Genomic DNA, 239,262 nt, shown 5'->3' with positions numbered 1-239,262 from the left:
CAGAAGCACAATCTAAAATTGGATACTGAATATCTTATTTTTAAATGTTCCTCAGGAGCCTGCTCCCAGAATTTCTCAGAGGTCTCTTCCTCAATCTCCAACTTCCTGCCTTCTGCCTGGCTCTTGGCGCCTCCCCCTCTGTAAATTTGAGAGATGTCTCTCCATTCCTCCAATCTTGGCCCTCCTCCTCCTCTATTGTCCTGTTATTGTACTGAGCCTCTATTAAACTCTGGACGTATCTCATCTGACCCAGAGACAAGACATGCTATTGAATACAGTAGGACTGCAGAAGGGTGGCCACTCCTCTTCCCTACCATTTTGGCTGATTAATTCCTACTTATTCTTCACATCTCAGCTCAAAAGTCACATCCTAAGTAGAGCTATATAGTCCCGGTCATGATCTGAGCACAAACACCTACATCCCAAAGATGAGCCCCTAACACCCAAGACAGTCTCATGATCCCCCAGCTTTGCCTTCAAAGCATATGTCAGTGTATACTACTATATTTGTGTGATTATTTCATTAATAGGCATCTCTTCCCCTAGATTGTGAGCTCCCTACTGAATCCCCTTCACCTAGCTAGGTACCTGGCACATGGTGGGTACAAAATTCTGTGTTATATGAATAAGTGAAAGAATAAATGAATGAAATGAGTGAGTGAAAGGGCACCCCTAGCAGAGGAAACCAAAGATTAAAAACACAGAGGTGGGAAAAATTATGACATAACTAGGAACAAAAATAGTTTTAAATGTCGGAAGTGGAAGATACACGTGGACAGGACCACTGCTAGTCCTTATGCTTCATTGTGAAAGTGAGCAAAAGATGCCTTTCTTCTTGGCAGATACAGATCCTCACTATAGGGTGACAGGTGGCAGCCAGAGCCCACGCTCACTTCAGCTCCCACATGCCCCTATTGGCCAGGTGTAATTGGGCAGGGCACCACCTGCACATCCATGAGTGGTAGGCCTGCATGTTGGAGAATGGGTGTTGCAGTGACTGAGAGGTAAGCAGGTGATAGCTCAGGAAGGAGGTTCCATGCTAAACTTGGGACTTCATCTCTTACCTGGATCATTTCAACAGCCCTTTGACTCTCATCTCTCTTCCCAGTTTCTCTTCTTGCAATTCATCCTATGCACTATAGCAAGAATGATTTTTCTAAAATGCAAGTATTGTTCTATCTATTTAAGACTCTCCACAGATGGTGTTTTCCAGCTTGGCATGAGATCCTATGAAAATTGCTAGAAATATATCCCAGGGTTTTGTCCTTGTGCCCCCTTCTGTACTACAGCCAAAGACAGGCTGTTATGTGCAGTGGTTAAGAAGACTGCAGGGTCTTGAAAGACTGATCTTCTGGAACCAATTCCTCATGCTGTCATTTTCTAATGACAAGATATTGGAAAAGTTGCTTAACTTCTCTATCTTTTCTCATCCACAAAATGGAGACAGTAATAGCAGCTACTTCATTCGGTTGATGAGATTAAATTAGTTAATTCAAATAAAGTATTTAAAATAGTGCCTCGCACATAAGTAAAGTACTTAATAAATGTTAGCTATTACTGAGACAGCCAGGTGGGAAGGGCTCCCTGGCAAAACTCCAACTGGTCTATGCACTGAGAGGAGTGCACACTGGGATGGAGCCACAGACGTTCGTGCCATTTGCAGCAGGGAGGAGCCTGGCCTCTCCTCTCCTTGGGTGGAACCCGGAATTCAATCTGTGAGGTGGGAATCCTACACTAGCAGGAACTCTGGCCTTGAAGAGAGTTCCTGTTCCCCCTTTTTTCCTTTTTGCCCAATAAATCCCATTATTCTCACCCTTCAAATCGTCTGCAAGCCTAATTTTTCATGGCCATGTGACAAGGACCTGGCTCTTAGCTAAACTAAGGAAAACGTCCCACAACATTATTACTGCTATTAGTAGCAGGCAAGATGAACACATAAGGAGGCATGACACTACATAGCAATGTTATTTTAGATCTAGCCGAAAATGCTGTCAGAGAAAAGAGCAGGGAGGAATTAGTTCTACCAGGGCAATCAGGAAAGGGCATAACATAAAAGTGCATAATGGAGCTAGAGTTTGAAGGATGAATGAATGGGAGTTTTCTAGAAAAAGTCATACAAGGTAGTGAGGCAGCATGTGCTAAAGGGTTAAGGTACAAAAGTGCATAATGAATTCCCATAAAATAGGGACACTATTTATTCATTTGCAAATGTCAATCCTGCATATTTAATTTCCCCTTATAAATCCTGTCTGTATTTAGCCTCTTGCCTCTAAGGCAGAGCTGTGAAGACTACTGACCATGGACTGAAGAGAATGGGCATTGCACCACCGGGGCAGAGGCTGTCGGTGTCCTTGCCCATATCCCCTGGGTCTCAGCAGGCCTGTTTACTGTGACTTCCTGCTGAAAGCCCCTTCACCTCTCTGCTGAGGGCTTTCTCTGACTGTAGAAAAATGTTCGGTTCCCTGCATAGAACAAGCTAGAAGTGCTTGGAGTTAACACACCTGGGAGCAGCCCTGAACCAGCGACAAAAAAGAGTTTGAGGATAAGCACTGTTAGTCCCTTGCCCTGAAGTGGAACAACTTGGAGTCTTGCTCTAAAATATCTTTCAGAGGGACAATGAGGTGCAGCTTCCCACCGTGTTAATATGTCCATTAACGCACCCTGCATAGCTCCCTTCCCTTCCCTGTCTCATTTCCCCATTTCCTTGGAGGTGTTTCCTGGGATCGTCTCTGAAATAAACTGCTGGCACCTGGTTTCATGTGCTGCTTCTGAGAAACCAAAGACAGTTTTTTAACAGGAAATCAGGCTTTGAAGTTGGGCTTCGTGGAGTGGGAAAAGGGCAAAGTCTGGAGGATTTTGACCATAAAGTCTTACCCACAGGGAGAGAAGCTCTCCTGTCTAGTATCAAGTCAGCCCTGCTGCTGACCACAGGAAGTAGGTGCTGAAGGGAAGGTTTTCAGGCAGAGGGAACAGCCCATACAAAGAGATCTATGAGGTTATCTCCAGTTTTGAGGTTTTACAATCAAGATTTCTTTCATTTTGGCACTAAACACTACAAATAATGTCATGGGCCGCACCCTGTTCCAGGCACTAGGGGTACCACGGTGTTCAAGCTTTGGTGCCTTCTTAGCTCTCAGCTAGACTCAGTTCTCTGAGGACCAGGATGTTTCTCCTTTAACTCTTATGACACAGTAAAACAGTCAATGTGGTGGAAAGAAAAGAACCCTAAGCTGAAAGTCAGGAGACCTAAGCTCCATTCCCAGAGTGTGGGGGAGAGTCAGAGGCAAACAGTGAATCACTGCAGTGTAGGAAGCTCACAGGTCAGGGTCAGTCTTAGAAGGGACCTCAGTGACCAGCTAATCAGACCCCCATATTTCACAGAAAGAGACACTGGAGACTTCTAGAAGGGATGGGACTTGCTTAAGGCCATGTAAGGATTCAGCAACAATTATCCAGGCCCTTCAAGATGAAAAATGTTTCAGGGGTAGTGGGCAAGCCAAGAATGACATAGGAGGGGCTGGAGAAAAAGGCATGTTGAGGCCTGTATTACCACCAAGCCCTGGGCAGGTCTACTGAAGGCACACACATCGCACACACATTTACATTTTCGTTAATGTGTCTGTCACACTCACCATTTGAAGGGGTCTCCAAGGTCCTCTCATTCAGCCCTACTTTCCCTATCCCACGCCATTGTTCATGTGGCTCCCTTTGCCTGGAACACTTACCCTTGACCTTCTACCACCATTGCCTATCTCCTACTCACCTCAGGAATCATTTCCTACTAACTTTTCATGCTGCTTCCTCCACTCACCCAAGTTGGTTTTGTGTCCTTCCTCTGAGCCTCCACAGGCTCCTGTGTTTCTACCATAGCAAGTTTCATGCAAGTGTTATAATTATTTTCATCTCTTCTTTGCCATAGACTGGTGCTTTTTGAAAGTAGGTGTGGTGTTCATCTAGGGGTTGCATTGTTTTAGGACATTTAGTAAGCTCTTCATAAATGTTCAATGAATGAGTGAATGAACGCATGTTCAATTTACTCCATCATATTTTGGCTCTGGATTCCTTAGTTCTTAGCCACAATCAAGAGAAAGAATAATAGACAATACCTGTACAATCTGTACAGACTTTGGAGTTACAAAGTCCTGCCACAGGTGAGGTCTCATTAAATTCCTACAACTCTTAGAGGTAGGTAGACAAGTATCATCTCCGTTTCAGAAAGGCCAGTCAACACCCAAATGTGAGCTTCAGGACAGCCCCTAAAAATTAAAAAGCAAAGCAGCATTTTTTGCCTCCAAGTTCCAACAACCCCCTTCACATTCAGAATGTCCTCAATGTATTTGAGGAATCTCAGAGGGTAGCATTCACCATTTGTGCCTCAGTTGTTCCAGTCTCTAATGTGGACCTTCAGTCTCATTGACTCTAATGCTCCTGTGGCCCCTTTCCAAACCTCTCATCTTTGCCATGCTCTCTCATTCCAGCAGGACCTTGTTCTCAGGTTGATCTCTCCATCTCTACCTGCCAATGTGTACATATGAGATGTCACCTGGCTCTCTCTATATGTATATACTTCAGCAGGGTTCTTAGCCCCCCCATTCAATTGTAAGATGATGTCAGGCCTTCTACCAAGTCACTTAAAAGGAAACTGCCTGTCCATTGGGTCAGTTGTCAGTTACCACAGTGAGAGCTGTAACCACCTCTCTGAAACCTTTCAGAGCCCTTACCCCAACTCACCTCCAGTTGGTGCATGGGGCAGCGGTAAAAGTACTAGATAAGCAGGTAAAAGATTTGTATCCTAGCTTAATTTTGTCATTACTTGCTTTACGGCCCTCCCTAGCCATCCCTCAGGTGCTTCTTCCTTAAAAGAGGAGAGGCGCAAAGGCTTGAATTAGATTAGATGAAATGTATGGACGCTTCTCATGTTGACATTGTGTGCTTCTAATTCGATTCCACATTTGTCTCCTTGGGGCAGGAAGTGGATGGATTGGTTGGTGGTAGTGGAGGGTACACAGGGAAAGTCATATGTCAGCTTGAGAGGCAACAGCACAAATAGAAAAACATTGCAGAGTGGCTTTCAGAGAATTGAAATGGGTTTACCATGAGCAATAATAACATTAAGAAGCAGCCTTGAACTGTGAAAGGATGGTGTTTTAAAAAAATAGCACTCTTAAAAATATCATGAAGAAAATGTTTTCTAAAGTGTTTTTGTTATTGAGTTTGGACTACAAAAGCACTCAATTTAACATGAGAGACTCATAACCATGTCCTTGGGTGTGAGAGTTCACATCAGTCAGAGGGGATGGAAACTGCTAGAAGCCCAGGCAAAGCAGTGTCAGTTATCCATTAACCTAGAACAAGTGTCTCTCTAGATTTCTAGCCTTAAGTAAGATTACTGTAATTTCTTCTTTTCTCTAGGGTGAAAATTTGGGAGAAATTTAAAGGTTATACATAAACGTAAATCCTACAGGCTTAAATTAAGGTAGTTGTTGCAGTTTACTTTCATATTTCAAAATCAAATTTCAGCTTCAGCCCAGACTCACAAAGTAGAAATGTCAGACTTTTTACTGTGGTCTTATATAAAATCTACAACTTTCTCTTAAAGAGGAAAAAATAAAACCCAACCTTTATACCTTATCTCCTGAATAGACTACAAAAGCAGCATTGGTCTATCTCTCAGTATGCCTTGTATGTAAATTTTAGGATTACATACATTCAGAATGAGAAGGAACCTCAGAGTCAGCTAGTGCAGCTCTCCTCTCTCTTCATTCCGGATCAGAATTTCTCTGAACAGTCTCCCTGACAGGTAAACTTAGCCAGCCCTCTATTAGAACTTGCTAATTGGCAGGGTGGTCCAGAGATGGAGCAATGATGACCTCCTGAGAGCATTCATTACTGGACCACACTGCCAGTTAGAAAGTTCTTCCTTTTGCTAGCTAAATTCTGCATCCCTGAAATTTCTAACCACTTAAGCAAACAAACCAAACATCACGTATTCCAAAATTATATTTCCACGATTTATGATTTCTTCTTAAAGGAATGATTCACAAACTGGGAACTTCCTATAGAATAGTAAATTTATCTGGGATGAGAAGTACATGAAGACTAGTAAGACTGATAATTTTTAAAATCCTCGCAATTATTTTATAAAGAGTGCTCCCACATTAACCATCTCATTTAGTTCTCAACACCAGTCTAGGATGTTGACTTATTACAAATGAAGAAACAAACTCAGAGAGGTAAGGTAATGTGGCTGAACTGGTCCTTAAGCCCATATTTCTGACTCCACATTCAACCCTACCCTCATTGTACTACTCACTCATGCAGCATTCTTCATGAATGTTACCAGTTTCCAGGCTCATGACATAAATACGGAAAACAGCTGCAATCTACGCGGAGGTCAGTCGAATAAAAATGGCAGGCAAGTCAGCAAATTATTGCAGAACAATTAAGCACTGAAATTCTAGGTGGGAACAAAATACTTCAGAAAAACAGAGAAAGGAGCAACAAATTACCTCGTGGAAATGGGGAAGGCTTCATGGGAAATAATGTTTAACTTAGATTTAGACATTTAACTCTACTTGGAGTGTAGAGATTTCTGTGTAGACAGACAAAATGGTTATATGAGAGACAGAAGAAACTGCACAAAGCAAGACAAGTATGTAAACAGCCATGACATCTTTAAGGTAGAGTGAGGTACCTTTTGTGGCTGAAGTACAGAGTGTGTGAGAGTGTAACACAGATGACATTGGAGAAGAGGTAGAGGTGAGCCTAGGGACACCGGGTGCTACGATATAGCCAAGAATGGGACAGAGTCAGGAAGGGTAAGGGCAACTAATATATCCAAAGAGCATCTTATCTTTAGAAAGATCATTCCAGCAACAGTAAGAGAATAAATGATAGAGCCAGAGGCTGCTAAGGGATGGCAATTTTTGAGGTTGTTGCAGTACCACTGGAAAAAAGAAAGGAAAAATCCATCAGTAGATAAAGGGATAAACAAAATCTTATACATACACATAGAATACTATTCAGCTATATAAAAAGGACAGCTAAATGATGATATCTCGTGGACACAAAAAGGGGAACAACACACACTGGGGCCTACTTGAGAGTGGAGAGTGGGAGGAGGGAGAGGATCAGAAAAAATAACAATTGGGTACTAGACTTAGTACCTGCATGATAAGACAATCTGTATAACAAACATTCGTGACACCAGTTTACCTGTGTAACAAAGCTGCACATGTATCCCTGAACCTCAAATAAAAGTTTTTTTTAAAAAGGAATGAATTTTTGATATATACTATAATGTGAATGGACCTTGAAAACATTACATTTAGTGAAATAAACCAGACAGAGAAAGGCAAATATTGAATAATTCTACTTACGTGAGGTCCCCAGAATAGGCAAATTCAGAGAGAGAGAAAGCAGAATAGAGGGCAGTGGAAGAGTAGGCAATGGGGAGAAATTGTTTAGTGGGTACAGAGTTTATGTTTAGGATGATGAAAAATTTGGGGTATAGATAGTGGTGATAGATATACAGCATTATGAATGTATTTAATGTCACTCAATTGTACAATTGAGTGTACATTTGGTTAAAATTATAAATGGTTAAAATTTATATATTTTACAATGGTTAAAATTATAAATATTATGTACATTTTACAACTGTTTAAAAAAGGATTGATAGATTAATACTGTACTAAAGCAAACACATCAAAATGTTAATTGTAGAATAAAAAATTATGGAAGGAAGAGCATGTAAGATTAATTTGGCTAAAGAACAGAATGTAAATGTTACAACTTTGACAACATAAACATGTAGTTGACAAAAGATAGAATTGAGAAGGCAAACATAGAAGTGTTAATATCTGTATTCTTACAAAGTAGGTAGTCAACAAATTGTTGAAAGTAGGTGGAGCAAGAAATAGAAATTTAAGTCTGTTACTGAAAATTACATATATAATCAATAAACTAATAATAACATAAATATCAAACACTGGGAGAAGAAGAAGGGAGGAAAGGTAGTCAACGTTAAATTTTCATCTTTCATAGTGGAGATTGTTCTTGGCTTGTTGAAGTCAGGATAAAAGGTATTATATCTACATAATATCAAAAGGAGTTGTGGAGGAATCCACCAGAACACCTAGGCAGACCATTCACAGAAGGTCATCCCTGGGTACCTGCAGGTATGGGGTAAGAAGAGAGAATATCATCAGCTGTACCACACTATTTGCAACAACATACTATTTTAACTTTTAAAAGTTAGTACAATTACAAAAAGATAACCTCCTTTGAATGAGGTCCTGAATTAGGACAGTAGCCGTGAAGGAGGGGAGAGGACTGGAGGAGGGGAGAAGGCTGCTAAAAGGCATTTGTGAAGTTAAATCTGCAGGACTTACTGACTCTGGGGGGATGGAGAGAATTAAGGATAATTCCCAGGCTTTAGATCTAAAAGTAGGTACTCTAATGTATTGAGATGTGGAAAGCAGGTTTGGTCTTGAAAGAAGAAGAAATTATGAGTTCAGATTTGAGCACGCTGACTTGGAGGTACCCATGGGATATCCCACTGGCATTGCCAGATAGTTTTTATATCTGTGAATCTGGAGCTTGATAAAGAGGTTAGGGCTATACACCTTCCTTATAATTACTGCTTGGGAAAAACACTAACTCTTCATAGGCCTAGTATTAGATCTATGGTTTTGTGTTGGGAATGGTGCTGATGCCCAGTGGTATAAGTCACTTTTGGAACAGTGAGCTACTTGAGACTTTATTTTGTGGAAGAAACTGGGAGAGTGAGAGGGTGGAGCCTCTCTTTGTCCAGCCATATTTCTGCAAACTGGTTTGGATCATATATGTTATAATAGAACTTGGGGAGGCAAAGACAGGGTGATGTGTCACCAGATTTCTCTTCAAGAAAAGGCCTGTTGCCCCAGCTTCATGTAGTTCTGTGGGGAGGCAGCCCTCAACTGTCAGCATAATCAGGGATTTCTTTACCCGCAGATCCACCTTGCCAGAGATCCCACCCTTCCAAGAGCAGTCCACATCCAGTGAATAATAAGTATAAAAACATGGCCATTTCAGCCTAACATGAGTTTATTCCAATGGGCCATTTTAGCTCCAGAGCTTCCTGTGGGTTTGACCAAGGTTGCTCTCAGGCCTGCATTGCAGCTAAATTATCCCCTCTGCCCAATCCTTCCCTCCCACTGGTATAGATCCAAGGTCACTACATAAAAGCATCCTGCAATCCAAACTCCAGTTTAAGAGTCCATGATAGGGGTTAAATGGCCAAGCAAGCTCCTTTGACTTTGCCTATTTATAGTACTTGCTATAATCCCATACTATGAAGACTAGATTGCTGCAGACAGACCCTAACTGAAGCACAACCCTCTGCATTTTCCATATATACTGGTGAGTAGCTAATGGCTATTTTCTGTTTTACAAGATAGAGTGAAAACCGGCTTCAAACAATCCAGCTGGACAAGTAACAAAAAGACTATCATGTGTTCAGCAAGTAACTCCATCCAACCTGCCCCAAAGACCCCCATAGCCAAAGCCATTAAACTTCATGTGTTTTATATTCTCCCTCCTGCAACCCTGAAGTCTTTGCTGACATTTCAAGCCTGGTAATAATCAACGTCCCCTACCCATGTTTCTGAATTCTCAGCGAAATTCATGGCTGTCTCATTTTCTGAATCAGATGTCCTAATTAACTAATCCATTCCAAATAGCCTTGCTTCTGGATATAAAGGGGGAAGAAAAAATAAACATCTTTAAGTTTCAGGGACATAAAATTGTGCTGGAAAATGTTCCTTATGGAAACATCAGATGGTCACAGAAGGGGTGTTTTACAAATAAAAATAAATATATTTGGGACTTCTATGCAATGGCATGAATAAAATAACCATCATTGGAGAAAAATGTTCATTCAAAATTATTTAGGGGGATTTAATTTATTTGTTGTTTTGTTTTTTTTTGGTATGCTTTTGTCTTTCTGTATTTCCTGGACAACAAATTTTGAAGCCCAGTAAATGAAGCAAAATATATCTTGCATTCTACTCAAATTAATCTCAGGAACACACAGATTGTTTTCCAAGGGTAGAGATACATAAATCTTTACAAATAAAAGGGATTTCAAGTGAATCCATTTTTTAAAATGATAGTTGCCTGATTAACAGTAGTGAATGTTTATTGAGCACTTACTATGTGCCAGCCACTGTGTTAAATACTTTATATGTATTGTCTCATTTAATCCTCCCAGCCCACCTGAGATAGCTAGGGCCTCTGTACAATGTGAAAGATGCCTCCTACAGTTGCACAACATGGTAGCCCTCAGGTTAGGCATCATTTTCCCTTTCTCAGATAAAGAAATGGAGTCACAGAATGATTCGGCACCTTGCCACCAACCCACACAGTTGGTGCATAATACTGACAGGTCTCAGACCAAGCTCATTTGGCCAACTCCGTGGTTCTTACTACATTACAGAGTACCAGCTACTCTGTTTTAAGGTGTAACAATTAATTGTGGTAGGAGAGTGTCATCCTCATTACCATGCCTTCCTTGATCTTTATTCTAGGTGTTCCCTTGGCCTACACCATTCCTTTGCACATCTCTGCCTACTGAAATCACATGGATCCTTTAAGGCTCACCTCAAGTATCTGTAAAATTTTCCCTGGACCATTCCTTTCTCTAGCAGAATTAATCATATCCTCCCTTTGACTTAACAATATTCTGTGCCTGGATGTTTTGTGTTTTTTCAAGATGGGATAGTAACAGCATTCAAAAATGTTTCATGACTACAACTCCAGTATTCGTAACATTGAGTCGAGGAGATATATTTCTCTTATTCTTTGAAACAGGATGGAGCATTTTTCTCTCCCCACTACCCACCACTCCTCACTTTATTCCTTTTTTAAAAAAAATTTCTCAGCCTCTAAAGGTGATGATTAAATTTGTTTATACCTATTATAGTATTTTCCATGTTGAAATGTAACTCACCTATCTGTCTTTCTTTTTAGGACTCTTAAGTTCCTCAAGAGCAGGGATAGATGAATCTGTATCCCCTATCCTTGGCACCTACCACTGTCTCTAGCACATAAGTGCTCAATAAATGTTCTTTGCATGAACAAACATCCTCATGCAAGACACATGGGGGTATTTCTGTGACCTGCTAAGCTTGTCTGCTGGGTGTGGATTTTTATGTCTTAGTTCAGGGAGAGAAAAAAATGCTTATCAACTGTACTAACCTATAGGATATAATTCAGTGTGTATTTATTGAAGTTAAGTCAAGTGTTACTGAAAGAATAATTTGTTAAGCCATTTAAAAATGGCTATACTGATTTACAAAGCTTTCTATTTTAGCTCTTTCATTTGTGTTGTGATTGAAGAAAAGTTTCCTTTCAGAAAGAAAACACCATGAACTTAAATAAAATGTACCATAAGGTCTGTATTGGTACAATGATAAATTTTGCATCATAAATTGTACAATACTATAGTTAAAGATATGCATTCTAATCTATCTTGGAGCAGATGGTATATGATATAGTAAATCATCACATAAAGAAATCCAAATGTAGTCTAAATGCTTTTATGTTTCTCTTATATTAAAATGTATATAAAATTAGAACATTAAATCAATGTAATTTTATCCTTACATGTTAAATTGGATTTGGGAGAGATAGACTGTTAACATCTACACTGACATACTCTAAATGCACCAAGTTCATTCATCTAAATGGAGCAGGAAGCAAGCACAAAATTCTTATAATAGTCAAAGCTGATGACATAACACCAATACCTAAAAGGCCCCAACACAGAACATTTTCATTCTTGTTTTATGCAATCATATCAAACTGGTAACCTGGTCCCCAAGCCTACTCTACATCATAAGCAGCAAATGTGAAAATATAAATTCTAAAAACAAAACAAAATTGAGACATATTAGCATGGAGGCAGTCATTGCAGACATAAATGGCTCTACTCTATCTCAACAGTCCTGCGTTTTATGCTGGCTGACACAATAAGTGATCTTCATATTGGGAAGCCAGAATCATCAAATTTATTCACATATCAAAACATCACACTGCACACCTTACATATACAATTTTTGTTTGTCAATTATACCTCAATAAACCTGGAAAAAATATATTCAGTATGTTTGAGGTTTAAAATGATGTGATAAATTAGTAAGTGTTCTAGTCAGTAAAGAACAAATTAAATATAACTCAGAACTATTTGAAAAATTCAGATGTTCAGAACTTAGAGTTCACATAGTGGAGGTTTTATTCCTTTAGGATATTCTATTATGAAGAATGTAAAACCTATTATCGCTAATAATTTTTTTTACTTAAAGGCAGACTTTCTAATGCCGATATTATTGTCTTTTCCAATTTAGGTTCTATGTAAACATCACTAATTTTTAAGTTAGTTCATCTCCTGACTTTACCTAACTTGAGGTATAACACAACTTATCTCAAAACCACTCACGTGAGTCAGACCATCATCCTGCAGAGACTTTCAGATGAGGACATATGGTGCATTCCTGAAAATAAAAGGGATGATCTGATTATTATTTTTCCTCTCCACGTTTCCCCAATCTTCACATTTGGTTTAATAATCAATACAAAGAATTGCAATTTCTATAATATATGTTGTTACCAAATAATATCCATAGCACCTTAACTGGAATTATTCACAGCTGGCAAGACTTCAGGTGTCATCAGACACATTTTCTCTTCATACCTTACAAACATTAAGAATACAAGAAAGGCCACATCCTTTAGAATCATGAAAACTCTAACTTACCAGAGTACTATTCACTGTTTCCAGTGTGTTATTTTACCTTCTGACAAGTTTTATAAAGGAGAAGGGAATAAAACGAACTTACATTACATACAAGATGTTGCCTACATAGATGCCAGAAAGGGAAGCAAATGAACAGCTAGAACATATGGCAGTGAGCTGACAGCATAAAGAAACTAGTTCTGCATGAGCAACAAGAAACATCTTGAAATGTTCAAGACATATGTGTTTTTAGGAAGAAGACTGAAGTGTTTCATAATAAAAACAGGACAAAGTGAACCATGAGTGCTGAATAAAGTTTTAATTAAAAAAGGGTTTTTAGCCTTCAATGTGAATATACAATATGCTTCACAGATGGATTTTATATATAAGTCTTATCCAAACCAAAAAAGTAAGTGAGACAAATAAAGCTTCTGAAAATGGCACCAAGGCTAAAATGTATGTAAACAATGAAGAGTTCTGGTACAAACAAACAAGGAAGGAAGAACAATCCTTCTGCCATCCATTTTCCACTTGCACATTGCGTCAGTAGATCATATAACCTACCTTTGGTGCAAATACATGTCTCTCCAGTTTAAATATATAATAGACACACATAATTAGGGAACAATCTAAATGTCCAATAGAGGAATGGTTAAATTACTTTCTATCAATGGCATACTAGCCGTTAAGAAATACACTTATGCATCATTTTAGAAAAATGAAGAAATGTACATGTATTAATGTTAAAATAGTAGGATACAACATTTGCAAAAGAACCCCAACTTTAAAAATGCAAGAATATTGCAATAAAATATACAAAAATATTAGCAAGTTACTTCAGTTTTTACTTTCATATAATGACTTCTCTGACTCTTACATTAATAGTTTTTACGTAGCACTGCTTTTTAAAATCACAAAATAATGGACATTTGAAAAGTCTAATTAAAGTTGAAATATTTACCTAGAAAACCTGATATAAAACAAAAATGGTTCTAAGTTTATAAGAAAATATTTTCATATTAATCTTTGATGTCTAAATAATGGTGACCATTATCTATATAGCTTCATTCTTGTTTCAAGACAAGAAAAAATTATCCTGAAGTTCACTGGCTATAGGCAAACAAAGAATGACAGATAATCTCTACACTAAAAACCCAGGCACCTAGCAGATGAAGATCTGACAATAATGTATAAGAAGCACACAGGGCCAATGGACATACTTTTCTATTTTTTCCTTGAAAAAAAGTTTAAAGCAAACATAAAATGATATCTAAAGCTCTTTACAACACATCTAAAAAGCATGGGTTTAAGCTGGAAAATCTCTTGGCAGTGAGTTTGGTATTTGAGCGTATCTTAATGCCAGGAAATATTTTTATATTGCAAAATATTTATTTTTAAAAGTTCAGCTGAAATTGGAGTTTTTTATGAGATCTTTAAGATGGATCAAAAGTATATTCAGAAATAGCTTTCCTTACAAGGCTTTTTGGAGGTTTCATTTCATTTAGAAGCCATATTTATTTATTGTCAACACCCACCGACGTGCGCCCCTACATGAAACTCTAGCTCAAGAAAAGTGATCAACTTGCTGCTCCCAAACACACTTCATTAACCCTTGTTTCCATACCTTTATGCCACTGCTTAATTTTTCCCACTTACAGTAATTTTCTCTTTTCCTACCTATTGCAATTTGACCTGTCGCTCAGATTGAAGTCATGTCCCTACTCTACTCATAAAGCCTTTTCAGATAAATGACTTTAGTTTTCTCCATCCTTTGAACTCATACTACTCATTGACTCCTCAGCAAATATGAATTCCTTTGTGATATCTCTTACTATGATCTTTTCAAGTATTTATTTCATCTGTTAAACTACATTGAAAGTTCTGTGAGAACATTTAAGAAGCCAGTTTTTGTTGCTGTTGTTGTTGTTTTTTTGAGACAGGGTCTCACTCCGTTGCCCAGGCTGGAGTGCAGCAGTGGAATCATGGCTCACTCCATCCTTGCACTCCTGGGCTCAGGTGATCCCTCCTACCTCAGCCTCCCAAGTAGCTAAGGCTACAGGCACATACCACCATGCCCAACTAATTCTTGTATTTTTTTGTAGAAGCTAAGTCTTGCTATGTTGCCCAGGCTAGTATTTTTTCTTTATGTCATCCAGTATGTAGTTCACAAGTGCTCAATAAATATGCTGAAAGATGAGAAATGGCTGGAGAGACACTGACTACAAAACTCTTACTCTTGGCTTTAATGTAAGCTTTAGGATGTCAGATATATCTGCTTAATCATATTATGAAAATGAAAACCGATTATTTGAGTACCCAAAGATTTTTGGGGGAAGAAGACAAAATTTAAATTCTATTATAAGGCATACAAAGGATCTTGATGTGATTTCAACACACATTTCCACCTTGTCTTGATCCCAATTTCACCATATACCCTTATACTCTAACCATATTAAAATTCTTTTTTTGTTGTTATACCTTAAGTTCTGGGATGCATGTGCAGAACATGCAGGTTTGTTACATAGGTACACACGTACCATGGTGGTTTGCTGCACCCATCAACCCGTCATCTACATTAGGTATTTCTCCTAATGCTATCCCTCCCCTAGCCCCCCACCCCTCGACAGGCCCCAGTGTGTGATGTTCCCCTCCCTGTGTCCATGTTTTCTCATTGTTCAACTCCCACTTATGAGTGAGAACATGCAGTGTTTGCTTTTCTGTTCCTGTGTTAGTTTGCTGAGGATGATGGTTTCCAGTTTCATCCATGTCCCTGCAAAGGACAGGAACTCATCCTTTTTTATGGTTGCATAGTATTCCACGGTATATGCGTACCACATTTCTTTATCCAGTCTATCATTGATGGGCATTTGGGTTGGTTCCAAGACTTTGCTCCTGTGAACAGTGTGGCAATAAACATATGTGTGCATGAGTCTTTATAGTAGAATAATTTATAATCCTTTGGGTATATACCCAGTAATGGGATTGTTGGGTCAAATGGTATTTCTAGTTCTAGATCCTTGAAGAATCACCACACTGTCTTCTACAATGGTTGAACTAAAAATTCCCTGAACATACTGTGCTTCTTCATGCCTCCATGCAAGCTCTAATGGCCTACTTTTCCTCTTCTGACAAAATCATCCTTTGAGATCAAGATGAAAGGCTGAATCCTTTGTCATATCTTTCTTCATTTGTTAAGGAAGTGGTTGCTTCCTCTTTCATGCTCCGTAAGTACCCACCTAAACGTTTTCTTCATATATTTACTTATATTGTACATATCCATAATACACAACATTTTATAACACACTGTAATGCATTTGTGAGAGATCAGGATACATCTTATTTATTTTATTTTATATTTATTTATTTTATATTTTCCTAGTGCTACTGATAATATCTGTATTATCAGCTTCATTATAAGCAAATATCAATATTTGCTTAATGAATGCATAAATAAATGAATGATTTTGATAACTACTTATATTAAAGGAGAAAAAAAACCCCTGGGATTTAAAGGTTAGTCATGGATAAACCAAAAGGTATATAATTCACATGGAATCTAGAGCCAAGCATTATGTTCCTTGGAGCTCAAGGTATTTTTGCCTGTTTTTATAAAAAATAAAAATAAAATTGATCCAGATGGTGAAGAGGCTAACACAATGAAAATATTTTAAAAGAAGGAAAAATTAAAATCAGAAAAAAAGTCCCATATGCTCCTTCCCACAAAGAAAGCTGTGAATAGGTGCTAGATCCATGGTTCTCAAACCTGGATAAGCATTATAATCACCTAGAGAGACTAAAAACTTACAGATGTTAAATTTACTGCTTCAGGATCTCCAGAGGCTGGGATTTTTAACAGGCTTCCTGAGTGATTCTGATCAGTTAGGATTTGGAACCACTGACCTTGAACATAAATAATCAAAAGCCTCACCAGCTTTAGACCTGGATGTTATGTAGTCATGCATATCCCCCTAAATAGATTAATATTAGATATGTCTCAGATATTCTAGTTCTGAATCCTAACCCTAGGAAAAGTTCTTCACAAATTATGACAATTTCCAATTATGCGTGGTGAGTAGATGACTGTATTTTAAAAATCCCATGCACTCTTCATTACTAAACATTTCTAGTAGAGCTGCTAACAAATTACAAGTTGACTAATTTCCTTTCCTATTCAATGTAGCAGAGGTGGGTTAATAAGTAGGTGAACTAACCAACAGGGACAGAGTAAGAGCAGACAAAGCAAATGTTTGGAGCTATTCACAAACATATTAAAAATGTTTAAATAATGGAAAACTAGCTTCCTCCAATATAGCAATGGATCAATCACTGAAAATCAAATACCACCTCTTAAAATCCAACATTAAACTCAATACCTAAGGAAAATCAAACAATAGTAGAGAAAAGTTCTATAGACTATTTATGAGAAAATACTAACATGTGAATGTAAGTCCTAGTTCAGACGCTAACACTCCCACTATGTGACCCACAGGAGACACTTAACCCAAACTTGAGTTTTCTTGTTTGTAAGAAATGTAAATTATAATCCCTCTTCTACCTAATTCACAAACGTGTTATGGAAGGATACAATGATATAAGTAAAATGCTTGAAAAGGATATTGGATTATATAAAATGCAAGCTATTATTTATTATAAAAGCTTATTAGAAGTAGTTTTTCTGAGGTTTTAAATGTTTGGTAGACAAAAATTCACTAAAGTCAAATGTTCTTTGTTTTCCATTTTCCCAACATAAACACTTGAAAATACTTCGTAATTCAAAAGCTGGTATCTTTTCTCTCATTTGGCAAAAACAATTCCCCTCCAGGTTTCCAGTGGAAGTGAAATTATTTTGACTGTTTTTGTTTAAGATTATCAACAAACACCTCTCCAAATTATTCTGCTTCTATGCTAAAACACATTCTTTATGCAGCACAGTTGTAGGAATGGATTATATATGTGAGCCACTACTGGGCCACAAAGGGGAATTGGGATAGCATATTTTTTTCTATCCGTCAGGAATATTCAAAATATTTTCAACATGTCCTTGTTAAGTGATAGATTCCTTTCCAATATAATATTTTCTTTAACCACAGAATATTAGGAGCTATGCTAAGTAATTATTTCTGAAAATAAATATTTTAGATGAGTCAAATAGTGAGCTATATAATAATAATAATAAATATTATTTATAGAGCCCTTACTGAAATGAGAAAAGTTCCCTTATCCCCATCTCAGGGCCTGCGATGGGAGTGTGGCTCACTTCTTCGGAGCCCCTGCTCATAACCCTAGGGTGTGCATGCAGACGGGCAGGTTGTGAGGCAGGAACCGACCCCACGGCAGCATCTAGGGTTTAGTGTTTACAGCTCCTGAAGCCGCAGTGGGCATGTGTTACAGTGCACTCTTTCAGTTTTGCCATCTGCAGGTGGCTTGCATTAATCAGCTCGATTAGACTCTGACTTATTGCAAGGACAGAGGGCTTTCTGTATTCTGGGCCCTTGTCTGAGTGTACTGGAAAAATCGAATCACACGTGGGCTTGGAGAATGAGTGCAAGGTTTTATTGAAGGATGGAGGTAGCTCTCAGCAGATGGATGGGGAGCTAGAAGGGGGATGGAGTGGGAAGGTGGTCTTCCCCTGAAGTCAGCCACCCAGCAGCTGGACTCTCCTCCAACTGCTGCTGGCCGAATTCTGCCTTGTCTCACCTGGCCTACAGGCGTCTGCTCCTCCCTATCAGTGTGCACTTCCGCTACTCTGCTCCTCTTGATATCCAGCCGCCTGTGTGTGTTCTTCTGCAGTGTGTTCCCCTCTATGTCCAGCGCTCGCGTCTGTGACCACTAGGGTCTGGGTTTTTGTTTTTTTTTTTTTGAGACGGAGTCTCGCTCGTGGCGCGATCTCGGCTCACTGCAAGTTCCGCTTCCTGGGTTCATGCCATTCTCCTGCCTCAGCCTCCCGAGTAGCTGGGACCACAGGCGCCCGCCGCCACGCTCGGCTAATTTTTTGTATTTTTAGTAGAGACGGGGTTTCACCGTGTTAGCCAGGATGGTCTCGATCTCCTGACCTCATGATCCGCCTGCCTCGGCCTTCCAAAGTGCTGGGATTACAGGCGTGAGCCACCACGCCCAGCCGGGTCTCGGGGTTTTTATAGGCACAGAATGGGGGATGTAGGGGGCCAGGGTGGTCTTGGAAAATGCAACATTTGGGCGCAAAAACAGGAATGCCTGTCCTCACCTAGGTACGTGGGCACAGGCCCAAGGGTGGAGCCCTTGCCAGGGACCCCACCCTTCTCTACCCAGCACTTCTGTGCCCCCATCCCATATCATTACCATGTGCTAGGCATTCTTTTAAGCACTTGAGATGGGTCTACTTAAAAATAAAAATATGTGTGTGTGTGTGTGTGTGTGTGTGCGCGCGCGTATCTATCTGTATGTACATACGTAATCATATGTTATAATCTTCTGAAAAAGATGAAATTGCATTGAACATTCCTAAGAGCTATGGAAACGTTCATCTGGCTGAGCTCCTTTAGGGTCACTTCTGCTGAACTAGGGTGATTAACTCCTACCTCTAACATTCTCCAAATTGGAAAAATATGGTTAATTTTATAAAACGTAAGTGTGTTAAATTAAAAAAAAATCCAGAAAAAACTCCCTAGTACTGAAACTGGTTTTAGAGAACATACTCTCAAACTAAATTTATTTTTGTTTTAAAAATAATAACTGTATAACATATAAATGGATAATATTCTCTAACTGAACTCATTTGTTTAGCTTCACATGCAAAACCTACACAGAACTTCCTTACCAACATGCACAAGGTATAAAAGGTTAATAGAATGTTTTTAAAAAATTGAAATAATGACACTAAGGCAGCTGTCTATGCCTGGATGGATTTGTGCACAAAACAATGAAACTAATGCAGGGAAAAAGGTACAAAATTATCTTTATGCATCTACTATTTATCAGGTACAGTCTAGTCACTTTGCATCTTTTACCTCATATAGTCTTCATAGTAACCATCCTAGGTGGGTATTATTCCCATTCCATGGACAGTAAAATTAAGGTTTGAGATCTCTAGGTATCCCCACATTACAGACTCTAAGCCCAGATATACAGTGCTGTTTTTATTATCTCACACAGCCTACATAAATTAAATAACTAGTAAATTTAAGAGCCATATCAAAATATCTGAACACAGTAATTTGGTCCTATGTCTTAAAATAATTCTTAATATTTTTCTATACATATTCAAATAGCCCATTTTTTTCTCTGATCAAATCCTCACACATTAGAGAATGAAATCCAAGGTCTGTTCAACTGTAGAACCAACAGTACTGCCATTACGCCAAATGGAATATTTTTCAAACTACAAATACTCTTTTCCAGATCATTCATAAAAGCAAGGTATTATGATAAGGCCTAATACATGACAAAGAATGTCCACATATATTTTCCCATTTAATCATAACACTTATCTGAAGAATGGAGGACGTTTATTATCCTATTTCATAGGTAGACAAAGATGAGGTTCAGAAGGTTGAAAGGCAGTGCTTTTTCTATGATACAATGTTGCTGTCAGTCTTTTGGTGATAGAAATACATACATAATAAATATGCAAAGTATAAATACACATATAATAAACATAAATAAATCATATGTATTTCAAATATACATTTGGTATATAAAATTTAAAAAATATATATAAATAAATCCTTCTCCAACCTTTTGTCTGCTTATATAACTAATTTTACCTTTAAAAAAAAAGAAATCAGTAAATTAGTGAACAGTTATTTTCATTGATCAATGAAAGTCTCTAACAAGATACACTTATTCTCAATTCTATGGCAGCTGTTCAAAGACATTGTCTTTCATTAAGAGTTTTTTCCTCACCTTCCTTCTGAATTCTATGATATACCAAAAAAAGCTAAACTTCTTTAAATTTTTACTGAAACAGAAATGTAGTGATGCTTAAATGCGTGGTTACTCAGCTAAAGAGGTGATTGGGGTTCCAGAAGAAGTGCATCCTAAGTCTTTACCTAGAACTATCCCATACATCAACTCTGGTGCCCATGAACTCTCAGGTCAGTTAAAATAATTCTGCATTGATGTGCCTTTCATACACTTCTGCCAATTTCTTCCTTAGTTCATGAGATAATCTCTTTATTTGTTTTTAGTGCTCAGATGTTGGAAATTTGCTCTAGGTTTTAATGCGTTAATGTAAGTTCACTTTTTATTTTATCCACTGAAGTTCTTTCTGAAGAGATACCAGCTCCACCATTTAAAAGCATATGAACTATAACGAATTGAGTTTTTTAACCACTTATCTAGTTGAGAGGCAGAGCTGGGTTTAGCTTCAAGTCTAAGCTTTCTCATTTACTGGTTGTGTTTATCACTGGCTAATCATAGCAGTTTAATTTCTCAGTTTCCTAGTCTGTAAAACTGAGATTACACATACCTACCCCCTACTTCACAGATGTTGTGAAAATCAAATAAAAAAAAGATGTAAATTACCGAGTACAGATGGCAGTCCTTAATAAATATTAGTTTAATTCCCTTGGTTTAAGACCTTTAAAAAATATACTAATGTCGGATGAAGAGGAAAAAAAAAAAAACATCTTCCCACTCCACAAAAAAACCTGTAAACTTTCATATACTATACAAATTAGAGGAGAATACATTATCCTCCATCAGGCTCCTCAGCTTGAATGCAACATACCAAGATTTAAGACATAACTTAAACAATGCTGCGTTTCACTGAGATGATTTTGTTTAAATATTCACATAAATACCCTACTTATCATATTAACTCTTAATTAAGACAGCTAACCATAGTTTCTAGATTAAGTTGGTTGCATTTGAAAGCTAGAAGATAGAGAATTATTCAATCTTTGAGTCAAAAATGAACTGTTTGTGAATGACAAAAGATAAGGCATTGGGAAAGAAAATATTTAAGGCTCATCTTTGGAACCAAGAAATTTGCATTTAATAAAAGAGGTTTAAACTCCATTGAAATATAAGGTGCTCAAAACCATTGCAGGCAATTGCTACCTCGATCCACTTTCTAACATTATACTTATCACCCCTTGCAGTAGCAGTTTAGGAGCTGGTACCAGTCACCTGAGCTCCATGTATATTAGTTGGTTAACCAAGTAATAAACAAAAAGGCAGGCCATTATATTAGAAAACATCTTATTTAAAAAAATTTAAGAGTATCCATTTGAAAATCAGATTTCATTATGGAAACATTAACTCTGAACTGAGGAACTATTTCTTTCTTCTTGAGTACTGTGGGTACAACCAAGATGTTTCTCTCACCCTTTTCATTTTTATGTCTCTTGGCTGCAAGTACAGATAGACTTGCTGATAGCAACAATCCTGTTAGACTTCTCATCTCCTATATCCAAATAGAAATAGGCTTTGCATTGCTTTTGCTGGCCCTTCGATGTGTTTTTTCTTTCATGCAGTCTTTCAACAAAATTTGACTGAACAACTAGGCCATGGGATGCAGAGGTAAACAACTAGAATAGCAGTCTGCACTAGGGATGCAGATTTAACAACTAGGCCATGGGATGCAGAGGTAAACAAGGTCCCAAATCACTGACCAGTAGAAACAGGTAAGATAGTCACTGATAATTCAGTTTGCTAAGTGCTATAATAAAGATATGTCCAGTTTGTGATGCCATGGATATAAAAATGAAGAAATGACCCTTCCCTAGAAGAGCCTACACAGAATATGCTAAACATGAGTCAATCAATAGATATTGTACTGTAATTGTTGATTTGTCTGTCCCACCGTCAATAGTCAGGGTAAGCTCCTTGAGTTCAGAAATCCTGATTTATCTCACTCTCATGTCCAGTACTTTCATGAAGGTCATCTACAAATACAGCAAAATGCACTTTCTTGAAAATCTCCTTAGTAGCTTTATTGAGGTATCATTGACGTAAAAAATTTTATATAATTAAGGTATAACTTGATGTTTTATGTATGCACTATAAAATGATATCAATCAAGCTAATTAACATATCCATCACCTCTACATAGTTACCATTTGTGTTTGTGTCTGTTGAGAAGATTTAAGACCTGTCTTCTTAGCAAATATTAATTATACAGCACAGTTTATTAACTATCATCACCATGTTGTACATTAGATGTCCAGAAGTTATTCATCTTTCATAGCTGAAACTTTGTACCCTTTGATCAATATCACCCCATTTCCTTCTCTCCTCAATCCCTGGCAACCACCATCCTACTTCTACTTCTATGAGTTTGACTATTTGAGATTCTCATATGAGTGAGATCATGAAGTATTTTTCTGTGTCTTGCTTATTTTGCTTAGCAAAATGCCATACAACTCCATCCATGTAGTCACAAATGGCAGGATTTCCTTCTTTTATTAAGGCAGAATAGTATTCCTTTGTGTATATATATACTACGTTTTATTTTCCACTCATCCATTGGTGAACACTTAGGTTGATTCCATATCTTGGCTATTGTGAGTAATACTGTAATGAACATAGTAATATAGATACCTCTTTGCAATTCTGATTTCAGTTCCTTTGAATATATATCCAGAAGTGAAATTGTTGGATCATACGATAGTTCTATTTTTAATTTTTTAAGTCACCTTCATACTGATTTCCATAACGGCTATGGAAAAATACTTGTTATCTTTTGTCTTTTTGATAGTAGCCATTCTAACCTGTGGGAGGTGATATATCATTGTGGTTATGATTTGCATTTCCCCTGATAATTAGAGATGTTGAGCAACTTTTCGTTATTCCTGTTGGCCTTTTGAATTCCTTCTTTTGAGGTCTTTTGTCCATTTTTAAATTGCTATTCATAGTTTTGGTATTAAGGTGTATGAGTCCCTTATATATTTAGGATTTAACCCCTTATTGAATATATGGTTTGCAAATCTTTTTTCCTCATTCCGAATATTGTCTTTACATTTTGTTGATTGTTTGCTATACAGAAGCTTTTGAGTTGGGTGTAGCCTCAACAGTTTATTTTTGCTTTTGTTGTCTGTCCTTTTGTTATCATATCCAAAAATATTATTGCCAAGACCAATTTCAAGCAGATTTTCCTTATGCCTTCTTCTACGGTTTTGTGGTTTCAAGTTTTACATTTAAGTCAATCCATTTTGAGTTGATTTTGTGTATGGTATAATGGTCCAATTTTATTTTTTTTTTTGGCACTTGGATACACAGTTTGCCAAACATCATTTTTTTTTATTATACTTTAAGTTTGGAATACAGGTGCAGAATGTGCAGGTTTGTTACATAGGTATACACGTACCATGGTGGTTTAATGGACCCATCAACCCATCATCTACATTAGGTATTTCTTCTAATGCTATCCCTCCCCATCCTCCACCCCCCGACAGGCCCCAGTGTGTGATGTTCCCCTTGCTGTGTCCATGTGTTCTCATTGTTCAACTCCCACATATGAGTGAGAACATGCGGTGTTTGGTTTTCTGTTCCTGTGTTAGTTTGCTGAGAATGATGGTTTCCAGTGCCATCCATGTCCCTGCAAAGGACAGGAACTCATCCTTTTTTATGGCTGCAGAGTATTCCATGGTGTATATGTGCCACATTTTCTTAATCCAGTCTATCATTGATGGGCATTTGAGTTGGTTCCAAGTGTTTGCTATTGTGAACAGTGCTTCAGTAAACATATGTGTGCATGTGTCTTTATAGTAGAATGATTTATAATCCTTTGGGCCTGTGCCCAGTAATGGGATTGCTGGGTCAAATGGTATTTCTGGTTCTAGATCCTTGAGGAGTCGCCACACTGTCTTCCACAATGGTTGAACTAATTTACACTCCCACCAACAGTGTAAAAGCATTCCTATTTCTCTACATCCTCTCCAGCATCTGTTGTTTCCTGACTTTTTAATGATCGCCATTCTAACTGGCATGAGATGGTATCTCATTGTGGTTTTGATTTGCATTTCTCTAATCATCTGTGTGATCATGAGCTTTTTTTCATATGTTTGTTGGCCACATAAATGTCTTCTTTTGAGAAGTATCTGTTCATATCCTTTGCCCACTTTTTGATGGGGTTTTGTTTTCTTCTTGTAATTTTAAGTTCCATAGATTCTGGATATTAGCCCTTTGTCTGATGGATAGATTGCATAAGTTTTCTCCCATTCTGTAGGTTGCCTGTTCACTCTGATGATAGTTTCTTTTATTATGCAGAAGTTCTTTAGTTTAATTAGATCCCATTGTATATTTTGGTTTTTGCAGCCATTGCTTTTGGGGTTTTAGTCATGAAGTCTTTGCCCAGATTTATGTCCTGATTGGTATTGCCTAGGTTTTCTTCTAGGGCTTTTATGGTTTTAGGTCTTACGTTTAAGTCTTTAATCCATCTTTAGTTAATTTTTGTATAAGGTATAAGCAAGGGGTCCAGTTTCAGTTTTCTGCATGTGGCTAGCCAGTTTTTCCAACACCATTTATTAAATAGGGAATCATTTCCCCATTTCTTGTTTTTGTCAGGTTTTCAAAGATCAGATGGTTGTAGATATGTGGCATTATTTCTGAGGCCTCTGTTCTGTTCCATTGGTCTATATATCTGTTTTGGTACCAGTACCATGCTATTTTCATTACTGTAGCCTTGTAGTATAGTTTGAAGTCAGGTAGCAGGATCCCTCCAGCTTTATTCTTTTTGCTTAGGATTTTCTTGGCTATGCAGGCTCTTTTTGGTTCCATATGAAATTTAAAGTAGTTTTTTCTAATTCTGTGAAGAAAGTCAATGGTAGCTTGATGGGGATAGCATTGAATCTATAAATTACTTTGGGCAGTATACTCATTTTTACTATATTGATTCTTCCTATCCATGAGCATGGAATATTTTTCCATTTGTTTATGTCCTCTCTTATTTCCCTGAGCAGTGGTTTGTAGTTCTCCTTAAAGAGGGCCTTCACATTTATTGTAAGTTTTATTCCTAGGTATTTGATTCTCTTTGTAGCAATTGTGAATGGGAGTTCACTCATGATTTAGCTCTCTGTTTGTCTATTATTGGTACATAGGAATGCTCATGATTTTTGAACATTGATTTTGTATCCTAACACTGTGCTGAAGTTGCTTATCAGCTTAAGGAAATTTTGGGCTGAGACGATGGGGTTTTCTAAATATACAATCATGTCATCCGCAAACAGAGACAATTTGACTTCCTCTCTTCCTATTTGAATACCCTTTATTTCTTTCTCTTGCCTGATTGCCTTGGCCAGAACTTCCAACACTATGTTGTATAGGAGTGGTGAGAGAGGGCATCCTTGCCTTGTGCTGGTTTTCAAAGGGAATGATTCCAGCTTTTGCCCATTCATTATGATATTGGCTGTGGGTTTGTCATTAATAGCTCTTTTTATTTTGAGATATGTCCCATCAATACCTAGTTTATTGAGAGTTTTTAGCAAGAAGGGGTGCTGAATTTTATCAAAGGCCTTTTCTGTATCTATTGAGATAATCATGTGGTTTTTGTCATTGTTTCTGTTTCTGTGATGGATTACATTGATTGATTTGCATATGTTTTTATGGTATGTTTTTATGTTTAACATAATTGATTTGCATATATTGAAGGCAACTTGATCATGGCAGGTAAGCTTTTTGATGTGCTGCTGGATTCGATTTACCAGTCTATTCAGGATATTGGCCTGAAATTTTCTTTTTTTGTTGTGCCTCTGCCAGGTTTTGGTATCAGGATGATGCTGAACTCATAAAATGAGTTATGGAGGAGTCCCTCTTTTTCTATTGTTTGGAATAGTTTCAGAGGTAATGGTAACAGCTCCTCTCTGTACCTCTGGTAGAATTCAGCTGTGAATCAGTCTGGTCCTGGGCTTTTTTTTGATTGGTAGGCTATTAATTGCTGCCTCAATTTCAGAACTTGTTATTGGTCTATTCAGGGATTCGACTTCTTTCTGATATAGTCTTGGGAGGGTGTCTGTGTCCAGGAATTTATCCATTTCTTCTAGATTTTCTAGTTTATTTGCATAGAGGTGTTTATAGTATTCTCTGATGGTATTTGTATTTCTGTGAGATCAGTGGTGACATCCACTTTATCATTTTTTATTGTGTCTGTTTGATTCTTGTCTTTTTTCTTCTTTATTAGTCTGGCCAGCCTTCTGTCTATTTTGCTGATCTTTTCAATAATCCAGTTCCTGGATTCATTGATTTTTTTGAAGGGTTTTTCATGTTTCTCTCTCATTCAGTTCTGCTCTGATCTTATTTCTTGTCTTCCGTTAGCTTTTGAATTTGTTTGCTCTTGGTTCTCTAGGTCTTTCAATTGTGATGTTAGGGTGTCAACTTTAGATCTTTCCCACTTTCACCTGTGGACATTAAGTGCTATACATTTCCCTGTAAACACTGTTTTAGCTGTGTCCCAGAGATTCTGGTACGTTGTGTCTTTGTTCTTATTGGTTTTAAAGAACTTATTATTTCTGCTGTTATGTCCTTATTTACCCAGAAATCATTCAGGAGTAGGTTTTTCAGTTTCCATATAGTTGTGCAGTTTTGAGTGAGTTTCTTAATACTGAGTTCTAATTTGATTGCACTGTGGTCTAAGAGAATGTTTCTTATTTTTCCATTATTTTGCATTTGCTGAGGAGTGTTTTACTTCCAATTATGCGGTCAATTTTAGAATGAGTGCAGTGTGGTGCTGAGAATAATGTATATTATGTTGATTTGGGTGGAGAATTGTGTAGATGTATATTAGGTCCACTTGGTCCAGAGCTGAGTTCAAGTCCTGAATATCTTTGTTAGCTTTGTGTCTCATTGATCTAACATTGACAGTGGGGTGTTCAAGTCTTCCACTGTTATTGTGTGGGAGTCTAATTCTCTTTGTAGGTCTCTAAGAACTTGCTTTATGAATCTTGGTGCTCCTGTATTGGGTGCATATATATTTAAGATAGTTAACTCTTCTTGTTGCATTGATCCCTTTACCATTATGCAATGGCCTTGTTTTTTTTTTTTGTTTTGTTTTTTTGTTTTTGTATTTTTTAGTAGAGACAGGGTTTCTCCTTCACTTTTGAAGCTTAGTTTGGCTGGATATGAAATTCTGAATTGAAAATTCTTTTCTTGGCTGGGCGCGGTGGCTCACACCTGTAATCCCAGCACTTTGGGAGGCCGAGGCAGGCAGATCATGAGGTCAGGAGACTGAGACCATCCTGGCAAACATGGTGAATCCTCATCTCTACTAAAAATACAAAAATTAGCTGGGCATGGTGGCACGTGCTTATAATCCCAGCTACTCAGGAGGCTGAGGCAGGAGAATGGCTTTAACCAGGGAGTCGGAGGTTGCAGTGAGTCGAGATCACGCCACTGCAATCTAGCCTGGGTGACAGAGCAAGACTCCATCTCAAAAAAAAAATTAAAAAAAAAGAAAGAAAATTATTTTCTTTAAGAATGCTGAATATTGGTCCCCACTCTCTTCTGGCATTTAGGGTTTCTGCAGACAATTCTACTGTTATTCTGATGGGCTTCCCTTTGTGGGTAACCTGACCTTTCTCTCTGGCTGCCCTTAACATTTTTTCATTGATTTCAACCATGGTGAATCTGACAATTATGTGTCTTAGGGTTGCTCTTCTCAAGGAGTATCCTTGTGGTGTTCTCTGTATTTCCTGAATTTGAATGTTGGCCTGTCTTGCTATATTGGGGAAGTTCTCCTGGATAATATCCTGAAGAGTGTTTTCCACTTGGTTCCATTCTCCCTGTCACTTTCAGGTACACCAATCAAATGTAGGTTTGGTCTTTTCACGTAATCCCATATTTCTTGGTGGCTTTGTTCATTCCTTTTCATTCTTTTTTCTCTAATCTTATCTTCACACTTTATTTCATTAAGTTGATCTTCAATCTCTGATATCCTTTCTTCCACTTGATCAATTTGGCTATTGATACTTGTGTATGATTCAGGAAGTTCTCATGCTGTGTTTTTCAACTCCATCAGGTCATTTACGTTCTTCTTTAAACTGATTATTCTAGTTAGCAGTTTCTCTAACCCTTTTTCAAGGTTCTTAGCTTCCCCAAACTGGGTTAGAACATGCTCCTTTAGTTCGAAGGAGTTTGTTATTATGCACCTTCTGAAGCCTACTTCTGTTAATTCATCAAACTCATTCTCCATCCAGTTTTGTTCCCTTGCTGGGGAGGAGCTGTGATCATTTGGAGGATGAGAGGCATTCTGGTTTTTGGAAATTTCAGCCTATTTGACCTGTATTTTCCTTACCTTTGTGGATGTATCTACCTTTGGTCTTTGATACTGGTGATCTTTGGGTGGGATTTCTGTGTGGACATCCTTTTTGTTGATGTTGATGCTATTCCTTTCTGTTTGTTAGTTTTCCTTCTAACAGTCAGACCCCTCTGCTGTTGGTGCTGGAGTTTGCTAGATGTCCACTCCAGACCCTGTTTGCCTGGTTATCACCAGCAGAGGCTGCACAACAGCAAAGATTGCTGCCTGTTCCTTCCTCTGGAAGCTTTGTCTCAGAGGGGCATCCACCAGATGCCAGCTGGAGCTCTCCTGTATGAGGTGTCTGTCGACCCCTGCTGGCAGGTGTCTCCAGTCAGGAGACACGGGGGTCAGGACCCACTTGAGGAGGCAGTCTGACCCTTAGCAGAGCTCGAGCGCTGTGCTGGGAGATCTACTGCTCTCTTCAGAGCCAGCAGGCAGGAACGTTTAAGTCTGCTGAAGCTGCGCCCACAGCCACCCCTTCCCCTAGGTGCTCTGTCCCAGGGAGATGGGAATTTTATCTAGAAGCTCCTGTTTGGGGCTGCTGCCTTTCTTTCAGAGATGCCATGCCAAGAGAGGAGGAATCTGGAGAGGCACTCTGGTTACAGCAGCTTTGCCTAGCTGCGGTGGGCTCCTCCCAGTTCAAACTTCCCAGCAGCTTTGTTTACACTGTGAGGGGAAAACTGCCTACTCAAGCCTCAGTAATGGCAGACGCCCCTCCCACCACTAAGCTCAAGTGTCCCAGGTTGACTTCAGACTGCTGTGCTGGCTGAGAGAATTTCAAGCCAGTGGATCTTAGCTTGCTGGGCTACATGGGGGGTGGGATCTGCTAAGCTAGACCACTTGGCTCCCTGGCTTCAGCCCCCTTTCCAGGGGAGTGAATGGTTGTGTCTCGCTGACATTCCAGGTGCCACTGGGGTATGAAAAAAAAAAACTCCTGCAGCTAGCTCGGTGTCTGCCCAAATGGCTGCCCAGTTATATGTGTGAAACCCAGGGCCCTGGTGGCATAGGCACCCAAGAGAATCTTGTGGTATGCGGGTTGCGAAGATCGTAGTAAAAGAATAGTATCTGGGCCAAATGCACCGTTCCTCATGGCACAGTCCCTCACAGCTTCCCTTGACTATGGTAGGGAGTTCCTAACCACTTGCACTTCCTGGGTGAGGCCACGCCCCACCCTGCTTCAGCTTTCCCTCTGCAGGCTGCACCCACTATCTAACCAGTCCCAGTGGGATGAGCCAGCTACATCAGTTGGAAATGCAGAAATCACCTGCCTTCTACATTGTTCTTGCTGGGAGCTGCAGACCGGAACTGTTCCTATTCAGCCATCTGTCCAGCCACCCCCCAACATCATTTTTTGAGGAGACTATCCTCTCCACATTTTGTATTCTTGACACTGTTGTTGAATATTAGTTGACCACATATGCATGAGTTTATTTCAGGGCTCCCTATTCTGTTCCATTGATCCATGTGTCTGCTTCTATGCCAGGATTCCACTGTTTTGTTTATTATAGCTTTGTAATAAAATTTGAAGTCAAGACATGTGATGCCTCCAGCTTCCTTTTGCTTGCTTAAGATTACTTTGGCTATTTGGGGACTTTTTTAGTTTCATATGAATTTTAGGAATTTTTTTCTTTTTCTGTAAAAAAAAAAATGCCATTGGGATTTTGATAAGAACTGCATTAAATATGGAGATTGCTTTGGGTAGTACAGACATTTTAAAAATATTAATTCTTTTAATTCATAAACATAGGATGTCTATTTGTGTCTTTTTGAATTTCTTTCATTAATGTTTTATGATTCTCAACATTAAAATCTTTCATCTCTTTGGTTAATTCCTAAGTATTTTACTCTTTTTGTTGCTAATGTAAATGGGATTGCTTTTTATATTTCCCTTTCAGATAGCTGTTAGGGTATAGAATTAGTGCTGATTTTTTATGTGCTAATTTTCTATACTGCAACTTTATTGAATTTATTCTATCAGCTTTCTTGTAGAGCCTTTAGGGCTTTCTATATATATGATCATGTGAAATGCAAATAGAGATAATTTTATATCATCCTTCCAATTTAGATGCCTTTTTAAAATTTTGCCTGATTATTCTGGCTAGGTGATATAGTTTTGTATTAGTCCCTTCTTACATTGATATAAAGTAATACCTGATACTATGCAATTTATTTTAAAAAATGAGGGTTTGGCCAGGCACAGTGGCTCACATCTGTAATCCCAGCACCTTGGGGAGGTCAAGGCAGGCAGATCACTTGAAGTCAGGAGTTCCAGACCAGCCTGGCCAACATGGTGAAGGCCTGTCTCTACTAAAAGTACAAAAAATTTATCTGGGTGTAGTGGCGGGCACCTGTAGTCCCAGCTACTTGGGAGACTGAGGCAGGAGAATCACTTGAACCCAGGAGGCAGAAGTTGCAGTGAGCCGAGATCACGCCACTGCACTCTCGCCTGGGTGACAGAGTTAGACTGTCTCAAAAAAAAAAAAAAAAAAGGAGGTTTAATTGACTCACTGTTTTGCAGGCTGTAAGGGAAGGATAGTGGCATCTGCTTCTGGGGAGAATTCAGGAAGCTTCCAATCATGCCAGAAGGCAAAGGGGGAGCAAGCATGTCACATGTCAAAAGCATGGGCAAGAGAGTGAGGGGGGAGGTGCTACACACTTTTAAATGACTGGATCTCAAGAGAACTCACCATCACAGGGATAGTGCCATGAGGGATGGTGCCAAACCATTCATGATAAATCAGCCTCCATGATCAAATCACCTCCCATCAGGCCCCACTTCCAACATTGGGGGTTACATTTCAATATGAGATTTGTGCGAGGACACACATTCAAACTATATTAGGTTTTCATGTTTGTCCCCTCCAAGTCTCATGTTGAAATGTGATTCCCAATGTTGGAGGTGGGGCTTGGTGAGAAGTAATTGGATCATGGGGGCATATCCTTCATGAATGATTTAGCACCATCCCCTTGTGATAAGTGAGTTCTTTCTCAGGTAGTTCACATGAGATTTGGCTATTTAAAAGAGTCTGAGGCCTCTCCCTTCTCTCTCTCTTGCTGCCTTTCCTCCCATGTGGTACTGTCAGCTCTCCCTTTGCCTTCTGCCATGATTATGAGCTTCCTGAGGCCCTCACTAGAAGAAGATGCTGAAGCCATGCTTGTACAGCCTGCAGAACCATGGGCAAATTAAACTTCTCTTTATAAATTACCCAATCTCAGGTATTTCTTTATAGCAATGCAAAAACTAACTAACACACTGGGACTTCCAGTAGAATACTGAATAGCACTGGAGGGAGTGAGCATCTTTTCCTTGTTCCTAATCTTACAGGAAAAGTTTTAAGCTTTATCCAATTGATTATAATGTTAGCAGTGGGTTTTTTATATATGGCTTTTCTTGTGTTGAAATAAGTTTCCTGTATATCTATTTTGTTTAAAGTTTTTATCATAAAATGTTGTTGAATTTTGTCAAGTACTTTTTCTGCATATATTGAGATGATCATGTGGTTTTTGTCTTTCATTCTGTTAATGTATCTCACATTGATTTATTTTTGTATGCTGAACCATCCTTGCATCCCAGGGATAAACATCACTTGGTTGTGGTGTATGATCCTTGTATGTGCCATTGAATTACTTTGTTTCTATTTTATTGAGGACTTCCATATCTATGTTAATCAGAGATATTGGCTGTTTTCTTTTCTTGAAGTGTCTTTGGAATTGGATCACGATGATGCTAGCCTCATAAAGTGAGTTTGGGAGGGTTTTCCCTTTTCTAATTATTGAAAGTTTAAGAAGCAGAGAGAATTCCTCAAGATGGCCGAACAGGAACAGCTCCAGTCTACAGCTCCCAGCGTGACTGACACAGAAGACGGGTGATGTCTGCATTTCCAGCTGAGGTACTGGGTTCATCTCACTGGGGCTTTTCAAACACTGGGTACAGGACAGTGGGTGCAGCCCACAGAGCATGAGCCAAAGCAGGACAAGGCATCACCTCACCTGGGAAGTGCAAGGGGTCAGAGAATTCCCTTTTCTAGCCAAGGGAAGCCATGACAGACAGCACCTGGAAAATCAGGTCACTCCCACCCTAATACTGTGCTTTTCCAATAGTCTTGGCAAACGGCCCACCAGGATATTACATCCTGCGCCTGGCTCAGAGGGTCCGACACCCACGGAGCCTCACTCATTGCTAGCACAGCAGTCTGAGATCTAACTGCAAGGCACTACAAGGCGGCAGTGAGGCTGGGGGAGGGGCACCCACCATTGCTGAGGCTTGAGTAGGTAAACAAAGCGGCCAGGAAGCTCAAACTGGGTGGAGCCCACCACAGCTCAAGGAGGCCTGCCTACCTCTGTAGGCTCCACCTCTAGGGGCAGGGCATAGCTGAACAAAAGGCAGCAGAAACTTCTGCAGACTTAAATGTCCCTGTCTGACAGCTTTGAATAGAGTAGTGGTTCTTCCAGCAGAGTTTGAGATCTGAGAACCAACAGACTGCCGCCTCAAGTGGGTCCCTGACTCCCGAGTAGCCTAACTAGGAGGCACCTCCCAGTAGGGGCCGGCTGACACCTCATATGGCCAGGTGTCTCTCTGAGACGAAGTTTCCAGAGGAATGATCAGACAGCAACATTTGCCGTTCTGCAATATTTGCTATTCTGCAGCCTCCGCTGGTGATACGCAGGCAAACAGGGTCTGGAGTGGACCTCCAGCAAACTCCAACAGACCTGCAGCTGAGGGTCCTGACTGTTAGAAGGAAAACTAAAAAACAGAAAGGACATCTGCACCAAAACCCCATTTGTACGTCACCATCATCAAAGACCAAAGGTAGATAAAACCACAAAGATGGGGAGAAACCAGAGCAGAAAAGATGAAAATTCTAAAACTCAGAGAGCCTCTTCTCCTCCAAAGGAACACAGCTCCTCACCAGCAATGGAACAAAGCTGGATGGAGAATGACTTTGACAAGTTGAGAGAAGGCTTCAGAGGATCAGTAATAACAAACCTCTCCGAGCTAAAGGAGGATGTTCAAACCCATTGCAAAGAAGCTAAAAACCTTGAAAAAAGATTAGACGAATGGCTAACTAGAATAAACAGCGTAGAGAAGATCTTAAATGACCTGATGGAGCTGAAAACCATGGCACAAGAACTACGTGATGCATGCACAAGTTTCAGTAGCCGATTCGATCAACTGGAAGAAAGGGTGCTAGTGATTGAAGAATCAAATGAATGAAATGAAGTGAGAAGAGAAGTTTAGAGAAAAAAGAGTAAAAAGAAACAAACAAAGCCTCCAAGAAATATGGGACTATGTGAAAAGACCAAATCTACGTCTGATTGGTGTACCTGAAAGTGACGGGGAGAATGGAACCAAGTTGGAAAACACTCTGCAGGGTATTATCTAGGAGAACTTCCCCAACCTAGCAAGGCAGGCCAACATTCAAATTCAGGAAATAAAGAAAACGCCACAAAGATACTCCTCGAGAAGAGTGACTCCAAGACACATAATTGTCAGATTCAGCAAAGTTGAAGTGAAGGAAAAAATGTTAAGGGAAGCCAGAGAAAGGTTGGGTTACCCACAAAGGGAAGCCCATCAGACCAACAGCTGATCTCTTGGCAGAAACTTTACAAGCCAGAAGAGAGTGGGGGCCAATATTCAACATTCTTAAAGACAAGAATTTTCAACCCAGAATCTCATATCCAGCCAAACTAACCTTCATAAGTGAAGGAGAAATAAAATAATTTACAGACAAGCAAATGCTGAGAGATTTTGTCACCACCAGGCCTGCCCTAAAAGAGCTCCTGAAGGAAGCACTAAACATGGAAAGGAACAACCAGTACCAGCCACTGCAAAAACATGCCAAACTGTAAAAACTATTGAGGCTAGGAAGAAACTGCATCAACTAACGAGCAAAATAACCAGCTAACATCATGACAGGATCAAATTCACACATAATATTAACCTTAAATGTAAATGGGCTAAATGCTCCAATTAAAAGACACAGACTGGCAAACTGGATAAAGAGTCAAGACACATCAGTGTGCTGTATTCAGGAGACCCATCTCATGGGCAGAGACACACATAGGCTCAAAATAAAGGAACGGAGGAAGATCTACCAAGCAAATGGAAAACAAAAAAAAAGCAGAATTTGCAATCCTAGTCTCTGATAAAACAGACTTTAAACCAACAAAGATCAGAAGAGACAAAGAAGGCCATTACATAATGGTAAAGGGATCAATTCAACAAGAAGAGCTAACTTTCCTATATATATATGCACACAACACAAGAGCACCCAGATTCATAAAGCAAGTCCTTAGAGACCTACAAAGAGACTTAGACTCCAACACAATAATAATGGGAGACTTTAACACCCCACTGTCAACATTAGACAGATCGAGACAGAAAGTTAACAAAGATATCCAGGAATTGAATTCAGCTCTGCACCAAGCGGACCTAATAGACATCTACAGAACTCTCCACCCCAAATTAACAGAATATACATTCTTCTCAGCACCACATCACACTTATTGCAAAACTGACCACATAGCTGGAAGTAAAGCACTCCTCAGCAAATGTTAAAGAACAGAAATTATAACAAACTGTCTCTCAGACCCTGTGAGGGTCCTTGATTGTATTTTTGTTAAGTTCACTGGTTTTATGTTGGCTTCCAGCCAGGAGGTGGCACTTTCAAAAGCATATCAGCTGGGGTTGTATGGGGAGGATCAGGTGGTAGGCGGGGCCATAGAGCTCCCAGGAGATTATGTCCCTTGTCTTTGGCTACCAGGGCGGGTAGAGAAAGATCATCAGGTGTGGGCAGGGTTAGGCTGTCTGAGTTCAGACTCTCCTTGGGCTGGACTTGCTGCAGATGCTGTGGGGGATGGGGGTGTGGTTCCCAGGCCAATGAAGTTATGTTCCCAGGGGGAATATGGCTATCTCTGCTGCACCACACAGGTCACCAGGGAAGTGGGGGAAAGTCGGCAGCCACAGTCCTCAATCAGCTCCCACACAGCCGGCAGACGAAAAGGCTGGTCTCACTCCCACCACGCCCACCTGCCCCCCTCACCCAGTAGCACCGAGTTTATTTCCAGGCAGCCGGTGAGCAGGGCTTAGAAGTTGCCCCAGGCTACAAGCATCCCAGCTGAGAAAGCAAGTGGACTCACAGTTCCTTGGCTGTCCCAGGGATCCTGCAGTGGCAGTCCCCTTCCTTCAAAGGGTCTGTGGATTCTCTAGGCTTTCCTGGTATGCTCCTGCAGTAGTTCTAAGAGCAAGAGTTCATGCTGTGGGTCTCCACACACTGCTCTACCTGTTGAAGTGGGAGCTCCAAGTTAGTCCTGCCTCCTAGCCACCATTTTCCCCCGTTGCTTCTTTATGTTTATGGGTTTTTTAAATCTCTTTGTTGAAGTTGTCATTTTGTCCCCGCTTTCCTAATTTTGTTATATTGTTTACCTGTGTTGTCTTGTAGCTCACCAAGCTTCTAAAGCACAATTACTTTAAATTATTTGGCAGCTAACTCACGAATACCCATTTCTTTGGGGTCAGTTACTGTAAGTTTGTATTCCTTTGGTGGTATCATAGTTTTCTAAATTTTCATGCTTCTTTTATCTTTGCATTGGTGTCAGTGCATTTGAAGCAGCACTTACCTCTTCCAGACCACCTTTGGTAAGAAAAGTTCCTCACTGAGAGGGGGAGCAGAAGTATGCTGTGACACTCAGTCTAGTGGCATATGAGGTGCCAACTGCTGTAACCTGTCACAGCTCTGTGTCCAGGAGGGACAGGAGTGGTGGCACAGGAGCTGAAGTAGCCAGGGTCCACAACACTTGGCAACTATGTTGTCCTCAGCTGTGAATGTTGTGGGGGTTCTGTGGTGCCCATGAGGGCTGCTGGGGTCCTTACTGGTGCCACTGGATATAGCAGCAAGTGCACCTGCATAGATAATGCCAAAGTTGGCAGTAAAGACTGGGGAGAGCTAGGGGTGCACACAACAGGAGGGTTGGTGGCAAGTATGCCTGTGGCACTAACAACCAAGAACAGCAGCAGGTGTATATGTGGTGGCAAGAGGTGGCCATAGGCGGGCATACGTGCAGCAGTGCAAACCACCAGTGAGTATGTGGCTGCAACAGCCAAAGCCAATAGCAGGCATATGTGCAGTGGTGAGAGCTGGGTAAGGGCATGCACGCAGTGGTGCAAATAAGCAGTGCTTGCGTGTGCTGTGATTAACAGCCAGGGCCAGTTGTGTGCGTGCACATGCCCATGAGAACTGGTCACAGATGAATGTGGTGGTTAAAACTGGGGCTAGTGGGTCAGTGCCAACTGCAGGCATGCATGGACTGCACTGGTTCCCAGGGTTTGGGTGCCCACAGAGGCGCTGGCTGGGGCAGCTCCACTGGAGGTAAAAATAGCCTAGTCAGCTGGGGTCCATGAAGGAGAAAGCCAGGAGGCCATCTGCGGTGAAGGCCACGGGAATTCCAAGCCAGCTGGGAGGTCCTCAGTGGAGAAGGGTGCTGGGGTCATCTGAAGACCAGGCCGCTATGAACCATGGTATCCCCTGCCACGTGGCTGACACAATGCCCTCTGTCCTTCTTTATTCCTAGCTGCTTCCAGATATCTCAGCTATGCCAGTCTTCCCCGGGATTTGAGTGGGATAAAACCAATGTGGATCTTTTGGGCGGTACACACAAATTGTGAAGAGGCTGGACACTCACCCTGCTCTCATATTCACCTGAGGGTAACACTTGGTAATGAGCTGTGCCAGCCTGACGGATGGCATAAAGATAAAATGAGACTTCTTCATACCCATTCTGTGGTTATTCTTGTTTCTGTTGTTGTTGTTGTTTTGGTTTGGTTTTGCTTTGCTTTTTTGCTCTACTATGCTGCCACAGTTTCTTATCTGGACTCCAAAGCCCTCCCACAGCTATTTCCATTCCTGGATGTCTATCAAATTGTTGTTTGTGGGGTTGAGGGCCAGGGTCTCCTACTCTACCATCTTGTTGATAACACTTCCTTCTTGAATATCTTATATGTTTTTCCCCTCAAAAGCAGAAGTAATTTGGTAATGAGTAATGTTAAGTTACTGTTAAGTAATGTTAAGTAACTTTATTAACTTTTACTGTTAAGTAATGTTAAGTAACTTTATTAACTTTTAGAGAACAGTGTATCAGCTGATATCTGTTCTGTGTTAGCTTATTTCCTTCTTACTTCACAAACCTTAGTAAGTGGAATTTCTAAGGCTTATGCTATCCAAGACAGCTAGAAAGAATATCAACTAATTTCAACTATTATCCCTCAAGTGAATGCCAGTCTCTCCCCAAACCCCCTATACACACACAAACTCTGATTGAGAACTGTGTTTTTGTTTATCTCTGGGTTATCATTCAATGTCTTGCAGATTGCCTGGAATATTTTGTGAATGGGTGAACAGTCACAAGTACTGATTATCTGAGGAAACATCATATAATTAAACTCAAAGTATATCATTCAGTAATAATAAACACATTAACTTAACAAAATGTTGGATTTTCTCTCTTACCTCTTCATTTTGTACATTGAAACTGTAGCTAGTTAGAAGGAGGATTTCTTTCTTATTATTTTGAGCTCTGTCACCCAGGCTGAAGTGCAGTGGCACAATCTTGGCTCACTGCAGCCTCCACCTCTCAAATTCAAGTGGTTTTCCTACCTCATCCTCCCGAGTAGCTGGGACTACAGGTGCATGCCACTACGTCTGGCTGATTTTTGTATTTTCAGTAGAGGCAGGGTTTCACCATGTTGGCCAGGCTGGTCTGAAATACCTGACCTCAGATGATCTGTCCACCTCGGCCACCCAAAGTGCTGGGATTACAGGCGTGAGCCACTGCATATGGCTGTCTATCTTATTTTTAAAGGGGCTGCCCTCAAACTATCTCACTACCACCAGAGCCTCCTTAATTAGCAAAACATTCAATTACTTGAGGTCCAGCACTCTCAGGGTGCCTATTATGGTCACATATAAAGTAGGACAAAAACAAAAAGTAGAGCTTTCATTTATTTTTATCTGACTTCATTATTTTTATCTGACTTCAAAATGTGTTTTGTATTCTTGAGTTCTCCCAAGTTCTAGATCTTTATTTTTAACTGACTCTGGATATTTTAAACTCCACCTCCACCCTTGTAAAATCTGACCAATATTTAGTTTATTCCACCTTGTTTTCCTATTCTCAAAAGTCCTTTCAATCTTTCGACATTCAGCTCAATGGTCACCTCTTCTAATGCTGCTCTAGGCTTCTTTGTAGTTCTCTTACTGCATTAGTCATATTCTACCATAGCATTTGCAACCTTGCACACCACTTCTAGCTAAAGCACTTGGAGGAGTTTCCTGAACAATCATGCTCCCTCCCATTTTCATGCCTCTGCATGTTCTGTTTCATCAAGCTAGAAAGCCTTTATCCCCATTCTTGCATTTTCATACCATAGAAGTCACCAAACCACTACAAATGTTTAAATACACTGTTTTTGTTTTCATACTTTTAAAGATACATTTTTATATGCCCTCTATTTCTAACATAGTTCTTAATACATATGTGATGAATATATTGATGAGGCTTGAATGTATAACTTGCCTAAGATCCTAAGATAAAGATCAACACAGTTGATCTTTGTAAAATGGCACGTTCACTTTGAAAAACAATTTGGTAGTTCTTCAAAATGTTGAACATAGTTTCCATAGGACCCAGAAAGTCAACTCCTAGATGTATACTCAAGGGAAATAAAATCATATGTCCACACAAAAAACTTGTATACAAGTGTTCAGAGCAGCATTTCAGAATACCTAAAAAGCGGAAACAACCAAAATATCTATCAATTGAATGGATAAACAAAATGTGGTATATTCATATGATTGATTATTATTTAGTAATAAAAAGGAATGAAGTATTCATACATGTTACAACATGCATGAACTCTCAAAATATTTTGCTAAGTGAAAGAAGCCAGATACAATAGGTCACATGTTATGTGATTCCATTTATATGAAATGTCCAGAATAGGCATGGAGACAAAAAGCATACAGTGGTTTCCAGGAGTTATGGGGAGGAGTTGATCTTGTCCTGATCTTATCCTGATCACTAATAGTGGGAAGTGATCACTAATGGTTACCGGATTTCTTTTGGGAGTTATAAAATATTCTATAACTAGTGAGTGGTTATTGTTGCACAACTCTGTGAATATAGTAAAAACCACTTAATTGTATACTTTTTCAGAGTGAATTATATCTCAAGCTATTATTAGCAAATGAACACAATAATGAAAATTCTCTATTTGTTCCAGATTTTTAATCAGGGGCTTAATCTTTGGAAATCAGAAAACAACTCTGCCTGCCTAGGACTTCCTGACATATTAATTGTACAATTATGAAATGTCAAAGGATCATTCTAAATTAACCCTTTTATCACCCTGTTGGTGAGAAAACTGAGCTCCAAGAAGCATAAATGACTTAAATAAGGTTATATAACTAGCTAGTAGAACCAAGGAAGAGTCTCATTCCAATGATTCATCTTTATTTGTTGATTTTGACATTTTCCTAAATCCCCAGGTTTTTTATGATTTAAAGAAAAAAAATTAAAAAGTAAAAAGAAAAGCCTATTTATCTTTCATATTAACTCCAATAATTATTTCTAGATTTGTGGGAAATACAGAAAAAAAAAAGGCTAAGAGAATAAACAACTGCACCTTTCTGCTCCTGTGAATGAGAAAAGACAACTATTAGCACTTAAAGGTTTTACTCCTTAAAAACAATACAGCATAAGCACTTATAGTAGTAGTTACAGCAACATGGACCACTCTTTCCTCCTAGGGAATAGAAGATAATCAGACACTTAGCAAAGATGCTATTAGTATCTGGGAATTTGCCCCCAACTTTCAGAAAGACACTAAACTTAATCCATAGGAAAACATCTTTCAGAATATTAGTTTCTAAAGTTTCCCTTTCAGCCCTACTTTTTGCAGCCTTTTTCACAGCCAATGGCAGATACAGGTGCAATAAGTAATTTCTGTGGTACTTATTCACTCGGGAGATTTTGGTGATAGTAAAACATTTTCTTTGAAAGTCACGTTTGTTCTTTTCACCAAACAGCAACTTTTAAAAGAATTTTCATTTATTTTCCCACGGAAAAACACTGAGGATATAATTTTTTTTAAAAGAGCATTAATCAATGTTGACCTTCAAAAGCTGATGGTAAAATACCTCATCATATAATCTATAGCCAGAGAGTAACTCAGCAATTGTGTAGTCCAGCATTTCCACAACCTAGGTATCCACATGTACCTTAGGATGACATTGGAGGTAGTGTGAGGAGCTAGGGGAATGGGGGGTGGTGGCAAGAATAACAAATAGTGGTACATGCTAAACTTAGTTTACAAAATTCTGAGTTAATTCAATAAATATTTAAGGAACATCAATTACATGCCAAGCTCTCTACTAGATGCAGAGTAAGAGAGATTTATACCAGAATTTTCTTAAAGCCTCTAACAGGCTAGTGTTCACAATGAGCATGGTGACCATATATCCTAGTTTGCTGTAGACAGCCCCAGTTTACAGGCGCTATTCCAGCATTAAGATCATCTCTTTTTACTTCTATAATCCTACATATGACTCTCTAAGAGGTGTGTGTGTGTGTGTGTGTGTGTGTGTGTGTTTGTGTCTGTGTATGTGTGTAGCAAACAGATTTTCCTAAACTTAGATGGCCAATTACATACTTATATCTACATTCCAACAATCAACTCCTAAAACAGTGATCTCGGTCCACAGAACATAGTTCGGGGTCTACTACATTCTCATCATTTAATAGCTTAGGAAACAAAGGATCTGAGAATTAAATAGACTCAGCTAGAAAATGGCAGACATAGGATACTAAAGCTTAGGACTCCTGGCTCGTAGAGATAGTTCTAATGCCCTTTCTGATATATCACAGACTGTGATACTAAAGCACCCTTAACATGATGTTAACAAGTTCTACTACAAAAATAAGTCACCAAGTTTCACATTTTAATTTCATTTTAAAGGAAGTTCATTTTGTTCTTTTTCAATCATAACTGTAAAATTAACCAAAAACAGAGTCAATGAGAAAATATTATCTTTTAGTCAACTCTTCAAGACTATAAGCCCAGTTCACTTATTCCTACTCTCTCCTCTCCCTCCCCTCACTCTCTATTAAATATAAAGTAGCTGATTTCTTTATATCTTCATAGTATTATTGGCTTCACAGGTGTGTGTTGGGGTGGGGGAGGAGAAGTTAATTCTATCCATCAATCAACAACATTTTCAGTGCCTCCCACAAAGCGCTCTGCTATAATATTTTACTCGCATTGTGGTTCCAAGTGTTTTTTTTTAAAGTGAGGATACTATAATAGTGTCTTGGGCCATATGGTACTTACACAAATTCCAAGCAGTCGAATTACAATATAATTTCATTATTATTTTTAGGTTTCTATAAGCTTACTAACAGAGGCCATTTTCTGATTCTGGTTGCACCAAAAGGTATGGCCCTAGAAAAAAAATCATGCAAAGAATTTTATCTTTAAAAATTAGTTATTCAAATTTTCGATAATCCATGGCCACTGATATTTCTAGCTAACTGCTATGCATTTTAAGCAACTTAGATAGTTCTTCCAGAGAAGAAGTGAATGATCATATAGTCTTTAAAAAGAAAGCCTATGAGCTAAGAAATATAATAGCCTGTTCTGAAAAAGGAAGAAGTAGAAAATGTTAGTGAAAACAGGTTTTAAACCCTTAGGAAATTCATTTCTGTATAGGATATCATTTTGTTCATCACCAAGAAAAGCTAGTCAACATTAATTAAATCTTACACAGACAAGATAACCAGTTAAGTAGATGAAAAGAAAATTGCAAGGTGAGGCAAAAAAAAACATTTCTAGAAAGGAACTATTCTTGGATTTGCAGATGTAATATGAGATGTACATGTAACAGAATATCCTTGTCACATATTGGAAGATGTGACTGTGTGACAGAGCTCTAATGTTTGCAACACAGCAGACTCTTCTGTAATAATTATTTTAAAAGGCTTGCCTAAGATAATTTACCATTTGAAGTAATGAACTTATTCAAGTATAACTACTGTACTTAGATATAATCCCTTTTTAAAAAAAGGAATACAGATATTGATCACATCAAACATTTTCATTGAGAAGTTGACACGGACACTCATGAGGTTTATCATGGATGGTCTCAGAAGCTTTCCTGTGTATGTGAAGCAGAACTACAAGCCTTTTTGTATAAGTTCCTGTACATCTTGTCCATGCTGTTCTCAAAGACGGGTCGGTGGGATTTTCCCTTATAAGAGGCTGCCCTGTTGGACCAGTATTCACCATCATCCAAATGGAAAGTGCCACGTGGCTGCTGACATGAGCTATAAAAAGGGATATAAAAGGTTCAAAACAATAATGAAACAAAATTAGAGATAGTACTATGTAAATCAAATATCTATTGAGTACTCTATGGCTATTTAATACTCTGCTGGGCCTGTGAAAAATAAAACACAGTTTTATTTTTCAAATAAAACTGTGCTTTCAAAGAGGGACATTTTAAAAGGGGAAGCAGAAGTATCTGTGTAAAACTGTTATAAAACAGTAAAATTAAAATTTTATGTTAGAGTGAAAAAGGAATTCAGAGAACAGACACAGGTACAGCATAATAAAAGCAGAACATAATAAAAGCAGTTCTTATACTGGCCTGGTATGGCCAGTATAAGAATGCACAGCCCAAGGCACAGTGGCTCACGCCTGTAATCCCAACATCATTTTGGGAGGCTGAGACAAGCAAATCACCTGAGGTCGGGAGTTCGAGACTAGCCTGACCAACATGGAGAAACCCCATATCTACTAAAAAATACAACATTAGCTGGGCGTGGTGGCGCTTGCCTATAATCCCAGCTACTCGGGAGCCTGAGGCAGGAGAATCACTCGAACTCGGGAGGCGGAGGTTGCAGTGAGCTGAGATCGCGCCATTGCACCCCAGCCTGGACAACAAGAGCAAAACTCCATCTCAAAAAAAAAAAAAAAAAAAAAAAAAAAAGAATGCATAGTTGCTAAAAGTCAGGCATACCTGAAACTGAATTCCAGCTCAGTCCTTTATAAGCTGTGAGACCTTGGGCAATTTATTTAACTATCCAGAGTCTCAGCTTCCTTAACTTTAGTTTTACAGAATTGTTTTAAAATTTAAACACAGACGTTATTAAATATGAGACACTAAACTAGGTACTTTATATCTATTTAGGAATACATCTTACAACACATAGAAGTTGGTAGATATAGAAATTAAGACTCAGTAAAGTTAAGTGACTTGCCTAAGACTGCTCAGCTAGTAAGTGGCAAAATGAAAAAGACAACGTGTGTGCTCTAAGACCCTTTCTACTATGCCATGCTGCTATTGCCCTCAAGGAGTAGAAAATTAGGCTAACTATGAACATTTGTGGAAAATGGAAACAAGGCAGAAGAGTTTGAAGTGAAAGGATCAACTGTAGTTTTGACGGTCTTAAGGACAAAAGAAGGTGGGAGAGAGAGTGAGAGAGAGCGAGCGCGTGCGAGAGAGCACGCATGTAAGTGAGAGGAAGCCCATAGAAAGCTAATGAAATAGACTAAGACTGGGCTAGCTGTGATGAAGATAGAAAAGAAAAGGTAACTCTTTCTTAAGGATTAATAGCACTTTTTATGTTATCAGTGTTATAATTTTACTAACATAAATATTAAATTCTGGAATTACATTTTTTATGGATAAAATGTTGAGTTTATTTTCATATATAAATAATTGACCTTCTTCAAGGTCAATGAAATACTTTTTATAGATTAGACCTTCCAGGCCTGTTAGAGATTGTAAAGTTTCTTCCCAGATACACGCAACCTACAAACCAAGATTACAATATGAACAAATACAAAACCTGAACAGACCAATAATGAATAACAATATTGAAGCAGTAATAAAAAGTCTCCTATAAAAGAAAAGCCCTGGATCTCTGGCTTCACTGCTGAATTCTACCAAATATTTAAAGAACTAATAAGAAGTCTACTTAAAATATTACAAAAAATTAAAGATATAAGAAAACCCATTTTATAAGACTAGCATTACCCTGGTACCAAAACCAGACAAAAACAACAACAAAAATACACTACAGGCTAATATTCCTGATGAACATATGCAAAAACCCTCAACAGAATATTAGAAAATTGAATTCAAAAACACATGAAAAAGATCATTCACCATGATCAAATGGTATTCATTCCAGGGATGCAAGGATGGTTCATCATGGGCAAATCAATAAATGTGATACATAATATCAACAGAATCAAAAACAAAAAAAAAGTATAATCATTTCAATGGGTGCTGAAAAAGCATTCAATACAATTCAACATCCACTCATAATAAAACCCCTCCATAAACTGGGCATAGAAGGAACATACCTCAAAATGTTAAGGACCATATACAACAAACTCACAGCTAATATTATACTGAATGGGAAAAAGATCTGAAACAGGACAAAGATGCCCACTTTTGCCACTTATATTCAACATAGTAATGGAAGTCCTAGCCAGAGCAATTAGGCAAGTGAAAGAAATAAAGGGGATCCAAACTGAAAAAGAAGAAGTTAAATTATTCCCTTCCATAGAAAACATGATGTTATATTTAGAAAAACATAAAGACTCTACCAAAAAATTAAAATTATTAAACACATTTAGTAAGGTTGCAAAATAAAAAATTAACATGCAATAATCAACATTTCTATATTCCAACAGTAAACAATCTGCAAAAGAGATCAAGAAAGCAATCCCATTTCCAATACTAAAAGAAAGAAAAAAGCCAGAAAAGTGAAAGACTGCTATGACAAAAACTATAAAACACTGATGAAAGAAACTGGAGAACACAAGAAAAGGGAAAGATATTCCATGTTCATGGATTGAAAGAATCAATATTGTTCAAATGCCTGTACTACCCAAAGCAATCTAGAGTCAATGCAATCTCTATCAAAACACTAATGACATTCTACACAGCAATAATAACAAAGAAATCCTAAAATTTATTTGGAACCCCACACACACACACACAAAACTAGAATAGCCAAAGCAATCCTGAGCAAAAGGAACGAAGCTGGAGGTATCACATAACCTGACTTGAAATTAAACTGTGATGCTATAGTAACCAAAATAGCATAGTACTGGAATAACAACAGATGAATAGACTAATGGAACAGAACAGAGAATGAAGAAATAAATCCACATATTTACAGTAAACTCATTTTTGACAAAGGCACCAAGCACATACATTGGGGAAAGGACAGTCTTTTCAATAAATGGTACTGGGAAAACTGGATATTCATAGGCAAAAAAATAAAAATAATGCCTGTATCTCACCATATACAAAAATCGAACGAAAATTGATTAAATACTTAAATGTGAGACCTGAAAGGATGAAACTATTGAAGAAAATATTGAGGAAATGCTTTAGGATATTGATCTGGGCAAAGATTAATTGAGTAACATCTAGTTTCCAGTAATTCATTTTTCATGTATATGGGTCATACTTTCTTCTTTACATGTCTCAAAGTTTTGGTAGAAAACAAAGTTTTAGATCTATTTGAGATTGTAGAAACTGGATTCTTTTCGATTCTTTGTTCAATGATTTGCCTGGACTGATATGGTGAACTGTTTCTTCACACTGTCCAATTCCTTGTGTCTCGTTTCTTTCTTTTTTTAATTGTTGCTATTTAATTTTTATAGATTTAGGGGGTGCAAGGGCAGTTTTGTTACATGGATATATTACATAATGGCGAATCTGGGCTTTCAGCTTTTAGTGTACTCATGGTTCAATAGTGAACACTAACCAACAGGTATTTTTTCAACCCCATCCCGCCTTTTAGAATCTCCACACCTTCCCATCTTTTAGAATCTCCAGTGTTTATTATACCTCTCTGTATGTCCATGTGTACCCATTGTTTAGCTCCTATTTGCAATGAGAACATGTTGTACTTGTCTTGGCTTCTCAGGGGCTACCCCGGAGTTAGCATAGCTTAGTAGCCAGCAAATGACTAGTCAGAGTCAGTAAGCCTATAAGGCTTCCATATTTCGCCAATGAATCTGTATGTGGCTTTGGTAATATATTCAAAGTTTATCTAGTTTACAAGTCTGCCCTGGATTTTACTTTCCGCCTTCACAAGGCTTCACATTCAGTCATAAATTAGTGGCTCATTAGGGCCTTCACCAATATCTCTCATGCATATGTACAGCCTTAAGCATAAACATAATCTTCTACCCAACCAGGAATAAGTAGAACTTTATCAAGGCCAGCCAACTGTGGCTATCTTCTCTTGGGATCTTTACTGTCTGCCCCAACCACTATTAAAACTTCAGGCCTCCTCTGCTTGTTTGCCAAGTAGTATTAAAACTTCAGTCCGCCCTTGCTTGTTTGCCAACAAACCATTATTGTTTCTGTTAATGGAATTTCCCATGGTCTGCTCCATATAGTTAGTTATTTCTGGGAGCAAAGCTGCCAGTATTTCAACATGACTTCCCTAGTAGAACTTTTGTGCCATGGAGCTGGGGAGTGGTAGATGGGGATGGAACCTCCAGGTTATAATGTCACAGACTCTAACTGTTCTTACTGATATTCAGTAAATTTTTAAAGTTAATTTTTAAATTGATACATAATAATTATACATATTCCTAAGGTACATATATTTTGATGCCTGCATACAATGTGTAATGAATCAAATCATGGTAATTGGGATATCACCTCAAACATTTATCACTTCTTTGTATTGGAAACATTCCAAATCTTTCTTCTAGCTGTTTTGAAATATACAACAAATTTTTGTTAACTATGGTCACCCTACTGGGCAATCAAACTCTAGAACTTAACCCTTCTTCATAACTGTATTTTTCTACTCATTAACCAACCTCTCTTCACCCTCTATTCCCTCCTCCTCTTCCCAGTCCCTGGTAATCACCATTCTACTCTCCACCTCCATGAGATCAACTTTTTTAGCTGCCACAGATGAGTGAGAATATGCAATATTTGTCTTTCTGTGCCTGGCTTATTTCACTTAACATGATGTCCTCTAGTTCCATCCATGTTGTTGCTAATGAAAAGATTTCATTTATAGCTGAATAATATTCCATTGTGTATATTTCCCACATTTGCTTTACCCGTTCATCCACTGATGGGCACTTAGGTTGATTTCATAGTTTTGTTATTGTGAATAATGCTACAATAAATATGGGAGTGCTGATATTTCTTCAGTATGCTGATTTCCTTTCTTTTAGGTAGTATAACCAGTAGATTTTCTTGATAAATGCTTCTCAATCTGTTATATGCTTTTGGTCAATTCCAAGAGTTCTTAAATTGTTGTTTTTGACAATTCTGTTCCGTTTGTTTCTTTGGGGGAAGAGGATTTGCTGAGCTCCTCACTCAGTCATTCCAGAGGTTCATGCAAACTTCTTCATGATGCCTGTGTCAAACAGCATCTGTAGAGGATTGATAGTAAGTCAAGACTGCAAACTCTCTCTTGACTTCTGCTGATAGAAACCTCAAGGCTGGCAAGGAGGTGATTACTTTGAGTGTAGTTCCTTTAATCTTTGAGATGGAAAGCAGAACGGGAGGACTTCTTGGCCTAGTACATAATATTACTTGAGGATAAAACTAAAATAATATCCTAATCATTTCAATAGCTTCTGGAGCTAATATCAAGACCTTCTGAAAGGTCTTGAAGGACTGACCACTTTATCCAATTGATTCAAGTATATATATAAGAGAAGCAGCAAAGATTATAAAGTGATCTCAAAAATGTGTAAGAAGAACTTTTCTGACACTCTGCTTAACTCTCATTTGAGAGGTACCAAATTTTTCGGGTGATCAAAAGCTTAATCAATAACACTGCTTGGTGAGCTGAAAAAAGAACCAATATTGGGGTTTATGGCAAACCTTAAATTGACAGCAGCACTTTTGAAAATGTAGTATTTATCTACCTACATTAGAATTACCCATGATATCCCATTTTTTATTTTATTGTGTTTATTTTGTAGAGACAGGGTCTTGCTATGTCACCCAGGCTATTCTCAAACTCTTGGCCTCAAGTGATCCTCCCACGGGGGCCTCCCAAAGCACTGGGATTACAGGCATGAGCCATTGCACCTGGCCCCATGATAGCTCTTAAAATACAGATTTCCATGTCTTACTTATATATAAGAACCAGCATCTATGGGGGTAAAAGTGGAAATCTATATTTTTAAAAAACAACTTAGATAATTTGAAAATGAGGCTCTTTCCTGTATCAATTCTTCTCACTTCTTGCCCAAATTAGAATTAATTATATGGGTTAAGCACCCAAAATCGGGATGCTAATCCATGTAACAATTTAGGGAATATGCCTTTAACGAAAAATAACAAAAGGTAAAAAATACTCTTCCTCAGGGTGTGTACCCTCTGAATCTTTCTTTTCTTCTTTGGATTGCTTCACTTTCAAATTTACCTATAATAAACTATTTACTTTAAAGAGAGGCCTAGGTTGCTTCTTGCTTGGGAGGCAATAACTTTGAGAAAGGAAGTCACACTCCCACTTATAGTCTGTGTAAGGGGCATAAGGAAAAGTCCTCACATATTCATAGATGGTCTAGCCTAGCTTACCAGAGTAAAGATCAGAGATTTGAATGCAAAACCCAAGTTAGCAATTAAAAAATATTCCCTTATTTGGAGCTTTGTTTCTTATGTTTGTTCCTCAGGAATCTCAGGAAGGTGAAAGCTACATATTACAGTAACTAGTGGTATAGCATCCAAGAATTCAAAGAACCTTTGGTTGTATAAATCCAAAATTTACACTTTGTAATACTGCATTAAATTTATGTCAGTTGACACAAAGCTGTCAAAATCTTGATGAAATTTGCTCATATAAACTTGTACAAATGTTATTATTAACATTCCTCAAATTTTAGGTGAGAACAGAATTTGCTCTTACAGAATTTGATCTCAAATTATTAAAAAAGGTTGGCTCATGGTCTAAAATTATAAGAACTATTTTTTATATTAAAATAAATACACATTCTGAAGTATGTGAGTTTTCAGGGCAGACAAATCTTAAGTAGGATGAAAGGCATCATCAATAATTGACTATATTTGTTTTTACAGATAAGTTTCAGTAATGCAAACATTAAAATTTTAATAGGAATTTACAGTTAAAAATAAATACTAAGTATCCTTTTGAGTCTAAATTTCCCACAAATTCAGCAGATTATATAACAGTTATTTTTAGAAGAACTATGAGAAGGATATACATATATTTCATTCATACCTATACTCGGGGTCACTGTCACAGGCAGAGTCTCTATATAAAAGACTTCTTTTCAGTTCCAGTTCATCATCTTTCTCTAGGTCTCTCTCATCCTGAAAAATTTTAAAGATTTCCATTAACTCATTGTCTCACTGTCCCCAAAATGATGCATACGTTTCTTCATAAAATGCGCTTCCCCTCCTCTTATAAATTTTAACTTATAAGAAACGGAATTAAATGCTAGTGTTTCTTTGGGGAAAAAAAAGGTTAAGTGAGGATTTACTATCCTTTTCAATAAAACTATACAGTTTTATTATAGTTTTTGCTAATATTCCTTATCAAAGACTAGGTATCCAGTAGACACCTCTTGAATCCATAAAAACAGAGGAATGAATCCTGTGTCATGATATGTAAATTAACATTATCTTATACATTGTTATATGAGCTCAAGAGATTGTACTGCATTCTGAGGAATAAGTATTTGAGAAAATTATGTAGATACAAGCATTCTAACATGCACCTATGACTTACAAAGGAAATGGCTTAGACTTATTAATCAAAAGCCAAAATGCAAAATCAAAAGCCAAAATAACAAGCCAGAAAAGGCAAAAATGAAAGGCAAGGTAATTGGAATTAAAATATATGGTTACCCCCACCATGTATGGGCAGCCTGTTCTTAATTTCTAATAGACACACACAAGGACATAAGAAATAGTATTCTGAAGAGATGGCTTTGTTAACTATATAATTCACAGTTAAGTTCATATGTGAGGTAATGGTATATAATTTAATACCAAATACCTTTTTCAACTACTAGCCCATATCCTTGTGTTCCTTAGTCAAACGAGAAGAGAAATAAACAGAACTGATAACAAAAAAAAACTAGTAAGCACAAATAAGGATTAGTATTAGTAAGGGGTTCATTCACTTTATGTAAGAAATCAGCTGAATGCACATTGTGAAGAAAAATGATTTTAAAAATTTGCTGATGGCATGAAACTAGGAAGAGAGCATTATGTGTAAACATGTGTGCAATAAATAATAGAGCTTGTTTAAAAATCACAGAAAATATGCATATAAATTTAGAATTGTTATAGTTTCTTGGTTTTATCATTATGAAGTAGCCTTTATTTCTATAACTGCTTTTTTTTCCTTTAACTTATTTTGGTCTACTATTCATATAGATACAACCACTTTCTTTTAGTTAGTGCTTTAATGGTATATATTTGTCCTTTTATTTTCAGCCATTCCTTATTATTAGATCTTTTTCTTGAAGGGCATATTACTGGACGTTCCTTATTTTTACCTATTCTGAGAAGTCAATGAAGTGGAGCATTTACTCTATTATCAAAGAAAATGTAATTGCCTGTAGTGAGTGTGAAAGACTTGGCAAACAAATGAAATAAAAAGGATAGCTGTCTTAAAGGGAGTAAAAATACAACTACTAAAACTATTGCTGTAGAGTGATGATGCCCATCTAGATCAAGAATATCATATAAGGGAATTCAGACCTGAGAAACAAAAAGGAACAGGTTAGCTTAAAGGTTATTCTTTTCAAATTTTCAGACTATATTTTGTGATATTTTATATATATAATTATATATATTTATATTTATATATAATCATATATATTTATATTCATATATATAACTTGCCCTTTGAAAAAATAATCTATACAAGGACCCATCTTTTGTAAGAGTCCCTGTATAGATTATTTTTTCAAAGGACAAGTTATTCACAAACAAGGAGGCAACAAGGATCACACCTTATTATAAGCTATTAACAATGTATTGGTCTTTCTTGCTTTGTTGCATATCTTGTAATTTTGTGTTGACATGTGGAAATTTTAAGTAATATGATGTGACATATCTGGAAGGAATTATTTCCTTATTTATCTTCTGTCTGTCCTATCCACTGGTGAATGTGGGATACTGAGGTCTCTATTATATTGCATATCTATTTCTTCTTTCTATTCTATCAGTTTTTCCTTATACTCTTGGGATCTCTTTAAAGTGCATATATATTTGGAATGGTCATATCTTCCTGATGGTTTGGCCCTGTTGCCATTATAAAATATTTTTATTTGTCTTTAGTAAGAAATTTAGAAAGAAAAAATTCTCATAAAGTCTATTTGTCCAATATTTGTGTAGCCACTGCAATTCTCTTATGCTGTTGAATGGTATGCTTTTGTTTCGTTTTACACTGAACTTATTTGTGCCTTTGAATCTAAAGTGCATCTCTTGTAGACAGAATATTGTAGAACCATGATTTTTATCCAGTCTCCAAAATTCTACCTCCTAATTGGAGTGTTTAATTTTTTAAATATCATGAACTACCTATAGGTATGTTTACATACCTATATGATTTACATTTGCCATTTTGCTATTTTCTATGTCTTTTTTCATTTCTCCATCGTTGCCTTCTTTTGTGTTAGATATTTTCCAGGGTTCATTTTTAATTCCCTATACACTATATTTTTGAGACATTTTCTTACTAGTTTCCATGAGGATTACAAATAACATCTTAATACAGAAGAATCTAAGTTTAGATGATACCAACTTAATTTCAACGGGATATGCAAACTTTGCTCTTACATGTTTACAATCCCTCCCCTTTTCTTTTAATTGCTATTTTTACATAAATTACATCTTTATATAATATGTTCCCACCAACAAATATTTATAATTATTGTTTTGTGAGGTCATCTCTTAAATCAGATATAAGAACTAAAGAGTTACTGGCAAAAACTGTATTTAGCCTATCTTTTATATTTACCTAGTTACCATTATCATTGCTCTTTATTTCTTCATGTGAATCTGAGCTACTGTCTAGTGTCCTTTCACTTCATCCTGAAGGTCTCCTTTTAGTATTTCTTGTAGTGCAGATCTGCTAGTGATAAACCTGGTTTTATTTGAGAATGTTATTCTATATTTTTGAAAGACAGTTTTGCTGCATATTCATGGTTGAGAGAGTTCTTTTCTTTTCAGTACATTGAATATATCATTACACTGCCTTTTGGACTCCACAGTTTCTGATTTAAACCAGTTTTAAGTCTTACTGAGGAACACATTTATATGATGAATCCCTTCTCCCTTGCTGCTTTAAGATTCTCTTTTTGTCTTCGGCTTTTTTCAAAACACTTTTTTTCTAGATATAGGGTCTAACTCTGTCACCCAGGCTGAAATGCAGTGGCGAAATCATAGCTCACTGTAGCCTTGAACTCCTGGGCTCAAGTGACTCCCATTTCAACCTTCTGAGTATTAGGGATTATAGGTACTTGCCACAATGCCAGGTTTATCTTTGGCTTCAGACTTATGGTTTATAATGAGTCTGAAGTGTGGATCTATTTGTGTTTATCCTACTTAAGAGTTTATTGAGATCCTTAGATAATAATTTTCTTCAATTTGGCAAGTACCATTATTTCTCCAAATATTCCTTCTGTCCCTTCCTTTCTCCCTCTTTTTCTGGAATTCTTATTACAGCTATGTTGGCATGCTTAATGGTATCTCGCAAATCCATATGTGTTCATTATTTTTATTCTTCTTTCTGTTCCTCACACTGAGTTATCTCATTTGACTTGTCTTCAAGTCCAATAATATTTTCTTCTGCCTGCTCGTAGGGTGCTAATGAGTCCTTCTAATAAATTTTTCATTTCTGGAGTTTTTCATTTCAAAAAATTTTCATTTCTGAATATGTACTTGTCAACTTCAGAATTTTTATTTGGTTATTTAAAAAATAGTTTATAACTTTTGATTGGAATTTTATACTTTATGAGACATAATTCTAACACTTTATTTCTTTATAAATGCTTTCTTTTGGTTCTTTGAATAACTATATTTAACATAACTGATTTATGGTCTTTGTCTAGTGAGTCCAATGTGTAGGATCCTCAAGGACAGTTTCTATTCATTGTTTTCTCCATTTCCACTGTTTACTGTTGTTGTTTATTCCAGTTATTAGCATAGTGATTTTCTGACTTAGTTCTGCAAAGTAAACATTCCTTTTTGTGGGTGATCACTGATATCTCTATTCTGTTAGCTGAGTCATCAAGTAATGATCAGACAGACATTTCTATAAACCCTTAGAACCATTAAGTCTCCCAGTGTTTGCTGAGCAGCTCTGTATGTGGAGAGTACACTTTCAACACTTTTAGCCTAAGCCGTAACTTCTTCTTTATGCAGAGGCTTAAGGTAGGCTGGAATTGAAAGCTAAGGGCCTTCTTGTCTTTTCTAATCAAGTACATAGCCTTGGACATACACACAGTCCTACAAATATGAGTGGTCTTCTAAAATCCCAGGAATATGTGGTAGCTTTTCAAAGCCCCCTATGGACACACTCAGCTTTTTCTTTGAAGGTTTTTGATTGGTCTAATGTTTAATTCAATGGCTATACACCATTTCAGTTTGCAATGAGGTTTAACAATTGCCTGTAATTATTTCTTTTAAAAATGCCCTCCAGGGCAAAGATTTTGCACTGGGAAAGCTCTCACTCAAAGTGGGGTCTTCCAGGCAATCTCCAGCAAGTCAAGTAATTACAATTCTCTGGGAATGGTCTTTGAAGAAACCCTAACTTTATTTTACCTCTGACAGTGCCTGCCAAAATTTTGGTTTTCACTGAGATTGTGGCATGTTGGTTATCAAGACTACTATGCAGCTAGAGAGCAGGAGATGGGACTAGGTCAAGTTAAAATGCCATAAAACTTACTGTCCCTACCAATATTTAGCTGTTTTTCATGCTAAAGCATTTGCTTGAGTTTCTAGAGATAAAGTGTATGAACTTGTGAGAGCCCCCTAGGACTCTGGCCCCAAGCAGTTTTTTACTTTCATGGTGTATTAGTCAGGATTCCCTAGAGAAAACAGAAACAAGAGGATGTGTGTACAGTTCGAAGACAACAATACTTCATTTTTCAACAATGAACAGAACAATCAGGCAGAAGATCAACCAGTAAATGGAAGACCTAACAACAATATAAATCAACTAGACGGAACAACATCTATGTAACATTCCACCCAAAAATAGCAAAATACATATTCTTTTCAAGTGCATATGAAAAATTCTCCAGGAATTTTAGGCTATAAAACAAGTTTCAATGAATTTGAAAGAACTGAAATCATATAAAATATGTTACCTGGCCACAATAACATGAAATTAGAGAATAATAGCAGAAGAAAAGTTGGGTAATTAATAAATATGTAGAAATCAAACAATATAGTATTAAATGATCAGTGGATGAAATAAAACAGGACAAGGGGCACTAGAAAATACTTCAAGAGAAATTTAAATTATAACAAAACATATAAAACTTAATAATGAAAATGAGGCAGTGCTTCTAGAGGAACATGGCTATAAACACCTACATGAAAAACAGAAGACCTCAAATCAATAACCCAAAGCTTTTACTTCAAAAACTAGAAAAAGAACATAAAACCAAATCCAAAACAAGTAAAATACAAACATTAGAATGGAAATAAATGAGATCAAGAATAGAAAACTGGATAAAACCAATGAAAACCAAAGTTGCTTCTTTGAAATCATAAAACATTTGGCAATGTTATAGTTAGACAAAGGTTCCAATTACTAAAATCAGGAATGAAAAATGGGACATTACTAGAGATCTTACAGAAATAAAAAGGATAATAAGGAAATATGTGAAATAATTGTACACCAAAATAATTATAGAATTGTCTACAGTGGTATCTATAAATAAAAGAACAAATTACTAGAAAGATAAAAACTATTTAAACAGATCCAAAGAGAAACAGGGAATCTGAATACACCTATAACAAAGAAAGAGACTGAATTACTAATCAAAAAAACTTAAATTAAAAAAGCTGAGGGAGCCAAGATGGCCGAATAGGAACACCTCCAGACTACAGCTCCCAGTGTGAGCGATGCAGAAGACAAATGATTTCTGCATTTCCAACTGAGGTACCGGGTTCATCTCACTGTGGATTGTCAGACAGCGGGTGCAGGACAGCGAGTGCAGTGCACCGAGCGTGAGCCAAAGCGGGGCGAGGCATCGCCTCAGCCGGAAAGTACAAGGGGTCAGGGAATTCCCTTTCCTAGCCAAGGAAAGGGGTGACAGACAGTACCTGGAAAATCGGGTCACTCCCACCCTAATACTGTGCTTTTCCAATGGTCTCAGCAAACCGCACACCAGGAGATTGTATCCTGCGCCTGGCTTGGAGGGTCCTACACCCACGGAGCCTCGCTCATTGCTAGCACAGCAGTCTGAGATCTAACTGCAAGACGGCAGCGAGGCTAGGAGAGGGGCACCCGCCATTGCCCAGGCTTGAGTACGTAAACAAAGCAACCGGGAAGCTCAAACTGGGTGGAGCCCACCGCAGCTCAAAGAGGACTATCTGCCACTGTAGACTCCACCTCTGGGGGCAGGGCATAGCCAAACAAAAGGCAGCAGAAACCTCTGCATACTTAAATGTCCCTGACTGACAGCTTTAAAGAGAGTAGTGGTTCTCCCAGCACGCAGCTGGAGATGAGAATGGACAGAATGCCTCGTCAAGTGGGTCCCTGACCCCCGAGTAGCCTAACTCGGAGGCACCCCCAGTAGGGGCAGACTGACACCTCACATGGCTGGGTACTCCTCTGAGACAAAACTTTCAGAGGAAAGATCAGGCAGCAACATTTGCTGTTCACCAAGATCTGCTGTTCTGAAGCCTCCAGTGCAGATACACAGGCAAAAAGGGTCTGGAGTGGACCTCCAGCAAACTCCAACAGACCTGCAGCTGAGGGTCCTGTCTGTTAGAAGGAAAACTAACGAAAAGAAAGGACGTCCACATCAAAACCCCATTTGTACATCACCATCATCAAAGACCAAAGGTAGATAAAACCACAAAGATGAGGGAAAAAACAGAGCAGAAAAACTGAAAATTCTAAAAATCAGAGCGCCTCTCCTCCTCCAAAGGAACGCAGCTCCTCACCAGCAACGGAACAAAGCTAGATGCAGAAAGAATTTGACAAGTTGAGAGAAGAAGGCTTCAGATGATCAAACTACTCTGAGCTAAAGGAGGAAGTTCAAACCCATGGCAAAGAACTTAAAAACCTTGAAAAAAGATTAGACGAATGGCTAACTAGAATAACCAATGCAGAGAAGTCCTTAAAGGACCTGATGGAGCTGAAAACCACAGCAAGAGACAAATGCGACGAATACACAAGCCTCAGTAGCTGATTCAATCAACTGGAAGAAAGGGTATCAGTGATGGAAGGTCAAATGAATGACATGAAATGAGAAGAGAAGTTTAGAGAAAAAATAATAAAAAGAAACGAGAAAAGACTCCAAGAAATATGGGACTATGTGAAAAGACCAAATCTACGTCTGACTGGTGTACCTGAAAGTGACAGGGAGAATGGAACCAAGTTAGAAAACACTCTGCAGGATATTATCCAGGAGAACTTCCCCAGTCTAGCAATATAGGCCGACATTCAAATTCAGGAAATACAGAGAAAGGCACAAAGATACACCTCGAGAAGAGCAACTCCAAGACACATAATTTTCAGATTCACCAAAGTTGAAATGAAGGAAAAAATGTTAAGGGAAGACAGAGAGAAAGGTCGGGTTACCCTCAAAGGGAAGCCCATCAGACTAACAGCGGATCTCTCGGCAGACACTCTACAAGCCAGAAGAGAGTGGGGGCCAACATTCAACATTCTTAAAGAGAAGAATTTTGAACCCAGAATTTCATATCCAGCCAAACTAAGCTTCATAAGTGAAGGAGAAATAAAATGCTTTACAGACAAGCAAATGCTGAGAGATTTTGTCACCACCAGGCCTCGCCTAAAAGAGCTCCTGAAGGAAGCACTAAACATGGAAAGGAACAACCAGTACCAGCCACTGTAAAAACATGCCAAATTGTAAAGAACATCGAGGCTAAAAAGAAACTGCATCAACTAATGAGCAAAATCACCAGATAACATCATAATGACAGGATCAAATTCACACATAACAATATTAACATTAAATGTCAATGGGCTAAATGCTCCAATTAAAAGATACAGACTGGCAAACTGGATAAAGAGTCAAGACCCATCAGTGTGCTGTATTCAGGAAACCCATCTCACGTGCAGAGACATACATAGGCTCAAAATGAACGGACGGAGGAAGATCTACCAAGCAAATGGAAAACAAAAAAAAGCAGGGGTTGCAATCCTAGTCTCTGATCAAACAGACTTTAAACCAACAAAGATCAAAAGAGACAAAGAAGGCCACTACATAATGGTAAAGGTATCAATTCAACAAGAAGAGTTAACTATCCTAAATATATATGCACCCAACACAGGAGCATCCAGATTCATAAAGCAAGTCCTTAAAGACCTACAAAGAGACTTAGATTCCCACACAATAATAATGGGAGACTTTAACACCCCACTGTCAACATTAGACAGATCAACAAGACAGAAAGTTAACAAGAATATCCAGGAATTGAACTCAGCTCTGCACCAAGCAGACCTAATAGACATCTACAGAACTCTCCACCCCAAATCAACAGAATATACATTCTTTTCAGCACCACACTACACCTATTCCAAAACTGACCACATAGTTGGAAGTAAAGCACTCCTCAGCAAATGTAAAAGAACAGAAATTATAACAAACTGTCTCTCAAACCACAGTGCAATCAAACTAGAACTCAGGATTAAGAAACTCACTCAAAACCACTCAACTACATGGAAACTGAACAACCTGCTCCTGAATGACTACTGGGTACATAATGAAATGAAGGCAGAAATAAAGATGTGCTTTGAAACCAACAAGAACAAAGACACTACATACCAGAATCTCTGGGACACATTTAAAGCACTGTGTAGAGGGAAATTTATAGCACTAAATGCTCACAAGAAGAAGCAGGAAAGATCTACAATTCACACCCTAACATCACAATGAAAAGAACTAGAGAAACAAGAGCAAACACATTCAAAGCTAGCAGAAGGCAAGAAATAACTAAGATCAGAGCAAAACTGAAGGAGATAAAGACAAAAAAACCCTTCAAAAAATCAATGAATCCAGGAGCTGGTTTTTTAAAAAGGTCAACAAAACTGATAGACCACTAGCAAGATTAATAAAGAAGAAAAGAGAGAAGAATGAAATAGATACAATAAAAAATGATAAAGGGGATATCACCACCGATCTCACAGAAAGACAAATTACCATCAGAGAATACTATAAACACCTCCACGCAAATAAACTAGAAAATCTAGAAGAAATGGATAAATTCCTCAACACATACACCCTCCCAAGACTAAACCAGGAAGAAGTTGAATCTCTGAATAGACCAATGACAGGCTCTGAAAATGAGGCAATAATTAATAGCTTACCAACCAATAAAAGTCCAGGACCAGACGGATTCACCGCCGAATTCTACCAGAGGTACAAGGAGGAGCTGCTACCATTCCTTCTGAAACTATTCCAATCAATAGAAAAAGAGGGAATCCTCCCTAATTCATTTTATGAGGCCAGCATCATCCTGATACCAAAATCTAGCAGAGAAACAACAAAAAAAGAGAATTGTAGACCAATATCCTTGATGAACATTGATGCAAAAATCCTCAATAAAATACTGGAAAACTGAATCCAGCAGCACATCAAAAAGCTTATCCATCATGATCAAGTGGGCTTCATCCCTGAGATGCAAGGCTGGTTCAATATACGCAAATCAATAAACGTAATCCAGCATATAAACAGAACCAAAGACAAAAACCACATGATTATCTCAATAGATGCAGAAAAGGCCTTTGACAAAATTCAACAACCCTTCATGCTAAAAACTCTCAATAAATTAGGTATTGATGGGACGTATCTCAAAATAATAAGAGCTATCTATGACAAACCAACAGCCAATATCATACTGAATGGGCAAAAACTGGAAGAATTCCCTTTGAAAACTGGCACAAGACAGGCATGCCCTCTCTCACCACTCCTTTTCAACGTAGTGTTGGAAGTTCTGGCAACAGCAATCAGGCAGGAGAAGGAAATAAAGGGTATTCAGTTAGGAAAAGAGGAAGTCAAATTGTCCCTGTTTGCAGATGACATGATTACATACCTAGAAAACCCCATCGTCTGCCAAAAATCTCGTTAAGCTGCTCAGGACACAAAATCAATGTGCAAAAATCACATGGATTCTTATACACCAAGAACAAACAGCCAAATCATGAGTGAACTCCCATTCACAATTGCTTCAAAGAGAATAAAATACCTAGGAAACCAACTTACAAGGGACGTGAAGGACCTCTTCAAGGAGAACTACAAACCACTGTTCAGTGAAATAAAAGAGGATACAAACAAATGGAAGAACATTCCATGCCCATGGGTAGGAAGAATCAATATCGTGAAAATGGCCATACTGCCCATAATTTACAGATTCAATGCCATCCCCATCAAGCTACCAATAACTTTCTTCACAGAATTGCAAAAAACTACTTTAAAGTTCATATGGAACTAAAAAAGAACCCGCATTGCCAAGTCAATCCTAAGCCAAAAGAACAAAGCTGGAGGCATCACGCTACCTGACTTCAAACTATACTACAAGGCTACGGTAACGAAAACAGCATGGTACTGGTACCAAAACAGAAATATAGATCAATGGAACAGAATAGAGCCGTCAGAAATAATGCCACATATCTACAACTATCTGATCTTTGACAAACCTGAGAAAAACAAGAAATGGGAAAAGGATTCCCTATTTAATAAATGGTACTGGGAAAACTGGCTAGCCATATGTAGAAAGCTGAAACTGGATCCCTTCCTTACACCTTATACAAAAATTTGTTCAAGATGGATTAAAGACTTAAACGTTAGACCTAAAACCATCAAAACCCTAGAAGAAAACCTAGGCAATACCATTCAGGACATAGGCACGGGCAAGGACTTCATGTCTAAAACACCAAAAGCAATGGCAACAAAAGCCAAAATTGACAAATGGGATCTCATTAAACTAAAGAGCTTCTGCACAGCAAAAGAAACTACCAACAGAGTGAACAGGCAACCTACAAAATGGGAGAAAATTTTTGCAACCTACTCATCTGACAAAGGGCTAACATCCAGAATCTACAATGAACTCCAACAAATTTACAAGAAAAAAACAAACAACCCCATCAAAAAGTGGGCGAAGGATATGAACAGACACTTCTCAAAAGAAGACATTTATGCAGCCAAAAGACACATGAAAAAATGCTCACCATCACTGGCCATCAGAGAAATGCAAATCAAAACCACAATGAGATACCATCTTGCACCAGTTAGAATGGCGATCATTCAGGACATAGGCACGGACAAGGACTTCATGTCTAAAACACCAAAAGCAATGGCAATAAAAGCCAAAATTGACAAATGGGATCTCATTAAACTAAAGAGCTTCTCTGTACTGCAAAAGAAACTACCATCAGAGTGAACAGGCAACCTACAGAATGGGAGAAAATTTTTGCAATCTACTCATCTGACAAAGGGCTAACATCCAGAATCTATAATGAACTCAAACATATTTACAAGAAAAAAGCAAACAACCCCATCAACAAGTGGGAAAAGGACATGAACAGACACTTCTCAAAAGAAGACATTTATGCAACCAAAAAATACATGAAAAAATGCTCACCATCACTGGCCATCAGAGAAATGCAAATCAAAACCACAATGAGATACCATCTTGCACCACTTAGAATGGCGATCATTAAAAAGTCAGGAAACAACAGGTGCTGGAGAGGATGTGGAGAAATAGGAACACTTTTACACTGTTGGTGGGACTGTAAACTAGTTCAACCATTGTGGAAGTCAGTGTGGCGATTCCTCAGGGATCTAGAACTAGAAATACCATATGACCCAGCCATCCCATTACTGGATATATACCCAAAGGATTATAAATCATGCTGCTATAAAGACACATGCACACGTATGTTCACTGCAGCACTATTCACAATAGCAAAGACTTGGAACCAAGCCAAATGTCCAACAATGATAGACTGGATTAAGAAAATGTGGCACATATACACCGGGGAGGAGCCAAGATGGCCGAATAGGAACAGCTCCGGTCTATAGCTCCCAGCGTGAGCGACGCAGAAGACGGGTGATTCCTGCATTTCCATCTGAAGTACCATGTTTATCTCACTAGGGAGTGCCAGACAGTGGGCGCAGGTCAGTGGGTGAGCGCACCGTGCGCCAGCCAAAGCAGGGGCGAGGCATTGCCTCACTCAGAAGCGCAAGGGGTCAGGGAGTTCCCTTTCCAGGGGTGACAGACGGCACCTGGAAAATCGGGCCACTCCCACCCGAATACTGTGCTTTTCCGACGGGCTTAGGAAACGGTGCACCAGGAGATTATAGCCCGCACCTGGCTCAGAGGGTCCTACGCCCACGGAGTCTCCCTGATTGCTAGCACAGCAGTCTGAGATCAAACAGCAAGGTGGCAGCGAGGCTGGGGGAGGGGCGCCCGCCATTGCCCAGGCTCGCTTAGGTAAACAAAGAAGCTGGGAAGCTTGAACTGGGTGGAGCCCATCGCAGCTCAAGGAGGCCTGCCTGCCTCTGTAGGCTCCACCTCCGGGGGCAGGGCACAGACAAACAAAAAGACAGCAGTAACCTCTACAGACTTAAATGTCCCTGTCTGACAGCTTTGAGGAGAGCAGTGGTTTTCCCAACACGCAGCTGGAGATCTGAGAACGGGCAGACTGCCTCCTCAAGTGGGTCCCTGACCCCTGACCCCCGAGCAGCCTAAGTGGGAGGCACCCCCCAGCAGGGGCAGACTGACACCTCAGACGGCTGGCCGGGTAATCCAACAGACCTGCAGCTGAGGGTCCTGTCTGTTAGAAGGAAAACTAACAGAAGGGACATCCACACCAAAAACCCATCTGTACATCACCATCATCAAAGACCAAAAGTAGATAAAACCACAAAGATGGGGAAAAAACAGAGCAGAAAAACTGGAAACTCTAAAAACCAGTGCCTCTCCTCCTCCAAAGGAACACAGTTCCTCACCAGCAACGGAACAAAGCTGGACGGAGAATGACTTTGACGAGCTGAGAGAAGAAGGCTTCAGACGATCAAATTACTCCGAGCTACGGGAGGATATTCAAACCAAAGGCAAAGAAGTTAAAAACTTTGAAAAAAATTTAGAAGAATGTATAACTAGAATATCCAATACATAGAAGTGCTTAAAGGAGCTGATAGAGCTGAAAACCAAGGCTCGAGAACTACGTGAAGAATGCAGAAGCCTCAGGAGCCAATGCGATCAAATGGAAGAAAGGGTATCAGCCATGGAAGATGAAATGAATGAAATGAAGTGAGAAGGGAAGTTTAGAGAAAAAAGAATAAAAAGAAACGAGCAAAGCCTCCAAGAAATGTGGGACTATGTGAAAAGACCAAATCTACGTCTGATTGGTGTACCTGAAAGTGATGGGGAGAATGGAACCAAGTTGGAAAACACTCTGCAGGATATTATCCAGGAGAACTTCCCCAATCTAGCAAGGCAGGCCAACATTCAGATTCAGGAAATACAGAGAATGCCACAAAGATACTCCTCGAGAAGAGCAACTCCAAGACACATAATTGTCAGATTCACCAAAGTTGAAATGAAGGAAAAAATGTTAAGGGCAGCCAGAGAGAAAGGTCGGGTTACCCTCAAAGGGAAGCCCATCAGACTAACAGCGGATCTCTCGGCAGAAACCCTACAAGCCAGAAGAGAGTGGGGGCCAGTATTCAACATTCTTAAAGAAGAGAATTTTCAACCCAGAATTTCATATCCAGCCAAACTAACCTTCATAAGTGAAGGAGAAATAAAATACATTACAGACAAGCAAATGCTGAGAGATTTTGTCACCACCAGGCCTGCCCTAAAAGAGCTCCTGAAGGAAGCACTAAACATGGAAAGGAACAACCGGTACCAGCCACTGCAAAATCATGCCAAAATGTAAAGACTGTCGAGACTAGGAAGAGACTGCATCAACTAACGAGTAAAATAACCAGCTAACATCATAATGACAGGATCAAATTCACACATAACAATATTAACTTTAAATGTCAATGGACTAAATGCTCCAATTAAAAGACACAGACTGGCAAACTGGATAAAGAGTCAAGACCCATCAGTGTGCTGTATTCAGGAGACCCATCTCACGTGCAGAGATACATATAGGCTCAAAACAAAAGGATGGAGGAAGATCTACCAAGCAAATGGAAAACAAAAAAAGACAGGGGTTGCAATCCTAGTCTCTGATAAAACAGACTTTAAACCAACAAAGATCAAAAGAGACAAAGAAGGCCATTACATAATGGTAAAGGGATCAATTCAACAAGAAGAGCTAACTATCCTAAACATATATGCACCCAATACAGGAGCACCCAGATTCATAAAGCAAGTCCTGAGTGACCTACAAAGAGACTTAGAATCCCACACATTAATAATGGGAGACTTTAACACCCCACTGTCAACATTAGACAGATCAACGAGACAGAAAGTCAAAAAGGACACCCAGGAATTGAACTCAGCTCTGCACCAAGCGGACCTAATAGACATCTACAGAACTCTCCACCCCAAATCAACAGAATATACATTTTTTTCAGCACCACACCACACCTATTCCAAAACTGACCACATACTTGGAAGTAAAGCTCTCCTCAGTAAATGTAAAAGAACAGAAATTATAACAAACTATCTCTCAGATCACAGTGCAATCAAGCTAGAACTCAGGATTAAGAATCTCACTCAAAACTGCTCAACTACATGGAAACTGAACAACCTGCTCCTGAATGACTACTGGGTACATAACGAAATGAAGGCAGAAATAAAGATGTTCTTTGAAACCAACAAGAACCAAGACACAACATACCAGAATCTCTGGGATGCATTCAAAGCAGTGTGTAGAGGGAAATTTATAGCAATAAATGCCCATAAGAGAAAGCAGGAAAGATCCAAAATTGACACCCTAACATCACAATTAAAAGAACTAGAAAAGCAAGAGCAAACACATTCAAAAGCTAGCAGAAGGCAAGAAATAACTAAAATCAGAGCAGAACTGAAGGAAAGAGAGACACAAAAAACCCTTCAAAAATTAATGAATCCAGGAGCTGGTTTTTTGAAAGGATCAACAAAATTGATAGAATGCTAGCAAGATTAATAAAGAAAAAAAGAGAGAAGAATCAAATAGATGCAATAAAAAATGATAAAGGGGATATCACCACCGATCCCACAGAAATACAAACTACCATCAGAGAATACTAGAAACACCTCTATGCAAATAAACTAGAAAATCTAGAAGAAATGGATAAATTCCTCAACACATACACCCTCCCAAGACTAAACCAGGAAGAAGTTGAATATCTGAATAGACCAATAACAGGAGCTGAAATTGTGGGAATAATCAATAGCTTACCAACCAAAAAAAGTTCAGGACCAGATGGGTTCACCGCCGAATTCTACCAGAGGTACAAGGAGGAACTGGTACCATTCCTTCTGAAACTATTCTAATCAATAGAAAAAGAGGGAATCCTCCCTAACTCATTTTATGAGGCCAGCATCATCCTGATACCAAAGCCGGGCAGAGACACAACCAAAAAAGAGAATTTTAGACCAATATCCTTGATGAACATTGATGCAAAAAAGAGAATTTTAGACCAATATCCTTGATGAACATTGATGCAAAAATCCTCAATAAAATACTGGCAAACAGAATCCAGCAGCACATCAAAAAGCTTATCCACCATGATCAAGTGGGCTTCATCCCTGGGATGCAAGGCTGGTTCAATATACGCAAATCAATAAACGTAATCCAGCATATAAACAGAACCAAAGACAAAAACCACATGATTATCTCAATAGATGCAGAAAAGGCCTTTGACAAAATTCAACAACCCTTCATGCTAAAAACTCTCGATAAATTAGGTATTGATGGGACGTATCTCAAAATAATAAGAGCTATCTATCCACAGCCAATATCATACTGAATGGGCAAAAACTGGAAGCATTCCCTTTGAAAACTGGCACAAGACAGGGATGCCCTCTCTCACCACTTCTATTCAACATAGTGTTGGAAGTTCTGGCCAGGGCAATTAGGCAGGAGAAGGAAATAAAGGGTATTCAATTAGGAAAAGAGGAAGTCAAATTGTCCCTGTTTGCAGACGACATGATTGTATATCTAGAAAACCCCATTGTCTCAGCCCCAAATCTCCTTAAGCTGATAGGCAACTTCAGCAAAGTCTCAGGATACAAAATCAATGTACAAAAATCACAAGCATTCTTATACACCAATAACAGACAAACAGAGAGCCAAATCATGAGTGAACTCCCATTCACAATTGCTTCAAAGAGAATACAATACCTACGAATCCAACTTACAAGGGATGGGAAGGACCTCTTCAAGGAGAACTACAAACCACTGCTCAAGGAAATAAAAGAGGATACAAACAAATGGAAGAACATTCCACGCTCATGGGTAGGAAGAATCAGTATCGTGAAAATGGCCATACTGCCCAAGGTAATTTACAGATTCAATGCCATCCCCATCAAGCTACCAATGACTTTCTTCACAGAATTGGAAAAAACTACTTTAAAGTTCATATGGAACCAAAAAAGAGCCCACATTGCCAAGTCAATCCTAAGCCAAAAGAACAAAGCTGGAGGCATCACACTACCTGACTTCAAACTATACTACAAGGCTACAGTAACCAAAACAGCATGGTACTGGTACCAAAACAGAGATATAGATCAATGGAACAGAACAGAGCCCTCAGAAATAACGCCACATATCTACAACTATCTGATCTTTGACAAACCTGACAAAAACAAGAAATGGGGAAAGGATTCCCTATTTAATAAATGGTACTGGGAAAACTGGCTAGCCATATGTAGAAAGCTGAAACTGGATCCCTTCCTTACACCTTATACAAAAATCAATTCAAGATGGATTAAAGACTTAAACGTTAGACCGAAAACCATAAAAACCCTAGAAGAAAACCTAGGCATTACCATTCAGGACATAGGCATGGGCAAGGACTTCATGTCTAAAACACCAAAAGCAATGGCAACAAAAGCCAAAATTGACAAATGGGATCTCATTAAACTAAAGAGCTTCTGCACAGCAAAAGAAACTACCAACAGAGTGAACAGGCAACCTACAAAATGGGAGAAAATTTTTGCAACCTACTCATCTGACAAAGGGCTAATATCCAGAATCTACAATGAACTCAAACACATTTACAAGAAAAAAACAAACAACCCCATCACAAAGTGGGCGAAGGACATGAACAGACACTTCTCAAAAGAAGACATTTATGCAGCCAAAAAACACATGAAAAAATGCTCACCATCACTGGCCATCAGAGAAATGCAAATCAAAACCACAATGAGATACCATCTTGCACCACTTAGAATGGCAATCATTAAAAAGTCAGGAAACAACAGGTGCTGGAGAGGATGTGGAGAAATAGGAACACTTTTACACTGCTGGTGGGACTGTAAACTAGTTCAACCATTGTGGAAGTCAGTGTGGCGACTCCTCAGGGATCTAGAACTAGAAATACCATTTGACCCAGCCATTCCATTACTGGGTATATACCCAAAGGACTATAAATCATGCTGCTATAAAGACACATGCACACGTATGTTTATTGCGGCACTATTCACAATAGCAAAGACTTGGAACGAACGCAAATGCCCATCAATGACAGACTGGATTAAGAAAATGTGGCACATATACACCATGGAATACTATGCAGCCATAAAAAATGATGAGTTCATGTCCTTTGTAGGGACATGGATGAAATTGGAAATCATCATCCTCAGTAAACTATCGCAAAGACAAAAAGCAAACACCGCGTGTTCTCACTCATAGGTGGGAACTGAACAATGAGAACACATGGACACAGGAAGGGGAACATCACACTCTGGGGACTGTTGTGGGGTGCGGGGAGGGAGGAGGGATAGCATTAGGAGATATACCTAATACTAAATGACGAGTTAATGGGTGCAGTACACCAGCATGGCACATGTATACATATGTAACTAACCTGCACATTGTGCACATGTACCCTAAAACTTGAAGTATAATAATAATAAAATAAAATAAAATAAAAATAAAAAAAAGAAAATTCTCAATAAATGCTATACGAATGAATATAGTCAGAAAGATATGACTAATTTTAAGCGTTTGTGCTCAGGTTGCTTTTAACATAAAACATTTTAAAATATTGACATTAGTGTCCAGTGTAAGTCAACATGAACAAGTTTACTATCTTCCATTCAAGAAAGTCAAGCCAGGGGAAACATAAAACTTAAAGTAATTAAAGAAGTGGTGTTTCTGAATAGGAAGTAGTTTGCTTACATATGTAAATTCTTTTCTTGTATTAAAAGCATTAGAAAGTTGCTTAAACAACATTATTAGTGGTGCCAAGATTCCTGAGAGGAGATAACTTCAGAGAGGTGAGCTAATGGTTTGCATCTGAGTTGTTTTTTGTTTTTTTTTTTCCTGAAGGCATTTGTGGATTCTGAGTACAGAACAAAATGTCAAGAATTCATGCTTCTTTTAACCACAGGTCCACTGCTGCAGGACAGAGAATCCAGCAGGTTTCTGGCAGTCTCACTATGCTAAAAGGACAAAATTAATGACTCTAGAGACCAAAATTCATTGAGACACAATGGGTGCAAAACCGAGCTGAATGTTCCCTCAAGACACTTGCAGAATGTCTGAAACTATGCAGTGAGGGGACAAAAAGCTAAGCAGAAAGTCTCCAAAAGGCAGAAGGGAGTTTTATCTGTTTTGCTGGAGAAGGTAAGAATTATACACAATAAGTTTGAGAGGGAAGGGACCTAGAATCACACTGACTCAAGTTAAAGCTACAAAGTACTGAAATTAAGAACTCAATAACTTTGTAACTGTTTTACTTTGGAATATTTAGATTTACAGAAAAGTTACAAAGACAGTATAGAGAGTTCCTATACACAGAAACTTCACCCTTCACTGAGGTTTTCTTAATGTTAACATATAACCATGGTGCATCTGACAAAACTAAGAGATTAACATTGATACAGTACTATTCTATAAAGTGACAACTTAATTTGGATTTCACCAGTCTTTCCAATAATGTACTTGTTCTGTTCCAGGATCCAATAGAGAATATCCTGTTACATTTAGTCATCATTTCTCCTTAGTTTCCTCCATCCAATCTGTGACAAGTTTCATAGTCCTTCCTTGTTACTCATGACTGACAATGCAGAAGAGTACTGATCAGGTATTTTGAAGAAAGTCCTTCAATTTGATTTTGTCTGAAGTTTTTTCACATTTAGACTGCAGTTATGGCTTTGGCAAGAACAATATCACAGAGAAACACCCTTCACATCACATGATATCAAAGGATACATGATATCAACCTGAGTAATCACTGATGATGTTAACTTTATCACTTCTTTAAGGTGGTTCTGCCACATTTTAAAACCGTCTTTGCAAAATTTTAACAGTGAGAGAAAACTAACATTACTCACTCCATTTTGCTTCTAACCTCACAAACTAACTGCCTTTCTTCATCCCTACATATAGGGCAAGCTCATCATGGGAGGAATTTAGTTGAAACTTTAAATTTAAAGTAATGATGGTAATAGTCTCTTCCTGAAACTAACCCACATCCTTGTTAGGGGACCAAAATCGCCCTTTGTAAAGTAAAGGCCAAAAAGTTATAATTATAGTAGGGGTCTGAACTTTGCTAAAAAATAAGAATAGTTAAACAATAACCCATAATTGCTTGCTTAGCTTGCTTTTCTGTAGTGCTTACTGTCCCAGAGTCATGTAACTGGAGATTTTAAGATTTATAACTTTTCCAACTGCTCCTGTAGATAACATCACTATTGTGAAACCTAAAGAACTTGTAAGTATTTTTCAGATTTAGTATTTTGGCAGACCAAGAGATGCCACCTGGACTTGTGATCCACACCGAGGAACTGACTCAATTAGTCCTGCAACCCCTCCCTGGAACTAACTCAGCTGCAGGAAGATAGTCTCAACACTCCTGTGACTTCATCCCTAGCTAATCAATTGCCTCAGTTCTCCAGCCCCTGACCACCAAAGCATCCTTAAAAATCCTAGCCTCTGAATTCTCAGAGAGGCAGATGTGGGAAATACCTCCTATCTCCTCACTTGATTGGCTCTGTTATTATTAAATACTTTCTCTACTGCAACTCCTGCTTTTTTCAGTGTACTAGTTTTTGTGGGCAGTGGGCAAGAACAACCTACTGGGTAATTACAATTTCTCCACCCAAGTTACTATTTGTCCTTTCCATGAACTACTCATTAGAAGCAAGTCACTAAGTCCAGTGTCACTCCAGTACTCACTCAAGGGGACAGAAAGCAAGCTCTACTTCCTGTAGGGGGTACAATATTCATAATCATTTATTTAGAATTCTGTAATGGAGATTTGTCCATTCTCACTATTAGTTATTCATTGTTTCATTTACATCAGTATGGACTCTTGGATATTTATTTTATTCTTTGAATTATAATCCAATTCTACGGTTTTGTATAATATTATTCCAATACTGATGACCAGAGGCTCATTTAGATTGGCTTCTGTGTCCTGTTGACATGCCCCCTCTCCCTCTCTATCACCTTTTTCGAGCAATTCTTCACTTTCTGCACTACAAGATGCTCCATGTTAATCTTGTATTTTCCCTACCCCAGCCCCAGAATTAGCCATTGTTACAAGAGCACTAGCAACTTCCATTGGAAAAAGGTTTTTTAGAAACCAAGATCTGGGATCTGGGTGTGCTCATTGCTATTGTCACTGCTTCTGCCCTTTCAAAGGGCAGAGCTAGGAAATATGTATGTATTCTAACTCAGGTATACATTCATATCTATTTTTTTATTTCTGAATCAATCCATTTATATATATTTTAAAATAAACATGAATTAAAACTTATCTCAAACTCTAACCCAACATCACAGAGTTCATTCTAGCCTTCATCCTCCTGGCTTCTTTGTACATTCTTTTTCTGACAATGAGAAATCTGTCTTTATCTACAGTTTATTTACTTATTGGTTCAACTCTAATACATGTGTAAAATATTTTCAGTATTGCTAATCCATATCCCTGTATGAAACACATTTATCTACTAGAGCAGGGGTTAGCAAACTACTGGTACTTTGACTATTTTACTATAAGAGCTAAGAATTGTATTTACATTTGTAAATGACTATAAAAATAGAATATTTTATGAAAATTCATGTGAAAATTACATGAAATTTACATTTTAGTGCACAGTGATAAAGTTTTTTTGGTACACAGAAATGCTCATTTGTTTACATATTGCATATGATTGCTTTCTTGCAACAACCACACAGCTGAGTAGTTGTCACAGGGATGCTATGACCTAAAAAGTAAAAAGTATTTAACATCTGACAGTCTACAGAAAAAGTTTGCTGACCACTGAACTAGAATATAGTGACTATGTAGTTCTTTTTGTCTTAGCCTTACCATATGCATTTAAAACATCATATTCCAAAGTTATTTAGGTCAGTTAATTTAAACATGTCTTACATTTTAATATTGTTATATTCATCAATTATGATAGTCATTACATCCTTGGATGACACAACATCACGCTTTTTTCTTTTAATTTTCATATAGTAAAGTTAACTCTGATGTACATATCTATGAGTTTTGACAAATGCATAAAGTTAGGTATTGATCACTCCCATTCCAATCAGAACAGTACCTGAAACCTAAAAATTTCCCTGTCAGGCTGGTCTCTTTTATAGTCAACATCTTCTTCCCCCTCCTTACAAATTTTGTTACTTCAATAATGTCATATAAATAAAATCATACATGTAGCTTTGGGGATCTGGCTTCTTTCACTTAACAAGCTGTATTTAAGATTCATCACGTTGTGTGAATTAATAGATCATTCTTTTTTATTGTTGAGTAGTATTCCATTGAAGACAGACATGCCATAGTTTGTTCACCATTCACCAATAAAGGGCATCTCTGTTGCCTCCAGTTTTTGACAACCACAAAGTTTCTATAAATATTTGTGTACAAATTTTTGTGTGAACATAAATTTTCAGTGCATTTGGATAAAGACCTAGGAGTAGGATTGCCAGGTCATATTATAAGTATATGTTTAATTTTATTTAAAACTGTCTTATATAGTGGCTATACCATTGGTATTCCCACCAGCATTAAATGGGAGTTCCTGTTGTTCCACATCCTTGTCAGCATAATTTTGTTGTTGTTGTTTTTGGGTGTATGGTGGTATATCATTATGGTTTTAATTTGCATTTCCATTATGACTTGAGCATGTTTTAATGTGTTCTTTGGTGAAGTGCCTGTTCAGATCTTTTGCCCATTATTTAATTTGGTTATTTATTTTCTTTTTGTTAAGTTTGGATAGTTGTTTTGTGCTTTTCTTTTTTTTTCCTAACTCTGGATACAAGTCCTAACTCATATATGTGATTTTAAAATATTTTCATCCAACTTGTGGTCTTTTTTTTTTTCTCTTAATAGTGACTTCCACAGAGCAAATTAAATCCAATTTATCAATTTTTTTAACTTTATGGATGTTGTGCTTGCTATCATATAAAAACTCATTTCCGAAATTAAATTACACAGATTTTCTACTACATTTTCCTCTATAAGTTTTACAGTTTTACACTGAAGATCTATGATCTATTTTGAATTACATGCCAAGGGGCTTTAAAAAAAAATTCAGAACCATTTGTTTAAAAGATAACAAAAACAAAGTCAACATTTAATTGGCTTTACACTTTTGTCAAAATCAGTTGACCGTATTTAAGTGGGTCTATTTCTGGAATCTTTATTCTATTCCTTTGATATATGTGTCCATAATTTACTCAATATAACACAATCTTCATTACTGTGCTTTATTGTAAAAATCTTAAAATTAGGCAGTGAGTCCTCTAGCTTCGTTCGTTTTCGGATCGTTTTGATTTTTCAAGTTTCTTTGCCTTTCATACACATTGTTGAATAAGCTTGTCAATATCTACTAAAAACATGTGCTGGAATTTTGATTAAGATTGCATAAAATCTAGACATCAAATTGAGATTCAAATACTGAATCCTCCCGTCCATGAATATGGTATGTCAACTCTACTTATTTCTCTCTTCCTTGATTTCTTTCAATAGTGTTTTCTAGTTCTCAGCATACAGATCCTACACATATTGTTAGAATTTTAGCTAAGCACTTAAATTACTGCAGCTATTGTAAATGGCATAGATCTTCTAACTTAAAATTTCAATTGCTCATTGCTGGTATATAGAAAAAAAACTGACTTTCCTTCTTTCTGTGACCATGCTCAACTCACTATTTCTATGAGCTTTTCCATAGATCCTTTAGAGTTTTCTACATAAATAATCATATCTTCTGCAAATATAATTATGTTTCTTCCTTTCTAATCTTTATGCCTTTTATTTTACTTGCCTTATTACATTGCCTAAGATTTTCAGTATGACACTAAAGAAAACAATGCTTTGTTTCTGAAGTTTGAGAAAAAGCAATCAGTCTTTCACCAGTGAGTATAATGTTAGCTATAGGTTTTCAACAGATGCTCAAAGTAAGTTCGCTTCTACTCCCACTTTACTAAGAGTTTTTATCATGAATGGAGTTTAATTTTATTGAATGCTTTTTTGTGTCTGCTGAAACTACATATAAGAAATATGCTTTTTTCTTAATCATTTACTAGGATAAATTTATACTACATTTCTGCAATAAGTCCACTTAATTGTGATGTATTTTCATTTTTATATACAGATGGATTTAATTTGCTACTATGTTGTTGGGAATTTTTGTATATACATTCATGAGGGCCATTGGTCTGCATTTTTCTTTTCCTGTAATGTTGTTGTCTGGTTATAGCATAACAATAAATATTGACTTCATAAAATGACCTGGGAAGTTTTCCTTCTTCTATTTTCAGGGATGTGCAAGACTGGTATTGTGTTCTCCTTAAATTTTGTTTGGATTCACCAGAGAAACCATCTGGGCCTAGGGCTCTCTCCTTGAAAAAGTTCTTAACTACAAATTCAATATCTTTAATAGATATACAACCACTAATATTATTTCATCTTCAGTTAGTTATTGTATTAGTCCATTTTCATGCTGCTGATAAAGACATACCCGAGAATGGGCAATTTACACAAGAAAGAGGTATAATTGGACTTACAGTTCCACATGGCTGGGGAAGCCTCAAAATCATGGTTAAAGGCAATAGGGAGCAAGTCACATCTTATATGGATGGCAGCAAGCAAAGAGGGATCTTAAGCAGAGGAACTCCTCTTTTAAAAACCATCAGATCTTATGAGACTTATTCACTATCAAGAGAACAGCCACAGGAAAGACTTGCCCCCATGATTCAATTACCTCCCACAGGGTCCCTCCCACAACACATGGGAATTCAAGATGAAACTTGAGTGGGCACACAGCCAAACCATATCAGTTATAGTAGTTTGTATTTTTCCAGGATTTGGCCCATTTCATTGATCAAAGTTTCAACAGCAAAACCTCATGAAAAGCTTTCATCAAAACTTCAAAATCAAAATTTCATCAAAGTTTTAACATCAGTGCAAATACAGCAGAATATAGGATTAGCAAAGAACAGTTTAAAAGCAAATATCCAAACTGGAGAGAAAAAATAATGAAAAATATGAATATAGGCATAAGATACATATGAGACACATTTTAAAGATTTTTATATAAGTGTAATTTGAAGTTCCAGAAAAACAGCAAAGAGATATTGGGGAAGAAGCAATGTTTAAAGAAAGAATGGCTAAGAGTTTTCCAAATCAGATGAAAGACATGAGTTCTGCATACTGAATGGATATTAATTCAGTAAAACGACATTTAGATAGATCATAGGAAAACTACTAAACACAATGTCAAATAGCAAATCTTACATACAACAGAAGAGGGAAAGCCATATTATTGCAAACAAATAATAGCTGATTTTTCAACAGATACAGAAGCAGCCAGAAGACAATGGATTAGCTTCTTTTAAATGCCAAAAAAAAAAATGACTTTTAACCTAGAATTCTACATCCAGCAAAACTATTGTTCATAAATACAACCAAGATGTTTTGAAGAAAACTCAGAATTCTCATCCAGGAGTGTGACATAAAAAGAAGCATTAAAGAGAGTTCTTCATGTTAGAAGGAAAACGATTCTAGAACCCAAATGGAAACAGTGAATTGCAAGAAAGAATGAATAATAATATGTGATTAAAATAAGTGTTACTAGATGAACAAAAATAATTTCTTGTGTTTTATACATGTAGAATTAAGATGCATGATAATAGATAAGCAAAACAGAAAGCAGATTAAAAACAGCTAAATGTTTCCATGTTCCAATATTATTCAAAAAATCATAAAAAATAATGTCATGTATGTATGTTGAAATAAGGCAAACAATAACAAAATAGTTAAAAAAGAACCACGAGTTAATACAAAGGAAAATAAATTGTTAAAAATTTTGATTAACCCAAACAAAAGACAAAACAACCTACATAAAAATACTAGATTTTCATTCTTGAAAAAAAAAAACTCACGTGTTACTTACAAGATACATCCTTTACATATAATGACATAAACAAAAGAATTGAAAAATATATACCATGCATATACTAGACAAAAAAAGCTGCTATAGCTATACTAATATCAGATAAAATATACTGTGAAACAAGGAATATTACTAGAGATAAAGAGGGACATTTCATAATTAAAGTTCCATAATCCATTCAATGACATCGCTTCAAAATATATAAAACAAAATTAAGAGAACCAGAAAGTAAAACAGACAAATCTATAATCATGAGACTTGAACCTTTCTTGAAATGTGACCCCTAGCTACCACTATGTGGAAAAAAATAATTCCAAATGGTTCATATATTTAAATGTTAAAGAAAAAGGCCTTTAGAAGACATAGGAGAAAGTCTTAAAGTAGACAAAAACTATAAAAATGCTAATCAAAAAGGAAAAATGATAAACTGTATTCATTAGAATTAATAACTACTTTTAATCAAAAGATACTATTAAGAGTGAAAAGATAAGGCACAGAGTGGAAAAAAAATTGCAAAACATATATCTAAGGACTCATATGAAGAATCTACAAAGAAATCTTACCTAAAAATGAAAGATAGACAATCCAGTAGAAAAATGAACGAATGATGTGAACACAAAAGAGGATATCCAAATGGCCAATAAGAATATTCACTCGTCATTGGACACAGCAAATTAAAACCATTATATGATAAATTACTTTTCACTTATCAAAATGCCAAATGAAAACACAGAGAAGCACAGACGCATATGCATGCACACACATACACACACACAATCAATCAATCAAAGGAGTAGGGAGGATGTGAAACAAGTAGAACTCTCCCACATTGGTAGTGGGAGTGTAACTGTTAAAACCATGTGCAACATTCTTTGATAGCATCTACTAAAGCTGAGTGTACATTCCCTCTGATTAATTCCACTGGTAGATACATACCCAAATAAAATGTATGCAATGTCACCCAAGGACATGTGCATACTGCTTACAGCAGCTCTGTAATAGCCCAAACCCAAAACAAACCAAATGCCCACCAATGGAGGAATGAATAAGTAAATGGTAGCATTTTCATACAATAAAATGTATTGTATGAAAACATTTTATGCATGGCAACAAGAATGAACTACTGCTACACTGCTAGGTAAAACAAGATGTCTAAATTGCAAAAATGCTTGAATTGAAAAACCAAAAAGAAACAGGAATAAAAAAGTAGACACTGTAGGATGTCATTTATATAAAGCTCAAAATGTGCAATATTATATCTTGCTGTTAGAAGATAAAAAATTTTGTTAGAAGTTTGATAATGTTTACACTTGGAATGGCAGTAGCTGGCAGGAAACAAGAGGGGCTTCTGCAGAACTGTTTCATTTCTTGATCTGGTAGGTAGTTTACATGAGACTGTTAATTTTATAATTTATCAAGCTGTTACTTATTATTTGTGCATTTTCTATGTGTTCTTTTCTATACTTTGAAAAGAAGTTTAATTTTAAAAACAGCATGTATATAGAAACTTAAAACTGTAAAAACTGATCCCAAGGTCATATAAACCCCTTATGCCCCCCCAAGACTAATCTTAGTGTCCAACACACGTTGATGATAAATGATTGCTTTTTAAACTAATGAATGAAACAAGAGATCAAACACATAAAAAAGTACTGTCATTATTTCCCAGCTGTCATTTATATGAATGCTTACCTGCTTTTTCTCAGAAAATATCCTCATACAGATTTTTTCTAATGTTAAACCTGACAAACCTGAGCTGCTCTTTTCCTCTTTTATTCAATTAACATACAAATTAACTGAGAAGTTTCTTCAAAATACATACCTCTCCTACCCACTCATGCTACCATTTAGAATTAAATCTATTTGCAGCAGATGAAATTGCTTTATATTGGGCCACAAAACAAGAGTTCTCATATTTTGAAGGCTGTGAAATAATTATCATCAAGTCACTATGTACTGAAACTTTATAAGATAATTATCATTAACATTGTTTATAGTTAAGATGGTCTATTTCAAACATTTTGCATAATGACTTAGGTCAACGAGGAATTTAGATACGTTGCCTTGGGCAAAACCACTGACTTCCATCAAATGGAGCTTGCTTGCTTGCTTTTTTTCTTCCCGGTGACTAAATTTTGTAAGCTTTAGGCATCTTTGGTGGTTTTCTTGACCTATTATAAATAGTCTTCAAAAGAAAATTTTAGAAACTAACATATAAATGTCTTTGATGAGCCTGATGTGATTTCAAGACATTTTTTACCCGGTCATGGATCTCATCGCAGTTTGAAGGTGAACACCAATCAGAATGAAACCTGTAGGCAAAAAATAAGTTTTATTTTTATTACTAAAATCAGGTACTGATTCTAAGCTATACTATCAAGTTTTCACAGTATGTTCAACAAATAGTCTTAATAAAGGTTGGCATACATTTGGGAGAACATATCTATATATCTGACCATTTTATGATTTCCACACATAGTTATTTGGAGCTTTAATTAAAGATACAGATTTTCATATGAAAACAGTAATTCTATGTACAATGCCTTTACATATAGTTCCTATTCTCTAGCAATCACACCCTCAAACTGTGTGAAAAAATTCCTTTCTGCAGAGAAAAAAATATCTAATTTTATGAAATGAAACAAAATGTGTATAATAGACAAAAATATTTACAATTTAATCATGCTCGTTTTTTCAGAATACAGAGCAACATAAAAGTTAAATGGTTTCTTTTCAACACAGATGATATCATCTCTCTAGTCTCAGCTATGAATAAATGCATCTAAAAAATTGAAAAATATGACTATTATTAGAGTCTGGGGGTTGAAATTAAAGATATGAAAGAAGAAACAAAGCATCCTTTCTCTTTTGTATGCCCTTCTCAAATTCAAAACTGACACTAGTATAGATAAACGACTTTATTTCATATAATAATGAAAATTTCTAATTATAACGTATAAAGTGTTATTAATAATTCCCTTATAATGAAATAGGTAAAATGTTGCTATGTTGCTTAAATCTTTGCCTTGTTTTCTTCTCAGTTTGTCCTTTTTTTTTTTTTTGAGACGGAGTCTCGCTCTGTCACCCATGCTGGAGTGCAATGATCTTGGTTAACTGCAACCTCCGCCTCCCAGGTTCAAGCAATTCTCCTGCCTCAGCTTCCTGAGTAGCTGGAATTCCCCGCCACTACACCTGGCTAATTTTTGTATTTTTAGTAGAGAGGTTTCATCATGTTGGTCAGGCCAGTCCCAAACTCCTGACCTCGTGATCCGCCCGCCTTGGCCTCCCAAAGTGCTGGGATTACAGGCATGAGCCCAGTTTGTTCTTAAAAGCTACAATATCATATGTTTATACAAAGTATAAACTACTAAACAGGATAAATGTTTTATACAATCTACTTTAAAGAATGCAATAAGTAATGAATAATCAATTATCTAAATTTTAATCTACTGTATATATAAAAGCAAGTTCTATTGCACCTATGAAAAATACATTAGCAGACTTTGTTATTTGCAATATATATAGCACATCTTGGAAATCTGAGATCCAACTATGCAGCTCTGAGAATCCACTGGATCTCTTCAATGATACTATTAGAGGATCCACTAGTCTGTGCTGTGGGATAAGGAATGTTTGCTTGCCAATCTAATTTCATTTATAAAAGTCAAAACTTGAAGCATGATTCAAAAGAATATCAGCTCCTTTTTCAGTAGATTTGCTAGTATTGCTTGGTCTAATTTTAGTAATAACTCAAAACCTCACACAAATTTTAAATTATAATATTAATATTTACACATTGAGAAGGAAACAACTTCTGAAATATAACACTTATAACCAAAATTAAAACCATTTTATGTTGTGCTAACTTTACTGGAGGAATTTCTTAAATGAGCACAAAGCAAAAACCACCTTCACTATAAATAAAGCAATTCATTTAATTAAAGCCATTGGGAAAGTTTCTAAAAATCTGTTTATATACGTGATTAAGGAGTCAGCACTTTACTGCAATCTTAGAGAAAACTTACTTAATTTCAATAAATATTTACACAGATAAACTGTATGTTCTGCCATACATCATCCACGCAAAACTTCCAATTTTGCCTGGAACATATAATCCACATTTATATCAGTTTAAACTGTTTATTGATTTCAATAGATTGTATAAACACCCTACAAGTATACTGCTTAGTGACCTATAAAAAGCCATTTCAGAGAATGTCTTATATTTAAAGATGAGGTACTAAGTGTTGAAAAGAATAAAATGTTTTTGTTCCCAGGAGTATGTCTTAGACATTTTATCTTCCTTTAGAGACTAGATATTTAGAAAATACACTCAAATCAAAGGTGTTCTGCTTTAGCGAAAGTAAAAAAAGCTCATCTATCATGCCTGCCCCAGAGAGTATACCAATAGAATGTTAATTTGTATAGGTAAATTCAAAACTAAATTGCCATTGTATTCCTTTATTTTAAAATTACCTAACCTTCCTCAAGTTATAGTTAAAATATGTCATGTTTAACATTAGAATCACTCATTTTCTTCTAGCAAAGAACTTACTACATCTATTATCCTGAGTGAAAATAATGTGTAAATGCCACTGCTATCTACTCTAAGCCCTTCCCCACACTGAAATATGAATAAAGGGACAGCTAACTTTAGCTGTCATCAAGGAAGAATTTTTGAATATAGCCTCAATGGCAAATTGATCAATCCAGAAGACTGAGGTCAAAAGCTGGAACAAAATTGCATACAAAGATAAAGTAACACAGAACTAAAATTAATACTGTACTAGAGTGGTAGGTTTACAATTGGAGAGTTCTGCAAAATATGTGAAAAGGTAGAAAAATAAAAGTATTAATAAAAGTAAATAAAAACAAATTTATTTATAAAAGTAAATAATATTTATTTATAAAAGTATTTATAAAAGTTTATTATAAAAGTAAATAAAAACATATCCAAGGAAATACAGATTTAAAAAATTCTGGAAAATTTAGAGATGACAAAGTACCTAATCAACAAAATCACAAGAGATGAATTCTAAAAGTCGGTAAAAAGAAAGGAGCACCAACTATATGTCTAAACAGCTGGGCAGATGAGGAAATCGAGGAAAGTCTCCTGATACTGAGATGCAAGTTACCAACTTCAGCAGAAAAACCTCTCTTCCAGTTTTTCTCCTGAATTTTTGATGTTGTTGTTGTTTGTGTGTGTGCACACCTATGTTAACGATTCCATGATCCCCCACTACCCCGCAACAGGCATGATTCTAATGGACTAGAAGCAACCTTAATCAAAATTCCATATCTCAGGATTAGGGTCTACAACATGCCTCCATATATCCATTATGAATACTTTCAAAGCTAATAAGTAAACAGACAAACCTGTATGTTTAAAATAGATTTGTTTTAATACAGCATCCAAACTAACACACTATTGTTCAAATCATCAGTTTTGAGTTAAACTTTCGATATATTCTCTGCAGTTAATTAAATCTTTGTTAATTATGTCTGATAGACCCAGTACACTATAGGAATCTGGTGTGCTTACTTTAGCTTTCTGACACCAGCTGTAAAGATACATCGATTTCCATGTTGTTCAGTGTCCAGTGTTTCTCTTGCATATAGAAAAAAACTTATATAACTTTTTCACCAGGATTGATTTCTTTTCAACTTATTACAGAAACATGGTTTTCTATATTACTATTTGTGACAGAGGCAAGGAATTTCCTATTTCAATTTTAAAATATATGAAAAGGAACTATTTATTTCACATCCAAATTATAACAGGATCAGACTCTGGTTGCCATAGCATTTTTAAAGGGAGAGCTGGAATCTTTACATGATTAAGATGCTCTTAGGGAGCTGGGGGAAGGTTGTTTGAGGAAACTAGATACCATCTACCAACAATATATAGATAGCCATTATCACTAAATAAAAAATATAATCTGTGTTGTGTTTACACTTAAGGCAAGCCTATAATATCAAATTCCTCTGAATCTACTAAAAACAATCACATATATTACTTTTCACTTTTAAGAACTATAATCTATAATTAAGGTTAATGTGACCCATATCTGGTTAATAAACTCATATCTAGAGAACTGTGCTAAGAAGAAATATCTAACATTATCTAATATGTAATATATTCTAAACAAAAACAATTTAAGCCTTTTAAAATCAAATTACACTTTTATAAATATTCATTTCACATGCATAATTGCTGCTTCCCCTTCTAATACTTATTATTCAAAGATCAGTACAGAAATGAAGACCGCACATAATTACCTTTCCCTGAGAGAAGCTCTATTTAACACAGGGCTTGGAGAATGCTTTGGCATTGTTGAGGGTGCTGAATGGACTAGTAAGGTCCTCGCTGAATGCTGGGGCTTACTACACGACCTTGGGCTCAAATACTCTTCACATTTTTCTAAAGAGTCATCGAAGTCTCTCCCATGGTGTGTCCTGATAACCTATTTTAAAAATTATATATATATAGATATACATACAGATACATATGTATATAACATAATATATAGTAATATAGTATGCATAGTAGTAATATGCGTGTACACACACACACTAATTTTATAAAAGTAATAAAACAAATATATGCCACAGCTATAAAGATAAAACTCAGAATATAGTAATTAGTCACTGTAAGATTAAACATTAAATGTATCAAGATTGTTCATTATATATAAAATTTATAAGACAGTTCAAAAGGCTTTTGAGTAGTAGTGGGGTTCGCATAGGGATGTGTGTATTTAAAACAAAGAATACATCCACATAAACCAAATGGTAGCCTAGTTTAGCTATCAGATCAAACAGAACTAGATTCAAATTCAGGTCTAATACTCATTCACTACTTCATTTGTTCTGGGAATGGACACACGAACAAATCAGGAAAGACAAATGAATAAATGCCTGCTCCTGTGGAACATATATTCTGGTAAAATATATATTCTAATAAGAAGAGATAAATGTAAAACATAAAAACACACCAAGATAAAGAAGTAGAATAGAGTGTGTTAAAGGATATTAAGTAACATGAGAAGCAGGGGGGTTAAGTGCTGATGGGTGGGATGGAAAGATTATGCAAGAAAGGAACTGTAATTTTAAATGGGATAGTCAATAGGAACCTCACTGAGACCTGAAGACCTCAGTAAAGACCATAAGACCTAAGTCACGAAGATTACCTGTGGAAAGACTATGCCAGAAGAGAGAAAAATAAATGCAAAGATCTTGGGAGTAGGAGGAGGACATGCTTGATATTAGCAAGGGAGCCAGTGGAGCTCGACTGGGTAGTAAGAAATGAGGTCAAAAAGGTAGGTTTTGAGAAATTAATCTTTTATTCTGAGAGAAAAATATGTCCTGACTTTTTTCTTCTATACATAGGACATCCCAGGCTATTATATTGAGAATAATCTGCAGAGGGGCCAAGGGCCTTGGCAGGAAATCAGCTAGGAACCTATTATAATAAAATCTGGAAAAGGATGCTGGCTTGGGCCAGAATGACTGCAATGGAGGTGAGAAGTGATCAGATTCAGAATATATTTAGAAGACACAGCCAACAGGTCACAACTGGTCTCCATGTCAAAGATGACACTAAGGTTTTCTGTCCTAATCAACTAGAAGGGTTGGGTTTGTATGAATTAGATATACTCTTCCAATTGTAAGCATAGAAAATTAAGATATTAGGAGTCTAGTTTTGGACATATTAAACTTCACATATCTATTAATCTATTAATCATTCAATATATTAGAGCAGAGTTTGGGGGAAAGTCCAGGATGAAAATTTAAATTGGTAATTACTAGAGTCTAAATGGTATTTAAAGGTATTGCACTGGGTGATATTGCCAAGGAAGTAAAAGTAAATCAAAAGTAGAAAACATCTGAAGAATTAGCCTTGGGAATACTCCAATATTTAGAGGCTTGAAAGACGAAAAGAAAACATTACTGAAGAGTAGCCAGGGAAGAAAGGAAAGAAACAAGAGAATCTGTTGTTTTGGAAGTGAGTAAACAATGTATTTTAAGGAAGGGGGAGTAACTAATGGGTAAATATAACTTGATAGGTCAAGTTAGAAAAGACAGACCTTTGCATGTTAGTAACAGGGAGGTCATCGATAACATCAACAAAAATAGCTTTAATGGAGTGACAAGAGTGAAAATCTGAAGTTGAATTCAAGAGAGAGTAAGAGGAGAGGAATTGGATTCATTTAACAAATATTTGAGTCCCAGTCATGTCCTAAGTTTTGGGACTACAATAGTGAACAAAACAAAGTCTCTGCCTTTAAGAGTTTATGTTATAGCAGTGCTATTTGTTAAATATTTGACCTTTTAGACAGCTATCTAATTCTTCTCAGACTCATTTCCCTCACATGAAAAATACAGTTAATAATAGCTAGCTTACAGATCTTCCATTATTTACTTAAACTATATTGCAGGATGTCTAGGTGTATAAATTAGTTGCCCAATAAATGTATGTCATTTGTTATTAAAACATAAGTCCAGCATAGGTTTTGCTTCAACATTACCATAATTTTCACTATTTTCCAAAATTACAACAAATAATAAGTCAGTGGTCAGCTGAGAGAATCATGCTTTCATTCCAGAGCCTAACAGAATATAGTTCAAATGACTCAATTACAGTCTCCAATAACTGACCAACAAGAAATAAGTGATCAAGATTGAAGAAAAAAATAAAATTGCTCCATTTTTAGCTATTCAGAGACAAAACAAAAACACAGTAAATGTTAAAAACAAGATCAAGGAGGTTGATGGTCAACAATGTAAGTGCACATGTTCAGAGACACAGAATAGGTAGCTCACACCTGTAGTCTCAACTATTCAGGAGGCTGAGGCAGGAGGAATACTTGAGCTCAGGAGTTCTATGTTGCAGTGAGCTATGACTGCACCACTGCACTCCAGCCTGGGTGACACAGCAAGACTCTGTCTCAAAGAAAAAGAAAAAAAAAAAAAAGAAAGAAAAGAAAAGAAAGAAAAATAAAGTGGGAGAAGGTGTCACACTGTTGTTTCTAGAATATATCCAAATATGAGCCACTTTGCCTGGATTATTTTCTTTTTATCAATTTCAATGTCAATTGAGACATGTTACATGGCAGACCACTTCATTTTTATCTGCTAAATTTTCTCCCCAAACTAGTCAACAATGCTTTATATAAAGCCTTTTATAGGTGACTACCACTGAATTTCTTTTTTTTTTTTTTTTGAACTTCAAATTGAAATTGGTTTTTTTTGTTGTTGTTGTTGTTTTTTTCTTTTATTATTATTATTATTATTATACTTTAGGTTTTATGGTACATGTGCGCAATGTGCAGGTAAGTTACATATGTATACATGTGCCATGCTGGTGCACTGCACCCACCAACTTGTCATCTAGCATTAGGTATATCTCCCAATGCTATCCCTCCCCCCTCCCCCCACCCCACAACAGTCCCCAAAGTGTGATGTTCCCCTTCCTGTGTCCATGTGTTCTCATTGTTCAATTCCCACCTATGAGTGAGAATATGCGGTGTTTGGTTTTTTGTTCTTGTGATAGTTTACTGAGAATGATGATTTCCAGTTTCATCCATGTCCCTACAAAGGACGTGAACTCATCATTTTTTATGGCTGCATAGTATTCCATGGTGTATATGTGCCACATTTTACCACTGAATTTCTACCAGAATATTCACTGAGAATCTCTTGAACATGTTAGCTAATATTCAAACCTAAAGAAATACAAAAATTTAAACTCACAATCCAGATGAGACGGGGCATATACAGAAGGATAAATGACAATAAGATATGCTGAAGTGTCAAACACATTCCAATGACAATAACTGCAAAAAGAAATTCAAAGGAATGAAAGACTTCTAATGGTCTTAATGGTGGAGGTCTCACCGAGGAGGCAGAGTTGAAATCAAAGCCATGAGTAGAGGAAAGGAGGAGAAAAGCCATTCAGAATAGGAAAAAGGCACAAGAAAAGATTAGCAAAGATGAAAAATGAGTAATAGTTTGGCTATTTCTATACAAATGTAATAGAGAATATCATAGAGGTGGGAGGGACACATGGTACAAGAATCTTAAATGCTGTAACTCAATAGTATTCAACATTTATTAAGCACCTTCTGCATATAAAGTACCAAACAAAGTAGGGAACAACAATCACGGGTGTTAAATAAATATAACAGTAGAACTCAAAAAAAGTTACAATACAGAATATAAGACATCAAGGACAAGTAATGAGAAAGGAAATTAGAGCTAAATAGACACGAAGTAATTGTGCAATGGCAACACAGTTTGAATGTATTCCTTCCATGGAATTAGAGTGTATGTTTTGGAAAGTCTTTTATCTAAATAAGGGGTTAGGAGGTATAACGAAAGGGTAGGTGTCTTTGATAAGAATCCATTTCAAACTTAAAGCCTTCAGCCTTAGCTTAAAAAATGTTTCCATAGCTCTTATGAGTTTCCCTTAGATTATTTCCTTTCAAAAGCTAAATGGAATATTATCTCTTTAGCTCATCACAGAAGGGTTATATTTCTTGAGTGTATCTTCAATAATACTGGCTTAGAGTCCAAAAACTTGAGTTCAAATCCCTGCTGTTTATGAGACCCTGAGCAAGTCATTTACCCTATTGAGGCTTTAGCTTCCTTACCTATAAACTGAAGACACAATCTTACAGATTTGACACAAAAATTAAATGAAAGAAAAGTGAAAACACTAGTGGAGAGCTTGGCTCATAAAGATAATTTTCTTCTGTGTATAGCATTTATACTTCAGCATAAAAAAGTCCTTTTTTTACATTTATGAAAAGATTTTTTTAAATGACTTTCTATGAACCCACAAATGCAACAGTTTCAATATGGCAAATGCTAAAATGTATCAAGATAAAAAAATAACTAATATTTTTAAACTAATCTGAAACTGGTACAGGTAAAAAAGGAAACTTCATATACTAAATTCATTTGATTAATGACATGCTCTTCAAATCTATGATACGTAGAGTTTTTATACCACACGTATGAAATAAGATTCCTGAAAAGTTGCTTACACAGTAAGTTGACAAATCATATTAATGGCCATAAAAATGTTATATTTACAAAAACCTCAAGGTCAAATTAGTGTGGGTGAGAATTAACTACTACAAATAATGGGAAATAGAAAATTCAGTTACTCAACAAATATTTGTTGTAAGCCTATATAGTGTCTAGTATCACACACTATTCTCTAAAGTTTCTCTTCTGTCATAGGGCAGAAGAGTTCAGAAATAAATACAAATAATTCAAATGGAATTAGCTGAGAAGTAGCTGAGAATAAGGACCACAGGACAAAAGTACAGTGCAGGTACAACTTGCAGGATGGCCAGAGGAAAGTATGGTTCTGAAAGGGGAAAAAGTAGATATGGGTAACTGAAATCAGTTTCTCAGTCTTGCCAAGAAGATTCCTTAGTGAATCTTACATCTAGTAAATGATCAATTCCTATCTTATCTGATTTAAACATTCATATGTACACTATCTGATTTGGTTTAAGTAAGATGTACTTTTTTTACACTGAAGCCGAATTAAAAAGATATTCTAAAATAATACAATAAGAAAATAATTCCCAAATATATCAGTTCTTGAGGGGAACCCATCCCCTCTTAGACCACTGTTCTATTCACTTACATATAAAAAATTTTTTAAATCCTCACAACAACCTTATGAGGTAGACGTTTTTATTATCTGTACTTTATTGGTAAGAAAATAAAAGCAAAATCAAACAGCTGTTAAGCAGTAGGGGTTCCAGACCAATTATATATGAGGAATCTATGGCAGAAACAAATTGCAAACTCTCATAGCCCAAGCCTAACAGGATTTCTACAAGGAAAGTCCCACAAAGGATGGGCTCACAATATGATTTACCAATAATCCAATATACACAGCTAAGGAACAAACTGACAAACTTTCTGAGAAAGAAAGAAAACATTCCCAACTAAAGTTATAATGTGATCACAACAATGCTACCAAATCATTCAAGGACAGTACAAGAAAGGATAATTATAGGCCACCCTCAGTTGTGGCCATATATGGAAAAATCATAACTAAAATATTTTAATTCAGGAATGTTAAAGAATAAGCTAGAAGAACACAACATGACAAGGCAGTTTATTCAAATAATACAAGGATGAATTATCATTAGAAAATTTATCAATTCACCATAAAAAAATTATCATCTCAACAGGTGCTGGAAACAGCATTTGATAATATTCAATATCCATTCATTTTATATATATATATTCTATTCAAACAAGGAATTTCAAGGGAACTTCCTTAACTTGCTAAAGGATAGCTAACAAAACTTTACTGCAAATAATATTTATATGTGTGGAAATTTATAGATGATCCTATCAAAGACAAGAATACACACTACATTAGTCTATACTACAGCATGTTAGGCAATACTACAGTAGCAAATTAAGTTTGAAAATCAACTGCTTGACATCATAAACATTCATTTTTCCTCCACTCTATGGTAACACAGTTTAGCAAGAGAAATTATACAAAACTGCCCAAGGACTCATGCTGATAAAACATGCTAAACAAATTATAACTGTACTATCTAGAACCTGAAGCTTCATTGTCACTGTAACAATAAGAGTGTTTGCATTAGTGCATTTTCATGCTGCTGATAAAGACACACACAAGACTGGGAAGAAAAGGAGGTTTAATTAGACTTACAGTTCCACATAGCTGGAGAGGTTTCGCAATCATGGCTGAGGGTGAAAGGCACTTCTTACAGGGTGGCGGCAAGAGAGAATGAGGAAGAAGCAAAAGCAGAAACCCCTGGTAAACCCATCAGATCTCATGACACTTATTTACTATCATGAGAGCAGCATGGGAAAGACAAGCCCCCATGATTCAATTTCCTTCCCCTAGGTCCCTCCTACAACATGTGGGAATTCTGGGAGATACAATTCAAGTTAAGATTTGCATGGGAACACAGCCAAACCATATCATTCCACCCCTGGCACCTCCAAATATCATGTCCTCACATTTCAAAACCAATCATGCCTTCCCAACAGTCCCCCAAAGTCCGAACTCATTTTAGCATTAACCCAAAAGTCCACAGTCCAAAGTCTCATCTGAGACAAGGCAAGTCCCTTCTGCCTATGAACCTGTAAAACCAAGAACAAGCTAGTTACTGCCTAGACACAATGGGGGTACAGGTATTGTACCTGTATACATAATACAGCTGTTCCAAATGAGAGAAACTGGCCATAATACATAAATACAGCTGTTCCAAATGAGAGAAACTGGCCAAAACAAAGGGGTTACAGGGCCCATGCAAGTCCGAAATCCAGTGGGGCAGTCAAAGCTTAAAGCTCCAAAATGAACTCCTTTGACTCCATATCTCACATCCAGCTCACACTGATGCAAGATGTGGGTTCCCATGGTGTTAGGCAGCTCCACCCCTGTGGTTTTGCAGGATACAGTCTCTCTCCTGCTGCTTTCACGGGCTGGCATTGTGTCTGTGGCTTTTCCAGGCGCATGGTGCAAGCTGTCAGTAGATCTACCATTCTGGGATCTGGAGGATGGTGGCCCTCTTTTCACACTCCACTAGGCAGTGCCCCAGTAGGGACTCTGTGTGGGGGCTCCTCTGCACTGCCTTAGCACAAGCTCTCCATGAGGGCTCTGCCCCTGCAGCAAATTTCTGCCTGGGCATCCAGGAGTTTCCATACATCTTCTGAAAACTAGGCAGAGGTTCCCAAACCTCAATTCTTGACTTCTGTGCACTCACAGGCTCAACACCACATGGACGCTGCCAAGGCTTGGGAATTCCACCCTCTGAAGCCAGAGCCCGATCTGTACATAGGCCCCTTTAGCCATGGCTTGAGTGGCTGAGACACAGAGCACCAAGTCCCTAGGCTGCACACAGCACAGGGACCCTGGGCCCAGCCCATGAAACCACTTTTTCCTACTGGACCTCTGGGCCTGTGATTGGGAGGGGCTGCCATGAAGGTCTCTGACATGACCTGGAGACATTTTCCCTATGGTCTTGGGGATTAACATTAGGCTCCTTGCTACTTATGCAAATTTCTGCAGCTGGCTTGAATTTCTCCCCAGAAAACAGGTTTCTCTTTTCTGTCGCATAGTCAGGCTGCAAATTTTCCAAACTTTTATGCTCTGCTTCCCTTATAAAACAGAATGCCTTTAATAGCACCCAAGTCACCTCTTGAATGCTTTGCTGCTTAGAAATTTATTCCGCCAGATACCTTAAATCATCTTTCTCAAGTTCAAAGTTCCACAAATCTCTAGGGCAGGGGCAAAATGCCACCAGTCTCTTTATAAGAGTCACCTTTATTCCAGTTCCCAAAAAGCTTCTCATCTCCATCTGAGACCACCTCAGCCTGGATTTTATTGTCCATATCGCTATCAGAATTTTTGCCAAAGCCATTCAACAAGTCACTAGGAAGTTCCAAACTTTCCCACATTTTCCTGTCTTCTTCTGAGCCTTCCAAACTGTTCCAACCTCTGCCTGTTACGCAGTTCCAAAGTCGCTTCCACATTTCTAGATATCTTTTCAGCAATGCCCCACTCTACTGGTACCAATTTACTGTATTAGTCTGTTTTCCACTGCTGATAAAGACATACACAAGACTGGGAAGAAAAGGAAGTTCGACTTACAGTTCCATATGGCTGGGGAGGTTTCACGTTCATGGCTGAGGGCAAAAGGCACTTCTTACATGGCGGCAGGAAGAGAGAAGGAGGAAGAAGCAAAAGCAGAAACCCCTGATAAACCCCTCAGATCTCTTGACACTTACTTACTATTAGGAGAATAGCATGGGAAAGACCAGTCCCTATGATTCAATTACTTCCCCCTGGGTCCTTCCCACAACATACGGGAATTCTGGGAGATACAATTCAAGTTGAAGTTTGGGTGGGGACGCAGCCAAACATATCAATGTTTATATTAACTCTTCTATGCTTTGCCCTGGAACTGATCTACATAATTTCCACGCACAGTCTATTGGCTAGAACTAGGCCCCATCTACCTGCAATTAGGCTTAGAAGTATGGGAAAGTGTGTGTATAGCCAATAAGTAAGAAATGTCTCTGCCACATTCACTATTGCCACTTTTATTTGCAGTATTGAAGATCCTGGTAAGCTGAGACAAATATTATGAAAGGCAAAAATAAAATTCTTTATATGTAGATGATAAGTTTACCTCTATAAAAAAATCCAAGAACATCTATTACAAGATTGTCATACAAAAATCAATTCCAAACCTATACATCAGTAAAACAACAAAAATGTAATTTTACTAAAAAAAAAGGTCCATTCACAATAGGAACAAGCCATAAGGTTTCCAGGAATATGTCTAATAAACAATGTACAACACACTAATAGAAAAACATATAACTTTAGTGAGACATGAGAACTGAGACCATTTGCATTCATATGACTTAACTATCAGAACAAAGAACTAAGACCTACCTACTACAACATGACATTCTCATGAGTTCCTCAATTCTTGCCCAGGAAAATAAAGCTATAAACCAGTAAATAACTTTGTTATTTTCTTCAAGACCTTCCCATAAATCATTTACCTGAGCAACAGACTGCTCAATCATCAATCAGCTACCTTCTCCAAACAACAGATTCTGAATCCTGGCAAACAGTTCCCTTCTTAGGACAATAGATCACTCAACTGAACAAATCCCTTCCTTATCAAAATAGTGTTTACTTGTCAAGACTTTCTTTAAGACCCATGCCTTAATTCCATTAATCCTAAACTTTTGTATCACAAACTTTGCCTACTAGAATGTCACAGTGAAAGCTCTCTTAAAACACTCAAGCCCAGTTCCCTAAACCACATAAATATCAGCCACTAACCTTCCTCTTTCAGAGACAACACTAAGACTGTCAAGGTGGTGCTCTCCCATACTGTATTACGTCATAAACTCAGCTTTGCATATCAACAGGTTATTCGGTTATTGTGATGGACTTCTGACCAGATGGCAGCTGACAATTCTAGAAGTCCAATAAGATCCAATAGGCCCTTTTGCTGCCACAGCTAAGATCTTCAACTTAGAAATACCAAATTCCTCTGTGACTTCTTTTAGCCTCTCTCTTCAGGGGTCTCTCTGGCTCCAATGGTGAAGTGGGTCTTGGTACTGAGTCTCAGCTCCAATTTCCTTTGGTTAAGCTCTCAATCACTGAGTTACCCTGTCTTTCAGAAATGCAGAAGACTTTCAGTAATCTATTAATTATCTGACCATATTTGCAAATTTGTATGCCAGGGAGAAATCTGTCTCATTACTAACAATACTAATATGTATCTCTTTGTCTTTGTCACTTTTTGAGGGAAGTCTATAAAAGAAAGTTCCTAGAGAAGTAAACAGACAAAAGCCACTAAACCCATTTTTGAGCCAGGCCCAAAGACTCACAGGTTCAGCTGTTCTCATTGTACCAACATCCTTACAGTAAAATCTTTGCCCTGAGTCACTTGTAAAAATATCATGAAAACGTTCCTCTGTTTTGTTTTGTTAATTGTTTTCTTCATGAGAGAAATTTCCTCTGGGAGAGACTGCCTCCAAATCTCCCATGTTTCTAGAATTGCAAATCTGTCCAGTCTTCAATCTGAAATAAGCAACTATTAAAATGAGGGCAAAGACAAAATGCGCACAAGTAATATATTTGACCAACACCGCCAGACTCATGGATTTATTTCAGTCTAGGTCCATGCCCCTTCCAAGTTATATTCAAGCTTCCTACATGTATTCATACTAGAACTTTAAATTATACACTTATTTTTCTAAACAGCATGATTTCACCAAGGATATTTTAGACTTACAATGGCAACTTTGGAGAATTTTTTATATAAATAAAACTGTTTGTTTGAAAGGTACCTTAACATGGAAAGAAGCAAAATCTCACACATCCAATGGTCTATATTTCCTAATTGCTATGACAAAATTTATTTTTTAATCCAGATTCTAAAAATTCCTTCCTTAAAAGATTTGCTAGCCAAGGCAAATTAAAAATATAAAATGTTAAAACCATTTGCCTTTGAGATGCCTTCACTATTTGAAAGATACAGCATTTATCCCACTATTCCTTATCTCGTGTCATGTTCCTCCATCACCCTCAGGCCTCTATCCTTCCTTTTGCCTGCTTTCCTTTTCATCTGACCTGCTAGAAACAAAAGTTCAGTAACTTCTTAAAGGTAAATCCCCTTCAGAATGGGACAAGTGTCATGTGGTTGATTTTTAAGCACTGGTCTGTTGATTTTTAAGCTTCTGAGATGAAAACCAATGCCAAAGACTCTCCAAAGCCTAAACAAGATAAACAGGAATTTGCAGAAAAATTTAGAATTCTGTGAACTCCAACCTAGTCCTTGTACATTTTCCTGTATCAATAAATGGTATCATCAAACACTGAGTTGTGAAAATCAGAAATCTAACAATTTTTCTTAACATTGCAGAGGTAAGTTCCTTTCAATGCTCTCTGATTTCAAAGCCTTCCTGGCTATTTTTGCCTAGCTCCTGGAATTTAAAAAAAAAAAAAAAAAGCCTAGAGGTATTTTTACTGGGATCTTGCTGATTTTTAAATTAGGTAGAGAACATCTTCAAAACATCAAATTTTTCTCTATGAGAACACATTCAGTCATGTGTTCTCATTGTCAAGCATGCATTGCTTAACAATGGGGATACCTTCTGAGAAATACGTCATTAGGCGATTTTGTCACCATGCAAACATCATAGAGTGTACTTACATAAATCTAGATGGTATAGTCTACAACATACCTAGGCTATAATGGTATAGCCTATTGTACCTAGGCTACAAACCTGTACAACTTGTTACTGTACTGAATGCTGTAAGCAATTTTAACAGAATGATAAGGATTTGTGTATCAGACCTAAACATAGAAAAAGTATATCAAAAATAGACATTATAATCTTACGACTGTCATATTTGTGGTCCATCGCTGACCAAAACATCATCACACAGCACTTCTTTTCCATTTTTCAGGTCTACTTTTCCAACATTAATTCTAAATATCTGTCTAATATCTCTACGGCTATCACCCTCCATTACTACCGCCCCAATCTAACCTATCACTCTCACCTTGACTATTCAATGGCCTACTAACTTGGCTACCAGCATCCACTCTTTTCTCAGTCCATTCATTTTCCATACTGCAATTCAGAGTGATATTTTCAAAGTATAAATCTCGCCATGTCACCTTGCTGTTTAAAATCATTTCATTTGCTCCCATTGTACTTAGGATAATTACCAAAATCTCCAATATGGCCTAAAAGATTTAATCCCTACCTACTTCTACAGGCTCAATTTACACCATGTACCTATTCATGTCTTTACTTCCAGCAACACCAATATTTTAGTTGCTTAGCCACTGAACCTTAATAGATGCTATTTTCCCTTTTCTATTGCACATGCTCTTCCCTCCCCTTTTCATAAACTCCTATTCATCTTCATAAGCTCAACATCCTCAAAATACCTTTTCCATTCTCCTCAACCAGGTCAAACCATCTCAGTACATAATGTCAGAGCATTATGTATGTCCTCCATGATATGTATCACAGTACATATGAATGTTTGTGATTTTCTTAGTATGTCTTCTTCCTTCACTACCATGAAATATCCATGAGGGCACAGACGATTTCTAGTTTTGCTAATTTTCTATTTCTAGCATAATAGTGTCAGTCACATAATCTTTTTTAAAGAGATAAAGAGATATTAGCAGGGGAATGGAACAGAGTATTATAGGTGTAATAGAAATGGCTGGCTGCCCACAATTCAGCTTTCCCTCTTCCAGAGTAAAATTGTTGCTAAGAAGCGATCTCTGCATCTAGGTGAGAGAATGTGATTAGTTATTGGCAATAGAAAGTAGGCAAGAATGGTGTGTTAATCCCAGGCCCAGGTGTTTAAGAAACAGATATGGCTTCTCCATATTTTCCATCATCTTCCACCATGTGAAGAAGACACCAAGGCCTCAGGGTGAGCCAAAGCCATAAGATGGGTCAGAGCATGGAGAAAATAGCATACAGATCGAAAGTATCCTCAATTTAATTGTTATGTAATTAAAAACTAAATTTCTATTATATTAAGCTTCCAACAGTTGGAGGCTTACTGGTATATCAAATAGTATTACCCCAATGAGTTTACAAATTGTTATCTTAATGTACTAGCCTTATCAGAAATCAATATATGCATTGGCTTATCAGTTGGGGGCAGGCAGCATGTGGAACAGCTATTTTCGAATAGAAAATTTAAGATGTCTGTAATGCAGTGGCAAAATATTTAATAAAACTATAGCCTACAATAGCTTGAAAGGCAGATCACATGGTTTGCAAGCTTGTATCTCTAGGGAAATAAATTGGAAGAACAGTACTTTGTGCTGGCTTTTATTTGTATTTAGCAAGGTGTATTAGTCTGTTTTCACACTGCTGATAAAGACATACACAAGACTGGGTAGAAAAAGAGGTTTAATTGGACTTACAGTTCCACATGGCTGGGGAGGCCTCAGAATCATGGTGGGAGGCGAAAGGCACCTCTTACAAGATGGCGGAGAGAAAAATGAGGAAGAAGCAAAAGCGGAAAGCCCTGATAAACCCATCAGATCTCATGAGACTTATTCACTGTCACGAGAATAACATGGGAAAGATCGACGCTCACGGTTCAATCATCTCCCCCTGGGTACCTCCCACAACATGTGGGAATTCTGGGAGATGCAATTCAAGTTGAGATTTGGCTGGGGACACAGCCAAACCATATCACAAGGGATTTCAAGAAAGTGGTAAGCTCATATGGAATCAACCTAATTGCCTATCAATTGGTAAATGGATAAAGAAAATGTAGTATACACACACACATACAATGGTATACTATTCAGCCTTTAAAAAGAAGAAAGTCTTGTCATTTATTATACAACAACATGAACCTGGAAGACATAATGTTAAGTTAAATACAATAGGCACAGAAAGACAAATGTCACATGATCATGCTTACATGTTATATTAGTCTGTTTTCACATTGCTATAAAGACATACCCAAGACTGGTAATTTTTAAAGAAAAGAGGTTTAATTGACTCACAGTTCTGCATGGTTGGGGAGGTCTCAGGAAACTTACAATCATGGCAGAAGGAGAAACAAGCACATCTTACATGGTGGCAGGCAAGAGAGAGCAAGCAACAGTGGGGAAAACTGCTTATCAAACCATCAGAACTCGTGAGAACTCACTATCACGAGAACAGCAAGGGGGTAACCGCCTTCATGATCCAGTCACCTCTCTCTCTCGACAGGTGGGAATTGTCCATCTCTTAACATGTGGGGATTACAATTCGAGATGAGATTTGGATGGGGACACAGAGCCAAACAATATCACATGTGGAATCTAAAAAAGTTAAACTCATAGAAGCAGAAAACAGAATGGTGGTTGCCAGGGGGGCGTTGGGGTATGGTGGGCAGAATGCAGAATGTACTCTTTGGTCAAACAGTACAAAGTTTCAAGTAGACAGGATGAAAAAATTCTGGAGATCTATTTTACAGCATTATCATGGTGACATAATAAATGAAAATCCAGTATTATACGCTTTACATGCATGATAGCCTTTAAAAATACAATGGAAATAAAACTCACCATGATAAATGAAATTGCAGTATCATATGCTTTACGTGTATGATAGCCTTAAAAATTGTGAAAATAAAACTCACTACAACAAATAAGTATGTGAAGTAATAGACATGTTAAGTAGCTTAATTTAATCATTCCACAACATATACATATATGAAAACATCATGTTGTACCGTAAGTACATAAAATTTTTCTCAATTATACCTTAATAAAGCTGGAGAAAAAAGAAAAAGTGAGAATCTCAGGAAAGAACCCTCTTGCCTATGCAAAGTACATTCATTCAAAGAACTCATGCAAGGTCCTACTTTTCTAGAAAATGTTCTGCGAGCACTTCCAGCTTCATGGCTCTTTTCCATATAGAAGTCCTAAAGTGTTCTATTACCTGAATATTTATTAACTAACTACTATGTACCTACATGAAAATAATCTTTTTATTTTCATGTTCAATGCTGCAGATATATTTATATGAAAATCTACCTCTTGAATACAAAAATAATCCTGTGAACTTACCACCTACTACCCCCCAAAGGGAAGCCCTGATATTAAGGAATCCAGAGATGGGAGTGGGAAGGAATTAAAGGGGTTGAAATGCAGTTTTTGGTGAAATTCATTTGGAAAAGAGGGCTCTTAATACCTGTCTTTAAATGGACCAGTCAACTTACAGCAGGATTATACCCACCTTAGGATAAAGATTAGTACTTGCCCTTCATTCTATATTTGTATAGATCTGGTTTACTTGTTTTCCCTTAGTAATCCACTCACATAATATGCATATGTTAGGAATTCCTACTATATGTCAGACAATATGCTAGGTACTACCAATTATTATCATTAAGCAAGATCAATAGGTCCTTTGCCATATTGCTTATGTTTGTGTGTATAACAAATACCAATGTGCATGTGTATGTGTTTGCATAAATTTTAAATGTTAGGATGGGACTGGACTAAGTTAATTATTCCAGGACCCCTCTCTTCTAGTGAGGGCCTTAAAAAAGGAACAACTCTATATATAAACACTATACAGCAGCAGTCCCCAACCTTTTTGGCACCACGAACCAGTTTTGTGGAAGACAATTTTTCCATGAACTGGTGGGGGGCGGGGAGGATGTCTGGTTTCAGAATGAAACTGTTCCACCTCAGATTATCAGGCATTAGTTAGATTCTCACAAAGAGCACACAACCTAGATCCCTAGTATGCACAGCACAGTAGGGTTCGTGCTCCTATGAGAATCTAATGCTGCCACTGATCTGACAGGAGGTGGAGCTCAGGCCATAATGCTCACTCACCTGCCACTCACCTCCTGTGGCGTGGCCCAGTTCCTAACAGGCCACAGACCACTACTCGTCTGTGGCCTGGGGGCTGGGGACTCCTGCTACACAGGAAGAACCCTATCTATTTAAGTGTTATATTCATAGTCTACACTAGTGCCTCTCAATTATGAATCCTTAGATAGGTGGCAAAAGAGATGCATAAGAATCACCCAGAAACTTGGTAAAAATAGAAAATTCCAGTCTCCATACTCAGCAATTTCAATTTAGTAGGCTTAGAATAAATATTTATAAAGCTTCACCTAGATGATTCTGACACTGGTAGATCTGTGTCCCTAAACAGTGCCTTGACTCATTATTTAATTGTGCTATACTTCTTTTATCATAGTCAAAGTATGGCAAAGTATTGTGGTATTCAGTACCAGTTGCACAAAATAGTTTAATAGTAGCACAAAATAGTTTAAGAAAATAAATAGTTTAAGTAAGTACATAAACAATGATATTTTAAGAAAAGCTATGGTTTTTCTTTTCTTTTCCCACATATAATAACACTTATTATCAAGATGCTTTCACTTAGGGACAGAAAAGATAAGCTATGAGACAGTTCTTCTCAAAATGTAGGACATGGGCTACAGGTGATATAGCAAATAATAATGGTATCCAAAATGATTTTAGAAGATATACAGATTTTACATGGCACATGAACATACATGAAATAATACTGAATCACCAGAAAAAACATATTTTCAATTCTCTTTCAATAAGAAATTCTCAGTTAGCTATTGGTATGCCTTTTACACCTCTCTACCATTATTTCTCATTTTAAGAAACAGAGAGCATGCCTCAGAGCCTTTAGCAAAACACTATCTAGCCAAAATTTAGAAACATTGCTTTGTTGTCACTGTATTTTCAAGGCTGTCATAGATGTAAAGCATGTGATACTGGATTTTCATTTATCATGGTGAGTAAACAAACAGAAAGAAAGTGAATTTAAGGAAAAGAGCATAAAATATATGCAAATACTGCAAAAGGTATACATACATATACCTGCAAAAATTATGAGGGTGCTTTGTGAATGACTGAAATTTGGAAATAATACCATGTAAGGTATTACTGAATATAACAACTGATTTCTCTCTCTCATGCACACACGTAAACATAGATTAACATATTCAATAATTAATACAAATGAATAACCAAAAGCCAAAAAATACTTGTACAAAGACATTAAATGTACCGCCTAAGTAACCAAAATAACATTATATGACAATTATTGTTTTTACATTTTTTACTAAATGAATTTGATAATCCCTATATGATATACATATATGAAACAGACTTGTGTTGTTGTCTGAAAGCCAGAACAATTATTATTCAACAATTCATTCTACATACCTTATAATCCTTGGGTTGGCAGCAGCCAAGATGAGAATGATCTGAAAAAGGAAGTACAAAACAAAGTTTAAATTTGGTTTCATCTTTGATTTTTAATACTATCATTGTTTCTACAATTATAATTCACTCAGAATATTTCAGAGATACTTCAAAATCCTTCAACGGTGTTACAACAGAAAGGATAATACTCCAATTAGTTAAAATTTGTATTAGTTCTTCAGCAATTAAATGATTTCACAAATACTATTTTCATTTGAAAATAGCAGGAAATATCTGAATACAGAAAGGAGTAACTTTTAGTTGATAAACCAATTTGTGTCTATGAAATGAATAGGGTTTAGTTGATAATCAATTTATGATGAAATATAATTTGTATTCACAGATTTGACAGATATTGTCAAGCTATATGTTTCCTATTCTTATACTCCATTCTAGATTCAGGTGTAAAGAAACAGGACCAGCTTTAGAGGGTGGTGGCATACAGTAGTTTATAGACCTTGTTGACAAATAAATCTGCATTATACATTCCAGGCCCAAGCACCTTGGGCATATAACTTGATCTCTCTAAGTCTCAGATTCCTAATATGTCTGATGTGCCTCTTTCATAATACTGTTTTAAAGATTATGTAAGATCTTACACGTAAGGCACTAAAATAGAAATCAACTATTATTACTAATACCATCATCAACAACAACATCATTACTATCAAATGTAAACTCAAACAAGCAGGGGTTCAATTTCAAATTCTGCCACTTATTAAATATAGTATTCTGGTCCAACTATATAAAGACAATTGATCTGTTTCATGCCTCATTTTTAAGAGTATGAAAACAATGCCTACCTTTTATCAGAGAGTCAGAGTGATGATAACATGATACACTTTGTGAAAATCCCCAGAAAAGTATCTATCACATAGTGGATTTTAAAACTAATTCTAAATTTATCCGCAAGATAATAACCACTACATTCTACATGTAGATTTGGAGCTTTACTAATTACTTAAAGGAATAAGCTTTCAAAAATCAACTTTTATTATAACAACTTATAATATCTGTTACATTGACAGAAAAGAAAATAAGAACCAGAGACAATCAGTTTGCAGCTTCAAGATAGTTGACTAGGGGCATTTTGTACTCTCTTCCTCCACTAAGAAAAACCAAAAGAGCGGATAGATAATCATACATTGAATAGATCAGCCAATAGAGAATACTGGAATCCAAAAGGAAACTGGCAGACAACACCTAAAGCAACGAAGGAGAAGGAAGCAAGATGGCCTGTACAGTGAGGACTGGCACCCAAGAGATATTTCTCAATACAGAGAAAAGGTAAGTGAGAGACTCTCAGCTGTCCACATTATCACCATAGATCCCTACAATACCAGGCCACTGAAGAGCTCCTCAACCCTCGTGAGCCCTGACAGTAACATAAGGAGCTGCCGGGAGATTGTACCATGCACTGCCCAAGAGAGAATGCTTCCCCTGGGTCCCTCATGTTCCCTGAGACTTAAGTAGCTATGGCAAGGCACCACTTTAGAACTCCCTCCCCTACAGACTGTGAGCTGTCCTGGAGCCCAGTGGCAGCAGGGCTGCCCCCAGGACTTAGAAACAAGCGGTCACAAGCTACTGGATGTAGGGCTGTATTAGTCCATTTTTACACTGCTAATAAAGACATACCTGAGAATGGGCAGTTTACAAAAGAAAGCAGCTTAATTGGACTTACAGTTCCACGTGGCTGGGGAAGCCTCACAATCATGGCAGAAGGCAAGGAAGAGCAAGTCACGTCTTACATGGATGGCAGCAGGCAGAGAGAACTTGTGCAGGGGAACTCCTCTTTTTAAAATCATCAGATCTCGTGAGACTTACTCACTATCACGAGAACAGCATGGGAAAGACTTGCCGCCATGATTCAATTGCCTCCCACCAGGCCCCTCCCATAACACATGGGAATTCAAGATGAGATTTGGGTGGGGGCACAGCCAAACCATATTAAGGGCAGAGACATGACTGACTCTTTGGGACTGCAGCACAAATGAGATGCCATTCTGGAACCATTACCCCAAAAGACTGTGCACTATCCTGAAGCCCAGCAGCACTGGGGCTGAGGCATGAGTGCCACTGGGCTGAGGTACGAGTGGTGTACATGCTTCCCACCTGCCAGCTAGGGTGCCATCACAGATGGCAGCATCATCCCCAGCCCCAAGTAGCAGGGCAGAAGTACAGATACTACCTTCCACAATCCAAGCATCCCACCAGTGGCCCTGGGGACCACTCTGCCCCTGCCTACCACAGCCAGCACTTGTTCACATCATCAGGGAGCCTGAGGCAAGCAAGACAGGCCTGACTCTGCCCCTCCTCCTCCCATGCCAGACCATATAGTTTGAGGGCCAGAAGACTGCCCAGCCCAGTCCACCAATACTGGCACCTGAACACTCCTCCCCAGGGAATGAGATTGGGCCTACACTCGCAGCCACTACCACCAGAGCTGGCATTTACCTGTATACACCAACTTCAAGCCTGGAGACTGGCACACCTAGACGATCTCAGCCACTGTCAAAAACTGTGTGCACCACTTGGGACCCAGAGGGTCATCCTGCCACTGTCACGGTCATCACCCATGCCACACTGGCTACTCAGGGGCTTAAGAACCTGCCCATCTGCCTGGCCCATGATGGCTACTACCAGCATCTGAGTAAGCCAACTAGAGGCCCATGAATCAGTCCACCAGGACCAGCTAAAATTGCTGCCAGTGCACACCACTCTGGAGCCCAAGGACAGGCATGGTCAGCTCACTACTGCCACCACTGCGACCCAAAGACTAGACTACCTAGTGTTCCAATCCTCAGCAAAACTGGAACACAGCCTCCACTAATAATTGCACACTAAGCCAATGAGCAAGTCTCAGATACCACTGATGCTGCTTATAAACGAACAAACAAAAATCACACAGAGACTATACCACTGCATGCACCCAGAAAAAGGCCAAAGTGCTCTACCCAACCAGTAATGAGGATTCATCTGCAGGAAAAAGTCCCCCCAATACAAAAGCAAATTCAAAAAATTGGAACAAACAACTGATAACACCAGATGTTCAGATATCAATGTAAGGACAAAGAAAAAATGAAAAGCAAGAAAATATGACACCTCCAAAGGAACAAAATAATCCTCCAGAAACAGATCCCAATCAAAAATAAAGTCATGAAATCTCAGAAAAAGAATTTAAATTACTGATTCTAAAGACACTCAGTGAGATACAAGGCATTCTGAAAAACAATATAAAGGAATCAGAACAATAATGCAGGACATGAATGAAACTTTTATGAAGGAGATATATATCACAAAAAAAAGAACCAAACAGAAATTCTGGAGATGAATTAATTGACTGAACTACAAAATACATTTGATTTTTTTTTTTTTTTTTTTTTGAGATAGGGTCTCACTCTGCCATCCAGGCTGGAGTGCAGTGGCACGATTTTGGCTCACTGCAACCTCCGCCTCCTGGGTTCAAGCGCTTCTGCTGCCTCAGTCTCTGGAGTAGCTGGGATTAGAGGCATGTGCCACCACGCCCACCTAATTTTTATTTTTATTTTTTATTTTTTTTGAGACAGAGTTTTGCTCTTCTTGCCCAGGCTGGAGTGCAATGGTGTGATCTTTGCTCACTGCAATCTCTGTCTTCTGGTTCAAGCAGCTCTCCTGCCTTAGCCTCCCAAGTAGCTATTTTTAGTAGAGACGGGGTTTCACCATGTTGGCCAGGCTGGTCTCAAAGTCCTGGCCTCAAGTGATCTGCCTGCCTCGGCCTCCCAAAGTGCTGGGATTACAGGCATAAGCCATCGTGCCTGGCCTACAAAATACATTTGAAAGCATCAACAACAGACTAAACCAAGCATAAGAATCAGATGTCAGAACTTGGAGACAGGTCTTTTGAAATAACCCAGTCAGGCAAAAATAAGAAATAAAAAACGAACAAAGCCTTTGTGATCTACGGAACACGATAAAGCGACCAAATATACAAATCACCTGTATCCCCAAAGGAAGAGAATATAAGAGTTCCAAAAACTATTTAATGAAATAATAAATTAAAATTTCTGAAGTCTATCAAGAGACTAGACATTCAGATGCAGGGGGACCAGTAATCCCTAAGCAGACACAATGCAAAAAGTCTTTCCCATGGAATATTATAGCCAAAATGTCTAAAGTCAATGACAAAAAAACAATCCTGAACAAGAGAAAAGTGACTAATCACCTATAAAGAAACCCCCATTAGACTAACAGCAGATTTCTAAGTAGAAACCTTACAGACCAGGAATGGGATGATAAATTCAAAATGCTGAAAGAAAAAAACCTGCCAGTCAAGGACACTCACTATTAATATATCCAGAAAAAAAAATCCTTCATAAATTTAGGAAAAATAAAGTATTTCCCAGGTAAGTAAAAGCTAAGGGAATTCATCACCAGTAAGCCAGCCCTACAAGATGTGATCAAGGGAACTCTAAACCTGAAAGCAAAAGAATGACCTTTACCATCTTGAAAACACATGAAAATACAAAACTCAATGATAAAGCAAACACACAAATGAGAAAGAGAAAGGATTTATGGTACAACCACAGATAACCACTAAATCACAATGACAAACAATAAGAGAAAAAGAAAGGACAAAAGAATATGGAAAAACACCAGAAAATAACAATATGGCAGGAACAAAACCACACATATCAATAATAAACTTGAATGTAAAACTAAAAATAGAACTACCATACAATCAGCAATCTCAGCACGGGGTATCCATCCAAAGGAAAGGAAATTAGTATACTGAAGAGATATTGCAGCACTATTCACAGTTACCAAAACATGGAATCAACCTAACTGCTTATCAATAGATGAATGGATAAAGAAAATGTTGTGTATATACACAATGGAATAATAAAGTAATTAGGGCATAAAATTAATGATATCATGTCATTTGCAGCAACATGAATGGAACTAGGGGGTCATTATTTTAAGTGAAATAAATCAGGCATACAAAGACAAATATTGCACGTTCTCATACGTGGAAGCTAAAAATATTCTCTCATAGAAAGTAGAATAATTGATACTAGAGGCTAGGAAGGATGGGTTGGTAGGGGTGGACAATGAAGAGCAGTAGCTTAACAGGTACAAACATAAGATTAGAAAACAGGTATACTCTGTTGTCAAAGGAGAGCATAGTAACTACTGTTAACAACAACGTATTATATATTTCAAAGTAGCTGGAAGACAGGACTTAAATTGTTCCCAACATAAAGAAATGACAAATACACAAAATGGTAGACAATTTAACCACTCTTAATTGATCATCACACATTCCACACAATGTAACAACATATTACATGTACCCAATAAATATGTAAAATATTATGTATCAATTTTTAAAACAGAAAATCAGAACCATAAAATTCTAATTTCTCACCCACACATATCACTCAAATGCATTCTGTGGTTCTATATTCTACCTTCCCAAACCGCCTAATCCAGAAAATAAATAAAGACATAGAATAGTCTGTATTCAGCAAATCCTTCAGCATTTTTTATGGCACAAGATATTTTCTAGGTGCCCTGAACCATACCAGAAATCAGCTGAAATATTAATATCTTTTACACGAGGTCAACTTCTCCACATAATGTCAGTAAGATTCAATTTACTTCAAATGCTTTTCAAAAATTAAAAATAAGAATAAATCACAGTCCAACTTCTCTTCTGTACAAGTCTAATATATAGCATGATCACAAGTCATTGAAAAAATTAAAAAATGAGAAGGACATCTGGAAATGGTGCCTGATACTTGTAATCCCAGCACTTTGGGAGACCAAGACAGGAGGATCTCCTGAGGTCAGGAGTTCAAGACCAGCCTGGGCAACATGGTGAAACCCACTCTCTACAGCAAAAAAAAAAACCCACAAAAATTAGGTGGGCATGGTGGTGCATGCATGTCTGTAGTCCCAGCTACTAAGGCAGCTGAGGTGGGAAGATCATTTGAACCAGGGAAGTCGAGGTTGCAGTGAGCCATGTTACACCACGCCCTCCAGCCTGGATAACAAAGCAAGACCCCATCTCAAAAAAAAAAGGACAAGGATATGCTAACTTTGAAAATTAAGGTAATAATTTCTGGAAATAGTATGTATTTCCTGGAAGCTAGCATTATATTAAAAGTTTCTGTATGTTAAAGCACTCGTATGGCTTCTGCATTCCACAAACCATTTATAAACTTACCCTGATTTGCACAGGTTTATAATTTTATTCCTACAAATTAATCTATTATTTTGATCTGAGGTTTCCCAATGTTCATATTTAATCACACTCACCACCAATTAGTCACAAACTATATTTCAAATGTAAGAAATCAAGGAGATGAAAGTCATGGCCCATGGCTGTGAAGTACTTATAATCTATTTTGGTTAAGTTACAACCAAAGTTGAACAACAGCAGTATAAAGAACAAACAAAGTCAGAATGGTATAACAATTATAATATAAAAAAGTTATACCAGAGAGTAATCTCTCAAGGTAAGGCAATCAGGAAAAACTTCCTAAAGGCAAAGAAACTTGAGATGGACATAATCATTTAGAAAAGTAGGAAGAAAAAAAAATAGGTCAAATCTTGTGTGTATGACTTTGCGCAACTTACTATCCTTCTTTAAACCTCAGGTTTCTTCATCCATAAGAAATTCAAACAAGAGGGACATGTTTAAAAGCAAACAGAAATTAATGAGATATTTACTAATGAGGCTGTACATGATGACTACATGCTATTTTATTCAGAAAATATTAAAACATTACCAGTTACTGTTGTCTACTCAAGATATGACATATTAGGATTTGAAATGTTATTTCTATTTTACTTTGTGACAGTTAATCATCTGATAAGGGATTAATGGAAGTTCATAAAATATTATGATCTTATATAGAAATGAGACTCATAAAAGAATCTTCAAATGAAGAGAAGAAAAGAAGGTTCCTCTAAGAGGAGAGACAGAGTCTAACATATTTCCTAAATTACTAAGCAAAATGTAAAAAGAGGCCAGGATGGATGTCCTTGATTTCCTCTTCAAATACACAAATAACTAGATAAAGCTTACAAAAAGTCTCATATTACAAGAGATATTGAATTTCTTCAAAAGGACTGCACAAATTACAATTAGAATTACATAACATGGCAGTAACAGATACAATGTGCTTGAAAATTTCATTTTAAAAAATATACCTTAATGAAAGTAGAGAAAGTAGTATGAGACTGGTAGAAAAGAAGGAGCTAGAAGCTAGAAGACCTGGATTCTAGATTTGTAACTATCAAGTCACATAACTTCTCTAAACTGCTGCCATTTTTCTCAAATATAATTAAATTCATCTTCACGTGATTATTTTGAGGACTAAAGCAGTAAACGTTGGTGAATATGGCATCCTATAAAAACTTAATAAATATTAGGCAAGATAATTTGGCAAGAAAATGTTCAAGAAGAATTTCTATTAAAGTAAAATCAAAAGTGAAAATTCACTATGTGTAAGAGATCCTACCATAAGAAATTCCCATATGTATTTAAATGGTTGATGAGAACCCAGAAGTTGGTAAGTACTGCTCAGTTGTCAGCCAGGGGAAAAAATGTAGTAAAAAAAAAAAAAGGGGCGGGGGGACATTAAGATCAGAAAAACAAGAAGGAAAAGCTCTAGAAATCCAGTTATTAAATGTACAAAGAGGAACAGAACTTTTAAAAATCACTATTTAGCAAAAATCACAGTAAGAAATTGTTTCAGGCAACAGTCATCAATATATGTGAAAGGAGTCAAAGTTGAGGTTTAATAGGATATTACATAGTTTCAAAGTATCTCTGCACAATTACAAAAGACAGAACTAGCACCTTTTTGATGGAGAAAACCAGCACATCCATCTTAATCAAATGAGTAAAATTAACATCCCCAGTAGTGGAGATACACCACATACCTCCTGGTGTGATGCACTGAGAGTAACACATCACTTCTGCTGTATTCTGGGGGAAAATAAATAATCTGAATCTAATCATGAGGAAAAATCAAACAAACCCAAACTGAGGAACATTCTATAAAATAGCTGGCTTATGCACTTCAAAATTATCAATGTCATTAAGCACAATGAAAGACTAATGAATTAATCCATATTAAAGAAAACAAAAGAGGCATGGCAGCTGAATGCTATGTATGATGATATTTCTTTTGCTATGAAGATATTATTAGGACAACTGACAAAATCTGATTTAGCTTTATAGATTAGTTAATATTATTATATCATTGTTAATCTGCTACACTGTTAATTAACTGGTGTTAATCACATAAAATATTGTCTGAATTAGTCTGCTCAGGCTGCCATAACAAAATATCATGGACTGGGTAGCTTAAAGAACAGAATTTTATTTCTCACAGTTCTGACGACTGAAAATTAGAAATCAGGGTGCCAGCATGGTCAGGTTCTGGTACGTTCTCTCTTCTTCTCTTGTAGATGGCTGCCTTCTAGTTGGGTCCTCAAATGGCAGTAAAAGAAGGAGAGCCCAAGCTCTCTGGTGTACTTGCTTGTAAGGACAATAATGTCATCATGAAGGCCCTGTTCTCAGGACCTCATCTAAACCTAATCACTCCCAAAGCCTTCATCTCCAAACCACCATATTAGGGGCTAGGGGGTCAACATATGAACTTTCAGGGCATACAAATTCAGTCCATAATAATATCCCTGTCAAAAAATTCTATATACAGACTCATATACAGACAGAGGAAAGAGAAAAAGAGAAAGAAAAAGCAAATATTATTGTTTATGGATTCTGAGTGAAAGCTATATGGCAATTCTTCGTACTACTATTACTTTTCCATAAGTCTGAAATTATGTCAAAATCAAAATAAAAAGTTAAAACAAAACAACAACTCATTACTGATCTCTCTATACCTCTACATAGGCAACTGGTTGCTTTGATTAAAAGTTATTAGAAACCACAACAGTTCTGCTGGCAAATATGTAATTGTCAAGAAAAATCAGATGCTTAAGTGTTCCCAAAAAATCTTCCAAAGAAACATCTATATTGAAGTTACTTTACATTGGCTTGTTCCTAAAGCTCATTTTCCATGTCCATAAACTTCTTCCAAGAGGGAAAACAGTGTGTAACATCTGTTTCTAATTTCACATAATCTGCTATTGTGGATATAAAAGATCTGTTGATTATCACATCTATCTCCCTGCTCGTGCTAAAAAACAAAAACAAGCACAAACTCTGCATGTTTTCAGAAAAGAATGTTTAATTTCATCATTAAAAAAATAAGAGATTACACACAACAGGTTAGAAAGAGAGATGAAGCTCACTCAATGTAATGATTCTATTAACGATTCTATTTTTTTTTAACTCAATCTCATTTTTCTTCCTCTATGACTTTCTCAGTAGGTAGTAAATTAACTTTAAAGGCTGCTAGGGAATACTTGTTGAACTCACTAGCCAATGTCTACAGATATTAACACTCAATACCCTTAATTATACAATACTATTTAACCTTCTTCATAAAAATTATCTTCATATTGAACTTAAGAAGCAACTTATCTAACCATAGGACTACTAGGGATAAAGATGAAAAACCATTCCTATCAACGTAGTTAAGATTACTTGGTGAGAAAAGGGTTCCACAGTCAAGTTTATAAAATGTTGAGTAAAAGTAAATTAATCAAGTCATTTTTTACTAGAATATATCACATTTTTTAACATGTTAATATATATATTCTAAGTCTCAAGGTGGGAAATGATTTATAGTAGCACAGAAATCCTAATATCTTAGAGAGTAACTATATAGTTACTTTTTACTTTTTACAACATACATGTTGTAAAAAGCTACATTATACAATATTATCCAATAATGTAACAAAGATTCTGTTTTTGTTAATTGATGCCAAATTAAAGGCTTGATTGTAGCTCAGGCAACTACGTCAATGAATAAAGATAACTTCCAGCTTACCATTGTGCACCCTTGACCATCCATCTCTTTCACAGTCTCTTCCAGAAGATCCAAATAAAGTATCAGCCCTGGGACTTGGGGGATCAACCTAGAGGAAGCAGGATTTTTAGGTAAAAGAGAGTTTAAACATTCCTAGACTTTCAATCTCATGGCACTAGAAAAACTACTAGAGTACAGGGAGCATATATAATCAGGGAAACATGATGGTGCCCATGAGAGTCAGGCATGTTCCAAAGAGTTTATTCAAGTATTTTGTTGTTTGTTGCAAAATAAAATTGAAACTTAACTTCAAAAATTTTTGATTATATATATACGTGCCTACTTTAAAATGAACAGACTTGGAATTGAAATGTTTATTACTCCAGTGCCTAGTTTGCTTTCCATCACAAGGTTAAAAAAAGAGAAATATACTTTGCCATATTTTTAAAAGTCTAGCCATTTGCTTCTTATCTCCTTAGCATGGACATTTTGAATTCAAACAGTCTTTATTTGGCTGCTTTCAGAGCCCAGCATGCTCAGTGATCTATAGCTTAATATAATAATAGTTAACCACATTTCCTAACAAAAAGTAAAAAGAATGACACAAATGTGTAAAAAAAATTCCTATTCATCAAAATTTAAAATTTTCATGCATCAAAAAATAATATCAACAGAATGAAAAGGCAACCCATTGAATCAGCGACAATATTTACAAATCATTTATTGGATAAGGGGTTATTATCCAGAATAAAGAACCCCTACAACTTAATAACAAAAACAAATAGATTTAAAAATGAACTTGTTTATCCAAAGAAGTTATACAAATGGCCAATAAGAACATGAAAAGAAAAAATTCAACAACCCTAATCATTAAGGAGACAGAAATCAAAATCATAGTGAGATACTACTTCACTGTAATTTTGAGATACCACAAAATCATAGTGACGTACCCATTAGGATGGCTATTATGAAAATAAAGTGTGGGAGAAGATGTGAATAAATTTGAACACTTGGAATTTGTTGGTGTGCAGTGCAAAATGGTACACCTGCTATAAAAAACACTATGTCAGGGTCTCAAACAATTTAAAACAGAATTACCAAATGACTCAGCAATTTTTCATCTAGGTATATACCCAAAAGAGTTGAAAGCAGGGCCTCAAAAATATATTTGTACACCTATGTTTACAGCAGCGTTATTCACACTGTACACACTGTGACACAGCAACATTACTCGTAATATCCAAAAGATGGAAGCAACCCAAGTGTCTATCAAGAGGAGAATGAACAAACAAATGTAGTATATACATATAAGAGAACATTATTCAACTGTAAAAGAGAAATTCTCACATATGCTATAACATAGATGAACCTTTATGAATATTATACTAAGTTAAACAAGCCAATCCAAATAGGACACATGATGTATAATCACACTTATATGAGATACCAAGAGTAGTCAAATTCATAGAAATAGTAGAATGGTAGTGGTTGTCAGGGGTTGGGGGAGACAGGAATGGAAAGCTATTGCTTAATGGGCACAGAGTTTCAGTTTAGCAAGATGAAAAAAGTTCTAGGGATAGATGGTGATATGGTTGTATAACAACATGAATATATTTAATGTTTCTAAACTACACACTTAAAGATGGTTAAAATGGTAAATTTTATAATATATATAACCACAATTTAAAAAAACAAATTTTTTTAAAAGACAACCCACACAATGGGTAAAATGTGGTATATAGTCTTACAACAGGATACAATTAAGCCATAAAAAGGAATCAAGTACTGATATATGCAACATGGATGAACCTCAAAAACACTGTGCTAAGTGAAAAAAGCCAGACACAAAAGGCCAAATGTTGTATAATTATATTTATATGAAATGGTAGAATAGGCAAATTCATAGAGACAGAAAGCAGATTAGTGATTGCCAAGACTATGGGAAGGAAGGAATGGAGAGTGAATACTTAATAAGTACAGAGTTTCCATTTAGGAGATGAAGAAATTCTGGAACCAGATAGCTGCATAACACTGTGAACATCCTTAAAACAACTGAATTGTACACTTTAAATTCGAAATGGTAAACTTATGTATATTTTACCACAATCGAAAAAGAAAAGATCTTATTCTGCATAAATGGAAAATAAAAAGGCTGTTTTAGTCCTCTAGGATAATTGCACCAGTTTCTTTGGAAGCATGTTAATTGATTTCTTAAAACTGTTTCCTTATTCTTTAAGATGAAAGAATCTTGGAAGCACGCTAATTGATTTCTTAAAACTGTTTCCTTATTCTTTAAGATTACTTTTCATACCATGTACATTGACTACAATGTCTTTCCCAAAAGTGTTACATTTTGCATATGCATGTATTAAGCGAAAATTGTGTTTGGTTACCAATTTGCTAAGTGCTTCTAAAACCATGGATGGCTATGGAGAAAAAAAAATCTCTATGTTTACAAATACAATCGGAAAATCCACTTTCCTATTTAATAATGTAAGCAATTTTCTAAGTATAGACTTAGGAGTAGGCATTTCTGCTTATTGAAAAGCTAGGGAGGGAAACCATTTAAATACAAATTTCAAAGTCTGTATCAAGCAGTATTAGAATTATTCCATTCTAAACACTGACATAAAAAGTAATAATAAAACAAACATTTAAAGAAAAGCAGTTATTTTTCCAAACAATTTTAATGTGGCTTACCCCTAAAATATTTCAGTTTATTTTTGTACATAGCATTTTAATTAAAATGTTACTATTCCTTCAGATGAAAATATAGTATATCCTTTCTTTTCAATTTAATTTGTAATTGTGGGAAGACTTAAAATTAAAGGCATTCGAAAACTGTCACCAAATATGCAACTAAAATATTATCTGAATATTGGCCAAACAACAACAAAAAAGTGAACAAAAGTTAAAATCAAATTCTGTAGAAATGAGAAAAGTAGTCACAATAACCTCAATAAAATGTTGCCACTTAAAAGTATCCATTATACTATAAATTTTCTCTTATGATAAAACAATCTGTTACTTAAGAGTTAAAAAAAATGACTCAGTCAAAATACAGGTGGAATGAAATGTTGCTTAAGACAATATTTAAATTGTTTTAAAAAGGTATCATAAAGAAAATCTGAACTTTCAGGTTGTGTATGTTCAAAAAGTTATTAGACCACCGAAAGGGCATATTTACATGTTGGATGAATTCATTTTAGAATTTATAAAAAATGAATTAAAGACATTAGTCAGAAATATTTTTATAGATATCCCAAAAAGTTATTTTGCTTCTATCAGCACTTAAATCTTGAGGTTCACTATTATTATATATGTATATATAATATTAATCCATATTTTTATTAGTTTGAAAGCTTTCAGTAAAGAATTGCTTTTAAGGTAAAAATACTTCGTAAAAATTCAGGAAACTATGAGGATTCTGAGGGAGTCCTTTCCTAAACATTCTGATTACAAACCCTTAAATTTAGCCAAAGTCTACTTGATAATCATATAAACACAAGACTCTAAATTTCAACTATATCAAAAGCACAATTCAGTACAGATAGACTAGAACTAGGTTACCCTTAAATGAACTTTTTTCATTTTCAAAGGCCTTCCCATAATCATCAAACAATAATTTGCTTTGAAGATCCATCATACAAAACTTACCCAAGGGATGTAATTTAAAAGGAAACTTACTTTCCATTCTAATTTTTATAATTTAAAAAAGGAGGGTCTTCCTTTTCATAAAGAATATTTGGTTCTCTTTTAAAGCCCTACTCTGCCATTTTAGTACTAATGTCAATTACAACCAAGTTCAATTAGTAGCGTTATTATGCTATCTACTGTATAAGAAAGGAAACCGGTACTGAGAGGATTTAACATGGCATTCGTAACACAGCTTGATCTCTGTCAGGTCTGAAGACTGAAAAAAAGCAAGTTCTTTCATTCGAAATTAATTTCCCATCTTAGACTGCTAGGGTAGCAGTCAGGAGAGAAAAGTATTATTAATATAAGCTAGAAGTTGAAAGATATTTCAGAATAACATTTTTTTGGGGGGAAAAAAGCTGATCAGTTTCAAATAGAAATGCTTAAGAGAACACATACATGTCTAATCACAAATGGAGGTTTATCTGTTTCTTTTTTGAACTCATAGGGTCCCAGATTTAAATGGGCCAGCCGCCGCCTGGTGTCTTCAGATAGCTCACACATGCGTCTTTTTGTGTAGGGAGATGGAGAGTGTGATTTTGAAGAAATTGTAGGCTGTTCGTAGTTTTTTGCATTTATACAGTATTTACTTCTCTCAGGTGACTTGGATTTTTTCTTTTGTGATCTTGATGTTCTGTTTTGCAGTCTGCCATGTGATTTTTCAACTGGAGCCAAATGGTAAATATATTTATCCTAAACATAAAAAATAAAAATTAACTTGGTCAAAGGGGATTTTTAAAATTCCTGTTGGTGGGGAAAAAATTAAAAAGTAATTTATATAAGACACGCAAAATCTATCAAAGCCAACTAGATCAGTCCTTCCTATCTGTGCTGATCCTGGGATAAGTCAAATTCACATTCTCCTAGATAACTCTTTCTGCAGTAGTTATTAAAGTACGTTGTCTCAAACTTCCTTAAGTCCAACTAACAAGGACTTTATAAAAATTAAAGCCCGATACTTAATCACTTGAAAAATTAAAGAAACAAAGTCAAAAAAATTATTTTTCAGTATACTAAAAAAGTGCAAACATTGGTTACATATATATTTAAATATTCATGTAATTGGCTATATAAGAGAACTATGTTTAGTAATGTTAAAAATACATGCCAAATCAATTGATTACAAAATCTTTAAAGATAAAACTATAAAAATAAGTTTCATCCCTTCTGCTATAATTATATATATATGTACAACACAAAAATATAAAGAACTCTATACATATTTTAATGAAATGTGTTATTTGGATTGTAATACATACTTTTAAGCTCCCTTCCAAGCTGTAACTTCACAATGACAGATAAACATACCATCTTAATTCTGTCCCATATTTTTATAAAATTAGAAACATAAGAAGCATTATAAACTTAATAACATTTTATCTAATAAAACTGGTTAGCAGTCTAAAAGTTTTGAGGCTAAAATTTGATAATTCTAACTTTTTTACTGTTAGAATAACATCTTATTCAAATAATCTCTGCCTGATAAATGCCTTAATAGTTGGATTACAAGCAAGTAATACAATATTTCTTCATACTTTATCCAGAGTTATAAGAAGCTTTTCAATTCAAGAAAATGGACTATGGAGAATTTTTAAATGTCTTCCTAACTTTAATCACTTTTAAAAGCCACCAATCCTACCTCCTGCTCTACTTCCTCAACACCTCTCTCGACTTGCTAAGGGTAACTAAGTGAATAAAATACAAATGTGAATAGGATGAAGAAGAGTCAAATTTTTTAAGTGGATACACAGGAAAGAAAATTAATTTTCCTAATTGGAAAAGTAAGTTTCAGCTAGGGCAATGGTCTATGCATTTCATACAGACCAGCTGCATCAGATTACTCCATCTTTCCTTCTTCTGTAGTTCGTGGTATGCTTCTGGACCTTCTCCACCTTGTTCAAAGACTTCAAAAAGTAATTCAGAATTTTTCTACCATATCCATTTCACCCATCTCTATGACATCACAGACTTACAGAAGCAAGGAATGTCAGCACTAAAAATGATCTTTGAGTTTACTAAAACATTCAAGCAATTAATCTTTCTAAGATCTTGGAATCATGAGTTTCTGTCTATCAGCTTTAATTGTCTAATTCTACTCCATCTTGGATTTCATAAATATGCAGATCCCTTGCATCCCAATTCTGAAAATCCCTTGCTGACCAAAACCTCTTTTCCTCAAACTACTTCTTGACTCACTGAATCTGTTACTTGCCTTTCTCATCTCCTCAGTCCCTAGAACTCTTCCCCCAAGTTTTTTACAGTTTTAATATCTCTTACCTCCAGACCCAACTAAACTCATAATCATCCATTTCAGCAATGCTGTAAAGTTCTTTCTTATATCTACCTCTGATTATATCAAACCGTAATTAACCTCATCTTTATTAAAGCTTTTAATACTGCATACTACTAGAGAAAGTTATAAATTACATACTGTCTACTACAAATGCATGCTGTCTAACCCTACTTATTCCTTAATGGATCCTGTTCATGCCTAGCAAAACTTTTAAAAAGTGACTGTGTTATACCATTTATAAAATGGACTGACCATGTGACTTGCTTTGGACAACAGGAAAATAGCACATGCAGCACAAGGAGAGAGACTTCAAAAGTGTTTATCCTCTCTTATTCCTGAAACCTTCCTGCCACCACATGAATGAGCTGGAATTCTTAGCCTGACAGATGATGGGACTATCTCATCCCAGCTGAAATGAAGCTCATCACCAGAAATTTAAGATCCTTCCCTGGGCAAAACATCTGCCACTGTCCGACATGTGAGTAAAGCCATCCTAAACCATTCATCCCTAGCCAACCATTCTAGACTAAAGAAATCAACCCAGCAGATCCACAGAACTGTGAGAAACACTTGCTGTTTTAAGTCACTAAGTTAGTGAGGTCTGTAATACAACCAAAGCTATGTGACACAGCCGATTAACAAATTTATATTCAAAAAGTTACTATTGATATTTAACTATTTAATAATGAATTCCACTTTGCAGTAGGTAAAAACATTTTAATAATGTTACATGCCAGGCATATTGCATATATTCCCTAATCTTTACAGCAGCCTTATGAGGAACTCGAACCCAGATTTGTCTGCTTCTGGAAAGAATATTTAAAGAAAATGTATTTCCTTAAATACTGACACCAATGCCTTTTCTCTCATATCTCTGTTCAATAAAGATCCCAAGTCCAAAACTAAAAATAAAATGGAAGACTCTTGTCAAAAGTTTACAGAGGGAAATGTTAGTTCATAAGTACAATTAAACTATGAATGGGTAATGGCTTTACATTTAGAAATGGCTTTCACCTAGCTGTACCCTTAGAATGTATGTACTTTTCTGTGTGTATGCTATATTTCAGACAAAAAGTTAAAAAGAAAAAAAAGACTTCTCTATCCATCTATTGGAAGAACATACTCTAGTGTGAAGAAAAAAAAATGTCTGAGTCCAGGCAAAGCATATCTAACCATTTACAATGTGCACAGTGCACATCTCTAAAACAAGTCAATAACATATCTCTGCATTTGGCAAGCATAGGTTTTTAGAGCTCTAAAAGCTGTGTTTCAGCTTGCATCTAAAAGATAAATAACTACAGCCTGACTCTGAATTATTAAATATCTTTCTAAATCAAATAAGAATGTTCCCCTCAATAATTCCATATTTTACCTTTCTTGGCTTAAGTCACAGTTATCATCCTCAGCAAATTTACTTGAATACTGATAATGCAGTAAATGAACAATCCACTCCTTCCATGGTAAGCCCAGTCCTGCCCTTTTGAGCCCTCTGGGCTTTACATATTATTGGCTCTTCATCATAGATAGGTCACTGTTACCCTATCACAATGCAACTGCACATGAGTGATATCTGGACATTATTAGATAACCTGTGGACAAGGAAGTAAGCCACCCTGGTGACTCAGTAATAAGTCAGACTAGGCCAGGCACATAAGTGCACACCTGTAATCCCAGAATTTTGGGAGACCGAGGTGGGCAGATTGCTTGAGCCCCGGAGTTCGAGACTAGCCTGGGCAACACGGCAAATTCTATCTCAAAAAAATACAAAAGTTAGCCGCGTATGGTGGCATGCACCTGTAGTCCCAGCTACTAAGAGGACTGATGCAGAAGGATTGCTTGAACCCAAGAGGTCAAAGCTGCATGCCACTGCACTCTACCCTGGGCAACAGAGTGAGACCCTGTCTCAAAAATATAAAAAAAAAAAGGAAAAACAAGAAGAAGTCAGACAAATGGAGTATTAGATCCAGATATCTCAGCTTACTAAAGGCTGTTTTCAAAGACATAGATGATCCTTAGGCTGGAATGTCCAAGATTCTCTTGATCTGGCAGTACCAGTATGGCCACCAAACTGAGCAACAGTCCCTCAAGAAATCAGTGACAGTCAAGAAACCATACTCACTAAACACCAGTATCCCAGTCTGATAACTCTGGTAACATCTGCTAAAAAAGGTATCCTTTGAACTTTTTGCAGTATCCTGTAACTTCCATAACATTTAAAGAAGCCTAGATCTCTGTGAGACTACGTGATCCTAACATCTTTATGGCAGCTTGATTTCTGTGCACTAAAACCAAAAAGTCCAAGAAGTAAAAAAAATAGTAGTAATAATAATCACAAGATGACATCCTCTATCATACACACCAAGCTCTTCATTCTCACATTTACTAAGATGTAACCAAACTGTTAAATACCTATATTGTTTTACTTCAACTAAAAATTGACCCCCCAAAAAGTGAAAAGAGCTACAGCCAAAATAAATAACGCTTGCCAAAAGGCCACAAATATGACCAAATAAATTAAACCATTAAATACTTTATACAAATAATTTTAACCTGAGTGCGGCATTTCCTTGAACTTATCAGACATTCAGTAATCACTGAAGTGGTAGAAAATTCCAGCTTTGGAGCATTTCCCTGAGAAGAAAAAAGGCTATTATTAGACATTTCCATTTAAATAGAGATAATTATTAATGATAAGAATATGACCTAAAGTAACAAACACCTGTCAAAGTTTAGCTGTTTCACTGTTAGTCTGAACTTTTCATTAAAGATAAAGACAACATAGTATGGCTAAATGTTAGCAAGTAACAGTGTCTCTGCTGATGATTCCATCATGAGTGATTATATTACTTTTATAAAATAATTAGTCTATTTTTTCATTTTTAAGTATTTCCCTGTCGAATTGTTTTAAATTTTTAAACTGATATAGCCATAAATATATAAACATACTTAATAAATTTCAGCTTTTTACTTTTACAACTTAAGACATATTTAACTATATAGTCAAGAAACAAATGTTAGTTTGATTTAGCCATTCCACAATGTATACATATATCAAACATCATGTTGTATATCATGAATATATACAATTGGTATTTCTCAATTAATTTTTTTTCTTAGAGACAAGGTCTCTGGAGTGTAGTGGTACCATCACAGCTCACTGCAGACTCTAACTCTTGGACTTAAGTGATCCCTTTCCCCTCAGCCTTCCAAGTAGCTAGGACTACAGGACACACCACCACATTCAGCTAATTTTTTCATTATTTTGTAGATACAGGATCTCACTATGTCACGCAGGCTGGTGTCAAACTCCTGGCCTCAAGCAATCCTCCTGCCTCAGCCTCCCAAAGCACTAGAATTACAGGCATGAGCCACTGGGTCTGGTCTGTCCATTACAATTTTAAAAAAACAAAAACAAAAAACCCAGCTCCTCGGCATGTAGTTCTTGAAAGTAGAAAAGATAAGTCTCTACTAATTCTGCCAACATTTTTTCCTATAATGTATCTTACATTCATATCTAGAAATGAATGTGGCTTATATTTCTAACATTTCAATCACCACCTTGAACACTGTTTAAAATAAATAGAGATAAATGGTAAAATTCAAAAGGACAGTCACAAAGTATCTGTGAAAATATTTGGAAGCACACAATTATACATTCACCAAAACATTAAAGAATACAGTCTATGCCCAGGGCAGTTTCATTCTAATACAGTAAAAATTAGACATTGACCAAAGTATTAGGTTGGTGCAAAAGCAATTGTGATTCAATACCTACATTTGGCCTCAACAAATCAAGTCTGTGACCAGCTAAGCTTAAAAACATCATACATATTAAAGAAAAGGTAAATCGGAGTTGCCTAACAATTGACTGAACTGATATACTCTCGAAAATATAACACTGTCAATCTTACCACATTCTATTCATTAGCATCACTACAGTCTACACTCAAGAAGAGTAGTTAGGCTACATTTTCAATGTGTGTTCTTCTGCAAACTTATCTTCATAGTGATATTCACTATATCTACTTGTTAATTACCTAGTACTACAAAACAAATTACCTTGAAACTTAGCGGTTTAAAGCATCAGTACACATTTATTATCTCACGTAATTTCTATGGGTCAGAAATCTGAGGGAGGTTGAGCTACGTGTTTCTGTGTTGAAATTTCTCACGAAATTGTGGTCAAGATGTCATTTACGCTGCAGTCAACTGAAAACTTGACTGGAGCTTGAGAATCTGCTTCTCAAGAAGGTTCATTCACAGGGCTGTTGGCTGGAAGCCTCAGTTCCTTTCTAGCTTTTGGCAAGAACACTCAGCAATCATAAACCTCTCCAAAGGGGTACTGAGTATCCTCATGATGTGGTTCTAGTTAATCAAAGTGGATGGATGATCCAAGAGCAAAGCAAGAAGGAAGCCACAATGATGTAGTCTCAGAATCTAACACTGTCACCCCTACCACATTCTATTCATTAGACTCACTAAGTATAATCCAAACTCAACGACAGAGTAGTTAGGCTACCTTTTCAATGAAAAGAGTAGCAAAAATTTTGTGCACAGGTTTAAAACCACCAGTCTGCTCTCTGACCACAAATTACTTACATTCCTCTTACTTGCAAAATACATTCATGCCCTACCAGAAAAAAAAGAAAAGAATTAAAGTCTCATCCTTGTACAACTTCAGCTTGAAATCTAGGATGATGGCATCTAAATAAAATTCTGGTATAGATAAGGCTGCTGAGGTGTAGTTCCTTATGTACAACTCCTAAAATACAGTTTCTCACAATCAGAAGACATATGACCTAAAGAGAAAAGTTATCTGCCTCACACATGCCCAAGGTGCACATGTGCAGCAGGGACAGGACAATCACTATAGACATTCCTGTTTGAGCCTGGGAGGTCAAGGCTGCAGTAGGCCATGATCTCGCAACTGCACTCCAGCCTGGGTGACAAAGAAAGACCGTGTCTCAAAAACAAAACAAAACAAACAAAAGAATCCCTTGTTCATCAGTAAACCTCAGCTTTTCCTCTTCAGGTCTTCAATTTATTAGATGAGGCCCACTCAAATTGCCAAAGTAATCTCAAAGTTATCTCCTTTATTTAAAGTCAAGTGATTGTAAATATTAATCACACCTATCAAATACTTTTTAGAATAACATCTAGACTTGTGTTTGATCAAATAACTGGGCACCATAATCTAGCCAAATTGACACATAAGATTAATCATCACACCATTTCAAATGTCAGTTCATCTATGAAGTCTACAACAAGATGCAATTCATTCATTCAATCAAGAGACATTTATTAAGTACCTACTCCAGGCAAGGTACTGTGTTAAGAGTTAAATTCAAAGACGAGAAAGTCGAAGATTCTGTTTTTATGGAGTTCACAATCTAGAACAGGAGATATTATCATCATCTCTACTCCATCATCACCATCATGATATTCATGGCTATCATCATATCACTAACATTTATTGAGGGTTTATTTGCCAGACACTGCTATAACCATTTACAAGTTTACATTAATCCACCCAAAAACCCTATGATATTGCCATGTTATGGTGCTTTGCCAAAGGTTACTCAGTTCATCCATGAAAGTGCCAGAATTTAATCCCAAATGTTGTCTGAATCCTTGCCATAGTAAAGGCTTCAGGAGGATAGCCTGGGACTTACCGATGATTATGCAGAATCATAAGAATTCCCAGAAGGAGTGCATTGTTTTCCGCCAGGGCAACAAACTACTGATTGAAGCATTTTTCCTATTCGTATTTAAATATAATGATAGATACGGCTAGATTTAGAACTGCCAATTTGGTGTTCAGTTTATATATGTTCTATTTATTTCTATTCTTTGATTCTTTCTAGGAGTCTCACCGGCATATGCATAGGTAAGTGGTCATGCAATGAACCCACAGGAGTCCTACCCTCTACTGATGACCTGTGTATAGATTAGGAAATCATTCAAAATTGCAGCCAGGACTCCAGTCTCCCTTGGCTTTCACTTTTGGCTGGGCTCTCACTGTCTCCCCTTGATATGCAGTTTCACAGTCAGCCAGGAATAGGTGGAGAATTTATCTCAGCCCTTTATTGTTACCTTACTCCCAGGACCTCCCTGTCAACTTTCTGGCAGGTAATCCTTGCCCCAGTTAGAGCTCTGCCTAGCAAAGCTGTGGGGTTTCTTCATCTGCTCCAACTGAATCCACCACAGTTAGCTGGCAAAGCTGTGCTATTTGTGCCACTGCCCAAAACTGATTCTGTTCCCCCGGTAGCAAAGCTGTTGATTTTTGCACCTAGCTCCAGAATAGATAAACTCTAGTTCTCACTAGAGTTTATAACAGAATATAAGAACATCCCAGGCAAGAATGTTAACAGTCTCGCCAGTTTTTCCCAAAGCTTTAGGAGTTTTTCAAGCATGAAAACTTCTTCATTTGTCTTACCTTGTCAGTTTCCAGTATCCTGAATTTATTGTTTGTGAAAATTTTGTCTAGTTTTATAAGAACTCTCAATCTGTTCAAACTGCCATTCCTAGAAGTCCTAATTTTTATATATTTTTGTTTTAATAATCCATCATCTTCCAAATGAATGCAAAAGTAACTCAAATTAAATGATGAAAAGTAAATCCCTCTTAATGCTCCATACTCTTGAGTTTATATTACCACATTGGTATAATACAGAATTTTACATTACATTAAAGAGACCATAATTTTAAAATGTGATTATTTGTTCATTGTATGTTTCCACACAGATCTTGAAATACTCTTTGAAGACTTTCATAGTACAGAAGCTTGCTAATGGACACTGAAATATCCCCAAAGAAAGTATAGTTCTATAGACTTGCTACTTAGTCAACTTTTATACTTTCATAAAGATGAAGCTGCTTTTTCTTGGAATAGGGCATATCATAAATCTACAGGAAAAATTACTTAGTTCACTATATTTGTTCATATATCAACACTCTCCTTATTCGGACTACTCTAATATTTTATAAAATTAGTTTTAAAGGTCTATCCAAATAATTTCAAGCTGGATAATTTTTGCTTTTCCTCTTTTGAAATGGCATGGGCTTCTCTCAGTTTCTCTGCACGGAAGACTTACTTTCAGCAATAAAATATTTTCAAATCATCCACAGAACTTGAAGGAAGTTATAGTAAAAGATAGAGAGTAAGCTGTCACTTGATGCAGCTTTTAATTTTAGGTGTATGACTATATATTTCCATTATATAAATGTTTTACAACTAATCTATCTAAACTCCTACTAACAGACATATCAATTATTTCCATTTTTCACTATTATGAACCAACAGGTAAACGTTCTTAAGAAGGCTCGTAGTATACCAGAGAGAATACATCTTTAAGATAGATACTGTATTAGTTCATTTTTAATGGTACTGATAAAGACATACCTGAGAATGGGCAATTTACAAAAGAAAGAGGTTTACTGGACTTACACTTCCACATGGTGGAATGCAGGGAGGAGCAAGTCACATCTTACATGGATGGTGGCAGGCAAAGAGAGAGCTTGTGCAAAGAAATTCCCATTTTTTAAACCATCAGATCTCATGAGACCCATTCACTATCATGAGAACAGCATGGGAAAGACCCATCCCCATGATTCAATCATCTCCCACCGGATCCCTCCCATAACTCATGAGAATTATGGGAGCTGCAAGATGAGATCTGGGTAGGGACCCAGAAACACACCACATCATTCAGTCCCTGGACCCTCCCAAATCTCATCTCTTCACATTTCAAAACCAATCATGCCTTCCCAACAGTCCCCCAAAGTCTTAACTCATTTCAGCATTAACTCAAAAGTCCACAGTCCAAAGTTTCATCGAGACAAGGCAAGTGCCTTCCACTTTTGAGCCTGTAAAATCAAAAACAAGTTAGTTACTTCCTAGATACAATGGGGGCATAGGCATTTAGTAAATACAACAATTCCAAATGGGAGAAATTGACCAAAACAAAGCGGCTACAGGCCCCATGCAAGTCCAAAATCCAGCAGGGCAATCAAATCTTAAAGCTCCAAAATGATCTCCTTTGACTCCATATCTCACATCCAGGTCACACTGATAGAAGAGGTGCGTTCCCCATGGTCTTGGGCAGCTCTGCCCCTGTGGCTTTGCAGGGTACAGCCTCCCTACTGGCTGCCTTTACTGGTTGGCACTGAGTGTCTGCAGCTTTTCCAGGCGCATGGTGCAAGCTGTCAGTAAATCTACCATTCTGGGATCTGGAGAATGGTGGCCCTCTTCTCACAGCTCCATTAGGCAGTGCCCCAGTAGGGACTCTGTGTGGAGGCTCTGACCTCACATTTCCCTTCCAGGCTGCCCTAGCAGAGGTTCTCCATGAGCACCTTGCTTTGCAACAAACTTCTGCCTGGGCATCCAGGCGTTTCTACACATCTTCTGAAATCTAGGCAGAAGTTCCCAAACCTCAATTCTTGATTTCTGTGCACTTGCAGGCTCAACACCACATGGAAGCTACCAAGGCTTGAGGCCTGCACCCTCTGAAGCCACGACCCAAGCTCTATGTCAGCCCCTTTCAGCCATGGCTGGAGTGGCTGAGACACAGCACCAAGTCCCTAGGCTGCACACAGCACAGGGACCCTGGGCCTAGCCCACAAAACCACTTTTTCCTCTTAGGCCTCAAGGCCTGCGATGGGAAGGGCTGCCACAAAGGTCTCTGACATGCCCTGGAGACATCTGCCCCATTGTCTTGGTGATTAACATTCAGCTCCTTGTTACTTATGCAAATTTCTATAGCTGGCTTGAATTTCTACTGAGAAAATTGAATTTTCTTTTCTATCCCATTGTCAGGCAGCAAATTTTCCAAACTTTTACGTTCCATTTCCCTTTTGAAATTGAATGCTTTTAACAGCACACAAGTCACCTCTTGAATGCTTTCCTGCTTAGAAATTTCTTCCACCAGATACCCCAAATCACCTCTCTCAAGTTCAAAGTTCCACAGATCTCTAGTGCAGGGGCAAAATGCTGCCAGTCTCTTTGCTAAAGCATAGCAAGAGTCACCCTTATTCCAGTTCCCAACAAATTTCTCATCTTCATCAGAGACAACCTCCGTCTAGACTTCATTGTCTATATCACTAACAGCATTTTAGTCAAAGCCATTCAACAAGTCTCTAGGAAGTTCCAAACTTTCCCACATCTTCCTGCCTTCTAAGCCCTCCAAACTGTTCCTCCATCTGCCCATTACCCAGTTCCAAATTCACTTCCACATTCTCCGGTATCTTATAGCAATGCCCCACTACCTGGGTACCAATTTACTGTATTAATCCATTGTCATATTGCTATCAAGAAATATCTGAGACTGGGTAATTTATCAGAAAAGAGGTTTAACTGACTCACAGTTTTGCATGGCTGGGAAGGCCTCAGGAAACTTACAATCACAGTGGAAGGGGAAGAGGCACATCATCTTACATGGCAGCAGGCGAGAGAGAAAATGTGTGTGCAGCAGGAAATGTCAAACACTTATAAAACCATCAGATTTTGTGAGAACTCACTTGCTATCATGAGAACAGCACGGGGGAAACCACCCTCATGATCCAATCACCTCCCACCAGGTCCCACCCCTGACACACAAGGATTACAGGGATTACAATTCAAGATAAGATTTGGGTGGGGACACAGAGCCTAACCACATCGCATGGTATAGCAGCATATAAAAGATTCTAAGTTTTTCATTTTTATCAGATTTATTAAATTTTCCCAATCTTATAGATATATAAATGAAATCATGTGGTTGCTTTAACTTGAGTTAGAGTATCTTTTCTGAATACTAATACTCTGAATACTAATGAGTTAGAGTATCTTTTCAAATGTTTGTTATCATCCCTTAGAGACAAAAATAAAGAGAAGAAAGAGACAGAGAGACAGAGATGGGATGGGGATGGGGAGAGAAGGGGATGACAGAGATTTGAAGAATGTCAATTACAATTTAAAAAATTTTGAATGGCACTTTTTTATTAAATCATTTTCATTTAGATTTCAATATGTTTAAGTAACCAATTTACTGTATTAGTCTGTTTTTACTTTGCGGTAAATAAATATCTTTATATGTTTAAGTAACATATTGAAATCTAAAACAATTAAGATTTAAACCACAAAACAATTAAGAAGTAAACTAAATTACACTTTGAATTTGTTCTTCACATTTAAGATGGCGAGCGCTATGCGGTGGTTGCTGACAATGATTTTCCATTAAACTGATTCAGAAAATTGCAAGCACTTACTCGAAGGCCAGAAATCCTCCTCATGGTAACCTGGCGGTTTGAATCATGGTGTCCAGACATTTGGTTTGGACCCGGAAACATGAAATCGCGTGTATTTTCGTCATACGTAGACAGTGTTTCACCCACTACAAGAAAGATATCCTATGATTCAAATTATAACAAAATATACTATTTAGAAACAAAATCCTCAAGTATGATATATCTATTGCCTGATGCCTTACTGAAATACCTGTTTTGGGTCATGTTTATTTTCTATGAAAGGAAAATTAAAATAAAGATATGTTAAAAATATTAACACATTTTCCTTTTTCAGAAACATATTACAAAAATATGAAGTTGGTCCAACATTTATATGTCAGTAACTATCTCCACGTTGGTTTTTGTTTGTTTTTGAGACAGACTTTCTTTTTTTTTTTTTTTTTTTTTTTTGAGACGGAGTTTCACTCTTTTTGCCCTGGCTGGAGTGCAATGGTGCCATCTCAGCTCACTGCAACCTCCACTCCACCCTGGGTTCAAGTGATTCTCCTCCCTCAGCCTCCCGAGTAGCTGGGACTACAGACACGCGCCACCACACCTAGCTATATATTTTTAGTAGAGACGGGGTTTCAACATGGTGGCCAGGATGGTCTCAATCTCCTGACCTCATGATCTGCCCACCTTGGCCCCACAAAGTGCTGGGATTACAAGCGTGAGCCACCGTGCCCAGCCAGCACTCCACTTTTCACATAAAATAAAAATTTGATTAATATAGATGTCATCTATAATCACAGAAATCAATATCAGAAATGAAACTAGCCTCTATATTTTAACTCTGCCTTCTCCAGGGAACTGTAACATTTACTACATAAGTAAGGTTTTACTCTCTTCCCTTCCCTAATAATATGCAACACACAAAAACAATGATAATTAACTACTTTATCAATAAAAATATATAGTTTTAGAAAAATAGCAAAAACTTAAAATTCAATTTTTATGACTGTCACAAAATATTTTAGAATAATAAGTTATTTTCCATTTCCAATTATTACTATTCAATTTTAGAACAATGTATTAAAGTGACATTTATGATAATCTTTCTGTATATATTATTTTGGTCTACTGACATTTTACACATAGTAGATCAATAATAGAAACCTGACACTGTTCTTAACTTGGGAAGAGGAGGATAGATGAGATTTTTTTTGAGACGGAGTCTCGCTCTGTCACCCAGGCTGGAGTGCAATGGCATGATCTTGGCTCACTGCAACCTCTGCCTCCCGGGTTCAAGTGATTCTTCTGTCTCAGCCTCCCGAGTAGTTGGGATTACAGATGCCCACCACCACACCTGGATAATTTTTGTACTTCTAGTAGAGACGGGGTTTCACCATGTTGGTCAGGCTGGTCTCGAACTCCTGACCTCAGGTGATCCGCCTGCCTCAGCCTCCCAAAGTGCTGGGGTTACAGGCGTGAGCCACCATGCCCGGCCTGGAAAGATGAGATTTTAAAGTAAAGAAAATGTCACTGACATGAGTTCCCAAGTCAATTTACTTTATCAGTATATAATACACTATATTATATCCATATCAAATAATATAGTGTAATCAATATATAATACATTATATTATATATTACATCAATTTATGATATATTGTATATATTACATCAATATATATTACCTGGTGGAACTAGCTGTATCAACTCGAACACTGCTGTATCATCTAAAAGTTTAAAGAAAAATTTCCTTAAATAAACAAATTAATAACAAAAAAATTACTTAATTTACCACAGGAGTGTCTAAAAGCCAAAGTACTCACTAGGTAGATTACATATATGTTTATATACTAGTATATAATGTACACTTCTTTTTTTTTTTTGAGACAGGGTTTTGCTCTGTCGCCAGGCTGGAGTGCAGCGGTGCAATTTTGGCTCACTGCAACCTCCACCTCCTGGATTCGAGCAATTCCCCTGCCTCAGCCTCCCAAGTAGCTGGGACTACAGGTATGCGCCACCACGCCTGGATTTTTTTTTTTTTTTTTTTATTTTAGTAAAGACGGGGTTTCACCATGTTGGCCAGGATGGTCTCAATCTCCTGACCTGGGGATCCACCCGCCTCGGCCTTCCGAAGTGCTGGGATTACAGGTGTGAGCCACCGTGCCCAGCCTAATGTATACTTTTATAAATATAAATTATGTCTATTTCTTAAGCAGAGTGGTGAGTACAGTGAGGTACATTGACTCTTAAACAACTTGAGCGTTAGGGGCACCAACACCTGTGCCATCAAAAATCCATGTATAATTTTTGACTTCCCAAAATCTTAACTTAATAGCCTACTGTTGACCAGAAGCATTACTAGGAACATAGCTGATTAGCATATATTTTATGCTATATGTATTATATACTGTACTCTTAAAATAAAGTAAGCTAGAGAAAAGAAAATGTTATTAAGAAAATCCTAAGGATGAGAAAACACATTTATGGTACTGTATTTATTTATACCGTAAGTTTATATTGTCTGTTTACAAGATAAATTGTCTGTTTGAAATGGAATGCAACCACAGCTGTAGACCTCTATGTATGGTACATATCAAGCAATTCAACTTTTTCTTGTAATGTCATGACTTTTCTCTGCTTCTTGAGAGCACTTCCAGCATGACTAGTGAAACTTTGTATGGGTTGCCTGAACTATAAGTGATGAATTGCGGGAGGCTCAGTGCGGACAAGTGTGAGAGATAAAAACTCCAGAGAAATTCAATCATTGGGTTCTCAAGTTGTTGTTAAGTTTTACTTCCAGGAGTTCTACTAGGTTCTCACTATAAATACTGGAGAAAAATCCCCTCATATTTCCACCAGCAGGGAGAAGAGAAAAGAAACCATTTTGAAGCATGTCAGAGCATTCCATTATTAACAAGACCTGACCTCAGGAGAAATTCTTTTTCTACAGCCTCATCTACTGGGCTCATATCAGAGCCTAACCTATCTGAGAGAAAGAAAATACTCAACTCCAGCCAGCTCTGAACTTCTACTTGTGGGAAGAAAATAACCCAACTCCAGCTCCCTCTAGCCTTCCATGTGAGAGAAGGGAAATACCCAACTACAGCCATATCTAGCATTCCACACAGGGGAAGGGAAAAACTCACTGCACCTCCCGCCAGCCATCCTGTCCAAACTAAGAGGGGAAAATCAGAAGCACCGGTGAAGGTCATAATTTAGGGGCACAGGCTCACCAAAAGACTGCGACCTGATGACAGGACTGTAGAACACCTCCCTCTCCTCACACCTTACCAATACATTACTAAAAGCTCTTTACCACAGTTCTATTCACTCAGTATAGCTTTCAGCAAATAAGTACATACTAAGTACAAATACTTACATGAGGCATACTAAACAGCAAAAAAACAGTTTGAAGAGACTGAACAAGCATCAGACCCAGAGTCAGATATGGCAGGCATATTGGAATTACTAAATCATGAATTTTGAAAAACTATAACACGCCATGGGATCTAATGGAAAAAGGAAACAACATGCAAGAACAGTTGGATAATATAAGCAGAAAGAGACAGAATTTCTTTTTTTTTTCAATTTTTAAAATTTTATTTTTATTTTATTTATTTATTTGTTTTTATTATTATTATTTCTACAACTAGAGTTTATTGACATTAACCAGTATGTTTTGGTTACTCTAAAGTTGAAATATTATAAATACTCTTCCCAATGATTTGATGTGTGTATGTTAATGTTTTTTTTATTATTATTATTATTATTATTATTATACTTTTAAGTTTTAGGGTACATGTGCACAACGTGCAGATTAGTTACATATGTATACATGTGCCATGCTGGTGCGCTGCACCCACTAACTTGTCATCTAGCATTAGGTATATCTCCCAATGCTCTCTCCCCCCTCCCCCCACCCCACAACAGTCCCCAGAGTGTGATGTTCCCCTTCCTGTGTCCATGTGTTCTCATTGTTCAGTTCCCACCTATGAGTGAGAATATGCGGTGTTTGGTTTTTTTGTTCTTGCGATAGTTTACTGAGAATGATGATTTCCAATTTCATCCATGTCCCTACAAGGACATGAACTCATCATTTTTTATGGCTGCATAGTATTCTATGGTGTATATGTGCCACATTTTCTTAATCCAGTCTATCATTGTTGGACATTTGGGTTGGTTCCAAGTCTTTGCTATTGTGAATAGTGCCGCAATAAACATACGTGTGCATGTGTCTTTATAGCAGCAAGATTTATAGTCCTTTGGGTATATACCCAGTAATGGGATGGCTGGGTCAAATGGTATTTCTAGTTCTAGATCCCTGAGGAATCGCCACGCTGACTTCCACAATGGTTGAACTAGTTTACAGTCCCACCAACAGTGTAAAAGTGTTCCTATTTCTCCACATCCTCTCCAGCACCTGTTGTTTCCTGACTTTTTAATGATTGCCACTCTAACTGGTGTGAGATGGTATCTCACTGTGGTTTTGATTTGCATTTCTCTGATGGCCAGTGATGGTGAGCATTTTTTCATGTGTTTTTTGGCTGTATGAATGTCCTCTTTTGAGAAGTGTCTGTTCATGTCCTTTGCCCACTTTTTGATGGGGTTGTTTGTTTTTTTCTTGTAAATTTGTTGGAGTTCATTGTAGATTCTGGATATTAGCCCTTTGTCAGATGAGTAGGTTGTGAAAATTTTCTCCCATTTTGTAGGTTGCCTGTTCACTCTGCTGGTAGTTTCCTTTGCTGTGCAGAAGCTCTTTAGTTTAATTAGATCCCATTTGTCAATTTTGGCTTTTGTTGTCATTGCTTTTGGTGTTTTAGACATGAAGTCCTTGCCCATGCCTATGTCCTGAATGGTAATGCCTAGGTTTTCTCCTAGGATTTTTATGGTTTTAAAACTGTCAACCTAAATAACAAACAGCAAGAGGCTCTTTAAAGAAAATAATATTTATTCAGGAATAGGGCATTGAAATGGGAATAAAGGTGCCATAGTAAACTATATGTGCATTCAGGGAGGCAAAGGAAGACAAACGGTTTTAAAGGGAATGTGAGGAAAATTACATAATTGTTTTGAAATGATTCGTCTTGGCTACAAGTATCAATAACAAGGGTGATGACAGCCCAAGGTTGGACAGGAAGTTGCTGGGCAGATGTGCTCACGCAAGTATTTTTTGGGTTAGGCTGCGATGGCCTTTGTGCAAGGCTTAGATTTTTGTAGAGTCTTTTATGATAGTTTTGTTATCAGGCATATAAGTGTGAGAATCCTCCCTTCCTAAGCCTTTCCCCATATTTGTCAGGGGTTTTTTTGGTGTTTTTGGTTTTCGTTTTTGTTTTTAACACAGACAACTTGATTTTGATTCTGACAATTTTCACAAATAATGAAGAAATACTATAGATTGAAAACACTGTAATGGAAATGAAGAATGCCTTTGATGAACTCACTATTAGATGGGACATGGCTGAAGAAAGAATCTTAAAGCTTAAAGATATGACAACAAAAATTTCCAAAACTGAAAAGCAAACAGAAAAAAAGACTGAAAAAAAAAAAACCACAACAGAATATCCAAGAACTCTGAGATGACAACAAAAGGTATAAATACACATGATGAGAATATCAGAAAAAGAAGAAACAGAAAAAAAAACAAAAACACAAAAGTGCCTGAAGCAATAATGAAAACAAATTTCCTTAAATTAATATCAGATGCCAAACCAAAATACAGGAAGGTCAGAGAAGAGCAAGCAGAATAAATGTCCCCCAAAATATCCCTAGGCATATCATATTCAAACTTCTGAAAATCAAAGACAAAAGAAAACTCTTGCGCCAGGCACGGTGACTCACACCTGTAATCCCAGCACTTTGCGAGGCTGAGGAGCGTGGATTGCTTGAGCTCAGGAGTTCAAAACCAGCCTGGGCGACATGGCGAAACCCTGTCTCTACAGAAAATACAAAAATTAGCTGGGCATGATGGCACGCACCTCTAGTCCCAGCTACTCAGGAGGCTGAGGTAGGAGGATCACTTGAGCCAGAGAGGTGGAGGTGGCAGTGAACCAAAATCATACCCCTGCACTGCAGCCTGGGTGAAGCAGCAAGACTCTCTCAAAAAAAAGTTTGAAAAGAAATTAAAAATCCTGAAAGAAGCCAAAGGGAAAAAATACTGAACCTATAGAAAAGCAAAGATAAGAAATACATCTGACTTGTCCTCAGAAACCATTCAAGCAAGAAGAGAGTAGAGTGAAATATCCATATATATAGATAAAAGGATATGATATATGAGATTTGCTTCAAAATAATGATGTATGAAAAAATCAAATTCCTACAAAAAGAAAACATTTACATAACATATAGGAAAAAGTGAATACTCACATATGTATGTGTGCATGTGTGTGTATATTTATGTATGTGTATCTATGTACACACATACAAATACACACAAATACATAACATTTTATTTAAAACCTTACAACAAATAAAACAGTAAGCCAGATGACTGCACTGGTGAATTTATTTTCAAAATGCCAATGATGTGCATACTCTTAGGAAACAGTAAAAAAAAAAAAGAATACTTCTCAACTTATGTATGAGCCCTGCAAAATCTTGATACTAAAACCTGACAAGGACCCTACAAGCAAAGAAAAATGACAGGAACAGAGATGCAAAAATCCTAAACAAAATATTATCAACTCAAATCCACTAATATACAAATATGGTTTAATATTCAAAAATAATGCAGCACAATTCACCACATGAACAGAATAAAAGAGAAAAAAAAGGTGTTTCATAAAATTTAACCACCATTTATGCTTTTAAAAAACCTCAGCAAACGAAGACTAGAAGGGACCTTTTTTAATGTGATACAGGCTTTCTACCAAAAACCTACAGCAAACATCATACCAAGTGGTGAAAGTTGAAACTTTCCCTCTGAGATAAAGAATAAGACATACACTTCATTCATGGCTATCATTTACTTCAACATTTTACAGGAGTTCTGAGCCACTGTAATAAAGCAATAAAAATAAATTTAAAAGGTTTAACAATAAGAAAAGAGAAACTATGATGTTCATTATTTAAAGTCAATGCAAACACAAAATGTCCAAAGTAATCTAAAGACACATTTCTTTTAAATTAATGTATATAGCAAAGTTGCTAAAACAAAGATAATATGCCAAAGTCAAATGTATTTTTATGTAACGGCAACAATTAGAAACAATGTTATAATCTGCTTTTTAAGTGTGAAATACCTAGAACAATACTGAATGAAAGATGCTTAGACTGCGACACAGAAAAGTATCTACATTATCATGTACAATTAAAGAAGTTGAAAATTAATAGAGAAATATATATATTTGAGAGACATCAACAAATCACAATTATGGAATTTATCTGAGTCTCAATTCAAACACAAGACTATTTTAAAAATTATAAAACAAGGAGGCTGGATGAGGTGGCTCATACCTGTAATCCCAGCACTTTGGGAAGCCAAGGTGGGCAGATCACAAGGTCAAGAGTTCGAGACCAGCCTGGCCAATATGGTGAAACCCTGTCTCTACTAAAAATACAGAAAAATTAGCCAGGCGTGGTGGCGCATGCCTGTAATCCCAGCTACTTGGGAGGCTGAAGCAGAATTGCTTGAACCTGGGAGACGGAGGTTGCAGTGACCTGAGATCTCACCACTGCACTCCAGCCTGGGAAACAGACAGAGTGAGACTCCGTCTCAAAAACAAAAAACAAAATAAAACAAAAAAAAATTTTGTTTTGTTGTTATTGCTGTTGTTGTTTTTATTGTTGTTGTTTGGTTTTTTGTTTTTGTTTGATTTTGAGCAACATCAACATCCATGTAAATGACTCATCCGATAGTTCTCTGACCTCCTCAAAGCCAGGACACCTATGGAAGGATTCTGATTATATAGTTACATACCTGATTCTTCTTTTACTAAAATGGATGGTCTTTTAAACAAAGGGTCTGTATTTTATGCATTTCTTAACCCTCTATATTCTTTTAGTAATTGTGTCTGTACAGGTAATTAAAAAAATTTAAACTAATTTTAGTTATTATCATAGATCACTGGATAAGCAACTTTTGCTTAAAAAGACTTTTCTATCACCCCTCAAATAACACAATATATCCTATGAACACATCATGCTTCTTCTAATCTCATTATCAATAAATTGAAGAACAAAAAAGGGAAAACGCTGAAGTGGTACGAATATGAGTTTGGCTTCTATGAAACTTGACTGACCTTACAATAATTATAATGATTAAGCACAAAGCAAAATCCTGTCTTCTAGAAAATATCTGAGCACACAATAAAATTTCATTAGAAATCAAATGAATTTCTGGGCATGGTAGCTCACTCCTATAATCCCAGCACTTTGGGAGGCCAAGTCAGGAGGGTCACTTGAGCCCAGGAGTTCGAGAGCAGCCTGGGCAAATGGCAAGAACCCATCCCTACAAAAAAAAAAAAAAAAAAAAAAAAATTAGCTGGGCCTGGTGTCATGTGCCTGTGGTCCCAGATACTTGGAAGGCTGAGGTAGATCACTTGAGCCTGGGAGGCAGAGGTCACAGTGAGCTGAGACTGCCACCACACTCCAGCCTGGGCAACAAAACAAGACCCGGAAAAAAGCAAGAAAGCAAGAGAGGAAGGAAGGAAGGAAGGAAGGAAAGAGGGAAGGAGGGAAGGAGAGAAGGAGGGAAGGAGGGAAGGAGGGAAGGAGGGAAGGAGGGAAGCAGGGAAGGAGGGAGGGAAGGAGGGAGGGAAAGAGAGAGAGAGGAGGGGAGGGGAGAGGGGAGGGGGAGGGGAGGGGAAGGGGAGGGAGGAAGGAAGGAAAAGGAGAGAGAAGGAAGGGAAGGAGAAAGAGAAAAGGGAAAGGGAAGGGAAGAAGAAATCAAATGAGTTAAACAATCTTAGGATAAGCTCAGTTTCTTAATTTTCCATATATACTAACACTATATTTTTCCTGAGGTCAATTACTCTGCAACCTCAACTATTTGAAAAACATGATTACAAACTAGAAAATACTTTAAAAACAAAAAACTTGTGAGTAATCAAAACAGTAGTGTTTACTACCATTTAAACAGTATCTTCTGTGTGTCAAGACCAAGCTTCTATTAGCTTCAAACAAATCCTCAAAACAACTCTAACAAGGTTAAGTACTACCTCTATTTTACAGATAAAAAACAGAGACTAAAGGCTAATGTTATCAAAGATAACAGTTCCTGAGCTCAGGTATTACTGTCTTTAAACCTGTGTTCTTTTCACTAACAACTCTACTAGAACTAGAAAATCGTGATTTACAAAATATACGTGGTATTTGAATGAGGAGTAGAACAAAGAGGTAAGACAGTTGCTAGAGGGAGACAAGGATGAAGACAGGAAATATTTCTTTTTAGGGTGGAAATGTACAACATGTTCATATAGAGTAAGAAAGCAGCAACAAGAAAGACACTAAGGAAATGGGGCTTACGGGATACATCTAATGAACAAGCTCCTAGAGATGGAGGAGATAAATAAAGAAGACATGTAAACAGAGTAACTTTAAAAAGAACAGAGAAACCTCATCCTGTAAGACTGGGCAAAGATAAGTATGGGTAAGGGTGTACGTTACTTTCAGGACAGAGCACAATAAACTTAGGCACATCACTATTATTACCTCAATTTTGGTCAGTGAAATGGGAAGTAATCATCTCTTCATCTTAAGAATACTAGAGTTTAAACAAGGGACACCTGATATGAAAAATGAATATGTTTACAATATCAATGATAGAAATTAAAGAGAAAGTTTTCCAAGAAGTAAAAGGAGTCCAAGGTAGTACTGAGAAGCAATTTATGATGGTACTGATTTGAAGGTCATGAGAATCTATCAATCTGATACTATGAAATATATATTTGGTCTTCATCCCCCTCCAAAGTACTGTCTTTTTGTATGCCAATATTGACTGATAGCTTCAGGATAGGGCTGGTCACTGGAAAGACAAGAGCATGATTAGAGTTGGGACTTGCAGCACCCCCCACAAACTCCAGGAGGAGAGAGGAGTGGAGGGTCGAGTTGATCACCAATGGCCAATGGTTTAAACAATCATGCCTATGTAATGATGCCTCTATAAAAACCCAAGAAGACAGTTTCTGAATAGCTAACATGTGGAGGCTCCTGGAGGGTGGCTCATCCAGGGAGGGCATGGAAGCTCTCTGCCCCTTCTACTATACCTCATGCTATATATCACTTCATCCATATTCTTTGTACTAGCCTTTATAATAAACCGGTAAACATAGGTTTAAGTGTTCCTCTGAGCTTCGTAAGCTGCTCTAGCAAATTAGTCAAAGAGAGGATCATGGGAACCCCAACTTCAAGCCAGTCAGGAGGAAGTTCCAGCCTGGACTTGGGCCTGGTGTCTGTAGGGGCTGCAGGATATGAGGGACTTAACCCCTCAATCTGTGGGAGCTGACACTATCTCCAAGTAGAAAGGTTCAAAATTAAATTGGAGGACACTCAATTGGTATCCGCTGAAGAAGTTTATTGCTTGCTTGGTGGTGGGGAGAACCCCTACCACTTTGGTCATAGAAGTCTTCTTCTGTGTTGATGATTGTTGTGGTAAAAGAGAATAGGGAAAAACATGGCTTGAAGCAACAACAAACTAAGCTAGTATAAGAGCCAGGGAGGCAAGCTGCAGCACTGACCCAGTAATAGATGCTTATTAAGAATCTACTACATGTTAGCTTTGATGTGACATTTGATACAATGAAATAAATAAGGTAAAATAAGATGTAGAAAGAAAGTTTCACAGCAGAATACTATTTAGCCATGAAAAACAATGAAACCTTATCATCTGCAATAACATGCATAAACCTAGAGGACATTATGTTAAGTGAAATAAGCACAACACAGAAGGAAAAAATGATGCATTATCTCACTCATAGGTGAAATCTAAAAAAAACTATGATATAACAGAAGTAGAGAGCAGAATAGTAATAACCAGAGGTTGGGTAGGTTAAGAGGGAGAGAGGATGAGGAAATACTGATCGATGAGTACAAAATTACAGTTAGATAGGATGGACTAATGCTGGTGATCTATTGCACAGTAGGGTGACTATAGTTATCAACAATGTATGGTATATTTCAAAATGGCTATAAGAGAGGCCTCTGAATAGTCTCAGCAAAAAGAAACAATAAATGTTTGAGGTGCTAGATATGCCAATTACCCTAATTTGATCATTACACAATGTATAAATGTATTAAAATTTCATATGATGCCCTATATATACGCACAATTATTATGTCAATTAAAAATAAAATAAAACTTGAAAAAAAAAAGAAAGTTTCAATGTAACCAACACGAAAAGAACAAATCCTTTTAAGCAGCCATGTTATATTTGATCTCTATCTTATATGCTCAGGGAAAAAGTCAATAAATTCCAAGAACCAGTAGTATTATAAGGCACATCTTATGGTTATATTGCAAACTAATAATATTTTTAAGATCATTAAGCCAATCATAAATAAATATTTGAAATAGACTGAAAAGACTTAAGATACAATATGAAAGTACAGTAGAATGACTGAATATAAGATAAATATATTTTTGTCACTTTATTATATATCAACCCCACCTTCCCTTAAAAAAAGAAAAGAGAAAAAAAAACAAATTGGGTGAAGGATCTTACTCTCAAAAGCAACAAGAAAAATATAATAGTTAAAAACAAATATAGTCAGAAATGTACAGCAAATATACACATACACACGGTCCCCTAAACATTAGTAGTAACAAGCTGGAAGAAAACAAGTTTAAATAAATCAATATACATCACATATCTGGATGGGAAGAATGGAAATGAAACAATGGCAATTCTCCCAAAATAAAATTAAAGCTCAAAGAGATTTATCTTAGACCTTCAAAAATGATTCAATGTTCATCTAGAAAAATAAATATGCAGGAATATGAATGTGTGTATCAAATGGAAAGAATATACATCATAGAAAGCTGTAATGCTTAACTATGCATTATCAGTCCAATAATACAGATTTGGAATAATGAAACAGGCATAATGGGGGGAAGAAAGGAGGATGGGAGAGTATAGAAAGGATGAGAGAAGAAAATGTATTAATGAGAAACAGATTTCTGCTTCTATAATGACAATTTACACAAAGCAGACCAATCATTCTAAAAAGACTAAGAAAATTTGGACAAATTATTTTCTAAAATCTGCCTGTATTCACAGAGATGCTAATAAGGCAGTGACAAACGACAAAGCCAAGATCTGGGAGAAGGCAAAGCCAGGGAGATGAACCAGACATTGAAGCCACTTTCTCCCTAAGAGCACCTGCTAATTCTAGAAAAGAGAAATGAAAGACTGGAAAAGCTGAGCTGAGATTTTTATGGTCTCACAGACTAGAAGCAGAATATGAGTGCAGGGTCTACCAAGAAGAGGAAGCCTTTATAAAGTCCCTTCAATTTAGATAGGGCCCCCAAAAGACAGGATCATAGGAATAAGGATTAACTCAAAAGAACCTGGTCTTTACAAGGACTGAAATCCATCTTCAAATAATCTCAATGCCTGACATTGGATTGATATCATCAAGGATTGCTAGTACTACTAGCAACCTACTATAAACAAATAAAAAGCAAACATAAAGCCTATCTGGAGAAAGAGAACAAGATACTATGCCTTCAATTATTTTTAAAATTTTTCACATACAATGCCACATATTCAAAATTAACCATGAATGGTACAGTTAATTTTGGGGAAGTATTCAGCAATGTCAACTAAAAATAGGCATACATCTACCCTATGATTCAGAAATATACCAAAAGAACTAAGTATATCTCTTTACCAAAAGATATTTATAAGAATGCTCACAGTAGTTTTATTCATAGTAATCCAAAATTTAAAACAAGTGTCATCAATAGAAAAATGAATGGTAGTATATTCATACAATGTAATCCTAAACAGCATTAAAGAATTAACTACTGGGACATAACAACAGACAATTCTAACAGACACTAGGTTTAGTTAAAAAAATTAAAATAACATATTCAAATAAATACATATTACATGATTTCATTTATATGAAGTCCAAGAATAAAATTAATCAATGCTGATAAAAAGTCAGAAAAGTAGGCCGGGCATGGTGGCTCACACCTGTAATCTCAGCACTTTGGGAGGCTGAGGCAGGCAGACCACTTGAGGTCAGGAGTTCAAGACCAGCCTGACCAACATGGAGAAACCCCACCTCTAATAAAAATACAAAATTAGCCAGGCATGGTGGTGCATGCTGGTAATCCCAGCTACTCGGGAAGCTGAGGCAGGAGAATTGCTGGAACCCAGGAGGTGGAGGTTGCCTTGAGCAGAGATTGCACCATTGCACTCCAGCCTGGGCAACAAAAGCAAAACTCCATCTCAAAAAGAAAAAAAAAAAAGCCAGAAAAATGACTGTCCTGGGGAGAGGTATTGACTGGTAGGGGCAAAACAGAACTTTTATTTAATGTTTAATTTTCTTTTTTTTTTGTCACACAGGCTGGAGTGCAATGGCACAATCTCGGCTCACTGCAACCTCCACCTCCCAAATTCAAGTGATTCTCCAGTCTCAGCCTCCCGAGTAGCTGGAATTATAGGCATCCGCCACCACGCCCGGCTAATGTTTGTATTTAGTAGAGATGGGGTTTCCACCATGTTGCCCAGGCTGGTCTCAAACTCCTGACCTCAGGTGATCCGCCTGCCTCAGCCTTCCAAAGTGCTGGGATTACAGGCATGAGCCACTGCATCCTGCTTTAATTATTTTTTAAAATTTTGTAGGTACATACATAGTACGTGTATATATTTATGGGGTACATGAGATGTTTTAATACAGGCAGCAATGTAAAATAAGCACATCATGAAGAATGGGGTATCCATCCCCTCAAGCATTTATCCTTTGAGTTACAAATAATCCAATTACATTCTTTATTTTAAAATATACAATTAAAGTATTATTGACTATAGTCACCCAATTGTGCTATCAAATAGTAGGTCTTATTCATTCTTTCTATATTTTTGTACCCATTAACCATCCCCACCTCCCCATAAACCTGCTACTATCCTTCCCAGCCTCTGGGAGCCATCCTTCTAGTCTATCTCCATGAGTTCAACTGATTTGATTTTTAGATTCTACAAATAAGTGAGAACATGTGATGTTTGTCTTTCTGTGCCTGGCATATTTTACTTAACATAATGATCTACAGTTCCATCCATGTTGTTGCATATGACTGGATCTTATTCTTCCTTATGGTTGAATAATACTCTATTGAGTAAATGTATACTTTATTCATTAATCTGTTCATGGACGCTTAGTCCAAATCTTAGCAACTGTAAACAGTGCTGCAACAAATGTAGGAGTGCAGATATCTCTTTGACATACTGTTAGCCTTTCTTTTGGGTATATACTCAGGAGTGGGATTGCTGGATCATATGGTAACTCTTATTTTTAGTTTTCTGAGGAACCTCCACACTGTTCTCCACCGTGGTTGTACTAATTTACATTCCCAGAAACAGTGTACAAGGGTTCCCTCTTCTCCACATCCTCACCAGCATTTGTTATTGCTTGTCTTTTGGATAAAAGCCATTTTAACTATGGTGAGAAGATATCACATTGTAGTTTTGATCTGCATTTCTCTGATGATCAGTGATGCTGAGCACATTTTCATATGCCAGTTTGCCATTTGTAAGTCTTCTTTTGAAAAATGTCTATTCAATCTTTTGCCCATATTTTGATCAGATTATTAGATATTTTCCTACAGAGTTGTTTAAAGCTCCTTATATATTCTGGTTATTAATCCCTTATCAGAGGGGTAGTTTGTAAATATTTTCTCCCATTATGTGGGTTGTCTCTTCACTTTGCTGTTTGTATCCTTTGCTGTGCAGAAGGTTTTTAACTTGATGTGATCCCAGTTGTCCACATTTACTTTGGTTACCTGTGCTTGAGGGGTAGTGCTCAAGAAGTCTTTGCCCTGACCCATGTCCTGGAGACTTTCCCCAATGTTTTCCTGTAGTAGTTTCATAGTTTGAGGTCTTAGATTTAAGTCTTCAATCCATTTTGGTTTGGTTTTTGTATGTGGCGAGAGAAAGGGAACTAGTTTCATTCTTTTGCATATAGATACCCAGTTCTTCCAGTACTATTTATTAAAGAGACTATCTTTTCCCCAGTGTATGTTTTTGACACCTCTGTCAAAAATCAGTTCACTGTAGGTGTATGGATTTGTTTCTGAGTTCTCTGATTCTGTTCCACTGGTCTATGTGTCTGTAAAAGGGAACCTTTTAGATGCTGCAAGTATTTTGTATTTCAGTGAGTGGTGGTTATATGGTTATATACAAATGTCAATAGTCATTGAAGTGTATTCATAAGAGGAGTGTTGTTTGCTTTAGACACTTTAGCATACAAAGACTAGCTAAGGCAATCTTCAAAAAGAAGAATACACTTGCAGGCTTAAACTACGAGACAGCAAAACTTAAGCTACAGTAATTAAGAAAGTATAATATTTATGCAAGGATGGACAAACAGACCCAAGAAACAGAACAGAATCTAGAAAAAAGTTCCACATGCCTACATGTGCCCTAGCAGGCACTTAGTTTATGACAAAATAAACACTATGAAGCAATGGGAATAAGTGTTTTCAACAAATGGTATTGTTTAATTAGAGATTATATATGAATAAAACAAGTTTTATCCCTACTTTATACTATATATAAAAATTAAATCCAGGTGGACTATAAATCAAAATGTAAAAGGTAAAAAAAAAATGCTTCTTGAAGATTATGTAGAATGATATTTTCGTAACTGCTGTAGGCAAAGATTTCTTTAAAATGAAAAAAAAAACAAGTAGTAGGCACAAAGGAAAATATTAATAAATCAAACTACATTACTAAGTCAGATTGTGTTAAAAATAACTTGTTCATCAAAAGAATAAGAATCGCTAATGGATTAAAAATGTAAGCCACAGAGTGGGATAAGATACTTGCAACATATAACTGACAAATGGCTTGTAATGAGAAAATGTAGGGAATTCCTACAAATTAATAAGAACAGAACAAACAACCCAAGGGAAAAACGGGCAAAACGGGCAAAAGACAGGCACTTCACAAGGAGAAGGAAGAGCGTATCTAAAGTACCTGGAAAGATAATCCCTAAACAGCCAATACACACATACTAGGAAGCATAGCATATCAATTTGAAAAAAAGCAGTTGAAACTGGAAAGGGGTTTGCTCATTTCAATAGCAGGTAAATTCAAAAGTTGTACAATAGAGTCTGAAGATGGTAGATTAGTCCTGGTAGCCCATAAGAACTACAGAAATTGACCACCCAGGGTTCCTGTGCAGAATAAAAGCCAAGACACTAGGAAAAACTATAGGGAATAGAATAAAACTTGAGCAGGACAAAACTATCAGGAAAAAAATGGACTAGCAAAAGTGAAATGGAACAGAGACAGAATACCCTAGAAAGCAAGCCACCACACTTTGAACACTACATACAGAAGCTCTTTGCAGTTAAAATGTTGTCCTGAATCAATCTTCCTTCTAAGAGATAAGAAAAAAAATTTTTTTTTAATTTAAATTCAATTAAAAATGAACAAAGAAAAGGATCAAGGTCAAATATTTTACCAAGTTCTTGTTTAAATAATAATAAGCAAAAGAAGAAAATTCCTACAATGACAGCAGCCAAAAAATATGTTAGCAAAATAGAGCAAAATTATAATCTATTGAAAAATTAAGGAAGTAATACAAGATACTGAAGAACTACATTAATCAAAATTAGAAAAACATAGATGTAAGATGATATAAATCAGGAAAAAAGTAAAACTAGAGAAAAAAGTCAGTTCAATCTTTTTTTTTTTAAGAGATAGAGTCTCTGTCACCCAGGCTGGAGTACAGTAGCATAATCATAGCTCACTGTACCCTCAAACTCCTGGGCTCAAGTGATCCTCCAATCTCAGCCTTCTGAGCAGCTGGGACTATAGGCATGTACCACCACAACTGACTAATTTTCAATTTTTTTTGTAGAGATGGGGTCTCACTATGTTGCCCAGGCTGATCTTCAACTCCCAGCCTCAAGCAATTCTCTAGCCTACGCTTCCCAAAGTGCTGGGATTATATTTATGAGCAACCACACCCAATCAGAAATCATTTCATAACTGAATATGAATTAAAATAAACAGGAGAGGAAAAATACAACAGATATAATGCCTTAAAATAGAAGAAAATGAGAATATTTTAATCAAAAAGAAACCAAAAAATTTTAAATAGCACAGAAAGTAAACACTAAACAGGCAAAATGATCCAAAATACTGTAATAGTAGTTCCTAATAAAGAAAATTGAGGCAAAAAAAAAAAAAAACAAAAAGAAACTGAATACTACATACTATAGTTCGGGAAACTTTGCTGAAATGGATATATTATTGCTGTTTTCTATAATAAGACTTATAGAATATATATAACGAATTTAAAGAAAAACAACCTAATTTTATAACCAATTAAAAATGATACAATTTTGATACAAGTAAAAACCAAATTTTAAAAGTTAAGACACTGATATTTACATATACAGGTGACCCTTAAACAACATGGGGGCTAGGGCCATCAAACCCGCACACAGTTGAAAACCTCCATATAACTTTTTTTTAATTTAGAGGGTACATGTGCAGGTTTGTTACATGGATAAAAACTGCATGATGCTGAGGTATGGGTTTCTATTAATCATAATTCCATTGCCCAGGTAGTGAATACAGCACCTGTGACAGGTATTAATAGCTTTTCAACCCTTTCCCCTTTCCTTCCCTTCACCTTTTTAAAATCTCCAGTGTTTATTGTTCCCATCTTTGTGTCCATGTATACCCAGCGTTTAGCTCCTACTTATAAGAGAGAACACATTGTATTTGGTTTTCTGTTTTTGCATTAATTCACTTAGGATAATGGCCTCCAGCTGCATCCATGCTGCTGCAGAAGACATGATTTTATTCTTTCTTATAGCTCCATGCATATGGAACCACATGCATCTGGCTCCCTAAAAACTTAACTACTAATAGCCTACCACTGACCCAAAGCCTTAATAATAACATAAAAACAGGCTGGGCGCAGTGGCTTATGCCTGTAATCCCAGCACTTTGGGAGACTGAGCCAGGCAGATCACGTGAAGTCAGGAATTCGAGACCAGCCTGACCAACATGGAGAAATCCCGTCTCTACTAAAAATACAAAAATAGCTGAGTGTGGTGGCACATGCCTGTAATTCCAGCTACTATGAAGGCTGAGGCAGGAGAATCGCTGAACTCAGGAGGCGGACGTTGCGGTGAGCTGAGATCACGCCATTGCACTCCAGCCTGGGCAATGAGCGAAACTCTGTCTCAAAAAATAATAACAATAATAATAATAATAACATAAAAACATACTCAATTAACATGTTTTGTGCATTGTACCTATATTATATTATTATAAGAAACTAGGGAAAAAACATTAATAAGAAAATCGTAAGGGAGAGAAAATATGTTTACTATTTATTAAGTGGAAATATGTATAAACAAAAACATATTCATCATGAAGTTCTTCATCCTTGTCTTCACATTGAGCAGGCTGAGGTAAAGGAGGAAGAAGTGGGGGTTGGTCTTGCTGTCTCAGGAGCGGCAGAGACAGAAGATAATGGATCCAACAGTTCAAATTCACTTTGTTAAGGGTCAACTGTATAAGTATATATATATATACATATATATATATACATGTATATATATATACATATATATATATACATATATATATATATACATATATATATATATATACGTGTGTGTGTGTGTGTGTTTGTGTGTGTGTGAGAGACAGATCTATTTAATAGATCTATTTGATGTAACTATTTTGGAAGACGAGAGTCTATCAAAGGTTTGCAACTTCCAGGGGAAGGCTTCAACTATAAACCGTGATCAATTTTGGTCAATTTCAGCTCTTAGTACAATAACAGCTACCCAACCCTCAAACTCCAACCCACTGCAGGCAGATAAGTACTTTTTTTAGGAGCAACCTGCACACAGGTTCGCCAGGATGGGCAAAAAAAATATCCTGTCCTCCAAATATTGGAGATTTATACTCTGCTCCCCAGTAACAGAGATGCAGATAAAGAGCCTTATGGCCATGTTGTTGCACCTCACCCCATTGTTGCAAGCCCCTCCCAAGGACCAGTATTCTTCTTCCCTCTTTTATTTTTCTTTTTCCCTTTTTGGGAGCCTTAAAGAATAAGGCATTGAAAAACAACTGCATATACAGAGAAAATTATAAACTGACCATACATGCTCAAGGGAAGGCTCTAAAAATACTTAAGGAGACATTACATTTATACTTTAGGCTGATCTTCAACACAAAGACAGCCCATAACAATGAAAAAATCGAAAACAATAACAAAAAACTAGGGAAACAGGAAAAACTAGAGAAAAGAAAAAATCTGGATTCCAGAGTTACCACATTATTAGAATCAAATGCCCAGTTTTCAACAAAAAATAATCATAAGGGATAAAAGAAACAAGAAATATGCTGCAGTCAAAGGAAGAAAATAAATCAGCAGAAACTACCTGTGGAAAAGACCTTATGGCAGATAAACTAGAAAAGGACTTTAAAATCACTGTCATAGAGATGCTCAAAAAGAAAAGAAAGATGAAGAGAAGGTCAGAGAAACAATGTATGAACAAAATGAAAATATCAATAAAAATATTTAAAAGGAACCAAAAGAAAATGTTACAGCTGAAACATACAATAACTAAAATGAAAAATTTACTAGATAGACTCAAAAGAGGATTTCCCCAGGAAGAAGAATGAATCAGTGAGCTTGAAGATAGGACAATACAAATTATTGAGTCTGAGTAACAGAAAGAAAAATAATTGAAGAAAAGTGAGCAGCCTAAGGAATGTGTAGAACACCATCAAAAGGACCAATAAAGAGAGAGAAAGGAGCAAAGAATATATTTAAAGAAACAATGGCTGAAAACTTCTCAAATTTGATGAATGAAATGAATGTAAATATTCAAGAAGCTCAACAAACTCCAAGAAAGATGAATATAAAACTACCACAATGAGACACATTATAAATTTCTAAAGACAAAGTGAGAATCTTGAAAACAGCACAAAAGACAAGCAACACATCACTTACAAAAGGTCTTCAAAAAGATTATTAGCAGATACCTCATCAGAAACTGGAGGTCAGAAGGCAGTGGGCTCGTATATACAAAATACTTAAAGAAAAAACTAACAAGAATTCTATATCAAGCAAAACTCTCCTTCAAAACTGAAGGAGAAACTATGATGTCCCCCGATAAATAAAAACTGACCAAGTTTATTACCACTAGACCTGTCCTGCAAGAAATGTTTAAGAGAGTCCTAAAGGGTAAAATGAAAGGACACTAGACAGTAACACAAAGTCATACCAAGAAATAAAGATCTCAATAAAGGTAAATAAGCGGGAAGTTATAAAAGCTAGTATAACAATGGGTTGTAACTCCACATTTTTGTTTGCAATGTATTTTCAAATACTAGTATATTTTTTTAATTATTACTTTATGTTTTGGAGTACACAAAGTATAAACATGTAATTAGTGTTACAACATAGGTGTGTTAAATGTAATCCTCATGGTAACCACAATGAAAACAGACACAGAATACACACAAAAGGAAATGAGAGAGAAACTTAAACAATTCATTACCAAAAATAGCAACTAAACACAAAAGAAGACAGTAATGCAGGAAATGAGTAACAAAAAAGTTGTTAAGGCATATAGAAAATAGCAAAATGAAATAAGTCTCTATCAGTAATTACTTTAAATGTAAATGAATTAAAGCATCTCAGCAAAAGACAAAGGATGGTAGAATGGATAAAAACATATGACCTGGGGATATGCTGTCTACAAGGGGCTCATTTTAGGTCTAAAGATGCACATATTTTAAAACTGAAAGGATGGGAAAAGGTATTCCATGCAAAAAGTAACTAAAAGAGAGCAGGGGTGGTTATACTAATATCAGACAAAATAGACTTAAAATCAAAAAAGATTACAAGCGAAAAAGAGCATTACATATTAATAAAAGGTTCAATGTGGCAAAAAGATGTAACAATTGTAAACATTTATACATCTATAAAGAGATCATAAAAATATATGAAACAAAAACTGACAGAATTGAAGAGAGAAACAAATGGTTCTACAATAATAGTAAGACATCAATAACCACTCTAAATAATGGTTAAAACAACCACACAGAAGTTAAGAAAGAAAACAGAGAACCTAAAAAAAAAAACACGATAAACCAAATAGCTCTAACAGACATTTACCAAACACTCTACCCAACCAAAACAACATACATATTTTTCTCAAGTAAATATGGGGCATATATGGGGCATTTTCTAGGATAGACCATATGGTAGACCACAAATTAAATTTTAATAGATTTAGGAAGATGGATATACAAAGTATATTCTCTAACCACAATGGGATAAGGATAGAAATCAACAACAGAAGTAAACTTGGAAAATCCACCGATTTATGGAAATAAAATAACACACTCTTAAATAATCAATGGATTAAAGAAGAAATCATGAAGGAAATTAGAAAATACTTAGAGATAAATAAAAATGAAAATACAACACCAAAACTTATGGGATACAGGGAAAGCAGTACTAAGAGAGAAATCTATACCTATCAATGCTTACATTAAAAAATAAGAAAGGGCAGGGTGTAGCGACTCATGCATGTAATCCCAGCACTTTGGGAGGACAAGGTGGGTGGATTGTTTGAGTTCACGAGCTCGAGACAGCCTGAGCAACATGGTGAAACCCTGTCTCTACAAAAAATATGAAAATTAGCTGGGCATGGTGGTGCATGCCTGTAGTCCCAGCTACTTGGGAGCCTGAGGTGGGAGAATGGCTTGAGCCTGGGAGGCAGAGGCTGCACTGAGCTGAGAACACACCACTGCACTCCAGCCTGGGCAACAGAGCCAGACCTTGTCTCAAAAATAAATAAATAAATAATAAAAAAGACCTCAAATCAACAAACTAACTTTACAATTTAAGGACCTAGAAAAGCATAAAACTCCTAAAAATATATAGAACAAAGGCTTCAGGACATTGGATTTAGCAATGATTTCTTGGATAACACAGCCAAGGCAAAAGCAATTTTAAAAAATATACAAATAGGACTCCATGAAAATTTTAAAATTTTGTGCATAAAAAGGCAGTATCAATGCAGTAAAAAGGCAATCCAAACAATGGGAGAAAACATTTGCAAATAATATATCTGATAAAAAGTTACAATCTAGAATATACAGAAAATTCCTAAAACTAAACGACAACAAAAAAAAATTCAAAAAAATACTTAAATAGACATTTCTCCAAAGAGGATACATAAATGGCTAATAAGCACAAGAAAAGATGCTCAAGATCACTAATAATTAGGAAAATGCAAATTACAACTAAAATAAAATACCATCTCACACTCATTGAAAGGGCTATGAAAACAACAGAAAACAACAAGTGTTGGTGAGGATGTGGAGAAATTGGAATCTTTGTGCAGTTGATGAAAATGTAAAATGATACAGCTACAATGGAACAGTATGGTAATTTCTGAAAAAAATTAAAAGTAGAATTACCATATGATCCAGCAATTCCACATCTGGATATATATTCAAAAGCATGGTAAGTAGGATCGCAAACAGATATCTGTACTCCCATTTTCATAGCAGCATTAGTCACAATAACTAAAACATGGAAGCAACCCAAGTGTCCATCAACACATGAAGTGATAGGCTAAATGTGATGTATGCATACAATGGAATATCATTCGTCCTTAAAAAGGAAGGTAATTCTGACACGTTACAACATGGATGAACCTAGAAAACATTACGCTATGTAAAATAAGTCAGTTTTTAAAAAAACACATAAATACAGCATGATTGTGCTTATCTCAGATACTCAGAGTACTCAAAATCATAGAGACAGAAAACAGAATGGTGGTTGCCAGAGACTGCAGGGAGGGGAAAATGGGTGTTATTTTAATGGGTATAGTTTCAGTTTTACAAGATGAAAAGAGTTACGGAGCTGCATGGTGGTAATGGGTGTACAACATTATAAATGTATTTAATACCACTAAAATGTATACTTAAAATGATTAAGATAGTAAATTTCATTATGTATATTTTCCTGTAATAAAAATTACTTCAAGGAGAAAGACTATAAATTATTTAAAGAAAAGCTTTATGGAGAACTAATGTTGCTGGAACACAAATATTAAGTTAATGTAAACTACATCTACTGGAACATACAATATAATCTTATTTTGTAACTGTCTATTATCTTATAGCTAAAAATAATTTTCCTTCTTCTGTAAAACTTCTCATTTTCACATGTACTTTTACCGTGAGTTACGAATTAAATGTACTACGATACTCCAGAAATATTATAGCAAAATAGTAAATCAAAAGGCTATAGGAAATACCTTACGTGCTAGACTACTATTAAACCTCTGTACCAGCACAAACAGCTGCTGTAATAATTTCTTCTAAATACCTATTTACCTGCCCAAACTATAAAGATAAATTGGTTTGAATATATTTGTTATATAAATCCTTAGTCCTACAAGCTCTCCTGAGGACTGAGTCAGAAATATTCTCATGCACAGACTGAGGAATTTATTCTTAGCCTCAAAACTTCACCTGAAATCAGTTTAAAGGGGCTTCAAAAAAGGCTTTACCTGATATTCCAGATATCAGGTAAGAACTAATTCCTAGAAGCTGAGAAGCAGGAGCTCTAATAAAACTGCTATTTTAGCTCCCTATAGGGAAGAGAAATCAACAGAAACACCCAGTAACATACTGCAATATAAATAAAGATCATATCTTCTCTTTATCCAAATGGTGGAAAAAGGAGACTGAAACAGCTATTCTATTATAAATTTTCAAATACAAAATACATTTCCTAATCACAAGATTGTAACACTACAAACAGGTGTCTTTAAACAGGACAGTTCCAACAGTCATAAAAATGGTAATGAAAGGCAGTTATATGATGCATTTTATGATATTTTGTTTAACTCCTTGGATATCAAACACATAGTAGGTGCCAGGTACTATGCCAGGCACTATGCACTGCAGATAGAGCAGTGAAAGAAAAGAAAAAAAAAAAAAACAGGAAAAATCTCTACTCTTATAAAACTGTTATTCTAGTGAGATAAAAAATTTAAAAATAAATAATATGTCAGTGCTAGAAAGAAAAACAGTAGAACAATTCATTCCATTTGCCCTGAGTGGTACCTTTTTACACCTTTTGTTTTGGCAAAAATATTATTAGCATACCCCTTTACTCTCAAAACATACTGGTGTACAAGATACAGATCTAAAGATAATAGAACAGAATTGAGACATTGACCAAAGAGGGGTGCTGTTTTATATATGTTGGTAAGAGAAGGCCTTTCTGATTATGATAAATCTGAGGAGTGACTGGAAATAAGTGAGAGAGCAAGCCATATACACATCTGGAGGAAGAGCTTTTCAGGCAGTACATTTGTGGCAGTATAGTGAGAAAACATCTGTGGTCCACTTATGGGGGGGGTGTGTGTGTGTGTATGTGTGTGTCTGTAGATGAAAATCTGCAAACCTTCAGTGAAAGAAGATGAAAATCCAGTTTCAACAGAAAATCTACGAAATAGAAAACTTTTTCATTCTCTTTCTTGCCTATAAGGGGTTCCCAGGGTATACATTAGGCATAACTTATTTTGTTCTGGTAGATTCCAGAATTAAAACCATTTCCCTGAAGAGGAAACCTTCTCTATGAATGTAAAATTGCCCTATTATGGCTTTTAATATCATTGGCATTTAATATAATTGTATTAATTTATGTAATATAATTTTATAACTAATTTATTAAATTATAATACATATAGTTAATATATATCTCCCTAGAGCCTGAGGTGATTCTGGGTCCCTGGAGATTCCTTAGAGAGGCATATAGGGTATGAAATAGAATTGGAAAGTTCTATAATAATACTAATGTACTGACACTAATAATACATCACCAATAATAATAAACAAGGAAGATTTTAAGTAATTAGTATGTCCACAAGTGAGAGGTGAAGCCAGCTGGACTCCCTGGGTCGAGTGGGGACTTGGAGAACTTTTGTGTCTAGCTAAAGGATTGTAAATGCACCAATCAGCACTCTGTAAAGACGCACCAATCAGCACTCTGTCTAGCTAAAGGACTGTGAATGCACCAATCAGCACTCTAAAATCGCACCAATCAGCGCTCTGTGTCTAGCTAAAGGACTGTGAATGCACCAATCAGCACTCCGTAAAAATGCATCAATCAGCGCTCTGGGTCTAGCTAAAGCATTGTAAACGCACCAATCAGCACTCTGTAAAAATGCACCACTCAGTGCTCTGTGTCTAGCTGAAGGATTGTGAATGCACCAAACAGCACTCTGTAAAAACGCACCAATCAGCACTCTGGGTCTAGCTAAAGGATTGTAAATGCACCAAGCAGCACTCTGTAAAAATGCACCAATCAGCGCTCTGTGTCTAGCTAAAAGATTGTAAACACACCAACCAGCACTCTGTAAAATGGACCAAACAGCACTCTGTAAAATGGGCCAATCAGCGCTCTGTAAAATGGACCAATCAGAAGGATATGGGCAGGGACAAATAAGGGAATAAAAGCTGGCCACCCCAGACAGCAGCGGCAACCCACTCAGGTCCCCTTCCATGCTGTGGAAGCTTTGTTCTTTCGCTCTTCACAATAAATCTTGCTGCTGCTCACTCTTTGGGGCCGCGCCACCTTTAAGAGTTGTAACACTCCCCGCAAAGGTCCGCGGCTTCATTCTTGAAGTGAGCGAGACCAAGAACCCACCAGAAGGAACCAACTCTGGACACATCTTGGCGACCACAAAGGGACCATCACCAAGCAGTGAGTACCATTGGACCCCTTTTGCTTACTATTCTGTCCTATTTTTCCTTAGAATTTGGGGGCTAAATACCGGGCACCTGTTGGCCAGTTAAAAACGACTAGCATGGCCGCCAGACTAAAGACCTGGTTGTCAGGCTTTCTGGGAAAGAGCTTTCTAACAACCTCCAACTCTTCGAAGTTGGGAGCACTGGTTTGCCTGGAACCAGCGTTCCACTTTTGCTGTACTTCCGGGCTGAGCCAAGGGTCAACAGAGAGGAAAGACATTCAGCTCCAGGGTCCCGACAAATGTTGGTTGGCCCTGTAGCCATGATCAGAACTCTCAAAGTCACATCACCCAAGCAAGACTCGCCCATCTATCCTATCTATCCTGACCCTTGCCTCCTGGGTCCTAACGCCTGTCAGACAAACTTCCTCTTGCCTCTCTTCTGAGACTAGTCCTGCTTCTAAAAACCACTCCCTGTCTCTGGTGCTTTTCTAGTTTCTCCTATAAGAATGATTTCTAGTATAAACTTCAGGACTCTGTTACCTTCTTTAGGCACCTGAGCTCACCAATCAGAAAGACATAATTTTTGCCCAAAGCCCCATCGGGTGGGGGGGACTATCTGGAATTTTAGGATCCTTCCTCAGACTAGCAGGCCTAAAAAAAGCTATTCCTGAAGCTAGGATATGGGGAGCCTCAGAAATGATATCCTTCCTATTCATATGACGAGAAATGAGGACAAAAGGCATCACTCTTCCAACCCTTGAGATCCCTTCCCTCCGTCAGGATATGGCCCTCCACTTCATTTTTGGGGCATAACATCTTTATAGGACAGGGGAAAGGTCCTAGTACCAACAGGAGAACGCTTAGGATTCTAACAGGTTTTCGAGAATGCATCGGTAAGGGCCACTAAATCCAATCTTTCTCGGTCCTCTTTGTGGTCTAGGAGGACAGGCAAGGGTGCAGGTTTTCAAGAATGAGTCGGTAAGGGCCACTAAATACAACCTTCCTCAGTCCTCCTTGTGGTCTAGGAGGAAAACTAGTGTTTCTGCTGCCGCGTTGCTGAGTGCAACTTTTCCAGTCAGCAGGGTCCAGGGACCATTGCGGGTTCTTGGGCAAGAGGGGTTTCTGCTGCTGCGTCGGTGAGCGCAACTATTCCAATCAGCAGGGTCCAGGGACCATTGCAGGTTCTTGGGCAAGAGTGGTTTCTGCTGCTGCATCGGTGAGTGCAACTATTCCAGTCAGCAGGGTCCAGGGACCATTGTGGGTTCTCAGGCAAGACGGGTTTCTGTTGCTGCATCGGTGAGTGCAACTATTCAGATCAGCAGGGTGCAGGGACCATTGTAGGTTCTTGGGCAAGAGGGGAAAAACAAACAAACCAAAACCACAGGTGTTTTTTTCTTTCAGATAGTAAACACTCAGGCATCAACAGGCTCACCCTTGAAATGCATCCTAAGCCACTGGCACCAATTTGACCCGCAAACCCTGAAAAAAAAGCAGCTTATTTTTTTTTGCACTACGGCCCGGCCCCAATATTTCTCTGACTGATGGGGAAAAAATGGCCACCTGAGGGAAGTATAAATTACGATACTATACTGCAGCTTGACCTTTTCTGTAAGAGGGAAGGCAAATGGAGTGAAATACCTTATGTCCAAGCTTTCTTTTCATTTAAGGAGAATCCACAACTATACAAAGCTTGCAATTTACATCCCACAAGAGGACCTCTCAGCTTACCCCCATATCCTAGCCTCCCCATAGCTCCCCTTCCTATTAAAGATAAGCCTCCTCTAATCTCCCCAGCCCAGAAGGAAACAAGCAAAGACATCTCCAAGGGACCACAAAAACCCTCTGGCTATCGGTTATGTCCCCTTCAAGCTGTAGGGGGAGGGTAATTTGGCCCAATCCGGGTACATGTCCCCTTCTACCTCTTATTTAAAGCAGATCAAGGCAGACCTGGGGAAGTTTTCAGATGATCCTGATAGGTATACAGATGTCCTACAGGGTCTAGGGCAAACCTTCTATCTCATTTGGAGAGATGTTATACTATTGTTAGATCAAACCCTGGCCTTTAACAAAAAGAATGCGGCTTTAGCTGCAGCCCAAGAGTTTGGAGACACCTGGTATCTTAGTCAAGTAAATGACAGAATGACAGCTGAAGAAAGGGACAAATTCCCTACCAGTCAGCAACCCATCCCCAGTATGAATCCCCACTGGGACCTCGACTCAGATCATGGGGACTGGAATCGCAAACATCTGTTGACCTGTGTTCTAGAAGGACTAAGGAGAATCAGGGAAAAGCCCATGAATTATTCAGTGATGTCCACAATAACTCAGGGAAAGGAAGAAAATCCTTCTGCCTTCCTCAAGTGGCTACAGGAGGCCTTAAGAAAATATACTCCCCTGTCACCCAACTCACTTGAGGATCAACTGATCCTAAAAGATAAGTTTATTACCCAATCAGTCACAGATATCATGAGAAAGCTCGAAAAGTGAGCCCTGGGCTCTGAACAAAATCTAGAGGCATTATTAAACCTGGCAACCTCAGTGTTCTATAACAAGGATCAAGAGGAACAGGCCAAAAAGGAAAACAGACATCAGAGAAAGGCCACAGCCTTAGTCATGGCCCTCAGACAAACAAACCTTGGCAGTTCAGAGAGGACAGAAAATGGAGCAGGCCAATCACCTGGTAGGGCTTGTTACCAGTGTGGTTTGCAAGGGCACCTTAAAAAAGACTGTCCAACAAGAAACAAGCTGCCCGCCCCCCCATGTCCACTACGCCAAGGCAATCACTGGAAGGAGCACTGCCCCAGAGGACAAAGGTTCTCTGGGCCAGAAGCCCCCAACCAGATGATCCAACAACAGGACTGAGGGTGCCCAGGGCAAGCACCAGCTCATGTCATCACCCTCACTGAGCCCCGGGTATGTTTAACCATTGAGGGCCAGGAAATTGACTTCCTGCTGGACACTGGCGCAGCTTTCTCAGTGTTAATCTCCTGTCCTGGACAGCTGTCCTCAAGGTCCGTTACCATCCGAGGAATCCTGGGACAGCCTGTAACCAGGTATTTCTCCCACCTCCTCAGTTGTAATTGGGAGACTTTGCTCTTTTCACATGCCTTTCTTGTTATGCCTAAAAGTCCCATACCCTTATTAGGGAGGGACATATTAGCCAAAGCTGGAGCTATTATCTACATGAATATGGGGAACAAGTTACCCATTCATTGTCCCCTGCTTGAGGAGGGAATCAACCCTGAAGTCTGGGCATTGGAAGGAACAAACTCAAGCTCCAGCCTTAAGCCTTCCCACAGGACAAAACTTCTCTTTACATGTCACAGACAGGGCAGGAATAGCTCTTGGGGTCCCTACTCAGACTCGTGGGAAAACCTCACAACCAGTGGCATACCTAAGTAAGGAAACTGATATAGTAGCAAACGCTGGCCTCACTGTTTATGGGTAGTTGCGGTGGTGGCCGTCTTAGTGTCAGAGGCTATCAAAATAATACAAGGAAAGGATCTTACTATCTGGACTACTCATAATGTAAATGGCATACTGGGTGCCAAAGGAAGTTTATGGCTATCAGACAACCGCCTGCTTAGATACCAGGCATTACTCCTTGAGGGACTGGTGCTTCAAATATGCAGGTGTGCGGCCCTCAATCCTGCTACTTTTCTCCCAGAGGATGGGGAACCAATCGAGCATGACTGCCAACAAATTATAGTCCAGACTTATGATCTCTTAGAAGTCCCCTTAGCTAATCATGACCTTAACCTATATACCGATGGAAGTTCATTTGTGGAGAATGGGATACGAAGGGCAGGTTATGCCATAGTTAGTGATGTAACAGTACTTGAAAGTAAGCCTCTTCCCCCAGGGACTGGCGCCCAGTTAGAACTAGTGGCACTTACCTAAGCCTTAGAACTGGGAAAGGGAAAAAGAATAAAAGTGTACACTGATAGCAAATATCCTTATCTAATCCTACATGCCCATGCTGCAATATGGAAAGAAAGGGAGATTCGAACCACCGGGGGAACCCCCATTAAATACCACAAGGAAATCATGGAGTTATTGCATGCAGTGCAAAAACCCAAGGAGGTGGCAGTCTTACACTGCCGAAGCCATCAAAAAAGGGAATGAGAGAGGAGAACAGCAGCATAAGCGGCTGGCAGAGGCAGGGAAAGACCACCAGAAAGGAAAGAGAGAAAGAGACAGAAAGTCAGAGAGACACAGAGAGAGGAAGAGACAGAGACAAAGAGGGAGTCAGAGAGAGAGAGAGAGTGAGAGAGAGAGACAGAAAGTCAAAGAGAGAAAGGAAGAAACAGACAAAGAGGGAGTCAGAAAGAGAGAAAGAGAAAGACAAGTCAAAAAGAAAGAAAGACGGAAGTAGCAAAAAAAAAAAAAACAAAAAACAGTGTATCCTATTCCTTTAAAAGCCAGGGTAAATTTAAAACCTATAATTGATAATTGAAGGTCTTCTCTGCAACCCTGTAACACTCCAATACCACCTTGTTGTCAGTGTAAACAAGGGTGTAGCCTGAAAGCACTGAGGCAACTGATAACCCATAGCCTTCCTATCAAAAATCCTTAACCCAGCAGGTTTCCTAGCAGGGAGTCTAAATCTTAACTAATTACCATACAAAAGTCCAACCAGACCTAGAAGGAACTCCCTTCAGGACAGTTCCTCCCAGGCAATTAAGGAAAAAAGACACAATGCTATTCAGTAAGTGACAAGGAAGCAGAGTTAGGAAAATTGCCTAATAATTGGTCTGCTCCAATGTGCGACTTGTTTGCACTCAGCCAAACCTTAAAGTACTTACAGAATCAGGAAGGAGCCAACCATACCACTTCTAAGTTAATATGGACTGAACGAGGTTTTATTAATAGCAAAGAAAAATTAAAATCCCAAACTTACAAGGTTTTCAACAAAAGTAAAGTTTGCTAAAAGTTAACAGTGTAACACGTATTATCCTAACTTCTAATCTTATGGAAATCAGACCCTATCAGTGCCCCTCAAAGCTCAAGTCTGTCAGCACAGGGCCATACAACTAATATCCCTACTTATAGGGTTAGAAGTGGCCACTGCTACAGGAACCAGAAAAGCAGGTTTATCTACTTCATTATCCTCCTACCACACACTCTCAAAGGATTTCTTAGACAGTTTGCAAGAAATAACAAAATCTATCCAGTAAGGATAGTAACTACAATCCCAAATAGAATCTTTGGCAGCAGTGACTCTCCAAAACCGCTGAGGCCTAGACCTCCTCACTGCTGAGAAAGGAGGACTTTGCACCTTCTTAGGGGAAAAGTGCTGCTTTTACACTAACCAGTCAGGGATAGTATGAGATGCCACCCGGCGTTTACAGGAAAAGGCTTCTGCAATCAGACAACGCCTTTCAAACTCTTATAACAACCTCTGGAGTTGGGCGACATGACTTCTTCCCTTTCTAGGTCCCGTGACAGCCATCTTGCTACTACTCGCCTTCGGGCCCTGTATTTTTAACCTCCTTGTCAAATTTGTTTCCTGTAGGATAAAGGCCATCAAGCTACAGATGATCTTACAAATGGAACCCCAAATGAGCTCAACCAACAACTTCTACCGAGGACCCCTGGACCAACCCACTGGCCTTTTGACTGGCCTAAAGAGCTCCCCTCTGGAGGGATACTACAACTGCAGGGCCCCTTCTTCGCCCCATCCAGCAAGAAGTAGCTAGAGCAGTCATTGCCCAATTCCCAATAGGAGTTGGGGTGTCCTGTTTAGAGAGGGGATTGAGAGGTGAAGCCAGCTGGACTTCCTGGGTCGAGTGGGGACTTGGAGAACTTTTGTGTCTAGCTAAAAGATTGCAAATGCACCAAACAGCACTCTGTAAAAACGCACCAATCAGCGCTCTATGTCTAGCTAAAGGATTGTAAATGCACCAATCAGCACTCTATAAAAACACACCAATCAGCACTCTGTCTAGCAAAAGGATTGTGAATGCACCAATCAGCACTCTGTAAAAACGCACCAATCAGACTCTGTGTCCAGCTGAAGGATTGTGAATGCACCAATCAGCACTCTGTAAAAAAGCACCAATCAGTGCTCTGGGTCCAGCTGAAGGACTGTAAATGCACCAATCAGCACTCTTTAAAAATGCACCAATCAGCACTCTGTAAAAAACGCACAAATCAGCGCTCTGAGTCTAGCTAAAGGATTGTAAATGCACCAATCTGCACTCTGTAAAAACGCACCAATCAGCACTCTGTGTCTAGCTAAAGGTTTGTAAACACACCAATCAGCACTCTGTAAAACAGACCAATCAGCACTCTGTAAAATGGACCAATCAGCGCTCTGTAAAATGGACCAAACAGAAGGACGTAGGTGGGGACAAATAAGGGAATAAAAGCTGGTCACCCCAGCCAGCAGCGGCAACCCACTCAGGTCCCCTTCCATGCTGTGGAAGCTTTGTTCTTTCATTCTTCGCAATAAATCTTGCTGCGGCTCACTCTTTGGGTCTGTGCCACCTTTAAGAGCTGCAACACTCACCACGAAGGTCTGCAGCTTCATTCTTTAAGTGAGCGAGACCAAGAACCCATCAGAAGGAACCAACTCCAGACACACAAGGACTGTCAGAATCATTTGATCTGAGGTTACTCAAGGATCTGACCATTTATAGACTTTCCAGTTAAAGGGGTTCTAGGGTCCCCTTGACAGTCTGGAGCATGTTCAATTTGTTTTTTAATAACATTTTTAATTAATAAATTTTTGATTTTAGGCAGACAAATAAGCATATATTAGTTTTGTATTTTAGACAATAGGAAATGTATATATGACTCAATTCCAGTACTAGAATAGGTGTCTGAAAATTCTAGAAGATTCCACATTGGTTCAATAATTTTCCTTACTTGAAATTCTTCTCTTTGCTTCCACTGACATACAGCCAAACTGATTATTTGGGCTTGACTTTATATTTTATTTAAATGGGTTATTTCTGTCATTTCTGCTATCATTCTGTGTTTAAATTTAAAGGCTCAGTACTATGGAGGCACATTGTAGGAACATCTATGAGGTGCTGCCAGGGCACCTATTCCCCTCCTTTCCCCTTCCATTACAGATCTACATAGTTCTTAAAAAGCTAACACATGGCCGGGCATGGTGGCTCACGCCTGTAATCCCAGCACTTTGGGAGGCAGAGGCAGGTGAATCACGAGGTCAGGAGATTGAGACCAACCTGGCTAACATGGTGAAACCCCGTCTCTACTAAAAATAGAAAAAATTAGCTGGGCGTGGTGGCTGGCGCCTGTAGTCCCAGCTACTCGGGAGGCTGAGGCAGGAGAATGGCGTGAACCTGGGAGGCGGAGCTTGCAGTGAGCCGAGATCACACCACTGCACTCCAGACTGGGAGAGAGAGCGAGACTCTGTCTCAAAAAAAAAGAAAAAAAAAAGCTAACGCATGTACCACCTGAACGAAAGGTAGAACATGTCTACATAGGCTATGCCAACAGCATACTACATACCCCTTTCTACTCTGATTAGAATAAACCTCCAGACTTGATGAAAAGTATGAAACACAGACCTCTTACTTAGTCTTAAGGATATGGTGGGGAAGATGTGAGGCCTGAGACCACTGCAATTTTGCTACTATAAATTTTGCTGCCATAAATTAGGTTAAGGTTCAAGAAAATATAGCAATTATAAATGTATAAGCAATCAAGACCAAGCCTCAAAATAAATACATCACGCTAGGTCCAATTAGGAGAGAGAAGCCACACAGGAAAAGTTTAATATAAAGAACAGTTAACTATAACAGGGTATTCAAGGAGTAAGAGACTGCCTAGGAAGATGTAAAAAGAATTTAAAATAATATAGGAATAGCAGGCAGAAAAGCAGCCATTACCCCTAGGGCTCAGAGTACCAACAAAGAAACTCTACGTAAGCCCTCTTCCCCAGTGTTGAGATCAGACCTTGTTGGAGAGGGTACAGTCTGGGCTCACTGAAAGAGAAGTTATTCTAGTGCCGTGCCAGTGGTATATACTGAAAATCTGCCCTCTGGAACTTGCCAGAAATTCTCCCTCTAGGATAGCAGGGAGGCTATTTATAGGGAGGTATTTCATCAGAAGCTTCACTATAGAACCATCCAAAGAGAGGCCAGCTGGGGAAAAACACTGCAGACCACCATGTATTGTAATACCTGGCCACTTGAGAAGCTACAAGGGCTTCAGAAGCCTGGTGTTGGAAAAAGTCAAGTGAATACATTGGTACCTGGAAGCAAAATCTGTTCCCCTGCAGTATTTCTTCAGGGTCCTCTAATATACAAAGCTTCAGTACCAGGTAGAGAAAAAAAATTTAAGGGTTTAAGTCAATTTCCACAGAACAGGAAAGAAGATTGAATTTGGTTAGGTGCAATAAATTGATAACCAGCAGATTATATGAAGCAAAACCTGACATAAATGAAAGAAGAAATAATTCAACAATTATAATTAGACATTTAAATACCTTTCTCTTAGTAATCTGTAAAACAACCCTCCCAAAAGAATACAATCAGAATGCACAAGACTTGAACGTTATCAATCTAAATGACAGAAATAGATTGATACAGATTAATGCAATCAATGACAGCAAAATACAGTTGACCTTGAACCACATGTTTGAACTGCACAGGTCCATTTATACACGAATTTTCTTCTGCCTCTGCTACCACTGAGACAGCGAGACAAACCTCTTCTCTTTCTCTTTCTCTTCCTCCTCAGCCTGCTAACATGAAGATGATGATGAAGACTTTTATGATGAACTTCTACTTAATGAAGAGTAAATATATTTTCTTTTTTCATGGTTTGCTTAATAACATTTGCTTTTCTCTAGCTTACTTTATTATGAGAATATATATATAATACATATAACAAACAAAATATGTGTTAATTGACTGCTTATGTTATTGGTAACGCTTCTGGTCAAGAGTAGGTTATTAGTAGGTAAGTTTTCAGGGGAGTCAAAAGTTATATGTGGCCAGGCACGATGGCTCATGCCTGTAATCCCAGCACTTTGGGAGGCCAAGGTGGGTGGATCACCTGAGGTCAGGAGTTCCAGACAAGACTGGGCAACTTTGCAAAACCCCATGTGTACTAAAAATACAAAAATTAGCCGGGCATGGTGTCACGCCCCTGTAGTCCCAGCCACTCAGGAGGCTGAGGCAGGAGAATCACTTGAACCTGAGAGATGGAGCTTGCAGTGAGCCAACATTGCACCACTGCACTCCGGCCTTGGCGACAGGGTGAGACTCCATCTCAAAACAAAAAAACATTATACGTGAATTTTCGATTACATGGGGAGACGGCACCCCTAACTTCCATCTTGTTCAAAGGTCAACTGCACACAATCTTTTCAAGTGCACTTGGAACATCCTCAAGATCATAGGATAGGCCACAAACAAGTCTCAATAAATGTAAAAAAGCTAAAATCCTACAAATTATGTTCTCTCACCACAACAGAATTAAATTAGAATCAACTTTAGAAAGAAATATAGGAAATCCCCAAATACTTGGAAATAAGATATTTCAAAAGAACCCATGGTCAAAGAAGAAATCAAACCAAAAAAATTAGACAATATCTTAAAATTAATGGAAACAAAAAATAACATCAAAACTCATGAAATAGGGCAAAGTCAGTGGGAAGATGGAAATTCACACCTTTAAAAGCTTGTATTAAGCATCGCACATTGGCAGTATCGTAGCCAATCAGATTTATCCAAGGCATGATTATTGCTAATAAAAAGCTTATATTAGAAAGGAAAAAATATCTGTAATCAATCATCTATGCTTCCATCTCAAGAAGCTGCCAGCCCGGGCAAAATGGCAAAACTCTATCTCTACAAAAAATAAAAAAAATTAGCCGGCATGGTGGCACATGCCTGTGGTCCCAGCTACTTGGGAGGCTAAGGTGGAAAAATCGCTTGAACCTAGGATGTGGAGGCTGCAGTCAGCCATGTTCATGCTACTGTACTCCAGCCTGGGTGACAGAGCAAGATCCTGTCTCAAAAAAAAAAAGGAGAAGCTGAAAAAGGAAGAGCAAATCATAGGCAAAGTAGGTACAGGTTGAATATCCCTAATCCAAAAACATGAAATCTGAAATGTCCCAAAATCCAAAACTTTTTGAATGCTGACATTATGCCACAAGTGGAGAATTCCACACTTAACGTCATATGATGGGTCACAGTCAAAATGCAGGCACACAACAAACAAGTTTATTCAGTGTCCCCATGGGAAAAAAAAAAGACGTTCTCCATCCCCATCAGCTGCAATATATCTTTTCTGAGCACACCCATATTCCCAGCACATACCCACATACTCATACCAACATGGTTCATAATTGCCCAAAACTGAAAACAGTCCAAATGTCCATCAAATAGTCAACAGTCAATGTGGAAGGGAAACATTCCATACAACAGAATACTATTCAGCAATAAAAAGGAATGAACTACTTAGATGTGAACAACATGAATGATTCTGAAAAACATTACTCTAAATGAAAAGAAGCCAGAGAAAAAAGACTACATATTATACAACTCTTTAGATGAAATTTCTAGAAAAGGCAAATATAGAGAGACAGAAAATACATTGGTTTCTGGGGACTGGGAGGTAGGCATAGGGACTGACTGCAAATAGGCATCAGGGACTTTTTGGGGTGGTAGAAACATTCTAAATTGGAAAATGATGATGATACGCAATTGTATGAATTTTCTAGAAATCATTTAACTATAGTTACAATGGGTGAATTTTATGATATATAAATTATACCTCACTAAAGCTGTTAAATAAAGTAAGGGAAGGAGGGAATGAAGGATTTGCCCTGCCTTTCCTCTAGGAACTATATTTCAAAGTAACAAAACTGCTGATTAGGAAAATTCCTTTTATAGAAAAATTCTAGCTAATAAATACAAAAGAATGACAATATTAGAAAAATAGTAATGTGCAACCCCTAAGGAAAAAATGGATCTCAAGGGATACTATAGCTATTAGATGAAAAGCTGATGGGCACCTTATAATGGAGGAATCAGGCTGATTCTGCCTGGAGCCAAATTATCATTCTTAGCATCACTAAACGAAAAACAATCAGATATTTTATGCAACTTGACATAATGCCGTTAAATACACAGTACCAACTATGAAGATTTCTTGCCAAAGTAACAAAATAAGCCAGAATCTAATCAAACCTCTATGTCTAATTATCAGTTTATAAAACAAGTAATAAACAATCTAAACAACATCTTAAGGAAGCAATCAGCCAAACCTAAACTGTATGACATGCTAAATGGGCTAGTTTTTCTAACAAATCCACAGTATTAAAAACAAAAAAGGTAGGACACTATCACAGGAAAAAAGAGAGAAATCGACATATATGGTGTGTGAACCACACCTTGATTGGATCCTGATTTTAACAAATCAATTGCAAAAAGACACTTCGAGGATAACTAGGGAAATCTGAATTATGACTGTTTGATTTTATTAAGAAATTACTGATTTTGTTAGATGTGATACCAGCATGGTATCACATACCAAAGTATTTGTGGTGAAATGACATAATGCATAGAGGCCATACCAAAGTATCTGTGGTGAAATGACCTAATGCATAGAGGCCATACCAAGGTATTTGTGGTGAAATGACATAATGCATAGAATTTGCTTTTAAATATTCCAGCAATGCTCTTCGGGTGGCAGAGTGAACATGTAATAAGACTGGCAAAATGTCAAAAATTATTGAAGCTGGTGACAGATACACAGGACTTCATCACATTCTATTCTCTCCACTCTTAGTGTTGGTATTATAAACTCGCTCATTTTTTTTTTTAATTAAGGAACCGAAAAAGATTGCAAAACAGTACAGTAAGGGAGAAGTAAAAGACAAAAGAGCCCAAAGCACATTAGAGAGGTCGGGGATAAAGACTAATATGGAAGTAATCAGAGGATAGGTAATACATGAAGCCAAGTCTTTGGAAAGTATTATATAAGGAGAGACTATAAACAAAGTATAAAAAGAGATCAGAGAAGAAAGCCAGTGGAATATTAATATTTGAAGATAGGGCAGAGAAAGATGAATTTAAAAAGGGTACCAAAAAGTGAAATACTAGTGGTTGGGAAGAGAGTCCAAGAAAAAAAAAAATCAGGGAAATCAAAGAAAGAAAATTTCCAAAAAATAATAATAAGTACTCTTCTTATACCCTCAAAATTTCAAATCAAATGGGACGAAAAAGGCATTGTTTTTTAACAGAAGAATTTCAAAATGAGAGAAATGTGTATCTTCATTTTTTTCTAAAATACACAATTTCCCAGATACTGAACAAGATGTTCAGTAAATATTAAAATTCATATATCCATTAGCACCACACTGCCACCTAGCTAGTCTGCAACAGTGGAAAACATAACACCAAGGGCTACAGCAGTTATACAAAATAAATAAGATATTGACATTGGCCATAAAGAGTTATTTGGAGAAGAGTCACTAAACTATAAGCTCCATGAGACAGACAATGGGCCAGAATCTTCCTCCCTCTAATACCCAGATTCTTACATGTTCCAGGCTACATGTTTCTACATTGCTGAAGTTGCAATGGGGCCAGCAGGGGAGGCCAAATGGAAAGGAAAGTTAATAATGATTATGCTCAATTTTACTGGCCTTTTGAGCCACAGTTATACATTAGATCAATCTGGTGATCCCAGAGCCCTTTCTAATTTACAAAGATAAATTAACGGAGCTTTTCATTAACACTCAGAGCTTAAAAAGTGTACACTTCTGCATTGCTGCTCTCACAAATAGTTCTATCTTTTTATAGTTATTCTAAGTAGTTTGAAGAATTTACTTGTTATGCAGAGCCTTGAAAAAATGTGTTTTTCAAATAATTTATTAATGTAATGAATGCAATGTAAAGTGCAAAAGCATATATTTTAAGCTACCATTACTTTGATCTGTTATTCACTCTCTTGACTTGAAATACACTGAAGTTGAAGACATATTTCTGTTTGCAGGGGAAAATCTCACCTAACATAAATTTCTGTCACTATATCACAAACACCCCATATCATTTTAATCAATAAAAAGTTTAAATAAGTCTCTGTTTTCCACAGACCAAACACACAAAAAAAGAAATAATTATCAGCCTCTCTGCAGCATATATATCTTTTATTATTTCCAGGAATATTCTGAAATTCTAAAAAGTATTAAAAAGTCTCAGCTCAAGATTTTTAAAGTTCTACTAACCCCTTTTAAACTTTTATTTAACCCAAGATTAAAGATCATAAGGATAATAAATCCTAAAATGTCTTAGAATCAGGAATTAAAAAGTTAAAAAACTTACATTCAAGCTGTGTAACCACATCTCCAGGATCTACTGCTTCCGGGAACACCTATAGTGAGAAGATATAGGGAGAGGCAGGAAGGAAGATACATATGACTATTTTTTTCTCCCCTCATTCTCAAAATATCACTCCTTTCACAATCACAGAAACTTTTGACATTATTGAGAACTGTCAGTTCCTCTCTGCTTCCCATCACTACAAAAGATTCTACAAATAACCTTTATAGCTTGTGCTGCCTCTGTCTCCAACTTTCTCTGCTAGCATTCTTCCTCCTGTTACCATGATCATACCAGGCCTTCTTGGTGTTTCTCCAACCCATCAAGCTTATTTTCAACTACAAGCCTTTATATTTGTTATTCTTCTACTTAGAATGCTCCTCTCCTAGACCTTCAAATAAGAGTAATATAGTCTCATAGTTCAGGCTCAGCTTAAATGTTATTGCCTTCTCTGACCACCTTTTAAAATAGACAATCCCCCAAATCCCCTTACCCGCCCATTATTCTCTTCATGCACTTATCACTATCTAAAATTATTCACATATTTATCTGGTCATTGTCTGTTTCCCCCATTACAATGAAAGCTCCCAGAGGGGAGGATTTTGCCTTGTTTACCATGTGTCCTCAGGGCCTAGAAAAGTCCACAGAATAGAGTAGGTTCTGGAGAAAAAGAAGAAAAGAAAGAAGGAAAAAGGGAAGGAAGGAAGGTGAGAAGAAAGGAAAGAAGGTGAGAAAGAAGGAAATTAAAAAGTAAGAAACATAATTGGTCACAATTAACCAAAAGCTGCAGTTTTAGTGGGAAAAAAAGACTTATAGAAAGAAGTACCAAGAAACAGTCATAAGTAAAATATCATATACTCTTTCGGGTTTTTTTTGTTTTTTTTTTTTAGATGGAGTCTTGCTCTGTCACCCAGGCTGGAGTGCAATGGCGCTATCTCCTCTCACTGCAACCTCTGCCTCCCAGGTTCAAGCAATTCTCCTGCCTCAGCCTCCCAAGTAAGTGGGATTATAGGCAGGTGCCACCACATCTGGCTATTTTTTGCATTTTTAGTAGAGACAGGGTTTCCCCATGTTGACCAGACTGGTCTCGAACTCCTGACCTCAGGTGATCCACCCGCCTCGGCCTCCCAAAGTGCTGGGATTACAGGCATGAGCCACCGCGCATGGCTGACATATTCTTATCTATTAATGACTTTGCTCTCTTTTTATGAAAATCATTATTTAGAAATCAAGATTCTATGTTACATAAAGTCCACTAAATCAATTTTAGGAATAAGCTAATCAAGGAAAAAAAAAACAACTGATTCAATGCATATTTAATGCAAATTTTCAAGCTTCCAGACTTAAGTTACAAATGTCCTTTTGAATTAAACCAAAGCACACAGTCAGCAGTAATAATTTGTTATAGGCTTTTACTCAAAAATTAGAATGACTTTGATTTTTTTGTTTGTTAATACTTCATCCGATATTTGAACTCACCTTTTCAAACACCATTCTGGCATTGAAGACCAGGGGAAAAGTGGCTGGGACACATTGTGTCTTTTTGTATTGGCCAAACACACAGATGCTAAGATAGATGTCCTCTTTGTCTTTAAGCACGACTCCTGGGCAAGTTACCTGAAAGAAATTAGATAAAATGGATGTAACTGCTTTATAAAGTACCTGAACTATCCTACTAAAATAATTATCAAATATTACATAAAAACATTAGTCTGCTAACTTAATAAAAAATACTCACAAATACAGAGAGAGAGACAGAGACTAGTGTTTACAGAGTTAAATGAAATGCTTTTATAACTTTCATCCCTCTGAGAAAACTACGATTTTCCATTTGGTTACTTGTGCCACATTTGAAGTTCTATGTACTAGCTCTTGGGACAGACACTAATAGTTTTAAACAGTCAGCCTGAGGCTCCCACTTTATGCTGAATGCTGACATAAAGTTATTCAGCATCATTTAATCACAAAGGATTAACACTCAGCAGAAATAAAACATTAGAGAATTTAAAAAAAAAAAAAGGCCGATAAAAACCACAAATCTGACTTCTACCACCCAAAATCGCAGTCCATAGATATCTTCATCAAAAGCAATATGACAAAGTTTCAAAGCTAATAAATTGAAAGTTTCTAGCCCAATAAAGTACTTTTTACATATTAAATTGCACTTAACTATCCTCATTGTGACTGATAGAACATATAGGCAAAAAATGTGTGGTTATCAAATAACAGATAGCACAGTCTCTCCAGTACCTACCATATTCTACTGCCAGTGATCAACCACACCCTTAGCAGGATATTAAAGGCTCTCTAAGATTTGAGTCCAATATAATATTACCCAACACTCCCAACAACACATTCAAAGTACATTTTTTATTGTTCTCTTTTCTTGACTCATGTTGTTTCATCATCATATAATGCAACATAATATAATACAATGTAAGGAGCAGTAACTCCTTACTACTCCATTCCATCTCCTCCTCATTTATTCCTACCACCTGCCAAGACATACATCAATGAACGTCTCCTACACAAAACTTCTCTTGATTCACCATTATTCAATTCAACCTAACTCAAACATTTATTATGAACTTACTATATGCAAGTAAGTATGTCTTAAATTTCTGTAGCATTTTGTAATTATGGTATAAATTATAGTGTACATGCATTTTAATTAAGTGGGTACATATCACCTCTTGATCATAAATTTCCTGAGGACAGAAATTTTCTTTTCCTCATCATTGTATCCAAAGATAGACCTTCAGTATTAAGAAAAAGCACAGAGATTATCTAGTCTAGCTTTGAGTTTTTGATATGTGAAACGAACAGAGCCCCAGGAAAGTTAAAGTGATCTACTAACTTAAGGTCACAAAGTAAATGAGTCATAAGATTAAATAAGTTAATATATTCAAAGTGCTTACAGCAGTGCTTGACAGAACATTCATTAATACTATCACAATTATTAGATTAAAAACCATATAATCTGCCATCTTACCACACTATTACATTGAATAAATGACAAATACTTCACATCCTTTTGTACATACTAATTATCTTCTCTGCCAGCTATCTGACTCCATATCCCTCTTACTCTATGTTCCACTTTTGCTCTAATATATTCCCAATTGATCATTAAAACCAGGGTCCTCAGCAAATCTCATTCTGTCCATAAGGTTCATTTCTTGCTTTGCCTCATTAAAACTAAAACCGTCTTAGATTCCCTCTAAGTCTGTGCTGTCCAAAATGGTAGGCACTAGCCAATTACGCCCAGAGATATAGCTAGTCTAACTTAAGATGGGCTGTAAGTGTAAAATACACAATGGATTTTTAAGACTCAGTAAAAAAAAATCTGTAAAATATTTCATTAATAACTGTTATATTAATTGCATGTTGAAAGGATATTTTGAATACATTGATTTAAGTAAAACATATTATTACTTTTGACTACCTCTTTAACTTTTTTTGTTTTTTCTTTTTTTTGAGACAGTGTCTCGCTGTGTTGCCCAGGCTGGGGTACAATGGCGTGGTCTAGGCTCACTGCAAGCTCCGCCTCCTGGGTTCACGCCATTCTCCTGCCTCAGCCTCCCGAGCAGCTGGACTACTACAGGCACCCACCACCATGCCTGGCTAATTTTTTGTATTTTTAGTGGAGACGGGATTTCACCGTGTTAGCCAGGACGGTCTCAATCTCCTGACCTTGTGATCTGCCCACCTTGGCCTCCCAAAGTGCTGGGATTACAGACATGAGCCACAGCACCTGGCCTACTACTTTAACTTTTTAAAATGTAGCTATTAGAAAATTTAACATTACATCCTTGCCTCAAATTTGAGGCTCTTATATTTTTTCTGCTCTAATTGTCCTCACTGGAAACTGCTGAGTCTCTATCCAATTTGTAACATATGCAAGAAGGCGTTGTTTTTTTCATCTACAATTCTACAAATTCTGTTATCTCTTAAAAGAACACCCAGGAGCTTTCCAAAAAGAAAGCTAGAAAAGGGAGGCTAAAAGAAATCAGATGGGACAAATAGAAAATACCTAGCAAAGTGGTTGACTTAAATCACCTTGACAAGCTATGACATAGACTTGGCAATTCAGAAGGAGCATGCACATGTGCAAAGCTGTTCATGTGCCCAGAAATGACCTGAGAAAGCCATAACCCTTCACCTCTGGCTGACCTTGAGGCTTTGAGAAAGTTGGAAGTGAAGGCTAAGGCAGAGTTGTAAATGGCTGCCAGGGTGCACAAAGCATACCCCAACATATAAACAGAGAACCCTGACAATGACTGAAAGACCTCTTGGTTCAAACATTTAAGGAAATAGAAGGCCAATCTTTAGGAGACTATAAAGCTAATTGAGCAAAGCCATCAGTGGCTACACATGACAAAGATTACAGATTTTACAGAGTTAGTTCAGGAAATTAATTAAACAAACAAAAAACGATGATACCAGACAATAACAAACTCAGGAGAAAGGGAGGAGCTCTGATTTACACAGTCCCACATAATTTAAAAAGTCCAATTTTCAACAAAAATTGCAACATGCAAAGAAATAGGAAGCACAGCCTATACATGGGGAAAAAAAAAAAAAGAGCAGTCAATAAAAACTGTCCCTGAGGAAGCCCAGAAGTTGGGCTTACTAAACAAAGATCTGAAATCTATTGTAAATAATACAAAGAACTAAAGGAAATCTTGTCTAATTATCTAAATGAAAGTATGGCAATGCTGTCTCATCAAATAAGAAATATCAATAAACAGATAAAAATTTTTAACAGAACCAAATAAAAATTCTAGAGTTAAAAAAGTGCCAAAATTAAATTAAAAATTCACTAGAGAAGTTCAAGAGGAGATATGAGCTGTCGGAAGAAAGAATAAGGGAACCTGAAAATATGTCAATTAAGATCATCCAGTCTGATTAACAGAAGGAAAAGTGAACAGAGTTTCAGACCTGTGGGATACCACCAAGCACAGTAAAATAAATAGAATGGGAGCCTCAGAAAGGGTATCACAAGAAATGATGTATGAAATCTTCTGATGTTTAAAGAAAACCAATAAGAGAATCCAATAAAATCAAAGAAATCAAGGGAGGATAACTTGAGGCCAGGAGTTCAAGACCAGCCTGGGCAACATAGTGAGAGCCTCTCTCTACAGAAAAAAAAATTTAAAGCTTTTTAAAAAAATCACAGAACTCCAACCTGTGCACCTAATAAACTTTCAATAGAAGATAATCTATCCGGGCGTGGTGGCTCACGCCTGGAATCCCAGCACTTTGGGAGGCCCACATGGGTGGATCTCCTGAGATCAGGAGTTGGAGACCAGCTTGGCCAACATGGCGAAACCCCATCTCTACTAAAAACACAAAAATTAGCTGGGCATGGTGGCACACGCCTGTAATCCCAGCTACTCAAGAGGCTGAGGCAGGAGAATTGCTTGAACCCGGGAGGCAGAGGTTGCAGTGAAACAAGATCACACCACTGCACTCCAGCCTGGGCAACACAGCAAGACTCCATCTCAAAAAAGAAAAAAAGAAGAGAATCCAATGAACTCTCAAGAAGAGAGAATCTTGAAAACAACAAGATAGAAGTGATTCAGCAGGCATCAATAATCTTCAATAAGATTAACGGCTGATTTCTCATCAGAAACATGAAGCCAGTAGGCAGAGTGATAACTGACTCAAAGTGCTGACAGAAGAAAACTTTCAAATAATTCAATACCCACAAAAATTTTCTTTCAAAAAGGAAGTAAAACTAAGCGATTCCCAAATAAACAACTGAGATAGCTCATCACTAGCAGAACTTCCCTATCAAAAATACTTAAAGAGAATCTTTCAGGTTGAACTGAAAGGATACTAGACATAGGCTCATATCCACATTAAGAAAAAAAAAGAGTACCAGTAAATGAAACTATATAAATATAAAAACAGTGTAAATGCATTTTTCTCTTATTTCTCCTATTTTATTTCAAAAACAATTACAGAAAGCAAAAATTATAAAACTGTGCTGGTGTACTTATATTTATAAAAATGTAATTTGTATGAGAATAATATAAAGGAAGGGAGGGAGAATAGAACAAAATAGAAGCGAAGGTTTTATGTAATAGTGAAAATAAGTTAGTATTAATTCATACCAGATTATAAATTAAGATGCTAATTGTAAACCCCAGACAAGCACTAAGAAAGTAACTTTAAAAATACAGCTTTAAAAAAATGTAAGTGGCACACTAAAAAATAATTAACACAAAAAAAGCAATAATGGAGGAACAGACAAAATAGTCACAGAAAACAAATGACAGAATGACACAAATAAATCTTATCTGTGGTTACATTAAAGATAAATTGACTAAACACTCCAACCAAAAGGTATAGATTGGCAGAATGGATTCAAAACTATGATCCAACTATTTTTTTGGCCATAAAAAGAAATAAACTACTATTACATGCTACAACATGGATGAACCTTAAAAGCATTATGTTAAGTGAAAAAAGTTTTAAAAAGCACAAGGCCAGGTGTAGCCAATCTTTTTTGCTGTCTGTCAGTGGGCAGAGTATCCAGGACTTCTTTTCCCAGGGGCAACCCTGCCTGCTCATTTTTGGCTGTCTACTCTAACAAACTGATTAATGGATAGGCAAAATATGTTATGTCCATACAATGAAATATTATTCACCATAAAAAGAAATAAAGTACTGATACATGCTACAACAGGGATGAACCTTAAAAGCATTATGCTAAGTAAAAAAAAGTAAGATACAAAAGGCCACATATTGTTTGATTCCATTTATAGAAATGTCCAGTATAGGCAAATCTACAGATACGGGAATTAGATCCAGGGGCTGGTGGGAGAGGGAGAATAGGGAATGACTACTAACAGATACAGGATTTTTTTATATGGTGACGAAAATGTTTTGAAATTAGTAGTGATTTTTGCACAACTTTGTGAATATACTAAAATTTACTAAATTGTACACTTTAAAAGGTAGCATTTCAGTCAGGCCTGGTGGCTCACACCTGTAATCCCAGCACTTTGGGAAGATGAGGCAGGTGGATCATGAGGTCCGGAGTTTGAGACCAGCCTGGCCAACATAGTGAAAACCCATCTCTACTAAAAATACAAAAAATTAACTGGGCGTGGTGGTGGGCACCTGTAATCCTAGCTACTCGGGAGGCTGAGGCAGGAGAACTGCTTGAACCCAGGAGGCGGTGGTCACAGTGAGCCAAGATCGCATCACTGCACACTAGCCTAGGCAACAGTGTGAGACTCCATATCAAAAAAAAAAAAAAAAAAAAAAAAAAAAAATTCATGGGATGTGAATAATATTGCAACTTCAAAAAGATAAAGACTAAGGATAAGAGTGAAATGAGGGAAAAGATCTATCATCCAATTACTAATCATAAAAGCTGGGGTAGTTAATATGACATAAAGTAGACTTCAGAAAGAGAAAAATCACCAAGGATAAAGGGGAACATTTCATATTGATTAAAAGTTTGATTTACTAACACAATCAAATTAAATTAAATATAATAGCATCTAATTATACAGTGTCAAAGTAAATAAAGCAAAAAATTACACATTTGAATTTCAGTACTTCCCTTTCAATAACTAACAAAAATAAGCAGTCAAGTAATCATTAAAGATATAGAAGATATAAGCAATATTTACTAATTTGACCTAAATGACATTTACAGAGTACTTCATCTAACAACAGAAGGATACACATATTTTTTTCCAAGGGCACATAAAAACATTCCCCATGACAGATGATACTGTGAGTCATAAAACAAGTCTCAATCAACATAAAAGGACATAAATATTTTTTAAAAATCATGCAGAGTATATTCTCTAACCAGAATGAAATTAAACTAGAAATCAATAATGGGAAAATATCTGAAAAAAATACCTAAATATTTGGAAATTAAATAATAGGGTCCTAAATCACTCATAGGTCAAAGAAGAAATTATAAGACAAATTAGAAAAAAACTTCCAACTGAATAAAAATGAAAACACAACATATCAAAATTTGTGGGATGTAATTAAGTCATTTTTTTTTTAAGATATGAGGCCTTGCTCTGTTGTCCAGGCTAGAATGCAGTAGCATGATCATAGCTCACTGCAGCCTCAAACTCCTGGGCTCCAGGAATCCTCTCACCTCAACCTCCCAAGTGGCTAAGACTACAAGCAGGTGCCACCATGCCTGCCTAATTTTTTTTTTCAGATATGGGGTCTCACTATGTTGCCCAGACTGATCTCAAACTCCTAGGCTCAAGTGATCCTCCCACCTCAGCCTCACAAAGCACTGGGATTACAAGCATGTGCCACTGCACCAGGCTTATTAAATCACTTCTAAAAGGTATATTACAGCATTAAATCTTCGAAATTCTTTTAATTCATTTTCTGTTTGGAAAAAAAGCATTTGACAAAATTTAAGCCTCATTCATAATAAATGTTCTCAGCAAACTCAGAAGGAAATTTCCTCAACTGAAAAAGAATATCTGTGCAAAAGCCTAAATCTGATATCAAACATACTTGACACTGAAAGACTGAATAATTGCCCCTAATATCAGCAAAAAGTTAAGAATGTCCACCACTCCACTCTCAACACCTCTATACCACAATGCACCACAGGTTCCAGCCAGTGCAGAAGGACAAGAAAAAGATATTTGGAAATGAAAGAAATAAAAGGCACACAGGTTGAAAAGGAAGAAGTAAAACAATGTATTTTCAAACATCTTAGTTGTGACCTATTGCAAAATGTGCTACTAGAAATAATAGGGAAATTTTGCAAAGTCACAAAATACAAAGTCAATATATACCGGTAAGAATGAAAATTGGCAGATATTTAAAAAGAAAGACTAAATGAGAATTTTGGAAAATTTAGTCAATTAAGTTAAAAATCCCAGTAGAAGAGATAAATTTTAAATTATTAAGTACAAATTTAATATTGAAGAATTCTCTAAAAACAAGAAGTTTTTTTTAATGTTAAAAAAGAAAAGCATTTAGGAGCCTCTCTGAACCTGTTCTGGTTCAAGGGCTGCCTGATAAATTTAAAGAATAACAAATAAAGCTCTTAAGAAACATTGAGAATAGATAAAAGTTCTAATACATATCTAATAGTACTGCCAGAAGGTAAGACAGGAGAGAACAGCAGAAAAACAATACTTAAAAATATGATAGCTAAGAATTTTCAAGAACTACAGAAAACCTTAAATTCTCAAGTGGAAAGCATACACCCAGTGCAAAACAGAATAAACAAATAAATCCACAGCTCTATACATCACAGTGTACTGAAATACATCAAAGATAAAGTGAAAATACATAATCATAGTGAAGATTTTAATACCTCTCCATTACAAACGGGTAGATCATGCAGACAAAAAATTTAATATGGAATTGAATTTCAGAATAAGTAAGACTGATGTGATAATGACAGATAGAGCCGTACATCCAACAAATAAGATTATATATTATTTTAAGCAAGTAGAGAGCATTCACAACAATTGGATAAGTATCAGGACACAAAGGAAATAACAAACATAATATCAGAGACCTTGTTCACTAGCTATGATGGTTAATTTTATGTATCTACTTCACTGGGTTAAGGGATACACAAGTAGCTGGTAAACATTATTTCTTGGTGTGTCTGTGAGGATGTTTCCATAAGAGATTAATATTTGAATCAGCAGATTGAGTAACAAAGACCACCCTCACCAACGTGGGCAGGAATTATACCATCTGTTGAGGGCAAAGATAGAACAAAAGGTCAGATTAAGGGCAAATGTGCTCTCTCTCCTTGAGCTCGGACATCCATCTTTTCCTGCCTTTGGATAACAGAACTGCAGGTTCTCAACCCTTCAGGCTCCAAGACTTACACCTGGTTCTCAGGCCTTTGTACTCAGATTGAATTACGTCACCAAGCTTCCCTGGTTCTGCAGCTTGCAGACAGCTTACAGGCAGCATATCATGGGATTGCAAAGCCGTCATAATCAAGTGAGCCAATCCCCATAATAAATTCCCTATTAAATAACTATATAGTATATCCTATTGGTTCTGTTTTTCTGGAGAACCCTAATACATGACCCCAATGCAATTCATTAAAATATCACAATAAAAGATAATATATATGTATATGTGTGAGTATGTATGTGTATAGGTAGGGGGGAGAGTATGAGTATGGGAGAGTGTTACACGTAAATCTTATGCATCTTGGAATTAAAACAAATCCTAGATAGATCATAAGCTAAAGTAGAAATCATAATAAGAATTATAAAATATTTACAGCCAAATGATTTTAAAACATTATCAATACCTTTGAGATGCCAGCAACTGGAAGCAAATCAAGTGCCTTAAAGGCAGATATTACAATGAGAAAAAATACTGCAAATTGCAGAGGAGTGGTAAATACAAAATTCAGGATACCGATTAGCCAAAAAGAAGAAGCAAAAAGGGATTTTATTAGGCAGAGATTTACAGGACGCTTCACTTGGATGGGTACACAGGTGTTCATTAAATGTTACTCTATAACTTCCTATATTTCTGAAATATTTCAAAATAAATGTTTTAAAAATAAGTGAAAAAAAGTATTTGACTCATAAAGCTAAAATCTCTCTACAAATACAAATAAAAGATCCTAAATAAAAAATTAGCCAATCAAATCCAGCAAAACAGAGTAAAAACTGTACATCCTGACTTAAAAGAACTTATCACAGGAATAGGAATAGTTCAACATCAAAAAGTGTCATTTTTTTTTACAGACTATGAAAGCAATATTATATAATAATTTCACTGGATTTAAAAAAAAACACCCCAAATAACTCAACATTCAGGATTTTTTAAAATTAGAAAAGAAGGGAACTGCATTAACTCAATAAATGAAAACCCTACAGCCAATATTCTATTAGGTTGAACTACATTTGAAATGGCTGAGGTTTTTTTAAGCCAAAAAAATGCCCCATTATCAGCAATTTCATAGGATTTGATCTAATACTGGTGAAACTTCAGAAGCATAATTTAAAATCAGAAAAAAAGACAAAGAAACCTACTCTGTTATCCCTAACATTAAACACTATACTAGGAATTCTAGCCATCAAAATAAAGACAAGACAAAAAAATAAATAAATAAATAAATAAACAGACAGACAAAGGATTGTACTGCAAAAGTCAAAACTGTCTATTTTCAAACAATGTCATTTTCCATATACAAAATACAAGTAACTATTGAAATAATGTTATTTCATGTTATTTAATGTTGCATCCAAAATTAAAATATAAAATGTGCAACAAAGATATATAAAGGAATGCTCATAAGAGCACAATTTGTAATATCCCCAAACTAGAAACAATGAGAATGTCCACCAACAATAGGATGAATAAATAGGGGTATATTCATTTAAGAAGGGGAAAAAGGGCTATTGCCTCATAAACCACAAGGATAAACTCTCACAAATTGGTTAGACATAAAAGAATTCAGACCATACAAAATAGATAGATCATAGATAGATATAGCTAGATTTCAAAACTTCAAAATATATTGTGATAGAAGTCAAGATGTGGTTACCTTTGGGAGAGGAACAGGGGTAGGTGAAGTGGCGGGAGGGAGACAGCCCAATGGAGCAATCTGGGGTTCTGATAATATTCTAATTATTGGTGATTACGCATTTACGATTTGTGTACTTTATGAATATATGCTATAGTTCCATAAAAAACTTAATTTAAAAAATCAATAACACAATATATACAAGTTTGTCAAGTAAAATAATCATCTAAAAAATCAATAGCATTCTTTGTTTACCAGAAACGAAAAAATTAGAAAATGAAAAACATGCAGTACTAAAAAGAGCAAAAACAAAGTAAAATATAAACTTCAACTAGACAATCTTTGAAAATTCCATTACATATAACCAATAGAGGCTTAGTATCCAAAATATATTTAACAAGAAGAAAACTAGACTACACTTTTAAAGGACAAAGGATATTGGTAGTCACAGAAAAGGAAACCTCTAGGATCCGAGATTGGAGTTAAGCAGCCACAATCCAAAGAATGCCTGGAACCATCAAAAACTAGAAGAGGCAGGAAAGATTCTCCCCTAGAGCTTTTGAAAGGAGCACCGTTCTGCTGACACTTTTATTTTGTACTCTGGCCTCCAGAAACGTGAGGGAATAAATTTCTGTTGTTTTAAGCAAAGACGTTTGTGATAATTTGTTATGACACTCCTAGGAAACTAACTGGATACCCTGAGACTCAATAGTTCCATTTCTAGATCTACTCCCTAGAGCACTGGATCACCATTCTATAAGACCCAAAATCATCCTTTTAGAGAAAATATTTTCAACTTACCTATACATATAACTAAACAATAAACCAATGTCCTAATTAAAGTTTGAAAAAATACAGAAATACTTTATAAGAAAATACATATTTCTAACATGTAAATGCTTGGGCAAGACTACACTGGAAGATACATTTGCACCTATACACAGAATCTATGTGAAACGGGCAGTTTCAAATGTGGGATGATAAATGTCCCATACTAGCAACTCAAACACCACAAGCAGCATTGCCATTGGTGCCATGATTTTCCAAAAAAAGTAAACTCTTACCAGAGTGCCAAACCAAACAAAGTGTATTCTTTCCTCAATTTACATGGCAATTGCATTACTGTAAAATGCGTTTTAAAAACCTTTTAAAAAGACTTTGTGTTTATAAATAGATAATTGATTATCAACTGCTATTATGTTATTAATCTCTAGTAATTATAAACAGGTTTTTCATCTACATATTCAATGAGACATTCAAGTCACGCAGGATACCGAACAATTAATACCACAGGACTCCCCAACCACTGTGACAAACAAAAGTAGTCCAGTCAATTTGTAAAATGCTCCCTAGGGCACACAATACACCCCTGAGAACAACAGACACAATGATACTAGGAAATATGTGCAAATATATTCATTGAAACATTGTTTTGAATAATAAAAAGCACTAACTACTAGTATTTAATAAAAAGTCCATTAAGAGAGGAACAAAAATTATATCACTGTTAATATAAACATATACCATTTTATACTAATGAAGGAAATGAACTAGACCTGCAAGAATCAACACTGAAAAATCTCAAAAACAGTGAATCAGAAAAAGCAGGTTGCAGAAGGATACATACAAGTAAGATACTATTTGTGCAAAATTTAAAAACAAAACTACAGCATAGGTTATACACAGACATACACAAATACTTAGTAATAAGTACAAAAATCTGAACAAACAGAATATGCTACAACTTCAGGATATTAGTTATCTTAAGGAAGGTAGGGAGGAAAATGTGGCTAGGAAGATGTAAAAGGTACAGAGGAGGCCTCACCTACATGCAACATTATATTTCTTAAAAACAAAAATCTGCAGCAAACATGTAAAATTTATCATTTGTTAAATGGGGGGTGGGGCATCAAAGGATTCAGTATATTTTTTTCTATAAATTTGAACTATTTTATAGTTAAAATTTTTGAAGTCTATATTCCAGCGAAATTTACTACCAACTGTGGCTTAACTGTGATTGAGACACTACTCCACAGTAACCTGGATAAGGATCACAAAGATAAATGTTCAGATGAGTAGTGATTGAAAGAACCCAGATCTGTCTGCCACAATGCTATCATTAGTTTGAGTTAGGTAATGAGATGAAGTGAGAATTACATGCAATCCCAAATTGACACTATTACTTTACCTCCAATATCTTCCTTCTATTTTCCCAAATAAGCTCATAAAAATTGAAATATTAAATATAAAAAGAAGGTAAAGAGATAAAGCAGCAATAATACTTCTTCTCATCAAAGATAAAATGTTTTAAAGATTTAACATGTAAGTGATGGAAAATATAATTCTTTTGATGCTCTTTAAAAACAAGTTACTTAGCATACCATATCATTCTCCAAAGATTCATTGAGAAAAGTCACACTTTCCTCTTAGCAATATATTTTCTCTCATGTCATATGGCTCTGTTGGGCAACATAAAATGTTGTGTGACACATCCAAATCTTTCTATGTTTTTACTTTCATATTACTTAAGTATTACACAGATGAGATTACCACTAACACAAAACTTCAGCAAAAAATAAGCATGGAAAGGGTAGAGAAGAATGAGATTGCAACTTTCAACAGGCAATCAGAGATAACACCTAGTTTCCAGTTTATAAAAATTGGGAAAAAATTGAATGTCACCACAAAAAGAAGAAAAAATCAGGCAATAATACAACATGAACTATTCTGTAACTGAGCCAAGTATGTTCAAAAGGTAATGTCCACAAAAAGATTTTTACAAGAATGAATATTCATAATAGTATTATCCAATAATAACCATAACCTGGAAGCAACCCAAACAACCATCAACAAGAGAATGGATAGCATCAGAGTAAAAAGCTTCTACACAGCAAAGGAAACCACTAACAGTAAACACACAGAATGGAGAAAATCTAATAAGGGGTTAATATCCAAAATATGTAAGGACCCAAACTCAACAGCAAGAAAACAAAAAACCTAATTTTAAAAATGGGCAAGAGGTCTGACTAGATATCTTAAATGGCCAACAGGTGTATGAAAAGGTGCTTACCATCTCTAATCATCAGGGAAATGCAAATCAAAACTATAATAAGATATGCCCTCGCACACGTTAGCACGACTACTATAATAAATTCAAAAAATTATAAGTGCTGGAAAGAATGTGGAGAAAGGGGAACCCTTGTACACCATTGGTAGAAATGTAAATTAAAAGAGCCATTATAAAAAGCATATTTCCTCAATAATTTCAAAAAAGAAAAATTTCTTCAAATAATTAAAAATAGAACTACCATATAATCCAGCAATCTCACTTCTAGGTATGTATCCAAAGGAAATTAGTATATGGAAGAGATCTGCACTCTCATATTCATTGCAGCATTATTCACCATACTCATGATATGGAAGCAACCTAAGTGTCCATCAATGAATGAATGGATAAAGAAAATGTGGTAGGTGTGTGTGTGTGCACACTATTCCGATTTCTATCACTATGGATTAGTTTGCCAGTACTTAAACTTCACATTGGAGCCACATAGTGTGTGATATTTAGTATCTGACTTCTTTTGCTCAGAATGTTCTTGAGATTCATCCATGTTGTTGGTTCTATCAGTAGTTCCTTTGAATTGTGGAGTAGTATTCTATTGTATGTGTATACTACAACATATTTATCCATTCTTTTTTGTCAAAAATTACATATATTCACACTGTACAAAGTGATGTTTTGCTACAGGTATATACACTGTGAAATGATTAATTCAAGCTAATTAACATTTCCGTCACCTCGTATACTTATTTCTCTCTGGAAAGCAGTTCTGTCTGGAATGGACCTGAAAGGGGAACAAGGGAATTGCGAGGGGTGATGGAAGTGTTCCAAATCTTGATCTGGGTGATGGTGACATGAGTGTATGAATTGACCAAAACCAACTGAGGAAAAAAAAGGAACATTGTGGAAATTAAAAAAAAAAAAAATAGAACTGCTCTATATTAAAATGAACTACAAAGACCTATCAATCAAATGATTAAAGGTAATATATAAACCTTGACTGGATCCTGGTTTGAAAAAGTTAACTATGGAATCCATGTTTGGGACAACCAGAAAAACTTGAATATGAACTAAATATTAAGAATTTCTCACCAATTATCTTTGGTGTAATAATGGTGTTGGGGTTATACAGAACAATCTCCTTATTTTTTAATTTTATTTACGTATGTATTTATTTCAGAGACAGGGTCTCACTGTATTGCCCAGGCTGGAGTGCAGGGCTACTCATAGGTGTGCTCACAGCATACTACAGCCTCAAACTCTCAGACAATCCTCCTGCCTCGGTCCCCTGAGTAGCTGGAACTACAGGTGCCTGTCATCATGCCCAGCTAATATCCTTATTTTTAGAAGACACATGCTGAAGCACTTACAGGCGGAGTATCATTATGTCAATTTATTTTCAATTTTTAGCAAAAAAAAAATATTTTATACATAAACATACACATACATATAGACAAATCAAATTAATGTACATGGTCATGGGTTACAGTTATTCATTGAACTATTCTTCTAAGTACTCTGTATGTTTGAAAAATTTCATTTAAAAAGTTGGGGAGAAAGATGCCAGTTTTAATAGATACAGAGTGATCTCCAGGACATACTGAACAAAGAAAAGCAAGGTACAGAATAGTTTATATGCTACCTATTTCATAAAAACAAATATTTATATATATATATGTTGTGTGGTATGTGAGAGAGAGTTTGTGTATCTGTTTATATCAAAACCAGTGAAAATGGTTAAAGCAGATGAGTATAGGTGGGAAATAGTTTTGAGCCTGGAAGCAACACTTCTCTGAGTATATCATTTTATACAGTCTTGAACTTGAACCATGTAAATGTAAAAAGGAAATAGACAAGAAAGGAACTAAAATCAAAATGAAGACGTTAAAAATATCTAGGGTCATATAACCTTTCTATTCAATCAAAGCCAAATTAATGAATCAATCAAACATGTTTAACTTGTATGTTTGCTAGTGGGTTTTTTTTTTTTTTTGCGGGGGTGGGGTCGGGGGCGTTGTTTGTTTGCTCCTTCTGAGCATCAGAGCCATTTTAAAAGGCTTTTGTTGTTCAAAAATTCAGGAACATTTTGCAGATCTGCTTCTAAACAGTTGTGCAATCCTAGACAAATAATAGCCATGCTAAGCATCGATTTTCTTGGCTGTAAAAAGGGATTGAATCCAATGATTTCCATCTAAGATTTCTCGGAACTATAAAATTCTGTGACTTAAATGTTTGTTGGGGAAAAATATTATTTCCACCAGCGTAGTTTTCTTTAGCTCTGATAAGTAACAAAGCTCTATTATACAGTGAATTACACAGTCATTCACTTTCTGCAATACAACTAATACTCAGGAGAAATGTAGCTATTACTCCGACTCCTTCAAGCAGTAATCAGTTACAACAGAGTATTTCCTCTTAGAAAGTTTGTTTTGGCAACGTTAGGGAAGCTGCAGCCAGCCAGTCAGGCAGCTGCACTCACCAGACTGCTAAACACCATTAGTTGGCAGGAGGAGGAAGAAGCCAGTAACAAAATCTATTAAGGTTGAACTCTGAAGGAGTTTCACTAACTTATGTCCTGGGCCAAGGGATCCAGAAAGCTTCGTGCATTCTTCTTGCTAAACTAATTTTACTTTACAAAAAGTTGTCAAAAATGGCAGCTTTGGGAGGAAAACAAGTAAAGCTAGGGCTATGGAGTTTCCGAGAAAAATCTCTGCAGGCTTGAAGATAAAGGGAGAATCCAAAAAAATTTCAACTTCACCACCACTGCCTCACACTCTGCCCCACCCACACTTGCCTTCTTTAAGACCTAACAAAAGACCTACAACAGTCCTGTGATTTTCCTAGGGGTTTAAGTTCTGTGCTGCAGCAACCTCATTCTAACTTGACGAAGGCCAGCCAGGAAAGGCGGGATGCTGCAAGCACGGGTTAAGTGGAGCCTGGCCAGCAGGGTGTACAGGAAGGAAATGCAGAGGGCTCCTGGCTGCAGCACCCAGGAGAGTAATGGTAAATATTTCAGCACTCTCAACCCCCAAGTTTTCCTAGGAGATCAGACAGAAGGCAATATACATAAGAAGACTTATTGAGTAAGAAGGAGTGAAAAGAGACCGAATGGTGAATTTTGGTTCCAAACTCCGTACAGGTCTGGGCCTGCAGGACTAAAACGGGGTGTGGAAAGGGTCTTGTGGAGATTTCCTCCAGAACAGACAAGCTGGAGTATTCCTCTAAACAGGGGAATGAGAGGGTTCTCTGAAGAATGCAGGGGAAGAAGTTCAAACCCCTTGGAAGTCTTCTGACATCAACAAGGGGAATAGAGTTTTCTCCTAGCATGGAGAGGTCCAGCCCCTTCACTGGATGAGTGGGGTTCTCTGCCCCAGCTGGACTTCCACAGGAGGATGGAGGAAAGCATCCTCTTGAGCAAGTCTGGAGAGTGAAGGGGTGGGGTTGCAAGGTTGAAGAAGGAGGAGCTTCCCTCATAAAGTTGACTGGGCCTTTCTTGAAATGGCTGGCACAAAGTCGGAAGGGTCTGGGGACGGGAGGGGCCTGAAGTGATTTCTGAGGAGTTGGGTTTTTCCTGTAAGGCCCTGGGAGAGAAGGCAAGGTACTTTGCGCTGTGACACATTTCAATTGTTGGATGGGAAGATTCTCCTTCGAAGACAGAATAAAGAAAGGCCCCTTCATTAATGCGGGTTTGAAACTGGTCTGAAGTGGTGTACCTGCAGGGATTCGGGAGGAAATGCGACCCCCACCCCCAGACTTGGGAAAGGCGGGGGCAATAATTCTCTAAGAGAACTGGAGCCCGGAAGAGGAATGAAAAGCCCCCGCGCCGCGCACATACACTCTCTCTCACTGGAAAGTTAGGAGCGAGGATAGGAACTCTGAAGTGGTCTGGGAACGATCTGAAAGCGCGCAAGTTGGAAGTCGGGTTGAAGCCAGCGTAGCGGAGCAGGGGTCAGGCCTCTGCGTGGCCGGAGTGGGAGGGCGCTCATGAGTACGAGGTGGGGCAGGACCGAAGGGGCGTGGGGTCGACGCTCCCTAGGGATGATTCGGAGGGTGAAGGAGGTTTGGGGCTGATTCCGGGCTCTCGGAGGTGACTGAGGGAGTCCCTGAGCCAATGCCCGGGGGTGGGAGGCGCTACCGGTACTCACTGAGCTGATCTCCAGCGCCAGGGCGCACTGCAGCGCCTTCACCTTCGGCATCCGTGCGGGGAAGGGCGGCGGGGAGTGACCCCGGACACGGGCTCGAGTGAGGCGGGGAGACCTGGGGCTGGGCGGGGACGGGGAGGAGACGAGGTGGCGGCGGCGGTGGCAGCAGTGGCCCCCAGGCCGGGGCCCGCGGTCCAGCCTGGGTTCCGCCGGAGAAGCAGCTGAGCGCGGGGCGCAGACTCGTTGTCATGGCAGCCAGGAGGGGCGGGGCCGGAAGAGAGGCCGCGCGGGGCACTCCAGGGCTACCCGCGCGGGGACGAGCGCTGGAGGCGGGGCTTGACGAACGCCGAGCGAGGCGGAGCCGGGCAGGGGGCGGGGCTTCAGAAGGGGCGGGGTGAGGCAAGGCAGCTCTTCTGTGATGTCAGACTGCGCCCAAAGCCGGACGAAAGGGAGCGGCTATTTGTATAATGGGACAGTTCTCAGTTCAGGGAGCTGGAGTTCCTGTAAGGCCGTCGGAGGGAAGCCCTGATTTACAACGTGGTGATAACACCTTGGGCTAGTGGCGACCCACTGTGGCCTCAGTTTTCCCAACTGTAAAAGAATAATAATCATTGTTAGTCCTCCTGTTTAAATTTCACGGCACGGTTTACAAAGCCAGCATGAGGATACTGGGAATTAGAGAAGAGACTTGCCCAAATCAAAGTCGGAACCAGGACTGAAACCGAGGAGCTCTCAAGTTAAACCCCAGTTGCCTCCCTGAGGAGAGGGGCTTGCATCAGATGGTCGATACTCCTAGTCTCCTATTCTGTGATTCTCTTTGTTAGCGCGTTCCCTTTTCCCTTCAAATTTTCCTGTCTAATTCACCCATGTATGCGTCTTAATGCATATTGCTTAAGTGGAACTGTCAATGAGGGGCCAACAATAAGTCCAGCTGTGAAGGGCCTGGCAATGGACAATCAAAGATAAAAAGAACCTAAGAGATTGCCCAGTCCAATCATGTTAAAAATTATTTGTATTGCAAAATACATTATACATGCAGAAGTGTATAAAACACGTTTATCTTAATAATAATGTGAACAGTACCTGTACAACTAGCACCCGGTTAAGAAATAAAACATTACTAGCACCTGAAAAATGCCCTGAACGATTACATTGCCTTTCTTGCCCTGGAGTAACCACTATCCTGACTTTTGTTACAATAATTCTCTTCCTTTTGCCATTCATGTATGCATTTCTAAACAAGATATTGTTTAATGTTTTCTGGTATTGATAGTATATAAATGGTATTAATACTGTATGTATTCTTCTGTGATTTGCTTCTCCCACTTAATATTATGCCACCGGTGATGCTGTGTAGCTGAAGTTTTTTCCATTGCTGGACAGTATTCCAATATAGATTGATTTATCCTTCCTAATACTGATGATCATTTACACTGTTTTCATTTTTAGCTATTATTAAAAATGTTGTGAACATTGTAGTACAAGTCTGTGTCTATTAATGCACATGTACTAGCGTAGGAGTGGGTTAGTTGGGTATTAGGGTTTTGCACATGTGGGTCTTTAAAAAGTAAGACCACACCATTTTCCAAAGTAGTGTACCTATTTATGTTTCTGGTGCGGATGTATGTATAAGAGTTCTTGTTTTTCCACCTCATCGGCAACATTTGTGTTTGGATTTTTAACTTTTGTATATTTGGATGTGTGTATTTTAGGTATTTCATTGTGGTTTTATCCTGCATCTCTGGGTACTGTTGAGGTTGAGTACCTTTGGTTTTGTTAGCCTTTCCATTATCTCTTATTGAACTGCCAAATAGTTATCTTGCCCGCTTTTCTATTGGTCTCTCTCTCAGTTCTTTATATACTCTGGATAATAATTATATGTCTACTCTATATGTTGCAAATATCCTTTCCACTTTGTGTTTGTATTTTAATTTTACATATAGTCTGTGATGACAGAAGATAAATTGTTGTAGTGGAGTATGAGTATTCTCGGTTTGACCAAATAATTCCAAGTTGCTGTCCAGAATGCCATACCAGTCTACGCTCCCAACATTTGAAGGTTACTATGGCCCCACGTTCTTCCCAGGCTTGGCATTATCAAGGGTTCTTGTTTTCCCCAACATAACAGATGTAAAGTGTTATCTCACTATTGAATTTTTCAGATTACTGATGAGTCTGAGCATGTCTGTACATGCTTATAAGATTTTCTATCTTTACTAAAGACGATCTGCTCATAATGCTTTACCCCATGTTCTATCAGGATTTTTGTCTTTTTTTAGGAATTTTGTGTATTCTGGTTAGTTAATAAATTAGTTCTAAGACACTACAAAAATCTTCTCTCTTTATGGTATTTTTATAAACTTTGTCTAGGATTTTGTTTTGTTTTGGGGTTTTTTGGGTGTTTTGTTTTGTTTTGTTTTTGACAGGGTTTTACCCCTGTCACCCAGGCTCTGGAGTGCACTAGCACAATCTCGGCCCACAGCAACCTCTGCTTACCCAGTGATATGGTTTGGCTGTGTCCCCACCCAAATCTCATCTTGAATTGTACTCCCATAATTCCCACGTGTTGTGGGAGGGACCTGGTGGGAGATAATTTGAGTCTTGGGGGTGGTTTCCCCCATACTGTTCTCATGGTAGTGAATAAGTCTCACAAGATCTGATGGTTTTATCAGGGGTTTCTGCTTTCACATCTTCCTCGTTTTCTCTTTCTGCCATCATGTAAGAAGTGCCTTTTGCCTCCTGGCATGATTCTGAGGCCTCCCCTCCCTGTGGAACTGCAAGTCCAATTAAACCTTTTTTTCTTTCCAGTCTTGGGTATGTCTTTATCAGCAGCATGAAAATGAGCTAATACAGTAAATTGGTATCAGTAGAGTGGGTGTTGCTGAAAAGATATCCGAAAATGTGAAAGCGACTTTGGAACTGGGTAACAGGGAGAGGTTGGACCAATTTGGAGGGCTCAGAAGACAGGAAAATGTGGGAAAGTTTGGAACTTCCTAGGGACTTGTTGAATGGCTTTGGCCAAAAGCCTGATAGCCACATGGACAATAAGGTCCAGGCTGAAGTGGTCTTAGGTGGAGATGAGGAACTTATTGGCAACTGGACCAAAGGTGACTCTTGTTATGTTTTAGCAAAGAGACTGGGGGCATTTGGCCCCTGCCCTAGACATTTGTGGAACTTTGAACTTGAGAGAGATGATTTAGGGTATCTGGCAGAAAAAAATTCTAAGCAACAAATCATTCAAGATGCGACTTGGGTGCTATTAAAGGCATTCAGTATTATAAGGGAAGAATAGCATAAAAGTTTGGAAAATTTGCAGCCTGACAATGTGATAGAAATGGAAAACCCATTTTCTTTTTTTTTTGTTTTTTTTGTTTTTTGTTTTTTCTTTATTATTATTATTATTATTATTATTATTATACTTTAGGTTTTATGGTACATGTGCGCAATGTGCAGGTAAGTTACATATGTATACATGTGCCATGCTGGTGCGCTGCACCCACCAACTCGTCATCTAGCATTAGGTATATCTCCCAATGCTATCCCTCCCCCCTCCCCCCACCCCACAACAGTCCCCAAAGTGTGATGTTCCCCTTCCTGTGTCCATGTGTTCTCATTGTTCAGTTCCCACCTATGAGTGAGAATATGCGGTGTTTGGTTTTTTGTTCTTGCGATAGTTTACTGAGAATGATGATTTCCAATTTCATCCATGTCCCTACAAAGGACATGAACTCATCATTTTTTATGGCTGCATAGTATTCCATGGTGTATATGTGCCACATTTTCTTAATCCAGTCTATCATTGTTGGACATTTGGGTTGGTTCCAAGTCTTTGCTATTGTGAATAACGCGGCAATAAACATACGTGTGCATGTGTCTTTATAGCAGCATGATTTATAGTCCTTTGGTATATACCCAGTAATGGGATGGCTGGGTCGAATGGAATTTCTAGTTCTAGATCCCTGAGGAATCGCCACACTGACTTCCACAAGGGTTGAACTAGTTTACAGTCCCACCAACAGTGTAAAAGTGTTCCTATTTCTCCACATCCTCTCCAGCACCTGTTGTTTCCTGACTTTTTAATGATTGCCATTCTAACTGGTGTGAGATGGTATCTCATTGTGGTTTTGATTTGCATTTCTCTGATGGCCAGTGATGGTGAGCATTTTTTCATGTGTTTTTTGGCTGCATAAATGTCTTCTTTTGAGAAGTGTCTGTTCATGTCCTTTGCCCACTTTTTGATGGGGTTGTTTGTTTTTTTCTTGTAAATTTGTTGGAGTTCATTGTAGATTCTGGATATTAGCCCTTTGTCAGATGAGTAGGTTGCGAAAATTTTCTCCCATTTTGTAGGTTGCCTGTTCACTCTGATGGTAGTTTCCTTTGCTGTGCAGAAGCTCTTTAGTTTAATTAGATCCCATTTGTCAATTTTGGCTTTTGTTGCCATTGCTTTTGGTGTTTTAGACATGAAGTCCTTGCCCATGCCTATGTCCTGAATGGTAATGCCTAGGTTTTCTTCTAGGGTTTTTATGGTTTTAGGTCTAACATGTAAGTCTTTAATCCATCTTGAATTGATTTTTGTATAAGGTGTAAGGAAGGGATCCAGTTTCAGCTTTCTACATATGGCTAGCCAGTTTTCCCAGCACCATTTATTAAATAGGGAATCCTTTCCCCATTTCTTGTTTTTGTCAGGTTTGTCAAAGATCAGATACTTGTAGATATGTGGCATTATTTCTGAGGGCTCTGTTCTGTTCCATTGATCTGTATCTCTGTTTTGGTACCAGTACCATGCTGTTTTGGTTACTGTAGCCTTGTAGTATAGTTTGAAGTCAGGTAGTGTGATGCCTCCAGCTTTGTTCTTTTGGCTTAGGATTGACTTGGCGATGCGGGCTCTTTTTTGGTTCCATATGAACTTTAAAGTAGTTTTTTCCAATTCTGTGAAGAAAGTCATTGGTAGCTTGATGGGGATGGCATTGAATCTGTAAATTACCTTGGGAAGGATGGCCATTTTCATGATATTGATTCTTCCTACCCATGAGCATGGAATGTTCTTCCATTTGTTTGTATCCTCTTTTATTTCCTTGAGCAGTGGGGAAAACCCATTTTCTGAGGAGAAATTCAAGTTGGCTGCAGAAATTTGCATCAGTAATGGGGAGCCAAATGTTAATCCCCAAGGCCATGGAGAAAATGTCTCCAGGCCATGTAAGAGGGCTTCACAGCAGCCTCTCCCATCACAGGCCCTGAGGCCTAGGAGAAAATGGTTTCATGTGCTATGCCCAGGGTCCCCATGCTGTGTGCAGCCTAGGGACTTGGTGCCCTGCGTCCCAGCTGCTCCAGCCATGGCTGAAAGGGGCCAACATAGAGATAGGGCTGTGGCTTCAGCGGATGCAATCCCCAAGCCTTGGCAGCTTCCACATGGTGTTGAGCCTGCAAGTACACAGAGTCAAGAACTGGGGTTTAGGAACCTCCACCTAGATTTCAGAAGACGTATGGAACCACTTGGATGCTCAGGCAGAAGTTTGTTGCAGGAGTGGGGCCCTCATGGAGAACCTGTGCAAGGGCAGTGAAGAAGGGAAATGTGGGGTTGGAGCCCCCATATAGTGTCCCTACTGGGGCAACACCTAGTGGAGCTGTGAGAAGAGGACCACTGTTCTCCAGACCCCAGAATGGTAGATCCACCAACAGCTTACACAATTCACCTGGAAAAGCCACAGACGCTCAATACCAGCCTGTGAAAGCAGCCTGGAGGGAGGCTGTACCCTGCAAAGCCACAGGGGTAGAGCTTCCCAAGACCATAGGAACCCACATCTTGCATCAGCGTGATCTGGATGTGAGACCTGGCGTCAAAGGAAATCATTTTGAAGCTGTAAGATTTGACAGCCTCGCTGGATATTGGACTTGCATGGGCCCTGTAACTCCTTTGTTTTGGCCAATTTCTCTCATTTGGAATGGCTGTATTTACCCAATACCTGTACCCAAATTGTATCTAGGAAGTAAATAGCTTGCTTTTGATTTTACTGGCTCATAAGCAAAAGGGACTTGCCTTGTCTCAGTGTGGACTTTTGGGTTAATGCTGAAATGAGTTAAGACTTTGGGGGACTGTTGGGAAGGCATGATTGGTTTTGAAATATGAGGACATGAGATTTGAAGGGGCCAGGGAAAAAATGATATGGTTTGGCTGTATCCCCACTCAAATCTCATCTTGACTTGTACTCCCATAATTCCCACATGTTATGGGAGGGACCCAGTGGGAGATAATTTGAATGATGGGGGCTGTGTCTCCCATACTGTTCTTGTGGTAGTGAATAAGTCTCATGAGATCTAATAGTTTTATTAGAGGTTTCCTCTTTTGCATCTTCCTCATTTTCTCTTGCCGCTGCCAAGTAAGAAGTGCCTTTTGATGAGTTCATGTCCTCTGCAGTGACATGGATGAAGCTGGAAACCATCATTCTAGCAAACTAACACAAGAACGGAAAACCAAACACCACATGTTGTCACTCATAAGTGGGAGCTGAACAATGAGAACACATGAACACAGGGAGGGGAACATCACACACTGGGGCCTGTCGGGGGGTGGGGGGCTAGGGGAGGGATAGCATTAGGAGAAATACCTAATGTACATGATGGGTTGATGGGTGCAGCAAACCACCATGGCATGTGTATACTACCTATGTAACAAGCCTGCACATTCTACACATGTATCCCAGAACTTAAAGTATAAAATAAAAAAAAGAAAAAGTGCCTTTTGCCTCTGCCATGATTCTGAGGCTTCCCCAGCCATGTGGAATTCTGAGGCCTCCCCTGCCATGTGGAACTGTAAGTCCAATTAAAACTCTTTTTCTTCCCAGTCTCAGGTATGTCTTTATCAGTAGCATGAAAATGGACTAATACACCCTAGCTCAAATAATAATCCTGCCTCAACCTTCCAAGTAGCTGGGACTACAAACATGCACCATAGCGCCTGGCTAATTTCTGCATTTTTTGTAGAGACGAGGCTTCACCATGTTGTCCAAGCTGGTCTCAAACTCCTGGGCTCAAGGGAACCACCCACCTCGGCCTCCCAAAGTGTTGAGATTACAGGTGTGAACCACTGCACCCGGCCATTAGGGTGTACTTTCGTTCATAGAAGTAACCTAACTTCGATGTAAATCAATCATTTTTGCCTTATATTTGTGTTGTGTTTTTAACATTTTAGTAAGTCTTCCCAAAATTAGCTGGGTATGGTGGCACGTGCCTGTGGTCCCAGCTACTTGGGAGGCTAAGGTAGGATTGCTTGAGCCCAGGAGGTTGGGTCTGCAGTGAGCGATGTTTGTGCCACTGCACTGCAGCTTGGGTAACAGAACCCTGTCTCAAAATAAACTAACAAATGAACAGTTTTCCTAATCCCCAGATTCAAACATACTGTATTTTCTGTTTTCTTATATTAACTTTATAGTTTACCTTTCACATTTTGATGTTTAATCTATTAAGACTCAATTTTTGTACATGATGTTAAACAGTAATCCAGGATTCACTTTCTTGTTGTTGTTGTTTTCCCCTTTAAAAATGTACGCTAGATTTTCCAGCAATACCTACTAAACATTCTATGCTTCCCCTCATTGATTTGTGGTACCACATTTCTTATGTATTAACTACCAAAGTTCTGTTTTCAACCTGACTCTTCGTTCCAGTCTTCTATTTGTCTATTCTTGCAACAGTACCACACTGCTTCTGTTTATTACTGTGGCTTCTGTTCGGCAAGTCTCCTTTTTTAGGAGACAGATTTAGCTATTTGTGATCCTTCATTGCTTCTTTTTATTTTAGAGTAATTTTATCAAGTTCCTCAAATGGTCCAGCTGGAATTTTGACAATGATACATTAAACTTATAGATTAATTCAGGGAATTGACATCTTTGTAATATTATGTCATCCCACCCAAGTGCATGGAATGTATCTCTTTTTTTTTTTTTTTTTTTGAGATGGAGTCTCACTCTGTCGCCCAGGCTGGAGTCAGTGTGGCACAATCTTGGCTCACTGCAACCTCTGCCTCCTGGATTCAAGCAATTCTCCTGCCTCAGCCTCCCAAGTAGCTGGGACTCCTGGCGCCCACCACCATGCCCAGCTAATTTTTGTATTTTTAGTGAAGGCGGGATTTCACCATATTGGCCAGGCTGGTCTCAAACTCCTGACCTCATGATCCGTCCACCTCGGCCTCCCAAAGTGCTGGGATTATAGGCATGAGCCATCGTGCCCAGCTGGACTGTATCTCTGTCAGACATATTCTATGTCCTTCACTAGAGTTTTCAAGTTTTGTCCATAGAGATCTTATGTAATTCCCAGGTATTTAACTATAGTTTTTTTCTTTATAATATTGAGAATAGTTTCTTAAGTTTTAATTATTTTTACTGGTTTGTTATTGCAACTATAAAGAAATTTTGTCTTTATAAGTTAATCCTGGCAAATCTGTTAAACCCTTGCTGATTGAAATAGTTTCTCTGTTCCATTATTAGTATTAATATTATTCTCACAGAGATGATAAGCACTATACTGATTTTTCATTGCTAACATAACAAATTACCATAAACTTAGTGGCTTAAACAACATAAATTTATTATCTTTTAGTTGTGTAGGTCAGAAGTCCAATACAAGTTTTGCTGGATTAACATCATGGGGTCAGTAGGGCTGGATTCCTTTCTGAATGCTCTAGGAGAAAATCCATTTTCTTGTCCTTTCCAACTTCTAAAAGCCATTAGCTTTCCTCAGCTCATAGTCCCCTTTTCTAGCTTCAGAGTTAGCAATTCCTCGTTCAGTCTTTCTCACAATGCGTCACTCTGACCTACTCTTCTACTTTGCTCTTCCACTTTTAAGGACCCTTGTGGTTACACTGAGCCCACCAAGATAACCAGGATAATCTCCTTATCTAAAGGTCAGCTGATTAGCCACTTTAATTCTATTGATTGCCTTAATTCTCTTTTCCATGTAAGATAACATAGTCACAGATTTCAGAAATAAGGACATGGACATCTTTAGGGGCTCATTATTCTGCCTACCACAAATACCAAAACAAATAATAATTGTATTGCATTGAAGTACATCAAATATGTTGAAAATTCATGAGTTGGTAATGTTATTCAAAGGGGAAAAAGCATTGGTCAGATTTGGATGACTTTAAGAACCAATCCATTCCGAAAACTGAGAAATGAAACGAATCAAGCATTTATCCTGAATATCTTGTTTGAACTCTACCTCAGGGTGACCAAAGAGCTGATGAAAGAAAGTTCTTTATAGAAAAATCCCCACTATAAATGAATAAGAATAAAGAATTAGAATATTCTTGGCTGCTAAAACCATTACTGAAAAGCTGATGAAGAATTTCATAATAGATTAGTCTGATAGCACTCAAACACACTGATCAATCTTAATATCACAAAAAACAGTACGTCCTTTGAGATGATGCAATTAGAAGTACACAATATCACCATTCATGTCAAAAAATCAAACTTGAATCTGATCAAGCATCTAAATCTGTCACCAACATACAGTACATATAAAATGTAAAGTAACTTGTTAGACAAAACCATAGGGATACAAGCAGCAAAATAAACACAATATTATTTCTTCAACAAATAAATTGCAAAGAAGAAAAGAAGACTTTATGTATTAAAAAGACTGAAGTAAACCTAATGTAAAGTGTTTATGAGACCATTGCAGAAATTTGAATGCCACTGGATACATGATCTTAAGGAATTATTGTTTAATGTTTAGGTATAATAGTAATACTAGGGTCCTGTTATTTTTTTAAAGAGCCTTTTCAAAAATAGTGGTACACATTGAAGTATTTATGGATAAAATATGATGTCTGGGATTTGCTTCAGAATACTCCAGGCGAGGTTGGAATGGTAGTGATGGAAAGTAGGTGAAGGTATGGATGAAACAAATTAGCCACATAATTGTTGAAGGCTAGTGCCAAGTATGCTGGAGTTGATTTTACTATTTTTTCCTACTTTTGTTTATGTTTAATTCCATATTAACACATAAAAGTAAATAGATATTGAACAGTGTCACGTGCTCTTTCTATACTGATTATTGAGATAATCATATGAGCTTTCAACTTCAGCCAATTTATGAAATAAATTATATCAATAGATTTTTCTGATGGTGCACCTTTCTTGTAGCCCTGTACTACGTTATTTTGTGAAAATGCTTCTGTATTGTTAGTTAATATTTTATTTAGGTTTTTTCATCATATTCATAAGAGAATTGGACCTATAATTTTTTTCTTTTATTGCCCTATCCTGATTTTGGAATCTAGATTACACCAACCTCATAAAATAAGAGCATATATAAGAGCAAATGCTCTTATCTTGCAGATCCCTGAACTGAGGAGGCAAGATCATTTTGGCAGTTGAAGCAGCTGGAATCTGCAATTTAGAGAATCTAAGAAAAGACAACCCTGCAGAGAAAGACCCAGAAACCTAGGAGGGGTTTCTCCAAACATTCAAGGCTGAGGGATAAATGTTACATGCACAGGGTGAGCCTCCAGAGGCTTGCCCATTAGCAACTGCTACAGTTTCATTATCTCAGGAATCACAGATTGTGCTACCTATTGCCTACCATCTGAAAACAATTGCTTCCTATATTTCATCCAGTTTAATATTTATTTAAACCAAGAAGGTTAATCTGGCACCAGCTATTCCGTTGTGAGTGGATGTGAAAGTACCAATTCCATTCTGTTTTACTATTAACTATCCTCAGCCTTAATATGTATCAGTAGGTGGCTTGTTGCTAGGAATATTAAATGAATGGCATGTTTCATAGGTTGTGTTTAAAGTTGTTTTTTGAGTTAAATCTTTCTTTAATAGTACTTTATGATGTCAAAAATACTTAGAAGTCATAGTGTTGAACATCTATATAGGGTTGGATCTAAAATAGCTTCTTAACCTTTCCTAACCACTGTTTTGTGTTTGTTTGTTTTTTGTTTGTTTGTTTTTAACTAAGCATCCAGTTTGGCAAATTCTGAATTAGGGGAATCATAAAAGGCTTCATTTTAGCTGGGCCACATAAGAAGAGTAAGATATCAAATTGTAAAAATCATTAAGAACTTCTATCCCATCTGAAGTGTGGGTTAGGTGCCTCTTCTCTGTGCTCCCTTAACATCCTATTTTATCTGTATATATATATATATATATATATATTCTTCCAAATATCCATGGGAAAAAAATCTGATCATAAAAATATTTCAGGCTGGGAGTGGTGGCTCACGCCTGTAATCCCAGCACTTTGGGAGGCTGAGGTGGGCGGATCATGAGGTCAAGAGATTGAGACCATCCTGACCAACATGGTGGAACCCCGTCTCTACTAAAAATACAAAACTATTAGCTGGACGTGGTGGCACGTGCCTGTAGTCCCAGCTACTTGGGAGGCTGAGGAAGGAGAATGGCTTGAACCCAGGAGGTGGAGGTTGCAGTGAGCCAAGATCATGCCACTGCACTCCAGCCTGGGCAACAGAGCGAGACTCTGTCTCAAAAAATATATATCTATACATATATATATATAAAATATATATATTTTTAAAAATATTCCAATTGTCTCACTTTGTGGATGAGAAAAAGAAGTAGTTAGAGGTCAAGTAACTTGGCCTACATCTTTTCCCAAGGTGGTAAACTCCTAGTGAGCAATAACCACATCTTCATTTTCTTTGTATAAAACAAGAAAGTTTAGCATGAAAAAGGTACTCAATTACAAATGTATTGGATTGAATTGAAGAACCTTGGAAGGGGATTTTGTACCTGAGGATCTCTTTCTTTTGGCCATATTGTTCAATGGACAAAGTTCAGCCTTTGAAGGCAGGCCAATTTGAAATTAATACTACCTTTACCACTTGATAGCTATGTGACCTTGGCCATGTTGTTTCAACACTCTGAACCTCATTTTCTCTGTGTATGAGTGGTCCTCCTTACAAGTTTGTGAAAAATGTGAAGTACTTACCCATGATAGCCCAGTATAACAGGCTAAATGATAATAGGTTCATGTTCTTTTCCTTTATATTTTCAGATAAGCACTGTCCAAGTTTGAGGTGTTTTGAGGTCTTGCCTGATTTGGATTGTTTGAGTTTATGCTATTCTTTGAATTCTTTGAGCTGTTCTGAAGCAGTGTATCATGAACAAAAACATCCCCAGTTCAGTCCAAACCCCTGGTTACATATCATTCTTATTCCATGTTATAACTAGTTTGAGAGTGTTCCCTCTGTTATTGCATTTAAGTTTCAGCCTCACACAGAAATTCAGCAGCCAATTGCTAAGCCCTAAGCATAAAATTTGGGGGGGGAAATGGCCTGAAGAGCAGCATTATGAATAGCACCATTATAATTAATGATCTCTCAGGAAGATTTACAATCGCAGGTAGCAGATAAAACAAATAGTACTGCTTCTCCGCTTCCCCTTCTTTTATTCGCTATGAAATTTTATGGGAAATCAGTCCAGTGGAAAATGTAAGCTCTTAATCTTTCCCAGAAATCCTACCTCATTTGATGAATACTTTGAGGGAATGAATTAGAGCGTTTTTTTCTTTTATAGTCTACTTCACATTTACAAAGTGAGGACGTAGCTTAGGCTGCCTGGCCAACTGATGAGAAGGTCACAGGCATTTTTAGAGACCTCTGTTGTCTTTCATTCACGTTCATTTTCCACAAGGGAAGTAATTTCCAACAAATCAGTGTCTTCATTAATAATAAGATTATTAACAACAATAATAGTCATAGTAACTATTCAGTGAGAGTCCATTATACATCAGGCATTCTACAAGGTACTTTATATACATATGAGTAAACCTCACACAATTCTACAGGGAGGTATTTCTATCCCCATTTAACAAATAAGGAAACGAGGTCCAAGTAAATTAACTTGCCCAAGGTCACACAGATAGTACATGGCAGAACAGGAATTTAAACCTAAATTTGTCCAACTCCAAAAGCAGCCTTCTATTTGTTATAAATGCTGCCTCTCATTATCACATATTTTATTATTAACAACAACAAACATACCAATTAGCTTAAGATACAATACAACCAGATAATCATGATGACAACAGTAATTGTTATACTATTATAATAAAATAGATGTTTTGTATGTTACTATAACCTTGAATTTGAATAGAAATTTGCATTTCTGAAAGCATGTTCCTGTCATCTAATATGATTCTGTATCTATTAAAGCAGTACTACATCTAGAGTTCTACTACTAGATTTATTTATCACTGAGAATGGTTTGGAAGATTTAAGAGAAACAAGACTTCTTAAATTTCTTATATAGTTTAGAATGAAAAGATATAGCAGGAATAACCTAGTAAGAATTTTCATGTATAGAACAAAATGAACTGTACATCTTGGAAAAAATGTGTTTGGGCTTCAAATGTATTATACAACTTTAATAATACATACCCAGAAGAATGTTTTGTTTCATTAATCTTGTCTCTCCAAATAAGATATGCTAGTTCCATCAATAATAATTAGATTGTTATGCCTCTGGCTGAGTTTTAGAAAGTAATATGCCAATGAAGAATCACTTCCAATTTCTCATATAACAGCCTTGGATGAGGAAGAATTCCCTTCTGGTGTTGGAGCTAGGAAGTTGTTGGGGGAAGGAAGGTTCTGAAATAAGTGGTTCTGATACCATTTATTTTTGTCCACAACTGCCAAGATTTAGGTATAAGAGACATTGAGTAATTGTGGTAAATGGAACAGTGGCCTCCCAAAGATGTCTGCATCCTAATTCCCAGAACCTGTCGATGTTAACTTCTATGACAAAAGGGATTTTGTATAAGTGATCAAGTTAATGATCTGCGATGGGGAGATTATTCTGGTTTATCCTGGTGGGCCTCATGTAGTTGCAATGGAAGCAGAGGAGTCAATCAGAAGGAAGGTGATATGATGAAAGCAGAGGGAGAAAAAAAGATGTGATACAGAGCAATGAACCAAAGAATGAGGACAGCCTTTAGAAACTGGAAAAGGCAATGAATGGCTTCTCCCCTAGAGACTCCAGAACCAGCCCTGCCAACACCTGGATTTTGGCCCTGTAGAACTCATCTCAGATTTCTGACTTCCAGAACCATAAGACAACAAATTTGTGTTGTTTTAAGCCTCTATGTTTGTGATAATATACTACAGCAGCAATAAGAACCTTATGCAATACTTAATTTGGTCAAAATCTGCAGGTGGGTTAAAAGTGAAATAGGCTGACTGCAAATTTCTTAAAGTAGTCCAGAATCAATTTTGCAATAGAAATTACAAACTTTAAAATCAAAACACAAACAGTGAGCTCGGGGGACTTTTTAAGCCATACCCTCAGGTAAATAACTCCTCTATGGTGTCTATTAAGGATGGTTTCTCAGCATCCAGAGTCTCACTCTGTCTCCCAGGCTGGAGTGCAGTGGCGCAATCTCGGCTCCACTGAAAGCTCCACCTCCCGGGTTCACGCCATTCTCCTGCCTCAGCCTCCCAAGTAGCTGGGACTACAGGCGCACGCCACCATGCCTGGCTAATTTTTTGTATTTTTAGTAGAGAAGGGGTTTCACCATGTTAGCCAGGATGGTCTCGATCTCCTGACCTCGTGATCCGCCCACCTTGATCTCCCAAAGTCCACTTGTTCTTATAGGGAGGAAGAGTGAAGATGAGTTGGATCTTTCTCCATGACTCAATGACATTGCAGCTCCACTCCCATACTGAAGACCCACTCTTCTGTATTGAGCCTTTCTCAACTTCTGGCCATCAGAATAAGGTTGGCCTTTCACCACTCCCTCAAACTTCTGAGCTCTTATACATGATTAATTTGTTTAATCATGATATGGTTTGGCTCTGTGTCCCCACTCAAATCTCATGTTGAATTGTAATCCCAACTGGTGGGAGATGACTGGCATGGAAACAGATTTCCCCCTTGCTGTTCTTGTGATAGTTAGTGAGGTCTCACGAGATCTGGTTGTTGAAAAGTGTGTACCACTTCCCCTTCACTGTCCTTCTCCCACTCCACCGTGCTTGTTGATTTCCTGAGGCCTCTCCAGCCATGCTTCCAGTAGAGCCTACAGAACTGTTAACCAATTAAACCTCTTTTCTGTATAAATTACACAATCTCAGGTAGTTCTTTATAGCTGTGTGAGAATGGACTAATACAAATTATCTCTTGCTTAAAGAAATAATCGTTAACAACACCTGAAATTAAATACATATCTGATCCCACTCCAGACCAATTAAATGAGAACTTTTGAAAGTGAGGCATAAGCATCTATATTTTAAATTTTCCCCCGGTAATTAGTCAGGAATGCGAACCATTATTCTAACTGAGTCATAAACCCTATTCCTGGCCAAATTTTAATCACCAATGTGATTGTGTCTCCCCCAAATTTCCATGTTGAAGTCCTAACTCCAGTAACTTAGTATGTGTCTGTATTTGCAGATAAGGTCTTCAGAGAGGCAATTAAGGTTAAATAAAGTTATTAGAGTAGGCCCTAGTCCAACGCGACTGGTATCCTTGTAAAAGAGGAGATTAAGACATAGACACAGAAAGAGAAAAGACCATGTGAAGACACAGAGAGAAGATAGCCATCTGCAAACCACAGAGAGAGACCTCAGAAGAAACCCTGCCAACACCTTTGTCTTGGACTTCTAGCCTCCAGAACTGTGAGAAAACTAATATCTGTTGCTTAAGCCATCCAGTTTGTGGTTCTTTGTTATGGCAGTCCTAACAAAGCTAGTATAGCCAGTATACCAGTTAAAAATTTTTATCAAATCCATTGAATATTTTCATCCTAGAAACACTCATTATCTGAACTCTGAACATTAGCATGGGGTATACTTCTTTGCAAGGGGATAAAAAGTAATAATAACTTTCAGCATAAGAAAATGCCAAATAGGTGAATTGCTTTTAGTTGCAAATAGAAAACTCAATTATCACTTGCTTAAAAAAAATGAAGATATTTAATTATCTCATATAATAAGAAGTCTGCAGGTGATGAGGAGAGAGATGCTGGAGAAGATCATCTGGTCTGAATGAAGGCCCAGGCCTTTTCTGTTTGTCCATTTTACTGTTTTTAGCACTTTTTGGTGGGTTTTGTTTGTTTTTGTCCTCATGCTGGTTGTCTTCAGGCTGCTTATTTACATTCCTACCACAAAAAAGTAGAATGGGCAGCACCAAGTAACTGGCAAGTCATGCCTATCCCTTTTTATGGAAAAGTAAAAGCTTTTCCAGAAGCCTCCCAACAGACCTCGGTTTGCTAAGGTCACAGCCTTCTGTAGGTGGAGGGGAAGCTAAAGGTGGAATACCTCACAAATAGGAAAGGAACATTCATGACTGGCTTAAACCAATGGTTCTCGATAATGGTTCATCCATGATGTCATCCGGAACAAAAATGGGACTCAAATAGCAAGACAGGAAAAGTAATAGGATAGAGATAGTGATTAATATGTTGTGGCAGACACAACTAGAAACTATTTGCTCATAAAACGGGGAAGATCTAGCTGGATTGGGGCATATTTCATGCAAGACTAAAAGGATCATTCAGTCTCTCCATTCTTCCTCCACCTCTCTTCCCTTTCATCTCTCTCCCCCTCACCTTCCTCTCTCTCCATCTCCCTACCTCCCACTCCATCTTCTCCTACTTTCATCACCAATTTGCTCTATTTCTAGCACATCTTCATAGCCAGGATTAGATAATCAAACAGGACTATAAGAAATACTCTTTTTGGCCAGGCGCAGTGGCTCACACCTGTAATCCCAGCACTTTGGGAGGTTGAGGCAGGCGGATCATGAGATCAGGAGATTGATACCAGCCTGGCTAACATGGTGAAACCCCGTTTCTACTAAAAATACAAAAAAAAAAAAAAATTAGCCGGGCATGGTGGGGGCACATGTAGTCCCAGCTACTCGGGAGGCTGAGGCAGGAGAATGGCGTGAACCCAGGAGGCAGAGTTTGCAGTGAGCTGAGATTGTGCCACTGCACTCCAGCCTGGGCAACAGAGTGAGACTCCATCTCAAAAAAAAAAAAAAAGAAATACTCATATATTTATTTATTTATTTAATATATATTTATTTTTTGACAGTCTCACACTATTGCCTGGGCTGGAGTGCAATGGCACAATCTCGGCTCACTGCAACCTCCGCCTCCCAGGTTCAAGCGATTCTCGTGCCTCAGCCTCCCGAGTAGCTGGGATTACAGGCACCCGCCACCACGCCTGGCTTATTTTTTGTATTTTTTAGCAGAGATGGGGTTTCACTATGTTGGCCAGGCTGGTCTCGAACTCCTGACCTTGTGATCCGCCCACCGTGGCCTTCCAAAGTGCTGGGATTACAGGCGTGAACCACTACGCCTGGCCTGTTTTTTTTATTTTTGAGACAGGATCTCACTCTGTTGCTCAGAGTGGGGTGCAGTGGCGTAATCTCGGCTCACTGCAACCTCTGCCTCTCAGATTCAAGTGATTCTCATGCCTCAGTGCCTCCCAACAGCTGAGACTACAGTCCCCACCACCACACCTGGCTAATTTTTGTATTTTTAGTAGAGACGGAGTTTCCCCATGTTGGCCAGGCTGGCCTCAAACTCTTGGCCTCAAGTCATCTGCTTGCCTCAGCCTCCCAAAGTATTAGGATTACAGGCATGAGCCACTGCACCTGGTCATGAAATACTCTTTACAGAACCAAAACAAATGACCATGCAGTGATTAATTGAACGTGTTCGGTGACAGACAGCTCACTGCCTTCTGCAAAGATGCTACATATGATAGCACAGGTTGTGCTCTGCACAGAGCACCTGCCCGAAGCAACAGATGGATGGGGCCCAGTAGCCACAGTGTCAGGCTTTGACCAACTAGAGAAAGAAGTGCTTTTTTCTAATTCACACAAAGATACCATACAGGCTATCAGGGGCCCTGGCAGTATGAGGCTTTCTTTTCCAGTGTTACATGGCTATGACCACTATCAGGTTCTCTTTTACAATGAGACAAAAATTACCTCCTCAAAGATTCTATTTAATGTTTATTTAATGGCTTGGAGCTGCTTAGGACACATTTGCTCTCCCCTCTTAGTCCCCATGACATCTTTTCTCTTCCAGGATACTCAGCCCTGTTTCCTCCAGACATGAACACAGCTACAACACAGCTCAGATTCAGCCTTACCATTCACCCTCATTCTTCTTTCATTACAGCATCGGGTGGTCAGTGGCCCTCTTAAGCTGTAGCACCATAGCTTGAACATTGAAATAGAATGTTCTGAAAAAGAGAAAGAAGATGTGGAAAATAAAAGGCCCTGTTCACAGAAATTACCTTGCTGCATGGCCATGAAGGAGTAGACCTGAGCAGGCTCAAGAGTAAGTAGCAGAGTTTAGTGTCATGGAAGCCAATAGAGGAAAGAGTTTCAAGGATGAAGTGAGGATCATCAGTGTCTCATGCTGTTATGAGGCTGGGAAGTAAGATAAATACCGAAAGTGTCTAATCAATTTGGAAACTGGTCATTGGCGACCTTCGTCAGATGAGTTTCAGTTAATGGATGAGTATGGATAAATTCCAAATAAGGCAGTAGAGAAAGCAAATGCAGAAAAAAGGCAAGCTGGCCAGGTGTGGTGGCTTATGCCTGTAACCCCAGCACTTTGGGAGGCCAAGGCAGGAGGATTGCTTGAGCTTAGGAGTTGGAGATCAGTCTGGGTAACATAGTGAGACCCCCATCTTTACAAAATATGAAACATTAGCCAGGTGTGGTGGTGCACATCTGTAGTCCCAGCTACTCGGGGTGGGGCTGCAGTGGGAGGATCACTTAAGCCTGAGAGGTCGAGGCTGCAGTGAGCCAAGATCATGCCACTGCACTGCAGCCTGGGTGACAGAGCGAGACCCTGTCTCAAAAAAAAAAAAAAAAAAACAAGAACAAGAAAGCCGAGCTTATGGATGACTCAGATGGTCAAGGAGTGTGTGTGTGTGTGTGCACGCGCACATACGTGTGTGTTTAAGGATGGGAGAAACAAGTACGGTCACAGGCTGAGCAGAAAGAGATAGGAGAGAGAGAGGCTGCAACCTGAAATTAGGAAGATGATTATTGGAAAGATGATTATTGAAGCTAATCTTCTAGAAGACTTAGAAGAGTCTGGGGTCAAAGGCACAGATGGAGAAGTTGGCTTTGAGCAGGTAGACTAACACATCTTCCATGAAGCCTGAGAGGAGAATGTGCAATAGAAAATGGGGACACTCTTTTGAAATTAGTACACAGAAAGGTTTTGGACAATTTCTTTTATAAAATGAAGTAATTTCAGTGTTAACACATCCTTCCCTCCCTCTTCCCCATGTCATCAAATACTTATTGAATTTGAGCCACCAAGCATGTTGGCTACGGAAAAGAATGAGACAAAGCCTTTGTTCCTGAAGAGCTGGCCCAGTAGAGAAGGTGCTGCTCCTCAGGACCTTCTCACTCCCACCACAGGACCCAGACCAGCACCACAAGCAGGGCAGGGATTAGAGAGAGCTCCCTTTTCTCACAGCCAATGAGATCCTAAGTCCTTTAAATCTTTCTATGTATTCTTGATATTTCCTAATCATTTTATCAAATGTGTAAGAAAACACAGCTCACTGGGATGGCAGGAGGAGGGAAGGAGTCAGAGATAGACCAAGTTGGGGAGGAATAATGAATTGTTATTTTAAAGCAAATGGCCTAATTCCTCTTCTGGAAAGAACCATGCTTTTTTGGAAAAATAACTTTAAGACTTGTCTACAGGTATGGAAAAAGAAACCCAGAGGATATAACCAGGATAGCCTAGTACAGTCAGAAAGAGTACACAAGTGCCTCTCACAACAAAGTGGGATGAATTCTGAGGTTTGAGTGTGGTGAGGAGGAGGGAAGTCGGAGAATACCTACAACGAGAGAGAGAGAATGAGGGCTGGAAGCACTGTGTGAGCAGGGTAGGCTGTGCTCCCAAAAAGTCATCTCTGAATAGAAAAAAAATGAGCTGGGGATAGGAAGTGAGGTGACGGCCTTGCACTTCCTGGTGACACTGTAATTGTTGGCTTCTGTATCAGGCTGGCCCTGTGCCCTGTGAGATCCTTCAGGCAAAGAGCCAGGTCTTGACTGTTTTATTCCCAGGAGTCATGGTGGTGGCCAGGTGGTTTCATGGAGCATGAAGTTTACATAATTGGGGGAGCACCCTTTAATAAGAAGAATACAAAATATATTAATGAAAAAATTATAAGTATGGAAGTGAATATCTATTTAGAATGAGGGAATATATCACAAATTGAATTTTTAAAGTCTCAAAATCCAGAAAAATTGCAGTCTATTTTTATTAATTAACTGCTTGTTATATCACTATATTTCTTTCTCTATTTCTTGTGTTTATTCTTTGATCACCCCTTCATTTGACAACAATTTTTTAAAGATTTTTTCTTTTGAGAGAACAAAAAGATAATTCAGTCTTTCTTCTAGCATGATTGATACAATTAGATTTTTATTTTACAGAATTCAGAGAAGTTTATTTTAGTTTCACAACTCCTTACTACTCGTGTCTTATAAATTCCTCAGACTGTTGTTTTAAAAACCACCACCAGGTTTCTTCTATTTATGTGCTATAAGATTTCGAGGCATTTTGCACTTCCTCATGCAGTACTAATTCTGCACACTCTGAATTGACAGCACTCATTAACCCGTTTGTGGCCGATGTCTGTGTTGTGGAGGCTACGCACCTGCGAGTCACGTCATTGGGCAAGTGAGTATAGTGGACCACAGCAGTATTCCTAGAAGCCATTCCGACACAAGAAGGCTAACAATACCGAATTTTATATGGGAAGTGACTGTGAATCACATAAACATAACCCACTAAACCCAAACATCACTCAACTTCCCTTTAGCTGGGTCCCAAAAATGCCCATGGACACTTCATTGCTTCCATATGTGAAGGTGAGTGAGGTGGAGGGGAAGGAAGTTGGCATAGAAAATGACAAGGATCTTAGATAACTTCCATTAAAATATCTTCCTTTAGAAATTTATAAGAACGGGCCAGGCACGGTGGCTCACACCTGTAATCCCAACACTTTGGGAGGCCGAGGTAGGTGGATCACGAGGTCAGGAGAGCAAGACCATCCTGGCTAACACATTAAAACCCCCTCTCTATTAAAAATACAAAAGATTAGCTGGGCATGGTAGTGGGCACCTGTAGTCCCAGCTACTCGGAAGACTGAGGCAGGAGAATCGCTTGAACCCAGGAGGCGGAGCTTGCAGTGAGCCGAGATTGCTCCACTGAATGCACTCCAGCCTGGGAGACTTCATCTCAAAAACAAAACAAAAAGAAAAAAAAAAAAAAAAAAGAAATTTATAAGAACACGGTATCAGGGGATCACAATTCTGGGGAAGGAGCCAGTGCAAGTTAGGGGTTCTGATGCCACGTGAACCTACAATAAATCTGTTGGTCTGTCCCATAAGCGCACACTGTCATATCATGGGCCCTAGATGAAGGTTGACTGAAGCAATGTGAAAGTGAGGGAAAGGAAGAAGAGGAGTGAGCAGGAACAAGGGCACTGCCGCCTGTAAAGAAGCAGCTGCCTGATACTACTGGTAGTTGGTGAGGTATCATCAGTACTCCAGCCTGACCTCAGCCTGAGGAATTTGCTCTGCTTGTCTGCTGGGGCTTTGGACCTCCTGGATGAGCTGTGTTTCTCCCTCCTCTTCACCCCTAGCTGTTCTAGCTACACAAAGGGCTATATTCTCATCACCATGGCAGGAAGTTTGCCAGTCACCAAGCCTCCCTGTGTGCCTCTTTGATTTGCAACATTTAAAGGGCATGAAGAGATGCATTCAGAGTCAGGCTTTTAAACCCGAAGTTACCCTAGTGTGAGTCCCAACTGAAACATCCTTGCTGGCAGTAACTGCGGAGCACAGCTGGACGGATGTAGCATTTGCCCTATAAAACATTTGATACTTTGCCAATAAACTGTAAAGAGGGAAAAAAAGGCCCCTGTTTTCTTTGCAGTTACAGGGCAGCTTTGGAATGTGCTAACCAAAGCAAAATGTGACCCTTGCTCCATCAGAGTATACTATCCTAGCCCTGCTTATGAATAAGAGTATAGTTAGGCCTCTCACTCAAACCCTCACTTGGCAGAGACACTGGGATTTCAGAGCCTGTCCCCAGATCCTTCCCTTCCCTACTGCTCTTGGGTGGCTAAGGGTGTCCTCAGGAGCCACTGAAGCCATCTGGCATGGGTACCACAGTCACTCTCCACTCCACCTCTTTGTGGCCTTGTCAACTGGTGTAGCTACTGTGGCAAAAAATGGTGACCTGCACCTCCACTGTCATTACTGTCCCTCTTTAGAGCTGTCCCTTTGCTTGTACCCATGCTTCTCTGTTCTCCATACAAGGGTCTTGAGGCTGGGTACGATGGCTCATGCCTGTAATCCCAGCTCTTTGGGAGGGGGACGTGGAAGGCTTAATTGAGGCCAGGAGTTCATATTAGCCTGGGCAACATACAGAGATCCTGTCTCTACCAAAAAAAAAAAAAAAAAGTATACTGATATATTGAAGGGAGAATCTCTCCAGCCAGTGAAAACATCTCCTTCAGTCAGATGTCAGGGAACCTGGTAATCTCCTAAAAAGTTATTTATAGAGCTGAATGCCCTTTCTGATTTTCAAATTCATTCTTGATGAATGTGAGTCATCCAAGGCCAAGTTGCAAGACAATTTTGGAAGATGATCAGTAGCATCCAGAATCAAGTAAAAAACATGATTCCTCCCTGCCAACGCACAAACCTACAAAAATTCCAAGATAGAAGTCATGGGCCTCCTCTTTTAGAATGAATTCCTTAAGAGCCCACAGATTCTGCTTAAGGGCATCCTGAGTTCCAATTTGCTTGAGTGCCAGTAATCTGGGGCTCAGCCATCTGGCCTCAGAGTCTTTTTTATGTCTCCCCAGAAATAAGAAGATCTGTGTGTTCTTATATAGACAGGATTTCTGGAAGCTTTGTTCTCCCAGAGTTCCTGTCTTAGTTTGGGATGCCTCAGAACCCTCAGACAATTATTTGGGTGTAAGTAGTTTACTGAGGAGGTGATCCCAGGAAACACTAATTAGGGTAGGAAGGAAGCCACCAAAGGGTGCGTTATTAAGCAAATTTTCACTGTGGGCAACTGGAGTATAATCATATTAAATAACACTGATAGCCAATTAGAATATATGCCTCAGAATTATCCCACCCAAGGAGTGGGGAAACTGGGGTCTTTAAATACCTGTTCTCATCAGCCATTGTTTGAGAGTGTTAATTCCTGCCCTTCTGGCCTGGCATGTGGGTAGAGTGAGCTTCAGTAGGTAAAGCAAGCAGAAAATCATAGGTGCTGGCTGTTGGAAGTCAGGCCAGTGAGCAAAGACATGGGGAAGCCGGGTAATAGGGGTGGGACACTATCGCATGGGCTACAGTTCCCAAGGTGGACAAGCAGGACCCATTCATGGCATAAAGAAGGCCACAAGCCAGGCAAAGTCGTTTGCACAATCTGATAGTCTGTATGGTAGCCCTGAGTAATCTTTCCAGTAGGGAACAGCTGAGAATTTAGGAACAGAATCAGTCCTACATCCCCAGGCCATTGGCACTGACAAGAATCAGGCAGGGAGCTGGGGTTCGGGACAGAAATCCTAGTTCAAAGGGAACAGGGGTTCTAAGGAAGGGAAACAGAGGCATAAATCTGCATTGCTCTAGGCAAGCGATTCTCCATGAGGATGATTTCACCCTGTAGGTGTTTCAGGAATTTGTGGGCCATTTAAAAATGGTTGTCACAATTGAGTGACGCTCCTGGTACCTAGTGAGCAAGACTCATAAATGCTAAGTATTCCTACACAGTAAAGAATTGTTCAGGCCGGGGTGCGGTGGTTCACACCTGTAATCCCAGCACTTTGGGAGGCCCAGGCAGGTGGATCACAAGATCAGGAGATTGAGACCACCCTGGCCAACATGGTAAAACCTCATCTCTACTAAAATACAAAAAATTAGCTGGGCATGGCGGCTCACGCCTGTAGTCCCAGCTACTCGGGAGACTGAGGCAGGGGAATCGCTTGAACCTGGGAGGTGGAAGTTGCAGTGAGCCGAGATCGTGCCACTGCACGCCAGCCTGGCGACAGAGCAAGACTCCGTCTCAAAAAAAAAAAAAAAAAAAAAAAAAGAGAATTGTTCAGCAACTCCAAGTCTTATCCCTTCACATATTCTTTTTATTTTTTATTTTAAAGACAGGGTCTAGCTCTGTCACCCAGGCTGGAGTGCTGTGGCACGATCTCGGCTCACTGCTACCTCCAACACCTGAACTCATGGGATTCTCCCATCTCAAGCTCATGAGTAGCTGGAACTACAGACGCATGCCACTACACCTGGCTACTTTTTGTATTTTTTGTAGAGACGGGGTTTCACCATGTTGCCCAAGCTGGTCTCAAGCTGCTGAGCTCAAGCAATCCTCCCGCTCCATCTCCCAAAGTGCTGGGATTACAGGTGTGAACCACCTCTCCTGGCCCCTTCACATATTCATATAGGTGGAAAACTTGTTTATAAATAGTTGAGTTTTTAGCCTAATTTCATTTTACATATAAACTCGGTCTTTTTTGCATGGCTTTAATACAGCAAACTTTTTCAGGAATGCAACTTCTTTTTTTTTTTTAATAGTCCAGAGGTCTTGTATTTATTTATTATTTACACCTGTTACACCATGACTTATAAGGAAGAGGTTCCAGCATCTCAGGCTCCTTTTCAATGATTCTCACAAAGTGTGCTTCTCTGGGCGGAGCAGGCTGGCACTTCAGTTGAACCCAGGTGACTTTCTCTTTGGTTTCATTCTTTTTCTGATCCTTTCCTTCATGCATTTCAGGAAGCTACCTTGGCTCTTAGAGCGCTTAATATGCTCAATATGCACATTCGTTCTCTTGGCAACAATCTTGCCCTTAACTTGTTTGTTTGCAATATGCCAACAGCATGCCTGGTGACACTGTAGACTCTTCCAGTTTAGCCATGGTGACATTTGTGGGGCATTCCTTTTTGAACAGTGCCCATTCCCTTGATGTCTAGAATAGCGCCTTTCTTGTAGATTCACATGTATGTGGCCAAAGAAACAACTCCATGTTTTCTAAACGGCTTTGAGAATATGTATCAGGTGCCTCTCCTCTTTCCCTTTGTCTTCGTCATTTTGGCAAATTACTGGAAGATGGCAGTTCCAGCCAAAAGGTGCAACCTCCTTTTAAATCAAAAGAAGACTATCTTTTGTTTTGTTCAGAACTCTACCAGGAGTTGTACAAGAGCTTAGCAAAGCATATTATTCGCAGCTAGTGGTAGTATTTGAATCACCAATTCAACATTCCTGATTGAGTCAGTTAGCATTTGCAGTTCTCACATTTGGGTAATTTTATGAAGAGATGAAAAGCATACACTATTAAGTCTTTTTATGTGGCCGTCCCAGATCATTTAGATATGGAAATACATTATTATTCTATTCCACGTTACTTCGCTTTTTTCTTTTGTATTACAGTTAGAATATTATTTACATGTTTTAAAAAGTTGTGTGAAGGCAAGTTATATTTTCTGTGATTTTTAAATAGTGAAGAAAGCGTTACAAAATATTTGTTATAAAAAAAGGAGGGTTGAGTCTGGTAGGGCTATGAGATTCACTGCCTGAAGCTTATCAGAGAAATACCAGGGAGAACAAGAGGAGTTCAGACGCCCCCTGCTGGTGAGGCCCGGCTGCTGCCATCCTGAGAGCCTCCTTTCCCATGAACCGTGCTCACCAATTCTGAACTCAGCCTTCAGAATTTGCTATCTGTTTTTAAAAGGCTATCAACAAACCTGATCCAGACTAAAGGGACTAGACTAGTCATATAACTGGGATGAATGCTTTCAAAATATTAGGATGTAAATATGGTCCCTTTTTTTAGAATTAAATAATCAAATTCCCCCATCTCGCACCTCCCATAAGAGTTTTTTCTGGAAGTCCAGTTCCTCTTTCCCGAGCTTTCCCTTCATTCCTCTGAGTAAGAATCATATGGAAACAGGGGTCCATTAAGGTACTCACAGGCAAATGGAGACAGAAGAAGGCCCGCGTGTTCCCCGCCTGCCGTTGCGTCCTGCTCCCACGTGATGGCACTGTTGAAGACAGCCCAACAGAGTACAAAAGATGCCACTGCAGAGTTGACAGTAACGATTGCCATGGTTCCTTGAGGAGGGATAACCCCAGCCTAAAGAGACCCCATCCTTTTGTCCTAGCATTTTCAGTTCTTAGCACTTGTTCATTTAGCAAATTTCCTAGGAATGCAACTTCCTGGAAGACACACAGCCACTTCTCAAGGAACAAGCCAGCCCCGTTTGCACTGTGGTCCTGGTATTTGACTCTACCCAGACCCAAAGCTCTGTCCCTTCCTCTCCCCTAGTATTTATTCACTCTGGGTGTAGGGCAGCTTTTTCCTCTTGAACTCTCAAGGTACGGAACCTCATTCTCGACATTTTTCAGGCCAGCTGCCCTTCCTTCCACAGTTCCACAGCTCATTTCTGTTCCTGTCTATTCTGTGACATAGCAGCCAGTTTCTCTTATTAAACAATTATGAATGTATAATAATTATGCCTCTGGCAAAGCATCTTCTTTAACAGGCACCTGCTATAATTCTTTTAAGGTGGAGGACAGATTTTATCTTAATAAAGGAAGAACTTTTAAAGCCCAGAGCTTGATAATGCCTGCCTCAGGAGGTAGTAAATTCCTTGTTTCTAAAAATACTTAATATAGGCTGTCTGTGTAACCCTCATGCCAACATCCCAACAGGTGTGCAGGACAAAAACACCTTCCGCCGTCATGAAGGTGTGGCTCCAGAAGGACAAGGCTTATTAAGACAAGGACAACTGCCTGTATTAACAGTTAAATCCCCCAGTCCCCCAAATGTGCCTACTTCACAGTTTCCCCCTCTTTTGTTGAAACTAATGAGTCACGATTGGAGTAATGTTTTTCTGTGACTCTAAAACCATTTTGCTTAATGAGGTACTAAGTCTTTATAATTAGGCCCAGAAGGAAACGAGGACGTGGCCCTTAAGAGCAATAATTATTTCAGTTATTTATGGTAATAAAAATTTGAAAATAGGAATTCTTCCTCAGAATGCAACTGTTTATTCTTTTACATATTGCCTAACAGGCAATTACCCTATTAAGGCGGCGTTTGGTTGCTAAATACATTAATTGAAATGTAAATTAAATGTAAATCAGCTAATTAAATTGATATGTAATGAACTTGTCACGCGGGCCTCTCTGATCAGATGCATTTCGCTAATAAACAAGCATTGCAGCCAGCCCAACACACAACTGGGGTGAAAGGGTGCCTGAGCTGTTTCCTGTCAGACACCCCAGTGAAGAAGGGAGGATCTGCATTACCCAGAACTTCAGGAAGAAAGGGGAACATTTTGGTCAGGCCCTTGGAAACATGCTTTCCTTCTGATACCTTTATGGGCTTTGTTTTTGTTTTTACTGATACAATGCTTTCAGATGCAAAAGCTAGAAAATTCAACTCAAACTGGGCCATGTAAATGAAACATCCAAAAGTAGGAGGAGCTTTGGGCATGGCTTCTTCAGAGACGCAGCTTCATTGCTCTCTGATTTCTCTAGGCTGTGTACTCCTCCCTGCGTTGCCATCGTCTTTAGGTTGATGTCTTATAGAGTACAGGCTTTATCACACAGAGGAAGAGCAGGGCACTGTTTCCACAATCACCAAAGGTAAGGCTTGAGGCTTGTGCCGATTGAACCAGGACAGCTTTGCCACTGGTATGCACTGGTACAGCTGAACCAGTTGTTAAAATAGTGAGACATTTTGATACAATTGCCAAGTAGCTACTTAAGTACCCAGTGACTATTGGATACTGAAATGTCTCCTTCCTACACTGGCCTCTCTAGCTTCTCACCCAGAACCCCACAGGCCACTTCATGCTTCAGCAAGGAAAGGATTAATATTTGGTGTAAGAGGGGCCTGTCAGGCCTGTGAGCCCAAGCTAAGCCATCATATCCCCTGTGACCTGCACGTATACATCCAGATGGCCTGAAGCAAGTGAAGAATCACAAAAGAAGTGAAAATGGCTGGTTCCTGCCTTAACTGATAACATTCCACCCATTGTGATTTGTTCCTGCCCCACCTTGAATGAGCAATTAAACTTGTGAAATTTCTTCTCCTGGCTCAGAAGCTCCCCCACTGAGCACCTTGTGACCCCTGCTCCTGCCTGCAAGAGAAAAAAACCCCTTTGACTGTAATTTTCCACTACCTACCCAATCCTATAAAACGGCCCCACCCCTATCTCCCTTCACTGACTCTTTTCGGACTCACCCTGCCTGCACCCAGGTGAAATAAACAGCCTTGTTGCTCACACAAAGCCTGTTTGGTGGTCTCTTCACACGGACGTGCGTGACAGGGCCCTTCAGAACCCTGCTCTGGTGCCATGGCTAGTCCCTACCCTGATTGGTTGGGGCCTTGTTATTCTGGTTGTTAAGTATTTTGAAAATGTTCCCAGTATTAGATCACACCTAAACTAATCTCTAGGATTATGGGAATCCCATTTACTGATTAGCTGTACTTCTGAATTTACACTTTGGCAAGTGAGAAGACATTTTCTTGATGATTCTAGACTTAGTCTAGGAGAATAATCCTCAAACTTGAGTGTACTCAGAATCCCCAGGAGGGCTTGTTAAAACACAGATTGCTGAGCTCCATGACCACAGTTGCTGACTCAGGGGTGGATCCTAAGCCTTTACATTACTATCAGCATCAGGTGATGCCAATGCTGCTGGATGGCAGATGCACCTGACAGCAATAACTTCAGCATAACCTGAGAATGACCCTATGGCCTAAGAAGAATGTGTGTTCAGAGTACTGGGCTAAGGAATCTAGGAGGGACCAACCCAGAGGTTCACTTATTATCTGTGAAGGACATTTGAATCCATGGCCCATCCCTTGGAATGCTGGCCATGTGGAGACTGAGGCCCTTTGTTTTGGGTTACATGAAGGTTGTCAGGTAGAGGTTGCTGGCAGGAGGGTACTGTATTAGTCAGGGTTCTCTAGAGGGACAGAACTAATGGAATATATATATGTGTGTGTGTGTGTGTGTGTGTGTGTATGTATATATATACACACATATACACACACAGACATATATATATCTATATATATATAATGAGTTTATTAAGTATTAACTCACATAATCACAAGGTCCCACAATAGGCTGTCTGCAGGCTGAGGAGACAAGGAGAGCCAGCCCCAGTTCCAAAACTGAAGAATTTGGAGTCCAATGTTCTGGCAGGAACCATCCAGAATGGAGAAAGATGTAGCCTGCAAGGCTAGGGAAGGCTCTCTTTTCACATTTTTCTGCCTGCTTATATTCTAGCCGCACTGGCAGCTGATTAGACTGTTCCCACCCAGATTAAGGGTGGGTCTGCCTTCCCCAGCCCGCTTACTCAAATGTTCATCTCCTTTGGCAACACCCTCACAGACACACCCAGGATCAATACATTGTATCCGTCAATCCAATCAAGTTAACACTCAGTATTAACCATCATAGATACTAAGTAAAAATGCTACATAAACTGCATGCTTTTTACGAATGGTAGCGGTTCTCCTCTCTAGGCTGCTACCACTAGACCATCCCTGTATGTAAGTCCCCCCAGTAAACTCTATGTCTCATTAACTGTCTCTGGGCCTCTTTGACACAGTGCCACCCCTACTGGAGTCAGTAGGGGATAACAGCTGCGGGACTGGAGACCACACTTTGAGAATCACTGCTCTAGAGTCTTTTCTTCCCTTGGGAAAATCAAGAACTTTGTACTCGCAAAAATTTCAACAATTTTCTGTGTTGAGTAGTTCAGATGAGGAACCTAGTTGAGAAAGGCAGCTCTAGGCCAGGGACCTGCAAACTGGGGGTCATGGGCCAAATCCAGCCTGCCACATGTTTTTGTAAATGAACTGGTTTTAGAACACACAAATGTTCATTTGTGTATGGATTATCTATAGCTTCATGCTACATTGGCAAAGTTGAGTAATTGGGAAAGAGATCTAATGGCCTGCAAAGCCTAAAATATTTACCAATTGGGCCTTTCAGAAAAAAAAAAACAAAAAAAACAAAAAAAACAAACTGCCAACACCTGTTCTCAACTAATCAAGGTCCACCTCTGGAATTGAAAGTGGGGTTAAATCTCATCCATCAGCCTAGGCTACACCACTGAAGATGAGTAGAGTGGATGGAAAGAAAATGAACCATGTCCACCATGGTCCTCAACTATTAAATCAGTATAATAAATCCCTGCTCTAAAGAACTTCTATTGTTTTGCAGTCAAAGTACCAGCTAAAATGAGTATTAGCAGAAGTAAACAAAAATATTTATTTAGCATCAAGGATGTGGATATGAGGCATAGCAAGATTTGTCTTAGTACAGTTCCCTTAGGCTACCTCAGAGACCAATAGACCCACAGACTGAATTCTCAGTCAAGTCTATTAACTCTAAGGAGCCTTCAAGGTATGGGGAACCTAAGAGCTTCCCCCAGCCTACTTTACGGTAGGTGAGGCACAGATGGATCTTATTAACACAAAACGATGTACCTAAAACATTCATTCATTCATTTAAAAAATATTTGCTGAGCACCTACAACAAGTAAAAACTGTTCAAGGGACCAGGGATTTAGCAGTGAACAAAATCAGTCATTCTGCAGTTAAGTTTACCAGTTGTTAAGCCTTACCCATGCCCACAAAGCTTCCAATCAGTCTTTTAGTGGTCACCCTTTAAAATAACTTTTTTTTTTTTTTGTAAAATATGACACGTCCTTATAAAGAAATAGAACACTTCCAGCAGCCTCGGACTATTCCCCAGCACCTCCTGTCCCTTTGATCCGTTCATCTACCTCTTCCCTCTCCTTAGGCGTATCTACTATTCTGAACTTTACGAGATCATTCTCTTGCTTTGTTTTATATTTTTATTACCTAAGTATGTATGCATACATGATTTAACTTAGTTTTCTCTGTTTTAAATTTAATGTAAATTTAATCACACATTATGTACTTTTTATGTCTTGCTGTTTTCAATCAGCAATACATTGAGATTCATTTGTATTATTGTGAGTTACAATGTTGTTAATGTTGAGTAGAATTTCATCATGTGGATATACCACATTTTATCTATTCATTCCACAGTTTGTGGACATTTGGGTTGTTCCCGTCATGTTATTGCAAACAATGCTGCTTTTTTTTTTTTTTTTTTTTTTTTTGTGAGATGGAGTCTCGCTCTGTCACCCAGGCTGGAGTGCAGTGGCGTGATCTTGGCTCACTGCAAGCTCCGCCTCCCAGGTTCACACCATTCTCCTGCCTCAGCCTCCCGAGTAGCTGGGACTACAGGCACCCACCACTACGCCTGGCTAAATATTTGTACTTATAGTAGAGACGGGGTTTTACGGTGTTAGTCAGGATGGACTCGATCTCCTGACCTCGTGATCCGCCCACCTCAGCCCCCCAAAGTGCTGGGATTACAGGCGTGAGCCACTGCACCCAGCCACAAACAATGCTGCTTTAAGTATGCTTGTGTATGCCTCCCTCAGGACTTGGGCATCAATTTCTCTAGAATATATACCCAGGAGTGGAATTGTTGGGTCGTAGCCTAAGAGTATTGTCAACTGAATTATATAACACCAAATTATTTTTCAAAATCATACCAATTGATGTACTTAGTGGTGGAAGAGTTCCCATTGCTCCATACCCTTGCCAACACGTGGTACTATCAGACTTTTAAATTCTTGTTAATCTGATGTTTTTAAACTTAATTGGATTGTGGTAAGAACACATAATTTGTGAATTTGACTATTTTAGATGCATAAGAGGAATTCTGTAGTATTTGGTTTTCTGTAACTGTCATATTTCACTTAGAATAACGTCCTCCAGGTTCATCCATGTTGTTGCATATTGCAGAATTTTCTTCTTTTTTTAAGGCTGAAGAGTATTTCTTTGTATACATATACCACATTTCCTTTATTCATTCATCTGTCAATGGACTTTTAGGTTGTTTGCACATCATGGCTATTGTGAATAGTGCTGCAGTGAACATAGGAGTGCTAATATCTTTTTGAGATCCTGATTTCAGTTCAGTTGGATCTTCACCCAGAAGTGTGAGATCCTGATTTCAGTTCAGTTGGATCACTACCCAGAAGTGGAATTGCTGGATCATATAGTAGTTCCATTTTTTTAAGTAACCTCCATATTGTTTTTCATAACAGCCGCACCATATTGCATTCTCACCAACAGTGTGCAAATGTTCCCGTTTCTCTATATCCTCACCAACACTTGTTGCCTTTTTATTTTTTTTTAATTTTATTTTTGAGACAGTCTCACTCTGTTACCCAGGCTGGAGTCCAATGGTGCAATCTCAGCTCATTGCAACCTCTGTCTCCCAGGTTCAAGCAATTCTCCTTCCTCAGCCTCCCAAGTAGCTGGGGTTACAGGTACCCGCTACCACGCCCAGCTAATTTTTGTATTTTTAGTAGAGACAGGGTTTCACCATATTGGCCAGGCTGGTCTTGAACTCCTGATCTCAGGTGATCCACCTGCCTTAGCCTTCCAAAGTGCTGGGACTATAGGCGTGAGCCATTGCGCCTGGCCTCACTTGTTGCCTTTATGTCATGTGGCTTTAATTTGCATTTCCCTAATTACAAAATCAGGTTGAACACCTTTTTATAAGAGTTTTGGCCATTTAAATTTTTTTGATCACTTGTCTGCAGAGCTTTTGTGCAGGACATCTTTCAGTTGCACCTCCAGATCCATTCACAACTTCTTTACTCTGACTTTTGTCCTCGGAGGCTGACCCAAATGGATTACAGACATGGGATCCTTGACCTCTAACTTCAGCACTTGTTGAGCACTGAAGGGAGGAAGGGAAGGGAGACTGGAGTATTTAGTCCACCACATTCCTCTTTGCAGAGTCAGAAGGGGCTGACTGCATCCTTTGACCACAATTTCTGGAAGGCAGCTCTCTGCAGCAACTCTTTGTGCTTCTAGATTCTAGGGACTGTTATGTCTCCTTGTCCTTTCAGACTTGCAGGGGCAACTGTGGTCTCCCTACACCCTACTCTCAACCTTGTAAATTTATGTTTGTAAAACTCTCCACAAATTTGTCAATATGAGTGTTCCATCTGTTTCTACAACACAGCGGATTACTATTTTCTAATGAATTTTCAGGAGTTATTTATTGTGTTTTGAATATTCTCCTTTGTTGGTTATATGGGTACAAATATCTTCTCCCACTCAAATCGCTTTTCTTTTCTTTTTTTTTTTGACAGGGTCTTTCTGTGTTGCCTAGGCTGGAGTGCAGTGGTGTGATTTCAATTCATTGCAACCTCCACCTCCAGGGCTCAGATGATCCTCCCACCTCAGCCCCCCCAGTAGCTGAGATGACAGGCATGCGCCATCACACCCACCTAAATTTTTGTATTTTTTATAGAGACAGGATTTCACCATGTTGCCCAGGCTGGTCTTAAACTCCTGGGCTCAAGCAACGCACCTGCTTCAGCCTCCCAATCTGCTGGGATTATAGGCTTAAGCCATCACACCCAGCCTCAAATCACTTTCTTAATAGTGACTTAACACTTTTTTATTATAAAATAAAACACATATACAGAAAAGCACATGAAACAAAGGTACAGTTGAGTAGCTTATTGGATTATTTTAAGGCAAACAGCCCTATAGCTACTGCCAAGGTCAAGGAATAGAACATCGCTAACTAGCTCAAAAGCCCTTCATATACCCCATCACAGCCTTCTTCCTCCCCTCTCAAAGTAACCATTATCTTTAATTTTTATAGTAATCACTCTTTTGTATTTCTGTATAGTTTTATCATTTAGGGTGAATCTCTAAATAATACAGATTCATTCTCCCTGTTTTATATGTTTCACAATCTCTTTAAAGTATCCCCCTCTAACTCCCCATCCTTATACTTGCAATTTATTTTGGATGATCTTAGGTTATTGGATGTTTAGGTGACTCAAGTCTGTTTTACTGATTGATCCCTCATGGTATAGGTTAATAAGTTTCTCTGCATTTCATGAAAATTAGTAATTGAATCTAGAGACTTGTTCAGATTCAGTTTTTTGTTTTTTTCAAAATATAGATAGTGATGTGTTCTTTCAACAGAAAGCCTGTAATGTCTGCTTTTTTCTGTTTTTGATAATGATGGTTAATTTTATGTGTCAACTTGACCATGAGATGTGCAGATCTCTGGTTAAACAGTATTTCTGGAAGTGTCTGTGAGGGTGTTTCCAAATGAGATTAGCATTTGAATTAGCGTAATTCGTAAAGCAATTTGCCACCATCCAACACATTGAAGGTCTGAATAGAACAAAAAGGCAAAGGAAGGTTGAATGATCTCTCTCTGCCTGACGGTTTGAGTTAGGACATCAGTCTTTTTCTGCCTTTGGACTGAGACTTACACCCTCAGCTCTCCTGGTTCTTAGGCCATTGGCCTGAGCTATGCTGTCAGCTTTCCTGGGTCTCCAGCATACAGACTCATACATCTCAGCCTCCATAAGCCAATTCCTCATAATAAATCTCTCTCTCTCTCTTTATACATAGTTAGCTAGCTAGAGATTTCCATTGGTTCTGTTTCTCCAGAGAACCCTGACTAATACATTGCTGTTAGCACAGTTTCCAGTTCTCACAAGAAAGGCAGAATAAAATTTTTATTCTTTCTATTTACCAGTTTCCAAGATAATGATTTACTCAAGATAATGAGCTGTCCTATCATTCCATGAAACGAAATCATTTTTTACTGAACTAATAATGGATTTAAACATATTTGGCATTTTTAACCCATTGTAGTTGTTACACTTACTGAAGCTCAAATTGTCCCTTCTTTAGCCACTGAGAGTGTTACAAGCTGACTTCTGAGTCCTTTTAACTGGCCCTTAGAAGTCTTCAACATTGTTTTTGCTCTATGGTTAGGCAAGATGTTCCAGGTTTATCTGGAACATTTTCTGTCAAAGACCCAGAAGAAGACATTTTTCTGAGAAGCCCTAATTTCTTTTCATGAGAAATGGTGTTTTAAGACCACAATGTAGGCACCAGGGATGCTTACTACTACTGGACCTGTCATTGTTTCTAGGCCTATTCTAGATGCTGTTTATCAGGTTGATAAACTATATTCTATTCCCACTTTGCTGACAGGTTTTTGTATTTTGGTTTTAACCATGAACAGGTATTGAACTTTTGTCAATGCTTCCTCCACATCTATTGAAATGATCATGTAAATTTTCATTTTAATTCTAATTAGTGAATCACCCTAATTTCAAATGTTAAAAACCAACCTTGCATTTCGGGGATTTTTTGACTTGGTAAAAAATGTCTCACCCTTTTTATACAGTGCTGTATTTGATTTGCAAAACTTTTCTTGAGGATGTTTGTGTCTGTATTCATAAGAGATATTGGTCTGTAGTCTTATTTCCTTATAATGTCTTTGTGGGTTTTTGTATCAGGATAATATTAATAGCCACCTAGAATGATTGGGAAGTGTTATTTCCACTTCTATTTTCTGAAGAATTGGTGAAGAACTGGTATTATTTCTTTCATAAATGTTTGATAGAATTCACCAGTGAAGCCATTCTGGCCCGAAGTGTTTTTTTGGCAAGTTGGGTGATCTAATTCTTGAGTGAAGTTTGGTGAGTAAGCTTTTGGTTTGCATGTTTCACGACATTTTTTATCTCATCTAAGCTGTCAAATTTGTCGGAATAAATTGGTTCATAATATTTCCTTATTATCCTTTATAATCTCTAGGAGCTGTACTTATGTCTCCCTTTTTATTCCTTATATTAGTAATTTCTATCCTCTCACTGTTTATTTTTCTGATGAGTCTAATCAGAGGTTTGTTGATTTTATCAATTCTTTTCAAAAGACCAGCTTTTATGGGCAAAAGGATCATTCACCTGACCACTAGGCACTACCACAAACTGGAAGTACCTCCTGGGAATGCATCCTGAGGCACTAGTGCTGGGGTTGGGGAGAAGGTTAATGTAAGACTGGGTAAGAGAGATTTTATCAATGTGGGGGGCATTAACCGGTGACTTAGTATTTAACATCCTAAAAGACATCTGAAGCCAGTCCTAATATGCTGCTATATTGTTTCACTAATCTTGAAAATACATGCATGCACACTGGTGTGTGAAGTGGAGATAACACTTCCCAATCATTCTATGTGGCTATTAATATTATCCTGATACAAAAACCCACAAAGACATTATAAGGAAATAAGACTACAGACCAATATCTCTTATGAATACAGACATAAACATCCTCAAGAATGCACACATAAACACACACACAAGTATGCACACATAAACACACACACACACACAATGACCTACAGTAAATGAGGAGAGATGCTAGAATCGTCATGAAAAAATTATTAAAAAGGGGTCAAAGAGTATAAGGAAGTGGTCAATGCTAGAGCAGATTTTCTATAGAAGTCTGGAGAACCCATCAGGCTGATTGTGTTACCTATGAGGGTCCTAAAGACAGCCTTCACTAATGCAGTAAGAAATGTGCTAGTGAAAGTGGTGACATAGATGGGCAGACAATGAGGGTTTTTCTTGACTTAACAAAAAAGTCTGAGAGAAGGTATATATAAAGTTGACGTTAGCTGCCAAACAAAGGAAAAAATTATGACCCTTTGCCCAGATTCCAATCTTGAGCCAGTTCTCAAATCCAGAGCTCATTGATGAAGTAAAGCCAGATCTCCTTCTAGAAGGATCCTATAATACCACAGTATATGCAGTAGTGTTTTTCCTAATATTTCTCCACAGAGACCTATGGCTATTTCCTGGAGCACTGACTACCAGGGAGTGAGGTAGTCACTTTGAGGGCTTCTGAATTTAGGATCTGAACTGGAATTTTTCTAAGAAACCCTAAATGAGAACATGGCTTCCTTATTAGAGTGGAGGCCTGGGGAATCCAGGAGGAAGTTGAGACCTGGTCCATATCCACTTCGTAGCAGAGCTGATGCACCATCCAAGTGCATAACTGAGATGGACATACCTAACAGTTGACAGAAATTTCAGGTTTGTTTCATGATCTGTGAAGCAAGAGTTACTATGGTGGGAAAGGGTATGTGCATGACCTGCCTCCCCCAAATTATACCCCATCCAGGAAAAATGATGAATTAAAAGCAATACTTTTTATAGTAGAATGATAGATATTAGAAGGTGTAGGGGTAGTGGTCTGCAACATATTCTTATTTAATTCACCATTCCGACCAGCTGAACAAAACAGATGATTATGGTAGGAGATGCTGGATTACTGTAGATGTCATCAAATGGTAGACTAATTGTGGTTATGCAGGATGTGATATATTTACTAGAACACATAGAAACAGCATATTTCTAAGTATATGCTTTTGATTTGGTGAGTATATACTTTTAATTCCCACCATAGAAAAGAATTAGAAGGACAGAACATACCATCTTGCTCCAGAGCTACACTGATTCTCTCACTCTTTGTTACAGTGTAGTCTAGAGGAACTTGATTGTTTGGACAGTCCATAGAATGTCCCACACTGGTCCACTATATTTGTGGCATCATGGTAATTGGACTTGAAGAGCAGTAAGTGTCAAATAGCCTAAATGGGCTGGTGAGATAGATTATACATATATATATATGTGAGAGTAGACCTGGCAGCCACAGTCTGTTGGTGTTGAGTGTTTAGGAAAAGGCCATCTGAGGAGGATACATGGGAGCAGCAACCAGGGGAGGGAATAGCTCATGTAATAACCCCAAATCTGGAATGAATATGGTGTGTTTGAGAAATAGGAAGAAGGCCAGTGTGGCTGCAGTGTACAAAGGAGAGTGTGGTGGGAGCAGAGGTTTGAGAGGTGGTTAAGGACCATATCATGTAGGGTTATGGGTGTCAAGCTAAGATTTGCAGGTTTCAACTAACCCATTTTAACCTAAGCATGATGGGAAAAGGGGGAAGGGCTCTTAGCAGGGAAATGATGATATGATTTATGTTTTTGAAAAAGAGTCCTTTGGGGCCAGGCATGGTGGTTCACACGTGTAATCCCAGCATTTTGGGAGGCTGAGGCGAGTGGATCATTTGCAGTCAGGAGTTTGAGACCAGCATGGCTAACATGCTGAAAACCCATCTCTACTAAAAATACAAAAATTAGCTGGGCATGGTGGCAGGTGCCTGTAATCCCAGCTACTCAGGAGGCTGAGGCAGGAGAATCACTTGAACCTGGGAGGAAGAGATTGCAGAGAGCTGAGATTGTTCCACTGCACTCCAGCCTGGGTGATAGAGCAAGACTATGTCTCAAAAAAAAAAAAAAAAAAAAAAGAGTCCCTTGGTTGCGTGTGGAGAATGGATTGGAGGGAAGTAGAGGAGAAAAGAGGAGGACATTTGGGGCAAGGATAAAAATATATATGGAAATCAAAATTCTGTTTAAGTCTGAGATACCTAGTAACGAAATGGCTATATGAATCTGAATTTCTGGGATGGTGTCAGACTAGAGATGATGATCTGGAACTGTTGGCACATTCATGGATTTTAAAGCTGCATTTTGAGAGTGGGGAATATCTATGTCGTTGGAGGCAGTATCATGGTGTCAAAGAGCTTGGGCTTTGAAGCCAGATTGAAGTGAGTTTTGAATCCTCACTTTTTACTTACTAGTAGTGTGGTTATGGGCATGCCACTTTTTGTGCCTTTAGCTCCTTATCTATAAAATGAGAACTATCCCTGGCATTAGTAGTAGTAGAAATTGGAGATGTTAGCACCATTATTCACCTGGTGAAAGCTCCTTGAATTACAGCTGTAGTGCCTGGTAGTAAGAATTGCTAATTTTACAAACCCAAATCCTTGAAATATTAACTCATGCTCCCTCCATACTACCAAAACAAAAGTCTAGACAAATACTTATATACATGTAGACCAGGGTGAGGGCAGGGTATAGAAATCTTGCTCCAGGTAGCTACCACAGAAGAATGGTTCTGTGCAACTCATTCACATTTGCTTCCCAGCAATTGATAACACTTCAAAACATCTTCAACAGGAAAGAACACATAGGTGGTTGGATAGAGATACATGATTTTGCAGTCAGACAGACCAGGGTTCAGTTCTCTAGCTTGTCTTGACCTTACCCTTAAGTGTGAATTTAGGTGAGAGGGCTGCAGCAGTGCTGAACTCCCATCTGGAAAGACATTGGCACTAACAGCCCACGTTGGCTCCTTCAGGATCCACATATTTAATAAATACATCAACTGGCATCTTTGTCATTATTACTTTAATGCAGCTCATCAGGAACTTAGCATTGAGGAGCCCTTGAATTTGAAGCTTATGGAGCAATTAAACTCCCTCCTGGGAGAATACAGACCTGGAGACTGTCATTGCATAGAGATGAGCAATTGTGTCTTTGTCTCCCTCTTGCCAGAAAAATGGAATGCTCCAAAGTTCATCAAGACCTTATACTGTATTTCAATGAACCATGTGTACCTTGCATACTAGGTAATTAATTTAGAAAACTGCTTATCTCATAAACTCTGGGAACCGGCCTATCATCTATTAATTTTTTTCTAATTAGCTATTATCAGGAAAGCACTGAATGTCTGCCTGATGTGATTCCTACCCACCTGATGGGAACATTCAATGATAATACTGAACAGATAATTCAAGTGCTGACACGTCCTATTGTCTGTTGTCTTATCACAGTGCTTTGAGTCAAATATGGCAGATAGCATTATCTTCATCAGATCCTGGACCTCTGAAGATGAGGGAACTTGCCCAAGGCCACAGGGAGGTTTCATTTCTCTGCAAAGCCAGATCACTAAGGACATGGGCTCTGGAGTTGGGCACATCAACAGTCACATCCCAGCTCTGAGAGTTACTAGCTATGTGGCTGCAGTGCTCCTCTCAGTGCCCACCTTACCCTCACCACTGTAGGGTGGTGCCCTACAACTTCTGACTGCCATCACCTTCATTTATCTGGCTGCCAGAGCCTACTTTGCCCACTCACCTCCTGCCTGCCCCTTCTCCACAGCAGGCAGAAGTGACAGGAAATTAGCACCCCTTAGAAGCAATCTCAACCAAGACTGATTGGAGTTGGTGAAAAATATTCAGCTCCCTCATCCCTCATGCAAGATAATTCTAAGATATGAGTTCTACACTGGCTTCCAGAGTCCCCTGAGGATTAAGTTTTGGTCATCGATGATGGTAACTTGCTTGATAATGAACATTTCATTGGCTGCCATCTCTCCCTTGTCTCATTTTCCTATTTCACTACTAGCTTTTCCTGAGATCTCTTCTTTAACCCCTTGCACTTAAGTCCTTATTCACGGTCTGCTTCTGGGAACCCAAACTAAGACATGGACCTTTGACAAATTATTTAACTCCTCCCTGATCCTCAGTTTTCTAATCTGTGAAAAGAAAATATGTATAGTACCCCCTCACAGACTTGCAGGGAAGTTTAAAGGAAATACTGCAAATAAAGAATTTTGCCCAATTCTATTCATACCAGCATAATTTATAATAGCAAAATGCTGAGACCAGCTCGGTCGGGAAGACCCTAACCCAGCGGCATTAGAGGAATTAAAGACACACATACAGAAATATAGAGGTGTGAAATGGGAAATCAGGGGTTTCACAGCCTTCAGAGCTGAGAGCCCCGAACAGAGATTTACCCACATATTTATTAACAGCAAACTAATCATTAGTGTTGTTTCTATAGATATTAAATTAACTAAAAGTATCCCTTATGGGAAACGAAGGGATGGGCCAAATTAAAGGAATAGGTTGGGCTGGTTAACTGCAACAGGAGCATGTCCTTAAGGCACAGATCGCTCAAGCTCTTGTTTGTGGCTTTAAGAATGCCTTTAAGTGGTTTTCCACCCTGGGCGGGCCAGGTGTTCCTTGCCCTCATTCCCGTAAACACACAACCTTCCAGCATGGGCATTAGGGCCATTATGAACATGTTACAGTGCTGCAGAGATTTTGTTTATGGCCAGTTTTGGGGCCAGTTTATGGCCAGATTTTGGGGGACCTGCTCCCAACATGTCCCCCTTTTTTGATTTGCAAATCAATAAATGCAAAGGCAGCTTTGTCACGGTGAGCTACTTCTCACAGGGGTTGGGATCCACATCTGCAGACTATACAAAGACAACACAGATTAAAAGCACAATCACCATTGAAATCACAGAGCTTCCAAGTGTTTTCCAAGTGTTATCCATTTTAATGGGTTACTAGCTGCTAAATTGTCTGCAGCTCTTTTAAGCACTCTGGTTCCTGGCATTAAGGTCAGGTGTGCCTGGGATGCTTTAAATATTTGTTCTTTAATTTTGCAATATCCAAAGACAAGTTTGTAGAGTGTCTTTTTAGATGCTTTTTTATTTGTTCCCAAATTTTGATCTTATTAAGAGCATTTAATAGTTTCCACAAATTCTTATGTTAAGCTCCTAGAGCGGGCCATATCATTTGAGGTTGAGGTGCCACTATACCACCATGGTTCCAGATAATAGGAACTTTTGCCATACTTCTTATCATTTCTACCATCTGACTGTTTTGTTCAGATCATCTGAACATAGTGCGACCGTGGCACGCAGACTGAGAGGTGCAATTCAAACTAAACATCCCCTTAGGGGACCAATCAATAATGATTCCTATGGAATCATTATGCAGCATCTCTGCCTGTTCCACAATTCAATCTTCCTAAACAAGTATGTTCCTTTTTTCCAACTGGGTCCAATCCTGTTTACAAATAGGTTTTTGAGGGTGATATGCCTCAATTATAGGAGCAGATTTATTATGGTAAATAATGAGATCAGAAAGCATGTGTAATTGTGTTATAGAGTGATTGCATCCAGGCATTATTGCCAGCCAAGATTGATAAATATACTCAATAAGTATAATTGTTCTCTGTGTCAGCCCTTATTGAAGGAATACTCATGGCAGTGGTGATAACCGCTATCATAGTTACCATTAAATTACTCGTTGTGACTGGTTGTCCTGCTTTCCTCAGATTTTCTTCTGCCATCTGTGACAGCTTCTTGATCTGTCCCCAGGTGGGTGACTGTGTTTGACAGGTGTTGCTCATGAGAGCTGGGGTCCTCCTCAGTGTCAGCCTCAACATAGCTGCAACTGAGGGGTCCTCAGGATCCTCCCAGATTCTCTTCCTCAGCATCTGGCTCATGATAAGGTTTCAGGTGTCTTGATAGTATCCAAATCGGCTGTTGATTTTGGCCTGGAGAAATACAAGCATAACCTCTACCCCAAGTTATTATTTTACCTATTTCCCAACTTTTTGTTATTGGATCTCTCCACCAAATCAGTTTTTCTGTTTCTATCTTTGCAGCTGGTTTTTGTAGATGCTGTTCAGCTGCTGATAACATCTGGCCTTTGGGCAGGCTCAGAAAATTTAAAGTTAATAATGCTAGATTTAGTTGTATCTGCAGTGTTCCATATTCTCTGTCTCTTCCTTTCTGCTTTTGCAACTGCTGTTTTAGTGAGAGACTCATTCTTTCCACTATGGCTTGTCCTTGAGAATTGTATGGGATACAAGTAATGTGTTTAATATTCCCCATAGAGAAAAATGTGGCTAGAGCTTGGCTAGTATAGCCTGTGGCATTATCTGTTTTAATAGAAGCTGGAATACCCATCACCACAAAACACTGCAAAAGGTGATGTTTAACACAGGCAGAAGACTCTCCCAATTGGCATGTAGCCCAGACACCGTGAGAAAAGGTGTCCACACATACATGTACATAAGCTAGTCTCCCAAATGAGGGAACATGTGTGACATCCATTTGCCAAAGAGAGTTAGGTTCCAGTCCTTGAGGATTAAATCCTCCTGTAAAAGATGAAGAATGTACCATTTGGCAAGTTGGGCATCACTGGATAATAGCTTTAGCTTCTTTCCAGGTAATGCTGTATCTGCGTTTGAGGCCAGAGGCATTAACATGGGTTGAATTGTGAAAGTGTCTAGCATTAGATATTGCATTAACAATTAGGCAATCAGCCATTTGATTTCCTTCAGTCAAAGGTCCTGGAAGAGGAATATGAGCCCTATTGTGAGTGATGTAAAAAGAGTGCATTCTACTTCTAATTACTGTTTGCAGTTGGGTAAATAAAGTCATCAGTTGTTCATCTGTATGAAATCGTAACTGAGAATTTTCAATTAACTGTATGGAATGAACCACGTATGAAGAATTAGAAATCACATTAATAGGCATATCAAAAGCAGTCAATCCCTCAATTACAGCTACAAACTCCACTTTTTGAGCTGAGGGTGTCTGGAAAACTTTACCTTTTGATCCAAAATAAGAAGCTTTACCATTACTAGACCCATCTGTAAAAACATTATCAGCACCTTCAATTGGTTTAAATTTAGTTATTTTGGGGAGAATCCAATTAGTTAATTTCAAAAACTGAAACAGCTTTGTTTTAGGAAAATGATTATCGAGAATACCCACAAAGTCAGCTAAATGGGCTTGCCAAGTAAGACTATTTATAAAAGCTTGCTGTATTTGTGCCTTTGTGAGAGGGACAATAATTTTTCCAGGATCATATCCATGTTATTTAACAATCCAAGTTCTCCCAATCCCTATCATAGTAGCAATTTGATCTAAATGAGTTAGAGTCCATGAATTAGTATGTGGAAGAAAAAGCCACTCTACTAAGTCCTGTTCTTGGACAATAACACCAGTAGGTGAATGCTGAGTTGAAAAAATTTGCAAATCTAGAGTCTTCTCTGGATCTATTCTATTTATTCAAGCTTTATGGACATGCTTCTCAATCAGTTGTAACTCTGCCTCAGCCTCCTTTGTTAATTGCTGAGGGCTAGTGACACTAGGATTTCCTCTAAGGATAGAAAACAGATTACTCATGGCATAGGTAGGAATGCCTAGAGCAGGTCATATCCAATTAATATCCCCTAGTAATTTTTGAAAGTCATTTAATGTTTTTAGTTGATCCCTATGTATGGTTACTTTCTGTGGCACAATGGTAGTGTCATTTACTAAGGTCCCCAAGTAGGAGTAAGGAGTAGTAGTCTGAATTTTGTCAGGAGCTGTAATTAAACCAGCACGAGAAATCAAATTTTACAAGTGATCATAACATTAGAGTAATATTTCTTGAGTGGGGGCAGCACAAAGTATATCATCCATATAGTGAATAATGTAACACTGAAAATTTTTTGTGAGTAGGTTCAATTGCTTGCCCCACATATGTCTGGAAAATTATGGGACTGTTTAACATGTCCTGTGGCAACACTTTCCAGTGATAACGCTTAGCAGGCTGCAGGTTGTTTACTGCAGGAATTGTAAATGCAAACCATTCACAGTCTTGCTTAGCTAAAGGGATAGTAAAGAAACAGTCTTTTAAATCTATGACTATTAAAGGCCAATTTTTTGGAATTATAGCAGGAGAAGGCAATCCTGGCTGTAATGCTCCCATAGGTTGTATAACTGAATTGATGGCTCTTAAGTCAGTTAACATTCTCCATTTACCTGATTTTTTCTTAATTACGAAAACTGGAAAATTCCAAGGGGAAAATGTTGGAGCTATGTGCCCATTTTCTAATTGTTCAGTAACTAATTTCTCTAAAGCCTCCAGTTTCTCTTTACTTAGTGGCCATTGTTCTATCCAAATTGGCTTATCTGTTAACCATTTTACAGGTATAGGTTCTGGAGGCTTAACAATGGCTGCCATCAAAAATTATATCCTAATCTTTGGCGGAAACTGCATCTTTCCACTTGAAGCAGTTCTTTCAAACCTTGCAAATTTTTTTCTAGTCCCATACCAGGGACATACTCCATTTCATGCATCATATGTTGACTTGGAGGGTTATATAATTGTTCTGGAATTAGAACTTGTGCTCCCATTGTTGTAATAAATCTCTTCCCCATAAATTTATAGGTACAGAAGTTATAATTGGTGGAATAGTCCCAGATTGTCCATCGGGCCCTTCACAATGCAAAATATAACTACTTTGACATACTTCAGAGGCTTTACCAACTCCAATTATGTTAAATTGAGTGGGTTGAACTGGCCACATGGATGGCCAGTGCTGTAGAGAAATCACTGAAATGTCCGCTCCTGTGTCTACCAAACCTTTAAATTTCTTTCCCTGAATAGTTATTTCACAGGTAGGATATTTATCAGTAATTTGATTTACCCAATAAGCTGCTTTGCCTTATTTATTTGTGCTTCCAAATCCTCCTGTTCATTTAATTCCACTTTTTCCCATTCCCACATATGGCACAATCAGGAGCTATGCTATGCACTCTCCTGGCTCTGCTTTCCAGAGAACAGAAGTAGATATAACAATTTGAATTTCCCCATTATAATCTGAATCAATGACTCCTGTATATATTTGTACGCCTTTTATTTTTTATTTTTTGTTTGTTTTCTTTTTGAGACGGAGTCTCGCTCTGTTGCCCAGGCTGGAGTGCAGTGGCACAATCTCAGCTCACTGCAAGCTCTGCCTCGTGGGTTCATGCCATTCTCCTGTCTCAGCCTCATGAGTAGTTGGGACTACAGGTGCCCGCCACCATGTCTGGATAATTTTTTGTATTTTTAGTAGAGACAGGGTTTTACCATGTTAGCCAGGGTGGTCTTGATCTCCTGACCTCGTGATCCGCCCACCTTGGCCTCCCAAAGTGCTGGGATTACAGGTGTGAGCCACCACACCTGGCCATTTTGTACACCTTTTAAACTTAAACTAGACTTTCCTAAAAGTAATCCTATTGTCCTCACTGGCAAGGCTTCACAGACTCCTGTTGGGACCTTTTGCAGGGGTTCCCCAGGCAGAAGGCTCACAGCTTTTGTGCAGCATAAATCTACTGTGGCACTACTGGCTGTGGCGGGGGACAGACATTGTACAGGGGTGAGGGAATGGCCTGAGCTGGAAATGCCCTGGTTTAGAATGGGGCCTGGGACGGGCCCCTCATGGCATTTCCCGAAATCAGGCTCCCTTCTTTATCAAACTTAGAGTGACACTGATTAGCCCAATGTTTTCCTTTTTTACATTTTGGACATATTTCAGACTTAACAGTTTTCTTTTTTCCCCTATGTGTCAGCCTGACTCACTGATTTTTTTCTACTTTTTTTTTTTTAGTATGACCATGCTTCCCACAGTTAAAACAAGCTCCAGGAAATGGAGTATTTCCTTTATCCACTCTCAGTCCTGACATTGCCTGTGCCAACAAAGTAGCTTTATGCAGATTACCTCCAATACCATCACAGGCCTTGATATAATCAACTAAATGTGCTTTCCCTCTGATAGGTCACAGAGCACCCTGGCAATCGGGATTAGCATTGTCAAAAGCTAATAACTGCAACACTATATCCTGAGCAGCCGAATCTGGAATCGTCTTTTTAAGAGACTCCTGTAACCGAGCTATAAAATCAACGTATGGTTCTCTTGGTCCCTGTTTTATAGCACTAAAGGAAGGATATTGTTCCCCACCTGAAGTGATTTTTTCCCAAGCTGTAATGCACACTCCTCTAAGCTGTTCTATGGCATCATCCTGCATGGCCAGTTGTGCATCTAAACCAGCCCAGCTGCCAACCCACGAAAGTTGGTCTGCAGTTATATTAATTTGAGGTTGGGCCTGGGCATTGTGAGCAGCCTGAATGTAAGCTTCATCTGCCCACCAAGTTTTAAATTGTAAGAACTGAGCAGGACTTAGACAAGCTCGAGTAAGAGCATCCCAGTCAGTAGGAATCATCCGACTGGAAACAGCAACATTCTTTAACAGGCCCATTACAAAAGGAGAACCTGGTCCATATTGATTAATAGCTTGTTTAAATTCTTTGAGTAATTTAAAAGGAAAAGGCTCAAATGTAGCTGTAATATTTCCCTGTTGATCTGGGGGGTGTATTCTAACAGGGAACTGCCAAGCCTTTAAATCACCCTCTCATCTAGCTTGCTGAATTCCTGCCTGAATAGAACTAAGAGTGATCACTCGAGGCGCTGCTCGAACAATCACTGGGGCCACTACTTTTTGCCCAGTGTCCTCTGGAAAAGAATGATCTGGAGGGTCTTTTCCTTCAAAATAATAATGAGGGGGTGCAGAAGGGTAGGGATGAACCTCTCCCTCCTTTGCCACTTTAGTTTTAGCTGGCAAATAAACCTGTAACCTCTTCTGTTCTTCACTATACTCTTCTTCCTCCTCATCATCAGTGTGAAAAAGTTCCAAGGTGAAATGAACCAGACCCCACACTTGTCCCATTGTTACCCTGATGCTTTCAAACTCCCCTTCTTACTCACCATGGGGATTGCTTTAAGAGTGCTCGGGTGTCCTCCAGCTTAGTTCCATGTTTTCCAACCGTTGCTCTGGTGACCCTTTGACCTGGATTCGAGCCCCCACGATGGACGCCACTTGCCAAGACCAGCTCAGCTGGGGAGACCCTAACCCAGTGGCGCTAGAGGAATTAAAGACACACACACAGAAATATAGAGGTGTGAAGTGGGAAATCAGGGGTCTCACAGCCTTCATAGCTGAGATCCCCAAAGAGAGATTTACCCACATATTTATTAACAGCAAACCAGTTATTAGCATTGTTTCTATAGATATTAAATTAACTAAAAGTATCCCTTATGGGAAACGAAGAGATGGGCCAAATTAAAGGAATAGGTTGGGCTGGTTAACTGCAGCAAGAGCATGTCCTTAAGGCACAGATTGCTAATGCTATTGTTTGTGGCTTAAGCATGCCTTTAAGTGGTTTTCTGCCCTGGGCGGGCCAGGTGTTGCTTGCCCTCATTCCGGTAAACCCACAACCTTCCAGCGTAGGCGTTAGGGCCATTATGAACATGTTACAGTGCTGCAGAGATTTTGTTTATGGCCAGTTTTGGGTCCAGTTTATGGCCAGATTTTGGGGGACCTGCTCCTAACAGAAAAAATGAAAAATGGCCTAAATATCTAACAAAAGGGAAATGGGTAAACAAATTATCTTTTATCCATATGATATAATATTAATCAGTAAAAATTAATTTTTTCAAAGAATATTCGATGGCATGGAGAAATGTATATGAGAATTCTACATTACACAATTCAGCTGGGGACCCCAATGACAAAAAGTATCTAAAACTGTAAATATACAATTACTTCAATATTGTTAAAAATATACTAAAAATATGTAAAAATTTATCTCTTTTGGTGGTGATGTGTTATTTTCTTTATGCTTTTTCCTATTTTTCAAATTTCAAAAGTTTCCACATAAATAGCATTAAGTTTATAATAAAAAAGGAAATGTTACTTGTAGAAATTTGTCTTCAAGATTTTAACTATAATTTAAAAAAGTATCTAAAAACAAAATATGCATAAAATCGCAAATATTTTGTTTTTATTTTCCTTTTTCCTGGTCAATTGCACTAATTGTTGAAAGGAAATTCAGCTTTCATGCAATATCAGAGTTGATAGTAAGTAAGGACAAGGCTTTGCAAAGTTTTAGGAGTGTCTAAATCTGAGGTTCTTTGAGTCCCACCTTCAGGCTTCTGGCCTTCCTGGGAGCTTCTTTTTTCTGATCCCAGTTCAGCTACTCTTCTGGCTCCCATTTGTAGCGTTGATTCCAAGCTGGAGCACCAGGTCAGACCAAGTCAGCCAACAGGCCCAGCACTGATAAGTCCTTGACCTGGGTCACTTGATCCAATCCTAGATTCATTTCTTCTGAGGGCTTCTTGACTTACCTGCCCATGCCCCATGTTGATTACCCTATACATCAAAGTCCATCTGCATCCAACCTCTTCCAACCTCCATTCACCTACCCCCATTTGTACACAGAAATGATTCTTACAAAGGAGGAAGTTCATCTGCACATCCATATGCCCATCCATCCATCTATCCATTGCTTCGCTCAGCAAATAATCACTGGGTACTTAACTCTGTGCAGGCACTATGCTGGATTATTGGGATGGAGAGTTGACTCCGACACTGTTTCTACCAAATTTCCCAGCCATGGAATAGAAAAGACAAGGCACTCATGCTCACTGACCTTTCCAAGCCCAAGCCAAAAAATGAGAAATGGCGTAAATATCCAAAAAAGGGAAATGGGTAACCAAATTATGTTTTATCTGTAAAACCCATGTAGAGCAGACACTTGTGCTGCCTGCCCCCCACATCTCAGCCCACCTGACTTGTGCTGCCTGCCCCACATCTCAGCCCACTGACTTAGTGCAGTGTGATGGACAGTTCCACGCACCTGGTCTGCATCCCTCATCAAGTGGATCTCAGCTGCCTCAGGGATCAGCCTTGCAGAAGAGCAAGGTGGAATTCACACCCAAAGGGGCAATCCTCAACTTTGAGGAGAGTCTTTAAATCGTTGCTTAGAAAGTCCTGAGAGGGATTGAGGCCCCTTTCCCCTTAGTGATAATTAGCTCTTTGACACACCCTTCCTGTTTTTTCTCTCTGTTGGTCTCTCTCTTGCCTCTCCATTACCTCTGCTTCTTGGTATCACCTGGCATATAAACTACACGCTGTTAGTTCCTTGTCGCAGTCTCTGCTTTTGGAAGAACCCAAACTAAGATACCATGGTAAACCTTACTAAGGAATGAATGAATGCTGATATTATAGTGAGAAGAGAGAAGACACTCTTGGAGGCGGACAAATGACCACCTGATGTTGATAAAGACCCTGTTACATTATTAGTCAGTTATAATGAGGGGCCACATTATCCACTTATAATGTATGTCAGGGTGTTGGTTTGACTGACTTAGAAATACTAAGCATAAGAGTAATGTGGATGTGACTGAGAACAATACCTACCCTCTGTGGGACACTTCCATTTGGTCTTTATTTATATCTTCTCATCATCCACCCTTCACAACCTTCCTGTAACCCAGACATTAATTAATCTCATTTTTAAAGTGAGTAAACAGGTTCACAGGGATGGCTCAAGGCCACATCGTGGCAGAGCAGGACTCTAAGTTTGATCTGTCAGACATCAGATTCCAGACTCTTGTGCCCACATCTCTGCATGAGTCTATTACAACATCCAGTCAGAGGCCCAATTCTCCAGCTGCTTGACAAGCAACTTATAACGCACACCCTTGAAATCAGGGTATGCTGTCTCACAAGGTCTAGGTCAGCCACAGCAGGCCTGTGCAGGGAAGGCATAGTAAATAAGACACGGTCTATTTATTACTCACTGTTAACCAACACTTAAGATAAAACATTGCTTTATTTATTCTGTTTGGCAGCTCAAGTGTGCTCCATGGTGCCTATTGCACGGTGATGTTAATTAGGTCCTCAGTACTGCATCTCTTGTATGCAAGGTTCGTGGTGTCACCAGCTTGTCTCACCTCTCCAGAGGTCTCTGGTTCAGCATCAAGTCTGAGGACAGAAAGAATCTTTGGAAGGCAGGAATCACCACCAGAGTTGCTGAACTAAGTATGAAACTTCACTACCATATAAAAATTAGCTGGGCATGGTGGAGTGCACCTGTAATCCCAGCTACTCAGAAGGCTGAGGCAGAAGAATCGCTTGAACCTGGGAGACAGAGGTTGCAGTGAGCCGAGATCGTGCCACTGAGCTCCAGCCTGGGCGACAGGGCAAGACTCCATCTCAAAAAAAAAAAGAAAAAAAAGAAACTTGACTACCTAGTCCTCATTCACAAGCATTAGGGTTTAGCAACCTGACATGCATACTGGAGTCAGTGTGAGATCATTTTTAGGGTAGGCAAGTGGGTTGAAGGGGGTGTTCCTAGAGACCCAAAATGGCAGAACTGTGGGAGCCCTTAGTGATCACCTACTTCGACAGATTCCATTTTGTAGATGGGAAAACTGAGGCTTAGAGAGGGAGAGTGACTTTTCTAAAGTTATATAAATGCTGGGAACATATTGAGATTAGATTCCAGGTCTCTCTGCTTCCAGTTAAGACTCCTTCTAATGGATCATTTCTAGGCCTCTCTCCCTGCTCCTGATGTCCTCACTTGTCCCCATCCCCTTCCTATTGTATGGCTACAGAATGGATGCATGCAAAGTACTGCCTCTAGTAGGAACTCAGAGAATGTGAGTTCTTTCTCCCTACTACATTCACTTTCCCTGAAATTCCTCAAAGTAATCCTGTGATTTAGAAAGAGCAATCATTCTTAATTCCATTCTGTGGGTGAGGAAGTTGAGGTTCAAAGAGGGGAAATGACAGCAGCTGAATTAGGCTTAAATCCAGGCTCTGGGTTAGTGCTCTTTCAACCAAACCACATGGCCTCCCTAAGGATAAATGAATAAAAGAAAGAATGAATATTTAACTTAGAAAAGAATGAATTAAGGCATGTATGACAAATAGGCTTAATGTTTGAAAGTCCCCACCCCACGTATTTGCTTTTCAGTAAAGGCAAAGTCTCAAGCTCCGTGGAGCTGCTCTTTAGGCCAGAGCAATGAAGTACAGTCATGCATTGCTTAATGACAGGGATACGTTCTGAGAAATGCATTGTTAGGTGATTTCATCATTGTGTGAACATCATAGAATGTACTTACACAAATCTAGATGGTGTGGCCTGCTATACACCTAGGCTACATGGTACAGCCCATGGCTCCTAGGCTACAAACCTGTCCAGTATGTTATTCTACTGAATGCTGTAGGCAATTATAACACAGTGCTTGCATTTGTGTATCTAAAAAAATCTAAACATAGAAAAGGTACAATAAAAATATAGTATTATAATCTTATGGGACCACTGTCATTCAGGCAGTCTATCATTGGCTGAAACATTGTTAGGTGGTATGTGACTGTATTTATTTCACAGCTGTGTGCCCTTCACTTTTGACCACCACCTGGTATTTGATCTATTTTAGAGCAGGCCCTCAGTGAGTGCTTCTGAAATTGAACAGAAACAAACCCCCTGGAATCACAGAATTTCAGCTCCAGGAGCACTTTGGAGAGGTATTAGGGGTATTAAGGAGAACTACCTCTCCCTTCTTCATAACACCACATGAGCAATGTTTTTCAACCTTTAGTCAAGGCTGATCTGAAGATAAAAAAAAAAAAAAAGAGAAAAACAGACAGGAACACAAAGCTGAAATACAGAAAAGACACCTAAACACAAGATCACCTGGAGAGAGAGTCTGCAAAGGGGGCTCTTGGTGAGCTCTCCACCCCAGAGGGACTGGCTTGGCTGAATCAGCCAGGATCAGCCTTCACTGGGACTGGGAAGGAGGAGAGGTGGCCCTGACATCGTGCTGAGCACAGTCCCTGGGAGGCTGGGGCAGAGGGGTGATCCATTAATATGGATTAAATGTCAAGAAAGTAGACAGAATTTCAAACAGCAGCTTAACCCAGGACCTCTGACTATGAGTAGATGTAAAAAAATCTGCTTAGATTTGACAATGATCTGTCATCTAATATTCAGTAAAAACAACTGAACAAACATATGCATTTTCACACACAAATATAAAGAAGTTATTCATATAAGATGTTCTCATAATGGTAGTATGCACACACACACACATACACTCAAATACATCACAGTAAATTTATCTCTTTTACCTGTCATAGTCTCTCCCCAGCTTTCTCCTTTGTTTTTTTTTCCCCCTATGGATATGACTAGCCTAAAGCCTCACAACTTCCTATATGGGCCTATACGCTAGGTTTGCTCCACTCTATCCAGAAGTTTCAGGGTTGCTTTTATTTGTGAACTTCTGGAGGGAGAGAGAAAAGGAGGGGTGTCAGCATCACTGAAATGTTCTGCTTGGAGCAGGCATCCTCAGTCTCATTTTCACCACCAGCAGCAGCAGCAACAGCCACAAATTCTCTGTGAATGGCTTCTCTGTCTCTGGCCTTATGCTAAGGCTCTGGGGCCCCAGAAATGAGTAAGACTCTTTTTGGCCCTCTCTAAACATCTCAGTCCAAGAACAATGGAAAGTTGAATTGGTAAGAGAGCTGATACACAATAAAAGTGAAATACCAAAGGCATTACCAAATGTCAAATGAAATGTGTTTAGACAGTGGTTCCCTAGCAGCTTAGGGCCAGTGCACCAGGAAAGACTTCCTGAAGGAGGGGTCTTGTAGAATCAGTAAAAATCAGGGCAGCAGAGAGGAATGGGGAGGTGCCTAGCAAACACAGATGCTTAATTATTTGTGTTGGATAAATTAGTGATGAGACACTTCATGTTAAAAGCATGGATGAAGTAGGGACCTTTATGAGGTCTCAGAAGAAAGAAAATATTGGAAAATGTTTTTCAAAATACTGTACTTTCCCATTTATCTTCTCAGTTGATCCTCACGATTCTCTTTTTCTTTTATTTTCCGTTGAGGAGTATGTCAGTTGAAGATTATGTCACCATATCACAGAGTAAGAAACTGAAACCAGTTGAAGCTCTGGGGTTACTCCATCCAGGACAAGAGACTTACTTAATGTCTAATACAGCCAGGCAGTATCAGAGCTGGGAGCAGAACCCAGTTTCCTAACGGCTACATCTTTAAATCCATTTGACTTGACAATTTGAGTTCTGGGAGTTGAGGATAGAATGTGGCTTGGGTTAGAGGAAGAGGAAGACTTTGGGATATTTCCTGGGAAATCTCCCTCTAGTTAGTGACATAGCACCCTCTTTATAATGCAGGAGTATGGGAGAGGTGGGTTAATAGAAGGAGCTGGGTGTCTTTGCACCACTCCATCCTAATATCCTGGCAAAGCACCTCACTTGTTGTTACAGTTCTGAGGGTAGCACCAATCCTGCCTGTTAAGACAATCATTTCGCAGCAGTTGTTTCAAAGGAAGAGACTCAGGCATGGAGGACGTATGGGGACATCCAGTTGCAAAGGAGACCGCCTAAAGCAAGGCTCAGGGGAATCAGGCAAAATGAGGTCATACACAGGAACAAACATAAACCAGTGAGCTCCCTGAGGGGGAGGCTTTTTATAATCAGCATTAAATATTTATTGTACTGTCAGTCTTAGGACTGTACACAAAAAGGAGGAGGGGAAAATGAAAAGAACACAAGCATTAGAGTCTGATGACTCCCAGGCTCCTCCACTTACAACAAGCTGCACAACTTTGGGCAGATTTCTTAGTCTCCCTAAGCTTCTGTGTCTTTAGCAGGCAAATGAGGAGAATAATGCCTACTTCATAGGGGTGTTGTGAGGATTGTATGAGATCATGGAAGACAAAGCAATCAGTACAGGGCCTGGAGCCAAGTAAGCACTCAGTCAGGGCAGAACAGCAGTAACAGTAGCAGCTGCAGCGGCAGGAGGAGGAGGAGGAGGAGATTAGTGGTAGCAGCAGTAGTAGCAGCAATATCCACAATAGCAGTGGTAGCAGCAGCGGTAGTAGCATTAGATTAGCAGTACCAGCAATAGCAGCAGTAATAGTAGTAGAAGCAGCAGCAGCAGTGGAATAGTAACGGGAATAATAGTAGAAGTAGATTAGTAATAGTAGCAGCAGTAGCAGTAATAGCAACAGCAATGTTTTTACTGGTAGTAATAGCAACAGTAGAAGTAGTAGTTATAACCACACCAGCAACAATTGTTATTATGATTATTGTTATAGAAAAAAGGATCTAATTGCCTTGGGCTCTGAAAAAGAATTTAGCCTTCAGGAAACTGTTGGAGGATTAAGTAAATCTGTCTCCTCCATCTCTCCATGGTCACTGGGGCCGTGAAGATCATCCAGGACCTCTGACTCCAAGTCTAAAAGCACTCTACCATAATATGCTGCCTTTAATGCTGAGTTGGAGCTTAATTCTATAGGTAAAGGAAGCCACAGAGGAAATCTGAGCTGTGGAATGTCTCAGAGAGGCTGAGACTTTGGGAAGATAAAGCCATAATTAGGATTCAGTTATCAGGGTGAGGTTAGGATAGAATTTTGGATTTGAGATTTTGTTCATTCTTTCTTTTATTTTGCTATAGTTACTGAGTGCCTCTGACCTGTCTGGAACCATTAGGTTCTATGGGAGGTGTGAAGACGAATAAAACCTGAACTTTGCCCCCAAAGACATTAAATGATAGTGGGGGAGGTGACAATCACCTGAGTGAAATAGTTAATAAACAGCCCTGGAGCAGCAGCTCACGCCTGTAATCCCAGGACTTTGGGAAGCCCGGGGTGGGTGGATCACGAGGTCAGGAGATCAAGACAATCCTGGCCAACATGGTGAAACCCCATCTCTACTAAAAAAATACAAAAATTAGCTGGGCGTGTTGGTGCGCACCTGTAGTCCCAGCTACTCAGGAGGCTGAGGCAGCAGAGTTGCTTGAACCTGGGAGGCAGAGGTTGCAGTGAGCTGAGATCATGCCACTGCACTCCAGCCTAGTGACAGAGCAAGACTCCGTCTCAGAAAAAAAATTGATAAAGAGATGAATAAGCAAAGTGTTAGGGCAACCAAGAAAAGAAAGCAATTAATGACAACTGCTAAGACTGGGAGGATGTCATGAAGTTGGGACACATGAGCTAAGTCTTGAATGATGAGAAGGATTTTCTTAGTTAAGAGGAATAGAGATGTTGGCTGAAAATTAGAGAAAACAAGTAGGAATAACCAGTGGGATTTGGCAATTGAACAGAAATGGGGCATGAAAGACACAAAAGTCGGATGATATCCAGGCTCCTGGCTTGACAGTTAATTTGAAAGAAATACCATAAAATGGGGTCATGTTTTAATGGAGCTCCTGGAAGCTTCTAAGCAGGGAATGGGTTAACAGGAGAGCATCTGGAGACAGGGAGGCCATTCCAGCAATCCAGGTAGGAAATAATGGTGGGAATGGCTAGGAGGGAAAGCACTGAAAGGATAGAGGGAGGGAAATGCACAACAAACCTGCCAACAGGCATTATTGTCCCATTTTAGAGATGGGGCAAGTAAACTGCTCTAAATGATTTATAAGATTATTAGCAAGTGGTGGAGCTGAAATTAAAATTCAGGTCTGTCTGACTCAGAGTCACTCCATAATACTACTTGAAGGCAGACACACCAAAGAGGCAGAAGCAATGGGACATGGTGGTTGGTCAGCTGTGTGGGGAGAAAGACATAAAGGAGTTAAGGCAAGGGCAGGGCTTCTAACCTGAGCAACTAGATGGAAAAAGAGAATATTAACCAAGACAGCTGATGCCAGGGAGAGAAGCAGATTTGGACTTAAG

General features: G+C 38.2%; 1 protein-coding gene and 1 long non-coding RNA gene across 10 annotated transcripts; both read right to left on the bottom strand.

The window, feature by feature from the left end:
* Nucleotides 1-7,896: 7,896 nt before the first annotated feature.
* LOC134738733 (uncharacterized) lies at nucleotides 7,897-12,752 on the bottom strand. Its single transcript, XR_010124699.1, has 2 exons — nucleotides 12,479-12,752; nucleotides 7,897-8,174 (listed from the first exon to the last, which is right to left on the bottom strand). It is a non-coding gene; the product is annotated as an uncharacterized LOC134738733 (long non-coding RNA).
* A 29,209-nt stretch (nucleotides 12,753-41,961) lies between these two features.
* Nucleotides 41,962-183,875, bottom strand: SPATA6 (spermatogenesis associated 6). Of its 9 annotated transcripts, none has more exons than XR_010124697.1 (14): nucleotides 183,242-183,875; nucleotides 165,994-166,131; nucleotides 164,518-164,566; nucleotides 126,966-127,007; nucleotides 125,311-125,435; nucleotides 117,616-117,696; nucleotides 113,172-113,465; nucleotides 109,098-109,185; nucleotides 99,109-99,149; nucleotides 82,088-82,272; nucleotides 78,021-78,120; nucleotides 50,286-50,377; nucleotides 48,148-48,465; nucleotides 43,242-43,361 (listed from the first exon to the last, which is right to left on the bottom strand). XR_010124697.1 is itself a non-coding variant. In XM_054488707.2 (13 exons), exons 1-13 carry the CDS (start codon nucleotides 183,290-183,292, stop codon nucleotides 43,181-43,183), a joined length of 1,467 nt encoding a protein of 488 aa, XP_054344682.1. In that variant the 5' UTR covers nucleotides 183,293-183,875; the 3' UTR covers nucleotides 41,962-43,180. The 9 variants fall into 9 exon arrangements, 7 of the variants coding, with proteins under 7 accessions (XP_054344682.1, XP_054344698.1, XP_063512529.1 ...); XR_010124698.1 differs by having other exon boundaries at nucleotides 78,069-78,120; XM_054488707.2 differs by lacking the exon at nucleotides 48,148-48,465 and having other exon boundaries at nucleotides 41,962-43,361.
* Between the last annotated feature and the right edge of the window lie 55,387 nt (nucleotides 183,876-239,262).

The sequence above is a fragment of the Pongo pygmaeus genome, chromosome 1, assembly GCF_028885625.2.
Source record: "Pongo pygmaeus isolate AG05252 chromosome 1, NHGRI_mPonPyg2-v2.0_pri, whole genome shotgun sequence".
NCBI lineage: Eukaryota > Metazoa > Chordata > Mammalia > Primates > Hominidae > Pongo > Pongo pygmaeus.
Note: the sequence above shows the minus strand (reverse complement) of the source record. Positions and strands in the feature narration are given on the sequence as shown.

What these genes read in the sequence shown, in the direction of transcription:
- SPATA6 (XM_054488707.2), bottom strand. Translation starts at nt 183,292, where the DNA reads ATGCCGAAGGTGAAGGCGCTGCAGTGCGCCCTGGCGCTGGAGATCAGC. An exon ending in CTCCATTTGTGATTAGACAT is followed by an intron (nt 109,186 to 113,171) that starts GTATGTGTTCTC and finishes TGCTTCCTCTAG; the next exon opens with GTTGATCCCCCAAGTCCCAG. An exon ending in ATGGTCAAGGGTGCACAATG is followed by an intron (nt 99,150 to 109,097) that starts GTAAGCTGGAAG and finishes TTCCTTTTTCAG; the next exon opens with ATCATTCTCATCTTGGCTGC.